This window comes from Ambystoma mexicanum, chromosome 6q (assembly GCF_040938575.1).
Source record: "Ambystoma mexicanum isolate Mex_15411 chromosome 6q, UKY_AmexF1_1, whole genome shotgun sequence".
NCBI lineage: Eukaryota > Metazoa > Chordata > Amphibia > Caudata > Ambystomatidae > Ambystoma > Ambystoma mexicanum.
The window spans coordinates 250,464,611-250,752,968 of record NC_090937.1 but is presented as its reverse complement, the minus strand read 5'-3'; the positions used below and the strand labels follow the sequence as shown (position 1 = coordinate 250,752,968).

General features: G+C 47.1%; 1 protein-coding gene and 1 long non-coding RNA gene across 2 annotated transcripts; one reads left to right on the top strand and one right to left on the bottom strand.

The window, feature by feature from the left end:
* Positions 1 to 108,003: 108,003 nt before the first annotated feature.
* C6QH4orf54 (chromosome 6q C4orf54 homolog) lies at positions 108,004 to 163,629 on the bottom strand. The gene is made up of 3 exons (XM_069630720.1): positions 159,172 to 163,629; positions 117,192 to 117,300; positions 108,004 to 115,352 (listed from the first exon to the last, which is right to left on the bottom strand). Exon 1 carries the CDS (start codon positions 163,496 to 163,498, stop codon positions 159,182 to 159,184), a length of 4,317 nt encoding a protein of 1,438 aa, XP_069486821.1. The 5' UTR covers positions 163,499 to 163,629; the 3' UTR covers positions 108,004 to 115,352; positions 117,192 to 117,300; positions 159,172 to 159,181.
* Positions 163,630 to 189,810: 26,181 nt separating this feature from the next.
* On the top strand, positions 189,811 to 225,549 carry LOC138515499 (uncharacterized). The gene is made up of 3 exons (XR_011282030.1): positions 189,811 to 189,888; positions 189,977 to 190,102; positions 225,445 to 225,549. It is a non-coding gene; the product is annotated as an uncharacterized lncRNA (long non-coding RNA).
* The last annotated feature ends 62,809 nt before the right edge of the window (positions 225,550 to 288,358 follow it).

The window sequence follows — 288,358 nt, the reverse complement described above, 5'->3', positions numbered from 1 at the left end:
ATTTCAGGGGTGCGCGGGGAGTTCCACACGCAAATAGCCTGGGTGCGTGTATTTCAGGGGTGCGCGGGAAGTTCCACACGCGAATACCCTGGGCGCGTGTATTTCAGGGGTGCGCGGGAAGTTCCACACGCGAATAGCCTGGGCGTGTGTATTTCAGGGGTGCGCGGGGAGTTCCACACGCGAATTGCCTGGGTGCGTGTATTTCAGGGGTGCGCGGGAAGTTCCACACGCGAATAGCCTGGGCGCGTGTATTTCAGGGGTGCGCGGGAAGTTCCACATGTGATTTGACAGTGTGGGTCCTCCCAGGTGTACCCTGCACACCCTCCACGGCCCCTGCACGCAGCCCACACCACAGGGGACTACCCTGCATCCCTGGTCATGTCCCGCAGGCAGCCCACCCAACATGGGCATGCCCCCCAGCAAAGGCACATGTCTCCTTGAACTAATGAACACCAACTCATGTCCCCTTGCACCCCCACCCCCCAGCACTGTGGGGCACCTGCCAGCAGGCCCCCACCCATGTCCAACTCATGTCTCCCACCACCCCCACACCCCAGCAGTGCAGGGGCAGCCTCCACCAGGCCCCCACACATGTCACCCAACACCCCCACCCCCCAGCACTGTGGGGCACCTGCCAGCAGGCCCCCACACATGTCCAACTCATGTCTCCCACCACCCCCACACCCCAGCAGTGCAGGGGCAGCCTCCACCAGGCCCCCACTCATGTCACCCACCACCCCCACCCCCCAGCCACCAGGGGCACCCTCCACCAGGCCCCCACTCATGTCTCCCACCACCCCCACACCCCAGCCACCAGGGGCAGCCTCCACCAGGCCCCCACGCATGTCTCCCACCACCCCCACACCCCAGCAGTGCAGGGGCAGCCTCCACCAGGCCCCCACTCATGTCACCCACCCCTCCCACCCCCCAGCACTGTGGGGCACCTGCCAGCAGGCCCCCACCCATGTCCAACTCATGTCTCCCACCACCCCCACACCCTAGCAGTGCAGGGGCAGCCTCCACCAGGCCCCCACTCATGTCACCCACCACCCCCACCCCGCAGCACTGTGGGGCACCTGCCAGCAGGCCCCCACACATGTCCAACTCATGTCTCCCACCACCCCCACACCCCAGCAGTGCAGGGGCAGCCTCCACCAGGCCCCCACACATGTCACCCAACACCCCCACCCCCCAGCACTGTGGGGCACCTGCCAGCAGGCCCCCACACATGTCCAACTCATGTCTCCCACCACCCCCACACCCCAGCAGTGCAGGGGCAGCCTCCACCAGGCCCCCACTCATGTCACCCACCACCCCCACCCCCCAGCCACCAGGGGCACCCTCCACCAGGCCCCCACTCATGTCTCCCACCACCCCCACACCCCAGCCACCAGGGGCAGCCTCCACCAGGCCCCCACGCATGTCTCCCACCACCCCCACACCCCAGCAGTGCAGGGGCAGCCTCCACCAGGCCCCCACTCATGTCACCCACCCCTCCCACCCCCCAGCACTGTGGGGCACCTGCCAGCAGGCCCCCACCCATGTCCAACTCATGTCTCCCACCACCCCCACACCCTAGCAGTGCAGGGGCAGCCTCCACCAGGCCCCCACTCATGTCACCCACCACCCCCACCCCGCAGCACTGTGGGGCACCTGCCAGCAGGCCCCCACACATGTCCAACTCATGTCTCCCACCACCCCCACACCCCAGCAGTGCAGGGGCAGCCTCCACCAGGCCCCCACTCATGTCACCCACCACCCCCACCCCCCAGCCACCAGGGGCACCGTCCACCAGGCCCCCACTCATGTCTCCCACCACCCCCACACCCCAGCCACCAGGGGCACCCTCCACCAGGCCCCCACTCATGTCTCCCACCACCCCCACACCCCAGCAGTGCAGGGGCACCCTCCACCAGGCCCCCACTCATGTCTCCCACCACCCCGAGCAGTGCAGGGTCACCCTCCACCAGGCCCCCACTCATGTCTCCCACCGCCCCCACCACCCAGCAGTGCAGGGGCACCCTCCACCAGGCCCCCACTCATGTCTCCCACCACCCCCACCCCCCTGCCACCATGGGCAGCCCCCACCAGGCCCCCACTCATGTCTCCCACCACCCCCACCCCCCAGCCACCAGGTGCACCCTCCACCAGGCCCCCACTCATGTCTCCCACCACCCCCACACCCCAGCCACCATGGGCACCCTCCACCAGGCCCCCACTCATGTCTCCCACCACCCCCACCCCCCAGCAGTGCAGGGTCACCCTCCACCAGGCCCCCACTCATGTCTCCCACCACCCCCACCCCCCAGCAGTGCAGGGGCACCCTCCACCAGGCCCCCACTCATGTCTCCCACCACCCCCACCCCCCAGCAGTGCAGGGTCACCCTCCACCAGGCCCCCACTCATGTCCCCCTGCACCCCCACCCCCCAGCAGTGCAGGGTCACCCTCCACCAGGCCCCCACTCATGTCTCCCACCACCCCCACCCCCCAGCCACCAGGGGCACCCTCCACCAGGCCCCCACTCATGTCTCCCACCACCCCCACACCCCAGCCACCAGGGGCACCCTCCACCAGGCCCCCACTCATGTCTCCCACCACCCCCACCCCCCAGCAGTGCAGGGTCACCCTCCACCAGGCCCCCACTCATGTCCCCCTGCACCCCCACCCCCCTGCCACCATGGGCAGCCCCCCACCAGGCCCCCACTCATGTCTCCCACCACCCCCACCCCCCAGCAGTGCAGGGTCACCCTCCACCAGGCCCCCACTCATGTCTCCCACCACCCCCACCCCCCAGCAGTGCAGGGTCACCCTCCACCAGGCCCCCACTCATGTCCCCCTGCACCCCCACCCCCCAGCAGTGCAGGGTCACCCTCCACCAGGCCCCCACTCATGTCTCCCACCACCCCCACCCCCCAGCCACCAGGGGCACCCTCCACCAGGCCCCCACTCATGTCTCCCACCACCCCCACACCCCAGCCACCAGGGGCACCCTCCACCAGGCCCCCACTCATGTCTCCCACCACCCCCACCCCCCAGCAGTGCAGGGTCACCCTCCATCAGGCCCCCACTCATGTCCCCCTGCACCCCCACCCCCCAGCAGTGCAGGGTCACCCTCCACCAGGCCCCCACTCATGTCTCCCACCACCCCCACCCCCCAGCCACCAGGGGCACCATCCACCAGGCCCCCACTCATGTCTCCCACCACCCCCACACCGCAGCCACCATGGGCACCCTCCACCAGGCCCCCACTCATGTCTCCCACCACCCCCACACCCCAGCAGTGCAGGGGCACCCTCCACCAGGCCCCCACTCATGTCTCCCACCACCCCCACCCCCCAGCAGTGCAGGGTCACCCTCCACCAGGCCCCCACTCATGTCTCCCACCACCCCCACCCCCCAGCAGTGCAGGGGCACCCTCCACCAGGCCCCCACTCATGTCTCCCACCACCCCCACCCCCCTGCCACCATGGGCAGCCCCCACCAGGCCCCCACTCATGTCTCCCACCACCCCCACCCCCCAGCCACCAGGGGCACCCTCCACCAGGCCCCCACTCATGTCTCCCACCACCCCCACACCCCAGCCACCATGGGCACCCTCCACCAGGCCCCCACTCATGTCTCCCACCACCTCCACACCCCAGCAGTGCAGGGGCACCCTCCACCAGGCCCCCACTCATGTCTCCCACCACCCCCACCCCCCAGCAGTGCAGGGGCACCCTCCACCAGGCCCCCACTCATGTCTCCCACCACCCCCACCCCCCAGCAGTGCAGGGTCACCCTCCACCAGGCCCCCACTCATGTCTCCCACCACCCCCACCCCCCAGCAGTGCAGGGGCACCCTCCACCAGGCCCCCACTCATGTCTCCCACCACCCCCACCCCCCAGCAGTGCAGGGTCACCCTCCACCAGGCCCCCACTCATGTCCCCCTGCACCCCCATCCCCCAGCAGTGCAGGGTCACCCTCCACCAGGCCCCCACTCATGTCTCCCACCACCCCCACCCCCCAGCCACCAGGGGCACCCTCCACCAGGCCCCCACTCATGTCTCCCACCACCCCCACACCCCAGCCACCAGGGGCACCCTCCACCAGGCCCCCACTCATGTCTCCCACCACCCCCACCCCCCAGCAGTGCAGGGTCACCCTCCACCAGGCCCCCACTCATGTCCCCCTGCACCCCCACCCCCCTGCCACCATGGGCAGCCCCCCACCAGGCCCCCACTCATGTCTCCCACCACCCCCACCCCCCAGCAGTGCAGGGTCACCCTCCACCAGGCCCCCACTCATGTCTCCCACCACCCCCACCCCCCAGCAGTGCAGGGTCACCCTCCACCAGGCCCCCACTCATGTCCCCCTGCACCCCCACCCCCCAGCAGTGCAGGGTCACCCTCCACCAGGCCCCCACTCATGTCTCCCACCACCCCCACCCCCCAGCCACCAGGGGCACCCTCCACCAGGCCCCCACTCATGTCTCCCACCACCCCCACACCCCAGCCACCAGGGGCACCCTCCACCAGGCCCCCACTCATGTCTCCCACCACCCCCACCCCCCAGCAGTGCAGGGTCACCCTCCATCAGGCCCCCACTCATGTCCCCCTGCACCCCCACCCCCCAGCAGTGCAGGGTCACCCTCCACCAGGCCCCCACTCATGTCTCCCACCACCCCCACGCCCCAGCCACCAGGGGCACCCTCCACCAGGCCCCCACTCATGTCTCCCACCACCCCCACACCCCAGCCACCATGGGCACCCTCCACCAGGCCCCCACTCATGTCTCCCACCACCCCCACACCCCAGCAGTGCAGGGGCACCCTCCACCAGGCCCCCACTCATGTCTCCCACCACCCCCACCCCCCAGCAGTGCAGGGTCACCCTCCACCAGGCCCCCACTCATGTCTCCCACCACCCCCACCCCCCAGCAGTGCAGGGGCACCCTCCACCAGGCCCCCACTCATGTCTCCCACCACCCCCACCCCCCTGCCACCATGGGCAGCCCCCACCAGGCCCCCACTCATGTCTCCCACCACCCCCACCCCCCAGCCACCAGGGGCACCCTCCACCAGGCCCCCACTCATGTCTCCCACCACCCCCACACCCCAGCCACCATGGGCACCCTCCACCAGGCCCCCACTCATGTCTCCCACCACCCCCACACCCCAGCAGTGCAGGGGCACCCTCCACCAGGCCCCCACTCATGTCTCCCACCACCCCCACCCCCCAGCAGTGCAGGGTCACCCTCCACCAGGCCCCCACTCATGTCTCCCACCACCCCCACCCCCCAGCCACCAGGGGCACCCTCGACAAGGCCCCCACTCATGTCTCCCACCACCCCCACACCCCAGCCACCAGGGGCACCCTCCACCAGGCCCCCACTCATGTCTCCCACCACCCCCACCCCCCAGCAGTGCAGGGTCACCCTCCACCAGGCCCCCACTCATGTCCCCCTGCATACCCACCCCCCAGCAGTGCAGGGTCACCCTCCACCAGGCCCCCACTCATGTCTCCCACCACCCCCACCCCCCAGCAGTGCAGGGTCACCCTCCACCAGGCCCCCACTCATGTCCCCCTGCACCCCCACCCCCCAGCAGTGAAGGGTCACCCTCCACCAGGCCCCCACTCATGTCTCCCACCACCCCCACCCCCCAGCCACCAGGGGCACCCTCCACCAGGCCCCCACTCATGTCTCCCACCACCCCCACACCCCAGCCACCATGGGCACCCTCCACCAGGCCCCCACTCATGTCTCCCACCACCCCCACACCCAAGCAGTGCAGGGGCACCCTCCACCAGGCCCCCACTCATGTCTCCCACCACCCCCACCCCCCAGCAGTGCAGGGTCACCCTCCACCAGGCCCCCACTCATGTCTCCCACCACCTCCACCCCCCAGCAGTGCAGGGTCACCCTCCACCAGGCCCCCACTCATGTCCCCCTGCACCCCCACCCCCCAGCAGTGCACGGTCACCCTCCACCAGGCCCCCACTCATGTCTCCCACCACCCCCACCCCCCAGCCACCAGGGGCACCCTCCACCAGGCCCCCACTCATGTCTCCCACCACCCCCACACCCCAGCAGTGCAGGGTCACCCTCCACCAGGCCCCCACCCATGTCCCCCTGCCCCCAGGTCCTGACGATACACAATCATGGCAGTAATGGGCAGCATACCCAGCACAAACACCCAGGCAAGGATTGCATCCACCCACATAGTGAATGCAATTACATGACACAACCCCAATGGCAAATATGTAAATGAACACATGTCCGTCACACACACATACACAATGGCTGCAAGTGAATGTCAAAACCCATATCATGACATGTATGAAACCAAAGACAAAATAAGACAAGTGGAAGTAAAAATAAAAAATGTATTAAAGATTAAAAATAAGTAAACAAATCAAACATACAACTATGTGGATAACAAAATAAATGGTCCATGTTGGAGAACAAAAGTAAAAATCAAAAAACGAAAAAGGAATAAAAAAACAAATGTTGACCAAAGCAATATCAAGTAGAAGCAAAAGAATGAAAAACCATTTCCACATGGTGAACACAATAATGAAAAAAAGAAAATTATCCTTCAAAAAACAAACTAAATACAGGAATGTACCAGGGTCCATGAGCCCAACACCATAAAGGAAACCTACTACTACCTAATGAAAAAAATATATACAAAAAAGTGGCCATTGTCCGAGCGGTCCAAAATAATAAAAACAAATAAAGGAAACCTAACACTAACTAACTATATAACTATATACAAAGGCAGCGGGCAAGTCCTGCGGCTCACTTGTTGATGTTGCTGGCCAGGGCATCATCGAACTCCATGTCGATGTCCTGGAGGCGGGACTCTGTCCTGGCCCCGAGGTCTCGCAGGGATAACCCCATGTTCAACTCAAACTCCCTGCGAGCTTCCTCGAGGCACTCAGCCCGCCTCAACTCCCGACGCATGGAGAACTCCGCCCTGACCATGGCGAGCCGCTCCTCTTCCGCCCGCTGCCGCTCCGCACCTATCCGATGGACCAACTGCTCCCACACGGAAGACACCACCATCCCAGGGTTGCCCTGCCCTCCGGCCGATGCCTGCCCCTCTGATCTTGATGGCCCCGAGCCATGATGCCTCCCACGTCGAGCCCGCTGCTGCCTCCGACGCCACTGCCTCTGCCAGCACGATGGCATCCAGGCTGATGGAAACCACTGACGCCGTCGTGCACGTGCCCTGCCTGATGATGCTGTCACATCTTCCATCTGCTGGGGTCCAGTTGCTGTGTTGTCCACCCCTGCTGGACCTCCGACTCCCAACTGTGGCAGGGATGGGATCCCCACCGAGCTGGCTGCATTGGTCGGGGCAGGTCCACAGGGGGCCCTGGTGGCATCTGGGCTGGAAGACGGCAAGGGGAATGACTGGTGGATAGCCTGCACAGAGGAGGAGAGGGCCGCCACATTGGCCAACACATGCAGGAAACCCCCGAACATGGCCGATCCCAATTGGGCCACGTCGGCACGGTGCACTTCGTGATGACGTGCGTGCTCCTCCCGGGAAGCACGCACGGCATCACGAATCACAGCCGTGCGCATCGCGACCCCAATCAGGACCTTCTCCGCACGGCCAGGGGTTCCCACGTCCGCAGGTGGAGGGGAGTCAGGTGACATGGACATCCCCTCTACCTGCGGACAGGCCTGGGACGGGGCATCCCTGCTGGTGCATGGTGGTGCACTCACAGGGTCAGGGACAGCGACATGCACAGGCCCCTCCACGGTGACCTGTGCTGCCTCCTGCCCCTGGCCCTGGACTGCACCACTTGCACCAGCAGGGATGCCCCCACCAGGCCCCATGTGTGCCCCAGTGGCGGCCTCCTCCTCCTCTGTGCAAACCACCAACCTGGATGGCTCCTTACCGTCTCCCACCGTAGCAGGCCCCTGTGGGGGCTCACCCACCCCTTCCGCTGCAGCCGTGGGGGCATCCCCGCCGCCTTGCTCCACAGCGCCGTCTCCGCCCTCTTCTTCACTAGCCGCTGCGTAGAGGGAGACAAAGAACACAAGCATCAGGGCACTGTACAATGGTCCCCTAGACAGGAAGCAATAGCAGATGAGCACCACTGTCAAAGTACACTTCCATCATGTCCCTCCACAACACATGGGTCAGTCCAGGCAAAACACACACAGTAACAGGCATGGTGCATGCCATGGACATTTCCATGCATGTCCAATGGACTCTTGAAACATTCAATGATATGTAACTCACATGCATCATGGCTCATGCCTATCACATGCACACACTTCACCTCAGTCACATCCATCTGGCCCCAAACACACCAAACACAGCGGATACAAGGGTAATTTGGCTGCTTCACTGAATCTGTGCATTGTCACACACATGTGTCATGCATCCATGGCATGCACAAGTCACAGACACGCAGCTCAGGCACACAGACATGGCTACCATATATGTACCTGGCATCAGCACCCATCCCTCACCCCCACCCATGTCCAGGTACAGAGACTGGCATGCTCTATTGTTCAAAATCAGCATTGGGCTCGCCATGCGGCATTTCAACACATGCAACAACCATGTGGATCACACATCACTGGTCGCACATGCATTACCATGATGTCCCTGCACACATACATGCATACATGGCCTATGGCACACATACAGGCAAGTATCATAGAACCAGCACACCGCAACATGCCCTGTCTCACACAGTAATGCTTGGACACTTACCGCTCAACTCCAGACGGGCCTCCCTCTCAAGGATCTGGGCGTGGAGCGCTGGGCGTACGCGTTCCAGGACCCTCATCTGGATGGAACTCATGCGGCCCCGGCCCCCCTCCACGAGGCGCCGGGCCTTCACAAGGGTCCTGGACCTCAAGTCCTCCCAGCGCTTCTTGATCTTCAGGACGTCGCGGGTTGCCACTCCCTCCGCGTTGATGGCAACCACACAGTCGGCCCAGATCCTCTGCCGTCCTTCCTTGCTGGCGCGGGACGATCCAAAGAGGGCATCATACTGCCCCAGGACATGCTCCACCAGGACACCAACTTCGGTGACAGTGAAGCTGGTGCCCCTCTGCCCCTCTGGCCTGGGGTTGCCACTGGTGCCAGATGTGGAAGTGCCCGACATGGCAACCCCAGAGGCAGGTGTGGGTGGGCAACTGGGTCCTGGGGCTGGGCTGTGGAGCGATGTAATCCCAGTCGGGAGTCCTCAGTTCCAGCAGGGGTGGACACAGCAACTGGACCCCTGCAGATGGCTGATGTGCAGGCACCAAATGGCAGGGCACGGTGGCAGCAGGCAGGCAGGCAGGCAGCAGCAGATGGCACGTGGGAGGCTGCTCGGGGCACTGGGGGGCAGTAACTCGGCCTTCTGGGCAGGAGCGTGGTCTTCCGTGTGTTTTCGCGTGGCCAGCTTGATACGGAGTGATTTGGCACGTGAAAATCCTGCACGTCAGCGTGAAATCCGAGGAAAGGCCCTTAGCGCGTAAGCGCGTCAGCACGCATACGCGATTCTATTGGACCAGAGTCCCTCAGCGCGTAAGCGCGTCTGTGACGTGACCCGCACGGGTGTTCCCCACTCAGCACGTGATGACGGGGCACACGTGGAAATACTGCACGTCAGAGTGTCATCGCGTGTAATTGGACAAAAGTGCGCGTACACGCGATTGGCCTATGTACGTGTATTTAATGGGTGCGCGGGCACTTACACACGCAAGTACGTCAGCGAACCTGTATCCCGTGGTGCGTGTGAATTTCCACACGCTATTGGACTGGGAACTGGATTCCAGGGGTGCGCGGGTCACACGCTGTATCCCGTGGTGCGTGTGAATTTCCACACGCTATTGGACTGGGAACTGGATTCCAGGGGTGCGCGGGTCACACGCTCGCCTAGAACACGCGCAAAGCATAAATTTGCGGACTTTAACAATAACAAGCTCAGACGCCAGGATGAACATACCGTTCCTAGCAGCAGTGGCAGTGGGCTACCAAAGGAGGAGGAGGAGGATAGTCAGGGCCAGAATATTCACACCCAGAACCAGCCTTTTCGGGATGCCTGATGACCAGGTGTATGGGAGGTACAGGTTTCCAGCACACATTATACTGGACCTGGTGAGTGAGTGGGAGGATGACCTCACATCACCCACCCTGTGCTCCCAAGCACTCAGCCCCCTGGAGAAGGTCCTCAATGTACTGCACTTCTTAGCCACTGGATCATTTCAGCGGACAAGTGCCATAGTGGGTGGGGTGTCACAGGCCACCCAGTCACGCTGCCTACACCAGGTCTTGAACATCATCACTGCACGCCCATCAGTCCGCAGGCACATATACCTGCCCAGAACACCTGCAGAAAGGCATGCTGCCGCCCTGGATTTTTACGCTCTGGCACGATTCCCCAAAGTGCTAGGTGCCATCGACTGCACCCATGTGGCTCTACGTCCCCCCAGGGCATCTGAGCACATCTATAGGAACCGCAAGCACTGGCATTCCATCAACGTGCAGGTAGCATGTAATGCCAAGGGAATCATCACCTCAGTATATGCCAACTATCCCGGCTCCACCCACGACAGCTTCATTTACCGAATGTCCACCCTAAGCCGGGACCTAGAAGCTGGGCGGCATGGCGATACATGGCTGCTTGGTGAGTATGTATGCCACTGCACATGCATGCATGTTGGATACTGAGCAAGGTCACAACCCCACCAATGATACCAATCACCACCTCCACAGGGGACAGTGCCTACCCTCTCAGCCCACACATGATGACGCCAATTCGGAACCCCACCACGCCACCCCAGGTAAGATATAACACAGCCCACATTACAACCAGGGGCATAGTGGAGCGCACATTCGGAGTGCTAAAGTCACGCTTTCGCTCCCTTGACCGTTCTGGCGGGCAGCTGTTATACGCTCCCCCAGTAGTGTGCAGGATCATAGTGGCAGCATGTGTCCTGCACAACGTTGCAACACGCCGGGGCCTGGCCGTGGACATGGTGGTGGCCCCACATCCCCAACCACATGCACAGCCGCTGCGCATGGGAGGGGAAAAGGCACGGGGGGAGGCAGCCCGTACACAGCTAGTGGCTAATTACTTCACATAGAAATCACACCCCTGTGGAGTGCACACTGCCCTGGCACATTCCATCTGACAATCAATGATGACTCAACCTGACACTGATCCTGAATGTCTGGAGAATGAACCGGGAATACCATGTCAGCCTGAGATTGTTCACCTGGAAGTGTCACAATGTGTGCATCCCTACCCACACAGACACCACCAATGCAGTTTTGTGAAGTTACACATTGAAGCAGCTAAAATGAATACCCACTTGCAAAATGCAACAAGAGGACAGTGCCATGTCAGCCAACCCAACCCCAGCACCGCCACACGACACACCGTGCCATGTCATGCTAATTGCAGGTAAACAAAGTAATCCCCACAACATGACATCAGTCTCACTATGTACAGTGTCCCTATTAGAAACCTGCAACACCTGAAATGCTCACATCAATGCCGGACCAACAACATACTTGAGCACGTACTACCATTAACATGACATCACAAATGTTACATATTAGTAGTCTCACCACCTGGAAATGCCTGCACTCCCACCACTACCAACTGTGCAGTGTTGTCGCCATGTAGAGTTGTAGGTGCACTGCTGCCAACATGGACCCCATCTCCAGACTAGAGGTCCTTGTGTGGACATGAGGAAGGGACCTGCAAATTGGGAGGTAGACACAGAAGAAGAGTTACACATCAATGCAACATGCAGTGTACAACACAACAGCAATATGCACTAGGAATGTATACACAGTATTGACTACAGACTGGCCACACAGCTCATGGGAGTCCAACGTCACTGTGTAATTCACTGTCACTTGGGCACACCCTTTGCAAGCCCATGGAAACGGGAAGCAGGAGGGGTGTGTGTGACTCAAACCCAAGCATCTGAACCAAATACATTACAAGCCTGCATGTGCCCAGCCACAATGCAGCGTATGCCCACAGGAACCACGGAAGCCAACAGATCGTCCCAAAAAAATAGGGAATAAAAGAAATCAAAATAAAAATAAAAATAAGAAACAATCAAAAATGGCCATTGATGGACCCGGGGGGGTTGGGGAGGCCACCCAGGAGGTCCGAGGACAGGATGCACACCAGAATCCACCTGCGTGGATCCTGGGAAGATAAAACACCTCCATGGGCTCATGGCCCACATGGCTACCCTATTGTGGGAGTATCACTGCTGTCGCTATTATCACCCTGTGCAGCTGCATCCGGAGGTGGTTGCACTATGGGAGGCAGCCCACGCAAGGCCCTAGTCTGCTCCTCCATGGCTGCAAGCATGCGGGTGTGGTAGGTCTGGTTCTGGAGGATGAGTGTGCGGAGGTCCCCATGCAACAACTCACGGGATGCCCGGACCTCCGCCCTCGTTGCCTGCATCTCAGCTGAGAGCGTACGGGTGAGACGCTCCAGCTGCTGTTCTGTCCTTTGGTGTGTTGAAGCCTCAAGCTCAACAAGAGTCGTCCTGAGGTGAAGGAGCTCCTGCCTCAGGGCTTCCCTGTGGCGCTGGGACTCAATGGAGATGGCCTCCTGCAGAGTCGCCAGTGCCGCCCGCCTGTCCCTGTTGGACCCCAACATGTCCTCCCTGTGTGACTGGCAGATGGAGTCGGTTGCCTGCTCTAGTCGCTCCATCAGCCTTTCTGGGGGGACAATGGAAGTGGCCACCCTATCCATGGCCTGAGCCATCATCTCGGATGATGCAGCCTGTTGGGTTGCCATACCGTAAATGGATTGCTCCCATGCGGTATTGCCGGGTGGCGTACGGCCACCACGTCGGCGGGCACCACACCTGTCTGGGGCAAGGCGAACTGCGCCTTGCTGTGCCGGCACTGCCTGAGGCTGCAGGACTGCATTCCCCCTCTGGTCTGCTGGCCCAGGAACAGGATCAGATGTCGCGGAGTGTGACCCTGCATCCGTAACCACCGAAGGCATAGCTGCCAACACTGACATCCCCATGGAGGGTTCTGACCCTGGTGCAGGTGGGTGAGACAGAACAGAATCCCTCCCTGGAACACTCACCTGCGACGGCACGTAGGTCTCATCCGAATCAACACCTGAGTACAGCTCGGGGGAGGTGCAGCCAGAGACACCCCTTAAGAGCACGACCTGCAGCACTTGTGGGTTCTCCCCCACCACCACACCACGTCCCTCACTGGTGGTTGGTCGGCCCTCGGACCCCTCCTGGGTCTGCACCATCTCCACAACCCCAGCAGTATCAGGTGCGTCTCCCCCTGCAAAGACATGAAAACAAAGAAATGGAAACAGGCATTAGCACCATGGCACACAATGAGGGCTGAGAAGCAAGAGAAACAGTACTTGATTGACACATGTCCCACATGACAAAAACCCCTCCCATGCATGCACCCTCACTGCGTATGAAGTGCAGGCAAATGGCACACACTGATGACACCAAGATGGAAGATGAACACATTTTCTGCATGCTGCCTGGCAGTGGCATCACACATTGGCCTGTGATTGCCAGGTGAAACACACATGCCATCACACAGATGACATGTACCATTGCTATTGAGTGAAGATGGAGAGGAGGGCAGCACCTATTCATTCAGTCCAGTTCCCGCATGTAATTGCTTTTCTAATTCTAACAGGTCAGATTTTTCACCTGGAGCTGCCAGTCTGAAATGGTCCAATTGCACAGGGACATGTGTGTACAAATGATATCCAGGTAACAAAGTCACTCCACTTTACCATACCCATGTCAGACATGTGACTAGTGGACAGCGACATGCCTAGTGAAAGTGGTGGAATGCAAACAAACTGACTGAATGAACAGTGAAAAATAAGCAAATATGTCGTGGCAAGGTGACACTTCAAGGGCAACTGGCGTGCAGTTGGGCTAGATGTCTACTGTTGGCAGAAGGGATACTGCTATGGCCAAATGCAGCTGCGCAGGAAGTATTGCATGAAGCACATGGCTGACCCATACGACTCAGGCGCACACACTCTCACCTGGCACACAAACAGAAGCCCTCACACACACACCATGCACATGGATGACACACACATGCATGTGCACTCACCGGACAATGCCTCGTAATCAGCCAGATCTCCCACGCCTTGGATCTGTTCCTCCGTGACGTAGGTCCCAGCGACTGACTCATGTGGAGTGAGTTCCATGTCTACTACTGGAGACCCACCTCCAGTCACTAGAGTTGCGGCATGACTTGAGGCCAGCTTACTCTTTGCCCTGCGCTTTAGGTCATTCCAGCGCTTATAGCAATCATTGGCTGTGCGCCTCACAATTCCAAGGGCACTTACGATGTCCGCAACGGTCTGCCAGTGTGCCTGGCGTTGTGCAGGTGTGGTCTTGGATCCTGCAACAATGACCATCTCGTTGTCATGTCCGGACACATACTCGACAAGTGCATTCAGTTCGTCATCCGTGAAGCTGGGCTTCCTGGACGGGCCGGACTGTGTAGCCGTGTCTGGGGCATCAGCCTGTGCCGGACGAGCACTCTTCCTCTTCCGCTTGGAAGGTGGTGGTGATCCTGAGTGTCCTGCGCCGCTCTGGACACTAGGGGCAGGAGCCCTGGTGGACTCTGTATCAGGAGTGTGGGATTGCACACTCAGCATGGGAGTTGGTGCAGGCATTGGCTCTAGTGTGATGGTGTCAGGGGGAATGTCAGCAGCATGGACTAGGACCGACACTGTCCTGGCTGGGTGTGTGAGGGCTGGGGTGGATGGAGCCGCAGCTGCCCCTGCAGCCTCTCCGCCCTGCCTCCTTGGTGCAGCAGATGACCTTGCTGCCCCAGATCCACGTGGCATGATGGCATCAACGTGCACCAGCGCACGTGTCGTAGCCCTGCTGACCTGGAAGTCAGCCATGGAGTCAGCCAGGTCTGGTGCCACAATGGGCTGGTCCAACAAGGGCTGAGCATTGATGGTGTCAGCCACATCAGCCTCAATGGGAGGGGGGGGGATTATGGGTGCCCGTGACTGGTCCTCCACACATGGGGGGACAGGCTCACCCTGCAAGTTACGACCACGTCCCCTACCGGATCCACCACGGCCACCACTTGTGGCTCTTCCACCTTTGCCACCCTTACGGAATCCTCGCCTCCCAGCCATGGCACTGATGTTAATGTGCGTATGGGAGTGGATGTAGACTATTGTCCTGGGCAATTGGGGGTCAAAGGGGTTGGGTACCAGATGGTAATTGTACCCTAGTGCTCTAGCAAGGCTGAATGTAACCCCTGGGGAAAGATGACGGGTCACGCAACGCACAGGAGGCCCAAAAAAGGGAGATGACGTGCACGCAACCCCTCCTAGACCACGTGTGCAGAAAGAAAAACCTGCACTACGCTGTGGCAACCAGAAACACAAGAATGAACGTATGCGTGTCACACGCAGCCTAGAATGACCTCTGAAGGGGTAGGCTACACACGGGGCAAGCACAGATGTTAGATACGTGCGTGACTCACCGTCTGCCTGGTAAACGAGCGTGTAAAAGGAGCACGTTTGGTTGCAACACCCCCGCCAAAAGAAGATTTGTACGCTGTCTGAGGAGACAGGACAACAGTAGAAGGGAACACTGTTTGAGGGAACAGGCCCAGGTAAACCAGTAAAAGCGAAAGAAGAGAAAAAGCTGTCAGAGGTAACAGGGAATACGAACTTGAAACGCCGTGAAGTAAATCGCGTGTGAAACGACAAGAAGTACAGAATTCACCCACTCGCTCTCCACGAAAAGCACGTACAAGGAAGTGGTGTTCTACGCGTACCTTTTATACAGGCCCACACGTCCAGCGTCACTTACGCGGCGTGCACGCGCTAGGGCCATTTCCACCAATTACACGCTTTGTCACTTCTGCGTGTAGGGACATTTCCTCCAATTACACGCTTTGTCACTTCTGCGTGTAGGGCCATTTCCACCAATTACACGCTTTGTCACTTCTGCGTGTAGCGCCATTTCCACCAATCACACGCGATGAGACTCTGACGTGCAGTCTTTCCACGTGTGCTCTGTCATCACGTGCTGTGTGGGAAACACCCGTGCGGGTCACGTCACAGACGCGCTTACGCGCTGAGGGCCTTTGGTCCAATAGAATCACGTATGCGTGCTGACGCGCTTACGCGCTAAGGGCCTTTCCTCGATTTTCACGCTGACGTGCAGGATTTTCACGTGCCAAATCACTCCGTACCAAGCTGGCCACGCGTAAGCACACGGAAGACCACGCTCCTGCCCAGAAGGCCGAACTACTTCCCCCCAGAGCCCCGAGCACGCTCCCACCTACCATCTGCTGCTGCCTGACTGCCTGCTGCCCACGTGCACTGCCATTTGCTGCCTGCACATCAGCCAGGGGTGCTGTTGCTGTGACCACCCCTGCTGGTACCGAAGACTCCCGACTGGAATTCCATCGCTCCACAGCCCAGCCCCAGGACCCAGTTGCCCACCCACTCCTGCCTCTGGGGTTGTCATGTCGGGGCAAACACCATCTGTGACCACTGACAACCCCCGGCCAGAGAGGCAGAGGGGCACCAGCTTCAGTGCCACCGAAGTTGGTGTCCTGGTGGAGCAAGTCCTGGGGCAGTATGATGCCCTCTTCGAAAGTTCCCGCTCCGACAAGGAAGGACGGACTCGGATCTGGACTGACATCGTGACTGCCATCAACGCGGAGGGGGTGGCAGTCCGGGACTTACAACATGTCAGGAAGCGCTGGGAGGACTTCAGGTCCAGGACCCTGAACAAGGCCCGGCGCCTCTTGAAGGCAGCGGATGCCAAGGGGCGCCGGGGCCACTTGTCGGAAGAACAGATGGGAGTCCTGGAACGCATATCCCCAGCGCTCCACGTCCAGGTCCTGGAGAAGCAGACCCGTCTGGAGTCGAGCGGTGAGTGTACATGCATCCTGATTGTGAGCAGTGCGTGTGGTGATTATTCGGTATTGTGCAGGTTGCACATCTGTTTGTATGGGGCCGAGTATGGGTGGGGGTGTACATGGCCGTGGGGCTGACACATGCGAGGGCTGTAATGTGTGAGACATGGATGGTGCTTGTGTGTGTAGGCTTGCATGGCAAATGCAGTTGTGCGTGCACACATGTTTGTATGTATGTGTATGTAAGTAGACATGTCCGTGATGTCACGCATGTATGTTGTATTGGGCTGCATGTATGAGCACTGTGTACATGTGCATGTGTGTGTATTTGACAAGGGTGCAACAGTGATGCAACATGGATGCATGTGACTGCGGTATGTGTAAGCCTGATTGGCAGATGTGACATGGATGCCCGTCTGAACAGTGCGACACTTGGCAGAGGTGTACACATGCATGCAAGTGTGGTGGTGTGTGTACATGTGTGGTGCACTTCCTGTGTTGCATGTGATGTCTGGGTCACCTTTGGCTGCTCATGCTGTTGTATGTGTATGGATGGTGGTGGCAGTTGCGATATGGCTGTGGTATGGCTCATGTGTGCGAGTTGCAATGACATGTGTGTTGGGGATTGTGATGACATGTCTGAGGTTTGCCAATGCCACTCATGTGCAACTGTCATGTGTGTATGTGTCCATTGTACAGTGCCCAGATGCCTGTGTTTTGTTTCTCCCTGTCTGCAGCGTCAACTGATGAAGAGGGCGGAGAAGGTGCTGTGGAGCACAGCGGCGGGGATCCGACCGCCAGCCGGAGACGCAAGGCCCGGCTCCCCTCCCGTGTTGTCATCTCGTCGGGGAGTGAGGAGTCCGGTGCCGCGTCCCAGGCCGCAGCTGCCGGGGGGAGGTCCAAGAGGCGGAGGTTGGAGTTGGACTCCTCGGCAGCAGAAGGGGCAGCTGGGACCCCACAGGGCCCAACAGGGGAAGATGGCATGGAGTCATCCAGGTTGGTGGGGGGTCTGGTGGAGGAGGAGGCCGTGCAAGCACCAGAGACGGGGTCTGGAGGTGGGGATCCCACTGGTGCTAGTGGTGCAGTCCAGGACCAGGGACAGGAGGCAGCAAAGGCCGCCGCGGAGGTGCCTGTGTGCAATCCTGTCCCCGATCCTGTCCCTGCATCATCTTGCACCAGCAGGGATGCCTACGTCCAGACCCGTTTCCAGGCAGGGGATGAGCTGACGTCAACTGGCCTTCCTCTGCCTGCGGACGTGGCTATCCAGGTCCGGGTTGAGCCTGTCCTGGCTGGTGTGGCGTTGCGTCAACGGGCCATGCGAGGTGACCTGCAGTCTTTTCATGGAGAGACTGCACGTCATCTCGAATGGCTCGTTGACCACGTCAGCCTGCTGGGACAGATCACCCAGACCGGATTCCTCCATCTGATGGGGCTTGTTCCGACCCCCTCCTCAACTGGACCCCCTACGCGCCAGTCGTCCTCTGTGCCATCTTCCCACCCATCAGTCACCTGGGTGCCCTGTGGAGCTGCCTCTGACAGTGCGGCCAGGCTGGTGGAGGAGGCATCCCTGCCACAGTCGGGAGTCGGACGTCCAGCAGGGGTGGCCACATCAACAACTGCACCCCAGCCGGCGGAGGATGTGCAGGCAGCAGGAGGCAGTGCACGGGCAGAGGAAGAGCAGCAGCAGCAACATGGTGGGAGCCATGAAGGCTCGGGGCCTTCGACATCGGAGGGGCAGGCATCGGCCGGAGGGCAGGAGGACCCAGGACAGAGAGTGTCTTCCGTGTGGCAGCGGTTGGGCCACGCCATAGGTGCGGAGCGGCGGCGGGCGGAAGAGGCGCGGCTCACAATGGTCAGGGCGAAGAACTCCATGCGGAGGGCCCTGAGGCGGGCCGAGTGCCTCGAGGCAATCCGCAGGGGGTTGGAGGAGGACACGGCGTCGTCCCTGCGGACCCTCGGGGCCATGGAACTGGACCGCCTCCGGGACATCGAACAGGAGTTTGATGATGCCCTGGCCCGGAACACCACAGAGTGAGCCGCTGGACTTGCCCGCCGCCTTTGTATCTAGTTCTTTAGTTTTAGGTTTCCTTTGTTTTTTCTTATGATTTGGAGTCGACGGACACTGCTCCACTTTTTGTATATAGTTGATATTTAGGTAGGTTTTTTAGGAGGTTTCCTTAGTTCAGTTGTGATGATGGACCCTTGTTATTTTTGTACATAGTTCTTTGTTGCATGGAGAGTTTTTACATTTCACTTTGGAAAAAATTTTATAGATTTGATTTTCTACTTTTGTGTTTTTATGCGAACATGCAGCTTATTTTTTCACATTTACATTGTAGTTATTTTTCTTTCTTTACCATTCGTATTTTTGTCCAATACATTTTTTTTTCCATTGTTCACTGTGTGGTTTCATCTCATTGGTTTCATGCATGTCATGTTGTGTGTTTTCCCATTCAATTTGAAAATCTGTGTGTGACGGACATGGGTTCATTTGCTTCATGAACATTGGGGGTGTAACATGTGTTTTCATTTCCATGTGGGTGAATGGGTTACTTGGTAGGGCTTTTTGGCTGTGGAGGCTGACCATTGCGCACATGATTGGGGATTGTGAGGACCTGGTGGGGGCTGCACATGGTGGCAGAGGGGTGGGGGTGGTGGGAGACATGAGTGGGGGCCTGGTGGAGGGTGACCCTGCACTGCTGGGGGGTGGGGGTGCAGGGGGGCATGAGTGGGGGCCTGGTGGAGGGTGACCCTGCACTGCTGGGGGGTGGGGGTGGTGGGAGACATGAGTGGGGGCCTGGTGGAGGGTGACCCTGCACTGCTGGGGGGTGGGGGTGGTGGGAGACATGAGTGGGGGCCTGGTGGAGGGTGACCCTGCACTGCTGGGGGGTGGAGGTGGTGGGAGACATGAGTGGGGGCCTGGTGGGGGCTGCCCATGGTGGCAGGGGGGTGGGGGTGCAGGGGGACATGAGTGGGGGCCTGGTGGAGGGTGACCCTGCACTGCTGGGGGGTGGGGGTGGTGGGAGACATGAGTGGGGGCCTGGTGGAGGGTGCCCCTGCACTGCTGGGGGGTGGGGGTGGTGGGAGACATGAGTGGGGGCCTGGTGGAGGGTGACCCTGCACTGCTGGGGGGTGGAGGTGCAGGGGGACATGAGTGGGGGCCTGGTGGAGGTTGACCCTGCACTGCTGGGGGGTGGGGGTGGTGGGAGACATGAGTGGGGGCCTGGTGGGGGCTGCCCATGGTGGCAGGGGGGTGGGGGTGGTGGGAGACATGAGTGGGGGCCTGGTGGAGGGTGCCCCTGCACTGCTGGGGGTGGGGGTGGTGGGAGACATGAGTGGGGGCCTGGTGGAGGGTGACCCTGCACTGCTGGGGGGTGGGGGGGGTGGGAGACATGAGTGGGGGCCTGGTGGGGGCTGCCCATGGTGGCAGGGGGGTGGGGGTGGTGGGAGACATGAGTGGGGGCCTGGTGGAGGGTGCCCCTGCACTGCTGGGGGGTGGGGGTGGTGGGAGACATGAGTGGGGGCCTGGTGGGGGCTGCCCATGGTGGCAGGGGGTGGGGGTGGTGGGAGACATGAGTGGGGGCCTGGTGGAGGGTGCCCCTGCACTGCTGGGGGGTGGGGGTGGTGGGAGACATGAGTGGGGGCCTGGTGGAGGGTGACCCTGCACTGCTGGGGGGTGGGGGTGGTGGGAGACATGAGTGGGGGCCTGGTGGGGGCTGCCCATGGTGACAGGGGGGTGGGGGTGCAGGGGGACATGAGTGGGGGCCTGGTGGAGGGTGACCCTGCACTGCTGGGGGGTGGGGGGGTGGGAGACATGAGTGGGGGCCTGGTGGAGGGTGACCCTGCACTGCTGGGGGGTGGGGGTGGTGGGAGACATGAGTGGGGGCCTGGTGGAGGGTGACCCTGCACTGCTGGGGGGTGGGGGTGGTGGGAGACATGAGTGGGGGCCTGGTGGAGGGTGACCCTGCACTGCTGGGGGTGGGGGTGCAGGGTGACATGAGTGGGGGCCTGGTGGAGGGTGACCCTGCACTGCTGGGGGGTGGGGGTGGTGGGAGACATGAGTGGGGGCCTGGTGGAGGGTGACCCTGCACTGCTGGGGGGTGGGTGTGGTGGGAGACAGGAGTGGGGCCTGGTGGAGGGTGCCCCTGCACTGCTGGGGGGTGGGGGTGGTGGGAGACATGAGTGGGGGCCTGGTGGGGGCTGCCCATGGTGGCAGGGGGGTGAGGGTGGTGGGAGACATGAGTGGGGGCCTGGTGGGGGCTGCCCATGGTGGCAGGGGGGTGGGGGTGGTGGGAGACATGAGTGGGGGCCTGGTGGAGGGTGCCCCTGCACTGCTGGGGGGTGGGGGTGGTGGGAGACATGAGTGGGGGCCTGGTGGAGGGTGACCCTGCACTGCTGGGGGGTGGGGGTGGTGGGAGACATGAGTGGGGGCCTGGTGGGGGCTGCCCATGGTGGCAGGGGGGTGGGAGTGCAGGGGGACATGAGTGGGGGCCTTGTGGAGGGTGACCCTGCACTGCTGGGGGGTGGGGGTGGTGGGAGACATGAGTGGGGGCCTGGTGGGTGCTGCCCATGGTGGCAGGGGGGTGGGGGTGCAGGGGGACATGAGTGGGGGCCTGGTGGATGGTGACCCTGCACTGCTGGGGGGTGGGGGTGGTGGGAGACATGAGTGGGGGCCTGGTGGAGGGTGACCCTGCACTGCTGGGGGGTGGGGGTGGTGGGAGACATGAGTGGGGGCCTGGTGGAGGGTGACCCTGCACTGCTGGGGGGTGGGGGTGCAGGGGGACATGAGTGGGGGCCTGGTGGAGGGTGACCCTGCACTGCTGGGGGGTGGGGGTGGTGGGAGACATGAGTGGGGGCCTGGTGGAGGGTGACCCTGCACTGCTGGGGGGTGGGGGTGCAGGGGGACATGAGTGGGGGCCTGGTGGAGGGTGACCCTGCACTGCTGGGGGGTGGGGGTGCAGGCGGACATGAGTGGGGGCCTGGTGGAGGGTGCCCCTGCACTGCTGGGGGGCGGGGGTGGTGGGAGACATGAGTGGGGGCCTGGTGGAGGGTGACCCTGCACTGCTGGGGGGTGGGGGTGCAGGGGGACATGAGTGGGGGCCTGGTGGAGGTTGACCCTGCACTGCTGGGGGGTGGGGGTGGTGGGAGACATGAGTGGGGGCCTGGTGGGGGCTGCCCATGGTGGCAGGGGGGTGGGGGTGGTGGGAGACATGAGTGGGGGCCTGGTGGGGGCTGCCCATGGTGGCAGGGGGGTGGGGGTGGTGGGAGACATGAGTGGGGGCCTGGTGGAGGGTGCCCCTGCACTGCTGGGGGGTGGGGGTGCAGGGGGACATGAGTGGGGGCCTGGTGGAGGGTGACCCTGCACTGCGGGGGGGTGGGGGTGGTGGGAGACATGAGTGGGGGCCTGGTGGAGGGTGCCCCTGCACTGCTGGGGGGTGGGGGTGGTGGGAGACATGAGTGGGGGCCTGGTGGGGGCTGCCCATGGTGGCAGGGGGGTGGGGGTGGTGGGAGACATGAGTGGGGGCCTGGTGGAGGGTGCCCCTGCACTACTGGGGGGTGGGGGTGCAGGGGGACATGAGTGGGGGCCTGGTGGAGGTTGACCCTGCACTGCTGGGGGGTGGGGGTGGTGGGAGACATGAGTGGGGGCCTGGTGGGGGCTGCCCATGGTGGCAGGGGGGTGGGGGTGGTGGGAGACATGAGTGGGGGCCTGGTGGGGGCTGCCCATGGTGGCAGGGGGGTGGGGGTGGTGGGAGACATGAGTGGGGGCCTGGTGGAGGGTGCCCCTGCACTGCTGGGGGCTGGGGGTGCAGGGGGACATGAGCAGGTGTGCAGGGTAGTCCCCTGTTTTGTGGGCTGCCTGCTGGGGCCGTGGAGGGTGTACAGGGAACACCTGTGAGGACCCACCCAGCCTAATTGCGTGTGATAATTCCCGCACACCCCTGTAATACACGTAATTGGCCAAATCGCATGTGAGAATTCCCGCGCACCCCTGTAATACACGTACCCAGCCGAATCGCGTGTAGAACTTCCCGTGTACCCCTGTAATACACGTACCCAGCCAAATCGCGTGTGATAATTCCCACGTACCCCTGTAATACACGTACCCTGGCCAATCGCGTGTAGAACTTCCCACGCACCTCTGTAATACACGTACCAAGCCAAATCGCGTCTGATCATTACCACGCACCCCTGTAATACACGTACCAAGCCAAATCGCGTGTGATCATTCCCACGCACCCCTGTAATACACGTACCCAGCCGATTCGCGTGTAGAACTTCCCGTGTACCTCTGTAATACACGTACCCAGCCAAATCGCGTGTGATAATTCCCACGTACCCCTGTATTACACGTGCCCTGGCTAATCGCATGTAAGACTTCCTGCGTACCCCTGTAATACACGTTCCCTGGACAATCGCGTGTTGAACTTCCCGCGTACCCCTGTAATACACGTTCCCTGGACAATCGCGTGTTGAACTTCCCGCGTACCCCTGTAATACACGTTCCCTGGACTATCGCGTGTTGAACTTCCCGCGCACCCCTGAAATACACGTACCCTGGCAGCCTGGCTAATCGCGTGTATAACTTCACGCGTACCCCTGATATGCACGTTACCCGCTTTGCGTTCCTTGTTTGGCAGCCCTGTAAACTGGTCCAGGGTTAGCGCAGCCCTTTGCAATGATTTAGCGATTTTGATGGCTTTTCCTTGCGCGAGGGCGTTCTTGGGGGCGTTACTGGCGCTGCTGCAGGGTCGCTGCGATACTCTGCGCCACGGCTGGTTTGGGAGCCTAAAATCCATGAATACGCTGTGCGCGGAAATCGGTTTTAGCGCACGTGCCTGGCACAGACAATCGCACGCGGACACTCTGCGCCAGCCGCTTGCGACACTTTTCTGCGAAATTCTATGAATTACCCTGTGAATGTTGCTTCTGCCGCAGTTGCTGGTAACACTATGTAACTGCCTGCCAGTTCAAGTGATATGGGACTGAGGGTGGCACAATGCAACAATAATGAAGTTCTAGCAGACAGACCTGGGGGCCGCTAACAGAGGAGTGCTAGGGTACACAATTTTGTCCTGAAACTCTTTGAATATGTCCCATTTTGAAGGTGTGCACTTAATCACTTGTAAGCATGCAAATGTTTGCAGTTAAGTCAGAGTGAGATTACGTTATTTGCCCAGGATCACACACCTCGACGGTGTCAGCCAGGGATTTTAACCTACTCTGCAATTTAGGCACTTGGCCACATAACTTCCAAGCACTACTTGGTGCACACATTTAGGTTTTGGATGTCAAAGTCTGCAATAATTATAGAGTTTGCTTACAAAATCCACAAATTGTATAGGAAAGCAACATGACAACATGTCAATGCCTATAGCAGCATGTTAAGCCAAAGTTATATCATTGTAGCTTAGTTTTCCAGCACCTGAGTAAAAGACTAAAAGTCCCACAATGCAAAATAAGGCAAACCTGAAAAATCTATTTAGCCACTGTACATTCAGTGCTTTATGACCTACACTAAAATAAGTTGTTTGATAAACTCTGTTAGGTATGGAGATTGTTAATCACATACTTCCATTTCGTTCTTACGCAAGATTATAAGAACATTCGACTAGCTACATAAAAGCACACTTTCTTTTGCATGTCAACCTACTAGATGTCATAAGTATAAACACATCTTTCGAAGGGTGATTTTATGTGTGGCTCACTTTAACTTTCACAGATTTGCAAGTTGTCAGGTACCATTCGGAAATCACTCTGAAGTTTGTCTTTTTCTATTGTATTGCACATTAGATACAATCAAACTTAGAAGTGACTTCTGAAAATAAAACGAGCTCTAATCCCACGTTTTAACTTCGTTTACGATTTATTTTCGTTTTCACTGACACTCATCAAGAGGCAGTGTCAGAGGTCGCAGGAATGTCACCAGTGGTTGGCAGCTGTGACCCCTGGGGACCCCCAAATGACGTCCATGTTAACAGGCCAAGCTGGTTTAAGTAAACACATATTTCACCAAGCTGTTTGTATTCACTAAAAAGGAGACATTATGCAAGTTCAAAGTAGGTTTATGATAGGTTTGCATTAAGGTAATAGATACCCTAAAAAAGTAACCTGTTCAACAAAAAGACCTTAGTAGTCTGAGATCCTCCCCCCACCCCCCACGCACACTTATCCCCCTCATCAAGTACCTTTAACGTGCAGCCCACATCGCTCGGAATGACATCTTGGCCACAGTTACACGTTGCAGCGCTAACATGGCAGTTCTGCAGCCTTCCTTAAAGTGCAGACAACCCAGAACAATGTTCCATCTAACCCGTGTTACCTCTACTCAATGTAATGGTCTTAATGGTAATGTGAGTGTATTGTCAAGTGTTCGTGTATTGGGCAACTCTGACAGTAGTGGAGGCTTGTAGCACATGGTTCTGAAAAAATAGGGGAGTGGTTATGAGCGAGAAGTGAGGTGTGGCCGAGTCCTGAGTGGCACGTTTGGCTCTACATGGTTTATTGCATTGGCACTTGGCATGTGTTGTATCCAGAGGGGAAACAGTGCAGAATCCTTTAGATGGCACTGCAAGGACCTCTGCAGGAGCCCCTTATTATGTGGAAAAATGCAAATAAAAAAATAAAAAAAATAGAGCCAAAGATGTAGCAGGCAGTGAGATGGGATCTGAGCTGCCTGCTACCCCCAGCATTCCTGTGGTCTGGGTGGGGTTAGCAGTCATAAGACAACACTAGGTGTTTTAGCCCGTGTGGGTGGTTTAAGGGTGCTCGTAGAGTGAAAGGTGAGCCAGTCAGTAGGGGATGGAGGGGGTGGTTTGGAGTGCCTTGGGAGTCCTATTATTTTAATATTAGCACTAGACTAAAGCGGTAGAGTTCAAGTCACAATGCCATCCATAGATATGTGGCATTGCTACTGTTCTGGCTTCCATTTTATGTTGATTGTGGGGTTTTGTCAGTGTCTTATATCTGATGGGGAATAAGGTTGTGCAGACTGGCCCGACTGGGCTCCGAACGCCAAGGTTTTCTTCATGTAAGTGTTGTGCACAGAGGTATTGCACATCAGTAAGGCTGACCCGAAGGAGTCAGTCTCTATTTCATGCCAGCTTTGGAGCTTAGTTCTGGTTTGTGACCAGATCTGTGATGGCTATTATATTAAAATCTGTGTTGTTTGTCCATTGGGTGTTGCTGGTTCATTCAATTTATTCTGGTGAGTTTTATACTCCAAGCTTGGGCTAGCTAGAGGTTGCAAGTTCTGACTGGCTCAGTCTTTGGAAGGTGGCATGCTAGTTTGTCTGTTGTGGTCTATCGAACATCTAGGTTTTGAGAGATTGTTCTAAAGACTAGGTGATCATCCTCTGCGCAGAGGTTCCTGGGCATTCAATTCTATAATGTGGTTGATAAGAAAGAGGAGAAGGATCTTCAAGGTACTCAATGTATCAACTTCTGAAGGTTAAAGGGCCACGTCCACTCTGCCAGAATTCAAATGTGTGACTGCAGGTTGCAAACAGGCCGGACCTTAGTCAGAAATCATGCAGCCTGGCATCCTTGGTTGGCAAATATCTGCTCGTATTACTCCTGCAGTTCCTATCCTGGCTCATGAAAGACAGTGGCGTGTCAGCTTTTAAACTCTGGCCTTGTCTCACTCACTAGGAATACTGGCCTCAAATTGCAACCTGCCCCAGAGCTCCACCTTGAACTCAAGCCTAAACGTTTAGGAGGTTCAGTCTTGGGTGTCGGTGGTTAGCGGCATGGAAATGAAAGGCTTTGCCAAACATTGACATTACAATGGAGGTGGGTGAGTGAGTGGGGCTAATGGGGAGAGAGAAGGTAAGATGTAGGGTTAACTATACTCTGCAATTTCTGTAGCTATTCTGTATGTGAGTTGCTTTCACTTCTGCTGCCTGTGCACTCATGCTGCCTGTGCTGAACAGAATCTAATTCTTCTTCTCTTGGGGTGAGGGGGGGGGTTTGCTTGCAATAACCATATCTATTCAGCAATGGAACTTGACTTTTGTCATTTGGCCCCTTCCATCCCCAGACTACCCTTTCAGTTTTTTGTCTGCTTTTTATGTGCACATAGATTGTGATAATATGTTTGTAGTTGTGTGCCAACCTGGAGGAGTGTGGAAATCAACGAAAGTGACCAGATATCTACATGCCAAAAAGACACATTTTTTCCAGTCCCTTTTAGTCACTGACATATAAAAACAGTCTGGAGGAATGGCTAGGTGAGCAAAGAACTAACCGACTGTTGCTTATTTGCACTGTGCTTTAATAATAAGCAGAAAGAAAGCCCTTGCATTGGGGCATAAGGGCTGAGGTGTTCAGGCTCTTGCTCTTAGCAAACTTCATTCGTGTTTTTTTACAGCAATTGGCACGTTAGTTTCTGACTATAAAGCCAGGTACCAGAATACAATGTGATAAAAGAGCTGGTTTAGCACTGCAATCTGAGATTGGCTAATCGGAGATGTTTTTTTATCTTCCCAGTGGGTTATAACTGTGTGATAGTTGCCTGCCCTTAGTCATTGCTTAATGTGGACATGCAGCTTGTTGTTATGGAAGTTCTACATACAAGCGAGAGGCAGCATATTTTTATTAAGAAGACAACACTCATAGTTCAACCACATAATAGTATGCACTCAGGAATGGGCCTCATTACGAGTCGGGCGGTCTGGTAAAAAAAGTGCCAGTATTCATGGATACCAGTACTGTACGAGACCACCCGACTACGAGTTTGACAGTGGGACACCTGGGTTACCTCCATCTAAAAGCTGGAGGTAAACCAGGTGCACTACCGCCAAAGAAAGCCCACATTATCGGCACCGGCATTGCCAGTGCCGGTAATGACGGCAAATCCCCTCATGGTGTTCTATGGGACTCCATGAATGGGAATTTATACCGTCATTCTGGCACTCGCAATCTGGCAGCAATGCTGCAGGACTGAGTGCTGGAAATGGTAATAGCCTTTGCCGGTATCCTGGCAGGTCTACCACCAGGATACCGGCAAGGTTATAATGAGAACCACTGTGCTTTACACTAAAACAGACATTGCTCCCAACTCAGCTTCAAATAATAACTAGTCAAAGACAGTCAGTCTAACAGGAGAGGTATCACCGACATGCACTGAGAGCACTGGAAGAAAACAGTCAACTTCACACTGAGTTCTTTTGCCATCATAGCAATGTTTACTGGTTTATTTTTTCGCTGAACATCGTAAATGAATCTGTGTGGCTGGAAATTAAACACTATTGCCTTTAAATTCCTGTAAATGAGCTGTGCTGTTGGGAACACAGTGATTTTGAGGACAGTCAGAATCCACATCTGAGGCTGAATTCTTTGAAAGTAGTTTGACACGTTCTAAAGTAGAAAGCACCCAAGGTAGCTCAACAGGTTGAGCAAATCTTGCTGGGATTACATATGATTGAAGCTGCCTGTAAAACATATGGCTTTTTGCTATTGCTTCTAAAGAATTTTGTGCTGTAAAATGTCCTGTTCAACCAGGAGAAGGATTGGCCTGATCACTTTCTGTTCAGTTGTAAAAGAGGGGTAGTGCATGATCAGTGTAGGTTCCTGCTTCAGTTTTTGCGGGGAAGTGGGACGAGATCTAGTGAGGATGGCTGGCTGGCTGATTGGTGCTTATTTTGGTGAACATCATCTAATTAGACAGAAATCGCCGGCTCTGGGTTTCTGGAGTCACCCTAACAAGAAGAAGAAGACTTTCTCATATTCAGGGAAAGGGTGAGGGAATTCCTACCGCTATGCTGAAAATCAAAGGTTGGCGCCCGCAAGCCCACCCCTCAGTTTCCCAATAACTGCTGTCAGCACAATAGAAGCATTTATTTTGGCTTAAGCAGTTTGACAAGCCAGTTGCATATTTAAAAGTATAGCCTGCAATGACGTACTGAGAAGAAGAGTAACAAGAATTATTTTTTGTGTGGGTATTCCCACAAAGAAATAACAGTTTAAAGAAATCAAGTGGTGGATTTAGGTTTAAGAAACATGTTTCACATTCAGAATGCCTTTTTTTGTTTTTATTTTTTTATTTAAAAGTGTATACTAGCTTAAATTAAACCTTGACACTATATACATTTCCTAAAAAGAAAAAGAAAAAACGAACTACATGTGAAATAGGACAATCCAATAGTAATGATATCATTATATAAGATTTCCTTTTTCACAAAACAAGTGCAGTACTCTTTAAAACTATTTCCTGTACAGAACTCCATTTAGGATTGGATGTAATCCATTCTTACCCCTAAATCAACGATACAGATTAATCAAGAGTTTCCCTTATCAGCCTGTCAGTGTCCAGGATAATTATAATTCCCAGATGATCGCTCTCCAGACCGATTCTCCCTGTCTCATTCACTCATTCACGCCCTCAAAGATCTCCACAAGTAATTTTGCCAAGGCTATTATCAGGCCGCAAAGTTTGTCATAAGCCTAGACCAAAGATGAAATGTCAGTACCAGGCAGGTCGAGTGAAGAAACCCGCCCAAAAGGCGGATTCTCTGTTTACTATAGGTGGGACATTCTAAAACAAGATGAAACAGAAATTCAGTTGAGGCCAAACCACATGCAAGACAGCCTTGCAATTCTTTTGCTAAAAGGAGTTTAGGTCCCAGAGCTTCCAAGGTGGTAAAAGCATTCAAGCGAAATTTGAGGTATAGATCTCTGTACCTTTTTGATGGTAATTTTTGTATGTAAGATCTCAATCTAACCGAGGGAATGCGTTGACTTTGGTTAATTCTATACAATTTTAGTCTATTCAGGTCTTCAAATTCCAGTCCCATTGTGTTATCTTCTTATCTACTACAAAGGCACTATCTGTCTTTTCCACTTGTATCGTACTCAAATAACTCTCACAATTGCGGTGCAACTTACACAAAAAGGATTTCTGGTCCGGTCCATGCAGTAAACGTTCCTGCAAGTAAGAGCTCAACGTAATATCCTCTCCCTGCCTGATAAGCACTGATAAGTATCTTTTTATGTATTGGGCCCACCATGAAGTGAGCCCCAGTTCCAGCCTAAGTGCACTGATATGAGTTGACCTAGAACCACTTCCAGATTTTTCCTTCCAATTTGTCAGGAAACCCTGTGTTATGGAAGATTATCAGCTCACAGCCATACAGTATCATCAACGTGATTTTTAGTTTACATAAGAGAAACAATGAATGATTTTCAATTCCCTTTCCTCCTTTTGTTTGCAGAGATGGTTTCGGGATGATATCGGAAAGCCACGATATGCTATAGCTGTTACTTGCTTGATCACTGTATGGTTTACTTTCCATGTATACAAGCACTCTTTCCGTTTTGGTGAGAAGGTCATAGAATAAGATTTGTGTGGATTAATCATTAGCTGATTCTGCTCCAAAAAGGCTTGCACACCGTCTAAGAGCCTTTGTAAACCAGCCGGCGTGTAGTAATTATTAGAAGGTCATCGGCGTAGGCAATAATACTCACCTTAAAATCATGCCATTTCGGGGCATAGCCTCCCCATTCTAGACTTTCTGTCCACATATCGGACAGGTACAGGTTGAATATATTGGGGGCCAGTACACACCCGAGCCTTACCCCTTTCGTGACTGTTATGGAGTGTGACAGATCCCCAAAAATGTTAAGTCTAATTTTTACAGAATTATTTTTGTAGAGGACCTGGCTCATTCTCAACAGCCCCTCACTTAATCCCCAACGACTTTGTTTCTCAATAGGGTTGGGTATCGATGTTATCAAATGCTGCACTCAGGTTCAGTACTTCCACATAAAGGGCCTCCTTACGACTTTGGAGGTAGCCATGGCGCTATCAGCGCCATGGCTGCCTCCAAAATCGTGTCCGGGTCCGGTCTGGTGGAGTGGGGACTTACCGGGACATTCTGCCATTCCCCATTCCCATTTGAGCCCCCATAGGGCTCATTGGGAAGGGAAAGTAGCAAATAACGGTACCGCAATTTGCAGTACCGTTATTAGCGCCCTGGTCCCTTAGTAGGACCCTTAAAGGACGTGTGGTCAGACCACACCATCTTTGAGGCTCCCGCTAAAGGACCTCGGAATTGGACGGTAAGAGATTAATGGCACCTGTCTCCTTAACGGTGCCCGGTATCCCTTACCGCCCAACTTGTAATGACCCCAAAGAGTTTTACCAAAGTTACCACCTATGTACAAAGTGCAGACAGATAGGGCCAGAGCATTCACAGAGTCCCAACTCACTTCCTAAAGCCAGTTTGGAGGGGGCTTAATATTCGTAATCCCTCAGCCCATTTAGTAAGGTCTTTTAAGTCTAGTTTGGCAAAACATTTTGCTGCCGAGTCTATCAGCGCAATAGGGCGATAGTTGGCCGGATTTGATCTGTCACTGCTTTTGAATATTGGGACAATGGTTGCTGATTGCCACAAAGAAGGGCAATCCACGCCGGAAGCAATGTGGGTGAATAGCCTGAATAGGATGGCGGACCATAAGACCAAGTCCTCTTTATAGATCTGGTTGGACAACCCTTTGGGTCTACTGGTTCTAGAGCTTTTCAGGGACTTAATTACTATTTCAATATCTGTCACATCAAAGTCAAATTTCCAGATCTCTTGCTCTGTCAGCTTGTTATACCCATAGGTGGGGTGTGCCTTACCAGAGTTGCATTTCTTAAAGTGGTGCTCACACCACGATCATCCATACCATTTAGGATCCACCAAAAGGGACCGGATGCCTTTGTCAACCAATTTCCTAGATCAGAATTGGTTCTTCGCTATATATGACTGGAGTTTGTGCAGTTGTATCCTTTTTTGTATTCTCTTTTAAGAGTTTTTTTCCCCTGCACAAAGTCCAATTTTTTTTTGAGAAGTCATCTTCCATGACGTAACTGCAAGCCTTAACTATTTTTTTTTTTTGTCGTTCATCAATTGATCAAAGTTATTCTTGTGTCTCGGTACAAAAGGAGCTAATTGGGCCAAGTGTGAGTGCGTAATTGCATCCTTAGAGTCCTCAGGGATTGACGCCCACCAGTGGTTCAGGTTGAGATTAGCTTGGGCAACCTTCCCACTATTCCATATTCTGTTGTTTTTCCTGGTAATAACTAGATTAACCGGTCTGCGCGTACCCAAGGACCTAGGGGCACCCATGTTTATAGTAAATGATAAACAGTGCAGTTAAGGTTTGCTAGGGAAAGGAAGTGCTTGAGCAGGTAATTCACGTGCACACTACTTAGTATTCTACCACAACTAGCTGCTGCACTATGGTGAAACAAGTAGGCACCTCAAAACCTACTACACACGAGAGAAAAACAGTAATTGTTTCACCAAATAAATGCGCTGCTAGCACCACAAAGTACAGAGCTTGCAATGATAAGATTAAAATTTGTCAATGAAGCAAGATCCTCAAAAAAGTCACTAATAGAATTCGCAACGTTATCTTTCTAAATTTAATAATGTCCATGTTCAAGAATCAGAGTTGTATGCCAACACGTGTTTCGACCTCCACAGGCCTTTTTCAAAGCAAAGCTCCAAATTGCAATTCTAGCCAAAAAATATTCGTTTCAAAATGGATTCGGGCCTGACCGCACTCGTGAGTCTGACGACCTCGAAAAGATAATTCACTACTAAGGAGATGAAAATTTGTCGTGAAGCCCCTTGTACATGGATACCATTAGTTCGGACACTTCCAGCCTCTAAATGGCATAGTTTGCCGTCTGTATCGGACAAATCTGTATCTCATAGTAGTCTGGCCGGCGAATTCTATTAGTGACTTTTTTGAGGATCTTGCTTCATTGACAAATTTTAATCTTATCATTGGAAGCTCTGTACTTTGTGGTGCTAGCAGCGCATGTTTATAGTAAAGCAAAGCATCAATTGGTCACTCAAGGACATCTTCAATACCTCGAAGGAACAGATGCTGCTCTGTTCAACATTGCCCAGGAACAGATAGTCAATTGTGGATTTCGCTCTCAAAATCTGCCAGGTGGGCGTAGTTGCCCATGTTTTTCCAAAAAGTAGATTTGATTGGGCAAATCCCCATCTAGAAAAAACTGCAACCACAGTCTTCTGTGTATCCTCCGCTTCCTTACACAGAATAATTGAACATTTGACATGCAGGCCTCATTGTCCTCAAGCCCACCATTCTCCTCCGAAACAGTGCATTCACAATTGAAATCCCCCTTATATTCTACACGTCTTCAATTGGCGAGAAAAGTGAATTGAAGTATACATTCACTATCAGCATGTGCAGGGTGGACGAACCAGATTTGTCACACAGAGCCGTTGCCATTAAGGTTCAGATTTGCAGTGCCAATTCTTTAGGGATCTGCCTTTATTGTTCTTTGCCGCTGATAACAAACCTCCCTGTGGGCGACCTTGTTCACCTCTAGGTTGGTTTGTGATTTATTATGCGACCATCAATCACGTTGCTCTCCAGTAACCATGTTTCTTGAAATAGAAGAATGTCATCGATAGGCAGTCGCTTGGCCGGGGGCTCGCACATGAAGGAATTAAACCCTTGGGTGTTCCAGTAAAAAAGTTCTACTTTAGAAACCTGGTTGTTTCTTTGGGATAGGCAGGAAGGTGCTAGGAAGACATTCCCACCCGCGTCACATCTGTGTCTGTGGGTGACACCGATAATCATGTTCAAAGTGGCAGATCACTGTCAGGTTCTTTTTATTGTTTTCTATTAAACTGTAAGCAGCTAACTTCCCAAAGAACGATGTGACCAGCATGTGGGATCCCCACTTCAAAGATAGATGGCGCCCATCCCATTGATACCCAGGCCCATCAATTCCCGTGGTGTCTGCTTCAGGCTTGAAGAAAGGAAAGCTAAGCAAAGAAGGCGACTGTTAAAAGGTTATCCCAGCTGGTTAAAGGAGCATCCTTAGCTAGACGTGGCAAACCATCTTCTGCCCGCTCCTCCTTTGGGACACAGTTTTTCTGATCCTCAGGTGTTTTTCACCTGTATTAAGTTGAGGGCGGTTATTCCTCTGCTCCGAACCAGCAACTGAAAGGCATGTGTTTCCTTTTTGTTTAAAGCTTGCTGGGGTGAGTCTGATGGCAATTCCTGATTGCAGAGGTCTCTGCAGGTGTCATTGTTGAAAAGCTCAGGCAGGCATTTTGGAGCGTTCCTGGGGATGCAGGTGGCTCATGATTCATGTTCCTTCTTCTGGTATTTTCTAAATAGTAGCTGGTGCTACTTTTTGTACGACTTCTTCTTCAGAAGAGCTGTTCTCTAAATGTCGCTTTCCAGCTCCTATCTGGAGAGTTCAGGCTCTTATGGGACACACACTCTGCCCAGTGGGTGAAATAAAGAAGTTCCATTGTATACATGGGCAAAAAGGGCAATCCCGGTTCGTATGCAACTGAAAATGCAACCAATAGAGGGACATACACTGTAACATGTTTTTGCCATTTTATTTGGCTATCCGGTGGTGCTGAAAAAAACTGCGCTTTGAATCCTACCACTGTTTTTAACCTAGCTAGGCTTTAAATATTGCCACTGATGTGAATCTAGCTGCCCCCTTAATATTGCCTCTGGCTTGAATCTAGCTGTGCTTTGAATATTGTCTCTGCTTTTAACCTGCTGCTGTGCTTTGAATATCACGACTGTTTTGAACCTAGATACCCCCTGAATTTTGCCTCTGCCTTGAATCTAGCAGTGCTTTGAATATTGACTCTCTTTTGAATGAGCTGCTCTTTGAATATTGACACTGTTTTGAACCTGCTCCGCTTTGAAAATCACTGCTGTTTAGAGCCTAGCTGGCCCTGACTTTTGCCTCTGACTTGAACCTAGCTGCGTTTTGAAATCTACCACTGTTTTGAACTTAGTTGGGCTTTTAACCCTGCCACTGTTTTGGACCTAGTTGAGCCTTGAATCCGGCTACTGTTATGAACCGAGCTGAGCTTTGAATATTGCCACAGTTTTGAATCCAGCTGTGCCCTGAATATTGCTCTGCCTTGAATCTAGCTGCCCCTGGAATATTGCCTTGGCCTTGAATCCAGCTGCGCTTTGAATACTAACAATGGGCCTCATTACGAGTTTGGAGGTAGCCATGCCATTCTTAGCGGCATGGCTATCTCCAAACCGAGTACCGGGTCCGGGTCCCGAAAATAGGTAATTACCGGGCCATCCCTACTTTGGCGGGCCCGGTAATTCCCATTCTCGGGACAGGGACCCGGTACATCCCCATTCCGATTGATCCCCTATAGGGCTCAATGGGAATGGGCAGGATGCTAACATAGCTGCGCTTTGAATATTGACACTGTTTTGAACCTGCTCCGCTTTGAAAATCACTGCTGTTTTGAACCTAGCTGGCCCTGACTTTTGCCTCTGCCTTGAACCTAGCTGCGTTTTGAAACCTACCACTGTTTTGAACTTAGTTGGGCATTTAACCCTGCCACTGTTTTGAACCTAGTTGAGCCTTGAATCCGGCTACTGTTATGAACCGAGCTGAGCTTTGAATATTGCCACAGTTTTGAATCCAGCTGTGCCCTGAATATTGCTCCTGCCTTGAATCTAGCTTCCCCTGGAATATTACCTCGACCTTGAATCCAGCTGCGCTTTGAATACTAACAATGGGCCTCATTACGAGTTTGGAGGTAGCCATGCCATTCTTAGCGGCATGGCTACCTCCAAACCGGGTACCGGGTCCCGAAAATAGCAAATTACCGGGCCATGCCGACTTTGGCGGGCCCGGTAATTCCCATTCTCGGTACCGGGACCCGGTACATCCCCATTCCCATTGAGCCCCTATAGGGCCCCTATAGGGCTCAATGGGAATGGGCAGGATGCTAACATAGCTGCGCTTTGAATATTGACACTGTTTTGAACATTGATGCGTTTTGAATATTGACACTGTTTTTAATCTAGCTACCCCCTGAATTTTGCCTCTGCCTTGAATCGAGCTGCGCTTTTTATATTGACACTGTTTTGATCCTAACACCTTCTTTAATCTAGCAGCATTCTGAGTGGCAGAGGCAGAGGCAGCAGATTATCTATCATGCCAAGTAGCTCTAAGGTTAGAGGGGCACTGTGGTGTACCAGAAACCTGCCCACCCCCTCAACTTGCACCATCCTCCTACCTCCTCTGCTCTCCCCACATGATCTCCCCTTGGGGGAAAATCTCCTCTCCCCACCCGCCCCTCCAGACATCACCCTCTGCACCTCCCTCATAGACCTCCTTTCAAACATCCCAGTCTGTCAACACCCACCCTAGCGCCCTCCCTGCCCTCCCCACCTCTCTAGCCCATCAAGCTCTTCAAATCCCTAAGTGCTGCTCGGGCAACCCTCACCATTACCCCACTCTCGGCTGCCCCATAGACCCTCACACACACACCACTGGCACTCAACAATCCTTTAAAACACAAACAGTGCACCACCCGGACCCTCTCATCTCTACACACTTCACCCTATCGCCCCCATATCCTTATCTGCACCTCTCACTTAGACCCTTACAACCTCCTCCAACTCATCAAACCCAGTGAAATCACTCTTCAACCCATCCTTCAAAACCCCTGGCAGTGACTCGATTCATCCCTCTCTACACTACTACAGAAATCAGAAACCTGACCCCACCTATGATGTTACACTCACTCTACATGTCTGCCTCCCTTCATCACTAAACCCTATCGATGACCTGAGTCGCCGCCCTGCCACCACTCCATCCCCCTTTCTCACGGCTGACTCTACACCTCAGACGAGGGACTCATTTTCACTCCCCTCCACCACACCTGACCACCCCCTAAGAGACTGTACCTCACAAGCACTCTTCTCACACACTCCAAGAATGTCCCTAGCATGCCCCCTCCCACCAACACAGACCCCTCACCTCCTCTGAACAACCCCTTCCCTCCTATCATCCTCCACACTCCTCCCCTCATCAAACAATAGCCTCCCTCTGACTCACACAGACCCCTCCTGCGCCCCCCCAGGGGAAATCCCTGTCTCTGCCCTCTCTTACCACCCCACCCCCCTAGCTCTGGCTCTCCACCGCTCTCCTCTCCAGGAGCAGACAACCTCCATCCAACTAATCAACTTTCATGCAACCTGAATAACGCCAGATCTGTTGCCAAAATGTGACACAACATATACGATTTAATTTCTTCTGAAGGCCTTGACATCCTTTCCATCACAGAAACCTGGCTCTCTGAAAACTTCAGACCCATCGCACATGAGGCATATCCCCCAGGCTACACACTTATCATGCACAACAGAACCAGCAAGGCAGGCAGGATAGCCATCCTCGACAACTCACACCTCACCGTCTCACACTCTGAGGAACAGGCCTGCAATGCAGACTGCAAATCTCTCCTTATGAAATTTCACATCAACCCCTCTCTTACCCACAGCTTCTTACTCATATACAGACCTCCCGGCTACAACATAATCTTCTCTGATGCCCTTTTCGACTCCCTTGCTGCCATCCTGGTGACCTATCCTGGACACTCCTGGACAGCCTGGACATCCTCAACATGACTCAACTGATATCAGGTGACACACACACTGCAGGACATACCTTAGATTTAATCTTCAGCTCCTCCAATCTGATCGCCACACCCTCATCACTAATCTGGACAGACCACGCAACCATCTTCTTCTCGCTATCAACAGCAATCCCTCCTTCCCGCTTGACGAATACTGGGCCATCCATCTGCCTCCCGCTGTGGAACAAGGTCATAGTAACTGCAGAATTGGCTGACTTCCTGCTTGCCTCCCTCCCAATCTCCCTCTACAGGGCGTCTGCCCTTCCCCCAGATGGTTCACTCCCTCTCTCAAATCCCTCAAAACACTTAACCACACCCTAGAACACAGACAGCGGGCTGAACCATCTCCCCATATTAGAGCTGCCTACGCCTGTCAGATCAAAGCCATCAAGGCAGAAATCAGGAATCTTTCTACTGGAACAGAATCTCTAATGCCCGTAACACTAGCAGGTAAATCTAGAAGATCATATCAGAAATCAAGGTCCACCTGTCACTTCCTCCACCCCGCCCCAATCCCAAACACTCTCTAACACCCTCTCAGACAACTTCCACAACATAGCAGTGGAAAGAAACTGCACCCTCAGCTCTAAACTAGCAGCGCTCCTGCCCTGATCGCATGTACCCTTTTCTGACCCCTCAAACCGTCCCACCGCCCACCCCAACTTCTGCTCCTTCTCTCCCATCACACAACCCGAATTCCTGAAGCTACTTGCTAGCAGCCGCCCATCCAGATTCTCGGGAGATTCATGCACTCCCACCCTCATAAAAGATATTCTCTCCTCAACTTGTGCAGGCCCCCTCACAAGATCTATCATTAATGCTTCCCTCACCTTAGACATATTCCCAGCAGCTTTCAAGACTTCGCATATCAAACCCCTGCTCAAAGGATACCCCTTGACCCTCTGCTACCGGCCAACTACAGACCCATCTCTAACAATTGCTTCATAGCCAAATTGATTGACCAAACGGCCTACTCCCAGCTTTGCCTCATCACCGAATCCAACTTCCTCCTTGGCCCTGCCCCGTCTGGCTTCAGACCACTACCAGGAACAGAATCATCCCTAGTCTCCATCTGGGATGACCTTAAAAGTACAACAGACTCACAAGGCTGTGCCACAAATATCCTCCTCAACCTCTCTGTGGTTTTGATATCATAGACCACTGCACCCTCATGGACAGACTCCACTCAGTCGGCATCAGGGACAAAGCATTAAAGTGGACTTCCTCCTTCCTCACTAGCCGATCACAAATGACCCATGTTCCTTCCTTCTCCTTGACCCACTGCCCTGCCACCAACGGAGTGCCACTGGGTGCCTCCCTATCCCTCCCTGCTCTTCAACCTCTGCCTTAACCCGCTCCCTGCCCTTATTCGCTCACATGACTTAACATGCTACAACTACGCAGATGACACCCAGATCATCTTCAAAATCCCTAAGACCTCTTCGAACCCCCATACAGACCTCGCCTCATGCCTCTCAGAAATCAACCACTGGATGATGGCTAACCACCTCCTCCTCAACCGCTGAAAAATTGAAATCATGATCTGCGGGAAGACTACCCTTTTCCCTCAACCCATCCTAGGGCCATCCTCCCTAGGCACCCCTCCTCACCCCCTCCCGCTACATCCTACTCAGTAAAGAACCTTGCATGTATCATGGATGCAGATTTGACACTTTCACACCACATCAATACTGTGTCTAAATTGTGCAATCGACACCTTTGCATTCTCTGACACATCTCCCCTTACCTCTCCTGCCCTCACAGAATCACTGCATTCATGACTATCATCTATCCCACCTAGACTACGCCAACTCCCTATACCTGGGCAAACCTACTTCCCAACTCAGAAAACTCCAAAGGGTCCAAAACACTGCAGTTAAGCTCCTCCTTGCTCCCCGCCCCAGAGAGCTCATCACACCCGCCCTCCATGTACTCCACTGGCTCCCTGTTGAGCGACGATCCACCTTCAAAGATATGTGCATCACCCAACGTGCTCTACACAATATAGATCCAGAATAGCTGCAACATAAGCTCACCCCTTACAAACCCAACAGAAACCTGAGATCAGGCACTGCATTCTTCTTTGTCATCCACTCCTTCGAATCGACCAGAATAGGTGGGTCCTCCTTTTCCATCCAGGCTCCCACCACATGGAACACGATTTCCCTCAGCATCTGCCACTTAGAGCGTCACCTTGCCTTCCGGAAGGCCCTCAAGACCTGGCTCTTCCCGCCAGCATTCTGATGAACTATTAAATAGGCTGGGGCGGCAATGAGACCCCCAAATAATGTACTGAGCAATTCAAAGAAAGGACAGGTATGCATGTAAAACCTCCCATTACACTTGGGTAGATATGACACTCCATGTCAATGGAAGATAGCCGAAGCCATGCCCACCCACCGCACTCATCTGTACTCACATGCTACTCTGCAGGCACATCGCACAACACCTCTGCCATTAGAATGCAACTAAGTCCCAGAAAAAGAATTCAGTATAGCTGAATACATAATCAGTCTCCTAGACTCACATACTCTCCCTATAACCTCACAGAGCCCATTCACAAGCCAGCTTTATATAGGTCGGTAGCAGGGACTTGGCCACCCCTACCTACCTTCGTATTGGCTAAAATGCACACACATATTCTAAACTTCTCGGACTAATCTCCCATTCCACGGACTTCTGTCCCCTGAGGGCATTCACTTACAGCGCTTTGAGGCCACACCAATGGGAAGAGGTGCTATACATATTCTATATTACCTTACATTACATCTATATGCCAAAACTAGTGCATTGAAATACAGATAGGAGGGAGATGGGATTTGTGGAGGGACACACAGCTTGTGGATGTTGTTTGGTTATTTACCCACCCCTTGAATGCTCATGACCATGTGAATCCATATGGCCATTCCCACCCACTACCTACCCCTCCCTGCCAAAAACACATCATCCTGGGATCTCTATGAGTTAGCTTTACAAGCGCTAACATCAAACTTTGTGCAGTGTTCGCAAGTGTTATTTCATAGGTTTTCTGAGATTTTAGGGTGTAATTGCATCTATAAATGCTGTAATGGTGCATTAAAAATGTATTAAGCAAGTGTGCCTTCAGCCACTTGATTTATTAGCAATATACCTGACTTTGCACTGAAGTCCTCTTAAAAACAAGCATTGCCAAAGCCATCAGTTTAGACTTGTGCTTGGTGTTAGATAGGCATTTGCCAGACACTGCTGTTTTATTCTCAGGTATTCACACCACTTTTCAGTTGCTATCATCATGTGACCAGCTAATACCATTATGGTGGGACTTGGCAAATGCAGTGCTTAATTTGTAAATAAATAAGTGCAAGGGCGCAATGTTTTCGAGCACCTGTGCAACGTTTGGGTAGCATCTCAACGCCAACTTCTGCTCCCCACAATGCCAACATATTTAGGGTTGCAATTGCAACTCAGGTGGTGATGTGTGCAAAACCCATGTGAGATGGGCAACTTAGAAATTCCAATTAAAATAACATATGTGCAAACCACAAAATGGACGGTCTTTGAGTTTCAGAAAGAAGGCCTTGTTCTCATTGCAGGAGATTTCAATGTTAGCTGATCTGCTTATGATGACCTGAACAATGTGTGGGAGAAGGGTTGTAAGGGTCCTGCCTATGCAGGCTAGCCACATTTGTGTCACTGCTATGAGTGATTACGGTTTTCATAAATTAAATGGCAATGTCCCAGGAGCCCTTGAAGGGGAGATACATGGCACAGGGGTCGCTCTGCGTCTTCTATTGATGATTTTTTTGTTAGTGAAATATTATTTCTCCTATGTACCCGATGGCACATTGCTAAGAATGAATTAAGCGATCACAGCCTCGTGATTGCGGAACCTAATATTACTCAATCGTTTGAGCAGACCAATGGGTTTAGAGATTTGTGCTGCTCCTACCAAGTTTAATGAGCAGATTCTAGGGGCTATACGGGCATCCCCTGCTAATTTGAGCAGACTTTCAGCTCCTTCTTTTTATACATTTTTACACTGTCATGAAGAGAGTCTATTTTGTTTAAAGGTGAAAAGGCTAAACGCAATCAACTAAACATGTTAGTAGTAAAGGATCCTACCTTCCATTACCATATAAACTTGACAGGTGGCCATGCCCCATGAACCCAGATGGCCCGCCCTAGCGGAAGTCCCGCTCTGGAAGTGACATCATTAAGGTGATCTGGAGCCCCAGCCCTACCGGAAGGCCTATCCAGGAAGTGATGTAGTGGTGTTTAACTGGAATTTAGGCCCTAGCGGGGCAGTTGTTACCCTGGATGTGACATCATAGGTGCTAGCTGGGAGCCCCCCAAACCCAGTCCCTAGGGCACTAGGGTACGCCGGAATGCCAAACTTGAGGGGTGACCTAACCCGGAAGTGTCCTAGTGGGATTCACCTGAAAGACTCACCTCTTCTAGGTTGTGGGAATGTGTGTTGACCATTATGACCCGGGTGTCCCCCACAAAGACCTGGAAGTGTGTCACAGTTTTTGCTGGGTGGGGCGCTCTGGAGATGATGTCAGGGAGGTGTCACCTTTAGGGATGTGTCGTGAAGGGTGTATATATACAGGGGGTGTTTGGGAGGGAGGTACATGCCGCTCCTGAAGCCCCAGGAAAATCAGCAACCGCGATAACAGGGATTATGAAGCGCTACAGCTACTACTCTAAGAATAATCCAGAGGCTGATGATTTGAACACCCTTCACAACTACTACAGCCCTGAAAGTCTGCCGGCAACAACTACAGTCATCGAAGGGGAACCTGATTACGCAGCAGCTATGGATTAGCTGTGTGAACGCCATGATGTGATGGCTTTTGATGACATGTCACAGGCAGTTTCTACAATCAAGGCCTCTAATGAGTGCGGGGATTGTGTAGATGCTGTTATAACAGATGCCGACTACACCAGTGCAGACTATGTAGATATGGATGAGTGTATTAAGTCTCATAAAGAGCCCCTGTATGAGGACCTCGGTGTTTTAGAGGAACTGTTTCCAGAGGCCGCCATGACACCGGAGTTAGAACCAGCTTCCGATGAAGACAAGTTGTTTATGGATGTCGCTAGCGTCTGTGAGATGGAAGATGCTGGTTCTGAAATGTGTACTATGGTATGTAATAAAGTATGTCTGGGTGTGTGGAGGTGGGTGTGTGTGTGAAAGAATAAACAGTAAAAACATATGTTCAAGATTTAAACTTCTTTCTTTTTTGAATTGCAGAAAATGCCAGATAAACTTGACGGAGCTGAGAGCCAGAGCTCCTCATTCAATACCGTCAATTATTTCTGTGTGTGCTGTTAAAAAATTATAGAAAGTACAGCAACCCAAGGCCGTAATACTTGTAAGAAATGTGATGTTTTAAAATGCTTTGAAAGTTCTGATGAAGAAGAAAATGAAACTATGACCCTTTTGGAGTCTTTAACGGTTCAAGATTTTGCAGCGTTTGTTGTGAAAATATGTTTGAAGCGTGCCTATTACCGGTGGTGCTACCGACATAAATGCAAAGACCCGCAGCAGGATGCTCATGATTGTTTACTCCCGCATTATCATGCTAGAGCAATACGGCAGATATATTTTATGTTGAATTCATATAAAGTTTTTCAGATGCTTAAAGGTATTTATAAAGCCATGGGTATGCGTGTACATGCTAGTGTGGAGGGTCTACTAGCAAAAACATTCCTAGAAATATACACACGTCGCAATCTGGAGAAAGAAATGAGATCTTTACAGCTGGCAGGGAACCTGGTTTTTCGTAATCATGTAGCCCGTTTAATGCACAAATACTTTTCTAACCTATACAGTTTTAGGAAGAGCCATAAGGAGTGTCCGGTACGCTTAAAGCTTTTTTAAAGATGAAGATATAACAAACCTACTCCTTATACTTATACCTTTGTTTATAGGGTAGCGTTTCTGGAGGACAAGCCGGGCATGTGGAGAGAGACCTGAAGCCTCGACGTATGTGTGTGGAAAAACTGTTATATGCTATGCTGAAAGAGAGAACAGCTGTAAACATCCCACACATGTTGAAATATCTTGTGACGACCGATACTCCGACATGAGACGATTTGTAAAAGTGCAATCTGTATAAGGGACATCTGTACTATCATCAAGATGCCGGCGGGGGATGAATACGGTTATGTATTCCGATACGATGTGGAGTCTTTATACCTGTGTCCTAGAACAGTGTTGCAGCAACACGTGGATGTATGGTATGTAGGATACTTCTGCATTAAAGGTCATGTTTTACAATCCTCTGAACTATCTGAACTGTTAAATACTACAAGTATCTGGTGTCGGCAGAGTTATAGACCTGGCGCCAGGGTGGACATGTATAGAGTGCTTTATAAGGCGCATGTGAAAATATCAGAGATGGTAACACTTTGTTACGCCCTACATGTATAATACCCATTATAAAAAATAAAATGTCTTACACCAGGCTTTGAGCGCTATTCAGATATACAGCTGTTTCTGAATAGCTCACGGCGGAAAGTATTTCTAAGATCGTCCGATCTTAGCACAGAGTTTATGTGTAGCGGGAAACTTTCTATGGTGCTGGGGAGCGTTCAACATGTAAAAAACAATTAAGCTCTAGGAAAAACCTGTGCTGATATTGATGATGGATTTTACAGCCTCATGATCTATAGCGATATAGTAGAATACTAAAGGGTTGGTGAGTCATATGCCCCCCTGATGAGAACCGCTCAAGTCAAGGGTGAAAATAACGGCATTGTTAATATACAATACATTAAACCTGTTTATATTCCTGTTTCTAAGTGTCATTTTGACACTATCAAGATAAGGGATGATTAGGGTGAACTGGTCTCATTTAATTACGGGAAGGCCCTAGTGAAACTACATGTGCGCCCTCGACGGGAGAAAGACAGAACATGGTAATCATGAAGAATTACGAGGAGCTGCACGCTTATAGGGATTATTATCACCGACAGGCCGGTTATGGGTATCAGCCCTACTTCCAAGGAGCACCGGTTATGTATGGTGAGAGTCTAGGAAGTATTTTCAGAAGTCTTTTTTGGAGAGACATGTCCTTCCTGCGCAAAGGGTTTGAATTAGCCAAGCCGCATATGAAAACAGCTGCTACAAACAGTGCTAAGGATGTGGTGTCTACTGCAATGGCGTCCATCGCAAATCGTTTCAACCAACCAACACAAGAGGGTTCTGGCTTGGTTTACGTGGGTAAAACCCCAGCAAAAAGAAAAAGGAGACCTTCAAACAGATAGGCACCTCTACAGCCACATAAAAAACAAAGATCAACAACTAGAGCCGCTCAGAAGAGAAAACGTACGACGTAGAACAGACGGGGCAAGTGAAATGAAAACAGACCCAACATCAATATTTTCTAAAAGATGGCCTTTATCCATTGTGCCTCGGGGGAATGGTGTGAAATCGGAACTAGACCTGTTTGTCGTACACCCCTGACACAGACGAGCATCGAAAACAGTTTTTTCGTGGAAGTTGCGCCCCTAGCGGCACTATCTCCTTAACGCCCATAGAGTTTTACATATCGGGCTCAATGGAAACGTACCTAGATCTGAATGACACTTTACTTTACCTATCCTGTAGAATAACAAAAGCAGATGGGACAGCTATCGCAGCAGCCGCGAAGGTCGCCACTATTGGATATCCCGTGGCCACCCTTTTCAACCAGGTGAACATTACTTTTGGTGATCTTTTGATTACACAGAGTGACAACATGTACGCCTAGAGAGCCTACATAGAAAGCATTCTGAACTACAGCAATGACGCTTTGGACACAAAGCTCACTGCAGGGCTTTTTTATAAGGACACTGCCGGACATATGGAGGATTATGCCCTAGATGGCGCAAACACAGGCTTTATAAAGAGAGCATCAAATGCGAGAGGTAGCAGACATTTTTATTTACTAGGACATCTACACACAGATCTGTTTTTCCAGGAGAAACATATGGTGAATGGTGTTGATCTGAAAATGAAACTCTCTCAAAATAAAGATGCCTTCTGCCTTAACAATGGATATAGATATATAATTGTAGTGGTATGTCCTTTTTGCCATGACAAATGTCAACAGCCATCTTTCCTTTGAAAAGAGTGTTATAGAAATTGTCCTCGAGCATCAGAAACAGGCTTGAAAGGAGAGACAAAGGAAGAGATTGTCTAGGAGTGATCCTACACAGATAGCACATGTAAAAACACCCAGCACACTGACAAATGTTTCTATGATTGGTCCAATTAGAAGATACTATGCTGACATATTGCATGAGATGATTATAGAAACCCATAAGAAAAGAACGAGACCTAAGAGAAGTGCTAGGGAGGATGATCATGAGTTAAATGATTACCTGAATAGTACAGCACACTGGATGGACAGATCCAGACAAAGACGACTATGTCCAAGATACAAAGACAAGGCTAAGAGCTCATACTAAGAATCACACCATCAGTACAAAAAGCTTGGAGTGAAAGGAACTGGAATCAGAAGGGAAGTAAACAAAAGACTGGAAAGTCAAGGGAAATCTGCAGAAGACATTCATAGATGGAAAAACTGAGGCCGGATGCAGATTTGGTAATCAGTGTTATCACCAGATGGTTGAGAAGAAGGTGTGGTGATCTGCAGAGACTGGGTTATAATGGGTCACTACCAGCCAACTATTGAGAATGCACAGATGCTGTGTAAACCTTTATGGTCGAAACTTGCTAGGCTACTAACCTGGGTCGAAGATAGAGGAGGACCCTTGCAGATAGTGCCTTTGGAGAATGCCAAGCTGTGCTTTGGAAAAAAATGGCACAAGAAAAGTTGGAGAGAACCAGAACTGTGGTTGAATGTTTGAGGCACAAGGAATGAACATGAATGATAATGGATCACTATTGTGCTTGTGGATCCAGAGTGTATATGAAGTTACCCAAGGATTGGGGAGGATGATGCTCACTAGCGAATGTCCATGTTCCAGCATTGGTGATTCCTAAAAGTGACTTAAGTCTTGACAGTTTCTCAAAAGCAGATGCTCACCTGAGGAAGAAGAGATCTGTGGAGCTGATTAATCGAATAAAGAGGGAGAACTATTTCTCAGCCAAGTCAATAGAAGCTTTTGACTCCATCCCACATGAACACAAATTGTTCAGCCAGACTTCGTCGGTATTCACGATGATCTTTATGCCGAGAATCCAGGTTGGGCAAATACCAAATGGTTTCAGATTACCAGATGGGAATTGCTGCAGAAAATCAACACTACCATAAAGGGATTCAATGCTATCAGAGAAGATCTGAGAGCCAAACGACTGATGACTCTTCAGAATAGATATGTCCTGGACATGATCACAGCTATGGATGGAGGTGTTTGTGCAGAAATCGGAGAATCATGTTGCACGTTCACACGTCTCATGATGACGAGAATGGCACCTTGACAGAGGCCATAGAGATGCTGACGAAACTACACGTCCAGATGACAGACAAAGTGGAAGACATTGCTGATGACAGTTGGTTTGGATCGCTCTTTTCTTGGGTTCCAAAATGGATGGCAGACATGTTCAAGTTCCTTGAAGCCCTGATTGTGTTGGTATTGCTTGGATTTTGTGTGATTAGAATAATACTCGCACAATGCAAGAAGATAGCAAACAAAGCCATAGGGATGAAAATCATGATCGATGTTGAATCAGGATGGAAGGCCAGAGACTTGACAGATGGAGAAATCAGAGACATTGTGAAGGCCAGTATCCATGCACCTGAGGGAACGAAGTTCCTGTATCCAAAGAATATTAAGATGTTTGTGGGAAAGTGGATCTATTGAAGCCCAAGTGGACAGTGCATGCCATGACTTGGAACAAGGATGAGCATGTAAAATCAGCTGGATGCCTGAAGGGAGTCATAAAGATAAAGGTTCATAAGAAGCATTTCTTCAGACAAGGTTGTCTAGATATGAAGGATGATGGGAGAGTTGTCGATGAATCACCCAAAGGGGGGAGTGTAGATAAGGAGGAAAGTACCCCCACCTTAACCATCTCGCCCATATTACCTAAATGTTGGGAACCAGAGTGTGAGACACAAGCAAAACCATTGAACATACAGATACCAAGGAGAATCCTGGAAGCAAGGTTCCCAGTGAGAAAACCATACCTGCATACGAGACAGTATGATGGCCATTTGAATGAAATCCCTGAAGAAACAGGACAACTGAATGGAAGAGAGTAATGGTGACATCACCGTCACACGAAGCAAGCTGACGTACATAGAAGAGATGCAGAGAAAGAGAATGAAGATATTCTGTAAGGCATCAAGAAAGTATCAAAGATAACTGACATCTTGGGATCAAGATGAAGAAACTTATGCTACAGAACTGATGAAGATATCAAGTCATTTTACACATGTACATATGTAAAGAAACGCAAGCAGACAAAGTATTCTTGAGGCCAGCTTTAAAGCGAATAGATTGCGGCTTGCGTCAATGTCTACTTATATAGGAGCAAGTAAAGAATGGATGTTTACACTACGTATTATAGCAGAGCTGGACTTAAAATGGAAGGCCTCTTTTCCAGTGTGTCGCAGTTAAAAACAATTGAATGAATTAACAGGAGTGAAACTCAGAACAGCAAGGCTAGATGAGCCCAAAGAAGCCAAGGTCTGGGGTGAGCAGACAATGGATACACATCGTGTGAAAGAACGAAACTCCCGTTCAGAAGACATGGACAAAAACAAGGAAGAAGTCAGAGGTCTATTACAAAATAGTATTTTAAATGCACTAGAGCTCGATTTTGTGGTCTTCAGTCATGTGGAAGGATGAAGTTGGATGAACATGACAACCACACCTACGCATGAGGGCAGAGCGTGCCTTCACCCCCTGAATTCTCCAGAGCAAAAGAACTCTCCCAAGGACAAGTTCAAAGCCTTAATTGACAGCAGACCAGTGAGGTGATGATAGATGATATGCTAATTGGTAGGACGCTATGGTTAAGACTAGCTCACCAGAACCTGGAAGCCCAGCCTGTGTGCTGCTAACATAGGTGGAAAAGTACTGACAGAGATTAGAGTGTCAACCAATTGTAGGGGGCCGCGTGATTAAGGGTCCTATAGTTTGTGTAACCAATGGGACGTCCTGTATTTAGTGACGTTCATAGTTACCCATTTGAGGGGAGGGCTTAATTGCCCCACCTGATGTTAAGAAGCCTATCACGTTCTTAGACTAGTATGGAAAGTATACTTAGATATTCCCGTAGAACCAATCACAATTGCCACTAGGTTTTTGTAGTTTGCCACGTAGGATGACGTTAGTAAATGCGTAGGTTAACGTCACCTATGACAGGTTTTTGTTATAAAACAACGCTTTTTTTCAAGTTGCATTGAGAAACTATGCGCTGAGATGTCTGTTGATGTCCGTTGTACTCTCTGTTTTAGATAATTGATATTAAAACAGTTACCTTTTTTCCAACTACCTGAGTCGTTTCGATTATTGATGTTTGAGTAACTTCTGCATCCCCATTCATCTCAAGGGTATTGCTACCTCATCTTAAAGGGCTGTAGTCTCCCAGTTCAACACTGGGAGACAGAGCCCCAGCCAACCTGCAACCAGTAGCACCTTCTAGCCTTGTAACATCAACCTCTTCCGCTTCCACCAGCTCTGCAGCCCGCCATCAGTGTGCCAGCGCCACCAAGGGACAGACACATGAACGTACTGGGAGGCTGGTGACTGACTACAGCAGTCACCCCATTGTAATATAGTGTTTTATGTGTGTTATATGTTGTATGCAAATTATATACGTATGAAATTGTTATATATACATTTAATTACTGTTATGTACAGTAATTGTTAAGTAAGGGTAAGTGTAGAGTTGGTATAAGTATTAGGGGGTATGTTATGTAGGTTTAAAAGTTAAGTAGGGTAAGATAATAAATATATATATATGGATGTTAAGTAGATGGGAAGGGGGAGAGAGTGCAGGTATCCTGGCGTGAGGTAGCAGGACAGTGTTGCGGCCTGCCTGAGGCCTCCTAGCAAGATAGGACCACGCACAGAGGACATCCTCTTGCCTCACACTCCATGTGGGTGGTACCTGAGTTTAGGTAATGGGTCGGTTGGGTCAGACATACCCTGAGGACCCCTGCGATCCTTCCAAGGAAGTGTGAGCTGACGTAACAGGTCCCCAGTCATATGGTGCTCATTCTAGGGGAATTTTAGGGAAAATAAAAGGTAAAAGGTTTAATAGATAAGTGTTAATAAATAAAGAAGGGTTGCTGGTGGGATCCCTATAAAATTCACTCTGGTGTCTGTGTCCAATAGTGGTCTAAGAACTCAGGGTGCAGCCCATTCCCTGTTATCAGCAATTTTATTTTGAGGCGCAGCGCCCCTCCCAACCAGGCGGGGCTGGGGTGGTGGTTCCTATGGGGACTGCCCCTGGTTCAGGGTGAGGGAAATGCACACCATTGCTTGGACCAGGGCTAGAAAACAGGGGCTACACAGCCCTTCGTTTGATTGATATATTTAAAATATTTAATTTAAACCAAAGTTCTTTATGAAAATATATGTAGAACCAATTACAAAATCATCTGTATACAAAGTTCTGCTTAGGGATATTGCTGCTTTCCAATTTTATGAAAATCTGGATGCGCGATTTAAACTGCTGCTGTCACACTCGCATTTCCATCCCCCTTTCAATCATTTCACAGAGACGTGCCCTTTAAAGGCATGTCCCTGCAAAATGCACTCCCAGCACCTACATGGTTGCTGGGAACCTGTCACAAATTAGTGTCCGGAGGGTGCTCCCAACACTAATCTAGTCAAGGGAGGGAGGTGGGGATAGACAGAATATGTTTGCAACACTCTCCTGCCACTCCAGAAATGCTAAGGTCACCTTTAAGAGTAAGGTGACCAGCACGTTTCAGCAATGACGCAATGACAAAAGCGCATGCTCTGCGCTTCTTCATTTGCGCTAATTTTTGAGAATTAGGCTTAGATTAAGTAAGCATCATCCCTGATTGTTTGGCAGTTGCCACTTTGCTGGCATCATTTTTTTCTTCATCACATTTATTATCAATCAATGGTTTTAAGGTATTTTATTAGGTTGCATTGTGTACCCTTGAACGGTGTACTTGATTTATTGCAATTATTGAATGTATTATATTACTTTAATATGTTGATTACAGGTGTTTGTATTGTACATTCAACATATCCTTGGACACCAATCAAATGATGGTTTTACTAATTCATATTATATTGTGTATTTTAATTGATTTGAGGTCATAATGCACAAATTAAAGAACATACTTTTTAATATTTCCTTTGCTTTCTCTTGATTAAATTAATTTCCGAGTAAAGCTGTTGATGATTTTTGGTATTATTATTTTAGTTTTTTGTGTATCACATTATTTGGTGTTTGGCTGTTTGTTCATCAAGGAGACAGATGTGTTGTAACTTGTCTAGCATGTTAAGAGTCATGCAAGTGGAATGTTGACTACAGGCTGGTCTGTATGTGTGCAATGTTGACTACAGGCTGGTCTGTACCTGAAGGTGATTGGGATGTTGAGATAATTATGTGAATGTGTGTTCTGAGTGTGTCATAAGGAATCTGCCTTTCTGTATGATGCCTGGTCTGATGCGTGTCTCCCAAGCGTGTCTTTGTAGCTACATGAACTTGAGTCTGACTTGTTTACTCGCCTGTCAACTGGATCCTGTATTGAAGGAATAAAGCAAGAAGAATCTTTTACAACCACTAGTTCAAGAGTAATTAATGTCTAGTGAGAACTTGCATTATTACACGTGTGATTTCTTAGTTGTTGACTTTTACTGTCTGTTTCCACACCACCAATTCTCTTGTTGCCAGCCATGTGCCCTGTTCTTCCCAAGAGCGCAGCTCCAGTGGTGCTGGAGAGAGCCACAGTCTGTGGCTAGGCAAGGCTTCCAGTGGTCAGCAACAAGACTGCTGATTTTGGTTCTGTATTATCCTATCGGGGACCTTGCCCTGCAGTTGTCAGTCTTTGGGCAGGTCTCAGCATGCGCTAAAGGTGTGTTACAGTGTGTTTCAGTGCGGTCGGTGCTCCACACGCAATATCTTCCTTCCTTGGTGACACAACAGAATCTACTGGAAAATGTGCACGCACCGGACCCAGAAACAAATTTGCTATGACAAACGGTAATTTTCATTCATCAGAATGAGGCTATAAAAGCATTGGTTCTATAACATGTAATATCCTTTATAATACGATTAACCCCATTCACCTTTTTCAGTACCAAGTCATTAAAACGATACACGTAAAAAAAAAATGTATTGTGATAAATGTTTTTCATGGAAACGTGAAGATTATTTGGATCGTTCTTCATGACCAAAAATACACAACAGAGTTAAAAACATGAACATTATTCATAACATTCAATCTATAAAACATGATCTTCTAAAAATCATCTTTACTACATTTAAAACCAAATTTGTGCCTGTATTACGTTTGGATAGTCATCCTTAAGATGGATTCACTGGGAGCATCACTTAGGTAATGAAAAACATTGTATACAAATTCTTCCTCATTGCATAACATAAGCATTGACAGAGCGTCTGCTCATGTCCTGATGTTGTACTTGATGAAATGTGGTCTGAGACACTTTCTCCTAAAATCCACATAAAATCTACAGGTCGTTAAAATGTGCATTATGTCTTTGTCCCTACCCAGACCGCACAGACTAACAGTCCCTAAGCCTGACCATGGCATCCTTGCTCTTAGAGGCAGTACATTTAATCTGGCCAATTTAAATAATCCAGCGACATTCATGAGATTTCATTGTAGTTTGGATGTTTGCAGGGGGAAGAATACCGTTTTAGGGATGGCATTATATCAATTCTATCCTGAAATGAATGAAGCTCTATGGCAGCTGCCTTTTGCTTAAGAATGGTCTTACGCTGTGCATTCGAGAGTGCACGGTGCCTGCTACATTCCCCAACCACCCGCTTTTCATCAAGGAGATCCCACTGTTGAACCAACATGTACGGTCAATGCTAGGGTGGTGCGTTATATCCACCCATTGCTATGGCCAGGTTTGGGTTTGCATAGGTACTGAGCTGAATATTCCAGAAACCTCTGCTGGGCCTGAAGGGTTATACTTAGGATACCTAATTCGTGCCACAATGCATCCCCCAGGGAGCCTGGAGGGTGTCCAGTAATCCTACATGTGGTGGCACCCCCATACCTCAGCACCATTTAGGAAGTCAGTATTGATTTTGGATTCATTGCTTGACTGTATTTATCGAGCCTTTTCCCCCCATAATGATAATAAAAATGGAGCCTCTTGCTTTGCCACCACCTTTATATGGCTCTGATAGCTAATGTTATTAGAGAAGGTCAGACCTAGTTATTTATATTTATTTGCCAACTCTATTTTTTCATTGTTGCGAGATGATTTTGCGTTCACTTTACCGTTGCCAAAAAACAAAATCTTTGTTTTGGAGAGGTGAAGTTTCAGCCCAGGGTCATTAAAATAGGTATGGGCTTACCTCAGGCACGGCTGTAACACTCCCGACGTGTGGTCCATTAGGGTGGCGTCATCAGCATACAGCAGAGTGCGAAATTTAGTTCCATTTAAAAGAGGGGGATCCATTTTTGTGCAGCGCTGTGAGGGTTGAAATCATATAAAACAATGAAAAAATGGTGGGGGTAGGGGACATCCTTTCTTCACGCCCCAATTTGTATTAAAATCCCTGGAATATTCGTGTCTCCTTGAGCACCTGACCACGTCTGAAGTGTCCTCATATACCAGCTTAATTAATCGGAGGAGCCCAACTGCGACCCTAATCCTGGCAAGTGTTGTGTATTGATTTTGTGGCCATGTGTTTTATATGTTCCTTGCAGATCACCTGCTGGATATCCCTCATTGTTGTTAGAATGCTGGTGAGTGGGAAGATTGACAGCTCAATGAATGCTAGATGAATCATAACATGTTAGTGTTCTGAGAAGTGTTAGTTGAGACCTGAGAAATACTAACATGCCCTACAGTACTACAACATGGGAGTTGAGGGTTGCCAGTGCTTAAAGGCATTTTCTGATTGCTGGTCATTGATTACTCCAAGGAGGGAGTACCGTAGGCCATGTCAGTATTTTAATGGCACAGACTATTCTGGTGGTTGATTACTCCAAGGGGTGAGTTGAGGATTAGCAGTGGATAAAGGTATTTTCTGCTTGATGGTCATTGATTACTCCAAGGATGGAGTGGAGGATTTCCAGTGGTTAAAGGTATGTTCTGCTTGTAGTCACTGATTACTCCTAAAATGGAGTGGAGGATTGCCAGTGGTTAAATGCATATTCTGCTTGCTGGTCATTGAGTACTCTTAAGGCGGGAGTACAGAAGTTTTTTTTATCTTGCCAAAGGAGTTGGGGGTGGATAGTTCTTCAAGGAAGAAGTTCAGGAGTGAAGGGAAGTTAATGTAGTTTATCCAGTGTTGCCTGGGTTTCAATGCATTTACAAGTAGAAGTATTTAAATGTGCAGTTGTTGGCTGTTCTAGTATTGATAGAATTCACTAGTGGGACATGATGGCTGAGTGATTGAAGGAATATTAAAGCATGTTCGCTCCGTTTTTGGGATTCCAAGGTGGGAGACCATGAGCAAAGGATTGCAAGCACTTCAATATGTTTGGGATTCACTAGCAAGGAGTGCTTTCTGCTAAGAGCGCCATTCTTCCAAGTTCGCTCTCAAGTTTTGGAATTTAAAGTAGTAGCAACATATGTGTTTCTACAGAATCTTTGAAGTGTCGGATGTGAAGTCTTCAGGAACCCCAATGACATTGATTTAAGGCAGAAGTTTGTAATGAAAGAACATCTCTAATGCAGGGGTTCCACAGAGTGTCTACTGTGGTGGATGTTAAGGTACCTCAAGAAGAAAGTCTGACGTTAGGATTGCCAGTAGTCAGACGTCATTTCCTTAAGTTGTCTGTGGAATCAAGGACGACTGTTCATCATGGTATCTCATGGTTTGACAGCTTAAAGACACATTATGGAGTTGTTTAGTAGTAGTTTACTCCAGGGAGGGAATTCTGTGAAGGATTGCCAGTGACACATGGCATTTGGAGTACAGTATTTGAGGGGTGTCATCCCCCAAGCCATTCCCTGTAGTTAAGTCATGGAGCACTGTGCTTAGGGAGCATGAGGTGGTCTATGAGTGAAGTGTCACAAATGGTCAAGTTCTGTGCGCATCGTGTGTGTTGTCTATTGCTTCCCTGAGATACAGTTTATATGGATCTGGGCATTATCTGTCCTGCTAGTACTGGGAATGAGGTGTGCAGTGTCTGCAATAATACTTGTAGCATGTGTGTTTGCCATTTTTGTTGTTGTTATTTGTATCATTGGTATGACTTGTTCCATACAATAAGAGAAGAAAGGTGTGTTGTGTTTCATATATATGTAGGGAAGGAGGTGTGTTGTGTCTTGTCTTTGTGGCAATGTATTATATGTTCCTTGCAGATCACCTGCTGGCCATCTCTCATTGTTGTTAGAATGCTATCTAGCGCCCTACAACAACAGTACGGTTCCTACTTAAAATACTGGACCGGGGAGCCTACCTGCAAATTCAAAAACACTTAGAATCCAAAAACCTCCTTGGCCTTCGCCAGTCAGGCTTCAGACCTAGACACAGCACTGAATCAGCCCTCGTAGACCTTAAAACACAAATGGACGAGATTAAAGACAATGGCCACCTTGCGCTCTTCCTTTTACCAGACCTCTCGATGGCCTTTAATTTAGTCAACCACAAAATACTCTGCACACACCTTGCCTCTGCCTCCCATTTCTCAACCAAAGCTATACTCTGGACACAATCCTTCCTGTCCAATAGAACCATGAGTGTATTCGCCCCAACAGCAGCAGCAGAACCTTCCCCAGTCACTTGCGGAGTTCCACAAGGATCATGCGTTTCGCACACACTCTACAAATTACAAAACCACTATTTGACCACTTGGACAACTTGGGTGTCAAATACACTAACTATGCTCACAACACCCAAATCAAATTTTCATAGCGTTCACAGGCACCTATGACACAGACTCAAAATTACTAAACGAAATGTATCAAACTATCCAGGCTTGGATGGCTATTCATGGTGTATGCCTAAATGATGCCAAAACCGAGTTATTTCGCATAGGCTCTGAAAACCGACTGAATAAATTAGATGACCATTTCAAATCTTTCCTCATTTACAGTAACATGATCAAAGTTTCTAAAGCAGTGAAAACTCTATGTGTCTACCTTGACTCTACCCTCATGCCAACCAGGCAAGTCAACACCACGGGCTCGGCGGCAGCTTACACCTGTAAGCTCATTAATGCCAGCAGACCATTCCTTTCCTCAGACAGCTGTATCACCTTGGCTAGAGCCATTATCCTATCCAGACTAGACTACTGTAACGTCCTGTACATGGGCACTAACAGCTGTAGTTAAAACAAAACTCCAAGTGATCCAAAATAATGCCCTAAGAGCGGCCCTCAACTGCCCAAGAAAAAACCACATTACCACGGTAAGATGGAACGTCCACTGGCTACCAGGTCCGATCGAATTGCATTCAAAATTCTCTCACTGATGAACAAGTGCCTATCTAACTCTGCTCTCAAATATCTGGCAGACAAATTTACTAAAAACCCAACTAACAGACCTACGTGTTCATCCCAGGATCACTTACTTACCATTCCAAGATACAAACATCAGAAAGCAGGGGGCTGCAGTTTCCCTGTGGTAGCTGCCAAAGATTGGAACACCCTCCCACCGCCATTAAGAGTGAACCCTCTTTCTGTACTTTTAGAAAAAGTCTGAAAACTTGGCTTTTCGCACATGAGAGGTAATTATTACCTTCATCAAAACAAAACGTTTGACCTGATGTCAATTCTCTACATACACACACTAGTCTGTACAACTATATCACAGCTACCATATCCACATTCGTACTCTGTATAATTATCTCACTGCTACCATATCTATACTCGTAATCTGTACATACAATGCAATTACACTGTTCCATCATGAAACTACTTGTGTACAATTTCTGCTGATGTAACCTCATTGTAACTGTCAAGAACTGCGTCCAGATGCCTCAGGGTTAGGTGCACTATACAAATGCACAAATAAATAAATAAGTAAATACAATGCTGGTGAGTGTGGAAGACAGCCATCCCATGGAATGTTAGATGAATCATAACATGTTAATTTTCTGATAAGTGTTAGTTGAGACCAAAGCTGAGATGCCTCTGGGTGGCCGGTGGGTGTGCCCCTGCTACCAATTAACAAGAATAACTGGAACCTGTAACTATGTAAATAGAGCTATTTACTTTTCTACCATGGAGTCTGGAACCACCTGTCCTGATGTTCCTCGCTGGAGAAGTTCACTTTATAACACCAAGTTTATTCCATAAAAGATTACCGTTTATCAAGTCAAAAGTTTTTGTCAAGTCCAAGAAAGCAGTGAAAAGACAATTTGTCCTCCTTGTGAACTTCTTCACTATCGTGTTCAAAAGGAAACATCTGTCCATGGTGGAGAAGCCTTTGCGGAAACCAGCCTGGATGTTCGGGAGCAGATGGTTTTCCTTAACTCATTCTTCCAACTGCGGCACCAGACACCCTGCAAAGATCTAATTAGAGGCGTCTATAAGTACGATCGGGCAATAACTTTGGGGGTCTTTTCCTGATCCTTTTTGAAATAAAGGATTGTTCAGGCTTCTTTTCCTTAGAGTACGAGCGCAGAAGGGTTTGCGTAATTGAGTTAAACACTCGGGTTAGGGCTGGTAGCCACCAGTCCTGTAGCCAGATAAAAACCTCAGGTCGGAGGCCATCGGGCACAACTGCTTAGCCCTTTTATACAATTCTCCGTTGGATAGCAATTTCCTCCCCCGTAAATGTCATATCTTTATGAGCCTTGCTTCCGATTGTAGAGATTACTGACCCGCGAGAACCTCCTTCAAGAAGCACCCCATGAAAATGGGATATCCATGCTCCCATGGGGGATTTGTCCCATGTCGCCCCCTTTGCCTTCATCAAAGCCTGTGGCCACGTGCTTCCCTAACTGCTCTCTCAAATGAGTCCCATTGTGCCTCCATATGCCGCCCCTTTTTATTTTTTAGGAGGTTTCAGTAAGATTCTTTCATCGTGTAGAGTTGATCTGCGGATGTTAGTCTCCCCTAGATAGCCATGACGTGCTCTTTTTGCGTGCCTACATGCAATGTCATACCAGGGGGCATTTTCTCTTGATATACTTTTCTTATTCCCTTTATCTCCCTTGGAGAGTGGTACCTTTCTAAATATTTGGGCCTGGAGGAGCTCGAAGACGGGCACCACATCATGTGGACTCTGAGATCCTAAAAGCGTTTAATGTATTCTCAAGATTTCCCCATCTTGGGACATACTTAGCATCTCAATCCTCTCGATCCTTCTCATTGGGCAGGCTATCGTCAGAGCCTCTTTGTTCCGGGCGGGGTATACCATACTTATACTCACCACTCTAACACCAGACGGTTGTGGTCGCTCTCCATTCGGTCCTGTATCTCAAAGCATTTTTTACTTTGTGAAAGAAGAAACAGTTTACTAAGCAATAAACCGTATTAGATTTTTTCAAACCAGCCTTAAAATTGGGATTTGGGGGAACATCCCCCGTGCTTCTTCTATTAAGCTCTATGAAGAAATGTTTGGTCATGAAAGAGTCCATTAGGTGGCTCATCGCATTTTTTCCCCCAGTAAGGCTCCCCTTCGGGATTCAACTGGCTTCTTCCATCTATATTTGATCTGCGCAATTACCCATGGTCTTTCCCAGTTCTACATCAAAGTCGCACAGCAATAAAGTGCTGTCTTCCCCAACACTTGGCACCCCCTTTGGTTGGAAAAATTCCTCATTGCATTTATTTACTTGCTTCATTTTGGGTGGGATATAAATGTTTACACCCACCAGTTTTTAAGCAGTCAAAAATTCCCTTCAGGGAATAACGCTGCCAATAGTACGGGGATTATTAGAGGACCTCCCAATGACATGGGCAGTATAGGACTACTTCACCAGTGTCACCTGAATCTTTCGTCAATGGCCCTTTTTTGATCATTCCGCCTTTACCAAGAAGATATTAAAATTGGAAAATCTGTCGCTCAGGAAAGTCTTCTCTACTAACCATGTTTCTTGTAGGCAGATTACATCAAACAAGTTAAGCCACTGCATCCAGTCAACATCAGTTTGTTGTGTACACCTGCGATGTTCCAGCTCACATTTCTCAGGAAAGTGCCTTCGGTGACTACCTGCGCAGTTGGTAACCTTCCGCCCCATAGCATAGAAGCTGTAGGAGCACAAGAGATGCACTGATAAACACTTTCAGGAGGCTGACTTTCCACTACTCTTGGAATACCAAGTAAGTCCTTAGTGTGCCAATCTTGAGTTGTTTGGCGATAGTGCAGGGGCAACGTGCTCGCCTTGGAAGCAAGACCACACGGAGCAACACAGGTTCTAAAGCGCGTTATAAATAATCAATCTTATCATAGCATGCTTTTCAGAAGAAAGTTGTATGCCGGCTTGCGATGGGAAGGAAAACCCAGGGATGTATTCTAGCCATGGGTCATGCTGAGGGCAGATATTAATATTTGAGTCCAAATACACTTCTAATCCCTTTGCAGCTAAAGCATCTTTGTAATTGAGAATACAACGCCTGAGGTAGGTGTTTGCTAGCCCAAGGGGTACGCTACACCCCCGGCAGAACATACAAGCAGAGAGGATTCGACAAGTCGTGACAATTCTAAATGCCCATTCATTCACCCCCCCAGGATTTCAGACATAGCTCTCAAGAACAAGTGTTCTTTTGTAGAAGTTCTTATTTCCATGGGTCCGTCCTTTGAACGTGCAATTCACGTTTGTTCAGTTTTGAGTGGTAACTCTCTGTCCGCCGACCCCTGTATCTGCCTTCCCTTTGCCAGAGTGTGGCAGCGGTTGACCCAAAGATTTCAGTGAAATAGTTTTTTTCAAAGTAGCTAAAACATAAAACACTGGTCAGTAATTAAATAGGGCAAGCAACGCACATGCAACAAAAATGAAAATCACACCTATATAGGTGTCTGGGTTCCTATGTTTTCTAGCATTTAAAGCCTTCTTCTGATTCTGGTTCAGCAATACGGCCCATATAGTGAGGGTGCTAACTGTCTGCATGAACTCTGCAAGGTACCATGACAGAGCATTTCTAGCTGAAGCTATCTGAGGATACCAACTGGACATAATGGGAATTCCCTAGGGTTTTTGGTCAACAGCTGGGCACTGCAGCATAATGGCCTAAAGCCACTGCCTCCATGGATACAGAAACAAACAAGTGGTCCCCTTCCAAAAATAATACTAAGGTAGCATGCTGTTCAAGGCAGTAAAATGAAATTGGAGATACCCTTTTAGAACAGACAAAAACATATTGCAGTGCTTGCCAGTTAAAACTAGCAAGGAGGGAATTATGTTATTAAACCCCGGATTAACACTTGGTTTGTTTAAAAAAATTCAAATGACTTAATTTGAAAGGAAATAGCCACAACAGGATTATATATCTCCCACAAGCATCCTAGAAAACATATGTATAGATTGTGTTTTCATTTTAAAATTCCCTTTTTAGGAACTAAATTTGAGTATTAGATAAATAATTTTGAGAAAGATTAGCATATTGCATACTGCAAAATATAGCTTTTCCCATGCATATTGGGGGGGAAGCCAACGGTTAATTAAAGATTGGTTGATACCGGATCCTGTGATGTGTCCTTGCCAGTTGGCATCCTGGCAGTCAGGCAACAGAGATCAGAGCCTTCCAGGCAGTACCTTCAACACAGAATTGAGAAACTCTTTCATGATCTTCCAAAGAACAGGCAAAGTAGGACGTTTCCTACAAAAATATACTCAACTCAATTCAAGTGTATTCGGATTGTAACAATCCATGAAAAGGCAAATATAAAAACTACAAAACATCATGAAGTATAAAAACATGCCCCTCAGCTCGAACAATTGAAACGCAATTCAAAAGTAACATAACATTTTAACAACATATTTGAGATTAAAAAAATCGTCGGACACCACCACTGGTCAGTAAAAGCATAACATCCATAAAAACAATCAGTACAAAACAGTGAATTAAAACTTTATTCAGCTCATGGAATATATTGATAAGATAAGTCATTTATAACGCGCCTGTGCACAAGTGTTTCTAGGCGCGATTAATACCATAAGGATATAGCAAGACACAAAAGAGGGTAAAAAAAAAACAAGCAGAGGACATACGTTAAAATAAATGGTACAACACCCCTGATCAGTAAAAAATCAGAGCATAACCAGCAGGATATAGCTCAGAGAGCTAAAAAAAAAAACAAGCTAACTGTAGAAAAAAGAAAGAAGAGAAGAGGGCTATAAGCTAAGGAGATTGACAAGACGAAACCAAGCAGATTTGAAGTAAAGGGCAAAAGCAATTCCAAACATCAGGAAGGGAGAGCCGTGTAAGAAATGCTGGTCTGCAGTGACGGAAAACAGATTTGTGGAGGAAATTTAAAAGGACGTGTTTGCGGATATCATTATAGAGTGGGCAGAAGAGAACAACATATTCAAGTGATTCCCATTCTCTGCAAAAACAAAACCCATCCCCATTTTGCTCCACGGACCACTTACAAGTAATTGACTTAAGGAGGAATCCATTTAACTGGGCCCTGGTAAGCAAGAACCGATGAAAAGTGTTAGGGACCTTAGCCAAAAAATCAGTTGGTCCCCCTGCTGGTGAGAGCGGGAGTCAATGCCTAACTAAGGCCTTACACATATTCAAATCCTCACTCCTAGAGGCCCGTAGTGTCACACATCTCTCCTTTATAAGCCTGATGGGAAATCTAGCAGTATTCTCTGGATTCCTTAAGCAATTGCCCAACCCCAGGAACCCCAGTGTGTTTCCCGATTGATACAACATTCCGTGGTACGAATCTTGTTAGTGATACCTCCGTGAAGCAAGTCCGTCAGGTGGTCCATACCCAGCTCTAAGGGTAGCATGAACGTAGCCCCTGGGGTATTACGCAACCGGTAATGCCCCCTACGAGGGTTCTATTGCTATTTATATCCCCGGGCATTTTCCCGTGATACTACATAGCATTAGTACCAAAAAGGAGTTTCTTAGCTTGTTTTCGGCTGCGGAGAACCGGCGCACTGAACGAAAATGGCCACCAGCTGTCTAGCATCGGAATAGAATGATGAGACTAGACTTATCATTTTGTTTGATGCTCAGGCGCTTGGCGGCCATGTTGGGTGCACATTTTATAACACAAACTACATCTACATGCATTTTATATAGCACGACATCTGCATACATTTGATATTACCCACTGATAGAGCAATCCGTGAGTAATATAAAAGGTATGCAGATGTAGCGTGAAATCTGATCTGTCACCCGCTTTTATTGTTGTGACGTCAGGGACACAAAATGCAAGCTGACAGCAGAACATTAGAAAAGTTCTTGCGGCTGGGACCACTGCAAAATTGGCTTTGTCGTGCTGGTAATGACCGGCAAGGGCCAATGACAGTGCTTGTTACATGCTCATTGAAAATCTGAAGAGCCCGCCAGTAACCTGGTTCATGCTATAACTCTGTGCTTCTACATTCGCCCTCCAAGTCAATCCATAATTGAACCGGATTACCAAATTAGGAAAATCTGTACAGTCCGGTAAGCAAAGACCATTCAGCAGTGTGGGAGGAATGCTGTGAAGATGGTTGGTAAAGCACACGATGTAGCACTTGCCAGCATTTGCTGTGAGGCCACGACTAGACATGTAATCGCCAGAGGTATTCACAAGTGTCGGTAAGGATCTAGGCATCTGCTCAAGCAACACTGCATCATCTGCATAGTTTAGGATTGGGAACTTTCTGTCCCGGCAATGAGGGATATCCGCAATTGACGCCACTGGGGTTGAGACAAGGGAGTTTGTATGAAGGTTAAATAGTAGGGGTGCAAGAACTCAACCCTGCCTCAACCCCCTCCCGACTCTAGTAGGGTAACTCAATTCACCACTCTGACCCAACTATTAGTGTGCAGTGCCTCTAACATTCGTATTAGGGGCCTCGAAATAACCATTCCATCTAAAGTCACACAAAGGAATCTCCAGTCCACGTGGTCGAAGACCCAACTGAGGTCCATGAAAGACATACAGGCAGGAGAGCCCAAAAGGATGGAGCTGCTAGCAAGAATCAGGTAGAGGTTTAGGCACTGATGGACCATACCCAGAGCTGCAACCAAAGAAGTCTTTCTTGAGGGATCCCAAGAATAGCATGCTGTGGGACGTTGAAGAGCATGGCAATTAGAAAACATGCTTTTACCTCGGACATCAAACATATGAGAGTGAGACATTTCCGCTGCACAGTAGATATAACTCACAATCTGCTGGCGTTCTTCCACCATGGAGCGATCCGGGCACATGACTGAGATGTCCTATGGAACTAAAGCCAAACTAAGGCTCAGAGCCCTGAGCAGTCTTGTTCAGTCTGTTCGGCCGGAGCATGTCCAGCCATCAGGAATGGGCTCAGGAGAGAGTGTCCACTATCATAGGCCACAGAATCTAAACACTCTGAAAGAAATAGGTTGTGTACAATTTGGGTTCATCTGTGTAGAGCACAGGAATTGGAGCAAGGCCTAAAGGATCTAACACGGACTAGCTTCAACATAAAAAGGATAGGTCTCAAGATAACAGTGCATAGGTTCAAGGAAAATCCAACCAAGTAGGCACAGCTATTACAACAAGGATGGAAACTGACCATGAGCCCTTACGTATAACCTAGGATTTGCAGGGTGAGGATCTAACACGCTGGACAGGCACAGAATGTGAAGGTCATCAATAACAGAAGACGCCTGTAAAGGCCGATGATAGTTAGGGAGGATGGTTTTCCAATCATACTCTTTAGAGGCCTAGCAGGAATAATGGTGATCCTTTCGAGATCAGCCTGCGCGGGGGTGATGTCCTCAGGGCCTATGCATCCTGTGAAGAGAAAATAAAACCTGAGATCTTTAGGATGATTAAGCACAAAACTATAGTAAACACTAGTACAGATAATTGATTTAAGTAGGGACAAGTGTCAGCTTGCTAAAAAGTGTAAGCGTTGTAGAGATGTAGCGATCATTCAATTGATACTATCAGCGATGCAAGGGTCGATTACAAATTCCTGATTAAAACAAAGAAGTAAGCGCATGGCACGAGCTCCAGATATTTCCAGAACTGAACTAACAGAAGGCTTTAATGAAATGTATTGCACAAGAACCAATAATTTAACACGGCAGTTCACTTAAATTGCATTTGTGGAGAAGCATGATTTAGCCACTTATCGAGCCTATAGTCAGATGAAAATGTGGATATGTGTTAGGCTGCTGCATGTTATTTTATGGCAGCGAAATTGTCCCCTCCTCCAAATCGCTTCAAATCTCAAATTATAATTGGTTGAAATAGAGAACACAGAGGCCACTGAAGTCACATGAGACTGACAGTAACCCAGTAGATTGGTATAAAGTGGAGATGGTAATCAGGCCATGGTTTGCTCAAAACATGATTTAAGTAATTCTATCCTAATACCAGGTCCCGTTAATTGACAAGATGTTCAACAGGAATAATCCAGCTAATTACCGTCCTATTTCTCTGTTGGATGCCTTGGGCACAATTTTTGGAAAACTGCTCTGCGCATTGATGAAGAAAATGAGGGAAACATCTTTCTCTAATGCTCAGGCTGTGCTGAGAAAGAATCAAGGTACAGAAGATCAGATTTTTTAGGTTGTTGCTATTCATATATCATTTTGCTGTTATAAGGCAAGGCACACATTACCTTATTTTTATGGATTCACAAGCAGCTTTAAATTAAATGAATAGATCCAAATGATGGAAGACTTTGATGGACACATGACCAAGCCAAGAGACCATCAGTGCACTTAAGTTGCTTATAAGCAGGAACTCCATGAGTAGGCACTCCATGGGAAGGCAACAGGGACCTTCTCTATTATGAGGAGAGCCTGCCAAGGTTGTGTGCAACCCTATTCATCTTTTTTTCTGTATGATGTGGCCTGTGCACTGGAGGACGAGGTAGCAGACGATCCAAATATGAACTGACGCCCCTGGCCAGCAGTGCCCTATGCCAAAATTGCCATTTTACGAGGACGCAGCAAATTGCTAGCAGTTGGACAGTAGGAACCTTTTGACAATTATCGTACAAATAGAGATTTAGCAATCAATACTTGTATGATAAAAATTGTGAAAACGGGACTAGCCGAACTCTGATGATCATGTTTTAATAGCAAACAGCCAGTTTGAAGGAGTCCCTAGTTATGCTTATCAAGAAGTGTAGATTGTGCCAAATGGCCACTGGATGCATTAAGTTGAGCATGCTAAGTTCTCAATGGACAGCAATACCAGGGCATTAACAAGAATACATTTTATAATTGGTAAATTTAAGATCGTTTTTTTCCTTGCAGGTCTATAAGCCCTATCCTGGGCTCCTTTATTGGCCCACCCTGGTTTGCTCCTCTCCCACCACATTTGTGACTTGAGATTGGTTCTTAGGTTTCAGATATACCAGGTCTGCAGGTCTTGCTTTCCAAAAGCATTGTCATTATTTTGAGGTCAGGTAGAGCTTTCATGGCATTTACCTGATCTTGCCAGTGCCACTCACAGGGTGAGTTTGCAGTCTTCTGGCTTAAACCACGCTTGCCATCCATGGCTCATGAGACAGTCGCCTCCTTTGGTATGCCACATTACCTCTAGTCTTGTGTGTGACAGAGTGGTCCCATTGGCCAATTTGTAGACTGCTGCCTCTGAAATGTCACATTTTCTACATTGTATCTTGTGGTCCTGGTTTGCATACCACCTTTTGTGTGCGGGGCTCTAAGACACCCCTACATGTCTTGGGATCTCCATGGGGGTATATGTCATCAAGTTCAGGAGGGAAGCGAAGCTGTGGCGGTTCTCCCATTTACTGCCTCTGGAGTTATGGAGAGATCAATTAGTAAGCAAAACAATAGAGGTGATGGATGGAAGGTTTAGAATGAATCTTAACCTCTGGCATTGCTCTGGACAACCCTCCGGACCATCGTTATTTGCATGGCAAGCCATTACAGAAAGAGGAAAGACCATATGCAAATCAGGGTTGGTCCCACCCCCAAAGGGGTAGTCCAACCTGTACTGCTAAGTCACATCCCTTCTGCACAAGACCACAAGCAGCTCAAAACATGTTTCGCCTTGTTCGGCCTCATGAGTGAGGGGTAGTTTGGGTCTCTAGGCCCAGCAGGCACGGAACCCACGTCTGGGCATACCCATCACACTCGGATGACAGCAGCAAAACAAAATAGGTGATGGTTGGAAGGTTTAGAATGAATCTTAACCTCTGCCATTGCTCTCGGCAACTCTCCAGACCATCGTTCTTCACCTGCCAAGCCATTACAGAAAGAGGAAAACCATATGCCAATCAGGCTTGTGCCCGCCCCCAAAGGGGCAGTCAAACCCAAACTTCTAAGTCACATCCCTTCTGTATGAGACCACAAGCATCCCCAAACATGTTTCGGCTTTGTTGGGCCTCATGAGTGAGGAGTAGTTTGGGTATCTAGGCCCAGCAGGCACAGGACCCACGCTTGGGCATACCCGTCCCACTCGGGGTGACTTCTGCAAAACAAAAGAGGTGATGGCTGGAAGGTTTAGAATGAATCTTAAACTCTGGCATTGCTCTGGGCAACCCTCCAGACCATCATTCTTCACCTGCCAAGCCATTACAGAAGGGGAAAGACCATATGCAAATCAGGTTTGGGCTCACCCCCAAAGGGGCAGTCCAACCCGAACTGCTAAATCACATGCCTTCTGCACGAGCCAACAAGCAGCCCAAAACATGTTTCAGCCTTGTTGGGCCTCATCAGTGAGCCACATCTGGGGATACCCATCCCACTCAGGGTGACTTCAGCAAAACAAAAGAGGTGATGGCTAGAAGATTTAGAATGAATCTTAACCTCTGGCATTGGTCTGGGCAACCTTCCAGAACATAGTTATCCACCTTCCAAGCCTTTACAGAACAATGAAAGACCATGTGCATATCAGACTTTGTCCTAGCCCCAAAGGGGGTAACGGTTTATTGAGAGGTCACCCTCAACATGAGGAGTTCCTTACCTCCCCACTCAAGGTGTCACGTAACAAACTGTTTAATGGATTCTTGCAAACTATCAATGACCAGACAACCGCAACGCAGGCACAATGCAAGAACCACAAGAGAGGAAAAAGAGGAGGCATTGCGGAATCAAAATGCAGGAACACTAGGAATGCAAACAAGATCCCAACAGAAGAGCAGGGGACGAAACAAATAGATTTGGTCATGAATCTATTGAAAATCTATTGAACTTAATCGTAAATGATGAATTCAGGTCAGTTTTAAATAAAGGACTTTCATTTAGAAACACAAATGAATATCGCTATTCTCAAACCATCACTGATATCTACACATTTTGTAGACAACTGAAATTAAAAAAATACTTCGAGTGATCACCCAAGAGATGCACACAGGAGAAGCAACCTCCAAACCCTTTGAAATTGATGGTCGACATCACGGAAAATGCAATTCTTTTACTTAACTTAGAAGGCTTTACTCTGAATAGAAGATCAATAAAGCAGTTTTTTTTTCTTTAAACGTGCTACTACCTGAAGCATAATTGTTCTAATTCACAAACCACACACCGATGTGGATAATTTTGTGAGCTGGTACACAAAGAAATTTGACTCTGTTTCTACCATAAACAGTTTTTGACCATTGGGCAGACACAATTTAAGGGGCCAACCAGCGACAGCTTTGCTACCCACAATGAAGACTATATGACCCAGGCGGAGAAATCTTTAAACAAATGTATCCAATGTTGATACAAATCAAAAGACCTCCAAGAAACAGTATACAAAGCCAATTTGATGGATAGGGACTACCTACTAACAGATAAACCTCGAGTTCTAAATTAAAGTCAAATTTAAAAGTTAAATGTATCACTACTTACATTTCGAATGCAAATATAACTCAGGGTATTTTCATAAGACATTAGACTACTCTACAACGGGATGAAGCCCTAAGTAAGCACTTAGACGATGTATCATCATTCATATACAGTCCAAGTTTCCTTAAACCAATATTGGGAGCAAACGGTGTACTAATGATGTGGAATCTGAGACCAACTAAGGGCAACCACAAGTGTGGCAATTGTAAAATATGCCCTCAAATGATGAATAGTAAGAGCAATATTGTGCTGCTGAATGGGAAAAAAAGAAATAATACACTTCATCAACTGTAATTCAAAGTGTTATATATGGCATACAATGTACCTGCAACAAGTTCTACATTGGAAGCACAAAAAGGAAGCACTATCTGTTTATTGAAACTAAGGATAATGGAACATTTCAGAGCTATAAAAAAACAGGATCTTAAATACCCAATGGCTATTGACTACTGTACTGACCATTCTGAAACATCACCAGAAGAAATCAGATCTTTAGGGTTGGAAAAAGTAGAGGTTCTGCCTAGAGGTGGAAATAGAGAACTTTTATTGAGACAAAAGGAGGCAAGATGGATTGCCATAATGGGCCACTGCGCTCAATCAGGACAATGAGATGTACGACTATCTATAATTCTATTTTTGTTGGTATCAAATATTGACCATACAGATGTAAAAGAATCTGTTGTAAAACCTAACAGAGCACTAAGTCTTATTTTGTAATTTGGTACATAGGAAAATGGTAACCACCAGATTTATATCCAAGGATGGATTTTGTAATTGACAACAAAATAACTTTAGAAATCTTAAGAATCCTTTAATATCTGAAGATTAATGTGCCAACATCTCATTCAAATAATATATAGGAGGATAAGGGAAAAGGAAACTACTTTCGGTGTTGTTACTTTATATAGAATCCATCTTTATACTGGGTTTCTAAGAACCAATACAAATTTGCGCAACATTTTTTTGTTAATCCAAAATGGGAGTGGTACCCAATTGCGTGGTGATGTCATCGTGTTAGCTGCATGATGACATCACCATGCACGTAACTAAATAGCGGCCATTTTTTTATGCTGATCCCTTGTACAGACCGTCATTTTCAGGAAGGACAATCGGGTCCTACTGAAGCTCTTTTCACAGAGTTCTTAAAGGTAGACTTGATTAGTATGCAATGTGTGCATCCCAAACTTAAATGCACATGCTTATTTGCTTTGTACTAGTCAACATTTATTATACATTTCTGAAAGGACTTAATTGAATCTTTCATATTGCACAACAAACATCTAAACATTTTAGAAGAAAGAAAAACTCCACAAGTTTGAATGCTTTATAAGGCTAAAAAGAGTGAGTGCTTGTTTACTGCCTTTTGTTTAATATTAGAAAATACATTTTGAATGCATTAAATTTCGCTTTCATAAAAAGCGGAAAGGCAAATAAGACAATTTTTTCTATTTTGTTTTAGGATAACAAGGAATTGCTTACTCCTTCATTTAATAAGTATGAGGAAAAATACTTGAACCTATTCTCTCCTGATGATCCACTGTAAACACAGTGGTGAAACACATGTAGAGAGATTTTGTTACTCTATAAAATTGGAAACATAGCTATTCCCAATTGAAAGGTTATGAAACTGAGAGACTATTTCATTAAAAGATTGTTATCCACCACCCTTCTGTCTTGAGACTGAGTGATTTATATCGAAGGAGCTGGTGCAACATGAATGTGAGGGAAGATAGCACTGTGGCAACGTGTGTGTCGTGGAAGCAGGACCACGCTCAGTAAATGCAGGTTCGAAACCCAGACCCGTGATTGAAAAAAAAAGAGCGTGTTAGAAATTACCTGCAATTAAACTAGCGCCTAGATACCTATGGGTTATGTGCGCTGTAATAAATGCTAAAATAAATAAATTCAACAAATAAAAATAAATGTCCCTGAGGTAACTTTACTACCTATAATATTCTGTTGGTTTTTTGCCACAGGTTTGCATTATGTCTGCAATGTACTGGTAACTTTTAATCTTTCACCTGTATACCTCCCTGGAACTCAGGGGTCAAATCCTCGCAGGACTTTAACAAGGCAAAGATGACTTTCCCTCCACCTTAATGCAAATACGTCAAAATGAATAATGAACTTTTCATGAGTCAAAAATAGCTAGCCAAATCCCAGCCACGAGCCCCCAATGTATAACAGTTTATTGAGAGGCCACCCTCAACACAGAGAGTTCCTTCCCTCTCCACTCAAGGTGTCATGCAACAATCTGTTTAATGGATTCTTTTATTCAGCCCAATCTCCAATTCATCGAATACCCCTTGGATCCCTCCCCCTGATCTACGAATGAGCCAAGAACCAGGCTGGTGTACAGGAAATATATTTATGTTTATTTGAATTAGATGTTAAGAAATATCACTCAAACTACACCTGCCAACTTCTTTGTGGCTCACAATCAACTTCTTGCTCCAAAAATAAATCACACAAATTAATTGGGGAAACACACAAATCACAGTACTTTATCTCAATTATAATTCAAGAAATAATTAGTGCTGGTCAGTAAACACAAACAATTACAAATGTAGTGCTGTCCAATTTTGATTTTCCTGCGCGCTTAAAAGGCTAGCAGTTTAGTTTTATAAATTTGGGCAAATGCATATATATTTAATATTTCACCCCCACTTTTCCTTTAAAATAAACACAAGGTAATTTAGCGGCTTGTTTTTCAGACCCTCCCCCTCTACTTTGGTCTGTGTTGGGGAAGTCTGACAGAATAATTAGGATGATTGAAGAATTTGGGATTTCAGACCCCACTCCACTGAAAGGCCTGTGTTGAGGAAAGTTGGACAAAAGGATTGGACTGATTTAAAAACAAAGACACCCCTCTTCCTTAAAGACATTGGGGTCAACAGGACAAAAAGGATTACCCAATACAATTATAGGTTATAGTTTTCCAGCGCACACTGGCGAAGTGAGATTTGTTCATTTTGAATTTTAACAAAATTCACCCTGTAGTGTTCTGCTAAAAGGAATTAATTACATTAATAGTTTTACTTAAATAGGCTAAGATCTACACAGTTTTGACCCCCCTTACTCACCTGTATAAAGGGAAAGGATTTAAGGCAATCGGATTTCCCCACCTTTTGGTTGCAAAGGCTTCACTTCTACTTACACAGAAAACCTCTGTTTAAAATTCAGGAAAGCCAACTGCATTTCATGACCCTCTGGAAAGATAGGGCAGGAGTCTGGTCACTCCACTACCAAGGATGTCCCCCAGCACTCCACCATAAGACCCAGTCAGCTTTTAGGCCACTCCGAAATAGACAGCTTCACCCAGATACCCTTGCAGCAATCTCCTCTGCTGTTTCCTTGCAGCTGTCAGGTGATAAGATTCAGCAGCTCTATTGATGGTTATTTTAGCAGCTCTCCTCAATAGTAATTTTTCAGCAGCTCTGTCCCTTCCTCATAGTGCATTCCACCTTATACAGCACCAATGACACCATCAAGTTTACAATCTTGGGGGAGTACCCTGCAAGAGTTCTTGCAAATAGGATTGGACAGTTACCCTTCTCTCTCCTCCCAACTCCAGTCCATCTATACGGATTGGTTTAAGATTTTGCAGGAGATATATGGCAGCTTCAGATGCAATCCACATTGGTACTCCTGTCAAATTTTTGTCAAAAACTAGTTATGTGGCAAAACCTCATACTTTTACTAGCAACTGCCATAATATATATATTTTCTTTTTCAGCTAATCATGGGGAATTAAATAAAATGACAGCCAGATCCGCACCATTTTGAGCAACCATTTGGCATTTTTCTGACATTTACACAGAAAGCATAACAGTTATGAACATGTAATTTACTCTACACAATCATAATTTCACCCTTCACCAGTTCGCCAACTCTTAAATTTGGGACATTTCCAGATAAGCCAGGAACCTAGTTTAACTGGCCATTACAGTACCCTAAGTCGCAGGTGGATGACTTTTATATCACAGAAATCACCTGAAAATTATCAAAAAATGACACATCAACAAATATAATCCACCTGATGGTGGCTGAGACAAGCGCCTTAATGATAATAGTCTTTTTAAATGAATTGCAAATCTTTGGGATATGCAAATTGGAGCCTCCTGTCTTCAGTGCCATTTGTATCTCCGGGACAGTGCTTTTACTAGTCTCTTTGAAGTTGGTTGTTTGAAGTTGGTTAGAGCTTGTAAACAAGGGATGCATTTGTGACACAGATATCCCCCACTGAAGATAATGAGCTGGGCCGCCCCTGTGATGTCACAAAGCATGCCCTTTTGTCTGGAGGGAACCACTATTTCGATCTGAAAGGCATACATTTCTTGGATTTCTTTCAAATGTGTGCTCCTCTTAATTGTAGCCCTTGTCTTCACACCTCCTCTCTACATTCTGGGGATGAACTAGCCAGGACCATTTGACTCTGCACAGGGCCCTTTCAAAGACACCAGGTCTAGAGAAAGTCTGTTTTCAACACCTCTTAGAAGCCACACTTCATTGCAGTTGTAAAATAGCTGGGGAGATGTAAACCTGGCTTTCCGTGGGGGTGTCCTTTGTGACATTTGTCCCACAACATACAAAACATAATATACCTTACTTTTTGTCAACACACATCATGTCTTTTCCCTGACATTGTTATGTTAGCAGGGTTACATTTTTCACATTTAAACCGCAAACGCAAATGCAAAGCCATTTTGGTGTCAGTGTTTAAAAATCCTGTTTTTCATGTGAAAGCGACCATTGAATTTCTTCTTCATTTGTGAATTAAAACATGCTAAATGCTTATTTTCCTTTGGTAATGACAGGTAGGCCTTTTCAACATGGCCCTTCAGTTCTGTTAGTTTGAGAACTTTGATTACACCCCACAACCTATAGTAAGGACAAGTGATGGGGAGTCATGCAGGGATGTAAAACAGGTCAACTATTGCAATGTTGGGTTCCATTGGTTCACACAGATCATCCTAGGAACAATGGTTTCATGCTAGAATTGAGAATCTGCTGTCTGGGGAAAGAATGAGTCTGGGCATTCTCTCCAGAGACTGAGAACTTTTGCATTTAGGAAAAGTGGGTGACTGAGTGTTCACTCACAGAAGACAGAACTGTTCCACTACAGAAATGATTGTTTCTGTTTATTTAGCCCATAAGGTAACTCTGTGCGTTAATCACTTGCCTCAGATATTTGCATTTTGCCTACAGGGCACAGGTTCAAATCCAGGCAGGTCCAACTCAGATGTTCACCAGTGGTATTTGAGGTCTATGAATTGACTGCCATTACAATGGGCACTAACAACACCTGCTGTGACCTGAATTAGAGACAGCAGGAAACTGGCAGGAGTGCCAAAGAACTTGTCAAAACAGTATAGGCTCTAGAATTAGCACATAAGTACAGAGCCACATCTTTTTCAGGTTGACTGATCCAGCGGACTGTCACATAGATACTAAGGCTCCCCTTGAAGACAAGATGGGTGAAATAGTTAACCAGGTATTCAGAGCCTTTCACCTGCAGGGCCGGATGGCTCAGAGGATCAAAGCAGGTATACAACATCATTCAACTCTAATGACAGCTGGATCCCGATATGACTTGAAAGGGACAAAGGATTTAACAAAGAAACAGAACTTCCTCTCTGGGAGATGTGATGGATTCAGAGCTGTACCCAGGAACATGGTGTCTGCCAGATACCATTCAGAAACATCTCCAGGTCTGAATGTGTTTAGGAAATTGGCAGAAGGATAAAGAGCCATATCAATAGCATCCTTAATTAAGACTGGATGTATTTATGGGAATTGCACAGGGATGGCTAACTCAAAACCCCACCTTTTGTAGGATTTAAGACAAATATTGGCCAGTCATGCCTTTCATGTCTCTTTTTGGGTGCCTCCCATTGAAGTTTACCCAAACATTCATTATCTGGCTTCTCTCCAGAGAAATGAACTCTCTGAGCGATTTTGGATGCTAAGCTAGTTCAGTGCATGGCCTATTACTTCAAGCGCTCCTCTAGTGAGGAGGTTTTCTGTATCCATGTGCCTTCAGTCCTTGTCCTCTCTCTTTAAAGATCTCATCCAAAGGTAAGGTGCACACTCTATTTGCAGATATATCCCCTTTATCAATACATGCGCGGATACTTGGGCACCTCCTTCCACATCCTTCGCCCTCCACTGACATTTGCCCTGCTCTACTCTCTACCCATCTCATCTCATGACCCGCTTTCCAAGATCCATCAGCATCAATCTTCATGCAATCTGAGAAATCATCGAATCAACCTCACACAGCATTAGCACCCGCTGTATGCAAAAACACTGCCCCTCTGGATTGAATTCTCTCTTCTCCCTCCCCACGATTGCCTCCCTCAAACCTGCTTTCTACTCTGACAATATCATCCCATCCTCCATCATTAAACAATTCAATCCTCAGCATCATTAATGCTTTCCTCACAGAATAATTATTCCCGGACACCCTCGAGACGGGTCTCATACAACCTCTTTTAAAAGAAAACAACCCAGATGACCCCCTCGTCCTCCTTGATTACTCGGCTGCATTCAACACCAACGACCACTGCATCATCCTCTCCCTCCTCGCCGACAGGATGGGATTCTCTGGCACTGTCCTGAAATGGTCTTCCTCCTGCCTCTCAGACATACTCCAGGCTGTTCATATGGACTTGCATTGTAATTGACTGTCTCTTGCAGAGTCCACAAAGGATCCATCCTCTCAACAATCCTTTTTAATATGTACATGGAGCCTCTGGGCACTCTCCTCAAAGATCACAATATAGTCATCCACCAATACGCTGATGATACTTGGTTGTACATAAGAGTAAAAAGCCCATAGGACATCAATCATCTTCGCTATTACCTAGCCATCATCCAGTCCTAGATGTCGACTGCCACCCTCCAAGCTAACACATCCAAGAATTAATTTGCCCTCATCGCCCTCCACCCGTTAAACAACAACTTGTCCAACAATGGTTCAATGATCTGCGCCTAGAAGGATTTGATCCACAGCTCTTGGATTCATCAAAATCCTTAGGCTTCACCATTGACAGCAGCCTGTCCTTCCAGAAACACGTAGCTGAAAGGCCCAAATGGCCTGGCTCTAAATATTCACCCTTTGCAAATTCAAACCCTTCATCCTGCTGCAGGACTTCTGGACCGCAGTGATGGCCCTAGTAAGCTTGCACATCAATGGGGAAAATGGCCTCCTGACAGGGCTCCCAGCTGCTCACTTGGCTCCCCTAAAAGCAGTCCAGCATTTTGCGGCACATCTTATTGTGGGTTCATCGATATTTGACCGAATCACCATGTCCTACGAGAACTACATTGGCTTACTCTCCAAGCCAGGATACTGTTCAAGACTGAATGTATCATCTGCAAAGCTGTCATGAGCAGCACACCAGAATACCTGGTGGCTAAGCTCCATATATCTGGTGGCACATGCTCCTCATGCAACAAATTAACCAACCAGCTTCAATCACAACTCGTCCACAAAGAGAGTGCCCACAAAATATACCTGTCACGGCGATACCCCCTGGATACTGGTATCGGCTTGTAATGCCCCCACATTCTCAAATTTTGAAAATGTCTCAAAACATGGCTTTTTCAACAACACCTGACCAAGGACTATTCCCAATAAATGCACATACTATTTGTTGAAGTTGAGTTCTTGAGTGCACCAGGGTGTGGACGGTTTAGGTTTAAGGGTGTGTTGTTACACTGGGGCATGAGAATTGATGTTGTTGAGCCTGGTGTTGAGCTCTTGAAGAAGCGAGATGCAGTCCTGGTTCATCAGAGGTAGATCAGCCAATGTGTGGTGGAGTTTGGTGAGGTCTTCCGAGAGTCTCCACTGGAAAGAACTCAAATGATCTGAAGGCTTGTTTGCTGAGTTTTCAAGGAGTTTGTTTGACTGGTGTGGTGTGACTAATGCCAAATGGGATTGATGGATGGTCTGATCAGTTCAGCAGGTTTGGTGAGTTGTGATGGAGGGTGTGCAGGGTGGTGATGATGAGGTTGAGCATATTACCTTTCCTGTGAGCTGGGTCTTTTGTGTGCTGTGTGAGGTTCGGAGTGTCGAGTAGGCAGTGGAGACCTTCCTTCATTGACTTGGTTGCTGGGTTAACAGGGATGTTCAAGTCACCAAAGAAGATACTGTAGGCATGCGTGAGAGACATGGTGGAGGCAATCTTTAAGAAGAACATTAAAAGGACTACCTCTAAAATTGGTCCAAGTGAACATTAGAGAATGGGCGCCCGCACATGTTTATTAAAGATAAATAATCTGCCTAGTGCATGGCTGTGAAAGTGTGTGGGATTGTTTACTATAGATGATATTTGTGCTTTCAATAATTGTTTAATTTTAAGAAGATCAGTTCCCTACACATAATAGTTACAATCAATAGTACAATCAATAGTCATGCTGAGATTGGCACAACAAGGAATTAGAATAACAATGTGGTCTGACAGAAAGTGAGAAAAAAGGGCATCATGGTATGAGCTTTGTAGACTAATATCATATCCAAAGAGCATTTGGAAGAATGTGAAATTTGTTTCTACTTCTTTTCATGCTGGTGTAGGAATTTGTGAAATCATTAGATTTTCTTTAACCCTTGATTAATTGTTGCATGTGAACATTTTGTATTTGGAGCAAAGCACATTGAGCCTCAATCCAAGTTGGCCGATGCAGTATTAACGTGCCAGTAATACCACTTACTGGCATGTTACCATGTCGGCCAACTACGAGTTTGCCAGTCACAGCCCTGATTTACCTCCAGCTAACAGCAGGAGGTAAGCCACACCCCTTACCAGCAGAAACTGCTGGTATTACCGGCACCAGTATTACCGGTGCCGGTAATAACAGAAAATCCCTCCATGAAGTCCTATCGGACTCATGGAATGGGGATTAACTGCCCTTACTGGCACTTGTAATCTGGCAGAATTTCCGCAAGACCAAGTGCCTGTAATGGTAATACCATTTGGTGGATAACACCAAACATGTAATGAAGCTCATTGTCCAAATCATAGTCCCACATTGTAGTTGTAGTCCCTCATCCTAGTTCTAGTGCCTCATTACAAGTCTGGCGGATTGCTACCGAACTCGTAACACTTTTCCGGCTCCTGACTTCTTGGTGCCAATGGGACATTTCAAGTCTCGGAAAGTCAGGCACCGGAAAATGTTAGTCCCCATTCCCATGGAGCCCCATTGAACTCCATGGGGATGGGACACGGAAGCACTGGCACTGTTGCTAATGGTGCCGGTGCTTCTGTGAGAACTGTGCGGGCGGGGATCTTTACACGCGGCAGGTCAGACCTGCCAGGTGCATCGGCCCCCACCCGCAGAGTTGTAGTGTGGCTGTCCGGAAATTGATGCTGGTATGTTGCGACCGGCACCCATAATTCAGACCGCCACACTTCACAAAGTCCTTGTTTCATGTCCTAGTTGCTGATCCTAATCCTAATGTCTGGTTCTAGTCTCTTGTCCAGGTCCTATTCTCTCATTCTAGTCTCTGGTCACAGTCCCTCATTCTAACCTTTTTGCTCTTCACTTATCCTAGTCCTTGCGCCTTTTCCTAGTACTTGTCCCTAAACCTAATCCTTCATCTTTGTTATAATCTGTCATAAACGTTCATTGTCCTAGACTCTCATCCTAGTCCTAGTGTCTCATCCATGTTTCATATCCAAGTACTTTGCCCTATGCCATTGGGCCTCATTACGACCCTGGCGGTACGGAGTGAACGGCGTTGTAAAAGGTGACGGCGCCGTTCACTCCGTACCGCCGCATTACGAGTTCCCCTCGCGGGACACGGTAAGCATGCCTGGGAAAACCAGGCGTGCTTACCGGGTCCCGCGAGGGCAAGAGGGAGCAAACAACGGGCCATCTCGTAATGGCCCGTTGTTTGCTCCCTCTCCCATTCCCATTCAGCCCTATGGGGGCTGAAGTGGGAATGGGGAAGGGCCGTGTCCGGGTCCTTGGAGGGAGGAATTACCGGGCCTTCCGAACTCGGAATGGCCCGGTAAGTCCTCATTCCGAGGACCCGGACCCCGACGCGATTTCGGCGGCAGCCATGTCACCAATAGTGGCATGGTTACTGCCGAACTCGTAATGAGGGCCATTGTCCTAGTTCTATTCCTTCATCCTTGTCCCTGGCCATAGTTACTTGTGCTAGCCCCATGAACTAGTCCCTTATCCTAGCCCCTTGTTCTAGTTGCAGTAACTCATTCTAGTCCTAGACCCACATACCTGTCCTACCCTATTGCGCTTTTAACTTGTCCTAATCGCTTATCATAATCCTAGTTCTATGTCATCTCAGTCTCTCATCCTGCACCTAATCCCTCATCCTTGTCACTCACGCTATTATCTTGTGATAAACCCTCGTCCTGACACTCAATTTCTGTCCCAGTTTCTTGTCATACCTCTCCATCCTTGTCTCTCATCCTCCTCCTAGCCCATCATCCCATTTCCCCATCCAAATTATAGTCCCTCAAACTCTTTCTAGTACATTGTCCTAGTCCCTCATTATCACCATTGTCCTCTTAGTAGTCCTAGTCTCACATCCTCTTCCCAGTTTCTAATCCTAGTTCACCACCCAAATCCCTCCTCCTTACCCTAGTCCCATGTCCCTGTCTTTTGTCTTTGTCTTTCATCCTAGTATATCATGCTAGTTGTTCAGATGTATTTCTGAACTCGGACCTGGAGGGGCAGAGGTTCAGAAGGCCAGCCTAGTTTCTTGGAACAGGGTAACCTCTGGACAAGCCAGACCAATCAGGGTAGCGATGGCGGCGGTCAAGACTAAGTCTCAAGAGGGATGAGGGTGACTGAAAGACCTCAATGAGCACACAAAGCAAGGACACTTACAAATTACTCCAGACAGGTGTTATATTAAAAATATAGACACATTTATTACACGGCCTTTGTAACATCGACCATAGCAAAGAATCACAATAATACGAAAGTAAACCAACACATCACAATCAATACAATATATATACAAGACTGAGGCGTCTAAGGAGTTATGAGCACGTAATATGTAGACCAAATAGATGGGGAGGAAAACAGGCAGTGCAAGTAATCATTAGACCCAGTTCGACATCAGAAATACACCTAACTAGGAGGAAGTCCGAGCCCTATGAAGAGAGGAGCCTTATGCACAAAAGTACCTGCACGCGCTGGTGCCAATGTATAAAGTAGGGTCTCTTCAAGGGTCTCAGGCAGTTCAGGAAGGTGAATGAAGCGATGCAGAACAAGTCCCCACTACTCAAGCTAAGCCTTTACTTGTGGATAGAGGCAGGGTGAGAGTGTGGGATAGAATCGCTATTTCACAACAGCGGTAGAAAAGAAACAGGATCCTGCGCGATGGGCCACCGGTTGGGGTATGGACAACTCACCGGTCCCCGACGCAGGCAGACCCAGACTTCTCCAGTTCAGTTCACGTTGCTGGCAGGTTCAGCTGCGATGATCAGGACATCTCGGCACCGTGTAGATTCTGTGTAGCAGGATGCAGGGTCGAGGGTGTCCCAAATGCAGCGGACGTGCACAGGTTGTTGCCGCAGCAGGGCAACACGGCAACCATGTTTACTCTGGTCTGGGCGCACTCGTCTCACTTCAGACCTGGGAATGCCAAGTGTACGAAATTCGGTGTGAGGGTGTCGTGGACGCAGCGCAAGCAGTAGACCAAGTTTCGAGGGCTTCCCCGAAACGGCGGCGGTGACAGAGCAAAGCGTCCTGTGTAAGCTGGTCAGCCCATGGTTGGCCCAGGGACACTTCCGAAGATGCTTACTTGCAGGGTTTGATGAAGGTGCCAGGAATAGTTGATCCCACTATTCGAATGGGTCGAAGTGCCTTCGCAGACCTTCTAGGATGATCAGATGCAGAGGGGTCTCGCAGGACCACAGCGGCTCAGGGTGCCAAACCTTCAGCGGGTCACCAGTGGTTCCTTGACTCAGCTTCTTGTTGCAGGATACTTGACTCCTTATCCCTTATTCGGTGTGAACTCAGGAGATCGACCTGGTAGTGGTGTTTTCAGCCTCCTCTTATCCAAAGATCCCTTCGCGCCAAAACGAGAGGACCCAATGGGAGATCTGCTCACAAACACTCACACCATATGTGGACCTATCACAGACCACGGTGGTCCCAGGCATTCAGGACACTCCAGACTCTCTTGCACCCAGGATGTGTATTGGGAACAGACATCCCAGCCCACATCCTGGAGGCACACACAAGGCATGCAGAAGCCCGAGAAAGCATTGGGGTTCGCGGGAAAGTGCTTGACCAAATAAGGACGGAACCGGGTCGGCTCGACCTGGGGAAGGTGAAGGGGCAAGACAAAAACCTTGTGGCATGGCCATTTTGGAGCCAGGCCCCTCATTTGTGCCAAACGCGGTAAGCGCGGATAACATGGCGAAAAAAGGGTTCAAAACACAAGAGAAACGATAGCTGCCACCTGTCCTGTCCGTGACACACTTGCACAGTTCATAATAAGTCCAGCGAGAGGTTCTAGGGCCTTTGGAATGACTAGAGACCCAAGAGCGCGGTAAAGTAAGTTACAGTGCACTCTTGTTTCATGTTGCACAAATGCTGCAACAAGAGGAAAGGACTAAGGGAAACGAAGTCTCCCAGTACTTACTGTCTTAAGGGCATGTCAGTTTCCCCATAAGAATTGAGCGAAAGCCCAGAGGAGTGCAGCGGAAGGCTGCGCTTCTCTGGCAAAGTCTAGATCAGGGTGTAAAACAGCAGCAAAAAGTTTGGGGGTTGCCACATGGAGGGAGAATTACATATAATATGAAATCTTTCCTAACACTAGTCCACCTCCCACATCCCAGACTAAGGGGGTTATTACGAGTTTGGAGTGCCATGGCTGCCTCCAAACTCGTGTCCGGGTTCTCTGAATAGGGACTTCCCAGGTCATTCCAACCTTGGAGGACCCGGTAAGTCGCCATTCAGAAAACCATTCCCCATTCCCATTTGAGCCCCTTTGGGGCTCAATGGGAATGGGGAGGGAGCTAATAACGGGCCCCTAAATTAAGGGCTCGTTATTAGCTCCCTGGTTCCTTAGTGGGACCCGCTAAGGGACCTCAGAATGCGGCGGTAAGGGGTTAGTGGCACCGGCATCCTTACCGGTGCAGTTAACCCCTTACCGCCGCAGTCGGAATGACCTCCTAAGTCTCTTGCCTTATCCCCTCATCATAGTCCCTTGACCTAGTCCTTCACTTGTCCTAGTCATTCATCCAAGTCTTACTCTCTTTTCCTGTGTCTACTTCCTTGTCCTTATCCTAGTCTCTCATCCTAGTTAGTTGTCCTAATCCTTTGTCCCAGTCCTTCATCCCTCATTCTAGTCCTGGTCTCTTATCGTAGTCCCTTGCCCTAGTCTCTTGTTCTAGGTCTTGTTCTCCTCATAGTCTCTACTCCCTGCCCTCCAACTGTATCCTAGTCCTTGTTCCTAAACTCTCATCCGAGTCCCTAGTCCTCATCCTAGTCCATCATCCCTAACCACCCCTAGTCCATCACCCCTAAGGACAGCTGGTTTTACCAGCCGGCCTTAGTGGGACACGCTAAGGGACCTCGGAATGCGGTGGTAAGGGGTTAATGGCACCGGCATCCTTACCGGTGCCGTTAACCCCTTACCGCCGCAGTCGTAAAGACCTCCTAAATCTCTTGCCTTAGCCCCTCATCATAGTCCCTTGACCTAGTCCTTCACTTGTCCTAGTCATTCATCCAAGTCTTACTCCCTTTTCCTGTGTCTACTTCCTTGTCCTTATCCTAGTCTCTCATCCTAGTTAGTTGTCCTAATCCTTTTTCCCAGTCCTTCATTCCTCATTCTAGTCCTGGTCTCTTATCGTAGTCCCTTGCCCTAGTCTCTTGTTCTAGGTCTTGTTCTCCTCATAGTCTCTACTCCTTGCCCTCCAACTGTATCCTAGTTCTTGTTCCTAAACTCTCACCTGAGTCCCTAGTCCTCATCCTAGTCCATCACCCCTAACCTCTAACCCCTTATCTCGATTATCCACTCCGTTATAGTCTCTCATCCCTAGTTTCTCACCCTTGTCCATTATCCTAGTCTCTTGTCCTTTGTCCTGGGCCCTGTCCTCATTCTAGTTCTTTCTGTGTAGCCTCATGTACCTTATACCTCATCCATAGACCTAATCCTTTACCCTAGTCTATTGTCCAAGTCTCTTATCCTCAGCTCATGAATTGTTCCTATCCGGGACCGCTTACTAGACAGTTTCCCAGTCACAGCCAGCCAGTAAGTCACAGGCTCTATCTCTCTCCCTCTCTCGCCTCCCTCCATATTGTCTCATCAACATTTTATTTTCCCTACTTTATATGCCCCTCTATCCCTCTCCCTCTAAGTCTCTCTTGCTCTCTTGCTTGCTCTCTTTTCTTCTCTCTTTCACTTCCCCTTACTGGGGAGTGTGGCACAGGTCAGCTGGAAATTGCACAAGAGAAGGTGAAGAAAGAATTAAGGGCTGCCTGGGGAGTTTGTAAGGAGGCTGGCTGCTGAAGGCATACATTAAAATGTGATGTCATCCATGCAAAGTGTTCTCTGTTATGCTGAAACAGCCACCATATCACCTGCATATGGATCTGTGTGTGATATTTCTACATTTCTCAACTGGACAACCTCTGTTGGTAGGAGGGTTTGAGTTATGCATAGAACCGAAACTCTGTTATTAAGCATAGGACAAGCAGGCAAGGGCTGAGTAGAGGAGCTGTGTCAGTTGTCCCAGATGGAAATGGTAAGGTATGATATGATTGGTTATTTATAACGCGGGTAATGCCCAGAGGTTTCTAAGCGCAGACCCTGGGATCGAACCTGTGTTGCTCCGTGTCGTCTTGCTTCCAAGGCAAGCACGTTGCCCCTGAGCTATCCTCCTGATAGCTGCTCAAATATTTTTCAGCTAGACATTGGTATGTTGCCTTCAAGCTATCAGATTTACTATACATCAACAATAACTGCCATATTTACATGAAAAGTTATGCCCTATTTGCAGAGGCAAAGCTGGTAAAGTGGTGTTGAGTCTAGATACATTACAATAGTCCCATATTGCTGCAAACTATCGTTAGCAATCAGTAAATTACCTCCTACACATAGTCTCACGTATCATCTATGTCAGTACTCTACATGTGCTGCACTCCACCTGTTTTTGCCCTGTAGTTAATGATGTGCTAGGTGTTCCACCATTCTGTCAATTCTGCTGAACATAATTTATGGCCCTTGCTAATCGGGGCTTGAATAACATTGTGTGTTAGAGTAGCTAATTAATTGCTAGGTCAGCTCACAGCAGATGACAAGCCCAACAGCACCCACGTGAACAGAGAGGAACAGATGAAGATGGACCAATGGCCTGGCATCCCATATGGAGCAGGCCCTACATCTATAGGCGTCGCCAATCCGTATTGTAGAATTGTACTGTATACTATGACATCATTTGTGACGCTTTTTGTGCTTCAAATGTACTGCACATGCCTTTGGACCTCAGAACATTCCGTGGTAGCTGAGTTTTTTTTTCTATATTTTTATTTGCATTTTCCAAACAAAACAAATAACAACTTAAACAAAAACACAAATCTCATCTCTACTGGCACATTCGCTTGGAGTCTTCGATTCTCTGATTTGCCGAGTCACAACGAGGTCCCTTCATTTCCAGTCCTTAATGCTCGTCTACTATTGTGCTCCTCTCTGGTGCGGGTGGGCCGAGCCATCTACCCATTGGCTCCATTCATCTCCTATTTGACGCGCTTCCTCTCTCGGTTGGTTAATCCACGTCCGCGCCTCTAAGCTCACCTGTGCTATCTCTTCCTTAACCTCCGAACAGGTCCTGAAAAAGGGTGTTCCATGCCAACAGCTTAGCCCCACTGTCACCTTCCCCCCCCCCTTTGCGTTGCTCTTGTCCACACTGTAGTTTCGGCGATCGCCCATTTTTGCAGGTCTGCCCACCACCTTCCTGCTGAAGGCCCCGTGCTTGTATTCCACGCCATTGCTATGCAGCGTTTTGCCAATATTGTCATCAGGTCTTTCATTTTCACCAGGTGTGTTCTCTGCTTGCCCCCTCTCGGGAACAGGCCGAGCAGGTAAGACTCAGGTGTCCATGCCTGCATTTGGTTTCCTCCCTTCAATGCCTTTTCCTTGATAGTGTCCCATAAGTATCTTATCTTCGTGCATGACCAAAACATGTGCAGTATGTCCGCCAGCTCTGTTGCACAGCGCGGGCAGCTGCGGGTCTGTCCAGCCCCCATTCTCGACATCCTGTGAGGTGTCAGATATGCTCTGTGTATATGGTAGAGCTGCATCTGCCTGAACCTGGCATTCCTGGAGACTTTCTTTGCATACCGGAAGACTCAGGTTCATTCCTCAACCAAGAAGGGTTTCTGGAGCTTCCTCCCACTTAACTTGTATTAGCAAGTCTCTCGCGTTGTTGGCACCTACTAGTTGTTCACACAGTATGGAAACTGTGTGCCCCCGGTCCGAAACATAGTACCATGCATCTAGTGCCCCTCCTGCATCTTCCGCCTCCGGTATTGTCTCCCATCTCTTCCTTATTGTTCGAACCATGTTGTTGTACGTTATGAATTGGCCATTGTATATGCCCTGCTCTGTGACCAGGGTCTGAAATTCCACCCAGCGTCCGGCTTGCCACATATCCCCTATCTGGGCCACCCCCTTGTCTTCCTACTGCGTTTTATATATTGCCAGATTCGTGTTGCAGGCATCAACTACACTAAAGGGATTTGTCTGGAGCAGGGGTCCTTTATGCCTTGGATTTTCCATGCCCTTTTCCACAGGCCCATGCCCAGCTTGACCATGTTTGGGAGTGTTTTTTCCGAGGCTTTGTCAATCCATAGGACCTCCCTCAGGTAGTACTGCTTCACCGCCGGTTGAAAAAGTATTAAGTCTATTGCCCAGTCACTGTACCACAAAATGAAGTTGGCCTGCCAAATAATACCATTCAAAGTCTGGGAGCCGAATGCCCCCCCATTCATAGTCTCTCTGCAGTGTGTTCAGTGCCACCCTGTTTCTCTCTCCTCCCCACAGGAACTCCCGTGCCCTGGGATGTAGTTGTTTGCCAGGGATGTTGTAAGGAATGTTGGTGAAATAATATAGGAGACGGGATAGCACCGTCATCTTCAACAAGGCCGCCCTCCCTATCATTCCCAGCGGTAGCATCTTCCAGAACCGCATGGCCCTTTCTATATTGTCTAGGGCTGCCTGTGTATTAGCCTCATGCGTTTCTTTGGTGTCATGGTAAATGTTTACTCCTAAGTCTCTGAAAGTGAGTGGGGTCCATGTGATGCCTAGGTCCGGTAGTTGGGTTGGGGTCGCTCCTCTCAGGTCCCCCAGGGGGAACAGCAAGGATTTTCCCTTATTGATAGTGATTCCTGAAAGCCTGCTGAATTCTCCCAGGGCTTCAAGCAGGTCTGGCAAATGTGTCCGTGGGTTCTGAACATAGAGCAACATGTCATCTGCATAAATTGATATTTGGTGTACTTCTCCATTTATCCCTATTCCCGTGTCCCTGTACTCGGCTCTTACAAAAGGCAGCAAATGGTTCTAGGGCTAAGATATACAACATCGGGGACAGTGGGCATCCCTGCTTCGTGCCCCGTGCAATACTCCATTCCTCCGAGACGGGCCTTCCCGTCTTCACCCATGCCTTTGGATCTTTGTATAGGAGCCTAATCCAACGTAGTAACCCTTCACCTATCCCGAAGTGCGCGAGCACTCCTAGGAGTCAGTCCCAGTTCACCGAATCAAACGCCTTAATGGCATCCAGTGATACCACTACGCTTCCCCCCCTCTCTGATTCGTACTGTCTATGACGTGATGGAGTCTGTAGAGATTCCCCGTCTTTTTCCTTCCTGGTACACACCCCGTCTGGTCTGGATGTAACAGCATGGGTATAACCCTTTTTAGCCGGTTGGCATGACCACTGTCATGATTTTGGAATCGTGATTTATGAAGGAAATAGGTCTGTAAGAGCCACACATTAGAGGCAGCTTCCCCGGTTTTAGTAATGGTATGATTATTGATTCCGACATACTACTAGGGAGCTGTCCCTTCTCGTACGCCTCCTCAAGCATCTCCAACAGTCTCAGGGCTGGGCTGTTCTTGTATTTCTTGTAGAATTCCCCAGGTAGCCCATCAGGCCCCAGAGACTTTCCCGTCAGGAGCCCAGTTATGACCGCCGCCAATTCTTCCACAGTGAGGGGTGCATCTAACATTTGGCTTTGCTCATGTCAATTGGGGAAGGGTGATTTCCGCCAGGGCCTCCGCTATGTCTCCCTCTTCTGCCTCCTGGACCTGGGAGTACAGTTTCTCATAAAATCTCGAGAAAACTGTGTTGATGCCTTCCTGGGTCCTGATCTCCTCTCCCCGCTTGTCTTGGATTACACTTATCGTTTCCCGCTTACCCTCTTGTTTAGTCAGCCAGGCTAGAAGCCTGCTGGGCTTGTCTCCCTCTGCGTGTAGCCACTGTATATACTTCCCATAATCCAGTTTTCCCAGTCCCTCCCAAATCGCCATGCACTTCTGCCTCAAGGTAGTGAGATCCACAGGTTCTGCTCCCATCTCGCTCGCCCGTGCTTCTGCCCGTGCTACCTCCCTTTCCACTCCATCCAGTTCGGCCAAAATGTTGCCCCTAAGGCTTCCGGTTTTCCTTATTGCCGCCTCTCTGACTACCACCTTAAGGGCTTCTCAAACCGTTTCAGTGCTCTCCACACTCCCCACATTATGCTCAAAGTAATTGTCTATCGTGCTTTTAATGTACTCGTTGAATTCCCCATATATCAATGCCTCTGCTCTCAATCATCATGTGCTTATGGGAGCTTTTCTGTATGTGTGTGTCCAGGCCCCAATTAGTGGGGCGTGGTCGGATTACGTTCGTGCATGAATGTGTGCACCGGTGAATTCCCCCAGTGTTTCCTTGCCCGTAAACAGGTAGTCAATTCGAGTGTTTGTCCCGTGCGGGGCTCTAAAATGTGTGTATCCCCTAGTACCCATGTGTACCTTCCTCCAGACGTCCTCCAGCTAAAGATGATCCATTATCTTTCAACGGTCTGGCTGGCGGCGCTGGTTTCTTGTGTTTGGTGTCCGATCTGTCCAGCTGAGGCTCTAATGTACAGTTGAAATCCCCGGCCCAGATGACCGATGCTGCCCTGTATGGGGCCAGCCCAGGCGTGAGTGTCCTGAAGTACTCTGTGGCTTTGTGGTTAGGGGCATACGTATTCCCCAGAAACACCTCCCGGTTCTCCAGCATTCCCTGAATGATCAGCACCCTGCCTTCCGCATCCCTCTCTTGTTTTATAAGTTGGAATGGGATCCCTGGAGCAATCCACGTGAACACTCCCCTTGCGTAGTTAGAGTACGTTGAGCTATACATTTGGCCACCCCATTTCTTAGCTATTTTGGCCTGCTTCTCGGCCGTCAGGTGTGTCTCGTGCAGCAATGCGATGTGGACCTTCGCCCTATTGAGCCAGGCATAAACCCATAACCTCTGAACGTAGGTATTTAGTCCTCTGACGTTATATGTGGCTACATTTACCTCTTCCAGGCCCATTTGCTTGCTATGTCCGGTAGCCCGCTCTTTCCCATGGTGTGATAGATCATCCTCCTTCTGGTACTTCGTGCAACCGGGCCTGTCCTCTCTTTTCTCCGCCCGTTGGGGTGGTTTGTATCCCTCCTCATCTTGTCAATCTCCTCTGCAGTGCCTTGAAACTGGCATCATAAATTCTGTCTTCCTTTGGGGTCCCGTATGTGGGTCTTGGTGGCCTGCTCCAGGGATTATGAGCTCACGCTTCCCACTACTGGTTCTGGTCTCTATGCAGTTACTTGCTGTTTATTCTGCTTTTTCATATCACATCGGAGTGCTTCCCCGGTTCCGTTCCCCTGCTAAGTTTTGTGGTATCTGGCGGTCTGCTCCCATATCATGGAAGCTCCCGGCAGCCGGGTTATTGGTTCGTGTCTCTGTAAAGTATGCTGTTCATGATATCCCACTCCGTGCTTCATTGGGGTGTATTCCTGCTTCTCCCGCTTCCCTCTCTTGGTTGTGGGATCCCTTGCTGGTCCATCCACTCTTGGACGTCAGCTGTAGTCTCAAAGATGTGTGACCTCATTTTCTGCAGCACTTTTAGTTGGCCGGGTACAGCAGCATAAATCTCACACCCGCTGCCCGAAGGTGCTCCTTGGATGGCCAAAACTGCACCCGTTGTCTTTGCACTAGCGCTGTGTAGTCTGGGTAGATGGTTACTCTGGCTCCATTCCTTGTTATCACCCCACCTTCCCTCGAAAATGTCAAGATCTTCTCCCTGTCTTTGAGGTTCATGAGCTTCGCGATCATAGGTCTTGGGGGGTGCCCCCGGATGGGCTATCCTGGTTAGAGCTCTATGCGCCCTCTTCACAACAAAGCCTTGGGATAGATTCTCTGCTCCCACTTCCTGAAGCAGGAGGGTCTCTATATAGTTTGTGGGGTCTCTGCCTTCCTCACATTCCAGCAGTCCCACTATGCGCATATTGTAGCGTCAGGCTCTCCAGTCCGCGTCCTCTGCTCTGCGTTCCAGCATGAAAATCCTCTCCAGCGCAACTGACATTAGGGTTTGGGAGGTTGTCAATTCCGCTGTATTGCTCTGCACCTGTTGCTCCACAGTTGTCACTCTCTGTGCTAGATTCCTTGTATCTTGTCTGATGAGCCCCACGTCTACGATCACTGAGTCTGACTTGCCCTCTATCGATGCTTTGAGTGCTTCTATGCCTTCAGGATGCTGCCTTTCACTTGCCTGATCTCCCTTTGCATGGGTTTCGGCAGGGCAGTGCGCGTCTCTGTTGTGACGGGCTGCATGTCCTCATTTTTGCGGGTGAATTATTCCATACTGGTTTGCCTCCCTTTACCTCTTTTCTGTTTGTCTTGCATATTTTCGACCTTGGCCTATGTCTTGTTGCCAGAGCCCCTGGTTCTCCCGTATCCGCTGCAGGTGCTATGCCTCTGAACTGTCTCACTTATGGGCGGCGTGCTCAGTCTCTCTCTCACTGACCTTTTCTGTCCCAAAGCTGTCCACCTTGAGGACCTGTGGGCCCTGCTGTGTACAGGTGTCTCCTTGGGTCCTACATTCGTGGGTCTCCCCAGCAGTGTTTACTCTGTGGTCTGTCAATGGGTTGTGGCCTCCCACGTATATTGATATTCATTCAGATTGCTCTTCCTCCTTTGCCCTCTTCAGGTCCTGTTTTTATGGGGTCCGTGTCCCCCCCAGTGGCATTCAGTCTATGGTTGATCGGTGGGTCATGAGTTGTGGTCTCCTACGCATATTATTGGTCAGTCTATGTATCCTCTTTCATTGTGTTCCTGCTCTCGACCCAGGTGGCGGCCCCAACGCTGTTCCTCTCCGGTTACTGTCAATATGGTACTGGGGCGGGCCATCTCTCACGGCTCTCCCTGTGCTTGATTGCACTCTTTGCTTGCTCTATGACCAGAGTCGCTGGTTCCCCCTCTGATGTTACGAGGCTTCTTGGCCTCTCCCCACGTGTCCTGGGGCCGTGCAGTGCGCTTCTATTGGTTCTTTTAGTGGTCCCCCCTAGGGGGTGTTCTTACTTCACAGCGGGGGGCAGGTTTGCTCCTCTGCTTCTACGCTCCCTCTCTCCCGAGGGCCTTTTCGGTCTACCTTGGGACCTCGCAGTCTCTCGTGTCTATGGGTGTCCACTTTGGGTCCTGCGTACATGGGGCCATTGCTCCCCCCAGTGGTGCTTACTTGTGGCCAGGTGATGGGACATGGATTGTGGCCTCTCACTTATGATGTTCTTTCAATGTAGCCCTCTTGGCTATATTCCAGCCGTGAATCCAGTCGGCACCTCTACGCTTCACCATTGTAAATGTCTTTCCAGGGGCCCCAGTAAGGTGCTTGTAATTCTCTGAGCTGGTGTTATCAGCCGTTGAATTGTGCTCTCTTTGTGCATGCCCCCTACTTACCTCGGTGTGACTGCGGCAGTGCGGCCCCTGAGGTTCCAACCTTTTGGTTCCCCTCTTTAGCTGTGCTGAACCGGACCTCCTCACGGACTATGGCTCAGTCGCTTGTGGCACGTGTTGTGGTCTCCCACGTTAGTCCGGCCGAGTAAAGGTGCTGGCCAGGTGATGTGTCTGAGCCCGTGCATGTGATCCTCCCGCTGGCTGTCTGTTTATCACGCTTTGTTGGTCGTTTGCCTGTACCAGTTCATCAGCCTGTACCCACTGTCCTGTAGGGCTGCTATTTCCAGGTCGCAGGGGGCTGGACCATCCGTCCCCCTCATTGTGCGTTGCGGTCTGTGTCGTGTCCCGCGTTGCGATCCATGCTCTGACTGAAACATGTAGGTTCCTAAGGTCTTCCTGGGTGTTGTGGCTGCTCGCCACTCTCTCCGGGGTGCCTGTTAGGTGGTGCGGGCTCCACACCTCTGCCTGTGTCCGTGTTCTGGGGCATCCCTCCATGCCGATTGCGCACCAGCTCCAAGGCCTATATCTGCCCATCTTGGGTTACGTGATGCCGTAATCTCTGCAAGGGGCGAGGGGTTAGGATCACGGGTATTCTGCTCGGCCATCCTGTGTCCCAACTCGTCCTTCAAATTCTTCTGCGTGCTCCATTGTTGAGTCTCCCGCACCTCCGGCATCACGTCCCAGCTGCCCTCTCATCCTCTTGCCGCCCTCCGGTGCACCTTGTCCCCAGCCTTCTTCCACGTAGATCGGTTGGGCTGGCACCACTGGCGGTGTTGCTGCAGGGTTCTGCCACGGCACTCTCCTCTCCCCCGGTCTGCACCGCTTGCTGGTCTCCTTACTTCCTCCGGCGCTTCTCTTGGGCCGTTCATGTCCTCACTCTGCACCTTCTTCTTGTCAGGATTCGCTACATGTGTGCTCCAGACTCTCCAACACCGTTTTCTGCGTTTTGCTGTGATTTGCGTTAGGATTTCGTGCCAGCTTGCCGTACCTTCACAAGGATCACTCGGGAGCCCTGAGTTGCTGCAGGCTACTCCATGGCCGCCAAGCCACGCCCATCAGAAATAAATACTTGTTATCTTTTCCAGAGTCTATTGGGCCTTTTTCCCTAGTGGGCTGTATTTTTTCTGGTGTGAGCGTGCAGGGGCGTGCCTTCACTTAGTGACCCCGACGTGATCCCAGCAACCACCGCACTGATGGAGGTTTCCAGGCCGCTTCTCCCAATGGGCCGCGCCCCCCATGCAGAGACCTCCTCCCATGCATAGACCAGTCCCAAATGCGTAAAATCCCAGAGGTTTGCAGGAGCCGTCTTAGCAGAATTCTCTCTGCTCTTTGAAGTGGGTGCAGCTCTGGAGAGTGTGCAGGCCAGTGTTGAAACCGTGTGATGGAGGAGTTCAGGTGAACGTGCTTATGTGAGTAAACCCTTGCAAGGGATAGCAAGTAGGGGAAGGGTTTTTGGAAAAGAGTGCGGGTTGTGAGCACACAGAGAATGAGGTTGCTTGTATACTGTGGGTGTGTTTGTGTGTTTTTTATCATTATTGTTTATTTATTTAATTATTTTTGCATTTGTAAGGCGCCTAAGCCCGGAGGCATCAAAGCGCTGTTTCAAGACCAGTTACTCAATAAGAAAGCTCCATAAGATGAGGGTGGAGGGAAACGCATTACAGATATATGAGAGGTTTCACAATGTCACTTGCTGAAGCATGCAAGGGGCCTACTTTATCAAGTCCACATGTTAGGAGAATAGCAATGTTTTGAGGCCTTTTTCGAAAGGCCCAGTATGATCCCTCCTCTCATTGTGCATATGGGAGGGCCTTCCAATGCTTGGCTGCCAGCCCAGTGAAGCTAGAGCCTCCTCCTTTGACTCGATTGCATTTGGGAATTGTGAGGCAGTGTTTGTGCATTGACCTGGCTGGTCTAATTGAATTGGCTCTTACAATTTTTGTGCCAGGTACACTAGTGCAGTATCCAATAGGCATGTGTGTGTGATACAGAGCGTTTTGAATATCATCCTTTCACGAATGGGAAGCCAGTGGGCTGCCCTTCTGGCTGCCAAAATGTGTTCTCTTTTGGAGATGTTGAGTGCAGAGCGCAGGGCTTTGTTTTGCATTATCTGCCTTTTGTTGATGTTTTGTTGAGAGATACCTGCAAAGAGGACATTGCAATAGTCTAGTCTGGTTCCAATTACAGCTCAAGAAATGGTAAAGCAGCTGTAAGGTATCAGGAATTGTCTGGCAGCATTGATCATCTTGGTTGTGTAGGTAGATGATGACGCGATCACTTGTCGCGTGAGGGAGAGAGTGGCGTCGAGATGGAATCCAAGTGTTTTCAATGAGGTAGAAACCAGGATCAGGTTTCTGTCGATAGTGAAGGAAGTGAATTGAAAGTTGAGTTTCTTGCTACTTCATTCACTTTAACACACACCTGTCGCTCAGGTCACTTTCCGACTAACGGACGGTGTGCGCTTCTTTCTTGTTTTGCGGTTTCCAATTTTCGAGTCAAGGTTAGTAACACAGGCTTGGCCTTGCCTCCCCAACTCTGCCGTTCACCCGGGATGGTCGCTGGTGTCCTTGAAACACAATGCAATCTTAACTTGTGGGATTTGATCTTCTCCACGTGCCTTTTGCGGTCTGTCGGAGCGAACGACCTCCAGCAGGGAAGCTCTGGGGTTTCCAGCCCGCTGCTCTCATCCCTTGGTCCGTTGCTCTGCTCCAATAGGTGTGTCTTCGTCCCAGAAGTTCTGCTTGTTCTCGTATTCCGGCTTGCTCAGAGAGTGTCTTTAGGTATTGCCTTTTATTCGTGTTACGAGAGCTAACTGGTATCAGGTGTATGCACTTAGGGTAAAGTGCTTGACTTTGCATGACCCGATTAACGGGACATGTCCAGTACCATTTCACACCTTGAAACACTTGTGTATAGGCGCGTTATAAATGCCATATAATATCATATCATACCATATGAGAGAGTTAGTCTGGTTACTCTTAGTCATCCTCTTCCTCGGCCCAGTGTTTGTGTAAAAAGGGGGGAGGTGGGACTTCAGTAAATCCTAAAAAAATAGGAAGGGGTAGATGAACAAAATAGGGGGGGGAATACCTCATCGCACCATTGGCTATCTCACCCCCACTCCCGGAAGACCCCTCACCCATGTGATCCTCCTGCAATGGTCTATCCCCAGGGTCTGGATCCAAAGGCGATGGACGTGCCCTTGTCACCTGAGAGTGATCCCCGGGGGCTAGCGGTGAGACATCCTCTGGTTTCTCACAGCAAGAATAGTTGCTAGAGAAGGACACATTTACATAGGGGAAGGGGGCTCTCTCTCTCTATCTCTCCCCTCTCTCCGTCTCTCTCTCTCTCTCTCCCCCCTTTCTCTCTTTCTCTCTCTCTTTGTGCGCATAAACTTTACCTTTCACGTTGATCAAGAAAATGGAACCAGCGCTCTCAAATCGCTCATTATATAATAGTCAAAATTGTAGTTATAGATTTATGCATAGGTTTTCGTACTCATATATGTGTGCAATGCATTTTATAGCAGGTATATTTGATATGTCAATCTTTGGTCTAATGATTTATTTAGGGACGTCTTTTATTTTAAGGCAGTTGTCTTCAAACCTTTTGGCCTGGGCCCCTCCCTGAACAAAATGTGGGCAGGCCTGGCCCTCCCAAAAATGCCAAATGGACAGTAAGTCCAAATGGCTATGTGCTATCGTGCGCCGTTTCCGCACTCTGCTCCCAGTATAGTCCCTGGGTCCCCCCACCTGCTCCCATCATAGTCTCTGGACTCCCTCATCCCACTCCTAGCCCAGTCCCTGGGCTCACCCACCCCACCCCACCACTGACCCTAGGCTCTCCCCACCCTGCTCCCACCACTATCCCATGGCTACCCCATCCTGTTCCCACCACAGTCCCTGGATCTCACCCCCCTCCGCCAGCTCCCAGCACAGTCCCAGGGCCAGTGGCGGCTGTTGAATTTCTTAAGTGGAGGTGCAGAACTAGATATGCCAAAGTGACCTGGCATAATGCGGGTGCCCGAACCAGTCAAGGTGGGTTTGGAGGGGTTCTCCCCAGGGGAAATGTTTTAAAATAATGTGTTAAAATGCTGCATTTTAGAGCACACTTCTTTAACAGTTCCCAAGATTAATAGAACCTAAAGAGGCTGAATGATTAAAAACTATGCTGAGGGTGTGTCAAAAAGAGGTGTAAACACGCATATCTTATCATGCCACATCATATCCTTTTTAATGGGAAGGAGATGGGAGCTGCTGTACATTGCTGCAAGGCTGGGGTGCTGTAGGAAGACCTGATGGCAGCGCATAGCAGAAGGCCGCTGGACACTTTAATGGTACACTTCTCCCCTGCATCTCCTTCTGTAATACTATGGTCTGTAGCCTATGTTAAAGTGGCACTATTTGGGCATTTGTACAATCCTCTCAACTTTGTCATATGGCCCTTAATGGCTACATCCAGGCAACCTGCAAACTGAATTAAGACAGAAGTCGTAAAAGGAATGAGGCTTGTGACAGGGCCATCTTAAGCACTTTTGGGGCCCTGGGCATGGACATCTTTGGGGCCCCCTCCACCAAACAAAGGAATTTTACGGGATAAAGAATACTGGTCACACCCCCCACCCCACCCGTCGCGTTTACAACCTATAGGTTGATATGCTGTCTTGCAGCATAATAAGCAGGTTTACTCCCTTTAAGTCCCCTTAACCTCTTTATTCAGAATGATAAACAAGTAGCATTTGAACACCAACATTAGCAGTCTACGAATAGGTTACTGTTCTAGTACATAGAGGATACTTTTTTATCAATAACATCCAGGAAGGTATGCAGCCTGTAGCATTAATGCAGGACTGTATATCAAAGGTACATGTCACCCATAATAGACAGAGAACTCACATTAGCTGCCTCATAGAATGCAAATGTGCTCATGCATGGATAGAGACCACCAATTAGAAGGAAGGAGAACACTACACATACCGTAGCATGGATAGTGGAGGCAGATTAGAAGCTACCAGGAAGGTGTCTTTGTCAGAAAGACTGAGATTAGAAGTGGAATATGGTTTTCAAATAGTGTTGCCATTAGATATCAAAGGAACAAATGCATGTGGTGTGCGATATAAATATGCTCACTATTAACATAGTGAAACCATGAATAAGGCTTTTATGAAGATCATACCATGAGAAGGATATCACTCTGAACGGCTGACCATTTTGAAAGGTTTACGGACTGACAATATTGAGAGGTTAGGCAATACAAGATTAAATGAGATGCCCAGGATCACATATTGGTTAAGGGGTGAAACTGGGATTTGTGCCGCCAACTCTGCAATTGCTGCATTTGAACACTTTCTTTTCCAGTTCTTACCTTGAAATAAAACAATTTCATTTTGTAAAGAAAGGACTTGGAAAGTACACAAATCACATTATCAAACATGACAATTTTTAAACAAAGTATTATAGAAGGGTGTTATGAAAAATGGGAATGATTCTAGCTTCATTATCTCCATCATCGAGGGAAGTGTATAAGAACCAGCATACCAATCTTTGGGCCTCATTACACGGTAGGCGGTGGACCAAGGTGCTGTTAGCACCTTGGTCCATGCCGGTAAAATACCGGCACCGCCTTGGAGGAGAGGGGAATTACCGCCCTATTCTAAGGTTGGCGGGGCGGTAATTCCTCCTTCCCCCATTGCCCTTCTCCATTCCCATTTTTGCCCCATAGAGCTCTATGGGAATGGGGAAGGCACTAATTACGGTGCCACAAATTGTGGTACCGTAATTAGCACCCTGGTCCCTTTGCGGGTTGGTTTTTAACGCCTGCTAAACAGCAGGCGTTAAAGTACCAACCCGCAAAGGGACCTCGTAGTAAGGCGGTAAGGGTTTACCGGTACCGGTGCCCTTACCGGTACCGGTAAACCCTTACCGCACTATGTGTAATGAGGCCCTATGTCATTTAACACATTTTTTAAATACTTCCAAAACAATGGCTTGTGGCATTTTAATTTATAAATGTGCATAAAAACCTTTGTCTTTTACAAAAAAGCAAACCGTTTTTGTGTCAAACAAGCAGACCTTAAAATATGCTTGCCTGAGAGCTGCAACATATGGTCTGCTCTCTTCTGTCTACCACCCCTTACACTCAAATGGCCTTCATGAGAAGAAAGATCAAATAATGGGCTAAACTATAAGAGCAGCATGCACGAAGGCAAATCTCTCAGAAGACAGCACAGTGATGTAACATATATTAGATTATTTGACCAGGGTCGCTATATCATCTGCTGGCAAATCCAGGATACAAGGATGACGGCTTTCGTTCTATAGTATTGAATTTGGAAACTTATTGACCTCTTGGACTGCCATCGTTGGAGGTGATTGCCTAGGTTTTACAACACCCCATCTGAACAAACCAATTTCTAGACCTTCACCATACAGATGATATGTTTGTTTTTATAGTAACCCCTAGCTGGTGCAGGTACATTGCTGATAATAGCAGATGTTGTTCTGCAAAACCAAGTATGTATGCAGGCAGCTTTATAAACCTCAGAAAGGAAATTGCTCAACAAGCCTTGCTAGAATGTGATATTCTAATTATGCATACGAGGACATATCACTACAATGGGTGCTTCACACGCTGAGCTAACTTCTGAACCACTGTGGCACTCAATTTATCAATATGCATTTAACCATGGCCTATTGCACATGATCAACATAATTCCCACAGGAAATAAAGAATGCTACAGAGTTGTGCTGTAAGGAACACACAAACTATGTATAACACAGTGAACACAGAGAGCAATACATGATGAATTGATCAAGGCAGAATACACTTGTCAGAACAGAAAGGCAATGAGTTTAGAGTCTCAGCAGCACCCCATAAAATATCCTGACGTGTGCTATTTAAGACTGGTGAACAATGGAATCGTACTTCTTCAGATCAGCTAGACTTGTGGGGCCCCCTCCAAGGTGGGGATCCTGGGCAAGTGGCCCTTTTGCCCTCCCATACAAACGTCTCTGGCTATTGAAACAAGCTTCAAGAACGTTATACATTTTCAGTGCTATGTTTTCAAGGCAGAAAAAAAGAACGAGGTTTCAGAAACGAGGGACCACTCACTTGTGAAGCTCGGCCGCTATATCTCAAAATCTTATTTAGTAGTGAGGATGAAACAGCCAATCTCCATTGATCATCAGCTAAGCATTGTTGACAAATTAGTATTTTGGAGAATTTGCACTATTAAAGTTTTGAGAAGGTAAGTCTCCACATTTCTTAATTACATAATTGCTTTCACTTGATCTTTGAAGAGATCCAGGTTCAATCTCTAGTTTTCATCTGCCACCAGACTTTGAATGGAGTATATGGCTTTTTTGGAAAGGCCTGTGTGGATTTCATTGCACAAATGTAGCAGTAACATATCATCTATCAGTTGCAGGTTGCGCGAGGGTTTTGCCACCAGTGTTTAACAGAGGATCAAAGGAGACAGCAGAATTGAAAGTAACCTCTATGACCCCCACCACTTCCCCTGATCCTGGGGAGAGCCCAGGATTCAGTAACATAATTCAGTTAAGCATAAACTGATTAGGAATAAAGCATGCCCTCATCTCTTGAAGGCCATGTTTTAAGGATGTCGAACATGAAATATGAAATGTTTTGTTTTTTTCTTTCCCGATTCCATCATTTCTCACCAGAAAATGCCATTTTCTTTTCTTTCCTTTTTTTCCGACTGTGTGTCTGCGACCCCCTGGACATAAGGCTGCAGCCCCTGATAGGGTCGCGCCCCACCGTTTGAATACCGATGTATTAAAGGGACATATAAAAGAGGGGGTAGAGGAGGACATTTCAATTTCATTTTAAATAAGAGATCAAATGTCAGTTTAAACAAAACTGAACACCACTCAAATGGAACTGAATATCTATTGTCCACAAGGTCAAACATTATGCATCAACAGGTCAACAATTCTGAACAGAAAAAGAACTCACTCCCTAGCACTGGATTGTTAGAATATATTGCTAGGTCCCTATTGTTTCCCAAACTTAACACTGCCTTTTACAACACATCTCCTATTGATGTAAATAATAATACCAATGTTATTAATGGATATGTAGGTGCACCTAAACGCTCAAAGAGACAAGCACGAAGGGCAAAGTATGATGCTTATCATGGGCTTGGTCTCGATGCCATGGAAGATGTGCGGCACCCAGAAAAGTCTAACAGTTGGTATACGGACATGAGCTTGGTGGGGAGAAATAAAGTGAATGGAAGTTGTTATGTGTGTTGGTTGATACCGCATGCACCATCTTGCGCTGTATAGGCTCTGGGGCACATTTCAGGCACATAATGTAAGACTTGAACTTGTTGATCCAGACCGCCTGCAATGTGAGAAAACCCCAAAGGGAAGCACATGCCTGAGGAGACCATACCTGGTGATACAAGGACTGAAATACAGACATAACTAATGGCAAGACACAACAGTGAGCTGCATGGCAGAGGGTCTGGTGGGATACGAAGAAGGGGATTTGGCCCGGGTGGAAGCAGCGTGCTACCGTTCTGGACTGAACATATCACAAAGCAAACATGGATTGAAGCAATGGAGAACCAGTGAAAGTACACAGAAAAGAATCATACAAACTTTGCTTTTACAGTGCCAAAACAGTATTTATAGGGGCCAATGAGCATTGCAATAAAACCTTGCTCAGTCCTGACCTCAAGAAAGGCACGGCGGCAGTGATTGATTACTACTGGGTGTGTGAACAACAAGCGTACTTGCCATCATCATGGAGGGGCTACTGTTCGCTGGCCATACTACACTCAGCTCTATTAGTAATCCCAAAAGTACATCTGCAAGGGGGGTCAACAGACTCTTTTGCCCCTATCTCCTTTTCAAGCCCTGAAAAAAAAATCAGAAACCAATTGCCAGCACCAGAGTTCCACACCCTCCCTGGTAAAGGAAAAGCTATAACTCTGCCATGAAGAAAAAGATCGAACTATCTGTCCAAGGACTCATCAAGCTTGCACGAGGAAATCCCAGACGAAAACCAACACTTCACCAAAGCAGAAACTTTCTTTGCCTCATTGCTACTACCTGGTGTTCAAGCTGCGGCCAACGCTAAATGGCTGCAGATTGTCCGCTGAGAATGGATCCAGCTGGCTAACGACACTGAGCAAGCGTTCAATGTCATAGATATGGAACTCTGTGTCTTGAGACTGAGGACAATGCAGAACCGCTATGTCCTTGATATGCTAACTGCCATGGAGGGAGGCATGTGCAAATACAAATTGGAGATTATGTTGCTCATTCGTGCCTCCCAAAGATGCAAAGAATGGTTCCCTGTCACATACAATTAAAGCTGTGCACAACTTGGGAGCGTGCATGAAGAAAGAAGACTGGTTCGATCATACTTTATCTTGGGCTCCATCATGGCTGGGGTCGATCGTGAAGATGCTGGTACCCATCATCGTCTTTATTTTGGTAATTTTTTGCACATGCCAAATGGGACTCTAATGTTGTGCCAAATCAGTGCCCAGTAGCGCAATGATGATGGCTTCAATTGGGTGGGGGCACCCAAAGCACTGTGAGGTTCCAGATAGAACGGTACCCAAACAGACGACCCAAACAAGCCCTGCATGGTAGAGATCCACCACCCCTTACACGCCCGTGGCACAGTTACCACACCCCCACCCGACCACGAAAACTACACAGAGCACTGGTTAGAATTAGAAAGTGGTGGGGATTGTATTTACATGACAAGTACCCTAGAGGAATATGCCCAATCTGGAGCAAGTTTACAAGGTGTTTGTAGAGCATGGGTTCCAAAGGACAGGTCGCCACCATACATGGAAGCTGAAAGGCTGGATAGGGTGTAGAGGGGAGAGGAAAACATATACCCCCCTAGGCGGTACCAAACAAGATCTAGACGCTAATAGCGCTCATCCAGGGAGCAGTGGGGATGGAATACACTTAAAGGGAGGTGTGTGATCACCTTAGTGCATGCAGTATAAGTAATATGGCAGATGCGGGTATTCACCATCTTGGCAAGCGGCATCCATCTTAGAAGTTAGGCCCAAGCGCAGCTAACAGTATTCTGTGTATTAGTATTAGGCCACTTGCATGAGCGTGAACACCACCCCTACCCTGGCCAGGTCTGCGAGATCCACAACCTCCTCCATTGTTCAGAAAGTTACAGGCCCTCGCGCCTGGCAAGAATACACCCTGTAATGTCATGAGAAGGGAGCGGAATGCCTCTTGGCAGTACCATCCACAGGACAGATAGACTAGCCTGTTGATGTCCACTGACATCACATTTATTTTCATTCTTTGCCACATGGTGCAACTTCCGGGTGTAACCATGAAGTGGGTCATCATACATATTCCTGTGGCATTGCTGACAGTGAGCCAAAAAGGGACTCAACATTTCCACCTGTGCGTTAGCCTAATGCTGGCTGGGACACATGCACTGCCTTCACGTTTCTGTGCCCCCATGGTGTGCGGTTGTACTCACCTGGTTCGGGTTGGCTTCCTGCCTCTGCTCCTCCGATTCCCTCTATCCCTTCCATGTGATGGATGCTTGCCACTCTCTCCTCCAGTGGCAGTCATCTCACAGTGATGTTTGGCGAGGAGACTATGGACAAGTGGGTTGAGATCATTCCACATCTTACTACAGTCTTCCAAGTCTCCCTGCTATTGGCAAGGAAAGAGGGTCTTCCCACCCCCTAGCGATACAGAACAAGAAGTAGGCGCTAATAGAGCACATCCAGGGAGCAGGGGAGAGAGGGGTATACATAGGGGGGGGTGCGATCACCTTAGTATATGCATCATAGGTAATATGGCAGATGCGGGTATACGCCATCTTGGCAAGTGGCAGTCATCTTAGAAGTTCGGCCCAAGCGCAGTGAACAGTATTCTGTATATTAGTATTAGGCATCTTGCATGAGCACGAACACCACCCCCACCCTGGCCAGGTTTGCGAGATCCACAACCTCCTCCATTGTTCAGAAAGTTATAGGCCCTCGCGCCTGCGAAGAATGCGCCCTGCACGGTCATGAGAAGCGAGTGAAGCGCCTCTTGGCAGTACCATCCCATAGAACAGATAGCAGGGCCCTCCTGCCCCCAATGATCCCCACATGAGAAATACGACTTTGCCATGCTTTCATCCCATGACCCCCACATGCCACAGTACCATCCAAGCCCAGACCACCGAGCATAAAACCTTTACACCCCTCGATCGATCACTAAGATCAGAAGGCAAGGCTATCGCGCCTTCAGAAATGGGTCACACGATTTGTGCAGCAAGGTGCAGAGTGGCAGCAGAGAGTTTAGGGTTGTGCCTTCACTGCACAGTGGCAACTGCCATTACATTGTCCCTTATGTTGGCCCATGTTGTGATCTTGCAACAGACAGATGTTTTTCTCTGATTTGCCCCAAAATAGCTCTTCAGCATTGGCCACCACCTCATCTGCTAATAACTGCATCTTTGCGTCACCGAATTTGGGTTTGTGGACCCCCAATTCTGGCACCCTCAACTTGCCCTGGCCTGCTGGCATGATTCCACAAAGTTTGGTAGCTGGATGGAAAAGGAAAATGGCGGATTGAAGATGGATTCTGCTTTTAAAGATGGCTGCCACAGAGATTCCCGTTTGTGAAATGACGCTATTTACACCCAGTGGTAATTCTGCTGGTGGAATTACTGTTCATTAATTCCCCAATTTTTCCAGCAATAAAGGTAAATTCGCCCTAAATTGGGCTGATTTACTGTTTGAAGCTGATTTTTTTAGGTAATTTCGCCAGATTGAATTACTGTAACTGTGGATGGTTTGTGTTCACTCCTGTCAACCTGTAATATGGTGGTCATTCTGCCGGACCCCGGGCAGTAATGGTAATTCTGTCTGGAGGTATTACCGACCAACTCACCGCTCTACTTGTAATGAAGCCCAATATGTTTTCATAAATGCAGCTGCTTGAATCTGAACACAGATGCCTACATCAGCATTGATATTCATCACAGGTTGGTTCACCACGAACCACCAGGAGAGACAGGATCAGCTCAATTGGCTCTGGAAGGTAGCCTGGAATAAGGGCCTCCTACCATTGGGCACAGACACTCACTCGTACCAATATGCTCATTCGCTCCTTTACAACAACAAACAATAGAACGCAGCTATACCCCTCGATCAATTTGGCCTACCTGCACACATACCTACACTACTTCATGAACACCTCAACAGTCTCTTATAACGCAGTTATACCCCACGAACAAAATCGGCCTAGCTGCCCACATAATGTCATACACAGGCCCCACGGCCGCCAGAAGGCAGACTCAGAGGCCATCTACCCTGCTGCACACATTCCACTGACCTATCACAACCTCTGCACTGCACCTAGCATTAGAATACAGCCCCTCCATGCGCAAACCGCAGTGGCTGCACACATACTGAGTGCACCTAAGCACTATATACCAGGCTACTCTCTCCACTAACTTGGATTGCGGTCGCCAAGGGTGTTCAACCCACAGCACTTTGAGATCATACCAATGGTATATAAGGCGCTATACAAATGCACAATAACATAACATAACACAACAGTGTTTTCCCAGTAGTGTCGACAAATTCATTCTTCTTAGTGGTAATTGTCAATTTTTTAATTTGCTTCACCCACTGCACTTATTCAAGACCCTGAGTTTGTACTTGCAGAAAAAGCAACAATTTACAGAGCTTTCTTGTACAAGGTCAGCCAAAATCAAAGATGCTTTTGAAACCTCTGTTTGGCTTATGCTTGTTTGATTTTCCAGAATTGTAACTATTATTAAAAGTGACTTTGTGCACCAAGATCACACTGGGAAAGCAATTAAGTTAAAATCCTATGCCACCTGTGATTCAACGAATGTGCTTCATGCAATCTACTCTCTGTATTATATTGGAACAACATCTTGTGAAGCAAAAACTAGATTGAATGTGCTTCATGCAATCTACTCTGTATTATATTGGAACAACATCTTGTGAAGCAAAAACTAGATTGAATGGACATTTTTGGAGGAAAATTCACGAAGTCTCTCAGGTGGAGTTTAAAATTTTTAAAACTGCATCGCTGCATCCCAAAAGCGAGAACATTGACTATATACTCGAGCAGAGGATGCATTTTGGATTGATCACCCACAGACCTTTTGGCCCCATTGACTCAATGATGAATTAAATCTTATATGGTTGTTTTCATTTGGTGTAATTTTGCTCTTATATCATCATTTGAACATTATTTTCTTTCCATGTTGTGCAGCGCATTCTCTTTCCCGTCCTTTTCCCGTCCTACCCCTGCCATTTTTCTCTGGTGTGTTTGCAGTGGTGGTCTGTATTTATAAATTATGTTTATATTATTTCGTACATATTTCAGGGTAGTTGTGGTTCATTGTCTTTTCTGCATCCTTTATCACCTTTTTGATTATATTTCTTCTCCAAAAATCTTGTGTTGGTTAGCCTTACTTTATATTCATTTATGAAATTGTGTTTGTGATTTAATGTTGTAGTAGTCTGTATTTTTACTGCATAGTCTGTTTATTATTTTTACTTTCCGCCAATTCCTTGCTATTAATTAGACCTTTTTCTTTTTTTATGGTTTTATCTCGTGGGTTACAGCATTCATCTTTGATGACACATTTTCTGCCGATCATTATGAGTCAACATGCTGATGGCGGTAGTTTCATATCGACTTTTTGATTTGTTCAGCTTCTATCAGTAAACATGTGACTTTAGCACTAGGGGACACTCTAACGTACAATATGTGCCTTGAGTAGAATATGTTTCTACATAAGTATTATTTGTATTATTTATGATATAACATGTAGTCGTACTGATGACAGTCTGTGACCAAAACGTATTGATTCCGACTCACCAGTGGTTGGTGCTCACCCTTCGGGCTACAATACAACATTATGTAGATTTTCACATTGAATCTGGATGTACTCAAATTCTTTGGATATTAAGACTCAAAATGCCTATATACTTTTTGTGCCTTTGTTCTAAAGAAAATTGTTTCTTTTCAAATGTTTTCCATTTTATTAATCTATAAAAGTATAATTTACAAGTCGGACAGACTATTGTGAAACGTATTGTGAAATATATTCCTGTTGGACTCATAATTCCAGTGTCATCAAGTCTTTTGTGAAAACCATTGAAGCTTTTTTTAAGTCAACACCATATTGGTGTTAATTCACACTACTTTTCCCAGAGGTTTTTAATAAGCCAGCAGAGGGTGGCAGCTCATGTGATGACCAGATGTTATATGGATGGAATGGATGAATGCATGTGGAATGAATGGATGGAATGGGGGGCATGGATGCATGTGGAATGAATGGAATGTATGTATATGAAATTGATGGATAGAATGGGTGGAATGGATGGAATGTATGTATACCGAATTGATGGATGGAATAGATGGAATGTATGTATATGGAATTGATAGATGGAGTGGACGGAATGGATGGAGTGGACAGAATGGATGGATGGAATAGATGGATGGAATGGATGGATGGATGGAATAGATAGATGGATTGGATGGAATAGATGAAATGGGTGGAATGGATAGAATGGATGAAATGGGTAGAATGAATGAAATGAAAGAAATGGATGACATGGAACGGATGGAATGGATAGATGGATGGATGGATGGATGGAATGGATCGATGGAACGGATGGATGGAATGGATGAATCAATGGAATGGATGAATGGAATGGATGGATGGAATGGATTGATGGATGGATGGAAAGGATGGAACGAATGGATGGATGCTCTTTAATGATGAATCATCATATCATATCACATCACTACGGCTACTCTCTACTATACACCATCACACAACTAGAACACAGTTATACCCCTGATAAATTCGGCCTAGCTGTTCACATACGAACACTACCCCATGAACATCTCATCACCCTAATAAAACACAGCTATTCCATGACATTTCGGACTAGTTGCTCACATAAGCGTACTTTCGGGCCTAACGCAGCCAAACCCAGTCTGGATGTCCACCTACCAGACTGCACACATCCAACTGATATCTTCAACACCAGACCTAACGCTAGGATGCAGCTACCATCCGTCAATTACATCAGCTGCACACATAATCGGTGCACCCATGCACCCTATGACACTAACTCTCTCTACTGACCAGAACTGCAGTTCCCGGGGGCGTTCAACCTACCAGCACTTTGAGATCATACCAATGCTATATAGAGCGATATATAAATGCCAAGTAACATAACATAACATTATATTGTACAGTTCATGTAAATCGACTTGTTTCAACTTAGTGTGGGTTCTAGCTTTCATGAGTTGAACGCCTGAGAGGAAGGTTTCAGGAAGGTTAGGGGATTCTAAGGAAGACATTTGGTGAGAGGCTGGGATGAAGGATTTAGAAGACTGTGCAGACAGGAGCAAGGAGATTCACCAGCTCTGCAAAAAAGGTGTGGAGTTTCAGTGGTCAGTTACACGTGAAAAGGAATTTAGGGAAATAAAACAGGTGATATCTAGTGCCCCAGCATTAGCTCATTTTGACACAGGGTCTGAAATGTAGATCATGACTGATGCCATAGAATCTGGTTTGTGGGCTGTACTCTTGCAAAACCAAAGAGAATTGCAAAGAGTGGTGGTGTTGCATCACGGACCCTGATGGTTGTGGAGTTTTAATATTCTGTAAGTGAAAAAGAGGCAGCGAGTGTGATCTGGGTGAAGGTTTGTAGTTCGAGCTAATCACAAGCCCTTGGTGGGGGTGTTCAAGACCAGGGGGTTTGAAGAACATTCTTGCAGGATAATAAGATGGGTGACATTGTTGGAAGGGCATGGTTTCTCTTTGGAGAATAGAGTGGCTTATTTATTCTGCCCGAGTGGGTTCTTATGTATAAGCAGTAATGTCCACACACCCTTCACACACCCTCCTATCTGAGACTGGGTGATCTGATTCCCACTGTTTCCTCGGCTAGTTGTAGTGGTAGTAGTAGATCAATTTCTGACAGTTGCTCTCTTTCCTCTGTTGTTAGATTCCCCACTCCCTTGTTTCTCTTTTCCCTAACCCTGTACTTCCCCCTATGATTGTAAAGCACTCCATTGCTTCTCAAAGCTAGGTATGTGCTCAATAAATAGCCTCATAATAATAATAACTGGTGGGGATATACAAAAGCTGATTTTAGAGCCGAGCCATGAGGGACGTCTAGGAATGACAAAATCCAAGGGATGGATCAGAGAAGATTACTGGTGGCCACGGATAGACATCAATGTTGAAGGCTTGGTTAAGGAATGTAGCCTGTGCAGCGAGAGTGGTAAATTCCTGAAGAACCAGAATCAGCCATTGAGACCTATTGAATTATCTAGCATGCTTTGGGAGTGGGTTGCTCTCGATATACTGGGACAGCTAGATGGAGTAAATGGGAGGAAACATATTTGTTGGTGGTTTTGGACCTGTGCTCGAAGTGGGTAGTGGTCAAATTGGTGGATGAAGCAGATTCTAAGGCTGTGGTACATTTTCTGGATGGAGTTTTTCAAAGGGAGGAGTTTATATGAAATATACTCACGAGCAATGGTGCTCAATTGTCGTCACGTAGTGTGGAGTCCTTCCTGCGAGGTGTGGGCGTGATGCATCATAAGACATCTCTGTATCATCCAGAAACCAATGTAGTGGTGGAGAGGTTTAACCGTACACTGATGCAGGCAGTTAGAATGGCAATTAGTGGTGGGGAGAGTTGGGAGGAGGTGGTTGAAAAGAGAGTGTGTGTGTACATGTTCGCCCCACATGCCACAATGGGTTTAATACTGTTTGAGGTACTTAGGAGGAGAAAGCCTCACAAGGCGGTATGTCCACCATGGTTGGGGAATGCACTTTTCATAGAGTGGGATGAACAGCTTCTTAAGGAAGTAGTGCAGAACAAAGAAGAAGGAATGAAGGAGAGATGTGATCAACTGAAGTGTGCATGGAAGATGCGAGTTATGTGTGGGGGAGAATGTGTGTGTAAGAAAAACTGAGTTTGCATTTGAGGGAAGAAGCACCTTTCGGGGTCTTCAAAAAGAGCAAATTGGAGGATGCCATAGTCACAGAGGATGCCAAGGTATGTAATAAAGGAAAGCTGGCTGCCAAGAACTGTGTTTGAAGAGATGATTAAATGTCCAGTGGGAATGAGTGATAAGGGGAGGTGTGTTATATTACAATGTTCAAGTACATCGTCTTGTTTCCAGATAGTTTGGGTTCTAGCTTTCACAAGTTGAAAGCCTGAGAGGAAGGCTTCTGGAAGTTTAGGGGATTCTAGGAAAGGCAGTTGGAGAGAAGCTGGGGTGAAGGGGTGGCTTCTCTAAGGGGCCTTTATCCATGCTGTCTGATATGCGCCTAATAATCCATCTCATGAAACTTCAGCGTTCGCTCCAGGAGCGCTTCATTTTAATAGCAGCCTTTCATCTTTCATGTTCTTTGAGGTGGCCTGGTTCCTTATGGTGCCAACCCGAATCCATAGCTGTAAATGTAGCATGGAATGAACATCTGCAAAAGTCTAAACTGTTGGCTTTACCAGTGCTTGTTTTCTCTGCATTTTGTGACTTCTCATCCTAAATGTATAATGGGATAAGCAGACCGACAAGTCCCTGAATGCACAGGAAAAACTGGATATTAGCACACATTGGGTGACACAAAGGGGGAAGGTGCAGGAGGAAGACTAAGGAGATTTCTTTTAAAACATTTTGTTTATAGGGGAATAAGGATACGAAATGAAAACTACAAAAGGGGGCTAAAAGATCCAACAAAAAATACAAAACAGGATAAAATGGATCAATAAACATAAAATCCCCTAACTTGACAGCCAAACAAAATCCACAAAGGGGACCACACACAAACGTTTATTTAGAATGGCCAAATACCTCTGATTAGATAGTTGATCTCATTGCTTGAGTCTCTGGCCTCCTTACTGGATGTTAGGACTCCAACCCCAACTTAGGAAAACCTATAGAATTCTCTCAGGGCAGGTTGAACCAGCCCAGAAAGTCGTGTGCTTCCTGTGGTGCACATTTTGGGATGTTCAAGTAAAGTCAGATTATCAGAACACCTTACCCAAAATATGAGAAGCAGGCTAGTGTGTGATTAGAATGAGGCCTTTTCTCGTAATCTTTCACAGAGAGGTTTCTGTGTTGAGCTTACAGGACTGATCCACCTTTCGTTATCTGGGGAGGGGAGTGAATGAGGTTAGGGATAACGGGGGAAGTTAAATTGGTTCTGACTTAGCATAACATCAACAACCCCACAGACTCCTTGAAAGCCATTATCCCAGTTATCATATTAAGAGAGCCAATACAGGATTCTGTGGTCACACCAAAATAGGGTGAGAAGATACGTTTAGCAAAGCAGCTTTGTGGGTTTGGTGCACGCACAAATGCATGCGCAACCTATGGGGCAGAAGTCTCGATCCCTGCAGGGACAACTCCTACCATCCTTTAGAGGTTCATGAAATGAGTACCATTTGGTTCTGCAGGCCACAGTCAGCCTTCTCTTCCTCCTGCACACTTTCCCACATTATCACTGTAATGTTGGTTTGTGCTGCTCTCATTCTGGCAATGTGTTGTTGCACGGGCACCTTAGTAGCAGCAGCGATCGCTCTAAACTGTACCCCCTAAGGAAGTGCTTAGCTGTCTTAGTGTTACCTCAGGCCCTGTACATGTGTATGCAAATATTGAAGCTCCTGTGGAAAAACACAGCCGTTATCACCCTATTCCCATCAAATGACGAGCAGAGTTGTGTTTGCAAGATATCTTTTACTGAAAAATACATGGAAATTCTGTAACAATCAAAAGAAACAAAATATAAAAGCTTATACAACCATTTTTGAAAAATATTGGTATCCAAGTTTTTCTAAGAGTCCTTCCTCGAAATATAACTTGCCACATATTTTTTTCCTAAAGTGCAACACATGTAGAGTGCAATTCCGTGTTCTCCGATTTCCTTTGTGTTGCATTCAACGATGCGATCACTTCACACTTCATCCATAGGCCTTTGTCGGGCCACAATCTTCAGAGAAGTCAGAAAACGTGTTGAAATATCCTTTTTGTCTTTAGTCACTTTCCTTACAAGGCACAATCCATTGTCCACGTACTGTAAACGTTCATCAGAATCCCAACAATCTGGTGTGTTACACATCCGACCAGTCAGACACCACTAAAACAAACACTTACATTTTTCAACCTACTGTACTTCAGCCTTCAACTTCATTCTACAGCAGCACTTTACACAACATTGATAGTGTTACATTCAGGCTTCATAACTGTAAGCGTGAATTTAATTGAACATCACACGCAATGATCAGCATTTTCACTGAGCTATAAGTACAATTTTTAAAAATGAGTATAAAAGATTGGCCATTCACACAAACATTCTAAGGATTAATGAATACTGGTACAAAAATACACTCTTGAGCAATTGGGATAAATTAGCTACCACGTATGAGTTAATAAGAGGTTGTTCAACAGTGTTATCATTTCTGCAAGAGTACAAAGGCTACTCTTTCTTTGTTTTCATTTCACTTCCTCAGTGGGTGGGCCTGTTTGGGTGTGAGACCTCATAATCCGTTATTTGTGTCAGTGTGCAAAGGTCTTAGTGGGTGCTCATGTGCAGCCAATGAGAACTTCATTTTTAGAGTTTCTTTAAATATGGTAAATTACAAAGAGAAACAAACCCGGGATTAAGTCCTTTATAGGATAACATCTTCAGAATTCCAATATCCAGTAAGGAAAACATTTCGCCTAAAAGAAAGAAACTTGACTTCCAAAGTGGAGGGTGACTGGTACAGTCTTAAATATGCTAAATGTACCAACAGGGCAGAGAGGGACCCAGGTTTCTTTTTTTTTAATCCACTAAAAACCCTGAATTTTGTTTTATTATACAGAACTACAAATGATATATGTATGCCAATTTAAAAAAACTTTCATTGAGGGGTGGTAAGGAAAGGGAATTATTTACAAAATATCTCCTCCTACCGAATAGTTGGGTCCTGCATACACGACAGACTGCTGTGATGGCTGAGTGTGGTGGTCTATTATCAGGAGAATTTGATGAGCTTTTGAGGTTTAGTGACCTTAAGGTCCTCCAGTGTATGGTTGCAACAGAAAACCTCAAATGTCTTGAAATTATCAATCCTAGGGAGCTGTGAAACCTTAACCCGCAAAATACTGCAAATAATCCATGGTTCCACTAAATGGGTGAATTCATTTGTATGCATGTCCGCCAAACACGGATCTCTGAAAATCTAGACATTTTTCGTTTTGTCCCTGTCAAGCTTAGAAAATAGGCAGTGCCTTTGGGGTGGTGTTAAACAATTTAAGCCACGTAAACAGGGTTGTTCGGTAGCAATATATATATTGGTATACACATGTAGTTTCTATGAAAGTTAAAATGGGACCATACATTAAGTGTTGGGAGTTAATCACTTCCAGAGCAACAAAAAAAAGAGAAGTCCGTTGTTAGGTGAAGAAAGGTCGAATTCTCCTATCTTTGATTTTCTAAATTTGAGAACAAACCATTAGACAAAGTAACAACTGGATTTGTAAAAACCCCATGCTGGCGACAGGTGGTCGAGGTAGGGACTTTGGGGAACAATCAAGGAAAATAAAAGTAGTGCCAGCACAAATCCTTCTTGTGGCTCCAAGACTTGAAGTCATTATAGCCAGGTGATAAGATCTCCAGCACTGGCCTTTTTGGTGGGGAATTAAGGGGTGTGTGCAAGCTGTCAAGGTTGGGGCACTAGACCCTACGCCTATATAAAAGAAAGGAATCTTGAGGTATGTGAGGCTGCGCCAACCTCCAAGATCATTATCAAGTTAATTAATCGACTCACACCAAGAACTCACATCTAATGTCCCACAACATTTACAACTAGTCGGGCAACTTCCTTCACTGATGCCGATACAACCGTTGTTAAAACCTCTGGTACCGTTTGGCAGCACATTAGGGCCTGATAGGAAAAGGTCCTAGCAAAGTTGCACAGCCTACAGGCCTCCCGCAAAGCCTCCAGTACAGAGGACATTACAAAACAAAGTAAAAGGCTAACCTGATGAAAACAAGAGAAATAGCCGACAATGGCGCCCAAAATTACACCAACTTCAACTGCAAAGTAGAGATTTTCATTTGATGCTCCGCAAAAAGAAATAAATGACAGACCATCATTTTTGCAAATAACTTACCAACTCTACCAAAAGTTGTAACTCAAGCCTATTTTTGCTTTTACTCACAAATGTTCACAAATATACATACGTTATTAAATTTAACGCGACTCTTTAGCAGCAAATGTATAAAACGCACAAGTGCCTCGCATCACAAAACTGGACACATTGCGGTAATTTCAGATAAAAATGGGAATATACACTAACAAGAAATCAGACTTTGTCCGTCACATTCAACCGATTGTCCATCACTTCGATGAGGTCCTGGGACTCTAAATCACTTCAAAACATACAACACACATGGGTGATCTCTGACAAGAAAGAAATCATTTTACAGTCAGAAATGAATCACTCCTTTCAAAGTTGCCTCTTGGCTGCATTAATATGCAATGGACCTGATTTACAAATCGTTTTTCAATGGGACTTTCCCATTCAAAAACGCGATTGTAAATCAGGCCCATTGTCTTTCTGTTTCCTTGCACTTGTCCCTAATGTCAATTGTCTAATGCAATAAATGGAACAAAAACAACTCTGGAGAGAAAAATCACAATAATAAACACATTGTTTGTCATATTTCTGTTTTTCATATTTGTTAGATGAACTCAATGGAAAAAGGATTTTTCATACAAAATGGAGAAATAGAGAAAGACATAGGAAATGTTTGGAGGAACGTAATGATTGTGAATGTCTTGAAATGTTTTGTAGAATTGTTACTTCTAGTAAATATTTTAAAAGTTTGTAATGAACTATATTAAAAAAAAAAGAAATAGAGAAATGCAATTTTGTTACAAATTATTCCCACTGCTTTTTGGATGGGCTTTTGGAAAACCACCACCAATGTATTGGGAAAACTCACTTTTGGCATAACTGTGTGAAAATAGTTACGTTTCCTTTCTTTGAAACGGAGTAAATTGTGGATGTTTTATCTGGACAAGTTATGGCCTGTGGCTTTTTCAACCATTGAGCGGTTTGAGGTAACAAGCCAATGATCTAGAGAGGTTGGATGCGATATGAGGCCCCTCTTGGTTGACTTTGTGCACATCTACATCAACAAGTTAATTCAGAGCAAGAATTAAAGAGACTTAACACTGATGCAGCAAGGCAGGAACCAATGCCAAGTCCATTTGCTACCAACAGTAAGACAACATTGTAATTGTAATTGGTTATTTATAACGCGCTTAATACCCAGAGATTTTTAAGCACAAACCCGGGGATCGGACCTGTTTTGCTCAGTGGTGGTGAGCTTATAATATTGAGTCCTTAGCACTTCAGGGAGTGAGTGTCATTGTGCAGCTGATTAGAAGGAAAAGATGTAATAAACCCTGCAGTGCCATGAGATGGGGTATCTGAATTACATTCTGGGGGCTCGGGTGGCAACGGGATGTGGGAAACGTGGACCCTACTAATAAAATGCTTCATGTGCAATGCATTGAGTGGGAACCTGTGTCACAAGCTGTACAATTAGCAACGTACTGCGTTAAAAAAAATGGGACTGTTAAATAAGTTAACTTCAGTGATAGGGTGAATTACATAATATGTCAAACCATAGTAGATGATGGTACATCACATGGTCTGTAGTACGTTGTCATATGTATCACATATGTATAAATAAAAGAGTGTCTCCATAGTGACACTATCCTCACGGTTACATGGCACTAAACATCTATTTCTTTTGTAGCTTTTTTACCTTAACCAAGGAACTTGGATTTGACTGATCCTAGGTTATTGCTCGTTAGAGTTCACCTGCTGAAGTTGGGGATGTTAGACAAATTTCACTTTTTGTAGGGTGGAATTTCTCATAGACAAAAACATTCCCACTCTTTCGAGATGAATTACATAATAAAAGTGTCCCCTTTTTTGGCTCGCACCTCCATATCAAGGTGCATGCCAAAGTTCCTGCTGCAAGTATTACAAAAAGGAGAATTTCAGGACAGCAAATTCTGAGGTAATCATTTTGGAAAACCTCAGAAAGTATGAGTTTTTCGTGCATGCATATATGGGCCTTTCATTTCGACATGGTGGAAATGTCATTTATTTTTTCATCTAACAATTACATTTTTCAGTGAACAATTTTTATTTTTTTTCCATGAAGAATTAAAAAGTATTTAAGGAAAAATTAATCTTTTTCGATAAAAAATGAATGTTCCTTTATCGTAGACATTTCACACTTACTTAAAGGGAAAGAAGGGAGTTAAGATTATTATCTACAAAAAGCAAATTTTTCAAATATTGAGGTTAATAGGAACAGTCACTCAAATTAAACTATTTTCAGAATGCAGTTTAAACAAACACTCAATTTAACTATTAGGCAGCTTACCTACTAGTATAGTTAAATTAGTGTTGTGAAGTAATGTTTGGTGTGAGTAATCGTTTGAATTGTAGTCGGATGAACTCTTTTTATGTTTGGGAAATAGTTAATTTGGGGTGACTATTGACATTTCCAATGTTTTTAGGCTTCCTTTTTTCGGTTTATATGTTTATTTAAGTCTTTTGAATATGTGTTTTAATAGTACTAGTTTCATTCACCAATCAGTTGAAATTGCAGAAGTGCAAAAATAAAAATGAGTTGTGCTGGGGCACATACACACAGTCACACAAGGTAAATTTACAATAAACTGTATGAATGCGCAGAAAACAGTAAAAAGACAGAGAGCATGGAGATCGCTATTGTCCTTAATCTCCATATCGGATAAAACAGGCTACATAGTTAGTAAAACTTGGTTAGTATTTTGTAAACATGCTCCAACCAGAAGGCTGCCAAGACTATACTGCACCAATGACCCTAATAATGGTGAATCCAGGTATGCAGTTGTCTTGCAGCCTTCATAAATGTCTGTCTTGGGTTGATAAAGCTACGCATAAAGTAGCACTGCCCTGTACCACAATGAATTTCCTGGAGCAAAGGCTTTGCATTTGGGGTAATACCCACAATGCCTTGCTGATGTGTCTCTGAAATATAGGTGAACTTCCAGTGATGGCATGTGTGACTCGGCTCAAATGGATTGTGTGTGTGTATATATATGTATGTATACTTATATATATATGAATCCAAAAGGAAATGGGTCAGCGCGCTCCCCGCTGAGCATGGCTGCTATTTGACCTATGGTGTTCACCAACAACTTTATCCAGTATTCCAATGAAATGGAACTCAGGGATGCCTTGTGGTCACACTCCAAGGATCCATCAACCTCAAGCGGTAAATACAACAACGTGTATCGCTCTCAGTCAGGGAACAAGTTACCTGGTTGGGAGCAAAATGTGTCGTCGTTATGGGCGCGTCTTTGTTGTGCCTGAATCAATGAATATTATGTCGCGAGAGAGCACGCGAGTGAAAAGAGAGAGAGGAAATGTGTTGCGGTGTATTTTGGTGCTGTAATGAAGCACCATTGAGGAGATCTCACAGGGAAGGCTAAGTGGCTTATATAAGAACTCCGAGATGTCTTTGTTTGGCCATATTACACATGCCAGGCAGTCTGTATTTTTCATTGTATTACAGACAGAAAAATGCGGACCTATTAAAAATAATTCAAGTGTTTAAATTCACTACTGCGGATTATGAAATTCAGGTTTTGAATTCACTTCTACAAATAAGAAATCCAAACATTAAATATATATCACTAAAAGTGCACTGCATTTCTAACCTCAAGAATGTATGCGGAAGTAGACAGCAGCAGCATTCTACACATTGTGCCTGAATTGTCGACAGTAATTAGGGAACAGCATCCAGCATTAGAAACAATTGCTAATGTTTCAATTAGACCGTCAACAATGCATAAATCATTAGTACAAGCTGTACATAAATCAGTTTGCAGACTGTGAAACTCAGTGGCACAGTAGTATTTTAAGTGTAGCACCACATCTGCAATGTAGGATTACAGACTTAAACATGTGTTTTGAGAATTAACATGAAAACAACGGGAAAATGCATTGTTAGTGGCGATTAAAAGTTTATTTTAATAATAAAAAAGAAGGTTCTTTTGTAAAATGTTCTTTTGACTTTTTATGCACTCCCTGTTTTTTTTATAACACGCATTGTACTTTTGAATGAGGTTATTATTTTAAAAACAAACGGTGCACCAAAGACTAACATAAAAGGCATTTTGCTAGCAGCACATGAACCCTGTCAAGGGGCACCAGTTCTAGATACACATGAAAGAAAATTGATCTTCTGCAAACATGAGGCTAATCCAGCTTCAATACAAAAAGTGAAGTAGACATTTTCTCTTAGTATTTGAATACAAAATATCCTCCTTAAGATGTCTCCCCTGAGAAACTGTGATATCAATGTGCACCAAAGGTTATGTCTTTATTACATGAATGTGCAAGTTGAAGAAACTGAATTTATCAGAAGGTTTGTTTTGGGCATATTGCAACACCTGAAAACCCTGAGAGAGTTATTTGTGCAAACTAATGAAGTGTAAACTTTAACATGAACCTCCTCTCTGAGAAGGACAATGATCAAACATGTACAGTTTATCACTGATACTTTATACGCAGATCCTAGCAGTCAAATATGCACCATGCACTTGTAGTAATAAAGTGATGATAGCAAATTTCCTCTGGTGCCCTTTTTGACCTACATTTTAATTGCTCTTACCATAAAAGCGCGAACAAATAATTGCATCACACACAATATATGATCATGATCAAATATATAAAAAGAGGCAATTGATATTCAATGGTAAATTCAACAGGAAAAGGCATTAGTAAGAGTATGATTAAAAAGTTCTGAAGTATTACATAAAACAAGCTGACACCAACACTACCCCATCAGCTCTTGGAATTCCTGTACATAGGCATGTGATGACATGTCTTCCGTTGATGTGTGGAGTAGGGGGCCTTTCATTGAAAATTAAAAACACGCATTGAACACACATTTAGCTGTATACTTCCAGGGCACTTCATGCGATGGATACATTGAAGCTGTGCCTGCAAAGAAACAAACTGTGATCAGAGAATATTTCAAATGTAAATGCACCACCACATGCACCAAATCAGAGTGCCTATTGCATATGTTTAAACTACTTATAACACTAAATAAGATGATTGCAACTATTTTAATGTAGGAAACAGAGAGCAGATTACATATGAGTGTTCCCTGTACTGGCTAATGTTGCAGGTCGTTCTTCATGTTCTGGTGACAAGTGAGGACACAATAAGATTCCAGTCCTCGAGCAACTGTTGGTAATATGTGAGAACTGATGAACAAGACCCTGAACCTTTTTTCTTTCCATGCAAAGCAAGATAAAAAGGAAAACACTCCAGACCCTAGCAATGATACAGCTATTCAGTTGCTAGGTCTGGAAAAGACCCGGGGCTAAGCTGATGTTGGAACTGTTGGGTCTGGGGGCTAGCGGCTGTAGCTCCTGAGATTCTATCCGGGGCTACAACCAAAAGATCAGGGGCTATAGCCCCCTTAGCCCCCCCCCTAGCAACGCCCCTGCAGCTATTTCATATGGGTCAGCATTGCCTGACTTTTAAGAGGCAGCTGTAATGTTTATGATCTGCACTGCCAGATTTTCTGTCAAGTACTTTTCTGTCTCCTTCGTTTTGTGCTGTTTTAACTAATGCCGTGATGATGATGGCAATAGCGGCGCAGGAGCCTTACCAACCTTTAGAAAACGTATGTTCAGTGGAATGATTTTAAGAGTTCCTTGTTATTTATTATAAATGTGTGTGAATGGATGGTTTGTAAACCACAATGGGTGAATGTCAGTGTTTTTTGGGCTTTGGGTAACATTGTTTCAGTGGCATGCTTAAACCCTGCAGGCAGCCTTCCTGCAGTGCCTGTAGCTTGTGCACTGCATGGCATAAGATCATGGACTGGGACACTGTCATCAGGTTATGGCCTTTGGCCATGCTCTAGACTCAGTGTCCCTACGTGCCGTGCCTGTTGGACATAGTGTACCGCCATCGGCTAGCAAAGTAACCTTACTAGCAGGGCCATGCCCAGCCGCCACTGTTGCTGTACCGGTGATCCTATTTGCGGTGCCCAACAGTTGCACTTAATGGCCTCAGTGCCCCTACAAGCATTTCCCATTGAGTAAGGCCTGTGGTCATGAGCAAGTCAAATTGACCCTCTCTAGCAGGCCTGCTTGTCATGCCCAGGAACATACGCTGGCACAGTGACCCTACTGATGGTGCTCTCTGGACATGACATGGGTCATGGCCACTAAGTACTATGCCACAATCATGGCCTGCACAATGCCCTGTTTTTCTTTTGTTTTTTTCTTATTTATTGTGCAGCAGCCAAAAAAGAAAAACATGACTTTGTGCACTTTTTGCTGCACGTTAGTGAAACACTTCTTAATGATCCGGAAGTGGCAGTCTTCTCTGAAAAGTTAAGGGAACTCAAGGGTGAAACTGATGTGGGGTGACCTTTGGTGTGTATTTATTTTTTGGTGCACATTTATATTAATGCATGTAAAAGGGGACACCTCCCAATAACCTAAGAGCACATGCAGAAACACTGGGAGAGGAGAGAGAGGAAGTAGAATTCGGAGAAGAAAAGGAGGGCTATAAAGCAAACAGAAGAACTAAAAGAGAAAAGTGAACTGTGCATTGACGAAATCTTCTACTTCTGTGCATTTTTCTATTGTTTTATATTTCTTAGGTTTTTGAGGAGTGGTATCCACCTCGAGCTTAATGGGTATATTTGTTACTCGTGTGACCCTATAGTGAACTGCTCGGAAATCCTCTATTCTCTGTGTCAGTTCATTCATAGATACCATACAGGAAGAGACTCCGGTAAGAAAAGCACATACTTACACCCACTGTATGCAGAAAACGAACTGAAATAAGTAGAAAATGTTGCAGCTGATGTTGAAGAGATTTTGAATTGCAAAGAAATTTCTGAGGCAAGACTTATTACTTGCACCTGCAAAATAAAAGGGAGTAGATTAAACCCTCCCACTTCTTCGGGATATACACCTCTTAAAATGTTGCATTTAAATATATTTGTGTTATTATTTATTTATTTATTGGTTATTTGTAATGCACACTTTACAGCAAAATTGTGCTTTTAAGGCTCATGAAGACATGGGGGGAATAAGGATGAGGAAGAAGGTATAAAACAAAAACAAAAATGTTCTTAAAAGGTCTTGAAGCATTAGGAACATGCATGTGCTAAGGCATGGGACCAGGGAAGAGGCAGAGATGGAGAAATGCAGGAAAGGGGTAGAGCAGCGGTATTCAAACTGTGGGGCGCACCCCTCTGATGGGCCGCAGCCTCAAGCCCAGGGAGGTGGGCATCCACAGCCTGAAAAGCTGCTGGACAACAGAATAAGCAGCCTGCTGTGCCGATGAGAGCTGCTCTGCAATGTGCGGCTGGCCGCGAAGCGTCCGGAATATGCAAACAAAGGCATGCATATTCCAAATGCAGCGTGTGAGATACTCTGGAGTCACACAACCTGCGCCCCTCATTCTTTGTGTTAACAGCCTTTCAAGTGGGGCAATTTATAAGTGATGGCTCATTTAACAAGCCATTGTTTTTATACAGTATATCCTTAAAATTTCAGTGTTAAGAACTAAACATGGGTCATTTTTATTCACCAGGCCAGCACAAGTATCAGTTAGCTGACCAAACCTATGCAAAAGAGAATTAACGGGCCACACAGAAAAAGTCTAAACTATTTTGTGTATCTTCGTGTCTCTTTGTTTGACACACCAACACTTTTTAATATAACTTTTTAGTAACATATGGCACATCCCTGTAAAGTTTAACTGTAATTGTTTTGCTTAAGTATTCTAGTGACTGCTTTGGGACATGAACTAAATACATCCTCTCAGCATCAGAGGTCTTTTAATTGTCTAAACAAGCCAGCCACTGCCTAGCGAGCACACCGGATGGCAACTCAATGTCACTTGGCACCTTGCTTAGGAAAGTGGAGTTCATTGTGTGTCACCATGCAGACAGTAGTTCATGGCAAATCAATGCAGTGATGTGTGCATCAATGATTTGTGCGCTGCACAAGTCGCCACCCTGTTGGTTAATGGTGTCTATGTGGTGCTCCCTAACAGCACATATACCTGTTTTTCTCTGATGTGTCCAATATCCATACAAGAGCACATTGGACTGTTTTGTGTATGTGACTCTGACGAGCATGCCATACTTTGCCCACACTTAAACACATAAAGCAATCAAAGACGTTGCCTCAAATTGTAAATCCATGAGGCCAAACACCCTTTCTACACTGCCACACCATGATTTTCACTAGCTGCAGGCCAGCACTAATAAGAGATGCTAATGCCCGCTCGGTTAGATAATTCATGGGCCTGCTCTTTTTCACCGAAATAACTCCTAAGGCCAGCACAATGGTGAGGAGGTAGTGGCTGAGGAACTGTGGGCCCTTTACCACGCATCAGAAGCTGGTTCTGTTAGAAATGCTTCATCAGCTTATTACTGGTCAGGCTAAAGTTTGAAAGAGGTCCAATCCTTTCTGTGTAGCCTTTCTGTGCATTGTTTATTGGGTCTCTCTTGTGCGGTATCCTGCCCTGGCTGTAGATATAATTCCCTAAAGATGTTTCTGTATTGGAGTTGGCATGCCCACACTGAGACACAGCCCTTCCTCCCCTAAAATTCTTCAGAAACAAGAAGCAAACAAGCCCTTGTACCCCATTTGAGTGGCTGATATTGCAGCCATTTTATACTCACATCCAAAAACGTGTGGAAATGAGCATGTATGGTTACAAACATTTTAATGCTAGGGTGAGTATTGTGAACTGTGATGCATGCATCAGTTATGCATTTAGAGATTCACACATACAATCCTTTTATTTCAAAGTTGCTTATCAAATGTAAATGCTCTGTGATTTAATGCATAGTATACAGGAATCCTCATTGGTGCTATTTGTCCTCGTTCCCACTCTCAGAGAGATATTTTGAAAGAGTACAATAAGAGTGTACTAGACTGTCTATCTTGGAATGATAACCCTTCTATCAGAAAATAATTCATATGGTTAGTCTAGTATTGCCCCTTGAAAAATACAAGTGAAGTAGTACGGACAGAACATCTGCAACACAGGGCCAGGTCAGTTGGCCCTCAGACCCTGGCAGGCTGTTCAGACTGCAGTGTGCCAGGACGGACAGTATGAAACTGCATTCAGGCAAGGCCTTCACTAAGAGCAGGTGAAAGAAAAACCATTTACTTGGGCAGCAACAGCTGTGTTTTCACCTTACAATTCTTCTGTACAGTACTTGAATTACAATGTAATGAAACCAACTTCATTTATATAGCAATTATTTATTCATATTGAGGAGGGGTTCTGTCGGACGACAGAGGTGTAGTTTGGGAGTGACGTGTGCCAGTCAGTGGGGGTGGGAGGAGCATTCTGATGTTTCTGATCTTTCGCCCTGGGCACCAAGTTGGCTAGAAACTGGCCTGATTACAGCACGCGCCTTCTTTTGCGAGGATGACCAGCCCCTCCCACCTGAATGCAGAGCAGCAAAATCACTAATGATGGCTCATTAGTGACATACTGCCCTACTTTCAGATAGGAATAGGGGCTAGGGATGGGAGCAACTGCCACCATGTTGCCAGTCAGAATTCATTTAGCTCAGCAATGTATTCAGTTCTCTGTTTTTTGTCCTGGTGCTTAAAATGTGCACTTTGCATTACAAGCTGTGTGCCGCAGACTGGTTCCACTCTAAGCGGGGGAGACATGAGGACTGTGGGGACTCTCTACAAGTGAATAGAACAAAGACCCCACAGTCCTCATTTCTCCTGCAGCAGTGGCCAGGGAAGGTGCCAGGGCATTTCATTCTTCTCAAGCTAGAGGCACCAGGGCATTTCAACTTTTTCATATGAGGGGCCTTCACTGTGCCTGATAATCCTAAAATTCTCTTTAATTTTATGCAAAGCTTCATTTTATTTTTAGAAGGTTATTTTACTCACTGAATGCTGATTAAGTCACTGAACAACATTAAGGTCCAACTTTGATTAATACCTCCCTGAAGAAAATGCTGGCATGAATGACTCGGTGATGCAGCCTTTTCTGGCAGACGAGGTGGTGCATCTTCCATTTGATGTCCAGGAGGATCTGATTGAGGTTCAGTCGGACACTACTCTGCAATCTGAATTTAGGAACATTGCAGTGGGTGACATTTGGCTGAAGGTAGTAATCCTGGAGTATCCTACATTAGCAAGGTCTGCTATATAGTCTCTCTTACCCTTTGGGTCTTCCTACTTGTGCAAAATAGGCTTTTCAGTATTGGCTGTACTGAAAAAGAAATACTGCACAAGGCTGAAGTGGAGGACAACCTCAGAGTGGCGGTCTCAAAAATAAAGCCACATATTGACTCACTTTTTGCAGAGAGACAGGTCCACCCTTTCCATTAGTACTTGCTATGTAAAATCAAATTGCCTTCTGCTGAATATACTACTAGGATTGTATTTTGAGAAAATAAAAGCCCTACTGGAGAATTTTGTCTTTACTTGCATGGTTTCTATGTTTGGATTGGAAGCAATTGTCCTACTGTCTTGGAATGTCTCCCCAAAAACATATCCCTTCTAAATTATGGCACCATGCATTCTGCAGCCATCTCTATAAAAAAAAAAAATAACACAACAACGAGGGTGCGGGGCAGGTGGGGGCCCGAACAATTTATTTTTTGCTCAGGGTGCCTTGGCATAAAAAGTTTGAAAACCACTGGGGTAGAGTGAGTTAACAAACAAAAGGCTCTGACTAGATCGTGCAACGATTTAGAATGTGCAAGTGCTGAACGTGAAAAAGGAAAGAGAGGGAGGAAGGGCAGTGCGGGGGGAGAAGGTGAGAGGTACAAAAATGACAAGTAATAAATGCAGGAACAAGTAGGTAAACGTCATTAAGGCAAAAACAGGCATGTAATTGAGACAATCAGGTGAGAGTGACTGCAGCCTGGAAAAGCCAGGCCTCGTGAACTGAAAGGCGACATTAGGCATGCAGACAAGCAATAAGCCAATCACTTAAGCGGAACTGCAGACTGGAAACAACCAAACCTCATGGACTGAGGGGTGACATCAGGCAAGCAGACAAGCAAAAGGGCAATCAGGTAAGAGTGACTGCAGACTGAAAAAGCCAGGCCTCGTGAACTGAGGGGCGACATCAGGCATGCAGACAAGCAATAAGACAATCACTTAAGAGGAACTGCAGACTGGAAACAACCAAACCTCATGGACTGAGGGGTGACATCAGGCAAGCAGACAAGCAAAAGGGCAATCAGGTAAAAGTGACTGCAGACTGGAAAAGTCAGGCCTCGTGAACTGAGGGGCGACATCAGGCATGCAGACAAGCAATAAGCCAATCACTTAAGCGGAACTGCAGACTGGAACAGCCACGCCTCGTGAACTGAGGGGCGACATCAGGCATGCAGACAAGCAATAATACAATCAGTTAAGAGTGACTGCAGACTGGAACAGCCACGCCTCATGGACTGAGGGGCGACATCAGGCATGCAGACAAGCAATAAGACAATCAGTTAAGAGTGACTGCAGACTGGAACAGCCTCGCCTCATGGACTGAAGGGCGACATCAGGCATGCAGACAAGCAATAGGGCAATCAGTTAAGAGTGACTGCAGACTGGAACAGCCTCGCCTCATGGACTGAAGGGCGACATCAGGCATGCAGACAAGCAATAGGGCAATCAGTTAAGAGTGACTGCAGACTGGAACAGCCTCGCCTCATGGACTGAAGGGCGACATCAGGCATGCAGACAAGCAATAGGGCAATCAGTTAAGAGTGACTGCAGACTGGAACAGCCTCGCCTCATGGACTGAAGGGCGACATCAGGCATGCAGACAAGCAATAGGGCAATCAGTTAAGAGTGACTGCAGACTGGAACAGCCTCGCCTCATGGACTGAAGGGCGACATCAGGCATGCAGACAAGCAATAGGGCAATCAGTTAAGAGTGACTGCAGACTGGAACAGCCTCGCCTCATGGACTGAAGGGCGACATCAGGCATGCAGACAAGCAATAGGGCAATCAGGTAAGAGTGACTGCAGACTGGAAAAGCCACACCTCATGGACTGAGGGGTGACATCAGGTATGCAGACAAGCAATAGTTCAATGAGGTAAGAGTGACTGCAGACTGGAAGGGCCATGCCTCGTGCACTCAGTGGCTACATCAGGTATGCAGACAAGCAATAAGACAATCAAGGTGCACAATTGGACTTCCAACCGAAAGGTGAGGGGGCTACATCAACTATGTAGAACAAAAAGGGTACAAAGCAGCCGTGGGTGCCTCGCTAGAGTGAGGGACTATAACAAGTGTGCAGGTGCAAGTAGGTAGTACAGTTCAGGGGTGAGAGTGTCTAGAGGATGCAGGCAGTTCAATAGAGAAAAGCGCAGGGCAGAGAGTGACAAACCAGTGATAGAGGAGGGATTGAGGAGAGGTAAGGAGGGCAGGAAGTGGGAAGCCAAACAGGTTGTAGGTGGGCAACAGCAGGTAGAGCAGACAGTGTATGCATGGAGGCGAAAAACAAGGGAGCACAAATAGGAAACCAGCAACAACGGTCAGGGGGGCAACAATTCCCCATGCCATGTTGCCATCTAAACCTTGCCATATTTTCTGGGGATGACAATTTATATGGGATTAAGTAAGATGCAGAACGCATGGTAGAGTCTGATGAGACTAGAACGGGAGATACTTGGAGACATTTCAGGGGGATTTCACCATGTCATGTTTTTAGTATTTTAAATACACCTGCAAATTACCCCCTCTTTTCAGATCCATTGCAGGTAAAAGTATCTCATGGTTATTGCCTTAAGAGAGGAAACTATGCATATTCCTGCAGAGTAGAGATCAGCCGTTGGATAGACTGGTCTAGACAACACCATATGCGCCACATTACTTTTGCCAGCCCCATTCACGTGCACAGCGATAATCTCCTTTTCAGATCTGCTGTTCCAAAAAAAGACATCCAAATGCCAGCCCTCTGGTTTCATTCATATAAATCAGAACGCCCAAAATACACAATGATGAGAACGGACACCAGGCGGGATCAACTGGGATTACTTTGAAACATTTCACGCTCTCTATGAAAGGTCAACAGCAAAACACACACTGTAGCCCATCACTACAAGCACCAAAAGCTAACATTTGTCCATGGCAATGCCTGCAGAGTAGTTCACGCAGCGATGAGGTACCCAAAGGGGCCAATTACTAAACTGCTCTTTTCGGGTGCTCTGATGAAATCGTGGGGGTTCAATGGCATAGGGAGGAGTGAACACTAGTTCAGCAGCTTTTGACTAGGAGACCATTTTCATGGTTTTACTATAGCCGTCTGTTAGTTATTCTGATGCTACTGTTTCCTCCCTTTCTTCCGCTTGCTTCTGATAGTCCCATTTTAGCAAGGTTAGGTGAGGTGTTTCCCATGATTGCACAGGTATATAATGGGCCTCATTACGACCCGGGCGGTAACCATGGCGCTATTTGCACCATGGTTGCCACCGGAAAACTACATTACCGCCCCATTCCAAGGTTGGCGGGGGCGGTAATTCCCCATTCACCATGGCCCTTCCCCATTCCCATTTGAGCCCCCATAGGGCTCACTGGGAATGGGGAAGGTGGTAATTACGGTACCGCAAATTGCGGTACCTTAATTACCTCCAAAGTCCCTTTGCGGGTCCCGTCCTTAACAGCTGGTAAAACCAGCAGTTAAGGGAGGACCCGCAAAGGGACCTCGGACTAGGGCGGTAAGGGATTACCGGTACCGGTGCCCTGACCGGTACCGGTAATCCCTTACCGCCAGGGTCGTAATGAGGCCCAATGTCTCAGAAAGTAAGGGAACACGTTCATCAACGGCTCCGAGACTCTCTAGGAACTATGTTTCACACTGCTTCCATCCTAGCAAGGGTACTATTTACGAGGTTACCCTCTAAAAAGAAGCAGGCTCGCCTGGGAGATTTAACAGGTGCCCCCCAATTGCATGTGGGGTGCATGGAGGTATGGATAGCGGAGAATGAGGAAGTGGGACTTGCACAATCCTTTATTGGAGGGCTGTACCTGGAGAGATGCAGGGAAACACTACTCTTCTCTGACCAAAGGAGGCTATGCAAGATGGCTGAGAAGTTGTTGACTAATCCATAGTTGCGAGAAGATAACGGTCCATCAGGGGCATGCTCTGTCTTACAGTTGGTAACATGCAGTTTGGAAGCTGAACAAACAGAACTGAAAATAAAATAAACGTGATCGTTTGAGAACTATATGTTCCCCTTTGTTACTGCTTTGCTCAATTGCATTTAGATCTGGTAGCCATTTCAATCAACTCTAATTCAGATGTCAGCAACTCAGTATTTGATGTGGCTTGTCTGAGCTTAGCTACATCGCTAACTTAATGCAAAAACATCAGTCGGGAGTGCCCTCGGTAGGCCTCTCGGCTTCTTTTGTGTGGTGACCTATTTTATTTCCAAATGTTCCCATATGAAAAGGTTTGGGCTTGCTGAAAATGTGTAATATGGGACGACTTTGTACATTATTTCCAGAGCCTTTTTTGATTCCCAGTCCACACCTGAGTCAGTGGCTTTGCAGTCAATCAATAGACTTCCAGGGCATAACCTGATTTGTATATATCCAGTGACTCTCAGGTTTGTGGCCTGTCTAAAACCCATATATCCCCTAGTGTGTGATCCTCAAGAAAAAGAGTGCACTGCTGCACAAGGTGTCGTTGCCATCTAAAATGTTAAACAAATCAGAGAGGTTCTTTTGCATGCAGACCGGCAATCATAGAGATTGGGGCCGCAGGAAAATTGAAGTCAGTCTCAAATACCTGCTCTGCCTCTAACACCATTACTGAGGGCTCTGTCCAGGGTGGATATTGTCGACTTTCAATCTATGGCTTTTGGAAGAGGTAGCCAGCAATACCCTGAGGGATTGAGTAACACAAAGCGGGACAAGATTACATGCAGGGATGTCATTTGGGCGTCGCTCGGAGTCGCAACTGAAATGGGACCCACACGCACCGCCCCAAGACATGGAGGTATCTGACTCGTCTGCTCTGCACATGTGTGGGTAGTCACATGGGAGTCAGAGGCCTGACTGATGCAGAGTTCCTCTGAGGAAACGGTAAGGACAGGTATTTTCCTGTAAGTGTTGGTGTGGTTGTGGGTGCGTGTGCGTTGGGCAGCAGGGTTGCACCACTGGTTTTGGTGCCAGCGAGATTGACACTGCTGTGGACCAGTGTAGGATTGGGGAGGTGCTCTTGAGGGTCTGAGCAGACCGACAGACCTTGGGGTGTGTGGTCTGCAAGCGCCGAGCACATTTACCTGGGGGAAGGTAGTCCGTTGGAGCGGTTGGCTAATGGGAGCTCTGTTGTGCTCCATGTCCTGTGGAGTATGGTGACATCATTGTCACTGCAGAGGGGCCGGATGAACGCTCTGCAACGTCTGGAACTGGAACTCCTCCAGTCGTTCGGCTCTGATGCCGATGAGGAACATCTAGAAGGGTGAAATCATTAAAGGAAGGGACCTGCCCACCTCTCCACTGCATGATGCATTGTGTTGTTAACCTTTAAGTTCCTCTTCAGGCCAGACAGTACTGCTATTAGAGTTCCCTTCCGTGGCACTACTCTGGTGTTACGACTAATCTGATTATATTATCCGTGGGGCGGTGTGGGTGTGGGCACGGGACTATTATTGCATATGTGCGCGTGGTGAGGGTACATGGGCATATGATGGGAGTCATTTGGCATTTGGTGCCAATACCTGAGCATACGAATGCAGAGCATGTGCAGTTGCACAATGGTGTTGCCCTTGTCTCTATTTGCATCACGTTAACAATGATAGTGATGTATTTATCATGTTGCAGATGACAAAATAATGTATATTATGATTTGTACTAAGGAGAAACAACGGATTGACTCAAATGCCCCTAAATTATTTTCTTCATAAGCAAAATGAAGTTGCAGACGAACGGCTCATGTCCCCTCTCAACCTTCTCTCCGTTTCTGTCTTAGTTGCCATCGGTATTTTCAAGTCCTCTTAAACGTATCATTTTCACATGCATTAAATCACATCATGAACAACAAGCCATTCGTAGACACCAATCTTCAATAAAGGCAACCCATCCTGGTGTATTACTTTTATACTGTTTCCAAATCTGTGCATCTTATCAAAGGAGGAATGGGCCCTTCCATTTTAAGTAGTGCAACACATTATTTATTGTAAATGGTCTTTCACATATGTGTATCGCTTCTATTAAATATGATATGATATTATAACGCGCCTATACACAAGTGTTTCGAGGCGCGACGAGGCAAGGGAGGGGGAATCAGTGGGAAGACAGACAACGATCTTACTAGGCCAGGTGTCATTCGGATCGCGCAAGTGCATGGGCAGGGGGAAAGGGAAAAGTGCAAGGGGGAAGGGAGGTGGGAAAGTGCAGTACATGGGATAGTAGAATAATAAGATAAATAAACAACCAGATGGTGGCAAGTGCAGGTAAGAGCAAGCATAAGTGCTGGTAAGGGGACTGTAGGAATACAGAACAACAGTCCCCAGGTGCAGGGGTTGCCAGGTAGGCAGTGCAGGTGTGCAATTGGTGGGGCCTGGGCCCGAGATCAGTAAGGGTGGCCAGGTCAGTAAGGGTGGCTAGGTAGCAAGTGCAGTTTCAGCCAGGAAGTCAACAGGGGAGAGGGGGAGAGAAGGCAGAAGTAAAGAGGAGGGTTTTGAGGTGCTTCCGGAACCGGAGATGGTTCTCCTCAAGTTTCAGGGAGGCGGGAAGGCTGTTCAAGAGGGAGACCCCAGCTGAAGAAAGAGATCTCCCACCAACTCGTTGCTTGGAGAAGCGACTGACCCTGAGGGAGTTGGAGGAGGATGAGCGAAGAGCTTGAGAAGGAAGATATTTGGCAAGAGAGAGTTGAAGGTATTGCAGCCCCAAGCCCCAGAAGGCCTTGTGGACAATGCAGAGGGTTTTTAACTTAATCCTCGCAGCCACTGGAAGCCAGTGCAGAGATTTCAGTCCTGGAGAGATACGATCTCTGGGCTTGAGGCCAAGGACAAGTCTCGCAGTCCTGTTCTGGATAAGTTGAAGAGGGCGGAGAGTAGAGGCAGGCAGATTTAGATAGAGGGTGTTACAATAATCCAGCTTAGAGAGAACCAGGGCTCTGGAGACAGTGAGCTTCTGGGGGAAGGAGAGGAAAGGAAGAATACCTCTGAGGAGGTGTAGCTGGTAGTGTGACTTCTTAGAGACGTCAGAGATGTGAGGAGAGAAGGAGAGTGTGGAGTCGAAGATGACCCCGGGGTTTTTGGCCTTGCAGGTGGGAGCAGGAAGAGGGCCAATAGAGGCCAGCCAGAGAGCTGCAGGGAAGGAGGGAATGGGTGTGCCAATAAGTGAAATCTCGGTTTTACTGGCATTAAGGCAGAGGTCATTGGCGGCACACCACTCCTGGATAGCAGACAGACAGTCGGAGATGAGGGAAGGTGAGGAGGAGGCCGAGGGTAGCCTGAAAATTAGCTGGGTATCATCCGCATATCAATGACAATTGGCGCAGAGAGCGGCGATGCAGTGGGCAAGGAGTGCCAGGTATTGGTTGAACAGCCAGGAAGAGAGGTTAGATCCCTGGGGGACACCACAGGTAGAGAGAAAGATATCAGAGAGGAAGGACCCAAGTTGGACCTGGGAGGGTTGGTCGGAGAGGAAAGAGGTCAGCCACGCCAGAGCCTAACCAGTGATACCCAGATTGTCACGGAGACGGTTGAGCAGGATGGCATGGTTGACAGTATCAAAGGCAGAAGAGAGATCAAGCAAGATGAGGACACAAAGATTGAGTTGGGAGTGTCAGGTTGCTCCCCTGCCATATTGCCCAACCACATCGTTATGTGGGTGGACCGCCATTGCGGTCCTTTTCTTCCCAGGGTTAAGGGAAGTGACGTTGGGGTGGGGAGGGGTTGCTGTGGGGTTCGGCAGTTCCCGCCGTATGTTTAATAAAGTAGGTGACTGTTTATCCTGGCTCCCGCGTGATCTGTTATCACGTCGGTTGGAGGTCCCGAGCAAAACCTCACAGGGAGATGGCCAGTTTCTCCAGGAGCTTGCCGAGGAAGGGAGTGATGGAGATTGGGCGATAGTTAGCCGGGCAGGAGGGGTCGGCAGAGGGTTTCTTAAGAAGAGGGTGCACAAGGGAGGCTTCAGGGGGGATGGGAAGACTCCAGTGTCGAAGGAGTGATTTCAGAAATCAGCCAGGGCAGGAGCCAGGGAGTCGATGTGGTCCTTGATAGTTTTGGAGGAACAGGGGTGAACCTGTTTCGACAAGACTTTCATGGATCGGACTTGTCTAGAAACCTCGTCAGCAGAGAAAAGGGGAAAGGCAGAGAAGGAGAGAGTTGGGGAGGCTGCAGAAGGGCCAGAGTAAGAGCAGGCAATGGAGGGAGGGAGGCGATAGGAGGAGCGTGAGGACAGGATGTTCTGGGTTTTTGAGATGAAGTGAGAGGCCAGTGCCCTGCAGAGGGCCTGGAAATGTACAGCAGAGGTAGAGACTGCGGTAGGATTAGCTAGTTCCTTGCAGATTTTAAAGAGTTCCGCCGAGTTGTTAGATGCCGCAGAGATGCGGGCTTGGATATGGGCTCTCTTCTTGGTGAGGACAGAGAGTCGGTATTGCCTTTGAAGCAGGCGACAGGCCAGTTTGTCAGAGGATGAACATGAAGCACGCCATAACCTCTCGCCCACCCTGCACTTGCGTTTAAGGGTGACGAGGTCAGAGTCATACCAGGAGTTACACTTGGCTTTGGGCTTCAGGCGGATTCTCATGACAGGGGCAAGGAGCATGGAGAGGGCTATGTCAGGGTGAGAGCCAGCCAAGGGGGTGTTATGATTCCTGCCCCTCATGTCCCCAGCCCTCCAAGATGTCAGGCTGGAGCCAGGACATGATCACCTACATGGCCCTCAAGGGCCTCTCCATCCCTCCAAAGACCCACTTGGAGTCAGACTTGGCGCTTGTGGCACCAGACTCACTCACTCCCATAGGATAACATTGGGGATTGGACTTGTAGTGCATTGATGGGGACAAGATGGATGCCCCCACATATTTCAGTTACCAGAACTGCATGTGCGGTCTAGCCTTTTGGGTGTGGTTCAGCCCAGAGACACCTGGGATACCCAGAGACTATTTAAGCCACACCCAGGCTGAGAAACATGCTTTGCGTTTTCTGCACCTGCAGCGTGACACTCACCGTGTTCGGATCGGTCTCCAGTAGGCCTGCATCTTTCTTCTGCGCTCAGCTACTGCAAGAACAAGAACACTGTTAGGAACAGCCTTACCTTGCGGTGCTTCTGCCCATCATTCATCGCTCCTTCTGTTCTGCAGGCATCTTCGGGGGTGTCATTCCCATCCTGGCACGCCGCTTCCTAAGGAAAAGGGAAAAGAACAGAAAAAAGGCATTAGTAAGCATTCTGCAAATCTTTGCTTATTTTTAAATACTGTACAAGCTTCAAACGCTTACCTGAATCCAAGCTGCTCTGGGGGAACTCTGTCTCCGGAACTTCTCATCCATCTGCAAGAGGAAAGGACACTCCAGGTTAGCGTGGAAACCTCTAGAGGCGCCGCATACCGCGCTTACCCACCGCATTTGTTCTTCTTAACCGGCATCCACGCTGAAAACGTTACTGCACCTAAAAGACACAGAAAAAGAACTCAGTTCAATACAAATACGAAAGGTGTGCATCGCGCATCGCACATCGCGCTCTCACTCACCTTCAGTGCTACTCATCTTAGCAGCACGCCGCCATCCCCGGACGCCGGCCATTATCTAAGGAAGGAAAGGAACAAAGTTAGAGAACTGTTTGAAAGACTCATTATACTTACCTGTCGGACTCTTTCCAGTGAAGTATCTAGGCAGCAACGAGCCTGCATCAATCAACGCGCCTCTTCGCTGAAAGCAGGACAGAGAACACACTATCCAGGAAAACAAGGTGAGCTGTGGATCAAAGGGAAGGGTTGGACTCCGGGGAAGAAGGGGTACAAGCACACAGAGACAATAGGGAGTTAAACTCTACCAATCCTGTGTTTCAGGCCCAGTCTCCAGTCGAATAGCCTCCAGGGAAGGGTTCGAGGTCGTAAGAGGTAAGAACAGGCTGAGTGACATCCCCGTGGATACCAGGTGAGCGTTACAGGGGGAGGAGAGTGAGAAGGTGGTGGCAAAAGCCTCAACTGACACGCGCTTCATGGGTCGGATGACCGAGAAGGTGGGTGGCAGTGATGGAGGTGGCTTGGTATGAGGGGTAGGGAGGGAGAGGTGGGAGGATAGGAGAAAGTGATCACTCCAGGAGAGAGGAGTGGAGAGAGGGGCGGAAAGGGGAAGGTCAGAGGAGATCAGAACATCGAGAGTGTGCCCTGCAGAATGAGTCGGGCCAGAGGGGAGAATGGTGAGAGAGAGAGAGTCGCAGAGGTCGCGAAAGAGTCCAGAGGGGGGACAGGAGGCATCCAGGTGGATGTATATAAATATAATATAAAATATAAATACAATAATACAATGTTAGTTTTTCTAACATAGATACCAAAAGGGCATTTGATATCATTGATTGGGAGGGGGTAAAGGGAGTTTCTAAAGAAAATATTATTGCCCATACATGTATTAACTATTAAGGCAAAGTTGAAACTTTTAGCAATACATGTTCTCTATGCTAATCACCAGGTCAATTGGAAATCAAGACGTATATACTGACACTCCCTACGAGCGGTGGCATTACCGCCGTATTACCACACCGCCGAACTATAGGTTTGGAAGTAAGATGGAGGAAAAAGTGACAGCAAAATGCCTGAGGCATTTCTGCCAATTTACTGCCGAAAAACTGTAATTTCAGGGGAATCACCATGGAGTCCTATGAACTCCATGAATGGGGGCGAACACTGCCATAGTGCCACTTGTAATTCAATGGTTATTCCACTGGACCAAGTGGCAGTAACAGTAAATCTTTTTGGTGGTATCTTTGTGGATTTACCGCTGAGATACCACCAAACTCATAATGAGGCCCACAAAGTCACTAGCTAGTCACATTTGAACCTTTCCATGAATTAACAGTATCACTGCAAAAGACAATGGGCGTCATTACAAGTTTGGCAGTAGCCTTGCCGGTATAACCGACAGGCTGCCGCCAAACTTGCAATTTTTTCCGGTGCCCGCAAAAGGGCAATTACCGGGTCATTACGGCCCGGTAATTGCCCATTTGCGGACGCCGGAAAAAAAAATGCTCCCAATGCCCATTCAGCCCGTCGTATGCACAATTATAATGAGACCCAACATGGCATGCACATATATCATGGTTATAGTCTTCAGCACAATAAAACTCTATTCCATAGTTGCTGGGACGAAGAGAATTAACTCGTATTTTTGAAGATGACATTACAATTTTCTTTTTCTTTTTTTGGGCTTTTTTATTCCAAGTTCAAGAAAATCTTTATTTAAAAAAAAAATAGTGAGCCAAGATAGCCAGTGATTTCATTGGACAAATGAGCAATTAGGAATCAGAGTGAAACTAAAGTACCATGCTTAGAAAGATGACAACTTGCAACGCATTTATAGTCAGAGCACAGAACAGATGCGTTCAGATATATTTACAGAATGTGTTAATTTCAGAGACTGAGAAGATATTGGTAAAGCAGATCATGTCACAGATAATTCAATATGAGCCGCGAGGATTTTTGTATAAGTTCAATCATCCATAGACTGTAAAGGTCATTTGATGAAAGATGCTAAAGTCACACAAAAGGAGAGTTGTTTACATTCTAGCACAGCCAGCCATTGTCACATATCTACATGGGAGCCCTGGCCCCTTCTGTTAATTTACCATGATCCATGTAATGGGGGACATGTAAGGACAGCATAAGGAAGAGTTTATGTGATTTTCACAGCCACAAGCACAATTTCAAAACATATTATCCTTAAAAAGTTACAGTGTCCTTGTTTGATAAAACAAACATGATCCCAGGACTTTCTAGAGATCCGGTAAAATCAAAAGCCAGAGGTATGAGTGTAATTACAGAATCTGTTTTTAATATCATGTGTCTTTGCAACTGCCTAAAAATAATTACAACTTACAAAACTTTAAATGGGGAACAATGCAAAATAATATATTACCCGAAAGAACTGGGCACATTGCCTTATGGTATTGTAGTTGTCATTTAAATAGCGCTTTTTACCATTATTATAGTCTTAATGTGCTAGTGGTAGGAACGCCCTCGTGGCAATGTTCCTGATGGTCCTCTATTAAGCATTATACAACATATGGCTATGCTATGGTAGAAGTCTTGTGTATATATCTAGTCAATTACATTGCAACATATTCACAAAACATTAGTTCTGCCATCTGAAGAAATGGGCTTTCAGGAATGAATATCAACGACAAGGCAGTGTTCCGATGGGCGTGTTTATGTGCATGGCCTTCACATGATTTGCCCTGTCTTTTGGGCTGAGGGCACAAAATACCCAGACTCGTCGTTAGTGGAAAAGGTTGCTTTAATGTGACAGGCCATGGCTTACAAAAAACATGCTAACCTGGCTCCCTGGCCTTACAGACTAACAGATCAATTAACAATTGCCAAAAACACCTAAATAAATAAACAATTCAAATTCATCACTTCCTGTCCCTTGCTCCCTCCCCTCAATTCCTCTCAACCTTCATTCCCATGTTCTCCCATCTTCTCCCCGAGGCCACGCCCCTCCTTCCTCAGTACCCCTTCCCCCTCTTTGTACCCCCAGGGTAGCCTGTTCGTCCAAACAGCACTACCCACCCTCCTTACTGCGATAATAATCCTTCGGCTTCAACCAACCATCATTTTCCCAACGTGTCCCAGGCTACTGCTCCCCTATTCCCAATCTCCCCAATGTCTGCAGATCCTATCACCAATCTCTTCTTCAATGAAAGCCAGACTGACCTGCCACATCAGCAACAAGAAACACCACTGTTTAAATATTCCTTTCTTTCTACTGACCTGACCTATCACCAAAAAGAAACCAACTACTCTCCTTATTACTCCCCTCACTTTAAACTGCACACCCCTAGAAGGAAGACCCTACCTTCAAACCAAAGTTATCAGTGTGGGTGGGTGGGCAACAAAGAATGTTAATGTTAATATTAATGTTAAAGGATATTTGTATCGGGCACTATCACCACCAGAATGGTCCCCTGGTGCTCTGGCTGCTCTGAAAAGGGGAGGGGGGGTGAGTTAGTGGGAATAAGCTGGAAAAGTGCCAGAGAGCAGTGATGTGCTGTTGGCAGCCTCAGCCCAGTGGGTGCGTTTGCTGGGCTTTGGCTGTTTTACGTTCGGTAGGCGCAGTGTGCTGTTGTGCAAGTCTATGTGTGGTTTGTTTTGTTGTTGCAGTGTAGTGAAGTTTGTGCGGATTGCTGTGTGTGTTAACCGCCAAAAGTTCCCGGACCCTCATCGGCACCCGTATATATCGCCTAAGGGGAACAATCCATCCCCGCCTAACTCGCTGGTTGGGTGCAGCACCGAAAACCTCCCTGGGGAGCAATGCTTACCGCCTGCTCCTCGGGGCCCCCCTTTAAGCTCACTGCACATTATATCCAGACTCGTTGTTATTGGAAAAGCTCGCTTTAATGTGACAGGCCGTGGCTCACAAAAAACATGCTAACCTGGCTCCCTGGCCTTACAGATTAACAGTTCAATTAACAATCACCAAAAACAACTAAATAAACAATTCAAATCCATCACTTGCTGTCCCTTGCTCCCTCCCCTCAATTCCTCTCACCCTTCATTCCCGCTTTCTCCCATCTCAACCCTGAGGCCACACCCCTCCTTCCTCAATACCTCTTCCCCCTCCTTGTACCCCCTGGGGTAGCATGTTAGTGCAAACAGCAACACCCACCCTCCTTTCTGCGATAATAATCCTTCGGCTTCAACCAACCATCATTTAACCAAACGTGTCCCTGGCACCAGTAAAAACCCTCCCCAGAACTGTTCTTTCTGCCCCACCCCCTTAATCTTCCTATTTAGTTATTGTTTAATTGTTCCTTCTCCTTTCTTCCCTTTCTCCTTTTTATTTATTTTTTGTAAAACATTCCCTGAAAACTTTGTTCCTACACATAAAATCTGAAACTGAGAGAAAACGTTCTCTAGTTCCCCTTCTTTTATAATTCACCCTACTTCCTTTCCTCCAACACTACCCCTTCACGTTGCTCGCCATGCCCACATCGCTTTTCTATGCTCTTACTTCTAACAACAGTAACTCTTTAGAAAATGTCAAAGCCAGCTAATCCTTTCCATATATTATACTAGTAGTCCCTCCAACTGCCATGGCCAACTTACTTCTCTACATAAACCTAATAGCGCTCATGTCCTAATCCCCACCATCAAAAACATTTTCTTGGGAGAAAACACTGTACCCAACTACCCTAAGACCTCTATACTCCTACATTAAAAGACCCCCGCATACATTGACCGGTCCCTTATATTCGTCTTCCAAACACCACTTCCTGCCACATCTGGGAAAGAAAAGACAAATTAAGCACCACACATAATTGAAATCAATCCACCTTACTGCACTCTGCTCCTCCTCCTCTATCATACCTAGTCCTGCCACTGTAAATCTCATATTAACTTTCGCCCCCAATAATTTCATACCTACAGAACCTTTCTCCTCCTCCTTGCTCGCTGTATCCCCTTTCTGGCAAATCCCTCACCCACGTACCTTTTCCCATGCCGCTCATACTCTAACAACCCGAACCCTTACCACTTTCCCTGGTGTCTAAATCTCCCACCTGACCAGATACCAAAGCTGTTCTCATTTCTTATGTGTCTGCCCCCTGTTCTGTTCCTAAACAGGGCAGCACTTTACCTCCCTTTCCCCAGCTGCCAAATACCTTCCATTCCCTCCTTGTTTATTGAGTATATTCATTAATTATTTATTATAATGATAACCACTTCATTGCCTTAAGACATCCTGCAATTAAACCATTGTAAATCTGCACCAGCACCCTTATTATGCACCCCCCTTCCAGACCCTAAACCCCCAAAGTTTTGTTCATCCCACTTCATCCAACCTCTACCCTCTAGCCTGCTACCCCCGACCCCCTTTTTTACCCAAAGACTTTCCTCTGCTATCGAACCCTCTAACACATTATCGTCCCTGCCAACACCTCCTCAGAGCCTTAACAGGTCCATGTCAACACCTGGCCCCTTTGCCCATCTTTCTTATTTCCCCCATTTCTTCTTTTTTAAATGTTTTATCATTATTATTTGTTTACTTATTTCTTTATTTATTCAATTTCTTTGGAAACGCACCCTCTTCTTGCCCTCATACTCCCTGCCATCTATTCACTGCACTCTGCCACCACCTGCCCACCAGCCCACTGCTGCCACCCACAATTTTGTTCTGAAAACCAGAAACTCCTCTGATGCTCCTCTTGCTATTCTCTCTCTCTCTCTCTATCTCTCTCTCTCTCTCTCTCTCTCTCTCTCTCTCTCTCTCTCCCTCTCTCTCTTTATTTATTTATTTATTTACTTTTCATACCCCCAAAGCCCTAACCTGTGTGGTATAAATGCATTTCAGTATTCTTGTGGACATCGCCCCGGTCTCCTCTCCATCATATGCTCTCCAATCAAGTACGTCCAACTAATCCCGCAACTAACCCTTTCCTTTGCCATATCCCTCACTTCCAATGCAAACTTTCTCCTCTCCTCTGCCAAATCATGTGATCTCTTGTAAGCGTAAACCAAACCCAACCGCCTATTGTATGGGGCCAGCATATTGAACAGCCTCATGGCTATCCACCCACCAATGTACCCTTGTATCGGTACTCCCCTGTGCCCACCCCGACCATATCAAATTGCTCCCTGCTCCTTACCCTGCACCCTTCCTTCTCGCTCCCCCACTACACTGTGGGCCGTACCTGCTCCCTCTGTCCATGCAGTTTAATCCCCCCATGCAGTAAGTCCTCCCACTCATCATTTGGTCAATGTAACCCTGTGATCACCCTTATCAATAATTGCTCCCTTGCTCTCTGCTACGCCCCTCACATGCTGTCCCCCCTTTCCCAGTTGCCCTGCACGCATCTTCTGTCCATACCATCTTAATTCCCACTGCGCATTGCCCTTTGTGACCCACATCCCTTCTTTTAGTGACTGAGCCCCCATGTTCCCCTTTGCCCATCTTCCATATCATCAATGTTTCCACTATGCACCGGAGGCCGCCCGTGTACCCCCGTCCATGCAGTTCCTTCTGAAGGGGCCGTCCGCGCCGCCCCACCCATGCAGTTCCATCTCAACTCTGTTCTCCTCACTGCACCAGGGGCCAACCATGCACCCACATCCATGCCGTTCAAACCACGTCCGCTGCTACTTCACGTAACTTCACTGCCCACTTTATCCCCTTAACCTTGTGTGCGCTCTTCCTCCGCTCCTTCACCCAAGCACAAATCCTCGGCTATAGCCCTTTGCAACCCACCATTTGCTCCTTTATTTTGTAAATCCTCAATTTCTTTTCCTTCTTTTCTTTTAGCGTTTCCCCTTTTATTATTCATTTATTTTTCCCAAACCATCCTCTCCGTCCCTGTGTTGAACAAGAATACCTCCACCTGCACAATGTTCATCTCCTCCCATTCCTCTCTCCTTCACCTACTCCAAACGTTCCCCTTTAAAAATTGAATTCCCTCCAAACTTTGGTTGTCCCAGTTCCCCCATTAGTCTAAAACCTTTTTTTTGTTGACCTGTATTCACCCCCATTAACTGTCTCTAAACTGAACTGACACCCCCCATCCGCTTTCCTTTAAGCCCACAAACTAAATGAGGGCGATAAATTATTACTGTGTTGCCGTTCACGCAAAAACACCAACTCCTTGACCCGATAATGTTCCCCTCTGCCCCTATTCCTTCATATAGAAAAACTTTCCACCCTGTCACCTCTATCCCTCCTGTGGCAACCCTTCCCCCATTTCCCTTTAAGCAATACACTCTTCTCTCACCTAACCAATCACCCTTTAACCTCCCCTCAAAAACCCTGCCTTCACTTTAAAATAAACCAAGATTATCTTCCCATTCCCTGCAACCGAGCTCTCTGCTCTGTCACCGCCAAATTCTGATGGTCAGACCCTTTGCCAGGCCGATAGTGGGGGGTAGAGCTCTCTCCTCAGCCGTTGCCTCCCTCTGGGATGACCTCCCTGCCCCTCTCAGACTTGCTATGCCACCTGAAGTTCGGAAATGGCCTGAAATCTACCTTTTCACTTCCACTTCCTCTCCCGCTCCCCCCTGCTAACCAACCTCTATACAGTGCTGACTGAGTACCCTCACAGTCTCACAGGAAACCCGCCCCCACTCTTTTACCTGTATCCCTGCCCGGTCCCCCTTTCTACCGCACACTACGGTGTGTATCTGGAAACCTAACAGTCCCCTTCCTCCTTGCACATTACACTGGGCCACTTACTCCCTGCCTTGCTTCCCTGCTTGTACTCGCCCTCTTGTTCCCTCTTTCCCTTTATCTCTTGCACTATCCTACTGACACCGGGTTTAGACAGACCGTTGTTTTGTCCTCCCCTTGTGTTTCTTCTCTCATCTTGTCCTTCATATAACACTTGTGTACGGGTGCACTATAAATGACTTTTCATATCCTATTCTCCTCCCCCATCCCCCCCCGCCTCATACCAACTGTTACTCTTCCATCCTCATCATCCCTTTCAAAACACCCTTCTTGGCTCTCCAGTCCTCCAATGCCATTTCTTTTACTATTAGTGTCCACCCAATCCTCTTCCAACCTAAGATACCCCTTCTTCCTTCCTTCCTAATTATTCTTTATTTCCATTCCTTCATGTAATGTGTATTATATTTCTTTACTGTATCCTTTAACCACAAATATACCTCCCACATCACCTTCACAACAGCAACCTATCCTTCCCTACAGTTGGGGGGGGGGCGTCCAGCTCTCTCCCCACTCACTGCAAACTCCATTACTGCTTCACAGCCGCTGGGGCTGAGCCGTCCAAAAACTCTCCCCACTCTCAGTGCAGGTGACGGCGTTCCGGCCATTTCCCAACACCAAGGCATCCAGCCCAGGGACCTACTATTCCCTTCCGCTCATGTTGTAGGGGGCCGCCCTAACCCCTCCCCTGCTGCTGCACCCAGGGAGAATGGCATTTGCCACCTACCTTCACACTCGTGGAGAAACCAGGGCCCTACTGCCCCCTCCTAAAACCCCCTCCTGAGGTGACCCTATGGTCCTCCTTGGTTGGCGCCCCCACCCTGACATATCCCCACCCATGGCTCCTTTACACCCCTTCCCGCTCCTGACTAGCCCACCTGCCCTTATAACTTTGTTATCCGCCCTGCCCTCTGGCCACACTGCCTGGAGTACTGCCCTTTGCCACTAAGACTCTTCTCGGGTGGCCCCTTAGCCATGCTCCCAGAAGCTCCAAACCCACTGTGGATCCCCCACACCCCCTGCTAACTCAAAAATGGCACTTGGTGGGGGGGCAATGCAACACCCCCACCCTCTGGATGACCCCCACCAACTGCCCCTGGGGGGAACCCGCCCCAATACACCCCCCAACGAGCACCCCTTCACCCAGCTACCCCCAGAAAAACGTGGGTGGGAAAGGTGCCCCTGGCAAGGGCAAGGTCTACCCCTGTGATGCAGAGACCCCTAATATTAACACAAACCGACACTATATTATTATATTCTCCGTAACATTTTCATTTTTTTAACCCCCCCCCCGTCCCCCCAACCAACCAAGCAGACATAGCCAAATGGCTTCTGCCCCCTGCCTGATGGAGAACCATGAGGGCCGCGCACCGCACTGCCACCTGATGGTGAGCGATGGGAGCGCAGTATGCCTTCCCACAGAACCAATGGCAGGCTCACCTCCAGTCCCCTTTCACCCGCACACTAAGAAACGGCTCGGACCCAGCCCCAAATCGCCCCCAACCCCGATCCAGGCCCGAACCGTGACCCAGACATCAGAGGAAGAGGGGAGGGCTTCCTGCCCGCTCTCTGCCCCGCCAGCGCTGCGAAGTCATAAGGCCCGACCGGACAGAAGGTGAGCAGTTATACCCACAAAACTTTGTGCACCTTATAACATATATATATAAACTACCGTAATAGAACGTATCTCATTTTAAATATATATAATTTTTTATATTACTGCTGGGATACCCCCTCCCTATACTTCCCCCACCCCCCTCCTACCTCCGAGTGCCCCCTAAGCCGCCCCCACAGCTGCGGGTGACGACGAAGGTCCAGGCAACACGGAATGGGGTTAACCGCCAAAAGTTCCCGGACCTTCGCCGGTACCCGTATACCCCTAGGGGAACAATCCATCCCCTCCCGACTCGCTGGTCGGGTGCAGCGCCCAAAACCTCCCCGGGGGCAACGCGTACCGTGTCCTCCCCCAGGGGCCTAGCTCCCTTTAAGAAGTATTTGTGGTGTCCAGGATGGCATCTATAGGCCTGCATTCTGACTACACTGACATTTTTACAACTGCGGACAGGAATTACACTTGGCATATCCTGATTGCATCCAACGGATAAAGAGACCCCAACTCAGTTATGAAACCCACTTACCCCAGGCACTGCAATCCTCGACAATGGCTTTATACCAAGATGTGTAAAGAAACGTGGGCTCTTCAATACTTATTTTATGGCAATACTGGTGACTATTACAGGTGGATGACACTGCACTGGGTCATCAATGGTAAGATATTAGACGTCCACATAAGCGTTCCATAACTAACTGCCTTGCCTTTCATATCATTAAACATAAACCTATGATTTGTTAAATACAGAGTCATCTGAAAATGGTACCTCAAGTTAGAACAAATGCAGGCGGCTGAAGAATGTAACTGTTTGTGCATTTGCTGTGAACCTTCTTACAGGTAACCCAAGCCAGGACATACCTGCAACAGGGAGGATTGCCGGTATGGGGAAGACATATGGGGATTCAATAGACTGGCTGACCTTAAAGGACTTGACTGATGACCACTGTTTGGACTGTTCACAGTGCAACTATTGAGCTCATGCAAGTAGAAGTATTGAAGTAGTACCAAGAGGACAACAACAGCACTTGATTTTATCAGGCCTGCTTTTCTTACGACAGCTTCTCCTGTTTATAGAGGATACACTACCTTTGCGGACCTTAGGTGATTATTGCTTATTTATGAAAATCTGCTGCGTGTAGTGACATTCGTCCGAAATCACATCTAAGGTGTCAAGATCAAGTACGTTTGTTTCTTAATATCAGCCTAGGTGAGGAAATAAAATGGGAAGGAGTGACGTGCAGAGTGTGGTCTCACCTGGGATAGGGTACTTGAGAGTCTCTCATTTGACCTATGCGGATGACGTGGTCCTGTTGGAAAGTACACAGCTTCCACTACAGCTTGGACTACAGCTTGGATTACAGAGGATGGCTAGTGCTTTGGAAAAGTATGCAGAGGAAACCGGACTTTCGATTAACTGTAGCAAAACAAATGTGTTAAGATTCTGTAAAAACACTAAAAAGCCACTGGGCTTCTCATGGTCACTGTGCAATTGATTTGTGGTCCCAAAATGGAGTCTTACCTATTTGGGCCTTGCTATCGATTCAGGCCCAAACACAGGCACAGTAATCACTAGACTGAAGTTGAAAGCTGTACAATTGGCAACCCAGATGAAAAAGATACGTATGCAGTAACGGAGATTTTCACTAGTGTCGGTTTGGGATTTTTATAGACTGAAAGTGGTGCCGGCGCTTAAGTACGGAGTAGATATTGCTGCTGTTTTTCAGGGGCTTCACTGGGTTAAGATATAAGCAATAATAATGAGGAAGGTCCTAACCCTACGTGACTGTTTGCCAATTGCTGATCTGCGCTTGGAGTTGGGTCTTTCTTCACTGTCCTATACCTTTAGATGGAAAATACTGTCACGGTACAGATTATTATTAAGCCCTCTTACTGATCCCCTTTACAGTGACCTGGGAAGCACAATGCTTATTGGGAATTACCCTCTTTTGGCTGCCTTTAGAAAAGTAGCAGACCTTGTTTTGGAAGAGTGTGGGGTTCAATCTGACGCGTTGATAGTAAATCCAGGGCTGGTCAAGAAACAATTAAGGGAGTCTGATTGGTCTCAGACGATAGAGAAAGTTAACACATACAAATTGAATAGTAGCCTCTCGCCCTGCGCTAAACCACTGGGACGGTAATCATTGTAGCTGACGAAGTTTCCCAGTCCACTTTGGCGGGGTGAATCCCTCAGGTTTAGACTAAATTTACTGTTAACTGGTGAGATCCGAGGGATAAAGGAAGGCGGAGGGAAAATGTTTTGGCAGGGGGTGGAAATTGCCAGTTATACAACACCCCAAACACAATACAAAGTCGAGAAAATATCTTGATAGAATGGAAGGTGTTTGACTTTTCTTGATAGATTGGTATTGAACTCAGACTATACTAAGATCAAAGAAATCTTTAATAGTATGGCCAAATAAATCTTTTATAGAATGGCCAGCGGTGAGGAAACGCTGCTTATGATAGCTACACTAAGACGGCTGGGATCAGCTGGGATAATTAATATCTCGTAGAGGTCAGGTGTTTATCCCACTTTTCCAAGTAAAAACTGTCAAAACCAAATTTTTCCAAAAAGGATCCTGGTAAAATATAAACGGTTCCATCAAATTGACGCAGAAATGACAGGAAATGGTGATACCCAGCCCATGTGAATCAATACTGTAATAGAAGGAGGCTTGGTACATTGCTCCCGCATATTCGTTCATTAGCTCACTTTCTTACTGCGGATCTGTGCAGAAGGAGTTTAAGACATCTTACTATGAAATGATATGTAACCCGTGATTTGTTCAGGCCATTGTATTGTAGTCGTTTTCTGCCTTTTTGCACCAACTTGTATTTTGTATTTGCACATAAGGGAGTCACGCATAATCATATTGAAATTAAATCATTGAATTTGTATTTGCACACTTGCTCATTTGCACAATTGCACATGGTGCACTTTATGGAGGGGAGTTAAGACGAGCTGCTAACATTCAAAAACGTGGGCAGGCCTAGGCCGCTGCGTTTTCCCTTTCCTATTGTATTTATGATCATTTGCACAATTGTCCATTCTATATTTGCACAGAGATGAGCTTTGATTATTTATACTGAAATTAAATAGGTGATTGCAATATGCTGTACATTGTGATATGATATATTTGCGGGGCAAGGTTCCTGTGTATCTTATACTAACTACTCTTTTTCTTTTTGCTTTTGTAGAGATGGTTTTTAGACTGATTTTAAGTGTGATATATATGTACTGAGCTGTCTGTTCTGATTGTTTTACTGTTCTTTTAAAGGTTTGTGTAAGATTGACTAGTTTCAACCAGATTCACAATAAAGAAATAAAATAAAATGGGAATTATTTCAGGAAAATAACAGGACAGTTGGCCAGACGTCTTTCTCTGGGTTGATAAAGACATATCAGAGCAGGGAACTCAGTATTAAAAACAATTTCTAAAAACATGAATGGTCAGAAGCTAATATACAATATGTTAATTGCTTGCTAGTCTACTGTAGATGTAAAAATAATAAATTCTATACTAATCTTCCTATCCTTTCCTTAAAACATTTTATAACTTCTTTTTTCAATTCCCACCTTTTCAAACTTTGAATGAACCGCTTAAGGTGCTCCGAGTCCAGATGGGTAGGGCCAGTTCTAAACACAAATTCAAATAAAACAATATAAAATACAGATTCCAAACAATTTGTTTCAATAAATAATGAAAATCGTGTTCGCCATGCCCATGTATTTGACAAAGAGAGACCCTAGGAGGTCGGTGACACATGAAGGTAACAGAAACTACTGCTTACCCGCATACATTTTAATTTGGAAAGTCATGAAGAGAATTATTTTTATTTTAGAATTTGAATGTGTTGGGAGAATGATGGTTTTGTATCAAAATTGAAATTGTCTACGTGAATTAAGAATTGCTGGTAGGAATGTTCTGGTAGCTTTTAAAATTATGGGCGGGTGAACGACAGAAAAGAAATTGAAGCACAATAAGGGAAACACTGAAGTAGTCAGATTGTTTCCTCGGTTTTCTCGGCCTGTCCTTCCTGCAATGCATACTCACACGTAATATGGAGCACACGTGTTCTCTTGGTGCTAGTTGGGCAGAGGGGGCATCACGGATGGAGGGACTTACAGAGGGCAAGGTGATAGCTAACGTCTCGGAAAGTCACAGGGTAGACATGGGAGGAATACCTCTCAATACCCTTTTAACATGAGCTGCGTTAAAGGATGTTCTCCTTCATTGAATATTTCAAGGCAAATCTCTTCAGACTGTGACATTTTTCTATGTTTAACATTTGTGTTTTGCAAATGCATCTGGTCCGTGCACTATACAACATTGTGAAGTGATTCTCAATCTTTGGAAGTATGTAATGGATGGATTAGGCAGCAGGTGAAATGCAGAACGTTTATGCCGAGAGGTAGGCCCTGTGTCCAGAATCAGGCTCAGTTATATTCTTTAGTCAGTGAAATCCCCAAGTAATGATATCCTTCAACTTCAAATCAAAAGTCAAACAAACTGGAACAAGACAAATACTTCCTTCAAAGCAAGGCCTACATTAGTTTTCAAATATTGATTAGCAGAGTTTGCTCAATAAAATGTTCTTGATTAACAATCAGACGTATTTGATTAGCAGCCTTGTACTAATATGTTTAATGCCACTAGACTTTATTTGTACCCAAGAAATAAAATGAATAACAATAAAGAATGTTGGTGGCCGGCTGAAGTAAGACATTAGAGAGATGAGTGGCTGTGAAATTTAAAGGTTAGCTGCATGAATGGACACAAATAAATAAATAGTTATCATAAAAAGACTCTGAAAAAGGTTTTCGGTGCAAGGCTCTGTGCAATCGGTGTCACACAGGGCAATGTCGCGTATACTGTATGCCTGCCCATCATTTGCTGTGTGCAAGGAGAAGTTCCGATGTTTCATGAATGAAAAGGTTCACAATGTTAAAGGAAAGTCATAACCTAAGACTAAGGTATGCAGCATGATGTTGCTGTAGGCATGGTCATTGTCCATTTGAGGTGGACAAGGTGGCACTTGCCTGTCATTGATATTAACTGTTTTCAATATGGCACTAATTCCACTTTCGGGGGAGGGCATGGGGGCTGACATTTCTCAAACCCGTGCCAGATAGGCCCAACCACAGCATTCCAGTCCTGCGCACACAAGAAAGTGGTATTAATCACTATTAACACTCAGAGCCGCCACCTGGGATGCTCATACTTTTTGTTAATTTGTTTTCAAGGGAATCAGGCTTTGCCCAATTCATATCCTTCCCGTAATAAGAAATTATACATGTGTCTGTGATAGGAAATACCTATTTCTCGGACCTGGAGGTCAGTGGGTGGGGGAGGCGGGTCAAGGTGTGGCACTCCAGTGGAGCCTTGGCCTGAGTCACCGCCTCCAAGGACATGGTGAAGGCTGGGCAGAGGCGCAGCGGGCCGGCATAAAATGTGGGCACCTACTTGCAGATTCCACTTGTGCTCCCAGCCTCTAGATTGGCCAGCTCTCGCCTGCAGGTGCAAATATATAATGCAATCATAATCGTAGAGCAAAGCGAGCTCTGGAAGCTAACTACAGTGTATGGTATTGCAGTAGATATGTAGATGTACAGCAAGGCAAAATTGATTAGTCAAGGTTACTGAATAAAACTATTTTGATTAGCAATCCAACCGATATGATTAGCAAATTTGGGCATCCTCAATGTCAATCAGGGCTGGTGAAAGGCATATGCCTCTATGCAGTAGCAGAGGGTCTAAGGGCCTTGCAGCATTGCTTTACCACCACAGCTGGGGATGCCTTTGTTAGATATATTTTTGGACAACGCTACCATGGCAAATTCAACAGGGCTTCCCACTAGGGCCTAGCCAATGATAATTAACACACTCTATGCTATCGACAGATAAATGGGAAGCTCCTTATTACTAGGTGATGGTTCATTTAGTTACCATTATTTCTGATAAGTGTTTACTTCACTTTTCCTTCACATAATATGTAAGAGCAAGCAGCATGGCTGTCAAACAACGACTATAAGAAGTTGACCGTATCATACTTAAGTTGTGTGCCTAAGTCTTGAAAGTACAGGAAAAGAATAGGAAAAAGAAAGCTACCCCACGCTCTGTGCTTAACATATTTAGGATTTAGACATTTTTCAGGTTGGCCTATTAGGATTTTTTATACATTTCAAGTTATCTCTACTAAACACAGTATTCTATTCTTGAAAACTAAACATCTATTTCTACCAATAAGAGCTGCGAAGATATGTGGTTAAACGCCTATGGTGCGAATTGGTCTCAAATCCTGGCTTCACAAATTAACTGGTGTGTGATCTTGGACCTACCATTTCATTTCAAACTTGTGTTGTTTACCAAAATTAAAAGTCACCATAAGCCATTCAGTGGGCATGTGTAAACTGTACAAAAAATACTCTCACTCATGGTACTGTTTTATATATATGTTAATAACAATACAACTTGGCATGCTACACATCACAAAGTTATTTTTGTCACTTGGTAAGTTCTTGTGAAGTAACGCTCCATTGAGTATCAAAGACTAGTATGTCATTATCTGTGATATCACTTCCAGTGTTGGCAAATACACATGCAAGTTAGGTGAGCCTTTTTGTCTTTTGTTGCACAGAGCCACACACACCATACACCTGTCCCCTGCTTTCAATGGCAAAGTTCACGTTTGGAGGGCAGGGCAGACGACAGGTTGCAAATGCTCTAAATAGTTCCTACCACATGGCATGTACATAAATTCAAGATGACTGCCATGCTCTCTGCACATTTGGTCTGGGTGCTCTGATAAACTTAAGAAGGTGTAGACATGGTAACATGCGCTATCACTGCAGCCTGACATACCCGCGCACTGCAGTCTTTCATATGCACAATCCATGCAGTCTTTCGGGTGCACCCCTCAGACTGAGGTCCATGTGCACACCCAGCCTTTCACATGCACACAAACTATGGCTTCCCACATACACATCCTCTGCCTTCCACATGCATGCACTCTGCATCCTTCTAAATGCCCACCCAACAGATATCACATCCAAGAACACTGCAGTCTCGGGGGAAAGTAGGGCTCAGAAAAGTTGGACAGAGTAGAGAGATGAATTAAAGAAAATTAATTTAGGAGTGGGAGAAGAGGTGTCATGGGAATAAATGACCGAAGAGATATGGGGAAATGGGCAAGAGGGGAGAAAGGAAGTTATAAGGGTAGGTGGGATAAAGGAGAGAGGGAAAGAAGAGCGAAAACAGAAAAGCAAGGAAGGGTGAAAAATGTGATTATAAAATGTAATGAAAGAGAAAAATGCAGGGGAAAAGAGGAAGGAGGAAAGACGGGTATGCGAAGGGTCAACTCATTTATCAGCATCTTGACACCAGCGCCCTCCCAATATTTACAGCCAAGGACACAGGCAGGCTCCCACACAGCACTCGCTCTTATCTCCAGTTTGCATCTGCCAGTGTGAGCATTAAAAGTATGCATTTTGGAGTTGACCTGCAGCCCAAATCTATGCTTTCCTCTTTGTGTAGGTCCCTCGTGCTGTTCACGAGCATGGTGCACAGAAATACAAATGCGGTTTTCTCTGAAATCACTTCGCATTTAGTGTGACATGATTTATAAAATGAAATGTAATTAATAATTATTACATTGTGAATGGCGATGCAATACCACTTATTTTACACCTTGTAAAGACTGGAGGAAACTATTGCTCACTCATTTGCATAAACATCTAGTTAGCTTTGTGTATTGATTATGTAAGAGGAAAGAAAGCAATACAAATAAGCAAAGTGGGTGGTGAAGCAGGCAGAGTACTGGCAAACGTGGTGGAATATCGAAGCTTGGGGCCACCTCACTTTGAGGATAGCTGGTATAAAGCAACAGGATGATAAGAGAGAATGTCAAGGAGTTTGGGATCAGCTCATGGCTTGAGCCCCAGTTGCACAGACAAATGCAACCAGCATGTCACAGAACTACCTCAAAAACCAGGGGGGGGGGCTCGAGACTTGTAGCAACTTTGCGATCGTACGCGTTTATTCTGAACAGCAGGGATTTACCCTTTTGATATATGGAACCTCATCTTTCACATTATGTGACAGGGGCATCTTACATGACTATAAGACTAATCAATAGCCCTGATTTGAAAAAGGTCCTTGGAGGACCGAAACACGTGTCATCAACTATAAGGGCGATTTTCTGAGAAATAAAACTAATTTGCAAAAATTAGGCGCAGTCTCTTTCCAGGTTACTTATACCTTACACTATATCACAGAACTAGGTTTGCCATTAAAAGCATTTGGCTGTGTGATATGTACATTTTCAAAAGTGTTCACTCATCAACCTTTCCCAACAAAATAAAACATTGTTGACACTACGAGATTTAGATACACTGAACTAAACCTTACTGAAACACATGGAGACAATGGGCCTAATTCATGGAACATTTAGCAAAATACACGTTGAACCAGGCCTGATTCACAGAGCGGTGGAAAGTGTATTTTGGCAGAGCAAAGTCACTTTGCACTGCAAAAGTACTCTTTGCATCACGCAAAATGGGCCAGAGTCATAAATAAAGCACTAAGTTCAATGTGCATTTTGGCAGTGCAAAGTCACTTTGCAGCACATTCAACGTTCCATGATGTGTTTAGCGGTATCAATACTGTAATTATGCATGATGTAACAATTTACAAAAAAAAAAAAAAGTTACACATACTGGTCTATGCCAAACTGTTAGTTAGCTTAATAAAAGTATCATCCCAATTACTTCTGGCTTGCAGTTGGTTGGCATCGAAAGACAATTCTTCGCTATCTCTCACACGTAGTCCTTTGTCTCTTTTAAGAGTGGAGGAGGTGATTACTGCCACATTCTCTCTCTTGATTAACCCCTTTAAACTTGCAGTGAACAGAGGAAATAGGCTGGCCCATTGGCTAAGACAGGAATACAGGGTCAGCTGTGTTTTTATAAAACATGGTCATTTAAATAGCTGGCTGTGCTTAACAAGTGTCATTTTAATTAGCAAACCTACAGAATTGCATAGCAAATTGCTATGTGACACTGCTTATTTTATGCCTTGCAAACCAATGTATGGTATCTACTTCAACAGGGTCATTCATATGCACGTTTTTTACTCACATGTTGTTTGCTTGAAGGAAGCATTTTTATAAATAGTGCTCCAAAGAAAGTCAATAGGTTCAACGGAGATCAGATATCCATGCTTTCAAAACACTGGTCCCTCGGAGAGGAAAACGAGTCAGCATTTTACAAAATGGCAACCCTGAAAAGACCAGCTGCCCCCTGCCTCACTGTGTGCAGCGTGGGGCCGCCAGTGCACTTGGTTACTTGCAAAAGGTGTACAGCAACATAATTGCAATGCACCAAAATCCACAAGATACAAAACTCCTTAAATAGTATTTTACTGTAGTCCACCGGAAACTTCAAAATTCTAATCCAAGATATCCTCATTACGAGTAACCCGGTCTGCAAAAAATGCTGGTAAAATGGCCAGTACTACTGGCTACAGCATTTTACCTTGAGCCTGCGGGTTGGGGCATTAAACTACCGGCAGACCTGACCTGCCGGTAGTTTAGGGCCCTACCGGCAGAAAAATCAATGAAGCACTGGCTCCATTAACAATGATGCCAGTGAATCAGTGGTTGCCATTCCATGGAGTCCTGTGGCACTCCATGGAAAGGGAACTTACTGCCGTTGCCGTCACCCATAATATCCCAGTAACACCAGGATATAGGGCGCCGGTAACTAAGGCGAGACTGCCAGTAACCCACGGGTAGCACTGGCGAGTTACTGGCAGACGCGTAATGAGGGCCAACGTCTTCTGGCCTAATCTCTTCATGCATTATTTTCCGCGGGACTTCACTTGTGTGCTCCTTTAGTTTAGGGCTCGTGCCATGTCCCTACAAGGACAATTTTCTTTGTCATTATTTGATATGTCCCAAGTGCAAATGGAAAGCTAGGACTCTCTGTTCCTGTGTTAAACTGTAACACAACTAAGTAATACATTTATCAGAGTTGGTACATTGTCAACAAAAACAAACGCAGGGCATTCACTTAAGAATCATGTCAGTAGGTGCACTCTGCCAAACACCCACTTCCTGATTGGCAACGTCGAAAAGAATGGCCTCCATTGAGAATGGCAGGACGTGCCATCCTGACGCTGGCCGGCCCTTGCATTAATTAATTGCTTTCATACATGTGTTGCTTTTCTCTTTCAACCATATTAAACTATCCCAACAACGCACCAACTTTTGCACTGGAATTAGTTTGCCTATTTCAATTACTTGTGTTTTTGTAAATAAGTTCCCGATGAGCAATGCCAATTTAAAAAGCTATAGAATTGCATTAAGGGCTCCAAACGCTTGACCGTCTCTTAAGTGATAATGTCAATGGATGTGCCTACCATTTCCTGATGGAGTGCCAACCCCAAGTCATGGCCAAAGCTCAGCCAGGTGATTACGGAAGTTGGAAGGCCATTACCGGGCATTACGGCCCACGCCCATGCCCAGTATCGTGATTAGCACCCGTCTCATCCCAAAATCATTAGTGATGCTAATATGGGTCACATGTGATTTGAACGAATGAAAAAATAAATTAACTTCTAATGGTTTTTGGAAGTGTGGGGAAACTCCCTGTTTCCCCACGCTTCCAACCCCACCCACCCCGAATCCCCTACACACCTTTTAACACTTTACCATATTCCCCATATATATATATATATATATATATATATATATATATATATATATATTTTTCTATATTTTTTCGCTATCCCTTCTATTTTATTTTTTCGTGAAAATCTCTGCTTACCACTAATATGTACTGAAAGTTAACCGCAGTTGGGTAAAAAGCAAAGGTGGCATGATGTGCACCGCACCTGTGCGGAAACAAGGGGCGTGGCGGGTTGCCGAGGAAAAGGAACGTCAAAGTGGGGCTCCCCTCTGCCAGGGTGGGGGCTCAGAAAAGGAATGGTGGCAGGGAGAAAGGGAAAAATGCCAGCCACCTTGGGCAAGGGCCTAGCAGAGTAATGGGCATGAGAAGATGAGGTATGGGAAAGGGCAAGATGGCAGCTAGAGGGAAAGCAGCCAATCACAGCGCTGGGGACACGGGCATGTCCCATAAGATAATGCCCATGTCCCCAGCATTGTGACTGATAGCGCCGCCATTGCGAGATGCTAATTAAAAGTTATCACCTAAGATTCAAGATCACTTTCCTCTTAATAAAACCACTTCCTCTACCTCTCTGCCCCCCGCCGGATCCAGGCCCAGTTTAACATACCGGAAATGGATACTCCTCTCGCTATTCAACTGCTTTGAACGTGCCTAGGTATCTCACCCTTCATTCATTGCTCTGCTGCTAGATTCATGCATTATAAGAATACCCCACACGATATTAATATAAAGCCAGCCACACTAATGTCACACATGGGACTAGACACCCAAAACTGGCGAGCCATGAGTTTCACTGAGTTCAAGGGCAAGTTTCTTAAACAATACCAGAAGAAAGGGCCCAGGGCGTAGGTAAAGCACCCCTAACATGTATGTATATGGTGAAACTGAAAAAAGAGGCATGTGATCCAGTTTTGAAAGGGCCAAGGAAAGTACAGTTGGAGAAGTTATTTCAAGGCTGTAAAAGAACATGGCATGTTCGCATATAGAGAAATTTGTTTCAATTGGACACCTAATGTTAAACAAGCATTGGCAAAGGCACTAGTTTGGGCTTTTGTGTAGGCATGGGATAGGCATCCTTCAGGCACTGCCATAATGATACTAGTTGGTCAAAAGATGTCAACAGCTGGAAAATAGTTTGAGTATTTGGGCATTTGTCATCAGTTCCTGGCAAATGACTACACAATAGATATACAGAAGCCAAAAGTGTTGCTGTTGCCAATGCTTGTTTTTAACATGACTTCAGTGCAAGGAAGAGATGCAGGGACACACATTTTGCTTATAAATCAAGTGGCCGAAGGCAGACTTAGTTGAGACATTTTTATTACACCAGGTGCACATTTAAAGTGGCAAGCCATGAACTCATAGAGGTCTGCTCAGAAATAATACTTGTGGGTCTCACAAGGTTTGATGTTACTGCATCATAGGGCTTGCTCAAAGAGATCTCATGTTGGTGTGTTTTAGGGTGTGGAGGGGCAGGAAGTGGGTGGGAATGGTGATAGGGATTAGCATGGCATGGCCAGCCCACAGGCTGTGTTTCCATCCTCTCATCCCATCTCCCTCCTATCTTTATTCCAACGTAATACTAATAACCAAAATTAAGAACTAGATTATTGTACTGAGAAAGTTTCAAGGACGAGATGGTTAATTACTTATAAGGAAGGGTTGAAGACTTACGAAATGATGACAGACTTGGCCAGTTGGGGATTCCCCCTACAGCGACTGGCTGCACCAATGACTGTTGTCACGCTGCAGTCCCTAAAGCCGCCCAAGACGCTTCGACCAGAGTTCCAGATCCACTGACCAGCACAGAGACAACGATTCTTGACCCTGAGCTGCTGTGTAGGCCAGCCTGCAGCCGTTCACCCAGCCTTGCTTGCCCAACTGCCTGCCGCCTGATACCCGCAGTTGTCTCCCATCTTGAACTCTGTCTGTTGTCTCGGTAGGATAGCTCAGGGGCAACATGATCGCCTTGGAAGCAAGACAACACGGTGCAACACAGGTTCGAGCCCCGGGTCCCCGCTTAGAAACCTCTGGGTATTAAGTGCGTTATAAATAACCTAGCATATTATCTGTAAAGCAAAACATCTGGGAACTGACTTGACGCTGTTGAGCATCAAGATCATCTCAAGCACCAGGTACATTGTGGTTCTGTCCTCCTGGTCCTTCTCCGAAGGGCCCTAGTGACATTTACGACCCCTTGCTCCGTTGGTCCTAAAACCAAATAACCTTGAATCATGAAGACTGATTGCTTTACTGACTACCCTCCTGTCAGTATCCACAGTGCATCCCTTTCCTTTGTGAAACTGTCTGTCCTCTGTGTTCCTTTACAGGGTGGCCTGTATTTTGTAATGTGCTAGAACTGTCTGTTGCAATAATAATAAAGCAGACATTTTTGTACAACCTTGACTGGACAGTCCCTTTTATCATTGGGTAATAATAGCATTTTCGCTGTATTGCAACTAACCAACGATCCGCGATCTTGCGGAGATAAGCCTGCCATTCCGTCTACGTTACCAAAATTGGACAAGGAGTTTTATAATTTCCTTGTGTTTCCAATCTGTTCGGATGCCTTCTGGTGTACTAGAGGTGTGGGTCCAATTGATGGTTTAGAAACGGATATTCATCTGTGGCACGCAAGTTGTTTCGTCACAGGTGTATTCAGGGATTCCTTGGGGTCTGTGTAGAACAGCGGCCCCCAGTGTCGCCAAACAGCAAGCCCTGCAGAATGACCAGCAATATAGAATGCAAATATATCTGCACAAAAATGCTCAGAATGCAAACAACTACTCAACATTACTGAAGACCACGAGGCAGGCTTCCCTGGCACCCACTGCAGACTTTCCACTCTGTTGCCAACTCTGCCCATGTTCACCTCTGCGGTGTGGGGATACTCCCTAAGGACTGTGCATGCAGCATGGACTAGCAACACGATATACCTAGCAGACTCTTTCTGGCGCTGGGGCTTTTTGTCTCCGCTCCAAATTCTGTGAAACATCCCTACATGGGTTGTGACTTGCCAGAAATACAGAAATTGCATCCCTGGTGCAAAATCACAATCTCCTGTTCTAATGTGCCATTTTCAGTGTGCAATAAAAGCTTTGCTCTCTGGCATCAATGCATACGCAAATATACCGTATCCAAATGTCGGTAAGCACAGTAAAAAAGGCTGGATAACACAGAATCCAGCATTTTGCTATGTTTGCCATTTCCAACATTGGTTATCTGGCATACACACTATGGTATCTGGCATTTTCTAAGCGGAACGGTTCACTTACTGGCAGTGTGAGAAAACTGATAAAAGAATGTGGCAGATAATTAGGGTCCGGATAACAAATCTTTTACTGTAGTCGGCATGATTCTACATGTTATTTTTCATTCGGAACATTTCTGCCAGATTTAGAGTATGTTCAGGCAGGACTCCCCTCTGCCGCTTCGCCCCCATCGGTTCCATTTATCGAGTTCTCTTCGTTTCTCTACTCTGCAATTCCTGCCCTGCTTCCTCTTTCCTATCTGCCCCTCTGTCGAGAGCACCTGCTCTCCTACTGCATGCACCCCTTCCTGTGGCAATCCTCAGCAGGTCCTCCTTCCCCTCCACTCTGCCACCTCTCTCCCTTCATCGGACGCTTCTAGCCCTGGGTCTCCATTTCTAGATCTCTGCCTTGAGCAGTCTTGATTCAGGGGTTCCCCACTCTCCCATTACTTATCCCACAGCTACCAGCCACATGTACAGACTACTCTTCTTGTGACGTGCTTTGTTTTCACTTTATTCCCCCTTCGCAGTGCAGAAACCGGGCCGCATTTCCACAAATTTAGAATCCTTCAACAAAAAGTGTCTCGCTGGGTCAGAGTAAATCAAAAGCCTAGGCCTGAGCTGCAATGCAACAAACACTAGCATGCAGCGATCCGCTGTTAAGAGCATTTCGAGACTATCTCTCGAGCTAAGGCGAGCACTGCTCCGGTCTTTTTTGTTCTTGTTCCTTTTACATGTAAGCACATTTAAGGGTAAAACACGGTAAATGGCTATAGACACAACAGTGATTGGGTAACGGGAGTGGCTATGGTATGTGACATGTGTCTTATGCGGTGCAAATGCTGGCTGATTAGAGATGGGGGTGTAACATAAATCTGCACGCTGTGGGAAACACGGACTATAAGCAGGCGATTGTATCCTGCATTTTCATGCACTGTGTTTCTTTCATTCTTGATAGTACAGTTGTAAAACCAGGAGGAGTTTTTTTAGGCTCACATAACTCTGAAAACTCATAATTGTAGCCTTTCCTTCCGAATCTTTGTTCAAAGCGTAACTACAAAGGTTTATATATTGTCAGGTTGGTTTATAATGTAATTTGTGCACATTTAAAATCATCTTTATAAAAATGAGTGTTCTTTTAACCCTGTATTTTTCTACACTTTTTAAAAGTGTGTCATGCACCTGCCATGACGACAACTCGACCTCGACCTCTGGCCAATTGCTTTGGGAATCAGATAAAGGTGGGTTGAGAGCTTGGAGGAATGGCAGACTCCTGCGCTATTGTTTATTCTGGTCGAGTGATTAGTTGAATCCTGCAGCATGGTACATGGTTTGCTTGGGAAAAAGCTCAGACATTCCCAAAGGTAGAGTATGCACGAGTGGGTAGGGAAACCTTGTTGGTAATGGCGCTGGATTACGTTTACATCCTGGATATGGCTTCTTAGATAAGAAGGTCAGTACACCTTGTCTTGGTTCACAATTTGTTTTTAATTATTTGTAACTTTATATTGTGTGACCGTTATCCTAGCACGTACAGTGCTAGTTGCATGTCAGAAGAGCCAATACGTGTTTTGGCCGAAGGCTTTGTCAAGGCAGAATAGGCAATTGGTGGAGGTCCTTGTGCAAGGAGGTGGAAGGCCACGGGATGGTTAGGAATTCTGGTCCTGCATAGGAGAGGGTGGATAGCCACTGGGGATCCGAGCCTGAGTTAGTAGTCTGCACAGTGGCGGCCTTCAGGCCTGATTGCCGCCACTGTGCTTTGGGAATCAGTCTTTTGTATCTGCTGTCTGAGTCCCAGAACATTACTGCTGACCTACTGGAACAGCTTCTCAAACAAAGCCGCCCGCTCCAAAATGAGAACTCTAACATTAAGCTATATGATCCCCTCTCACAAACAAGCAGTGGCCAAAGCAAGAGCTTTACTCCTGAACAAAAGAAGCATTCCCACTAACTAACCACCATGTTTCACCAAATAACTTTACCACGGAAGCAAGCAAGCAATTATCTGCCACCCTTGGCCTTCTAAACACGATCGCTGTTGCTAGGATACAGGAGCAGGTGTGTTACCGCTATTCTCCAAGAGTAACTCCTCTCCACTTCCCCAGAGGCCAAACCAATATCCAGGGGTGGACTGGCCCATAGGGAACTCTGGAGATTTCCCGACGGGCCTCTGCACCCTGGGCCTCTTTTGTGTGGTATTTCCACATTGTCTCATAGGAAAAGCATTGGATTGCTGAAAATGTGTCATATGGGGCCACTTTGAAAATTATTTCCAGGGCCTCTTTTGGTCCCCAGTAATTATTTCCTGGGCCTCTTTTAGTTCCCAGTCCAGCCCTGCCAATATGCCTTCTACACGTTATGGAGGCAGCCTCCACTCCCGCACAGTTCCTGCTCTGGCACAGTCTCTGCCCTGGGAACATTTGTGCCACAGAATCAACACAGAGGTTGGTGGGGTGGCAGGGATGTAGTGTGATCGGGTACCTGACAGGACTTCAGTCAAACAGGGTCACTACAGGTTTTGCGGTGTGGGAAAAGTGCCAGTAAAAGTGGCAGAAATTCCGTTAGGGACACTTTTCCAGCACCGCAAAACTAGAGGTTTGCCGGTGAGGGTCAGTGATTGACCTCCAGCCAAGAGCCGTAGGTAAATCAGGACCCCACCAGCAAAATAACTGCCAAGCATCTGTGATATCCTGGACATTCTGGAATATCACGCGCCGGTAACGGTAGGTCCGTTTGCCTGCATCCCACCTGATGACCCCCAAACTCTTTTTAAGAGGGAAGAAATATAATGGTGGGCTACATGTGGCATCTTTAGTCGTGCGTCTACAATACATTATTGTATGTGCAAGAAGGAAATTGAACCTATGAGCGCTGTGTCAGGCGCTCCCTGGTGGGGGGAGGCGTGTGTGTGTGTGTACATCCCAGCCCCTCCCCCGGCTGAATAGTAGACAAGAAGGTTAGAAAACCAACCTGTGCCATTTTTTTGCAACTGTGGTGCCTGCCTTCTGGGATTGTTTATCTGTACAGTGAGGTTTGATGGACCTGTTATTTCGGCCCCAAATGCCTCCTTCCTGGACCTCTATGGTTTTTCTGTCCCAGCAGCACTATGGCATCGCAAAACCTGCGCCTTGACACAAATTCAAAACTAAAATGTTATCCTGCCAAGAGCAAATAGTCTAAAATCTACAGGATACCAATCCTGTGGCGCAGTGTGTGCTCCAACTGCATCCCGCCTCAACCTCGAGGCTGCAGCCAATGTCCCCACTGAGAGCGGAAATGCTGGTCCTTAATGCTGAAGCGAGTTTGCCATATTACAAGACCAACAGGGAGGATGTGCAGTGTCCAAAACTGCACAATAAACTGCTAAACCTGTTCGACAGGTTTAGCCCAGAGCTTCCGGTGTGGAGTGGATTCACGCAGCAGCGCAACAGAGATGGCTCGTGGGAGGTGATGTCGCCGAACCTCATGAGATGAAGTTTGGACAATAGTGGTATTGCAGAAGCTTTGCACTGGTACAAGTGCCATTAGCAGCCAAGCAAATACAGCCATGTTGCAAAACACATACCATGCCACTAGGTATTTGTTTCCTTCTTCGAGTGGCAATGTGGCACCTAAGCGTCACTCGCCCGGAGCTCTATAAAGCAACCATTGCAGGGTGGGCACAGTGCAGGTGAAATGGGTGCTGTATAATCTGCCAAACATAGGTGGGGGCGGTCCTATGGGTTCAATAAGGAGATGGGTTCAGTACCGCCTCGCACAAGAGGCCTTCAGGAGGTTGTGAGTGGCCTTGGGGTTGTTTTCTTTCGCTGTGCTCTGCCAGAGAACACATTAATGCTAGTAACTAATTGTAAAGTGATAAACAGTCCGACATACAGCTGCAATGCGCTTGCTTGCATTCGTTCTCTAAGCTGAGGGCCAGAGCAATAGCCTTCTTTTCTGAACATCTATGTATGCTTCAGGGTAGATAACTGTGTCCCAACTCACTTTACTCATTCCACCTTTTAGTGCAGCACCCCAATAATAGCCAAGAGAGTTCCACAGCTTTATTGGGGGTCTCATGGCGGCTATCCCTTATTTTCTGTCATAGTCAAACACACGTACTCCCCACCTAAGGTATAAAGACCATTGAAGGTGACCTTGCAGCACTGGTCATCTCTACTCAAGCATAATGTTATTTTCGTGCAATGCAATGTGCATTCATGTTATCTGCCTATAATGTAGAGTTTATCAGTTCAGAATATGGCCATCAAATTTCCAGACATTTGGCCTGATTATGAGGTTGGCGGTAGCACCAACGTCGGCTGGCCGCCAACCCTGTAACACTGTTACCGGCGCTTGACATCCCGGTGCTACTGGGATATCAGAAGGGGTGGCGGTACGGTTATTTTCCATTCCCATGAAGTCCCGTGCGGCTCTATGGGAATTGGGAAACCTGGAGCACTGTTAGTAACGGTGCTGGTGCTTCAGGGAAAAGCATGCCGGTAGGAGCCTGAACTCCCGGCAGGTGATGCCTGCCTGGAGTCCAATGCTCAGACTGCAAAACTTACCGGTTGGCAGTCCGGAAAGGGTGCAGGTACCTTGCTACCGGCACCTTTATTTCCATACCACCAACCTTATAACGAGGCCCATTCTATCATCTGGAGGCCATGAAAATGGTTCTTATACGCTATACAAATATCACATAAAATTAACTACTACATCGATGCAATTCCATCCAGAGATGGAATTAATTCTAAAATTGACATTTCTAACTCTATTTCAAGTTGTTTTCATTGGACTCACTGGAGCATCATCACTTTATGTGTTCAATAAACACCTGGCCAATGTTATGCCATGCATAGCCGAAACATAGAGACCAGTCTACCCCAATGCCTTTACATTGCATGCTATGGCTTGGCCTGCATTCCTGTGTTCTTGCAGTGGCACGGCCCTTCCAGACTGGGAGCTGCATTCCAAAGCATGTCAACCTATGCCAGGGGTCTGCAGCCTTTGGCTCTCCTGATGTTTTCCTCCCTAGCCAGCAGAATAAATGAGATGGGGTCATGGGAGTTGTATTCCAAAACATCTGGAGAGCTGCAGGTTGTAGACGCCTAATGTATGGGCAGTTTCGATCCTGGATAAGCATTGGGGGCCAGCACCTGAAAGACTTATGGGCTGACTTTACTAATAGTCCTCCATTCTGAAGATGAATGCCGATTTTGAAGACCACCAATGAAGCAGGAGCTTAATATGGGCACCATGTGAATAATTGGGTGCAGCAGTATTGGGTATGTTATGCTGGGGTTCTAGGCTAGTGTTCAGATTTGCATGTGTTTGTTACATTGCTTTTTGGGACATTAACTATGTGACTTTGAAAAAGAACCTATCGTAAAACCGGTATACAATTTCAGGTGGATGTGATCTAAATTCTTCCAAGCTCTTTATGATACTACTAGGTTTAGGGTGATTTGGTCGAAAATATTTGGTCAAATGAGAATTCATTGAATTTTCTTTTTTTTGACAGGTTGATTTTTCCACATATAAATGCAGGGGGAGACCCCCACAGCCCCATCCCTTAAACTCTCTACATTAATTATTTCCTGACCCCCCCACAACCGCAACACATATGTGGCAAAATTCACCCAAAATACTTCGACAAACTCTGCTTCGACCAAATATACTGCGGCAAAACCTCCCATTCCCATGCTACTAAGCTCCAAAGAGAGGTGGTTGGAAGTTAAGCACCTGTTACTTTTGACTTCTCTGCATGGCTCTGGTCGGAGGAGCGGGGCGGCGGTTATACCGCACATAGCATAGTCGGTGATGTTCTCATGTGGATGGCCTAGGTGGAGGATGGCTCATGGCATGCAAGAAGACTCACCATTGCTTTCTCATCTGTGCTCCACCACAAACCTCATGGTTGTGCCATCAAAGGATGGTGGGGCAATGATTCGAGGCCCGGGCTGCTGCTGAGACGTGATGCTGATCACAGGCTTCAATTCTGGGTACCCAGTGGCACCCCTGTCCTGCTGATGGTTAGTCTGAGCCTGGGGTTTCCCCGTCGGCATATAGTAAGGGCTATCAGCAAAGCCCCTTGACTCCCCCTGCTGCCCACCTTGGTCTCGGAAGTTCCCCATGTCATAGCTCTGGTCGCTTCCTGGGTGTGAGATCTGGCTCTGCAGGGTGGGCAGCACAGCCGCGGCAGTGGTAGGTAGAAAACTTGGGCAGATCATATAGGTGGCACCATAGGCACCGGGGCTGAGTGCCATGGGTGACATGGGGAGGTGCATGGGTGTCACAGGCTGTTGGGGTACAGGTACATCTACATACTGTCCAGTCTCTGGGTCAAACAGCCTGCGGCGGGCGGGGGGCGTTGGGGTGTCCAGCATGAAGTACTGTCCGGTGGCCAGGTCCAGAAGCAGCCTACGTTGCGCACCTTGAGGCTGCAGCAACTCTGGGGGCACTGCCGTCAGTGGTGGGGAGAAGATGAGTTGAGTAGCAGGCCCTCCTGGCAGCAGCGGCGTCAGACAGGGCTGCTGTTGTTGGTAGATGGTAGCTACAGGAGGAGGAGCGGGCTCGACAGTAGGGGCCCTCGAGGGCGCATTGCTCTCGTTTCTGCCACGCATGTCCAGGTTCCGTCGTGGGGGACTCCCACTCTGGGTCTTAGCAACAAAGTGTGCCGGTTTGCAGACAGTTGTTGCAGTGGTTGGGGCAGGTTCTACCTTGTTCTTGGCCGGCATGCTCAAGTAATTCTCGCAGTCAGCACTCAACTGGCGGGTGGGAGGAGGCCCCCTGCTGGCTTGGGGCTTCTGCCCCTCGTCTAGAGACAGAGACTGGGCAAGTCTGAGTGGTCGAGGACCTGGGGACCTGTTGCTTCTCTGGTTGCTGAGAGGCTCTTGTTGCTGTTGGTTCTTGGCGGTGGAAGTGGGGGCCGTCCGGTGTGATGTGCTGAAATTGCTCATGTTCTTGCCGACTCCACTGCTGGGAAGCTGTTGTGGCTGGGCTTTCACGGGCTCCCTCTCTGCCTTGCAGGGAGGTATAAGGCGGCCGGGACTCTGTATCTGGGACTTGCTGGTGGTGGCGGCTTTGCAGTTGCTACTCTCCGCTCCGGGATGGGAGTTCCTGCGAGGCAGTGGCATAAGGTCGGGCGTGCGAATTGTCTCTTGACTTTTGCCTCCATGGGGCCACTGTGCACCACCCTGTACCTCGCCCTTACCCTCCTCACTGGCAATGAGGGACAGCACATGGCTTCCAGACAGTGCTGTGCCTCCTGCCTGGGCAGCCTCTAATGGGTCACCCTCGCTGCGACGCCGCCACTCTCGCTTATCGAAGACATAGAGCTGCTCCATGGTCTTCACTGCGGCTGTCAACTTGTCCAGAGCCTGGTGACCAGGACCTGTAGGGATTGGTGGGGATGAGTCCTTTGGCTCTCCGACAGCAGGCTTCGCTGTCTCAGACTTCTCTTCCTGTTGCTGCTGCCGCCATTTGCAGGCCTTAGAGACGATCTTGACTACAGGCATCCTTGGGCCACTCTTGTTAGGTGCGATGGTGGCCACGGGCAGCCTACCGGAGGCACGGTGCACCAGTATAGTGTCTGGGGAGGAGGGACGCACAAGGGCTGGAGTCGCGTCCTCCTTGTTCTTGACTGCTTGGCAGGTTATGACTATAGGTGAGGGGGTAGTGCCGGCTCCCTTGACGCCAGTCTCCTCCGAGTTGTATGAGCTCTTCATAAGCTTCCTGACATCACGCACCTGGTGCAGCGGTCCTGGGGTCTTGTTGGGCTTACTTTCTCGGACATCCCGCACCAAAAATTGAGGCATCTTCTCCAGCAGCTCGCTCTTTGATGGGGAGACAGGTGTCTGGCTTTTCATTTCCTCTGCGGCCCTGACCAGGCTTGGGGTCAGCAGTTTGGCGATGCTGAAAGGATTGCTTCCGGCGGCGGCTCCCACCTTGACTTTGGCTGTAGTCTGACTCACTTTGACCTCAGGTGCTGCCTTGGGAGTGGTGCGAGCAGCTGCCATGGGGACCGCGAAGATGTCGCCGTTGAATTCTTCCCTGCGTTTGAAGCAAGTTTGGTGTGCGTAAGTTGAGGCAGAGTACTTTGTGGCCTGCTTCTCCGGTTGACTTTCTCTGGGAGTTGACTGGATCCCTGGCACGTAGAGGCTGGACAGCTTGGTGGCCCGGCTAGACGAGGTCTGACCCAGGTTGGCCTTCACATCGTTCCCGAGGGGGATCTTAATTCTGCTTTGCACTGCCACTTTTTCCTCCATGATCTTCTGCTCTAACTTCTGTATCTCCTTCTCCTTCCAAGATCGGAAGGCGCTGTGCTGACTGCGCAGCAAGGTCGCCTTGGCCGCCTCGGCTGCACTCCTCCGTGCTGCACCTGCTGCTTCAGCATGGGAACACTCCGCCGTAGGCGACTTCAGGGCTGCGTTGCCCCGTGGCTGAGGTGCCGACTCCTTCCTGGAAGTGGCTGGCTTCTCTTCTGCAAAGTCCTCCAGGGTGGCCACGCTGTACTCGGAATCCACTTCTGAGTGGCGCGAGATCTGCCTCTGTAAGCCTCCCACTGAACACCTCTCACTCAACTCCTCAAAGTCCTTGGAGGTCAGGGAGCTGGAGAGGGCCACCTTGGAGGTGTCGGTGAGCTCCCCTCGCTCCATCTTGAACTCCTGCTCCAGCTGCATCTTCTTGGAGATGACATTCTGCAGCAGGTTTGAGGCGAACACGGACTTTTTGTGCTCCATGCTGTCTGCAGAGTCCCCGGCTGGGCAGCTTGGCTTGCAACTGGTCTGGGCCTCCTTCCCTGGCTCGCTCGGCCGCTGCTCCGCTTCTGTCACGTCCCCCTGCTTGGGCACTGACCCCACTTCCTTCCAGGGCAGCACGGGTCCACTGGCTGCGATGTGGCTCAGGCTAACGGTCTCGCTCAGGGTCACCAGCCGGGCCCCCGCGCCTGCCGTGTGCTTCTCCGCCTGCAGCCCACTCAGCACCAGCTCCAGGGACTGACTGGTCTTCACGGCGTCGATGTGAATGTTGCTTTTGGTGGTGGCGCCGCACTTCTGCTGCTGGGCGTCTTTCGGAGCCGCCCCGCCTCCAGCCCAGTCCAGGTAGCCCGACCACGGCCCGAGTCCGGTGCTTTGCTCCGAGGCCGACGAGGCGCTAGAGCTGAAGCTGAGCGCCTCGAAATAGGGATAGGCCAGGCTGCGAAAGGCGCGGGAGGTCAGGTTGCGCACCTCCTTGTCGGCGTCGTCTAGTTCACTGACGGCGCTGGAGGCGCCACTGGAGCAGCCGGCCCCCCGCACGGCCACCACCTGCCGCCGGCCTTGGTCATGCGCCAGGCGGCCGCCCTCGGGGGCTCTGAAGGCGCACAGGCTCATGTCTGGCGCTCTCTGGGCAGCGGGGGCGCTGTGCGGCTCCCTGAACACAGTCTCATTTATAGCCCAGGGGGCGGCGGTGATTGATAGGCGGACCTGAGCCGGCGGGCTGCTGCTCTCCCAGCTCTTGGGCCGCCCTTCCCCGGGGGTGTCGCTCTCAGAGTGGGTGCCGCTGTGCGGTTCGACACTGCTGCTGGGCATGTCGGTGCTGCTCTCCCGCCAGCGGCAGGGCTCGCTGGCGGTGGTGCTGACATAGCTGTCGCCCCCCTCGGTCTGGGTATCCTCCAGGGTGCAGTCGCTGTCAAAGGAGGCGTATTCCAGCAGCGAGCGGCAGGGGGAGCCCTGGGGCAGCCCCCAGCTGTCCGGCTCCGGGCCAGAGTCGGCGTCGTGGTCCAGCTCGCACAGCTGGATCTGGTGGGTGGTGATGAAGTGCGCCTCCTCTTGGTCGGGGCTGAACCCGGCAGCCCTCTCCGCCTTCTCGCCCCTCTCCTCTGCTGGGCTCATGTCGATGCACTCGGTGTCCTCGTCGCTGGAGCCGCTGTAGGGGGAATAACAGGTCCAGGCACCGGGGCCACCGTTGCTGGTGCAGCCTGGGGTGTTTGAGGCGCCGGAGAGCGGGGCTGGGGCGGTGGCCTGCCCGCCCTGCTCAGCCGGACATCCCGGCGCCCCATGTGGAAGGGCCAGCCGCTCTCCACTCCCGCGGCCGCCCAGACTGGGCATGTCCATGGCCGACTCAGTGCCCTCTGCGGGCACTTGTCCCTTGCCTTGCCCAGCTCTCTCCTGGCTGCGGGCACCCGTTGGTGCCGGCGGGGGCTCTGCCGGTGCCTGCTCCTTCATCTCTGCGGCCTCGCCAGCCTCCGGCACCGGTGTGAAGGGGACTCCTCGCAGCCGCGTGTCCGGCCCTCTGCCCTGCCACCGCCGCACTGGCACCGGGCGCTGTCAGTCTGCGTGCCAGCAGTAATAGAAGGAGCCGCCGCGGCGGGGCCGACCCCCAGACAGCCGCAAATATAGGGAAAGCATATGGAATCCCGTCCCGAAGGGGCAGTGCACGTCACCTCGCGGGCATCCTCAGGGGAAACCCCGGCCCGCACATAGCGTGAGGGCAGCACATGGCCGCTGCCACGGGCTCGCCTGCCAGTCTGCCCACGTGCACTAGGTTTACACTTTTTGCCTTAACTAACCTCATTTCATTTCTACATTCCAAACAAATGTATCTTGTGCATTACAAAATGGAGATACTTCGGCATTGGAGATTATTTTTACAGCCCCGAATCCGATCTGCTGCCCCGAATAACTCGGGGGAGGATTGTGTTTGCCCTGTGATGTTGACAACGATCAGCTATAAATCCCTCGCACAGAGGCGTTGCCGGGGGATGGGGAGTGGCAAGGGGGGGCTAAGGGGGCTATAGCCCCCTGGTCTTTTGGTTGTAGCCCCGGATAAAATCTCAGGGGCTACAACCAAAGGCTAGCTAGCCCCGAGTCCCGACAGTTCCAACATTAGTGTAGCCCGGCTCTTTTCCCGACCTAGCAACACCCAGTAGTCAGAGCCAAGGGAGACCCGACAGCATGGACGCCGCGTCCGTACCCTGGCCCATAGGCCGCCCATAGGCCGCGCAGAGCAGGGGCCCTGCGTCCGATTTAAGGGACCAGGAGCTTCCCTTTTCTTCTAATGGCCGCTGCTTCCATTGCCTCGTCGAAAGTCCGGATTTGGGCACAGCATTCATTTTTAGACTAGTTAACCAGTCTCCTCGTTCGCGGACGCTTCCGTGCAATAGTGAGGACATTCGTGTAATTCTTCCATCGTTTAAAATCCTAATTTCTGCACACGGAGTCACAAGATTTAAAAACATACATTTTAGCAAAAAGTCCCGATGAGGCGTTTAATGCACTTTTGCTGGTGTACTTGAGGCAGCAGCTTTTTCACCCAGATGCTATATTTTGTCACCAGTGGTTGCTGTGCAATATTCAAACACCTCAGACCCACTTCTCACCCATCAGGCTTTCCGTTTTACCTGCACATTATTGTTCCTTTTCTCTCAATAACGGGGCTTCTTTACTTGGAATCTACCGAAACATCCAAGGGCGCATTTTAAAATATGTTTTTGGCCCAAGTGACAAGGTGCCCCTTTACTCTAGTCAGATAGAACATTGAGCTAAGCGCTCGCGTCTGATATCTGTGCGCCTGTGGCAGGTTCGAATCCCGGCAGCCTTTCACCCTTCCAGGAGGGGTACATTGAGTACCACTCTGGGATAATAATGTCTTCTGTTATTTCAGCGCCCTGAGGCCTAAAGTGGAGAGAAGTGCCACCATATGTGGTTAAACCTTTGCTACACAGGAGAGAGAGAAAGGGTGGTAGAAACCAGAATAGCTACTTGGCATAGCAAATGGCAAGAAATGGAAAAACAAGTTTAAAAATAAGTGATTGCCACCATTTAAACCAATATGTAAGCATGTTACATTCATTGGACCAATCCAGAGTTGTCCTTGAAATCGAACGCTATGCTTTGGTGGACAGTGAGCATTCCTTCGTCCCTGCTCAGCCACATGTGTGCCTCCAGCTGTGGCTCCTACCCGTGCTCAGCCACATGTGTGCCTCCAGCTGTGGCTCCTACCCGTGTGCTCTGCTTCGCTCCCTGAGACTTGTCTCCTCCAAATATTTCCTCCATGCTCTGGCACTAATCCCCCCACCACCTGCCAGTAGTAATCTTGCCAAAACCGCTTGATTCTCCCCACTCTTCTGGTGTAGGCAAAATGCATTTCCCCATGTCTGCCCCAAGTCAAGCCCCGCGCCCTTGCTCTAGGCATGCTACAGAGTGGCATGGCACTGGCAGAGGTATATGGCCTGCCCTGGTCTATCTTTTTTGGTTTTCTCCTGTCAGCTATCTCACCCCATTCCACCGCAATCCACCACGCCACACCACCAACTCCACACCACTCTACACCACCATGCCACACCATCACACAGTCCTACACTTCCACACACCTACACTTGTACACCCACAAACACCACCCCACGACTCCACATAACACACCACTTTACACCACTACTCTACAACTCCCAGCAGTCCAAACCACCACTCCACACGACCACTGTACGCCACAACTCTACACCACCACCGCAGCTCTACACATCTAGAGCTCTACACTTGTACACCACCAACCACCACACCCTACTCCACACCATGACTGCACAACACTTTAACATCTCACAAACTCCCACCCTACACTTCTACACCTGCAATGACCACACTCCGAACACACACTACCACTCCACACCACCACCCTACACCACTCCACAATGCTACTCCGTGACTCAATCTACCACTCTACACCACCACGTTACCCCACAATTTTTCATTTCAGCATTCCACTTCACCCAACCCCACCACTGTACACCACCATAGGACCACTCCACACCCGCACTCCACACCATACTATCATTCCACAATACCACTGTACACCACAACACTCTCCACACCACTCTACACCACCAATCCACACCAATACTCCACCATACCATTCCACCACCTCCACACTGGCACACCACCACTACATCCGAATCCCCAACATCCCCACAGCCCTACACTCCCAATTCCAACGCCCCCACAGCCCTAGACTCCACCCTAAATCTCCATGCCCATATGCCCACACCATCACTCCCACACATCACTCCAAATTGCCACCCTATTACTCCACATCACCACTCTGCATCAGCATCACTCTATAGCCCCACCAGTCAACATAATCACCCAATGCCACCACACCACTGCTGTAGACCCCCACTCTTTAAAACCACTCCACACCACAACCTGACAGCTCCAAGACACAGGACCACACCCCACATACACCATCACACGACTACACATCCCCACTCCACACTACCAACACACCATTCAATTCCACTACACCTCTACACTTACACCACCATTCCACAATACCACTCCAAACCGTCACCACTCCAGCACTCCCCATCACCACTCAATATCACGCCATACCACTGAACCACAATTTTACACCACTACACCACATACCCATTCCACACAACCACCACACCACAGCACCAATCCTTACTACCACCTCACACCCCCACTTACACCATCAATGCACCACACCACTGCAACACAACACTCTACAACTCTACACCATCACTCCACCCCATTCCACACTACCCCATCTCTACATCACTTCATGCCACCATTCCTCAACAACCATACCTCCACCACACTCAACCACTCCACAACACACCTCCACTCCTCATCACCACCCCACGCCACTGCACCACCACGCTTCACCCAAACTCTACTCCACTACTCTACACAACCACTCTACACCACCACTCTACACAAGCACCCCACACCATCGCAACTCCATGTCACCACTCCACACCATACCACAACACCACTGTATACCACAACTCAACTCCATGTTAAGACTCCACATCGCCACCATACCTCTATACCACCACACACCCAACCAATACATCACCACTCCACACCACCACACCTCTCTACACCACCCTCACTCCGCACAACCACTGAACACTACCACGCCACAACACCACTCCATGCCATTACCACTCCACACCACACAACCACTCCCTGCTGCCACTCCATGCCACCCCTCCCACCACCCCACCTCACCACATGACGTGGCCCAACTTTCATACTACACCACACTACGTCATACACAACACGGCCACAACACACGACTGTACTCCCACCCCACTCTAATCCTCATACTAACCACCTCCAACACTCAACTCCACCTCCTCCATTCTACCCCCGCCCACGCTCTACACCCATCTTCACTCTTCCCCCTGCCCATCCACCTCAAATCATGTCCACTGCTGCCCCACCCCACTCTACACCATCCACCCTACCTCACCCCTCTCTACCCAACCCAACCTTTCTCACCGCTGTCTACCACCATCCATCCTTCTTCACCCCTCCCTACACTCACCCATGCGTCCTCCCTTCTCTCTACCATACCTACCCTTCCTCACACCAAACAACCCCACCCACCCTTCCTTCTTTGCCCCTTTCTGCCCACACCCACCCTTCCTCACCACTCTCTATATCCCATCTACCCTTCCTCACCCATACTTACCCCACCCACTCTTCCTCACCCCCTTTCTAAACTCACCAACTCTTCCTCAACCCTCGCTGCCCCCCCACCCTTCCCCATCCTCTCTACAACACACCCATTCTTCTTCACCCCTCCATATTCTTGCCACACTCTACACCCACCTCTCCAAACCTTTCACAATACCTTACTCCCCTGTAAGCTTCCACCCTTCCTCACTCCTCCTTACCACAATGTGATGGAATGAGCACTGCTCTTCAGGAGTACAGGGGTGATTAGTGGCTAAACCACATACCCAGCCCCACACTACAACTAGACCAGTAGTGATCCCAGACATAAAGGTGAAACAGGCACAGCTCAAACCCTTCACCCTATATGGTAGCACAGGCTAAGGCCTGGGCACATCTTTAGCAGAGGTGTGAGCTGATATCAGCATGAGCCCAAACAAATTAAATGAAATACTCAAAAATAAAAGAATGTATTATGAAGTTTCTACAAAGCAGATTTTTAATTAAATAAGAAGAATGCAATCAACTAACTAAAAACACTTGAAAAACCCAACCCCTGTAAAAACACACAGAAAATGCTCACTGTTGCAGAATGGCACTCTGGGTAGAAGAGCAAAGCTGTTCAGGCACTTCACTGACACAATGTCAATGTTCAAGAATGTCTTAACAGAAATAGGCAGAGAAAGGGGACTTCTCAAATGTGGACTAGGAGGAGAGGGCCACTTCACAGTATGTTATTTCTTGACTTGGGCGTTTGACAGCATTGAGCCAGGCTTCTATGCATTTTCCTGTAGTGGAGTCGGTGTCAAGACAGGGTCAGACACATTGGTCCAGTGGTGAGATGGCTTCGAAATGGGACTCTTTGTGGATCTCGTCAGTTCTCGAGATGATGCAGGTTGATGGGTCCCAAAAAGTTTGAATTTGCTGTTGAGTCAGGTCAAAACAATGCTGGGTTGTCAGTGTGTGACACAATGGGCCTCATTACGACCCAGGCGGTAAGGGGTTTACGGCAGCGTAAACAGCACCGACCCTTACCGCCTGATTCCGAGGTCCCTTAGCGCCATGGAGGATTTAACACCTGCTTTTAGCAGGTGTTAAAATCCATGGCGCTAAGGGACCTTGTTGTTAATTACGCCACCGTAATTTACGGTGGCGTAATTAACGCCTTCCCCACTCCCATTATGCCCTATGGAGCAAAAATGGGAATGGGGAAGGGTAAATGGGGATTGGGGACTTACCGCCCCGCCAACCTCGGAATGGGCGGTAAGTCCGCCAACCACCATGGCGTAAACGTAGTTTACGCCATGGTGGTAAAGGTACGACCCAGGCGGTAACTTACCGCCTGGGTCGTAATGAGGCCAAATGGCTTCAAGTTGGTCAAGTCAGTCATCAAGTTGGGTCGAGATGAGGTTCTGTTGGGTCAACGCACTGCCTTATATGCGTGAGTGATTTTTCCATTGCGATGAGTCAGAGGGATGGTTTTCTTCACTGGTGCAAGATGGTGTTGAGATGGCTTGAGTAGGCCGGTATGCAAATTATTCATTTCACTGTCGGACCTTTTTTTATAGTAGCTTATTTATGAAAAAATTCATGGGTAGGGGTATTCCTGCCAGATATCCAATGAAATACTCCTGGTATGGTGATCTAACAAACATATACTGTTAAGAAATTGATTAGTTCAGAGAGGTAAGAGAAAAGACCATTATTTATTTAGGCCAAAACGAGAAAATACAGGAAAAAACGAACAAGTGGGGTATGCGAATTTTACAACGTATTGGTAGCATCAAGAAAAAGTTCTTATGCAGGAATGTTTTGATAGATTCTGAGAGATACATGATTTGGCACGTTTCGGCAAGAACATTTTATTCCAGCTCGCCTTCGTCAGGGCGTCTTCGTAGACCCTGTGGGGTTCACAGTATAGGTTTTTAGTCATCTGCCTGGAGAATAATATTCTTTAAATAAGGTCCCACGGTGGAACAAATATTTGTGCGTACTAGTATTTAATCCCAGCCACCGGTGGAAGTAGGGGTTTCCCCTCCTATGTAGATTGAGTAGGCCGGTAAGCAGGTCGAAGTTCACATAGTGCCAAAAGCAGCCCCACAGCTTGATGGGTGTCCAGAGTGGTCGAAGCTGCTCAAAGATGTCTCAAGGTGGTGAAACAGGATTCCAGCTGCTCTTGGACTTCTAGCTTGTTGGAAGTCCCAATCCAGGGGCTCCAGGGAAAGGTAAGTCCTTCTATTGCACTCCCTCAACAGGCAGCTTGACTGGCACCTATAGGGGTCCTTTCACCTCCAGTGACAGGAGCATGGTTCCAGTGCAGCCAGCAGAGAGAGGCCATGGTTCAACAACAGAAAAACAAAGAGGTGACGGCTGGAAGGTTCAGAATTAATATTTAAAATCTGGCTATTGTTCTCGTAAAACCCCCCAGAGCATCGTTTTTCACCTGCCAAGCCATTACAAAAAGACAAAAGACCATATGCACATCAGAATTGGTCCCACCCCCAAAGAAGCAGTCCCCGCTGAAATTCTAGGTTCCATCCCTTCTGTACAAGACCACACGCAACCCCAGGCATGTTTCGGCCTTATTGGGCATCATCATTGAGGTGTAGCTTGGGTCTCTAAGCTCAGCAGCCACTGGACCCAGGTCTGGGCATACCCGTCCCACTCAGGGTGACAAAGCAAAACAAAGAGGTGGCGGCTCACAGGTTTATGATTAATCTTGACCCTCTAGCAATTGCTCTGGGCAACCCTTCAGACCATCGTTCCTGGTCCCACAACAGTCATCACCACTGTTCCATAGGCAGTGTTAGGGGACAGAGCTCTTCTCTGCCTTGGATCACTCTGTCTTCACCTCTAGGACAGAGTACTTTTCAAAGGACTGCACCCCAACAGAGGCCCAAAGGTGCGCCCTTCTTCTGTTGATGGTCTGAAGGTTATTCAAAGAATGAGCCTGTGTCCCCCTCTCCTTTTAAAGGCAACATGGCACAGAGGGTTGTTCCAAAGCACACCTACTGTTAGTTGTCCAATTCCTGTTATGGTAACAAGTACCCATCGCCTTATGACATCACAACCAGAGTATCTTTCCCACAGGAAATGAAGAGGGCAGGAAAAGCAAGAGAACCATAACAGAAAGTAAGACGGTGGGACCCTTCTCTAGGGCCACCTTCCCTATATAACTCTAACTCTGCATCCTTTCCCAGCTGCTCGATTCAAAGGGACTCTGGTGATCAGAACCTTGGAATTAGTATGACGTATATGAGTGCAATCTCTGATTCATTCACCATTCCCTGGAGGTTTCTTAGCCCTGGTGCAAGGTGTTACACTTCCTGCAGGTGAAACAAGTGAGCAGCATCCTGGCAGTTGCTGCATATATCAGGTGGGGAGACAGTCAGCCTAGACATGAATAGACATCACTCCTGTCATAGTTGACAGTGCTGATAGAGCTGACATCAAACTGCTATGGCTATTTAATTGTGTGTCCTTAGCAGTTATGCCATAACTAGGCGTGGTTTAGGTATAAAGAGGTACACACCACCAGACTGATTAAGGCACAACATTATTATAATTGAGATTAGAGGTGCAGAAGATGAAAATGTCACCTCTCTCTGCAGATAGTTTGTGTTCCAGGGCTGGAATTAACATGTGACGTCTGAACCCACCCTGTGCTTTTACAGGATGAGTATTAGGGGATTCTGCACCCTTTCACATCCAAATGAACATGTTTGATGTATAATTTTGGGCTGCACATGGGACTCTGATGAGCAGGTTTCCTATGAGAAACAGAATTACCTGCATCATTTTTTGACAATACAAATGTGACAAAACAGGGCTTTCATATCCTTGAACATGACAATCTGTCACACACCCCTAGCCAGAAAGTGTGAGTACCACCCTACTAAGGATTAGGCTCAACCTGAAGGCAAGAAAATATACTGAGGCCACCTGGCTTGAAATGATGAGATTCATGCTTTGGCAGTAGGCCCATGTGAGATCAGGCCTTTGGACTCCTTTCAACTATAGCCCAATGTTTCCCTTTTCCAATCAGCCACCCATGAAGCTAGGCATTGGGCTGATCAATCACCTCTGAGTCTAGCTGCACTGCTTCTGATCAGAATCCAAGTTTACAGGTGCCTGCCTGTATATTAATCCCCCCACACACCCATAGCTTGGGAGTTCTAGAACGGGGGCCCTGCACAAACCACCTTTCCAACATTGATAATCTGTTTGGCAGGCAGAGGTCTGCTGGCCTTTTATGTGGTATCTGCACAGCCAAAGGCATGAACTTAGGTCTCCAGTCAGCTATGCCTTCCTGGGGGGAAACCCAACGCAGATCATTTTTCTTTCCTCTCACAAGACTATCTAACCTCAGGTAGTGGATTTAACAGGGTGTGCGTTGCCTCTCCAGTCTTTACAATACCTTAGAGAGACAGGAAGGAGATCACAGATTCGTTCATTTTTACATCCACCCGTGGACTTTAAAAATGATCTAACACAGTCAGATGTCCCAGTCCTCTGTAAGTGTCCAGGCAGAATTTCAGGAGCCTGATCTGGTAGGAATATCCTGGAGCCTAGGAAAACAAACATCCCATGGCTGCACACTGCTTCAGAATTGTTGGACTTCCTGTTTTTGAAGAGGTCAAGGCTTTTGCTTTGCACATGCGCCATGTTTTGGGATAGACCAGAGCATTCTCTCTACACATGTTCCCCTTGTTATAATAGACTGGGCCTTCTGTCCTGTGGATGCTCCTTTGTCTACTCAGCAGACCCGCCAGAGTAGGACAGTCTCTCTGTTCCTGTCAAAAGTCAACCTGACATGAGAATCCACTCAGGACCCTCACTCAGTTCTGGGAGGGCTTTCAGGTTATAAACTGCCCTTTGCACAATCTTAGGTTCCTTTTATACGTCAGTAGGCAACCCTGTATTATTGAATTCCATGCTACATCCATAGACACCCCAGGGGCCACTGAACCTTCCCCGCTGAGGTAGACACCTCTTCAGATCTGGACTGGTAGTTTTTCAGTGAGACAGATCTCTCACACTCTCCAACAGAAGAAGCCTTCATTCTTCCTTTCTTGCTGCTCTAGGTGTTCTAACTCTAGAGACTACTGTGACTTTATCTGGACCTGGAAAGTCATTACCTAACAGACACCGTGCTGGAAGGGAGTTTTTGACTGCAACACAGTGCATGGAGCTTTTCACCCTCAAACTAAGTTCTTTCCATTGCCAAGTGACAGTAGCTAAGACCATCAAACTGTACTGGTGGCAAGGGAACTTTTATCAGTGTCCTGTTTACATGCAAGAGGAACTGGGCCCTGGAAATCCCCTGCACCAAGAACGAAAGACCCAGCCATAGGATAAAGTTCACTGTCTTTATTAACAACTCACAGACAGGGATTGCAGCATGAAAAATGCAACATTCTCCAAGCACTCTCGCTCTCCAGGCACCTGTCGTCCAGTTTTGTTAACCTGTGATGTCACAAAAATGAGATAACCTCCAAAAGCCTAACCAGGGATGGGATTGCTTAGCAAGGTGAACTACATATGCATATAAGGGGTTAGTACGGTTACTGGATAAGCCACATCTGGTGGCTCCTCCTGATACCACCTCTATGTGTTCTGCGAATAAAAAGTTACAGGTTAGCGCAAGGTGATTTGCCCGTGCAACAGAGTGTAAGCTTAGCTTCGAAGGCTCTTCTCAGCCTTGGAGTTTTGGACAGTTACCAAGCCAAGTGCAACTATTCAAGGTCATGGGGAATGACCCAGAAGGTGCTGCATTTTCCCAATAAGTTACCCTCTCCGATCTCCTAGGCCTTGAGACAGAACGCTCAGCTTTGAACCTTGTATTATTTTTGTACCCTCCTGCCTTTGGTTCGATGGGAACAGCCTTCTCAGTCTGGCTCGAATAAATAGGCTGTGTCTTGTAGATTCAGATCACGTGTGTAAGGACCACGAAATGGAGTTCTCTTGCTTGCAATCATGAGGATTTTCGGCTTTTGTTCCCTAAGGTGCCCTATCTCTTCTGTTAACTTGAAACCTTCCTTCTCCCTGTGTCCTTGGCGAGGCTGTGCACTCCGCAAAAGTTTGATTCCCTCTTTTTGAGGGCTCTTTTAAAGCTCAGAAGAAATTGGTCAGGGGATTTGCAGAACTTCCTGAGGATGGCAGACTACATTTTGACAACAGTTTTGAATCGGAGGTCAACAATACTTCTGCTAGCTTGAGTCAGTTTATGACATATGGCTTCCAGTGGGTTGAGTCAGTGGTAAAGCCAGGTCGAGACGAGGTCCTGTTGGTTCTGTGCACTGTTCCAGGTGTGGAAATGTGGATGCTTTCACAACGGTGACCTGGCATTCGAGTCTGAGCTTTTGACAGGTGGGAGACAGTGTGGAAATGTATCAAGTATGCAGGTAAGCAGCTTGATGTTTGGAGAGTGCCAAAACCAGCACTGTGGGTCCTGTTTCGGATTGCAAGGTATCGAGAACTGTTGAAGTGTCCTGAAGATGCCTTGACATGAAAAACAGGATTCCAGCTGCTCTTGGTATTCTAGGTCGTTGGGACTTCCACTCCAAGGGCTCTAGGACAAGTTGAATCTGTCTGTTGCCCTCCCACTTTGGGGAGCTTGGCTGCCACCTTCCAGTGACAGGAGCCTTGTTCTAGTGCAGCCAGCAGAGAGGGGCCTTTGTCCAGTAGCAGTGCCCCCCTGCCACTGTTTCCTGGGAATGGTTAGTGTGTACAGAGCTTTCCTCTGCCTTGGATGCCTTCTGTCTTCACCCCCATGTCAGTAGACGTTGGAATGGACTGCATTCCCAGCAGAGGTTCAAAAGTGTATTCTATCTCGAGATGGCTCAATGATGAGTGTGCTCCTCTCCTTTTAAATGCAAAATGCAACAGGGGATTAGTCCAAACCAAGCCTGCTGTACAAGTTGCAATCACTGTTGTTGTAACAAGTGCCCTTTGCCTTATTACATCACACCCAGATTACTGTACCAGCAGAAACATTTAGGGGACAGGAAAAAGAAAGGGCACAATAACAAAAAGCAAGATTGTCGTATCCTTCTCCAGGCCTGCCTTCCCTCTTCTACTTCTCTAACTCAGCTTGCTTCTCCTGCCTGCTAACGTTAAAAGGACCTCAGTGATCAGCATCGTAGTGTGAGGCTGGCTTTGTTACATCAGTGCTGCCCCTGAAGCACAGTGCCTAGAAGACCTCCTGGGGAAGTGTCTATGCCATGGGGGAAGAGGTTACACATCCTGCAGGTCAATGAACGGAGCAGCACCATGTCTATTTTTCCACATAGCAGCTGCAGAGACAGTCAGCCTAGACACAATTATACATCATACATACATATATACTAAGACTCGATCGTACCGCCTTTCGAGGCGGAGGTCTTGCCATTATTGCTAAAACTAAATTCCCTCTGACCATTGAGTCACCAGCCAACATAGGATCTTGTGAATCCTTAACTGCAAAGTTAACCTTATCTAATACACAATCCATCTCCGTTCACCTTATTTACCGACCACCTGGTACCTTAGGGTCATTTGAAGAAGACCTCATAAATATCCTATCAAATAAACTCAAGAACTCCTCACAAAGTATCGTATTAGGAGATTTTAACCTTGGTTTTAGCAACCCCGCAGATGCTAATGCCACAATAATTAATAATACCTTAGAGGAACTGGGCTTTACCCAGAAGATCACAGAGCCCACTCATACCAAAGGTAGAACTCTGGACTGGCTAGCTGTGCACAATTGCCCAGTCCTGATCTCTTCTATACTTCCACAACCCTGGACAGACTACTGCTTGACCTCGTTCACCCTTGAGGCGACTCCAGCGCAAATTGACAGTATAGCTCCAGCTGTTCAGACCAGAAATAAAAAGAACATCACCCCTGAAAATGTGATCCCATTAATCGCACCGACCTTGAATGCCATTCCGGACCACACAGATCTCTTAATGATGGTAGACATATATAATAGAGTCATGCTCTCATCTCTTGATGCCATAGCCCCACTGAAGTTAAAAAATAGCAAACCAAGAAAACACATCAACGCCTGGTTTTCTCCTCATCTTAAAGCCCTCATACAGGAAAAGCGACGCTGTGAAAAAAATTGGCGATCACTTCCCTAAAAAAAAACAAGAAAAACTTGAGTAGACTAGCCTCTCATTATAAAAAAGAAATCATCCTGGCCAAACAAATGTCCTACAGCACTCGAATCGCACAAGCCAAATCCAACAGCAGAGAGCTCTTTACAATACTAAAAGAGGTTGAATCCCCCATCCAAGCTCCTGACTCATGCCTCAAGGATAAAAACTGGTGCACGGGTATACAAAATGCCCTAGCTAACAAAATCTCCTCTCTCAAGACAAAGATAAACATTAAAAAGGATTCCCATCTCCCTTCCACTAAACCCAGCATCCCCACCCCTAAAAAGATACACCCAACTCAGACACTCCCCCCTGTGCACATTCCCCATTTTAACAGAGTATCCACCAAAGAGGTAGAAAAGGTCATCCTCACCCTCAAACCTTCGAACTGCCATGGGGACCTATGCCCCGCACAATTGATAAAGGATGAGGCTCGTGATCTCGCACCATTTATTACCAAACGAATAAATGTGCCATTCACATCAGGCAGCGTACCTAACAATCTGAAACAATCATGGGCCCTCCCCCTGCTCAAAAAAACGAATCTAGACCCATCTACTCTCACTAATTACCGCCCCATCACTACAGTACCATTCCTTCTTAAAATCCTCGACAAAATAGCATACCAACAAATCCAACATTACCTTGAGCACTTCCATCTCTTAGGAGTCAGACAATCGGGCTTCAGGCCTCAACACGGCACCGAAACCGCACTCATAGATCTTAAGGCACAGATAGATGAGCTGAGAGATCAGGGTAAGGTGGCACTACTGCTACTTCTCTATCTCTTGGCTGCCTTTGACCTGGACGACCATGAGATCCTATGCGACCACCTTCAAAAAGCTGCACACTTCTCTCAAGAGCAACTGACTGGATCCAATCCTTTATAAATAACCGCACGATGAGAGTCTTTTCCCTTCTAGCAGCAGCCGACCCAACACCCATCGCCTGTGGCGTGCCTCAGGGATCTTGCGTCTCCCCGACCCTGTATAACATCTTCACGAAGCCCCTTTTTGATGATCTAGATAGTCTGGGTATCACCTACACTAACTATGCCGATGATACCCAGATCCTCATCCCGTTGACGGGGGATTATGACAAGGATTTGGCCTTTGTCAACAAAGTGTACCTCATCATCCAGGCATGGATGGCCTCACACGGTCTATGCCTGAATGACGACAAAACAGAACTCCTCATTCTAGGGTACTCACAAAACCTTAACAAACTAGACCAAAAATACTCCTCCTTTGTAATTGACAACAATAAGATCACGGTAGCCAAGGAGGTCAAAACCCTTGGCTTCTACTTAGACTCCACTCTTACCTTCAAAAAACAAGTTAATGCTATAGCATCCGCCACATCTTATACATGCAAACTTATCAGAGCAGCCAAACCTTTTCTCTCCCCGTCTAACTGTCTCACCCTAGCCAGGGCTCTGATCCTGTCCAAGTTGGACTATTGCAATGCACTTTATGTAGGATGCAACAAATATATTATGAACAAAATTCAGATCCTTCAAAATAACGCCTTAAGAGCGGCCCTCAGTATCCCAAAGAAAGCCCACATCTCTGATTCTAGAAGGTCTGTCAACTGGCTTTCTACCAAAGACAAAATATTCCTCAAATCGGTTTCCCTGACCCACAAATGCCTCCACCAAGCAGCCCCTCAATACCTCATCACTAGATTCACCAAACCTACTTTCTCTCGCCCCTCTAGAATGGCCAATTCCAATATCCTCCTGGTGCCCAGGTTTAAACGATCTATGTCGGGTAGAAACAGCTTTCCTGTTAAAGCAGCACAATACTGGAACTCCCTTCCACCTCCTTGCAGGGAGGACCTCCCCTACCACCTATTCAGAATTAAGACTATCCACTGGCTCAAGATTCACGACACATAACGACCTCTTGCTCTCCTGCTGCCCTGATGCTCCACCAGTATGATTGTATATGTGTACATTTAGGCTGTCAATTGCTCAGTGTAGATACCTTTTCATGAGACAACCGATTTATTGTATATAGTATTGCTTATATTGTATATTTCTGTAACCCATGCCTCATCGGCGTGCATTGTTTCTTTTTGACGCGTCCAGCACTGTAACCACGGCTGGACTTCATTCTTTGCATGTAACCAAGCTTTACAATCCTCTTGTTGCCTCTGCGCCTTGCTACCCCTCTAGGGGTTAGGTGCGCAATATAAATAAATAAAATACTAAATCAGTTCTATCATACTTAACCCTGTTCACTGACCTGACACAGGTGCAATATGAAATTGGTGTGGCTGTATAACTGTGCATCCTTAGCAGTCAGCATTTAAAGATTACACTCCACCAGAGTACTAAGGCATACAATTATTACAATTTGTATAAGAGGTGCAAAAGGTTAAAAAGTCACCTGTTCCTGCAGTAACTTTGTTTTCCTAAAGCAGCCAGGGATGCACATGGGCCCTTTGAATCTGCTCTCTGCCACTAGATGACTGGGGGTTAAGGCATCTTAGAACATCTCAGCAAAGGAACATGATTTCACTATAATTTCCACATGGAGCATGGAGCAATTATGAAAAGGAGTGTGTAACAAGCAGGTTTCGCTTTGAAGCAGAATCACCTGCATCATTTTATGACAAGAGAAATAATTAAAAAAAAGAGAAATAATAAAAATTCAACCCTCGCAGATGGTAATCCATCAAATACACCGATCTCGACCCTGATCCCTACCTCACCCGATATTTCACCCAAACACCCCCTCCTGACCCCTCTCTACCATACCCCCACCCCACTCTACCCACACCATCCCTACTTCGCCTATGCCCATCCACCCTACAGAACCCACTCTACACCCGCCGGCCGCTCCCCATCAACCCATCTAGTCTAGATCATTTCTGCCTATCCCCACTCATCCTAGCTCATCCGCCATGGTCACTCCTATTAACGGCCTCCCACCTTAGCTCACCTTTTCTCTCTACTCCTTTAGCTCACCCGTAATGCTGCCACCCTAACGCACCCTTAAAGTCACCATGCTTGCCTTGCAACTTCTAGTGTGTTACATTAGTAATAAACATGGTAAAAAGACTTGTGTACACTGCAGTGACGATTTGCTGTTCTACTTTGCCTACTACTGATGTTTTTTTGTCTGAAAATACTAACTTGCAGACATGTTTGAAAAGACTGGCTAAGTAAAGTCCAAGTATTTACTGCAATCTTACTTATAAAAATGCAAAATACAGTAAACAACTGCAATACCTAAAACTAATGGCTCTGCCAATGCTTTTTAAAAATGTGTTTCCCAATGCAAGCCAACATGAACCTGATGTGTTGCAAATTGTCACCTTTAGAATGACAGAATTTTGTTTTATTGTCTTGTAGATGTCCCAAGGACGAATGTAGAAAAATGGGAATGAAACAAGAAAAGTGTCATTCAGGTAGTTTTCCAAACGGTCGCTTAACTCTGGGACCGGTCTGGCTGAGTTCTGGCTGAGGACGGGTGATCTGTGCACTCCTGTGCTACTCGGTTTCATGATTATGTTTTGGTTTACAAATAAACCTTTCACATACATAGACACATAAAACAGCAAAAGAAAGCATCAAAACAGAAGAACGAAAAAGAGAAAACGAAAAAAGACCACGTCGTATTCTGAAATGCCAGTGACAATGAAAAGTGTGCCTACTATGAACATCTGCGATATATATACGATATATAGTCTCTCCACTGTTGACCTTCTGCAGTGATGGTGTTTGAGCTAGGATGACCCGAGTGGGAAGCTCGCACAACCATCAAACATCCTGTGCCAAAAGTAGTCAGGAGATGAACAGGCAATGCTGTGAACACATTGATCTTGCTGAGATGTTGCTAACTGGAGAGCATCATCACAATCTCTAAACCCACGCTGCCAGATTCTCTTGTGAAATCTGCCTGACTTAGGTTCGGGTGTTGCCACAGAACGGATGTCACGAATGTCCCCCTCCGGTGTATTCAAGCAGAATCTTAAATAAGCATCACCCAAGACAGGACAGGGCAATAGCTCCAGATGAACCGGAAAAGTTCCCACTTTCCTGGGACTCCTGGACGTTTGTCTGTAAAGCCTGTAGTTTGAAATAGAATCAATCGTGATAATCCAGTCAGTAGCCCACAATGTGTCTTTTGCAACATAGCAGTTGTCCCTAAACACAGAGAGATGGCAACACGGATTCTTCAGTACAGCATTGCACGTGCTTGCTAATTCATTCAAATGAACACACGAGTTAAAGGGCAAACATGCGTTGTGGGCTTCAAACACAGAGTTGTCTGGGCAAGATGGAATGTTGTGGCATAGAATGAACATGTTCCATTTTACCCCAGCTCCCAAAAAGAGCCCCAGCTCAAGTCTAATCAGGGATGCTCGAATGCACCTGGGCAAGGACACAACGCTCTTCCACAAGATTCCTTCCAACCCAATGAGAAAAGTCCAATCGCCCAAGTGCCCGCATTTAAGGCCATATGGGATAGCAGGAATAACTCTGGCCTTATAATAATGGGCAACTGGTATCAATGCACAGCGGCAGTACTAGGCCTTTATCTGCTTCATGTGGGCGGCAAACAACAGAATCCCCTTGTTTCGGTGCAATGACGCTTAGATTTGTTGAAGATCTGGAACCCTAGATAACGCAAGTGAGAGGTTCCAGGATCCAGTCGAATCTGTGAATCTTTTTAACAGCCCCAGAAAAGCAAAGGATCTTGGTTCTTGTTACATTAAGTTCCGATCCATTCAAGGATAGATATGCTGGGATTTAAGGCCTCAGTGTGGACCTACAGATGTGCAGCCAAATGGAAGAATGTCGTCTGCATGGGCCAGAAATTGAATGTGTCATTGACCTAGAAACTTTTTAAGGGAACAACGCAATCATGGCTTTAAGTGGGCCAGAGCTAGTTAGACAGTGCCTCGGGAGTCTTTAAAAAGTGCATTTGAGTTGGGTCTCTGCCAGGGTCATCCCAATGCCTCCCTCTTACCACTAATATGCCACATTTTGATTGTTCCACAGCACACAATTGCCTGGTCACTGCAAGAGACTCACATGCTCATAAGGCTGGCACCCCTGACCTTCCAGCAGCCCTGGCATTCCAGCATCCCTGGAATTCCGGCAGCCCTGGCATTCCGGCAGCCCGCATAACCAGGCTGGCGATCCATGACATCCAACTCTGTCCCTCTACTGCAGTGGGGGGAGGGGGGGTACTTTCAGAGTGTTTTGCCCCAGCAGATGCCTAGAGAACTATGGGAGTGCCAGGGTGCCACTACCCACTGTCACCCAGGCTCCAGGGGAGTTCAGTTCTAGTTCATTTAAGGGCAAGCAGGGGGTTCTTTATGTCCGGCAGCTAGGTGCCGCGGGGGTAAGATTCCGTCATGCTGCACTTCGGGCGGTGTTCTCCCTCCCTTCTGAAGCATGATTGGAGCTTGACGTCGGACGCCTTGGGGCAATATAAGTTATTCCACCTACTAGGCTTTAGCCACTTTACTTAATCACAATCCCCTTCTAATTTGCTACGAAACTCTTTTGTGGGGATTAGATTTAATGCATGTCTAACCAATAAATTATTGGGGACTAGACTTCTGTAACCATCCCATGTAACCACCACTTAAGCATCCACTGTAACCAACCATCTTAAGATAAGCGGCGAGATGCCTCCGGGTTCAGTGTGCGGTGTGCTATATAAGTGTTAAAATAAATAAATAAATAGAGTCAAGGAGGCCCAGGGAAATAGGTACTGTAGATTGTGTTTGAACAAAAGCATGGTGGACACCTTGGAGCATTTATTTATTTATTTATTTAGGTTAGGCATTGAGTATGCTTAGAAGCCAATATTCTATGGGCCTCATTACGAGAATGGAGGTAGCCAGGGAGCTACCCGATGGGGCTCAATGGGAATGGGGAGGGAGGTAATAACGGGCAGATTACATCTGGCCCGTTATTGCCTCCCTCTTCCCCTCGCGGGACCCGGAAAGCACGCCTGGTTTTACCAGGCATGCGATCCGGGTACCGCGATGGGAAGCTTGTAATCGGCGCTCCCGGAATGAAGGGGGTCGGTGCTGTACCGGCCCCCTTCATTCCGGGAGCGCCAGGGTTATAATGAGACCCTAAATGTGTTTTATATGATGACATTCTTATATATTCAAAGAACTTCCGGTTGCAGGTTTTAGGAGGTAATCAAGTTGCGCTCCTAATTGCTGCTATAAGATATATTAATTGTATTATGTCCCATTTTAAGAATTTGGCAAGATGACAATCTATTTTTACGACATGTAGTTGTTTTCTGTCTGGAAATATATATTTTGTTATCTTCTGTTTTTCTCTGTTTGATTTCCATGTTTTGTTTTTTGTATGTGTGAGAAGTTAGCATTTCAAACTGTAACGCACGATAATTTAAAAAATAATAACATTCCTTGACACAGCCAACGCCTGGCAGTAGCCTTGGCAGCTGCCTTGACCACCAAATAGTCTGCTTCTCAACACACTTTCATGACCTTCTTAAAAACCCCGAAAAACCTGGCTATTCGACTGACACCAGCACGATAATAGCGCAAAAACATCAACCAATGAATGCTGTCTCTGGGTACCTTCGACCAAACGGACTCCTCCTCATCCAATTACAAGAACGTAACATGAGTATACGTACAACCTGTCAGTCGAGGGCAATGGGAGATTGGACCCCAGTGACCTTTAAATGGAATTGCACAAATATTCCTGTGAACATGTATAAGCGCCAAGATTCCTCTGGGTTATGTGCGCTATATACATGAAAACATAAATAAATAAATAAACGTGTAAGGGGCAGTAAACAATGCCAAAACGTACAGGAAATCGGACTCATTCGGTTAAGTCTCCCCTCTACCTTTAACCTAACCTGGCACATCTAGAACCCTTTAAAAAGAGAAGTCTGTTAAATACCCAACAATACCGAACAAACCATCTTGAATCACAAATGTTCCTTTTTCACTTAACCATTCCTCCTTCTCATTTAACCAACTCACATATTCATCTCTCTACACCGTGCACTTCTCGCACAATCACCCCTCACACATTACAGCAAGCTACCCACAAACACACGGCATGAACCGAGTAACCCCACCGCTCAATTCTGTCACACAATCGCACAGCTCCACACCAGCAGCCAACCAGGACCTCCCAGCGCTGATTTCATCGGATCGCCCTTGGGCTCTCCCTTCTGCAAGAAACACACACCCAAAGTGTCTTGGCCACAACCCATGCAGAATCACACCACACCCAGGACTTGGGTGCTTCTGGACTGTAAAACCACAGCAGTGCATCTGCCTGGCCATCTGTTCCTCTAATCCCCCCCCCCCCTCACCTCCTCCCACCCCATTTCTGTACAGTCACAGTCACAGAACCGCATGACATTAAATAATGTTGCTCTCCCTTCTCGCTGTATACGTAGCATTATTTTGGCCACAAGGTGGTGCTAAAGCACCAATATAAATGATTGGCCCAATAAAATCCGTTGGACTGAAACATCTTCTCTCACCCTTCAATGGCACCTTGCAGTATGTTCATTTTTAGCTATTTGCAGGGTCGGACTGGGGCATAAAATTGTCTCGGGCACCAACGAAAAAGTGGCACACAGTTGCAAATGGGAATTTATTCCTTTTGTGACACTGTTTGAATAGAACCCAAGCGGGGGGGGGGGGGGGGGTTCCATACAATGTGATGCAAATTGTACATTTTAAATAATATTTATTCAGCAACACTGGTCAAAACTATTAGCCGCATAGCGGCTCATCAAACTGGCACAAATTGGCCAAAAAAGGGGCCCACGTTTACCCAAAAAAACTGGCACACACAAGCATTTCGCGTTTTTGATTCGGCCATGAGCCTATTGCCCTATAGGACAGTCCAAGCCTGGCTGTTTGCCATACAGTATGCAGAAAAGGGTGACATGAGTTATGAAGAAACCAGACCAAACCAGGTAGCAAGCAGCTTCCACATAACATCACCTTTACACCAGGGGAACTTCCATGGAAAACATGGCAGCTGGAGAAGGATCCGAGTTTCTAAGGTCAGGAAGGGGCCGCATCTGTCTGGTGAGCGCTAGATGTCAGCCGGCCGGTCCAGGAGGCCTTCGACTAGGCATGCCAATACATCGTAACTGGAAGGTCTGGCGTCAACACTTGTGCCCCTTTCCTCTGACAACCCAATTTCCCCTGTGCTGCCCAGGTCAAAATGGCAAGCGCCGGCTGCTTTCGCATCGTCTTCTTGTGCAGTTTTTGAGAACATATACACATTTGGGCAGCGCTATAAGTGGCGCAGGAAATGAAGGGGGGAATCTCATTTTTGGGGGCGTGGCTTAAGTGATTACCATGGCCTAAGAATTGATTGGCTTGGGGCAAAAAGTATAAGTAAGAACTGAATGGTCATGAGTGGCGTGGCCTACATAACTCCCAGCATAGCCCAGCACTGCCTGTTTGGTAAGTTCCTGCTTGGATGGAATCTCACTATGAACTATTACAAATAGAAACACCAATTTACTATTTATTGGACTCTGAAATAGTGCCTTTAGCAGAAGGTTTGGTGGCGAGGTACACACATGGGTCCGATGATAACATATCTCAGCGCATGCAGAAGGAAAGGTAATTACAGAACTTATCAGCAAGCACTCCACATGTTCCCATACTTTTCCAGCTCAGTGTCTCACAACACATTAGAAACAGGCCTGCCCTAACACATGCCAGCAACACAGCACAATCGCCGTATCCCTACCAAGTCAGCGTGTCCAGTTTATTGCTCAACACCCTTATACAGCAGGTGCAACTCTGCAAGTCCATGGTCCCCCATCCAACTTTTGTTCTCCCAGAAGCGAAACCTCAGGTAGATGAACTCCTCCACAATCTCTAGACTGGAGGCATCCAACTTCCAACAGAACCAGTCTCATCGCTCACCATGCTGTTTACTATTGCGTTCTTCTTCTCCTTTAGCCTAGTTCTCCCATTTCACCCCAGTACTTATCCTTCATCCCAGTGTTTCATGCAAACCCTTTATCCTGGTCTTTCACCTACGTCCTTCTCGTTTGTTCTAGTCCTCCTCCATCTTGGTATTTCACAATAGTACATCTCCTTCATGCTAGTACTTTTGCTTTATTCTAGTCCATCTCTTTCACCCTAGTTCTTCTCTGCAATCCTAGTCCTTCTTCATAACCCTTTGACCTAGTCCATCATACTGGTCCTTCTTCTTCATCGTAACCCTAATCATTTATCCTACACCTTGATCCAAGTACTTTGTCCAATTCCTTCTTCCTTTGGTTAAGTGTTTCGTTATATTCCTTCATTCTTTTCTTAGTCCTTTACCCATGTCACTCTCATTTGTCCTTTATCCTAATCCTTCATCCTGGTCCTTCGTGTTGGTCCTTAGTCCTATGTCCAATTCATTCATCCTAGTCCTTTGTCCTAGCATTTTCCTTTGGCTCAGTCATTCAGTCCAATCCTTCTCCTTCATCATAGTGCTTCTTCTTTGTCTAAGTCGTCCCCCTTCATTCTTCTCCTACTACTGTTCCTTGGTCCTAGTGCTTCTCCTTAGTCCCAGTCTTCCATCCACCTCCTCCTCCTTCATCCTAGTCCTTGGTCCCAGTCCTTAGTGCAAGTCTTTTTCTGACATCCTTCATCCAAGTCCTGCTGCTTTGTTCTAATCTCTCATACTAATCGTTCCCCTTCATCCTAATCTTCATACTAATCTGCATTTGTCATAGTCCTCCTTCTTTATCCTAGTCTTTCTCCTTCTTCCAAACATGCCATCCTAATCCTACAAACCTATCCTTCTCTTTCAGCCTAGACATTACATATAACCCTGCTTCATCACCCAAGAACATTTCATGTGTCCTATTACTTCCTCTTCATGCTTCTCCTTTATCCTTCTTTTTGCTGCCCTTCATGCTAGTCTCCCCTTTGTCAGAGTCCTCCTCATTCATCCTCATCACAATGTTGCTTTTTCTTCTTTATCCTAGACATTTTTCTTAGTCCTTGGTCCAAATCCTTCCTTTTCGTCCTTAATCATAGACCTTCTCCTTGGTCCTTCATTCTAGTCTGTTTCCTTTATCCTGGTCCTAGTTTGCTTTTGTCATAGTCCTTTGTCACTACTTATTGTTTTCACACAAATCAACTGCTCTACACGTAATTTGTATTTCAGAATCTGTAGTTTATAGTTAAAAAAATTGTATTCAAACTCTCATAAAAGTGCCCTTTTACATGACAGGTGTTTTGGCTTCATAAGAGCCTTTTTCAAAACAGGGCATAATTTCAATTCCCATTCATCCAATTAGTGGTCATTCGTTGTTAGGTTATGTCTCGATTCTCAGTAGTTCCCGGGTTAGAATCCCACCTCAAAATTATGTGTTCCTGTCTCCGCGCATCGGCTTTACTATTACCATTACCAGGGACAAGATCTTAGCAATTATAAGGAAGAGCGCAGTTACCCATATTTGAAGGAGGGTTTCTATACAGAGACCACGAGCGGTCCCCAAAATTGCAGACCGAATAGGTTTGTGGCTTTTTCGAACTCCTCGGGCTCATCGAATGACTCAGATCAATCTGTCGCACAACAGGGCAATAGGAGAGGGCTAGTGTCAACAACAGACACAGTTTTTTCCCAGAGGGGGACAGCAGGGCCGTCTGAGAAATCAACGGCAACAGTTCGCGCCTGGAATGCGAACGCGCCAATAGTATTCGAACCAATGAAGGTTGGGAATATTCCAATTTATTATCTGTCTGAATACTCACAAACAGATATGGAACGTAAAGTTCTATCACGTGGCTTGTCATTTGCACCAGTCACGAAAGCTAACCCTTTCCAATGTGAAATGGAGCTGCAACGTTTCTTTAGAAACATTAGACTCAAACATTTCTTTGAGATATATCTACCAATGCAAAAATCAGGTTCTGAGTCCAATAAAGATCAGGAAGAGATGCCCAATGTGCGGGTATGAAGAACAAATCCCAGTTCTATCCTCCACCACATACATGTCATCCGGAAATTCTAGTATTTGAGAAGACAGTGATTACGCAGATGCAATAAGCTCTAAAAAATAAGAACTTTCACAAGGACAATTTAAACAAAATAAAATGGGAACGTTTAAAAAACGTATGTGACAACACAGATATCACAATAAATGTTGAAGATCTCTACATCTCAGGCTCAAATAGCTTACTTAAACAGCAAGAGTTTTCAGCCAGTTTTATATTGTGGAAACGATATGTAGACGATGTGTTTTTAATTTGATGGGGAACCATCAGCTCACTAGCATGTTTTCTAGGATGGGTTAACAGTTGTGACTCCAATATCAAGTTCACAATGGAGTCAAGTGAGGAAAAAATCAGTTTCCTAGATTTGCTCATTCTGAAGTCAGGCGACACAGTAGAAACAACTCTGTTTAGAAAATCTACAGACAAGAACTCTTTGTTGCATTATCAGAGATCCCATCCAGAGAGCCTCAAACAAAACCTGCCCTATGGGCAATTCCTTCGGATTCGAAGGAATTGTACCAATAAAGAAGACTACATACAACATGCCACTGTTCTAAAGGAAAGACTCACAGAACGGGGATATCCAAAGCGGCTGGTTAAACAAAATATGAAACGGGCAAGGCCTTTTTTGGTGATTTTGGTATTTCACCATTCAATGCCTTCTAACGTTTTCTGTTTCATTAACCCCTTAAGTGCCAAGGGCGTGGTAACTTGTCCTTGGGATTACCTCCTTGTTGCCAAGGACGAGATTCCTCATCCTTGGCACTTAAGGGGTTAATGAAACAGAAAACGTTAGAAGGCATTGAATGGTGAAATACCAAAATCACCAAAAAAGGTCTTGGCACTGGGGGGGAAACCCATGGCAGTTAAAAGGTGTCTGTCTCTCGAAAAAAGAGAGAGGACAAAGAAGAATCAGCTTTTATGCGTTTTGACATTTTCACCAGTCAGCAATGCCATTAAGAAGAGCATCACGTGGAATTGGCACCTAGTGAAACATCCAGGTAGCCTTGAAAAAAAGCCATTGTTTTCCTTCAAAAGGAACTGCAATCTTAGGTAAAAATTGGCACATACATAGTTGGAGAGAAAAAGTGAGCAGTTACAAACCAGTGGGGTCTCCCACCCATGACAGGCCATTATAAATGTGGGCACTGTGCAGCGTGCCCGTACACCGAGACACGACATACATTTGAACACAGGAATATCAAGTGGACCCTAAGGGGCCATGCGAATTGTCTCACTAAAAATGTGGTATATAGTATCTTATGTCCATGTGAACAAATTTATGTAGGTAAGACCATGAGACAAATACGCATGACGATCTCAGAACATAGGTCCTGTGTAACAAATAAGGTGAAGGACAAGCCACTAGTAGATCATTTTGTGAGTGCAAAACACACAGAAAATGACATCAGATGGTTTGTACTACAAACAATAAAGGTTCCAGCACGTGGAGGAGATGTGAGTAGTCTACTCCACAAACTGGAGCAAAGATGGATCCTTTCCCTTGACTCAGTGAAGACTGGCATGAATATTGCCGTAGAATGGAATAGATTATTCTGAGATGAGTTAGAATCTATAGTGGAATCTCTGAAGAATAGGACAGAGGTCCGCTCACATATGTGAAAGGAATAACTACACCGGGTTCGTACTTTGGTGTATTGTGATGACCAATGTTCATCATCTATCGTTGTTAATGTAATGAGACAGGAATTCAACAAGACATCATGCCTCCGCAGATATTAAGTAGTCAGGGTTTGTGTGTTAAATAATAATAAAAATAGGAATATACAGGTTTTTTCCCCCCAGGACCTTTAGTACATTCCAACAACTACATAAGCCTCAATACCGATTATTTTACACTATTACATTATTACACGGAACTGAATATATGCATAGCTCTCAACTCACACGCTTTTGGCGGGTGTCACCCGCCTTCTAAACAGCTGACTCACCCGCCAAGCCTCCTACACACCCATTCATTTCTATGGGCCTCTCACCCGCCAAAAATAAAATCGGGTGTTTTCACCCGCCTTTTGTGACATAAATGGTTGAGAGCTATGTATATGTTGGTCATCCTGTGGAGTTTTCTGCATATGCGGGAACTGCAGAAGTATTCCCTTTTTTTCTGCAGTCCTCTTTCTATGACTTTGATAGTCAATACGGGATAGAGTCCGTCTTCTATTTCCGAGTCTCGCAATATTTACGAGATCAAGAAATGCTGCAGCTTCTTGAACTTGGGGGACTGGTCTCGGCCGCTAATAAGCGCGAGCTGTAGTGAGAGAAAACACATGAGCGGCGTTCTGTAGGTAAGGGAACTTGCGGCGTGAAAACTAAAACGTTAAAACTGTATAACGTGGAAAATGGTGTTGTGTGTTGTTCACATTGTGTGACTTCAGAAGTGTCAAGGAATAGCGAGATAGTACACGCTATGTTGCCAATGAAACATGGTAGCAAGAAATGACCAGCTATCAATGGCTGTTATTACGATGCCCCCAAGGGGACTGGATGTGGGGTATCATGAATGGCCCTCAGGTACTTTAGGAAGCACGTACTTCATATGGCCACACTAATGTGGTTATCTTGAGATGTACACATGTAATGGAGATTGAAAAGCATATACTGAGTGCAGCCATGTAAACGTGCTTACGTGATTATATGGAAATGTACATATGCAATTAAGATTAGATCATGCAGTCAAATTGTAAGGTGCCGTTTGTCATGATACAGATGCAGGGGTGAGCCCGAACTATATGAAGTTGGTGCAATCACAACATTGTGCCCGATGCGAGATTCAACTGTCCAATATGGGTTAGTGCGCGTTACTTTATTGCTATATGTGCATATAAACTGCAAACATTTTAATTTTGAAATCAAACTAGACATCATGGATCTGATAAGAGATATTTATTTTTAGATGGACATGTTGCGGTATAGAATTGTGTTCATATACTGAATGGTTGCCACTGCAAAGAACTGAGCCATTCAGCCACTTGAGTTGAAGTAAGTGACCTGGTGTTTTCCTGGGCAGTCTGGCTGTTATAGTTTGGATTAATGGACAGATTGTTAACTCTGGACCTATGGTTTACAGGTTGCTATCTAACTGATCCTAATTGGAAGGAAACAGAGTGTTCGAGGATTGCGATTGGGTCTGCTCGAGCAAGAGGGATTGGTTTTTCCCAACACTTACAATACCCCCTTTACAAAAGAACTGGAGGTTAGTGTGAGTTGGCACTAATAATATTGGGGTGTGTAGTATAATTGAAATATGCCTTGATAAAGAAATGAGGTTGGATCATAATATGTATGTTTGTTGTTTTTAGGTGACCGGGAACTGTAGAACAATTGAAAGCATCTATCACCTATATATTTTGGCAGGAGCAGATATTGAACTGCTCAATTCTTGTATATATTGTCCTGAAGAAGGTCCTAATAGTTGTGGTCAGGAGTGGGTGCCCTTTATTGGACTGAAACATATGTAGACAAAGTCCACAAAGAAATTGGAGTGGTCTTAACAAAAGGCATACTGTGAAATCGAAAATGGTGCCAAACACATAACTAATGAATAGGTGAAAAGGAAACAAACTGTAGTGTATATTATTTGTATAGCTAGAATATGTGGCAAAAAAGGTGTAGCGTGTGTAGATATGAGTGTGTATGAAAGGTGGTAGAGAGAGATGTTGTCATTATACATTGCATTGTTTATACAGTATCTATGTTGTTTTAATGAAATTTGAATACACTATGTGGAAATACATTTTGTTTAAATCAAATGGTATGAAGAATTGATATTAGAGTATGCAATCCAACCTCACTGCCTCAGATCCACTTTTTGAATAGAAAGACATGTTTGAGGGGACATTATCACATGGAACCCCTTTGTCCTAGTCCTTCTCCTTTATCCTAGCCTTTGATTCTAGTCCATTTTCCTAGTCGTTTGGCATCATCCTAGTCCTTTATCTTGCTCCTCCTATACATTTATCCTTTGTCCTTCTCCTTTGTACGAGTCATTCATCCAAGTCCTTCTGATTTCTCCTAGTACTTTGTCATAGTCCTTTATATTTGCCTGTCTCCTTCATTCTAGTTCTTCATCATAGTCCTTCATCCTAGTCTTTCTATTTTGTCCCACTCCTTTATCCCAGGCTTAGTCCTTCAAGCTAGTCCCGGTGCTCAGTCCTAGTCATTTTCTTAGTCCTTTCTCCCAGTCCCCCATCCTTGTCCTTCATTGTAGTCCTCTTTGTCCTTTTTCCTAGTCCTTCCTCTTTGCCCTAGTCCATTGACCTAGCCCCTCTTCCTCCCAGTCCCTCATTGCAGTCCTTCATCCTAGTTGTTTACTTTCATCCTATTCCTTCTCCTTTTTCTAGTTCTTGTCCATCATCCCAGATCTTCGTTCTAGTCCTTCATTCTAATACAAGACCTTTAAAGTGTCGTAGCCGTTCATACTTGTTTTAGTCTGTCATCCTTTGTCCTAGCCCTCTGTCCTAGTCTTTCATCCTAGTCCTTCACCTTCATACTAGTCCTTCTCCTCAGTCCTAGTCGTTCATCCTAGACTTGCTTTTTCATCATGGTCCTTCATCCTAATCCTTCTCCTTCGTCCTACTCCTTTGCCCTAGTCCTTTATCTTACTCCTTGCCCTTCACCCTAGTCCTGTCCCTCTCCTTGTTCCTAGTTTTGCTTCTTCATCCTGGTCATTCAAACCAGCTCATCTCCTAGTCCTGATCTTACTCCTCCATCCAAGCACCTCAACCTCATCCTTCTCTCTTGTCCTTCACCCTAATCCTTTGTTCTAGTCATTCATCCTAGACCTTCATTGTAGTCCTCCTTACTAGTCTTTATCCATCATCCCAGTTGTTGTTTTTCATCCTAGACCTGGTGCTTCTCCTTCGACCTAGTCTTTCTCCTTTGTCCCAGTCCTTTATCCTAGTTCTTCTCTTTCAATAGAGTACTTCAGCCTATTTTCAATCAGTCTCCAATGCACAGTCCCCCAGTGCATCACAGTATCATTAATGCTTTCTTTCCCCCAGATCGCTCCATCCTTTCACCTCCATATGTCCCTCTTTAACTCTCTCTCTCTCTCTGACTGTCCCTCGGGTGTCTTTGTCTCTCAATATCCCTTGATATTTCTTTCTTTTTCTCTCCATTTCCCTTTCTCTCTCTGGGGGGGTATGGTGCAGATCAGGGTGTGGTGCAAGAGAAGACAAAGGAAGAAACGAATGCTGCCTGGGGAGGTCATATGGGAGATGGGTGTTGGAAGCATAACATGTTTGTATAGGGATCTGCAGGTGGTATTTCTGAAATTCTGAACTGGGGGCCTTGATGTCTTGGAGGGTTCAAGGTATGCATGGAACGTACGCTTGGTTATTTAGCGTGAAGTGTTCAGGTAAGGCCTGAGTAGAGCAGATGCTTCAGTTGTCCCGGAGATAAATACATGTTTCTGGTACTGACAATTCACGCCTATAATGTACAATTCGATGATCAACTGCAAAAGAGAAGAGTGTTGGCTTTGCCAATGCTTGTTCTCCTATGCTGTGTGCATCCTTTCCCCACCCGCACATGCACACTGCAGACTGCTGCTGCTGGAAAGGACCTTTAGTTTTCTTAACAACTGCCTCCCAGCTCTCTGAGAGAAGGCATGTATTTTGATATTTGGTTATGAGCAACACATTAGAGCACTTATTTTACAGTGTTTGGGGTGTTTTACAATTGTTCTGATGGTACGAGCTTTGCTCGGCTCGTTACTGGTAGATTTCTGCAGCAGGCGCATTAACCCATTGAGCTATCGACTGGAATGGAAATCCTAAAGGCAGGCTAAGGGCATAATTCTGCAACAGACAGGTTAACACAATTGGAAACATTACTATTCGTGTGTGGCTTATCATTCCTTCCCTCCCACCGGGTAATCAGACATCTCAGGAATGTGGGGTCTTCTGCAAAAGTACCAGATGGCTATGTTTTCAGAAAAGATTTTGAAGCAAGACCTTTTTCGGAGCATTACTCTGATAAAGAGTGAGTTTAGGTAAGGCTATATCTACAGGGAAAGCATGTTGTGAGGCTAAGGCAGTGTAAAAATGAGCATTTCAGGGCTACTAAATGGTCAGATTGCTTTAAAAAACCTAAAAGGTAGATGAACACAGAGAAATGACGGGAAGGAAGAGAATAGAGGAAAGAGTATGATAGCAAATTGAAGTGATGGGGTGTGGGCCAGTCTTTTTTTAAGAGCACTGTAAACAGCAGGCTTCATGGCGCTGTCTGGGAAGCAAGAGGAAAGGAGTTATAGAGGGAAGACGTGGGCCTTCCAAGGTAAACATTCTGGGCTATGATGGAGGACCGATGGAATGGAATATAGCAGAGGACTCTAAGAAAAGAGAGACCCACTCCACTAAGAGCCCTTTGGACAAAACACAAGGTTTTGCATTCTATTCTTTCACGGACCGCCAATGAAATGTGGCTAAGAAAGGCCTGGAAGCTGTAGACCAGGGATAGTCATTGGCTAGACGGGACTCTAATAGCCCAAGACCTTCCTCTTCAAGGAATGGCTCCTCCTTAACACTTAGGTCCACACACCCTGCACTACGCACCCTACCCGAGACTCTGCGATCTGCTCCCCACCGTCTTGCCCCCAGGCTGCCAAGTGCCCACCCTTCCTGGTTAGCTCCCGGCTCCTTTTTACTCTGCTTCTCTCACTGTGTTCTTCCCCCCTATGATTGTAGAGTGCTATGTTGCTTCACAAAGCTATGTCCACGCTCAGTAAATACCCTAATAATAATAATAATAGTAATACTAATAATAATAGACGATCGTGAAGGTTGGGTTCAGGGTGAGGAGGGCAGAGGACTGCATGCAGTGCCTCCCTGAGATTCTCACCAGAATGAAACATCATTAGCAGCCCAGTACTCGGCCGGAACATAATGCAGATCTCCCTGAAAAGGCTCAGACTGTTCAAGATGCACTTGATTTTGGTGTGTAGCCTGAGACTGGCCAATATAAATCTAGTTGGGTTTTGGACAATGGCACTGATGTGCACGTGTCCAGGAGAAAGGCTACAAACGGGATCTTGGGTGCTTCCTTGGGATTGGGTGTATCCCCCACACCGAGTGTGTACGGAAAAGCACTGATAAATCATTCACTTAATATTTATTTACATTTAGGTTCACATGAGGTGGTGGATACTTCAGCAACCCTCTAACTCCTCACTTTGCAGGTATTGGCAGCAAGCAGCTGGCCGGCTGACTATCTTACGTATGGTCTTGTAGCGTATTAGTTTCTTCAGGGAGATACTCATGGGGCAGGAGAAGATGGGGCACTATTCGGTGTGTATCAAAATGCAGCATCGAGTACGTTTTTGGCCGAACTCCGGCTGAAAATGAGGTATTCGGCTGAATACTTAATTAATTATCACTTGAAGCTGAATTTTCCCCAACCAAATACAGTATGTGCTGCTTTGACTGCATGCCTAGAATCATGCAGGCATGTCATGTTTATCCTTTAAAAGGATCATTAAACATATGCTGCTGTCACTTTTTAGAATGAGTGCATGCAGAGCAGCTGTCTGAAAGTGCATAGTCCCTGCCATTCATGCGTTGGACAGACTTTCATCTGGTGGTTTGCTGGGGAGGGGTGAGCTGAAGAAAAGCTCCCACTATTTTGAATGTATCTCTGGTCTCCCCTGTATTTTGCGGTTTAAAGCCTTTGAGCTGGAGCAATGGCTTATGAAGTTGCTACTGGAAAATGGTATTTTCTTCGGGCACTTATTGGTTTGCTGATGATCTGTGTGAGAAATCCAAAAGTTACAGGTTCTGTTCATGTCTTTACCAGGCTCTTGAAAGCTTTCATGCAGGTTGGAGTTCACCTTTCTCCAAACAGTTCACTCGGTTGGTAGAGGGCCGAGGGTGGCCCGTGGGATGGTTTCTCTTCTTTTGACAGCCTGGGTCCCCCTGGGTTAAGTGGGCAAGTGTTTTTGCAATTCTGGAGGAATTAGGCTCAGTGTGTCAGTAGTAGTCACCGAAGGCTAGGGCATCTCTAATTTCCATCAGATTTGTAGGATTTGGCCAAGTTTTCAAAGCTTCCACTTAGGTGGGATATACTGTTTTTCCTTCCACTGAGAGAATGTGCATGATATTTTTCACACTGCATCAACAACATTGACAATTCTACAAAGGCACCCTAAAACCTTGACTTAGCAATATATGAAGAGTCTTCAGTAGTCTCCGATTGCGTTCTTCCAATCACATTGACGTCACCTAAGGAGGCAAGAACCGCAAGAACGTTCATGATTCTAACTGTGCGAAATTAGTCTCTGGAAAGTGGCTGCGACCCCAGAGATGGCTCTAGGCATCCTTAATTCATAGAACCACAAAGAATAAACAAACCCTGTCTTTTATCTGTCTTCAGGACACATGGTAATCAGATTGTATCCACTCCAGAGGTGAAACCCTGAAAAACTGCTCCTTGTCAGGCAGTAAAAGGCTTTGTCCCCTCTGAGGCGAGGGGGTGGAGGGTGTACTGATCTGCCACAGGACAGTTGCTAAATCAAGGGCAATCTAGGTAAACTCATGTGCAGGTCATTGTTTTTCTTGTGTGCTGTCACAGTAATAGAGGCCTACAGGCTTTTGGCTCCTGAGTGATACGGACTTGCCGGAGTTCTTCAAGATAATGCTGACATAATTGCATTAGCTACCGTTATCTACATGGATCATGTTTTGAACAGAGAGTTGCCACTCTGATTTGGTGTTCCATGTCATAAGCACCGCCCATATCCCAATCATGGACAGAAAATACGCAAGCACGCTCAACTAACAGTATACATAGATACACCTTTTCCTGAATAGGCAAGGGTACGTCTCATTTCAATCCTCGCGTATAGAAGTTGACACTGAAACATTTTGATTCCTTGGATGATCAGGGACCCTAATGACCGGAACTTGCTTCATCAGTTTCCTCGGAATTATAGTTCTTTGAATCAGAACTGTCATGGCAGAGTAACTTCCCGGGTGTCTTCCTTGATCAGGAATCTCTACTCCTGCAAAGAGATGCCCTTGTCTCAGGAGGATAGCTCAAGGGCAACATGCTCGCCTTGGAAGCAAGACGACACAGTGCACCACAGGTTCGATCCTCGGGTCCGCGCTTAGAAACCCCTGGGTATTAAGCATGTTATAAATAACCAATCATATCATATCATGCTGATCTGTCCTGATTGCATCAGAGTGGAATAGGATGGAATCTGGTTCTGATTACCTCTAGTCGTGGTAGCATCTGCTACTGGTCCGTCAGGGGCACTGAGGGAAATTATCATGGATCCTCCAGCAGGCAGCAAGTCGCCATTGGCCTAAATCGACCCATTTTCCCTTGAATCTAGTCGCAGGGGCGTTCCCTTAGATCCAGCTGTCTCTCTGGGGTCACTGGAAAGGGCTTCATTAGATATCACGTGTCCCTTGAATATCTGAACTCTTGGCCTATTGTGTCACTGAAGGGTGGTTAGCAAGGCCTCGGGTTAGTGGGGGTCATTGTCAAATATATGGAGGTGGAAAGCAGGCACAGGACTACATTTCCCAGGGTTGGCATTTTATTTCCAGTCAAACACTTTCCTCATCAGCAGCTCTCCGTACCTGATCTACCACACCGAGCACTTGAGGGAATAGTATGTGTCGTCCTTGCCATCTGTAGGCATAAAACAGTAAGCCTTCATGACATGTGCCTGCTTCTTAACAGTCCTAATTGTAGCAGCCCACTGGCATCTTTAAAACACTGGCCGCAGCTGTTTTTCCGTTGGCCTGATTTCTGGAGCTTGCCAATAAGGGACAAACTATTGTTCGTAACAGTGCAGCCCTGGGAGGGCATAGTAGGCTTGTCCTTTAAGGAATATTGTTAGTTTGAGTTTAAGGAGTAATTACTTTAAGGTTGCACAAGTACATTGCCAGCAGTGATTGGAATCCTTGTTTGTAGAGAGGAAATTGATACATTGAATTTTGGACTCTTGACCCAAGAAAGCCATGTCCTCACCGGATGCCTGGGCAGCAAAACTACATTGCTCAGCTGTGCCAATAATATCGAGTAACCTGCTTCTACCAAAAACGTGGTGCTTGCTTACCTCACGCAGTGATGCAGCTAACTTCTGGGACTCCATTATGTACCAAAAACATCACTACTGCTCAGCCTAAAAGCTAAATTCAGGACCAATAGAAAATGTAGGGGAACCCACCCTAAGTCACAGGGCTAAAGTGTTCCATTATCGTTTCAAGTCCAACAATGACACACATCATCAAAACCAGACCACCCAATTCTCCTGATATTTAGTCTGATTCCAAACAAGCTGTCCTATTGTCTCTCCCAAACAATATCCCTCTCCTCAAGCTACCAGATGTTATCTCATTCTTTCCTATCCCTATCCATATCACACTCCATCCTCTCCAGTTAGATATCTCCCTACTCCTTCAAATCCACAATATCCTAGCCTGACTCTTTCCCTGTAATGTCCCTTTCCTGCATCAAAGTGTCCTCACTGTTCCAGATGTAATCCCCTCCTCTTCTAATGGTCCACAACAATGTGCTTCTCTGTCTACAACAAACTAGGGCCTCCTTCCTGTTTCTTCTTCTGAAATGGTGGATACTATGCCTTTTAGATAATCGCCCGCTCCTCTCTGTACCATACTTCACCCTTCTTACCACACACCAGACTTTTCTCACCAACAGTCTTTGCCCACACGCTCTGCCCAATCAGCCTTCAGAGCAGGCGTGTTCCAGTTCCTGCTGTTCTTCTCATGCCAGTCCTTCCAATGGTCCTGCTTGGCCTCCAAGAGATCCTTGCTCTCCTGCTGTAGCCTCACCCCCGGCGTTACCTGCACCTGTGTGATATGGGATGGGTAATCTCCTGATTGAGCCATGTGCTCAGGGTCATGTGGTATGCAGGGGGCAGGGCTGAGGTTCTAATGAGGGCTGCCACTATTTTGACTTCCTTCCTAGTACCGGACACACAGGTGTTCCCCCATCCACCTGCAAGCTCTGCTGAAGCTGCCCATTCCAAACAGAATCCCTTTGTACTCCTAACATGTGCAATTGTATTTAGAAAATGCTCTGGAGTTTAAGGGGTTCCTTTAAATGTGGAGTCCACGTTGAGGGTGACTGGTGTGGATGTACACGCCACGTGGAAGGCCAGAGTAAGGGCCCACTCAAACCTTTTCAAAATCCATGAGAGGAGGGAGGAGCCGTACCCCATTCCCTCTCTGGCCTCTCTTATGCTCTGGGTCTCGAGTGTCATAATGGCTCTCACTGCATCCTGCATCTGGTGCTGCCTGGCACTTTGAAATCCCCACTCTTTCATCATCTGAGCCAGGCCTGGTTGATAACATCAAGCACTTCCTGTTCCTGGGTATCCTTGTGCTGCTCTATGGCACATAGTTTAGCCATCACTGCCTGAAAACCTACCTGAAGAGAAAGGCCACCATCTGTCCACTGGCCCTTCCGCTTGCTTGTGCTGAAGAGTTTCTATGAGGGGGTAACAACTTCCCGCAACACCTACAAGATCATAATTTCTAGTGGTGCAACAGTCATCTGAATGTTGGAAATGGTGATGATTTTATGATTCGTGAGCCCCCAAATAAACCTGTCCCCCTGTTCTCCAGATGCCTCCTCCACCAACCTTCCTCTATGGTTCATACACTCCAGGCAACAAGAGGTTGAGGCTCTCATCATCCATGGCCATTTGGCATCAGCAGGCATCGTTTGCATCCAAGGGGTTGGATGTGGGTGGTATCCCTTTGGCAGGTAGCATCCTGATGTGCCAGACTCTCCGGCCACCCACAGTGGCTGGTGCATCAGGGTTTGGCATAGAAGACGAGGATGAGGCTCTTCGGGTGGTGGTTCTGCTGTCAGTGGTGACAGCTATCATGGGATGCTGATAAAAGTGGTGGCAGTGCTTGTAGTGACAGTGCTGCTGGTGGCGGCAAAGCAGATGGTGTCAGTACAGTTCGAGGCTGGTATGGCAGTGCTGGTGCTGGAAGCAAACCCGGTAGTGTCACGCTTGATGATTGGACTCCTGTTGGCAATGCAGATGGCACAATGATGCTGCATTGTATCCAATCCAACAAAGTATGGCACTTGAGGAGAGAGTCAAGGACTTAGCCCCTACCCCATCTGACTTACACCCAGGTAACACCTCTGTCCCAAGTCAGGAGGGATCCTGAGTGCCCCGTGACAGGGCCAGGCCCTCGACCCTATCACATAATCATGACATTGTCATAACTTTCCCAATTTTGTAAAGGTTTTAAATGTTTTTATTTTGACTTTTAAAAACATATGGTTTCTGAAATGTATACTGTGCTCCTCTTGAGTCATAAGCCAAACAAGTTTTTGAATAAATCCCAAATTCCTGTCCCTATTAACCTAGTTTGTATTGGCTTCATTTTGCCCACATTCAGGTAAGTCTCACACTCCTTATTTATTTTGACACCAGTGTATGAACCTAGAAGCTCTCTTAAATTTTCATAGGAACCGGCCAATTTAAAAAACTGTTTTGGTGTGTTTAAATTGAGACTGAAAACGATATTTAGGGAGACTAGACATTGTTCGTTTCCTTTCTAGGGGAGTCTAGATTTCCACACTCTTTTCTTTAGTAATAGCACTCCCAAAGTACATTTTATAAATTCCCTCATGAGTAGCAGAAACACACACTCCAGGATTCTTAAATGTATTCTTGATTATTTCCTTTTGGTATTGAGTATTCACAAGAATAGTTTAATTGACTAGATTTCCAGCATAACTATCACATTCCTGAGTTCATTTTCTTCTAATGTTTTAAAAGTATTTTCGGGGTCATTTTTGGATGGAAAGAATACATCTCCATGTAAGGCAACTTCCGGGTTAAAGAAGTATAGTATCAGTATTTTCTTGTTCTGGTCTCAGTCATCGTCCACATGGATAACCGATCTAGCAGTAGAGGAAATAAACACTGTCTAAAGGGGCATCGCCGGCGCATTCCTCATCAGATGGTAGCATTTCCCATGATCTTTATCCCTGCAGGTTCTAGCTTAATAACTTAATGGGCCTCATTCCGAGTACGGCGCTAACCAATGGCGCTATTAACGCCTTGGTTGACGCCGTACCCGGACCGGCAGCGCCTTGGTGGATGGCGGATCACCGCCCCATTCCAAGGTTGGCGGGGCGGTAATTCCCCATTCACCAAGGCTCTTCCCCATTCCCGAATGAGCCCTCATAGGGCTCAATGGGAATGGGGAAGATGCAAATAACGGTGACCGTTCATTACGGTCACCGTTATTGGCTTGGAGGCCCCATTGCGCCCTCGACTTTAACACCTGCTCAAAGCAGGCGTTAAGGGCGAGGGCGCAGAGGGAACTCGGAGTATGGCAGTAAGGGATTACCGCCACCGGTCTCGTTACCGGTGGCCGCTATCCCTTACCGCCATACTCGGAATGAGGCCCAATGACTTGAATACGTTCCATAATACTCTTCAGAAAATCTATGAAAACTACTGTCCAGTGCTTGACCGGTAACTGGAATTGCCAGTTACCCTGGTAATTCCTGTACATTTAATTTCACAAAATATTTGTATTCGTTTTTGGGTGGTGAACTAAAGCTAGATTTCTTTGTATTCCTCATAATTAACAATATATATATATATATATATTATGTATAATATAGCTCTGGCTAAGGGAATTAGTGGGAGAGGAGATTGAAAGTTGTCTCCCTGAGCACAAAGGACTCCGGTTATGGGAGCATAAGGTTCAAGGAACCAAATATAGGTAGTGACTCTCCAGTACGAAAACATAAAGGAAATCACATCATTAAAAGACTGTCAGGGTAATTCATAGAATTTCGCAGAAAAGTGTCGCAAGCGGCTGGCGCAGAGTGTCCGCGTGCGATTGTCTGCGCCAGGCACGTGCGCTAAAACCGATTTCCGCGCACAGCGTATTCATGGATTTTAGGCTCCCAAACCAGCCGTGGCGCAGAGTATCGCAGCGACCCTGCAGCAGCGCCAGTAACGCCCCCAAGAACGCCCTCGCGCAAGGAAAAGCCATCAAAATCGCTAAATCATCGCAAAGGGCTGCGCTAACCCTGGACCAGTTTACAGGGCTGCCAAACAAGGAACGCAAAGCGGGTAACGTGCATATCAGGGGTAAGCGTGAAGTTATACACGCGATTAGCCAGGCTGCCAGGGTACGTGTATTTCAGGGGTGCGTGGGAAGTTCAACACGCGATAGTCCAGGGAACGTGTATTACAGGGGTACGCGGGAAGTTCAACACGCGATTGTCCAGGGAACGTGTATTACAGGGGTACGCGGGAAGTTCAACACGCGATTGTCCAGGGAACGTGTATTACAGGGGTACGCGGGAAGTCTTACATGCGATTAGCCAGGGCACGTGTAATACAGGGGTACGCGTGAAGTTATACACGCGATTAGCCAGGGTACAAGTATTACAGGGGTACGTGGGAATTATCACACGCGATTTGGCTGGGTACGTGTATTACAGGGGTACACGGGAAGTTCTACAGGCAAATCGGCTGGGTACGTGTATTACAGGGGTGCGCGGGAATGATCACACGCGATTTGGCTTGGTACGTGTATTACAGGGGTGCGTGGTAATGATCAGACGCGATTTGGCTTGGTACGTGTATTACAGGGGTGCGTGGGAAGTACTACACGCGATTGGCCAGGGTACGTGTATTACAGGGGTACGTGGGAATTATCACACGCGATTTGGCTGGGTACGTGTATTACAGGGGTACACGGGAAGTTCTACACGCGATTCGGCTGGGTACGTGTATTACAGGGGTGCGCGGGAATTCTCACATGCGATTTGGCCAGGTACGTGTATTACAGGGGTGTGCGGGAATTATCACACGCAATTAGGCTGGGTGGGTCCTCACAGGTGTTCCCTGTACACCCTCCACGGCCCCAGCAGGCAGCCCACAAAACAGGGGACTACCCTGCACACCTGCTCATGTCCCCCTGCACCCCCAGCCCCCAGCAGTGCAGGGTCACCCTCCACCAGGCCCCCACTCATGTCTCCCACCACCCCCACCCCCCAGCAGTGCAGGGTCACCCTCCACCAGGCCCCCACTCATGTCTCCCACCACCCCCACCCCCCTGCCACCATGGGCAGCCCCCACCAGGCCCCCACTCATGTCTCCCACCACCCCCACCCCCCAGCAGTGCAGGGTCACCCTCCACCAGGCCCCCACTCATGTCTCCCACCACCCCCACCCCCCTGCCACCATGGGCAGCCCCCACCAGGCCCCCACTCATGTCTCCCACCACCCCCACCCCCCAGCAGTGCAGGGTCACCCTCCACCAGGCCCCCACTCATGTCCCCCTGCACCCCCACCCCCCAGCAGTGCAGGGTAACCCTCCACCAGGCCCCCACTCATGTCTCCCACCACCCCCACCCCCCTGCCACCATGGGCAGCCCCCACCAGGCCCCCACTCATGTCTCCCACCACCCCCACCCCCCAGCAGTGCAGGGTCACCCTCCACCAGGCCCCCACTCATGTCTCCCACCACCCCCACCCCCCAGCAGTGCAGGGTCACCCTCCACCAGGCCCCCACTCATGTCCCCCTGCACCCCCACCCCCCAGCAGTGCAGGGTCACCCTCCACCAGGCCCCCACTCATGTCTCCCACCACCCCCACCCCCCTGCCACCATGGGCAGCCCCCACCAGGCCCCCACTCATGTCTCCCACCACCCCCACCCCCCAGCAGTGCAGGGTCACCCTCCACCAGGCCCCCACTCATGTCTCCCACCACCCCCCCCCCCCCAGCAGTGCAGGGTCACCCTCCACCAGGCCCCCACTCGTCTCCCACCACCCCCACCCCCCAGCAGTGCAGGGTCACCCTCCACCAGGCCCCCACTCATGTCCCCCTGCATCCCCACCCCCCAGCAGTGCAGGGTCACCCTCCACCAGGCCCCCACTCATGTCCCCCTGCACCCCCACCCCCCAGCAGTGCAGGGTCACCCTCCACCAGGCCCCCACTCATGTCTCCCACCACCCCCACCCCCCAGCAGTGCAGGGTCACCCTCCACCAGGCCCCCACTCATGTCTCCCACCACCCCCACCCCCCAGCAGTGCAGGGTCACCCTCCACCAGGCCCCCACTCATGTCCCCCACCACCCCCACCCCCCAGCAGTGCAGGGTCACCCTCCACCAGGCCCCCACTCATGTCTCCCACCACCCCCACCCCCCTGCCACCATGGGCAGCCCCCACCAGGCCCCCACTCATGTCTCCCACCACCCCCACCCCCCAGCAGTGCAGGGTCACCCTCCACCAGGCCCCCACTCATGTCCCCCTGCACCCCCACCCCCCAGCAGTGCAGGGTCACCCTCCACCAGGCCCCCACTCATGTCTCCCACCACCCCCACCCCCCAGCAGTGCAGGGGCACCCTCCACCAGGCCCCCACTCATGTCTCCCACCACCCCCACCCCCCAGCAGTGCAGGGTCACCCTCCACCAGGCCCCCACTCATGTCTTCCCACCACCCCCACCCCCCTGCCACCATGGGCAGCCCCCACCAGGCCCCCACTCATGTCTCCCACCACCCCCACCCCCCAGCAGTGCAGGGTCACCCTCCACCAGGCCCCCACTCATGTCTCCCACCACCCCCACCCCCAGCAGTGCAGGGTCACCCTCCACCAGGCCCCCACTCATGTCTCCCACCACCCCCACCCCCCTGCCACCATGGGCAGCCCCCACCAGGCCCCCACTCATGTCTCCCACCACCCCCACCCCCCAGCAGTGCAGGGTCACCCTCCACCAGGCCCCCACTCATGTCTCCCACCACCCCCACCCCCCAGCAGTGCAGGGTCACCCTCCACCAGGCCCCCACTCATGTCTCCCACCACCCCCACCCCCCTGCCACCATGGGCAGCCCCCACCAGGCCCCCACTCATGTCTCCCACCACCCCCACCCCCCAGCAGTGCAGGGTCACCCTCCACCAGGCCCCCACTCATGTCTCCCACCACCCCCACCCCCCTGCCACCATGGGCAGCCCCCATCAGGCCCCCACTCATGTCTCCCACCACCCCCACCCCCCAGCAGTGCAGGGTCACCCTCCACCAGGCCCCCACTCATGTCTCCCACCACCCCCGCCCCCCTGCCACCATGGGCAGCCCCCACCAGGCCCCCACTCATGTCTCCCACCACCCCCACCCCCCAGCAGTGCAGGGTCACCCTCCACCAGGCCCCCACTCATGTCCCCCTGCACCCCCACCCCCCAGCAGTGCAGGGTCACCCTCCACCAGGCCCCCACTCATGTCTCCCACCACCCCCACCCCCCAGCAGTGCAGGGGCACCCTCCACCAGGCCCCCACTCATGTCTCCCACCACCCCCACCCCCCAGCAGTGCTGGGTCACCCTCCACCAGGCCCCCACTCATGTCTCCCACCACCCCCACCCCCCAGCAGTGCAGGGTCACCCTCCACCAGGCCCCCACTCGTCTCCCACCACCCCCACCCCCCAGCAGTGCAGGGTCACCCTCCACCAGGCCCCCACTCGTCTCCCACCACCCCCACCCCCCAGCAGTGCAGGGTCACCCTCCACCAGGCCCCCACTCATGTCCCCCTGCACCCCCACCCCCCAGCAGTGCAGGGTCACCCTCCACCAGGCCCCCACTCATGTCTCCCACCACCCCCACCCCCCTGCCACCATGTGCAGCCCCCACCAGGTCCTCACAATCCCCAATCATGTGCGTAATGGTCAGCCTCCACAGCCAAAAAGCCCTACCAAGTAACCCATTCACCCACATGGAAATGAAAACACATGTTACACCCCCAATGTTCATGAAGCAAATGAACCCATGTCCGTCACACACAGATTTTCAAATTGAATGGGAAAACACACAACATGACATGCATGAAACCAATGAGATGAAACCACACAGTGAACAATGGAAAATAAAATGTATTGGACAAAAATACGAATGGTAAAGAAAGAAAAATAACTACAATGTAAATGTGAAAAAATAAGCTGCATGTCCGCATAAAAACACAAAAGTAGAAAATCAAATCCATAAAATTTTGTCCAAAGTGAAATGTAAAAACTCTCCATGCAACAAAGAACTATGTACAAAAATAACAAGGGTCCATCATCACAACTGAACTAAGGAAACCTCCTAAAAAACCTACCTAAATATCAACTATATACAAAAAGTGGAGCAGTGTCCGTCGACTCCAAATCATAAGAAAAAACAAAGGAAACCTAAAACCAAAGAACTATATACAAAGGCGGCGGGCAAGTCCAGCGGCTCACTCCGTGGTGTTCCGGGCCAGGGCATCATCGAACTCCTGTTCGATGTCCCGGAGGCGGTCCAGTTCCATGGCCCGAGGGTCCGCAGGGACGACGCCGTGTCCTCCTCCAACCCCCTGCGGATTGCCTCGAGGCACTCGGCCCGCCTCAGGGCCCTCCGCATGGAGTTCTCCGCCCTGACCATTGTGAGCCGCGCCTCTTCCGCCCGCCGCCGCTCCGCACCTATGGCGTGGCCCAACCGCTGCCACACGGAAGACACTCTCTGTCCTGGGTCCTCCTGCCCTCCGGCCGATGCCTGCCCCTCCGATGTCGAAGGCCCCGAGCCTTCATGGCTCCCACCATGTTGCTGCTGCTGCTCTGCCTCTGCCCGTGCACTGCCTCCTGCTGCCTGCACATCCTCCGCCGGCTGGGGTGCAGTTGTTGATGTGGCCACCCCTGCTGGACGTCCGACTCCCGACTGTGGCAGGGATACCTCCTCCACCAGCCTGACCGCACTGTCAGAGGCAGCTCCACAGGGCACCCAGGTGACTGATGGGTGGGAAGATGGCACAGAGGACGACTGGCGCGTAGGGGGTCCAGTTGAGGAGGGGGTCGGAACAAGCCCCATCAGACGGAGGAATCCGGTCTGGGTGACCTGTCCCAGCAGGCTGACGTGGTCAACGAGCCATTCGAGATGACGTGCAGTCTCTCCATGAAAAGACTGCAGGTCACCTCGCATGGCCCGTTGACGCAACGCCACACCAGCCAGGACAGGCTCAACCCGGACCTGGATAGCCACGTCCGCAGGCAGAGGAAGGCCAGTTGACGTCAGCTCATCCCCTGCCTGGAAACGGGTCTGGACGTAGGCATCCCTGCTGGTGCAAGATGATGCAGGGACAGGATCGGGGACAGGATTGCACACAGGCACATCCGCGGCGGCCTGTGCTGCCTCCTGTCCCTGGTCCTGGACTGCACCACTAGCACCAGTGGGATCCCCACCTCCAGACCCCGTCTCTGGTGCTTGCACGGCCTCCTCCTCCACCAGACCCCCCACCAACCTGGATGACTCCGTGCCATCTTCCCCTGTTGGGCCCTGTGGGGTCCCAGCTGCCCCTTCTGCTGCCGAGGAGTCCAACTCCAACCTCCGCCTCTTGGACCTCCCCCCGGCAGCTGCGGCCTGGGACGCGGCACCGGACTCCCCACTCCCCGACGAGATGACAACACGGGAGGGGAGCCGGGCCTTGCGTCTCCGGCTGGCGGTCGGATCCCCGCCGCTGTGCTCCACAGCACCTTCTCCGCCCTCTTCATCAGTTGACGCTGCAGACAGGGAGAAACAAAACACAGGCATCAGGGCACTGTACAATGGACACATACACACATGACAGTTGCACATGAGTGGCATTGGCAAACCTCAGACATGTCATCACAATCCCCAACACACATGTCATTGCAACTCGCACACATGAGCCATACCACAGCCATATCGCAACTGCCACCACCATCCATACACATACAACAGCATGAGCAGCCAAAGGTGACCCAGACATCACATGCAACACAGGAAGTGCACCACACATGTACACACACCACCACACTTGCATGCATGTGTACACCTCTGCCAAGTGTCGCACTGTTCAGACGGGCATCCATGTCACATCTGCCAATCAGGCTTACACATACCGCAGTCACATGCATCCATGTTGCATCACTGTTGCACCCTTGTCAAATACACACACATGCACATGTACACAGTGCTCATACATGCAGCCCAATACAACATACATGCGTGACATCACGGACATGTCTACTTACATACACATACATACAAACATGTGTGCACGCACAACTGCATTTGCCATGCAAGCCTACACACACAAGCACCATCCATGTCTCACACATTACAGCCCTCGCATGTGTCAGCCCCACGGCCATGTACACCCCCACCCATACTCGACCCCATACAAACAGATGTGCAACCTGCACAATACCGAATAATCACCACACGCACTGCTCACAATCAGGATGCATGTACACTCACCGCTCGACTCCAGACGGGTCTGCTTCTCCAGGACCTGGACGTGGAGCGCTGGGGATATGCGTTCCAGGACCCCCATCTGTTCTTCCGACAAGTGGCCCCGGCGCCCCTTGGCATCCGCTGCCTTCAAGAGGCGCCGGGACTTGTTCAGGGTCCTGGACCTGAAGTCCTCCCAGCGCTTCCTGACATGTTGTAAGTCCCGGACTGCCACCCCCTCCGCGTTGATGGCAGTCACGATGTCAGTCCAGATCCGAGTCCGTCCTTCCTTGTCGGCGCGGGAACTTCCGAAGAGGGCATCATACTGCCCCAGGACTTGCTCCACCAGGACACCAACTTCGGTGGCACTGAAGCTGGTGCCCCTCTGCCTCTCTGGCCGGGGGTTGTCAGTGGTCACAGATGGTGTTTGCCCCGACATGACAACCCCAGAGGCAAGAGTGGGTGGGCAACTGGGTCCTGGGGCTGGGCTGTGGAGCGATGGAATTCCAGTCGGGAGTCTTCGGTACCAGCAGGGGTGGTCACAGCAACAGCACCCCTGGCTGATGTGCAGGCAGCAAATGGCAGTGCACGTGGGCAGCAGGCAGTCAGGCAGCAGCAGATGGCAGGTGGGAGCGTGCTCGGGGCTCTGGGGGGCAGTAGTTCGGCCTTCTGGGCAGGAGCGTGGTCTTCCGTGTGCTTACGCGTGGCCAGCTTGGTACGGAGTGATTTGGCACGTGAAAATCCTGCACGTCAGCGTGAAAATCGAGGAAAGGCCCTTAGCGCGTAAGCGCGTCAGCACGCATACGCGATTCTATTGGACCAAAGGCCCTCAGCGCGTAAGCGCGTCTGTGACGTGACCCGCACGGGTGTTTCCCACACAGCACGTGATGACAGAGCACACGTGGAAAGACTGCAAGTCAGAGTCTCATCGCGTGTGATTGGTGGAAATGGCCCTACACGCAGAAGTGACAAAGCGTGTAATTGGTGGAAATGGCCCCACACGCAGAAGTGACAAAGCGTGTAATTGGAGGAAATGTCCCTACACGCAGAAGTGACAAAGCGTGTAATTGGTGGAAATGGCCCTAGCGCGTACACGCCGCGTAAGTGACGCTGGATGTGTGGGCCTGTATAAAAGGTACGCGTAGAACACCACTTCCTTGTACGTGCTTTTCGTGGAGAGCGAGTGGGTGAATTCTGTACTTCTTGTCGTTTCACACGCGATTTACTTCACGGCGTTTCAAGTTCGTATTCCCTGTTACCTCTGACAGCTTTTTCTCTTCTTTCGCTTTTACTGGTTTACCTGGGCCTGTTCCCTCAAACAGTGTTCCCTTCTACTGTTGTCCTGTCTCCTCAGACAGCGTACAAATCTTCTTTTGGCGGGGGTGTTGCCAACCAAACGTGCTCCTTTTACACGCTCGTTTACCAGGCAGAGGGTGAGTCACGCACGTATCTAACATCTGTGCTTGCCCCGTGTGTAGCCTACCCCTTCAGAGGTCATTCTAGGCTGCGTGTGACACGCATACGTTCATTCTTGTGTTTCTGGGTGCCACAGCGTAGTGCAGGTTTTTCTTTCTGCACACGTGGCCTAGGAGGGGTTGCGTGCACGTCATCTCCCTTTTTTGGGCCTCCTGTGCGTTGCGTGACCCGTCATCTTTCCCCAGGGGTTACATTCAGCCTTGCTAGAGCACTAGGGTACAATTACCATCTGGTACCCAACCCCTTTGACCCCCAATTGCCCAGGACAATAGTCTACATCCACTCCCCTACGCACATTAACATCAGTGCCATGGCTGGGAGGCGAGGATTCCGTAAGGGTGGCAAAGGTGGAAGAGCCACAAGTGGTGGCCGTGGTGGATCCGGTAGGGGACGTGGTCGTAACTTGCAGGGTGAGCCTGTCCCCCCATGTGTGGAGGACCAGTCACGGGCACCCATAATCACCCCCCCTCCCCCCCTCCCATTGAGGCTGATGTGGCTGACACCATCCATGCTCAGCCCTTGTTGGACCAGCCCATTGTGGCACCAGACCTGGCTGACTCCATGGCTGACTTCCAGGTCAGCAGGGCTACGACACGTGCGCTGGTGCACGTTGATGCCATCATGCCACGTGGATCTGGGGCAGCAAGGTCATCTGCTGCACCAAGGAGGCAGGGCGGAGAGGCTGCAGGGGCAGCTGCGGCTCCATCCACCCCAGCCCTCACACACCCAGCCAGGACAGTGTCGGTCCTAGTCCATGCTGCTGACATTCCCCCTGACACCATCACACTAGAGCCAATGCCTGCACCAACTCCCATGCTGAGTGTGCAATCCCACACTCCTGATACAGAGTCCACCAGGGCTCCTGCCCCTAGTGTCCAGAGCGGCGCAGGACACTCAGGATCACCACCACCTTCCAAGCGGAAGAGGAAGAGTGCTCGTCCGGCACAGGCTGATGCCCCAGACACGGCTACACAGTCCGGCCCGTCCAGGAAGCCCAGCTTCACGGATGACGAACTGAATGCACTTGTCGAGTATGTGTCCGGACATGACAACGAGATGGTCATTGTTGCAGGATCCAAGACCACACCTGCACAACGCCAGGCACACTGGCAGACCGTTGCGGACATCGTAAGTGCCCTTGGAATCGTGAGGCGCACAGCCAATGATTGCTATAAGCGCTGGAATGACCTAAAGCGCAGGGCAAAGAGTAAGCTGGCCTCAAGTCATGCCGCAACTCTAGTGACTGGAGGTGGGTCTCCAGTAGTAGACATGGAACTCACTCCACATGAGTCAGTTGCTGGGACCTACGTCACGGAGGAACAGATCCAAGGCGTGGGAGATCTGGCTGATTACGAGGCATTGTCCGGTGAGTGCACATGCATGTGTGTGTCATCCATGTGCATGGTGTGTGTGTGAGGGCTTCTGTTTGTGTGCCAGGTGAGAGTGTGTGCGCCTGAGTCGTATGGGTCAGCCATGTGCTTCATGCAATACTTCCTGCGCAGCTGCATTTGGCCATAGCAGTATCCCTTCTGCCAACAGTAGACATCTAGCCCAACTGCACGCCAGTTGCCCTTGAAGTGTCACCTTGCCACAACATATTTGCTTATTTTTCACTGTTCATTCAGTCAGTTTGTTTGCATTCCACCACTTTCACTAGGCATGTCGCTGTCCACTAGTCACATGTCTGACATGGGTATGGTAAAGTGGAGTGACTTTGTTACCTGGATATCATTTGTACACACATGTCCCTGTACAATTGGACCATTTCAGACTGGCAGCTCCAGGTGAAAAATCTGACCTGTTAGAATTAGAAAAGCAATTACATGCGGGAACTGGACTGAATGAATAGGTGCTGCCCTCCTCTCCATCTTCACTCAATAGCAATGGTACATGCCATCTGTGTGATGGCATGTGTGTTTCACCTGGCAATCACAGGCCAATGTGTGATGCCACTGCCAGGCAGCATGCAGAAAATGTGTTCATCTTCCATCTTGGTGTCATCAGTGTGTGCCATTTGCCTGCACTTCATACGCAGTGAGGGTGCATGCATGGGAGGGTTTCAGTCATGTGGGACATGTGTCAATCAAGTACTGGTTCTCTTGCTTCTCAGCCCTCATTGTGTGCCATGGTGCTGATGCCTGTTTCCATTTCTTTGTTTTCATGTCTTTGCAGGGGAAGACGCACCTGATACTGCTGGGGTTGTGGAGATGGTGCAGACCCAGGAGGGGTCCGAGGGCCGACCAACCACCAGTGAGGGACGTGGTGTGGTGGTGGGGGAGAACCCACAAGTGCTGCAGGTCGTGCTCTCGAGGGGTGTCTCTGGTTGCACCTCCCCCGAGCTGTACTCAGGTGTTGATTCGGATGAGACCTACGTGCCGTCGCAGGTGAGTGTTCCAGGGAGGGATTCTGTTCTGTCTCACCCACCTGCACCAGGGTCAGAACCCTCCATGGGGATGTCAGTGTTGGCAGCTACGCCTTCGGTGGTTACGGATGCAGGGTCACACTCCGCGACATCTGATCCTGTTCCTGGGCCAGCAGATCAGAGGGGGAATGCAGTCCTGCAGCCTCAGGCAGTGCCGGCACAGCAAGGCGCAGTTCGCCTTGCCCCAGACAGGTGTGGTGCCCGCCGACGTGGTGGCCGTACGCCACCCGGCAATACCGCATGGGAGCAATCCATTTACGGTATGGCAACCCAACAGGCTGCATCATCCGAGATGATGGCTCAGGCCATGGATAGGGTGGCCACTTCCATTGTCCCCCCAGAAAGGCTGATGGAGCGACTAGAGCAGGCAACCGACTCCATCTGCCAGTCACACAGGGAGGACATGTTGGGGTCCAACAGGGACAGGCGGGCGGCACTGGCGACTCTGCAGGAGGCCATCTCCATTGAGTCCCAGGGCCACAGGGAAGCCCTGAGGCAGGAGCTCCTTCACCTCAGGACGACTCTTGTTGAGCTTGAGGCTTCAACACACCAAAGGACAGAACAGCAGCTGGAGCGTCTCACCCGTACGCTCTCAGCTGAGATGCAGGCAACGAGGGCAGAGGTCCGGGCATCCCGTGAGTTGTTGCATGGGGACCTCCGCACACTCATCCTCCAGAACCAGACCTACCACACCCGCATGCTTGCAGCCATGGAGGAGCAGACTAGGGCCTTGCGTGGGCTGCCTCCCATAGTGCAACCACCTCCGGATGCAGCTGCACAGGGTGATAATAGCGACAGCAGTGATACTCCCACAATAGGGTAGCCGTGTGGGCCATGAGCCCATGGAGGTGTTTTATCTTCCCAGGATCCACGCAGGTGGGTTCTGGTGTGCATCCTGTCCTCGGACCTCCTGGGTGGCCTCCCCAACCCCCCCGGGCCCATCAATGGCCATTTTTGATTGTTTCTTATTTTTATTTTTATTTTGATTTCTTTTATTCCCAATTTTTTTGGGACGATCTGTTGGCTTCCGTGGTTCCTGTGGGCATACGCTGCATTGTGGCTGGGCACATGCAGGCTTGTAATGTATTTGGTTCAGATGCTTGGGTTTGAGTCACACACACCCCTCCTGCTTCCCGTTTCCATGGGCTTGCAAAGGGTGTGCCCAAGTGACAGTGAATTACACAGTGACGTTGGACTCCCATGAGCTGTGTGGGCAGTCTGTAGTCAATACTGTGTATACATTCCTAGTGCATATTGCTATTGTGTTGTACACTGCATGTTGCATTGATGTGTAACTCTTCTTCTGTGTCTACCTCCCAATTTGCAGGTCCCTTCCTCATGTCCACACAAGGACCTCTAGTCTGGAGATGGGGTCCATGTTGGCAGCAGTGCACCTACAACTCTACATGGCGCCAACACTGCACAGTTGGTAGTGGTGGGAGACATGAGTGGGGGCCTGGTCGAGGCTGCCCCTGCACTGCTGGGGTGTGGTGGGAGACATGAGTTGGACATGGGTGGGGGCCTGCTGGCAGGTGCCCCACAGTGCTGGGGGGTGGGGGTGGTGGGTGACATGAGTGGGGGCCTGGTGGAGGCTGCCCCTGCACTGCTGGGGTGTGGGGGTGGTGGGAGACATGAGTGGGGGCCGGGTGGAGGGTGCCCCTGGTGGCTGGGGTGTGGGGGTGGTGGGAGACATGAGTTGGACATGGCTGGGGGCCTGCTGGCAGGTGCCCCACAGTGCTGGGGGGTGGGGGTGGTGGGTGACATGAGTGGGGGCCTGGTGGAGGCTGCCCCTGCACTGCTGGGGTGTGGGGGTGGTGGGAGACATGAGTGGGGGCCTGGTGGAGGGTGCCCCTGGTGGCTGGGGGGTGGGGGTGGTGGGAGACATGAGTGGGGGCCTGGTGGAGGGTGCCCCTGCACTGCTGGGGTGTGGGGGTGGTGGGAGACATGAGTGGGGGCCTGGTGGAGGGTGCCCCTGGTGGCTGGGGGGTGGGGGTGGTGGGAGGCATGAGTGGGGGCCTGGTGGAGGCTGCCCCTGTACTGCTGGGGTGTGGGGGTGGTGGGAGACATGAGTGGGGGCCTGGTGGAGGGTGCCCCTGGTGGCTGGGGTGTGGGGGTGGTGGGAGACATGAGTTGGACATGGCTGGGGGCCTGCTGGCAGGTGCCCCACAGGGGTGGGGGTGGTGGGTGACATGAGTGGGGGCCTGGTGGAGGCTCCCCCTGCACTGCTGGGGTGTGGGGGTGGTGGGAGACATGAGTGGGGGCCTGGTGGACGGTGCCCCTGGTGGCTGGGGTGTGGGGGTGGTGGGAGACATGAGTGGGGGCCTGGTGGAGGGTGCCCCTGGTGGCTGGGGGGTGGGGGTGGTGGGAGACATGAGTGGGGGCCTGGTTGACGGTGCCCCTGCACTGCTGGGGTGTGGGGGTGGTGGGAGACATGAGTGGGGGCCTGGTGGAGGGTGCCCCTGGTGGCTGGGGGGTGGGGGTGGTGGGAGACATGAGTGGGGGCCTGGTGGAGGGTGCCCCTGGTGGCTGGGGTGTGGGGGTGGTGGGAGACATGAGTGGGGGCCTGGTGGAGGGTGCCCCTGCACTGCTGGGGTGTGGGGGTGGTGGGAGACATGAGTGGGGGCCTGGTGGAGGGTGCCCCTGGTGGCTGGGGGGTGGGGGTGGTGGGAGACATGAGTGGGGGCCTGGTTGACGGTGCCCCTGCACTGCTGGGGTGTGGGGGTGGTGGGAGACATGAGCGGCGGCCCGGTGGCGGGTGCCCCTGGTGGCTGGGGGGTGGGGGTAGTGGGAGACATGAGTGGGGGCCTGGTGGAGGGTGCCCCTGGTGGCTGGGGTGTGGGGGTGGTGGGAGACATGAGTGGGGGCCTGGTGGAGGGTGCCCCTGGTGGCTGGGGGGTGGGGGTGGTGGGAGACATGAGTGGGGGGCTGGTGGAGGGTGCCCCTGGTGGCTGGGGTGTGGGGGTGGTGGGAGACATGAGTGGGGGCCTGGTTGACGGTGCCCCTGCACTGCTGGGGTGTGGGGGTGGTGGGAGACATGAGTGGGGGCCTGGTGGAGGGTGCCCCTGGTGGCTGGGGGGTGGGGGTGGTGGGAGACATGAGTGGGGGCCTGGTGGAGGGTGCCCCTGGTGGCTGGGGTGTGGGGGTGGTGGGAGACATGAGTGGGGGCCTGGTGGAGGGTGCCCCTGGTGGCTGGGGGGTGGGGGTGGTGGGAGACATGAGTGGGGGGCTGGTGGAGGGTGCCCCTGGTGGCTGGGGGGTGGGGGTGGTGGGAGACATGAGTGGGGGCCTGGTGGAGGGTGCCCCTGCACTGCTGGGGTGTGGGGGTGGTGGGAGACATGAGTGGGGGCCTGGTGGAGGGTGCCCCTGCACTGCTGGGGTGTGGGGGTGGTGAGAGACATGAGTGGGGGCCTGGTGGAGGGTGCCCCTGGTGGCTGGGGGGTGGGGGTGGTGGGAGACATGAGTGGGGGCCTGGTTGACGGTGCCCCTGCACTGCTGGGGTGTGGGGGTGGTGGGAGACATGAGTGGGGGCCTGGTGGAGGGTGCCCCTGGTGGCTGGGGGGTGGGGGTGGTGGGAGACATGAGTGGGGGCCTGGTGGAGGGTGCCCCTGGTGGCTGGGGTGTGGGGGTGGTGGGAGACATGAGTGGGGGCCTGGTGGAGGGTGCCCCTGGTGGCTGGGGGGTGGGGGTGGTGGGAGACATGAGTGGGGGGCTGGTGGAGGGTGCCCCTGGTGGCTGGGGTGTGGGGGTGGTGGGAGACATGAGTGGGGGCCTGGTTGACGGTGCCCCTGCACTGCTGGGGTGTGGGGGTGGTGGGAGACATGAGTGGGGGCCTGGTGGAGGGTGCCCCTGGTGGCTGGGGGGTGGGGGTGGTGGGAGACATGAGTGGGGGCCTGGTGGAGGGTGCCCCTGGTGGCTGGGGTTTGGGGGTGGTGGGAGACATGAGTGGGGGCCTGGTTGACGGTGCCCCTGCACTGCTGGGGTGTGGGGGTGGTGGGAGACATGAGTGGGGGCCTGGTGGAGGGTGCCCCTGGTGGCTGGGGTGTGGGGGTGGTGGGAGACATGAGTGGGGGCCTGGTGGAGGGTGCCCCTGGTGGCTGGGGGGTGGGGGTGGTGGGAGACATGAGTTGGACATGGGTGGGGGCCTGCTGGCAGGTGCCCCACAGTGCTGGGGGGTGGGGGTGCAAGGGGACATGAGTTGGTGTTCATTAGTTCAAGGAGACATGTGCCTTTGCTGGGGGGCATGCCCATGTTGGGTGGGCTGCCTGCGGGACATGACCAGGGATGCAGGGTAGTCCCCTGTGGTGTGGGCTGCCTGCAGGGGCCGTGGAGGGTGTACAGGGTACACCTGGGAGGACCCACACTGTCAAATCACATGTGGAACTTCCCGCGCACCCCTGAAATACACGCGCCCAGGCTATTCGCGTGTGGAACTTCCCGCGCACCCCTGAAATACACGCACCCAGGCTATTCGCGTGTGGAACTCCCCGCGCACCCCTGAAATACACGCGCACCCAGGCTATTCGCGTGTGGAACTTCCCGCGCACCCCTGAAATACACACGCCCAGGCTATTCGCGTGTGGAACTTCCCGCGCACCCCTGTAATACACGCGCCCAGGCTATTCGCGTGTGGAACTTCCCGCGCACCCCTGAAATACACACGCCCAGGCTATTCGCGTGTGGAACTTCCTGCGCACCCCTGAAATACACGCACCCAGGCTATTCGCGTGTGGAACTCCACGCGCACCCCTGAAATACATGCGCACCCAGGCTATTCGCGTGTGGAACTTCCCGCGCACCCCTGAAATACACGCGCCCAGGCTATTCGCGTGTGGAACTTCCCGCGCACCCCTGAAATACATGCACCCAGGCTATTCGCGTGTGGAACTTCCCGCGCACCCCTCAAATACACGCGCCCAGGCTATTCGCGTGTGGAACTTCCCGCGCACCCCTGAAATACACGCGCCCAGGCTATTCGCTTGTGGAACTTCCCGCGCACCCCTGAAATACACGCGCCCAGGCTATTCGCGTGTGGAACTTCCCGCGCACCCCTGAAATACACGCGCCCAGGCTATTCGCGTGTGGAACTTCCCGCGCACCCCTCAAATACACGCGCCCAGGCTATTCGCGTGTGGAACTTCCCGCGCACCCCTGAAATACACGCGCCCAGGCTATTCGCGTGTGGAACTTCCCGCGCACCCCTGAAATACACGCGCCCAGGCTATTCGCGTGTGGAACTTCCCGCGCACCCCTCAAATACACGCGCCCAGGCTATTCGCGTGTGGAACTTCCCGCGCACCCCTGGAATACACGTAGCCCGCTCCCCCAGGCCCGATCGCGTGAGGAACTTCACGCGAACCCCTGTAATACACGTAGCCCGCTACCCCAGGCCCGATCACGTGAGGAACTTCACGCGAACCCCTGTAATACACGTAGCCCGCTCCCCCAGGCCCGATCGCGTGTGAAACTTCACGCGAACCCCTGAAATACACGTAGCACGCTCCCCCAGGCCCGATCGCGTGAGGGACTTCACGCGAACCCCTGTAATACACGTAGCCTGCTCCCCCAGACCCGATCGCGTGTGAAACTTCACGCGAACCCCTGAAATACACGTAGCACGCTCCCCCAGGCCCGATCGCGTGAGATACTTCACGCGAACCCCTGAAATACACGTAGCCCGCTCCCCCAGGCCCGATCGCGTGAATAACTTCACGCGAACCCCTGTGATGCACGTACCCTGCTGAAATCGCGTGTTAGACTTCCCGCGCACCCCGGTATACACGCACACGTATTTTTTGTCAGCGGGTGTCCGTGTTTGTGGGTACCCCTTTGCACGTCATTTTTCCTGGAGGGCCACAGTATGGGACATTCATCATGGCAGTATATAGGTGCTATTTGTTGGCGCACCTTTTGGCGCACATTTCTTACAGCCGCAGAGACGCTACCGCCTGCTTTCTTGTGGCGGTCGTGTTTGTGCCTGTGCGCTGGTTTGAGCGTGCGCTTTTTTCCCCTATTCTATTCCATGAATACGTGTTGTAGGCGAGCGTGTGGGCGTTCCGCGCACTTGTGCCCTGTACTTCCCCCGTGACGCCCACGTTTTGGCAAGTTGTTCCCCATTCCGAGTGTTACGCCCGTGTTCCGCCTACTTTTGTTGCGTGCGCCGCGCTATGTGCGAATTTCGCTGTGGCCTGTGCGATTTTCGCTGTGACCTGGCGCACGCTGTTAGATGGCCTGTGCGCCAACGTGCGCCGCGCACTTTTTTATCGCACATACGCTGGTTTTCTCGCGCACGGCCTTCCATGAATCGACGTGCGCTGCTTTTCGTGCGATTTTCGCAATTGCACTGCGATTTTCGCTATTCCACTGCGATTCGCACGTTTTTGCCCACACGCGCCGCGCTAATTATTCCATGAATCGGCCTGTGTGTTTGCTCGACCTCCACATTCAGGGGGCCACAGAACGATTGCCCTTCGACCACCTATGGGTCCTAGTAATCAGGATAGGCCATTCTAGAGAGAAACTTTCCCACATTGCCAGGCTCTAATTTAACCGAGTGGGAAGAAAGGAATCACTCAAAATGAATGCCAATGGTCCAAAGAATGTGGTGCACAATGACTGCCCCTCGGTAATAATGACCAATGGCCCCCGCATATTGCCCAATACAAATGAAGATCAGGAGACTCTCACCAATAAATGCATATGTTGGGGTTGACCTCTGAGTTTTTCCCCAGGGAATGTTAAGATAGTCCTCAGAATCCTTCAAAGTAAATCAAGAGAGGTTCGAACAGCCACGTCAGGAGCGAAGGGGACTGGAGGAGGAAGGAGGTGGGCCACACTGTGGGGAGCAACAGACACGAGGGCGCCATGCAATCCAGTGACCTGGAAGGTGTACACTGACTCCGCCAGGGGAGGTGTAACAAAGGTAAAAGCTAGGGCTATAAGCTTTTATGATGGAATGTGGCCTGATTGGCTGGACTAACAGATGAGCCAGAATGGTGCTCATATATTCGAGGGGCTCAAGTAATCGTACTGCAGGAGACATGGGTGTCAGAACCCACCCCACTCCAAGGGTATAAAAACTATTATATCCCAGCTGTAAAAGGGTCAAAAGGTAGGCCAAGAGGGAGCCTTCTTATGTGGATAGATGTCATTCTGGATTGGAAGGTGGTTGAATGACATACAAATTCTTTGTATCTTCAACTATTGCATGTGACAACTGGCGAGGGAGAAACCTTTTGGCTGTCGAACATCTATAAGAGGCGCTCAGGGCCCCAGGGAATGGCGACACTAAGCAGATTTCAAGAACTAAAAAACTCAAAGGCCCTCTAGATCACCCCAAAGAAATGACACCCTTGTGGTAGGGGATGTAAATTTACAGATAGAACCATTAAGAGAAACTGATATCTTCTCTGAAGCTTTGTCCGGAAAGGCACACTTGGTCAAACAATCAATAAAAATGAATCAGCAAATCGGGGGCATCTCACGCTTTTTGTCACGTTGTGAAGGTGAACCTTTAGAAGTGATAACTAAAATCCTCAATACCCAAGTAATGGCAGTCACTATGTATGGGGCCCCAATTTGAGGCTTCCAGAGGGCTACCGAAGTGCAAATTAAAGAAAACCAATTTATCAGAAGACTGCCAGGTCTTCCAAACTCGGCTGCAAGTATTGCGATCCATCATGAATTGGGACTAGAGTTCTGGGAAGACCTGTGGGCATTGGCCCCAATTTTGGTTTGGATTCGGCTGTGGGCAAATGAATTTGCTTCCCTCTGCCATTTTATTATTCGCTCTGTATTGGAAAGGGGGAATGGCGCAAAATTCCTTGGTTGCACTACATCTCTAAAGCCCTTGAGGAGGTTAATTTAGGAATTCTATTCCCACCTGATATGTTAATAACAGAGGCGGAAGGGAAAAGTTATAAAATGGTGGTGAGGGAGGCTGTCACAAGGAAAAGAATGCTATTAAAATATGGCACTAATTCAGGCCAAATACATTCTATGATTATAGGCCACGGTGATTCAGCCGTATTTAGTTTGGGGGTCTAGGAAAAAAGACAGGTGGCTAATTACTAGGGCTAGATTTGATTGTCTTTGTCTGCGTTGTAATACAGTTGAATGGAAAGCATTCCCCGAGTCCACTTGTTGTCCGGTGTGTGGTTACTGGCGTGAAGATCTTTCCCACATACTATTATTTTGTTCTGGTTATGTTGGAATACGCAGAGTAACTTTGCTTCCTGTTTTAAAGAAAACAGAGATCCGTAGCTACAAGGCAGCTATCATTTATCTCTTGCGTGCAGACACCATTTTTACCGCCTGGGCACTGCTCTCTTTTCTCAAAAGAGCGATGTATTTTTAGAAAGGGGATGATTAGATTACAGGGAGGTGGAATGTCTTAATAGTTTTAAAACTTGGTCAGTGGTTTTTAAGGTTTTAATATTGGAAGTTACACTACTATATTTTTATGGATTTCTGAAATTGTATAATGTGGAAATGTGTTGTGCTTTGTATATGCATTTGTATGTTTAATGGATATTTTCATCCGAATAAACTTTTTTGACTGACTGACTGATATCTTATGGGTGGACCAAGATATGGACTGGGGCAAACCCACCCTTATGGCCGCCCCCCAAAAAGAGTAGATCATCTAGCAGTAGAGTCAGCCTGTCTAGTAGTATATAGCTTAAACTTAAGGGCATACAATGGACGGTCACTTGAAAACCAGCCGGCAAATTTAATGTTTAATGGATGCAAAGGGACCTCCCACATAGATTACATATTGATTTCTGGTAACGAGTGGGCAAGGGTGTGTGATTTTGAGGTGTGTGAGAGACCAGAAAGGGACCACTAGCCCCTAACAATTGGTGTTTTAGGAAAGAGGCTGGTCATAGATAAAGTATGTGGCCCAAAAAGCAACCAGACGATTCTCACAGTGGGCCATGCCCGTAAATTGGTCTAATGGGCCAACAATATCAAGCAAGAAGGCAGGCCAGCCAAATACAACTCAATTCTTGACAACTTGGATGTTATATGTGGAGATGAGTGCCCAGAGAGTGAAATAATGAGTGAGTTTTGGGAAACGCAATGGAAACCTGATCCCCCACATTTCATTGCCCGCTGCTAAATAAAAGAGGAACTCACTGACCAGAATTAGTTGGTATGATGATGCTTGTGCCAAGGCCAACAAGAAAATTGTGATCTGTGCCAGATCTGACTTAGGGGAAGACAAAGTTAGGCAGCTCCAGTTAAGATCCAACTACAAGAATCTTACTACATCCCAAAAAAGGGAGTTTGTCAAGTACCAGTGGAGTGCCATCCAAAAAGCACTAGAGGTTGGGGATAACATTCTATTCTGGAAGCTGGTCACTGATAAAGAATGGAGAGGGGACCAGACCTTGCAATGTTGTATCACTGCTGATGCTTGGTGGTCCCATTTCTCCAGTTTGTATAAGTGCTCTAAACAGGAAGGGCCTCTGGTCCAAAATAGAAATGTGCTTATAACCACAGCACCCAATAACCTCCTTCTAACGGTCCAAGAAGTAGAGAGGGCACTGAGGTCGCAAAAAAACAGAAAAGCCACGGGCCCAGACTTAATATCCATAGATCTGTATGAAAACGAAGCAGGGATATGGGCCCGACCCTATGTACATTTTGCAATGCTATAATTAGACTGGGCATGGTTAGAAGCACTGCTGAGGGAGTGCCAGGATTGCCCAGGAATGGCCGCAGAGAAATACCCTTCATTATTTTATGCAGATTTTATGACCAAATGCAGAGATTTACAACTTGCCCTGAATACAGACACAACTAAGTTCATGCTCTTTAAGCCACCATTTGCAAAACATAGCCCTTTGTCACTAGAAGCGAATGATATAATATTGGAGCAGGTCAAACATTTTGATTACTTGGATGTCAGGTTTCAAGAGTCGGGTGGATGGACAGCGCAGATAGAAAAGTCAGGAACCATCCAGGGGAAGTACAGTGGGGCCATTAAGTCATGTTTTAATAGGCATGGCAGTGGTGCAATGTTGCACGCACTTGATTTGTATAAGAAACAGGCATTACCCGCATCTACCTATGGTGCCGAGTTATGGGGTTGTGTTCATACAAGGAAGCTGGAAATATATGAGAATGTGTTTTTGAAAAAAATGCTTCTACTCCCAAACAGTGCCTCATCAGTCTTGGCCAACCTGGAGCTTGATGCCACCTCAGTGGGAGATCTGGTTGCCCTCAAACCTGCCCTGTATTGGTTAAGACTCTGGCAAACAGAGGGTTTAGAGAAACATCGGGACACCTTAACCCATTGTATGTCATTGTAGGGGGGTAAAAGCTCTAAATGGGCTGCACATGTAAGGAAAGTCCTCTTTGCGCTAGGAGGGAAAGGCCTGTGGGAAAGCCCCCAGGGATGGATAGAACTCGCTGCCAAGAGTCTGAAAAAAGAGGCAAAAATGAGAGCAAGGGAGCCGCTTTCGTATGTACCAGCATACGAAAGATCATTATATGTCCACCAAAGGTTGGAGATACTGCCAACAATATCTTTCACAAAATGATGAAATGATATGGAGATGGGCGTGTGCCCCATGTGTGGGGCAGTAAGTGAAACTATGACCCACTATTTGTTGATCTGCCCCATGACTTTAAATCTGAGATGTACTTTCAGGAGCGCAGCCTTAAGGGAAGCTGGGATCGGCTCCTTAGGCGAGGCTTTGCGGTTTCTCAGACAGTCTATGCTGCCCGCGTTGTCTTTGCAACTGCACGATATGTGCATAGGGCATGGTTGCGAAGGACGCGGGCTATGAGACAGACCATAATAATTGTACATGCCCCCATCCAGGCAATCTATTCCTACTCTTGCATTTGTGTAGTGTCGAAGAATTTTGGATATTTGTGTGAGGCTACGAGCAATGCTCTCCTCAAAAGAAAGATTTGTTTTACCCTACATTCACATGAAGATAGATTGGGAGTTGGATAATGTGGCTGCTATAGTAAGAATTATCCTTTTTACTGACCTATTGATTAACCAACCTTTTAACTTGTGTTTTATTAAAAATGACAATATTTTTTTAATAACAACATTGTCGAATAATCAGCAATATAACTTTTTATATACATAAAATGTGTTATGAACGTGTGTATTTGTATTTGAAGGTTTCGGTTGAGCGATTGAAGTCAAATGTTCCTTTGTCCTCGGCCTCTCATTCCCTAAAATATCTGGGTGTCCATTTAACAGCAAAGTATTCTGACTTATGCACTGCAAATATATTACCACTCTTCACTGGGGCCAAGCAATATCTGATGACCCTATTGCCTTGATCATTGTATACCTTCCAAGCCCTGCCAATTTGGATCCTGATGATGGCGTTAAAAGACTTGCAGTCACATGTTTTTATGTTCATCTGTATGAGGAGGTGTCAGAGAGTGGCTAGACACACGCTCATGGCAGCGAAGGGCGTGAGGGGATTAGCGATGCCTGACATTGAGAGCTATCTTTGTGCTGCCCAAATTGCACCCATTCTGGAAAGCCAGATGGTCATGCACCGCCCAAACCACAGGGTAGATGTAGTGTTGGCTCTTTCCGAGGGCTCTTTCTGAGGGTGCGAAGACAAGGAGAGCGGGGACTTACAACATCTAGAGGCACATTGGAATACTGGGATGAAGCTGTGCGGCGATATGCCACAACTACCTTTCTTTCTCCTATGTCAGGGGTTTGGGGAAATAGTGAATTCCCCCCAGGGATGGGTATAGGCCGGTTCCTTAGGTGGTCTGAGGGCGGCTTACACCGGCTGGGGCAACTGTTTGGAGATGATCAGCCTCTCACATTTGACCAATGTAAGCAAGCCTTTATGGTTACCGACTCAGACAAATACAGATATATACAGTTACGTCACTGGATGACTCGGGCTAATGTAACTGCTCAGGAGAAACGAGATACGACCCGCTTTGAGGATCTATTCATAGGCCATCCTCCAGTAGCTATACTTTCATCCTTGCATAAGGATTTGAACCCCAGCAGGTTCAAGGTCCCCCATGGATATATGTCCAAGTGGGAGGAGGACCTGGGGCATCCAATTGATGACTTGACCTGGTACAACATCTGGATAAGAGCAGGCAAATCATACCAGGCAGTGCAGCTAAAAAAGAATTGCTATAAGTAGTTCTCTCCCCGGTGCTGGAGGTGCTGGACATCCCTGGGCTCCTTTTTCCATATGTGGTGGGTTTTTCCTCAGATTTGGGGGTTCTGGAAGGAAGTGGTGGCTCAGATTAAGGAAATCTGTGGGACGGAATTGGAAATGGATCCCTTGATGTTGCTTTTGGGGAACGAGGATTCACAGGGTCATTACAAAATGGCAGCCAAGAGCTCTAGTCTGGTCACCCAATTTGTAGTAGCGGCACGACTGGTGAAATCAAGGCACTGGACGTCCAAAGAAGCACCAGATATGAAGGAGTGGTGGCACGGGTGTGGCATGCGATCGCCATGAGTAAAATAGATGGGGCAATGCAGGAGCTAATGGTGCAATACTTAACGGACTTGAACCTGCTAATCAGGTTTATACGTAGTCATGATAACCCCAATATCCATCATAAACCGCATTAGATGACATCCTTTACGTTGATATAAATTACCTGTCGAGACTTGTGTCGTAAACCAGCATCAAAATATTACACTGCGCTATTCAACTGAAATTGTACTAGAATTGTTTGATATCTGTGAGTATCTGTTTTTCTTTTTGAACTTTATTTTGGTAAAATGGTTCAATGTTCATTATCTACAGAACTGTACTGAATGTGTCGGCAAGGCCTTTAACAGTGCCATCTCGGAAACGAGAATACATTCTTTTCTTTTCCCTTTGTAGGGAAAATACATTGTTACAGTTTTTGGTACAAGGAAATTTGTACTTTAAAAAAGTTTAAATGACAATGAAAAAGAAAAGTTTGTTTGATGATGATGATGAGGGTATTTCTCATTAGTACAGCCATCTGTGCCTGGTGCCTTTCGGAATTTTGATTGTTGCGTTGTCTCATCTAGTTCTTCGTATTCCATTTCATTTTCCAGCATCTTTCTATCTTCAGCTTTAAAGGTCTAGCTGGATATTGTTCGGAATTTTATTAATTTCTCCTTCTTCTTTTTCCACCAGTTTTTTGAGGCATAAATTGTTTTCATATCTCAATAAAATCCCTTAGCTTTTTCTTTATTTTTAAGTTTTTATGAGTTTATCATTACGTTGATTATATTTTTCGATTATTTCTACCCTAATTGAGTTTCCATGAATTTCCTGAATATATTTCTAAATTCACAAGATTCTCACATGTTTTCCTTTGTACATTTGTAGCATTCATATGAATCTGTGTTAGTTGTTCCTGCTTCCTTTCTAGTCAGGTAAACATAATCTGTACTAACTAAGTACTTAAACATCAGTTGTTTAAAGCACTTACATTTTGCTTTCAAAATTGCTTTGCAAGCATCACTTTTTATTCATGGCCCACATGAAACTGCTTGCTCACCCCCCTTTGAATGTATTCAATTTATTTCGACTATCTTTACATCATTCTTTCATTAAAAAAAACTGTCTTCTGCCTTGATCTACACCTGGCCTACTTCTTCCTCATTGCTTTGTAGGGTTTTATCCATTAGTTCATCATTGTTTGCTTCAATTTTAGACTTCATTCTATATTTGCTTGATCAGAGAAATGTATTCAGTTGATTTAATTACCTGTAGTATTGGCGAGTTCTTTGCTAATTAGAAATAATGAATGCAGACATAATGTGTATGCCAAGGACAAAACAATGGTTATTCCTGCTTCCTAGATTTTTAAGATCAACCTAAACTTATAAGGCTCACATCTTTCAAACACTCTTACGAAGATGTTTGTACCTGTGGCAGCTAATTCCTGTGTAATCTCCCTGAGGATTTGTTATGAAGCATATTCAAAGAAATAGTGAAATGTCCCCCAAATGGGTACAATTTAGGACATACTGCCATTTCCTGTGTTATCACTATAAACAATTTGATATTATTTCACCAAAGGAAGACAGCAACAGTTATGTATTAGTTTCTAACAGCAATATTGTAAATTTCATATGTTCCCTCTGCAGCAGCACTAGTCACTAAGAAGTAACTTTGAAAACAAGCCTCCACGCTCCAAGGATATTCCTTAGCACAACTCAAACCCTTCACACAAACAATTACTACCTTCGCTGCTTCCTGTATGCACTAGAACATTCCCACACAGAAATAGACTTGTACACAAGAGCATTATGAATTTGCCATTTTCTGATCAGCAGTGTAATTTGATTGATCAATGCTGACTCTACAGACATACAAAATATCAGAAATGCAATTCCTATCCCTCAATCCCTTTCTGACCTGTACAGATATTTCTTGTTCATTTAAACGTTCTGCCCTTTTCTATTCTCTTGCAGATCAAGGCCTGGATACCTGTGGTGAGAGCACAAAACACCACTCTCTGGACACTGTTAGAGCACTATGGTGGTAACCAGCACAGTATAACAATACTCTTAACATAGCATAATATGTGCACTGAGCCCTTGAAAATGTGATAAAAACAGTTTTATAAACATAAACATTGCCTGTGCTTTTCTTCCGGATTGCTGTTGAGTTGTGACAATTCGTCCATATTGTCCAATCTGCAGATCTTTCTGCTCCATTAGAGGACTGGGCATCTCTTGGAGAAAAGCTGCATATGGTTCTGAGTCAAGAAGTTCATGAGGTACGCTTTGAGCTTTTTATTCTAGAATTCATACCATTAATATTTCCTGAAATGATCTTAATCCTATTGTGATGAATGTTAAGCAGTTTTAAAGTTTTCCTTGTCCTTACTGTATTGTTTATTATGAGGATGTGTGTCAAGCTTTCTTGGTTTTGAGTATCTTCTTCAGTTTTGATAACATGTAAGTAGGTAATCTTTCCCCAATGGAGTGCATGTGAGCCCTACTTGCCCCAGATGTGCCACCTACATGTCTTTTGGGGCATGGACAGACTGTTGTGGTAAAGAGCTTTCCCTTTCCCCCCTCCTCCTCTAAGTTTCCAGCTCTCCTTTCTTGTTAAAAAAAAACAGCTAGTAGCTTTAGTTTCTTACATGGTGTGATAACTCTTATATATTCATCTTCAAGGATTATTTTGAGCTTGGTTGTTTATTGTAAGTAGACTTGCTCACTTGCTCTTTAGAATGCATCAAGGGTAGGTCTCAGTACCCACACACTCTGATAATTTTCTAGGCTAATATCAGCACACTAAATCCACTGTGTTGTAGCCATAATTGTCTTGTGCCATTATTCAGAATTGAGTGGTGAATTGGCAGATGTTCACTGCAATTTTTCATAGGTCTGTTTTTATCTGTTTTTTCTATGCTGGATCTCTGTGTGCTCACTTAAAAAAGGAGAGGGATTCCTCGCCTTGGAAAATAACATAATGTATTTGAGCAATATACATGCAAAGAATGCAATATCCTTTCGTGAGCATTTCTCGTTGGTATTCAATCTGCATTCCTAGCTTCCAGATGTTTGCATTATGCCAGGAGGGCATCAGTCTGCTCAGTGTGTTCAAACAGTATGTCATCCTGTGCTGCTGTCTTAATTTCATCTGACACTACTCCTTTTTTTATTTCCTCTCGTTGTCATGCTTAGATTGTCCATCTTTCCCTAGCTATTGGTGACTATCAAAGCATTGATTCCTGCAGATTTCCCATTGACTCTCATGTTTATCCCTTTTCCCAAAGCCTCCAGGGCCCCCTTTCTATCTGTTCCTTCTTTCTCCCTTTCTTTACATTTTAGGGTTATCAAAATGTGCCTTCGGAATTGCTCTCACTCTCTTAGTTCCTGATTTTTCAAGTTATCTAGCTCTTGCCTTGTCCCCTTTCTGCCCTTTACACTTGGCCATCTGTATTCTCTTGCTTCCGCCTGTGGCACCTTCCCGTTTAATGCCCTTTGCTGCCCTGGTACTAGAAATGAGAAGGACTTAAAGAACTGTTCTCTGTGGAAAAAACAATTTGAGGTTCTCCCTCAGATTTCCACAGGGAAAATGCAACCGATGAACAGCATAACCAGGAGGACTGTGAGGGTCAGAGACTGCAAGCACAGCAAGGACTGCAAGCTAAACCCTGGGGGTAATAGACATCTGATGGTTCTCTACTAATCTAGGTACTTCCTGTGGGGAGGAAAGCAGCTATTCCCCGTTCTGGGAAACCTGACAATAAAAGGATCATCTCAACTAGAGGAGATGTAAGTGAGATTGGCACGAGCAAACGGACCCCAGACACTATCCGAAAATCCAGCAGGAGATATTTGAACTATTGTAAGCAGGTACTTCACCCAATGAACGAGCTCAGGAAACTTAGGGATGCCAGGGCTAGTGAAGAGCAGGGGAAAAATACAATTTCCAATGGAACTTTCTGAAAATGGGCATTAAGCAAGAGGATGGTACATGGAAACAACATTCAGATCCTAGACTATGTTGATGCGAGGACATTCAGAATAAGGAAAAGTATTCAAAGAGAGATACAGGCATTGATGTAAGCTGTGAACAATCTGCTAGACACAGAGGAAGCTTTCAGGTCCAGTATTTAGGGTGTTAACTTAGGCTTAAACGAAAAACAAGAGATACCTGACCAGGGAACTAACGAAGGGGCAGGATCATTTAAGAAGCTGAGAGGAATTCCAGCAGCTGTTTACAAAAGAGACATGGGAACAGTATCCATAGAGGAAGCAAAGATAAATAGTGAAATGGACAGTAAAAATACCAGCCAGAATACTGATCATAAAGGTGTTCAAAAGTCTATAAAAAAAAATCCAAACACTTGTGTATAGGCACGTTACAAATGCCATATCATATCATATCACCTCCCCACCCTTTTTAACCTCTTACCCCCATTTACTCGTAGAAATTACTTTGAAAAAATGTGTGTCGTAAAACAATGCGATACCAGCAAACCCAGCCATGTTACAGATACGCCCTGAACAGAGCACAGATTGGGCACACGTCCATGTCTCTGCGTTGGGCCATGGCCGAACTGGCTGAATCCCAAGGACCTTGTAGGTTCCGAAGCGTCAGATGCCACACTGTTGGTGGGATCATTCACCCGTTCCGCTGAAGTCACCCAGCACACACAAGCACAGTGACTTCACCAGCCTGGGGCTGATCCCTCTGACAAGTGTGGACCACAATCACTGCCCTGTCTTGGTGGCCCACGCTCCACAGTGCAGTAGAGAGCTTGATTTCTTCTTCATTCTGCAACATACTGCAGTATGCAGAAGACCTCGTGGCACGTGGCCTGGATAGGCAGAACAGGTGATATCGGATTGGAATTCCATGGCAACCCCGCCACTCCTGTCACCAGCCCTCGGAGCGGGTTATCACTGACAAGTTAGCCAGGTTTCATTGGCGAAGACCTGTGGGCCTTTCCCTTAACACTTGATAGGCACGTTGAAGGGGGTGATTGCATCACTGACCTTGCACTCATCAGCATGACATGAAGGGCGGGGTCACTATTATGGGGACCAGGGTCTGATCCGCCGGGGGCGACATATGAATAGTCACAGCTTGTCATTGACAAAGGGAAACTGCTGAACGTGTTGTTACTGCTTATCAGGTCGCAACCTATGCTTTCATTCTGTAAGGTGCGTCATTCCTGATGGTACTAAAGTGGTGACCAACAAATAAAAGTTTGCCAAGCATTTATTTGGATAGGTCTTGCTCATGGTGGTCAGGTTTGGCCCTTGTTGGGTCGAGGTCACCAGGGTTCACCTCTCCAGTATGGTTCTATGAGCATCCAACTAATTGCACGCACGCTGTTCTTGTGCTGCCTCTTTCTGGCGTGTTTTAGGGGGTTGGGCTCCCAATCCCAGCATGCACTGCATTTGCTTAGTGTCTCTTTCACAATGTGTTTATCAATGTGGACTCCCAGTGCCAGCATTCACTGCAACTCAGTATGTAGAGGTTCTGACTTCCAACTCAAGAATGCACATTTTCTTAAGTGTTTCTTTTTCAAGGCCTTTAAGAGTTCCAACTCCCGGCTCCATCATTCACTCTTTCGATAATATTGCTTTTTCAAATTCTTTTGGAGGGCTGACTTTCTTCTCTGTAATAGACTATTCTTTTCTGCAGTTGCTGCTTAGCTCTCTGCAGCAGCGTGTCTTTCCAAATGCGCCTTAGGAACTTGCAGTCCATGCTACAACACAGAGCATAAGCTTTTATCTCCCTCTTTCTCAGTATGGTCTAAGAACTGGCACTTTCAGTTTCATCATGTAGTTGTGTCTTTTCAATGTGGCTTTCTCGGTGTGCTCTAGGAATTCACCCTATAAGATCCAGTAATCAGTGTGTCCTTCCAATGTGTCTTGCTCATTGCGCTTTAGGAACTCACGCAGGAAATTCCTGAATGCAGCCGGCCCTTTCAAAGTGTCTTTCAGAGATGTCATTTCACCAAAATGCCCGAGGTAGCGGATGTGACATCACACAACCCTTCACCTCTGATGACATCACAGGAAGTGATGTCATTTGACCCCACCCCGAGTAACATCACAGAGAGTGATGCACACAGCCTTTCACCCCTTGACAAAATAGGAAGTGGCATCACATAGCATTGTTCCTCAGTACACTAAGAAAAGTATGGTAACAAAATCACTGTAATGTGATAAACATTTCATACAAGAGTGGATCATCATTTGTAGTGTTAATATCAGTGTGTTCAGGCCCATTTTACCAAATTACTGTGAATGTCATAAGACGTCCAAGGCCAAATGATGCCATACAATGGAAAGAAAATACATGTGGCTGTTGCATGAAATGAAAGAATGCGTGTCAACAAATTCAACCCTTAGACACTGAGTCGGAACCAAGCAAACCTACAGTCATCCCCTGTCGGGATATGCACAGATTGTAGCAGGTTCTTTATATTTACAGGTGTTGGAAGTTTTCTGAGGCATTCTCATTTGTTAGACAGTTCTCACATATTGGGTGTGTTAACTAGGAACGTAGAGAGAGTGAGAGAGACCCTCATTCATTTCCCCCCAAGGTCTCGAACATGCCCACATTCCTCACTAGCAGTTGTGTGTGGTCCATGGTAGCTGCACGAGTTGTGTGTTTCGCTCGTCCTTTATGCATATACTTGCATAATAGCCTGGCACTTAAGGGGTTAATACCAGTAATGGTATCATAAGAAAACACGTCCAAGCTGGCTCTGCGAGTATGCCAGCTGCCCCGCAGCCCCACATAACATACTCCTGTTGGCTGTGCCATTATGAATGCAATGCCATAAGGAAGAAGGCACTTCAAGCACAGAGGAGAACGGGAACCTGAGCCTGTAGACAAGCACTTCAAGCTCAGGGGGGACCACAGGCATCAACACACACAAGGAACACAGCCTGAAGAGTGCTGATTCAAAACACTGTAAAACCACAGCCCGTAGGAGAACACTTCCAGAATAGGGGCCACCCACAGCCTCACACAAGCACTTTAGGTTGCACGAGAAGCGCATCCGTTAGGATGACACTTTGAAAACACAAGACAGCCACATTTCTTGTTAAGACTACTGGTAGGATCTGACTGGGTACGAGCTGTCAACACAGGCCGCCGTCCCTCTAGCAACAGGCCAGGCTGCACCTTCACCAGTTAATCAGCCATTACAGCTTTGCAGCCATAACCGCAGTTGAGCAAACCAGGCACAACGCGATATGGCGCTTTGCACAAGATCAAACTGTCTGTCAGCCTAAATACAAAAATACTCTAATCTTAATATCTTAATCACAACTTCAACTCCCACATGCTAGTGAGCGTCTGGCAATCTCACCGTGGAATTTCCCATTCCCCACCCTCTCTCGTGCAGCTGGTACATGCCATATACGGCCACTCATTTGCTGATATCACCCTGGGCTGATAGGCAGAGGACAGCCCATCCCAGCACAGCGCCGCCATCAATGGACCTGGAGGCAGCCAGACATTCATCACAACGAGTTCTATCAGTATTTAAAGCCCTCAATCCAGACTCCTGCCTTGATGGTCTACGTGCACATCTATTTCTAAAAGAAAAAGGTGTAATTACGATTTAACAGGTACTGCTTGTGCAACATTCCACAAAATGATCTCCTGTCTCAAGAGTAGCCGTGGATACTGAATTTCAACAAAAGAACACATCTTAGGTGTTGCGTTTTTAAAGCAATAGGAACATGCCCTATTCTGAAAACAATATATATTGAACCTTGAAAGCATGCCCGGAAGTAACGCGTTTAAAGAATTCGCCACGTGGTGTGGTCACCAGCATAGTCAAAGTGTAGAGGCACCTAGACAGCCCTGTCCTGCTTCAATATAGGCATCTCCTAAGAGTATAACATAGTTGACACACATTAGACAACCGACAACATGTGTCAACCTCTCCCAAATATACAGCACAAACGGGCCCAAAATAGCCACAGGAATAAAAGAAGGTTTTCACGCCCCATGCCACTAATTGGCAATGCTGATATAAGAGTTCCATCTGAAAAGTGTTCGAATAGGTTTCATTCAATGAACTCCCAGGGCAGACTCCGAAAACCCTGTACAATTCCATACCAGTCTATGTCACTCAGTGATGGCAAACAGACTGAGAAACCAAAGCATGCAAGCTCACAGCGCTTCCTTAGACAACGCATCTCAACAAATCGTGTTGTGAACATATTCAGCGGCGAGGCCCTCGAGGGCATCATTGACTGGAAAGTACAGTGCCGGGCATAGGCGGCACTTGCTTTGTGTGAGGCAAGAGTTGGGTGACCAGACGTCCTGGTTTTGCCGGGACTGTACTGGAGTTTGGGGCTCTGTCCCCCTTCGTCAAGATTATGTTTGCATTTGGGAACTGCAGTGGTCCTGTTTTTTGGTAGTAGGTCTTCATAGCTTGCTGGCACAGCTCGCACATAAGAAATTCTGCATTTTACAACTTAAGATAGTGTTCGTTTGTGATAAATTAGTGATACATTAATTATAATATGTGTTATTTGAACAGTAACACATAAACCCCCTTCTCCTTCAACCGCTACTGAAGTGTAGTGCCTCGACAGACACTTTCAAGAGTTAGTCCTACATTTATGTTAGTTGCCCTGTCCCGGTATTTTACATTTTTAATCTGGTCACTCTAGGCGAGAGAGATAACCAAAATTAATATGTAATGTGACACTGCAGTGACGTCACCACAGGAAAGCTCCTGCCGCAAAATGTGGTTCGCTGATTCATTGCCTATCCATATTGTAGAGGAGCAGCTGTATACCTCTGCAGGAGACCCCGCCCCCCTTCCACCCATATGTTGGAGACATGAGACCGTGCCGTGTTTGACACCTGCCATTGTGCCAATACCGCAGCGTGTGTTCGAAAGAAGATAGCCGCTGAGACAACCCTACCGAAAGTGCCCCGAAGCGATGACAATTTAAGGGAGGACCTCCCTGAAGGAATATGAGAAAGAGCAAAGAAAACAAGTTAAGTGACGTCATCAAAAGCATGTACGACGTCCTGAGATACTGACTGAAGAAAATGTATAGAGCCTAAGGAAACTAATGACGAAGTAAAGAATCAAGTGAGCTTTTAAATACAATGCAGACGATTACTCGTGCACAAAGTGCTGCAGGGAATCAACCGTTCAATAAATGTACAGATGCTGAAGCGCAAAATAGACTAAGTCATCATAGAAGATGTCTATACGTAGTGAATAGAATGCAGGCGAAACCGCCATTGTATAGATGCTCGACATCAGTATTATGAATTTAGTAAGTCAGGACCCATGAAGCGGGAAGGGAAAACTGTGTCGCAGCAAGAATACGCAGAGTCGTGGCGCTGCATGGCGAGGTTGTCTGGCCTGGAGTCAAGATTGAAGCAGCCAAGTTCAGCTATCTATTCTGAAAGGAGCGAACGTGCGGAGGATAAATCATCCCTTGTTAAGGTGCAAAGAAAGAACACCAAGAGTGCCAAGCCTAATTCATTTAGAGCATTTAAAACCTGCAAAATGGACCAAATCATGGTCTCCTGACACGTGAGCCAAGGATGAAAATAAAGCTTGAACTTGGAGCCTAGACACGATAGTGAGTGCCCTCACTCCTGTGCAATCTCAAAGACAAGGATACTTTTGCACAGCCAAGTAAAAAGACAATCTCCATGACAGAAGGCATGGGCAATGAGAGATGCTGGGATAATTGGGTGGGGAGGTAGTGTCATGCCCCATCTCCTTGCACCTGGGCCTGGGTTTACGTGCTGCTAAGTGACCCGAATGTTCCAGACATGTTACAAGTGTGCCAATCAATTGTAGTAGTCCATATAACAAAGGACCTTATAGTTTGAAAACCAATAAGAAACTATGGGCCTCATTACGAGGCCGGCAGTAACCGTGCCGGAAATTCCGGCAGGTTACCGCCAGACTCGTATTACCATTCCGCCTCCGTGATTGCCGGAATCACTGGGGCATTACAACCCCGGTGACCCGGTAATTCCGGAGGCGGAATTCTGTTAATCCCCATTCCCATGCGACTCCATGGGAATGGGAAAGTGGAAACACCGGCACCATGCTGTAATGGTGCTGGTGTTTCCATGTCCGCCTGCAGGCGGGTGGTGTTAAACCCGCCAGGTCAGACCTGGTGGGAATGACACCTCCCGCCTGCAGGACTCTTAATCAGCCGATCTGGAAAGAACGGTGGTGGCGGATTTACCACCACCGTTCTTGCCGGACCGGCTGACTCGTAATGAGGCCCTGTGTATCTTATGTTTCTGAAGATGACATGTTTTAGAGGTAGGCATATGTTGTCCACTTGATAGTGGACATCCAATCACAATCCTAGCTCCTATAGAAAAACATACTTAGATGTTCCCCTTAGCCAATCCCGACCCTTGATAGGTTTTTTATTATTGCCACGTAGTATGATATCACCTCTGACATATTTTTTATATAAATATCATGCTTTGTGTAAAGATCGAGAGAGATTTAGCATATGTCCGTTGATGTTCGTTGCAAACTCCCTTTTTTAGATAATTGTTAATAAAACAGTACTTTGCCATCTTCGTGAGTTGGTTCGGTTATTTGGACTTGGAGTTATTCTGTATGAGCAAATTCATTACAAATGCACGTTCCTAAAGGGCCCTAAACTCACGTGGTAGCGGTGCAGAGGGTTTAAAGTTCCAAACTAGTTCAGCTCCAGAGTATCGGACAATCGGGCATCCTCTGCCGTTAGCTGGAAGATTGCAGAGTTTCCTGTGGAGAGCGGCTGAATAGAAATAAACCTGCCAGAAGAACCGAGACGGTGGGCAGGTCCCCCTTTAAAGAAATCTCTGCTCGGATTCCACGGGCACTCTGCGGACAGAAGGCCAAGTGGTCGGATTGAAGGAGGAGTCGATACCGAAGGCCTAAAGTCGATTAACGAATGGTAAGTAGACTAAGGGGAATGGCAAAAAAAAGGGATGGGATTGTGATAATTTTGAGTAACTGGAAATATTGTTTAGATAAGACAGACCTCCTTGGACTCCTAATTCAAGGGACTTAGAAGGAGACATTTCAAACTCCAACGGGAGTAGAAATGGAGAAAAACGCACAGGTCAGGACCATGTTAGGTGATGTCTCAAACCCTGTGCAGGGTAAAAAGTAAAGGCGAGAGAAGAGGTGATCACAGTGTTTTATAAAGTGTAATGTGTGACTAGTCTAAATGTTACTTGTCGCGCAAAATATCAAGAAGTGATAGAATTGTGGAGAGTTAAAAAGCAAAAGTGATTAAAGTGTAGCAAAACGATTGGCACCCATGAAAAGAGTAGATATGTTATTGAAATAAGAGGAATGAGCAGTGATTGATGGTGCTTGCTCATATTTGTTGTATTTAACCATTAAAAGTGGTGATTTAAGTTAAAGCAAGGTTTAGTTAACAATCTGGTAAGTATTTACAGTCAATTGACAGTTGTCATTATGGGGGAAACTGTCATGGCCACTTGCCCAGGATCACAGGAGCTGCATCATCAGGTGGAGGGAGCAAGGGCACCATGGTTCACGCACGTCCCTTTGGGACGTTTATACACTGGGGGCCCGGTTGGACTCAGTCCTGGCACCTTTGGCGCCAGGCTCATCGAGAAACATAAGCAAGACTCTTTTATTATGGGCAGGAGTGCTTTCAAGAACTTTCCACTTGGGTGAAATCAGTCCGGGTGTGGCTTTCTATCTTCAGCTGCACGTGCAACTTCAAGGAGTGGCAAGGTGTGGCAAGCAGAACTGAGCTAGTGGACGTGGCCTTAAGAGTGCAGACATAAAAATCAGCCCAACCCAAGGCGCACGCTTCGCGTTAATCTGCATTTGCATGCAGCGTAACGCTCACCGCCGCCTAGGTTAAGTAGCACTTACATTTGGAATCCAGTCTCCTGTTCATACGCTTACCTCCTGGAGTCAGTTTGCAACTGCATTCCTCACCGCTGAGCCTGGCCTCCATTCTTCATCTTTCGGATCGCAGGACTTGAGCTCTGGACAGGACATCTTCTTAATCTCTGGCATGCAGAACTTCTTCTTCATCATCCGACACGTGGGACTTCGGCTTTGGGCTCCACAGCACAACATCTTCTTCTTCCACGAAGGCGGACCCTGTAAAAGGACAAAAGGCAAGGTTAAACATACCAACCTGCAATTTAAGGTCACGCTTGCAAAATTCTTCGCGCTTGTCCTTAAAAGCTCACTTACCTACTGCCGGACCACAGCAGGATCCTCCGCTCTTTATCTGGAGCCACCTCGGGCTATGTTGCTCTGCTGGACCAGATCACACCTATTTGGGGAGAAAGATAGACATTGTTACAGAGCTGACAACAGGCTGTGAACAAGACAATACCAATACTTCAAGACAGACAGAAAACAGAAAGACACTTACCAGAAAGGCGAGGAATCATCGCAGCTGGACTGGACACCACGTATAAAAGACCAGTGAAGGAACTCGGTCCTCATTCTACATGCGCCCCTGCCAGAAGTAGCAGGACGGAGAGTTCACCATTAATAATCTACAGGTGAGCCTTAATGGGACGATGCATGCTCACCATGCTATGGGAGGAAGGGTTTGAGAGGGAATTCACTCGCAGGCCAGTAACCTTACGTCCTCTCATATCTACGCAGGAGCAGGGTTCCAATTCATCGCAGCAGCCCACAGCCTATTTGCAGCGGGAGGAAGCAGATCGGGGGGTCCTACTTCGTGGGAGGGCTGCAACCATTCCCCAATGTCCCTGCAAAGACCAGGTGAGCGTAACAGAACGCAAAGCCTCCACGAATCTCTGCCTTATGGATACCTCTGAGACTGACCTAGTGGGCCAACCTTTGGGTGAATTACAGGCTGAAGTTCATGCTTCTAGGCAGAAAATCAATGCCTTAAGAAGGGACCTTATTGTGAACCAAGAGTGTACTGATGGTTTGGAAAGACATTTACTCAAGGCACAAGCTGACTAGGTTCCATTGCCAGGGCCTACTCCCACACCATAACAGTCACCACCAGTCCAGGTGGTTCATTCAGGAGCAGTTCCTCTGGCACCACCCGAACGTTTCACAGGCGACCCCAACAAGTACGCCAGAATCAATGCTGCTTACATTTTTTTTATGAAGACCTGGGGCTTTTCTCAACGACCAAGCCAGAGTGGCGTTCACACTCTCATATTTGGGAGGCAGTGCAGCAGACTGGTCTATACCTTTGGTAAATCAAGATGATCCTTTGCTTCGAGACCTAGGGGGTTTTCAGCATGAAATGGAGAAATTGTTAGCACAACACACTCAAGGACAGGCCTTGGACAATTAATTACTGTCACTCAGACAGGGAAATCAGGATTTGTTAACCTACATTGCATCCTTCAATCGCCTTATAGCTCAAACAAATTGGCCAGAAAGGAAGAGGACTACACTCTTTTACCGTGGATTGCATGGAGAACTCAAGGACGTTTTAGCTCAAGTGGTGAATTCCCCAGAGGGCTGTGCTGAATACATCAACCTAACTGTACAACTCGATCACAGGCTGCAGGATCGAAAAATGGATCGAACTAGGGCGGAAGGGCGATCAGTCTATGTGCGGCCTTGTGATAATCCACCAAGTCATATGAACAGGCCAAACCCATGCAACTTGGGGGACTACGGAATCCTCTCACCAAGGCAGAATGAGACAAAAGGAGACAACAACAACTCAGCTTGTATTGTGGAAAAGCAGGCCATTTCTTTGAGAATGCCTGGTGAAACCACCCAGGAAAATAGTCGGAGCAACCGACAAAGATGAAGAAGGAGAACAAGACTCGGAAAACTCCAACGCCCAGCACGCGTAGGGGTCCACTTGTCGAGCGGTAAAAAGGAACCTATACAGACCTCACATCTAGTCATTCTGGTGCTCTTAGTAGACCACAAACAACCGTCAAAAATACATGCTTTGGAAGCATACATTGACAGCGGTGCTGTGGGAAACTACAATGACCAAGATCTGGCTATCCGAATAGGCCTTCCTCTCCGGCAAAAGCTGAAATCAGAAAATGTCCCCGTGGTAGATGGATCTCAACTTTCATCTGGCCCAGTAACACATCATACCGAAAAAGTCAAGCTCTTGTGTCAGGACAGACACCAAGAGGACATTACCTTCGATCTCATTGGTGCTGCTCAGTTCCAGATGATATTAGGAATCGGAGACGTATCGGTAGCAGCTGCGTGTCTCTGTGTCTCTGACACACTCTGCAGTGCGGCTTGATACTCGATTCCGTTTTTTTTCATAGGTCCTTTCCTTTAGTGAATCTGGTGAGTCGGCGGCCCTCGGAGGTGTGGTAGAGTAGAGTAGAGGAGCATTTGGAGCTCCTGGCCTCTCCCGTGATGGCGTTCGGCCCTGGGAGACGGGGGATAGTCCACTCTGTGCTCTCCTGCCTGCTTTGGTGCTGCTCTGTGCCTGCTCTGGGGCTGAGTGGCACAATACGGATTGTGTCCTGGGGAACGCCCTGACATAGGTGACTTCTGTGGTGAGTTGATTGCTCGGGGCTCGCCCAGTGCTGCTAGTGCCGCTAGTGCAGAGGGACCTGTTGTGGTGCTGTGGGGCCGGGGTGCGCGTATGCATAGGTGATTTACGCCCTGAGGGGGGCCAGAAGTGACACTGCTCTTGTGGAGCGGACTCTGGCACAGTTTTGTCGGGCACCTTGGACACCGGTTATTGACCCCTCCATCCCCCGACCAGTTTTCTCTCTGTTGTTGGATCGGGTGTGCCCACAGAGAGTTCTGCGCCTGTTAGTGTGAGAGGGGTGTGAGAGGGGCCAGTCTGTATGAGTAAGGCCGGTCCTCGCCGACTAATAGTTTCTATATACAGGTCCCTGGGCATACACTGACCTCTGACAGAGAAAGTATCTGTCTATTAAACACGTGAATTTTGAAAAACTGGCCTACGGGTGACACGGGAAAGGAAAGGAAGGAAGGAGGAGAAAAAAAATATATAAATAATAAACTGTTCTGTGAAAAATGAAAGCCGTCAGAGTTTGCGCTTCTGGGTCATTTTGATCTAACACAGTAGTGAACGTGATTGAAGATAGAAGATTGGACACTGTGGCAGAGCAAGCCAGGTTCATATGTCAGCAGGAGACTGCAGAGTAGTGTCTCTTTGATTCTGTTGACCAAGCCTTGCTTTTTTTGTATGGCGGCATGCTGAGTGTTTAAACATAGCAGGAGACTGTGGAGCGGAGACTCTTTGATCCTGCTGACGCGATTTCGTCCTCTCGTAGGGCGGTGTACTGAATGCTTAATCACAGTGGGAGACTGTGGAGATTTCGCTCTTTGATCCCTCTGTGAATTCCTGCCTTTTCAAACTTACGAGCAGTTGTGTGCCGTGTAATTCATATAGTGGGAGACTGCGGAGCCTTGACTCTTTGATCCCGCTGCTTAAGCTCTCCTTGCTCGAATTTTCAATGATCTAACTGTGAACGTCAGTACTCCGTGCCGTTGAATTCAGCGGTATCAAACAGAACTGCTTTACAAGTAGCTGGGGAACGTACTCATTTTTGCTTTTGTTATTCTCACTTTGCTTTCTGAGATTTATTGTGCTGATTTGTCTGATTCTGTGCTGTAAGTATATAAAAAAAAAAGTTTTTTAAAAAAGAGGAAATATATCCTTGCCCAGCTGTCAGCTATAAGGCAGCAGCCAAAACTCGGAGTTGTGATCGTAGACCAGGGGCTGTCAATTGTGTGAGGAGCAGCTTGGGGCCATTCCTCTTAAGTGCTTTTTCTTCCTTCTTTTAAGGTAACTCTGCCCCTTTTCCCACAATCTTTCAGGTACACGCTCTAAATAGCGCTGTTTGCTGTTAGTTGTTAGCTGGCAGCTGGTGGCCCCCTCGTTCTACATTAATAACATCAGGTAAAAGGGAGCAAACAACCAACGCCTTTTTGACTACACTTAGTCATTTCTTCGCCTTATTTTGTCACTTAGCTACTAGCTTTCAACGCTCCTAGCACATACATGGATGTAAATGTTACTAATACTTACAACCTGCTAAAGTGAACCGCATTAAGCTTTTTGTGACATAGCATTTACCCGGCTTCCCTAACCAACGTTATCATGGCGAATGGCTTAAGAAGTCTTAAGGGCAACTTGATTACCCCTTTCCTGATGTCTGCTAGCAAAATTGACTCCCTTGTCTGTCCCGGAAAATCTGCATATATTGAACCAGCCGCTTCTGAAGACCATGCAATGAGTGTTATCAATCAAGAGCCTTTTATATCCTCTCAGGCTCCACATATCGCCCAAGTACATGCACAGGGAATTTCCATTTCCCCCAACCATGATCCTTTTATGGAACTCTCTGCGCCTTCTGCCCCTGTTCCCTCTATTAGTCCTGAGTTGCGTCAAGCCATTGACGATTTCAGAAGTTGTTCAGAATCACCACTGGCCTACGAAACCGGCAAAAGGCAACATGAGGTAACAATGGAGAAAATGGAGGCAGTAGATCAGGCGATTTGCCGCTCCATCGGCACTTTGACTCCAATAGTCTTTAACGCAGTAAAAAGGCGCATGTCCTTTCATTCAAATCTACCAAACTACACTAAAAATCTATTGGACATGAGGACTGAAATTGTGGATGATATAAATAAAGAACCATTGCCATCCCAACCAATTTTATCTCCTGAACCAGGAGTAAACCTAAATAAATCCGCCCACCTCCCTCCATCCCCAGGTGAGAGCTCAATCCATCACTCCCCAGGTTCATTTCCGGTTATCATACGGATCCTTGACCTCCTTGACAAGGGCCACAACTTGACTCATCTTGAATTAAAGGAGATCAAATCAATGCTTCTACTCATGTCCTCTAAGATGGATCGCATTGAAGGATTTATCACGGCCGCTGAAACGATTAAAAATCTCAAATCAGACCCAATTCTCAATCATGTTAGCGTGTCCAATCCAGTAATGAAAAATAAACATACTCAATGCTGTTCCATCCAAACACCTATACCCTCTCCACCTCTTCCTGAAGCATTATCAATTCATTCCACATGTCATGATCTCTGCTTCCAAAAGATCAGGACTTGCCCGACTCCCTTGGAAGCAGACCCATAACCCAGGTTCCGAGTGCCAGCCAGTCCCAATTGGGACCTTTTGGACCCTGTCCTGGCGCCAGTGGCACCAGGCTCATAAAGATGCCCAGTCCCAGCGCTGGAAGCGCCGGGCTCATAATGCTTGGGTGGACTTACCTGCAGCAGACCATGCTGCTTACTTACCTGCCAGTTGAGCCCCTGATCCTCTTCTGTTTGGGACTACTTTTCCTGTTGGGTGGGGCAGGAGCCACTCCCTAGGTTCAGAACACTGGAACTCTTCTGGAAAGCAGGAACTCTTTTCTCACCTAGGCGAGGCTGTGGAAGGAGACACCTAAGCACTACAGGAGGCTATTTAAACCACACCCGATGGATGAATCTTGCTTTGCGTTATTCTGCATTCTCTGCAGCAGAACGCTCATCGTGTCTTCTGCTTCTGATCCTGGGCCTAAGGGAACAAAGGCTTACCATCCTGGAATCCAGTCTTCAGCAGCACCTGTAAAGACAAAGAAAGAACAGGTTAGCACTACAGTCTTCAGTAGCAGCGCATCTCTTACCTGGTCCATCGGCTGTCACCAACGCCTTGCGCTGCATTCCGGCATCTGAAAGACAAAGGCTTACCTACTCTTCGCATGCTCCGGAGGTCTTCGCACTGCATTCCGGCATCTGAAAGACAAAAGCTTACCAGCTCTTCGCACGCTCCGGAGGCCTTCGGCGCTGCATCCCGCATCTGAAAGACAAAAGAAGGTGCGTTTAAAGACATTGGGCAACTTTATTACTCACTTGCAATTACTCCTTCCCACGCCGAATCCAGTGGGTATTCCAGCACCCTTCAGCTTCTCTAAAGCTCCGAACTTGTACCTGCAAGATAAAAGGGACAGTTAGTGCGCATCGTGAAGCAGGCTACAAGCGCTTACTTACGTGCTTCCAGGCGCTTCTATTCCTCACGCGGGTTCGATCCTCAACTCTCATCAGCCCGCCATCTGCCATCGCCGGAACCCTGCAAAACAAGAGATATCATTACCAAAGACTTTTAAGACATTTGAAGTGCCCAGAACTTACCGTTCGTGCAGTTAACGACGGACAGCAGTCCTCTGAGGTCAAGAGGCCTGCACCCTTATCCAGTGAAGAAACTGGTTACGGCACCCTGCCCAGAGGCAGATGGAGAGCTCGGCGTTCACTTACCTAAGGTGAGGGCGTTAACCTTTAGGGTTCTACAGGAGAAGAGAAAGGGAGGAGGAGAGAGGCACCCAATAACCCCAGTTCATTAATCCCATATTTTCTATCTGCAGACATCTTACTCTTCGAGTCAGACATACAGTGCACAGAGGTCCAGCCCAAAGAGCCAACCGTGTGTTACACATCACCTTTGAAGATACGGCATTCACCCAGTCAAGACCGGCGCCTCTGCGGGAATCAGGTTAGCGTTACACCACATGTACCTGTCAAAATGCTCCTTCTGAGCTAAAATCAGCAATAGAAAAAATGAATACTATCATAGCGCTATATACTTCAAATCCTACGCCACATCAAACGGTCCAGGTAGCCCAACAGAATTGGTTGATGCACTTGAACAAATGCATCCAGACCCCCTGGAACAGCCATTAACCAAAGCACCTATCGGTTTTATGTCACAAAGAGCTAAAAAACTTCACCAAAGGGCTGTTAAAAGGTATGCCAAAAGAAGAAAGGAGGCACTGTTCAAAGGCTCTGCACTTCAAACTGATCCACTTGAACAAGCATCCTGCATTGCAACTGATATAATCACAGATGATGACCATATTGACCTCCACCAACTTTCCAAAGAAAGCCAAGACGCCCTGATACCACCCATAAAAGCTCATCTGAAAGTATGTAATAATGTAACTAATACCTCAAAAACTCTGTCCTTATTGGTAAACCCAAACTCTTTGAATGAAACTAATCTTATGAACTCTGTTAACAATGAAACATCAACACTTTCTAGTGATAGTATTGAAGTACCAACAACATCCAAACGAAACAATAAAAAAGTCAAGATGACACCTAATCACCCACCAGCAGTTGTGGCACTATTAAATGAGCAAGTAACGGCACAATTGTCCGGTTCCAAATCGAACCTAGCCAACTATTTCCCAATATCTGGCAGAATTTACACTATTCGCCATGATGATACTGGGCCATTAGGACTTTCTGCTACTACAGTAACTAACACTTACAGCGAAGCCTGCGCACATGTTCCCAATTCAATTTCAACCTTGTCGGGTATCACTGATCCCCCAAATACGACCCGCCCAATACCTCCAATAAATGGATGTGCAAATCTCGGCTCAATACCTGTATTATCAGTAGTACAGCAGCCATCTATACAGCCGAATAATGATAATTCGACTACTTCTAATGTTTTACCACCTATTGTTCCTGACGGTCTAAATGCACCTGCTACTAACACTTCTAAAACAGACCAGCCCCTGCCAGCTCGACCAGAAATAATTGTCAATGGGCAAGGCAAAGTTACATCTCTCACAATTTTATCCTCTACTAAATCACTGTCCTCGTCAACAATAAATCAGGACCACCAAAATATACCATGCTCCATTGAGCGCAACTGCACAAAGATGCATGGTCCTTCTCAATATAGATCTGCCTTCGAAGTATCACCCTCCACTACTTTGTCACAATATGACATTTTAAATATTCTCAGGAAAGAACTTTATGATCGTTCTATGGGATCTTTCTTGGATAATGAATCAACAAACCCAAATACGACCAGTCAGCATAAACTCCCCCCCCCTTTCTAACAGCTCCCCGGACCATCCTGTTAAAACGTTAGAACTACCCACTGATAAGATCCAACAGACTATTGCGGAAAAGCACCATCTTGTGGGTTTTGAAGGAAAATGCGATCTACGTAGAACAAATCGCATCAATAGACCGTTTCTTCTAACTTTATTTAGCCGAATCCCTCAACTACGGATGTTTAACTCTGAAGACATTTTTATAGTATCACTTTCTACTGAAAACAATTATCGGTCAGTGTGTTACTTGTCCTCTGAAGCAGTTCTAAAATATCTATGGTTTAATCGGGAAGGTATAAAAGAGGAAGGTCTTGCTTTAAGTTCAATGGAAAACGAACAAGAAGCAATGAAATTCATTCAGTACAATTGCCCTCAGGCTTCTACCTCTGATCTCCATGCTACTTCACTTAACACCAAAGAAGAAGGAAATGGAGCCATTAATGAATTGCTAAACAAAGTGGCCATTTCTCACGACTTGTCGTGGTTAGCCCCAATACTTAACTCTATTCTTAAATCTAAAGAATCCTCTGCTCAATCGTAGCTTCTCTCTAAAACTTGTTTAACCGTTCAATCGTGGAACTCTTGTGGCTATCATAATCTTATGCAATTGCACGCAACGATCGATGGCCACAATAGGCCTTCAATCATTATGATCCAAGAAACCATGAAAACTGCTATCTTCTCGCTGCCCGACTATACAACTCATTGCATTCCAGCGATACAAGCTTCAGCTGGTCGTCCCTCTGGAGGCATACTTATAGCAGTTGATAATGCGCTGGGGTTCGGTTCCAATATTGTGTGGAAGGTTGCAAACTTATTAGCAGTACTGTAAAGACAGATCTCCTCCAGTCCCAGCATTTAATTGTCATTACAATATACTGGAACCCACACACACTCCAATTGATGAGATGTTTGATCTGGTGGAGTCTTGCCTTGAATTTATTATTCACGAATACAAGAACGTTGAAATCATACTAGGTGGCGATTTCAACTGCGATTGCAGCACCACCACTGAGCTTAGAGGCTAAAACAAAAATATCCTTTCTAAGCAGGGAGGTACTAAATGGCGCAACTTCTTAAAAGATTGGGATTTAGACATCATTATTCCTGATTCACAAACGATATGGACCACATGGTCTAGGGAAGCAAAATCCTCAACTATTGATTTTATTTTCATTACTTACAATTTACTTACAATATCTACACCATTAAAAATCATCTCAACCTCTTATGGTGACCACGCTCAAATCTTTGGCACTTTAAAGATTAATTTCTCCATTCTTGCAGTTGATTCTTCTACAACGCTATGTGAAATTGATCGTCCCCACCTCTCTCTTAGATGGAGCCAAGCTCTATGTAAACAATTTATTCAATACGTAACGTTGGCTATTTCCAATCGTCATATCTCTGGCAATTTCTCTATTAATACCACAGAGATAAATTATCCAGAAATCATTCAGGCTGCCATATCTCATTTCAGCAAATATAGAAAAACTGTTACTACTCATCGCCATTCATTTGATCCCCTCTGTAAAATGCAGAAGCGTGAAAAAAACAAAGTTCTCCGAGCTCTGGAAAAAAATAAGACTATTTCTTATTATACATATCAAATACAGCACAACCGTATCATAGCATCTTACAAACAAAAACTCAAACATTTAAGAATTCTAAGACACAATGAAATCAATTGCAATCTTATTAGAGCAATTATAGCTCATGATACACCCACCATCTGGCGCACCATCAAAAATAATCAGACTCAAGTTCCGTTATTATCATTACACGCCATTTCTGAAGCAACTTGGCGCACCTATATCACGCACAAATTTCAGATGCCCGATCAATTCCAGAACACCATCATCAGTAAGTTAAGATACCAAGACCTTCCGCGCTTAAGTTGGTCTACTGCTGATATTACATGGGCTATTTCTAAATTGAACCACTCCAAATCTGCTGGTCCTGATGGTTTTCCCCCCTGCCTATATAAAGCAGATCCAGATTTATGGGCCCAAATTTTAAAATGTAAATTTGAGACCATTCACAAATCAGGAATTGTACCTATCTCCTGGCTATCGGCTAATATCATACCGATATTTAAAAAAGGAGATCCCTCTTTACCTCAAAATTATCGGCCCATTGCTTTAATAGATACAGAGGCTAAAATGGTTGCAATCTTACTTCTTTACGATCTAGAAAAATACATCGAAACTCATCAGTCATATTCCAAATATCAAACTGGATTCAGGAAGGGGATGAGCACCTCGCTCAACGCCTTGATAACGGCATTTACCATCGCCGGAGCGAAGCCAAAATCTGCTACCCCTGTTTATATTGCACTGATTGATATGACTTCAGCCTTTGACACGGTCATTCGGAACGTACTATGGTCCAAACTAATAAAAATGAGAGTACCCCTAGTGCTAATATACTAATTCATTGCTCTTCAAACTACCACTTCTTATAGAATCAAACTTACCACAGAGGGCCGCATAACCAATAATCAATACTGAAATAGGCCTAACACAGGGCTGCAACTTAGCCGCAACCTTTTTCAATTTATACTTAGCAGACCTTGACAAAGGCTGGGATGAGCAAAATCTATTCTCTGTGAAAATTGGGCTCATTCACCTGAAATGGCTCGCTTTCGCAGATGACATCATCCTTTTTGATCCAACTCCTGGTGGCCTTCTAACCAAAATACGATTATTTGAACAATATGCCATAACTCATAACTTAGCTCCTAACCCAGCAAAAACAGCAGTGATGAAATTCGGTGTCCAGAAGAGAACTGGAAAAACTCAATGGCATATTATGCATACTATCATCCCTTTAAATATTGATACCATCTACCTAGGTTACTATTTAGCTGAGAAAAACTCCATCAAAATATGGACCGATCTATTGAACACCAAGATCTGACCACTGACATCACAGCTAAAATGAATATATGCAAAGTATTGCAAGTTCTCATTAATACCTCTCATCGAATTTTTCACACTGAAAATTGAAAGTGTCATTCTCTACTCATTAGATATCTGTCTGAGTGAAAATGGGCGTGATTTTAGATCAATTGCAAGGGTCATCTTTGAAGCGAGCGATGTCTCTTCCAATGTCACTGCCCAATGCAGTCCTAAGACACGAACTAGGCCTGATAGCGCTATCAACATGCTGGAAATGGCGACTTCTCACCAATTTCGCAAAAATAGCATATCCTAAACCAAACTCCCTATACATAGACTTGAAGGAATCAATTAACTCAAGACCAACGATTTCCATGGTCCAATATTTGACAAGAATTAATGCCATTATGAAGGAAGTTAATGTCACAGTGGAGGATGTTTACTACAGACCTGCTTATGCCAAAAAAAGCTATTTGAGTTCGATTGGTGCAAAACTATTGACCAGATAGGTTCATACAAACTTTATAATGAATACTATCTTTTTACCAAAAAGCGGACACTAAGATACCATCATATTACTCTATTTCCCTGCAATCATGCCCGCAATACTTTCTTACGATTTAAATTTAATCTGTTGTATACCAAAGAAAGAACTGCAAACTGGATTGGTAGTAGGACGAATAGCGAAAATAAGCAGTGTAGATTTCCGATGTGCACTGAAACCATAGAATCATTAAAACATCTGATTTTATATTGTCCTCATTTTAAATATGCAAGAACTGTCTTATTTATGGATTTCGTAAACATTAATTATATTGATTGTTTACCATTTTTAAGGGCCCGTATGATGCAAGGCAATCACAAACCTCTTATTTTTGCCCTTACGAGATTTTGTAAAGTGATAGAGAGAGAGCTAGATAAACATGCGGACATGTATGCTTGAAAACCATATATGTAAATCTTGGTATTCTAAAGATAGACCTATACGAATGATGCCGAATTTTCTTCATCTTCGTTATATCTAAGAATGTCTGTATTTGCACTCTTTCAAATTCAATAACTGCCTTGCTCTTTGCACATGTGCTATGTCCTTTTATGAATTTATATGGAATGATGTTTTTACATGTTTTATGAATTATACTGTAACAATTATTGTGTTTTAAATTTTGTAAAGGTTCTGTCATTTTTTGATAGAACCACATGCAAATAAAAAAAAAATTTAAAAAAAATTAGGAATGCCTTGGTTGGAGACCCATAACCCTAAGATTGACTGGCAGAAAAGAGTTCTGACCTTTCCCCAAGACTGTTCTGACACCTGTTATGCTCAAAGGCCCAACAGCTAGAAGACTAAGAAAGGAACCGTACTGGGTCTCACTGGCTCCTTGCCACTTGAATACCTAGAATCCCACGATGTCTTTCAAAAGGAACAAGCAAATGTCCTTCCCCCGCACAGGTCCTACGACTGCCAAATTGATCTCGTACCCAGAGCCCAGATACCCTGCAGCCCGATTTATGCTCTAACTGAGCAGGAAAACCAACACCTAAAATCTTACCTAGACCAGTACCTAGCCAATGGCTTCATCCGTCCATCTAAATCCACTGCCTCCTAAGCGCTCTTTTTCGTGCCTAAAAAGGAGGGCGATTTAAGAACATGCATTGATTATCGAGAACTAAACCAGATCACGGTGAAGAATAGATACCCGTTACCACTCATCCCAGAACTCTTGATTCAGGTAAAAAACACTCAGATCTACACCAAACTTGACTTACAAGGGGCCTACCACCTTGTAAGGGAAAAAGAAGGAGACGAGTGGAAGACGGTGTTCTGTACTAAATATGGTCTCTACAAACACCAGGTGATGCCCTTTGGGTTAAGTATTGCACCACTGCATTCCAGTTCTTTATGAACGACGTGCTCCGTGAATTACTGGACGTTTGTCTATATTGATGACATTCTCATTTATTCAACTTCCAAAGAAGAGCATATTGGTCATGTTTGGGCAGTGCTAGAAAAGCTTCGGCAACATCGACTATTTGCCAAGTTGGAGAAGTGTTTCTTTACTTGTAACAGAGGTCGAATTTCTTGGCTTTATTCTCTCACCACAAGGCGTTCGCATGGATACAGGCAAAGTGGACGCTATCCTTCAATGGCCCTCACCGACGTCTACAAAAGGAGTACAAAGTGTGCTCGGATTCACCAACTTCTATCGTCGGTTCCTACCCGATTTCTCTCAGATCGTCCATCCTATTACCTCTCTGCTGCGAAAAAACAAAAATTCTGCTGGACCCCAGAGGCTGAGGAAGCCTTTCAGAAACTAAAATGAGCATTTACAACAGCACCCGTTCTACGACACCCGCAACTAGATTTGCTGTATGTGGTTGAAACGGATGCAAGCACATACCAATGGGGGCTGTATTGTTACAACGGAACCCGGAAACCGGACAATTAGACCCCGTGGCATTCTGGTCCCGTAAGTTTTCTCCTCCCAAATTGAACTATGCAATCACTGACAAAGAATTGCTAGCAATCAAGGCAGCGTTTAATGCATGGAGACATTATCTTCTCAGAGCCAGACATACAGTCACCGTCCTCACGGATCACGGCAACCTACAATACTTAAAGTCCCCTAAAGCGCAATCTTCGCGCCAACTTCGTTGGGCCCTCTTCTTTGCAGAACACAACTTTGTCATTACCTATAGACCAGGAGTTCGTAATGGGAAAGCGAATGCCCTCTCCCGCATGAGCGAGGAAAAGGAAGCTTTCACTAACCGGACCATGTAGCTATCATTCCTGAAGAGCGGATCCACAATATGATTGTCACGGCAACCTGTCTGGACGATCTACATTCCAACTTGTGATGCCAGATGAATCAGTCTGCCCAACAGGAATGGCTTGCAAAAGGAGACTGATACACCATTAAAGACGATTTACCCTACTTCCGGGGGCGACTGTACATTCCGGATAAGAAACTACAAAACGAGATCATCACCAACTATCATGATTCCTTGGTGGTAGGACATCCAGGAATAACAAAAACTCAGGCTAAAGTAAAGAAACACTATTGGTGGCCCACTTGGAGGAAGGAGATCATCCACTTCATAGCGACCTGTGGTGTCTGACCTCAACACAACTCTCAAAAGAAAAACCCTGCCAGTTTACTATGTCCATTGATGGTACCACCAGCACCTTGGCACACTCTGTCCAAGGATTTTATTACAGATCTTCCTTCCTGCAAGGGTTACAACACCATCTTGGTTATTGTGGATTTGTTCTCCAAAATGGCCCACTTCATTCCTCTGAAAGGGCTCCCCACCGCTTCTACTCTCGCGACAGTGTTTCTAGAACAGATTGTGCGACTGTATGGGTTCCCATTGGTATTGATATTGGATCGTGGAACCCAATTTGTTTCAGCATTCTGGAGAAGGTGTTGTAAAATTGCCATAATCGACCTTCGGCTATCTACAAGTCACCACCCCCAAACCGATGGTCAGATTGAACAAACCCACCAGACCCTAGAGCAGCATTTAAGATGCATGTTACAACAATCTGAAGACTCCTGGAAAGACATTCTCTGGTTGGCGGAGTACGCATACAACAATTCCATTCACACCAGTATAGGGCAAAGTCCGTTTTATACTGTGTACGGAAGGCATCCACAGACATTTGGTTTTGATCCACTCAACACATTAGAAATGCCAGCAATAGCAAACCTGCACAAAACCATCACCCAGGTTTTTAAAGAAGCAACCGAGCATCTGACCAGAGCCAAGGAGAGACAGAAAAGGTGTACAGATCAACATCGAAGAGAAGCTCCCAGTTACCAAATCAAGTCTGGTTGGCATCAAAGAACATTCCTCTGAAAGGACCAAGAGCTTTCCGCCCCAGATACTTGGGGCCCTACACAATCAAGGCCATAATCAATCCTGCCGCCATGAAATTGGAGTTGCCATCCAACATGCGGATTCATCCGGTGTTTCACGTTTCACTTCTAAAACCAATGGAACCAGGTACACGTATCGGCATTCCACCAGATCCTGAGATAAATTAGGGGGAGCCGGAGTACGAAGTCAAAACTATCCTAGACTCTAAAGTAGTCCGATCCAAATTATGCTACCTCATAGACTGGAAAGGATATGGGCCTCAAGACCGAACCTGGGAACCCAGCTAACATGTCCATGCTCCCCGATTGATTAGGCAGTTCCATTGCAACAACCCCACCAAACCAAGAGCAGAAGGAGGATCACCCTTGAGAGGGGCCTTGAGGGGGAGTGCTCTCATGGCCACTTGCCCAGGATCACAGGAGCTGCACCATCAGGTGGAGGGAGCAAGGGGCACCATGATTCACGCACGTCCCTTTGGGACGTTTATACACTGGGGGCCGGGTTGGACTCAGTCCTGGCGCCTTTGGTGCCAGGCTCATGGAGAAACATAAGCAAGACTCTTTTATTATGGGCAGCAGTGCTTTCAAGAACTTTCCACTTGGGTGCAATCAGTCCGGGTGTAGCTTTCTACCTTCAGCTGCACATGCAACTTCAAGGAGTGGCAGGGTGTGGCAAGCAGAACTGAGCTAGTGGGCGTGGCTTTAAGCGCTCAGCTATAAAAGCCAGCCTAACCCCAAGATCTACATTTGCATGCAGTGTAACGCTCACCGCCACCTGGGTTAAGTAGCACTTACCTTGGGAATCCAGTCTCCTGTCCATATGCTTACCTCCTGGAGTCAGCTCACACCTGCATTCTTCACCGCTGAGCCTGGCGTCCATTCTTCATCTTCCGGATTGCAGGACTTCAGCTCTGGGCACGACATCTTCTTCATCTCCGGCACGCAGTACTTCAGCTCTCGGCACTGCAGCACGACATCTTCTTCATCTTCCGACACGCAGGACTTCGGCTCTGGGCTCTGCAGCACATCTTCTTCTTCCACGAGGCAGACCCTGTAAAAGGACAAAAGGCAAGGTTAAACATACGAACCTGCATTTTAAGGTCGCGCTTGCAAAATTCTTCACGCTTGTCCTTAAAAGCTCACTTACCTGCTGCTGGACCACCGCGGGATCCTCCGCTCCTCATCTGGAGCCACCTCGGCTCTTTTCCTCTGCTGGACCGCAATCACACCTATTTGGGGAGAAAGATAGATATTGTTACAGAGCTGACAACAGGCTGTGAACAAGACAATACCAATACTTCAAGACAAACAGAAAACAGAAAACTTACCAGAAAGGCGTGGAATCGTCACAGCTGGACTGGACACCACGTATAAAGGACCAGTGAAGGAACTCAGTCCTCATTCTACATGCGCCCCTGCCAGAAGTAGCAGGATGGAGAGTTCACCATTAATAATCTACAGGTGATCCTTAAAGGGGCGATGCCTGCTCACCACGCAGGAGGGTTTGAGAGGGAATTCACTCGCAGGCCAGTAAACTTACATCCTCTCATATCTACGCAGGAGCAGGGTTCCAATTCATCACAGCAGCCCACAGCCTATTTGCAGAGCGAGGAAGCAGATTGGGTGGTCTACTTCCAGGGAGGGATGCAACCGTGCCCCAATGTCCCCACAGAGACCAGGTGAGCGTAGCAGATACTCCTCTCGTGCACCTATGCAAAACACTGCCAAAACATATCACCAAACTCAAACAGTACAGTGCAGAATGGGTAAAGGGCACACCCGAAAATATTTTCATTCTATGGCCACAAGGGGGATCATTGTCAAAAGCGGTATTGCAACACATGACCACAAGCTTGCACGCAGCATACACGGGGAAGAAATTAGAGAAAAGGTTAGCCATTTTAGAACTTTGGAAGATGTACCAAGAGGAAAAGGAAGATCTGCCACCTGAGGAGTGGATTCTTAATCAGCATAAGGGGGAAGGCGTTTAGCCCTGAGCTCCCCTTACCTTGTCTGAAGGATAGAGTGTTGCTATGGAAGAGATAGGATTGTATCCTTTAAAGGATATGAAAGCAGCGATAGGGTATAGTAATCTGATATGTGAACCCCCGCTTATAGAAGTGACGAAAGTCCGGAAGAGAATAAAAGTAAGGAAGATATTTATAAGTTCATACAAGACAAGGAAGAAAAAAGCGAACGGTCGAATTTGTCAACAGATATAGACAAAGAAATCTAGAGATGGAAAGGAGAAAAATATAAGGCTGATGAGGTAGCACTCATACAAAACGAATGGATGGAAAAACAGATATTACTCAAGCTAGATGGGAAAAGTGTCGAGGAAATTATGCAAAGAGAAGAGATTAAAGCAGGATGAGCAGAGAAGGAAACAATATATTTTGTGAATATATCTATTACTTTGTGGTATTTTATTGTGGTATATTTGCTATGTTGGTATTTGGTAGTATTTGTGAGCAACTTGTTGGGGTATTTTTTATAGTGGTGAGTCTGATATCAGAAAACTGCCTAATAATTATCTTTACCAGGGTCACTAACAACAAGTACTGGACATAACACACGCTAGACCTTATGTACAATACCTCACTACACCCTTTTGGCTGAGTTTCAACAAACATAGAGCATGCAATTGAAATACTGCACATTAATTCAATCTCTCCAGATAAACACCTCATTGTGGCTACTTTGCTTTGAGATATTTCTTACCAGACTTCTGCATCTACCGAAGCATGTCAAATGAAAGGGACTGAATGTGTAATAAATATAATGAGACTAAATTACTTTGTGAATCTGTTTTTTATCGTAAAATAGAATCATGCAAATTACACAGAGTGACACATATGCCCACACTGTACTTCACAGTGCAAGTAGATTTCTTCTTGCAATAACTATCATTGCTTTATCTGTGTAAAGCTCTACCAATTGACCTTGGCCTCATAAAACCTGGCAAGAAAATACCCTTTAAAAAAAACAGCAATACTTTGAGAAATATGAACACACTAGTAAATGCACTTTGAAATTAGAATCTCTAATACAACACTTAAAATGAATTGAACTACTTAATCTGGACTAGCTAGAATCTTTCACATCACCATCACCTCACTTAACCTCATATTTACCTAGATCTGTTGGCAGTATTCCCGACTCAGCTTGGCAGTGAAATCTCCCTCAGCCTTTCTGCCTGCCTTGCACATGGACACTCAGATAAGGATACCCGAGACTGCAGTTTTTGAAAAGATTGTCAACCCAGGAGAGACAGCTTTAGTCAGCCTTAGCCCAGCAGGCAGTCAGCTTGCGGGCACTGGACTCAGTCTGCTCAGCAACCCTCTGCTTCTTCGTCAGTCAGTGCGAGAAGAACAATGCCTGCCTACTCTGTCCCAAAACCCTTTTTATCAAACCCCTTTGTCAATCTAGAAAGACAACTCCCCTTGACCAGATCATCCCACTAAGAATCAAGCAATCTGCCTCTGTGTGTTTTCCTTATTGTACTAACTGCATGCTGTAGAGAAAAATGTTTTATTTTGCTCTTGTGCTTCCTGCTTCAAAACAAAGCTATGTTTTAGCAGAATAGACTTCACATTTTTCAACCACCACACAGCACAAATCCAGCCTCCATGTCGAAAATAAATTTTTCTTCACATTTTCAGAGCATCATGCATTTTCATCAGTCTGCATGCAGCTTATTTCATCATGGACTAATTCGCACTAACTGTTATTATGGGATTCAGTTACATATTAACTGGGGTTGGGTTAATTTGTATGTTTGATTATGTTAGTATTATATTTAGTGCAGCTCAGTTCATCGAAATAGCTATATGGATCAAGAAGGTGCTCTGCGCATTGACATCTATTTAATTCTGCCTGAGACTCACGCTCTTGAGTCCAGTAATGAGTTTCACACCCTCGGCCCCAGTTGAAGTTCAAAACCTCGCTAAAATGTGAATGCTAAAATGCTGAGACTAAGTGTTGAAATTCGGAGCCCATACTTCTACAGGAGCGATGAGAACAGATATATCAGGAGGAGCAAGAGAAAGACAAAAAACGTGCTGAAAAACAAAGGATGTACGACAATAGACAAAGAGCGATGGAAAAAAGGTACAGAAAGGAAAGAAAGCGAGAGGAGGAAGAATCACAAAGATTCAGGAACAAAATATTACAGAGATAAAGGGAAGACGAGGAGAGAAGGAAAGTAGTAAGGAGACACGAACGAAGACAAGAGGAAGAAAGAGTTAGAAGAGATGCGAGAAAGCAAAAGGAAGTAGATGAAGAAATAGAACAAAATAGAAGGCAGCAAGGCTCAAATATCATTCTTCTTCATAAGGAACAAATGAGACTGAGTCTAGAAATATGATGGGAGAGACAGAGCGCTATTCTCCCAAACAAGGAGAAGACGCTGGAAGCACCTAAAGCAACGCTAGATGAGGAAAGGTATGATATGGAAAGCACTGGAGAAAGGATCGATAAGGCCTATCAGCAATTAAGACGAGATAGCGAGCATGGAACTTGAGGGAACCATGATTGATCCCTGGTACCTCAATCACAAAGTGAGTAAGAAAACCTGTTTAGTGATAAACGCAGAGCATTGTCCTTAAGTAGATTAGGTTTAGACAGAGAAGGGAAAGATAGTCACACCAGCTGGGGTTTAGCAATATCAGATGAGGAAAGAGAGTTTGATCTTTGGGCAGAGGAGGGAGTGCGTGCGCCCCTGTAGGAAACCCGCAATTGGATAAGGAGGTGAGATGGTCAGATCTGGAACAGCCTAAAGAAAGAACACCAGATCCCATAGCATATCCTGAGCGTGCCCGAGGACGATCACATAGTGGGAAGGGAGAGTCTCCACCATATATAAGCAAGTTAAGGTCATTGCCAGCAAGTAGACAGACAGGGATGATTATCCCTGACATGGATAGAATAATAGAGGGATCCGAATATGGAATGAGGTTCACACAGTTCCCCTTGTTAGAGAAGGGGGAGCAAGACTGCAATAAACTTCATGGCCACAGATGGACAAGGATAATTTAAAATGCAAGCTCCCTAATTTGACTTCAGGGGCTTGGAAATGGATATACGAATTAGAGAAAATGACAGGAGGATATACGCTGGCCATAGGGAACATAAAAGGTCTCCTGGCCGCCATTCTTGGAGTGAGGGCTGATGACATATGGGGGAGAGCAGGATATTCAATTGTGACTGTACAAAACACAGCGCATGATGAAGCACCATTAAATGATTGTAGGGCACATATTTGGAGGGCTCTCAGGGTACAATATCCTGACACATCAGCTATGGGTGCATTTATGACACGTAAAATTAAAGAAGATGAAGACTCTATTGCTTACATTCAGGAAACCTGCGAGCCATGGGAAAATGCAGTGACATTATTTTACCATATTTTATGTCATGGGTTGACTGAGCCAGTTCAGAGGCAGATGGCAAAACAAGTGGGGATGGAAGTGAAGCCATGGACTGAGATACAGTTGACAATAGTACACCATTGTCAGTTATTACAAGAGAAAAATAGAAGAAAGATGAAAATAGAGATGTTAAGGAAGCTAAGGTAGTTCAGAAGAAATTGTCAAAATCGCAATGGAAGGGGGGTATTGACAAGCCGAGAAAGATTGGGAATGCAGGAAGCAATAGGTACATCGCAGGCAAATAATTTGCGCCTGATGTACGAAGGTGGGTATGGGTTTACGCCACGAGGAAGAGGTATGGGTTTATAGGGGAAGAGGAGGCGGATTTCAGAATAACCAAGGTGGGTTTCAAAACACACAGAAAGAGAACCATAGTGCTCAGAGAGGATATAAACAATGAGGGTTTAGTAGAAGGGCTTCCCCAGTATGTTGTAATGACTGGACATATTGCGTGCATATGCGAGAGCCGAGGGAGTGTACAAAATAGCCCGTTCTCCAGAGGAGGGGCAACTTATCCACCACCATACAGTACACAGGTCCGAGAGGGCTTTGCCCAGGATCACACATTTTATCAGGCACAAGTGCAAATGAATCCACCCCAGGGGCAGTCGCAACAGGACCCTACGCAGACACAGCAGTATGCGAATACAGGACAAGTACTAACACCTAGAATAGGAGGTCTCACTGTGGTAGGAGGAAACCCTTCACAGGGACAGGGAGGAGCTTGTACCCGCAATAGGACAGCTCACAGGGTGACTTTTTTGTGTTCAGTACTATCTGTGACACCACACCCCGTAGAGGAACCAAGGGTCGTTGTGGCGATAGGAGGCAAATCTTTTTCTTTTCTTGTAGACACTGGGGCAACTCGTTCGTGTATACGGGAGGGAAAGTATCCAATGTCAGGCATTACCATGAATGCTCAACGGTTCTCTGGAGCTATGGGTCTAGTTCTGTTCACTGATAAATTACCGATCTCCATAGGAGAATATGACATGTCTGTCCCTTTGCTATATTCACGACAAACACCAGTTAACATTTTAGGAAGAGATTTAAAGACGAACCTTAACATGACAATTTCATTTACTGATCAAGGAATAGTGTGCTCCACTCCAGGAATACAGTATTTTAACATGGGAGAGTTCATACCGGCGTTCACAGGGCAAGTGGCTCTGAGGAGCGTTCCAGTAGATCCAGAGATTTATCTATATGGAGTAAGCATTTTGCTGACATGGTTACCTGGTCTGGTAGGAAAGGTTGTGAGGATACCTGATGAGTTTAGACCACACACAAATACCTATGGATGAGGAAGGTGGACAGACAATTCCTATAGAGTTGGAAGCAGCTATAGTATGAAAAGAGATGGCAATGCTCGAAGGAACAGACAATGAGGGTAGACCATGGAGAACAGTGATAGCTCATGAGGAGGGGTGCAGAACGACTAACATAACCAATGATGATATGTTCAGGGAAGACCGAAGCGATGACAAAGTGCTGTTCTTCATGAGCATTACATATTGGATAAGGATAGAAAAAAGGGAAGCGCCACAGAGAATGGCGATAATGCAGCAACAACCAGCAGTTTTTCAGGAGGATCTTGAAAAGATGCTGAGTGCCCTATGGACCACAAGGCCCCTATGATGTAGGATTGTTGAAAGGGATAGGGGAGGTTAAAATAAAGCTTAAGCTAGGAGAAATTTTACCCCAAGCAAAACAGTACCCCATGTCTCGAGAAGCTGATGAAGGTATATTTCAGACTATTTGAGCTCTGATGAATCAGGGGATTCTGGTGCCATCACAGAATCATCGTGCAATACTGCGGTGTATTCGATAAAAAAATCTAAAGGAGGGTTGTGGAGATTTATCCAGGATTTGATACCTCTTAACCAGATTGTAAATACAGAGTTTCCTTTCATTTCCAATCCAGCAACAATATTGTGCAGTATCCCAGTAGAAGCTCGGTACTTCATGGTAATCAATTTGAAAAATGTGTTTTTCTTGGTCCTGTTGCGCAAGGACTCGCAATACTTGACTTCCTTTACGTTTTGCAAAAAAGACTGACACGCACTTGTTTGCCTCAAGGGTATTGTGAGTCCCCATCAATCTTTAATGGAGTCCTACAGATGGACCTAGGCAATGTCGATCTTTAAAGTACGGTGATACAGTACGTAGATGACCTATTGATATGCAGTAAAACAGAGGATGAGTGTAGGCAGGAGTCTGTCCAACTGATGACTATTTTAGCAGACAAAGGATATAAGGCGGACAAGGAGAAATTACAGTATTGTCAGGAGGAAGTGTTGTACAAAGGTCAGTTAATTTCACATGAAGGAAGTAAAGTGACACCTGAAAGGGCTGAGGCAATTATGAAAACACCAAAACCGAACCCAGTGAGACAAATGCAGCAGTTTCCTGGTTTGTGCAATTATATTAGAGCCTGGGTGTTTGATTACAGCCCGTACACAAATAAATATCACAAAAATCAGGATGAGAGATCCTACAAACTCAAAATGTGGTTCTGGTTGGTGCCCGAGAGCATAATCGTCATGGAAAATTGACCCCTTGCCCATTTTTCAAGTGTGGATATGGACCGGTGGTTCGTCTGCGTTCATTGTTCATCTAGATGGACTAAGCGGTGCACAAGCCATACATGGTGTGAGAGTCACATAAGATAAAATAAAAAATATGATAAGATAAAAAATGCTTGTGCGTGTGTCTACATAGTGACCCTTTTATAGTGCAGGCGGAGGCTACTCCTATTGACAGAAGCGCAGTGTGCCAAATAGATCAAGGGTGCTCCTGCTTCTTAACATGATGAAGTGCGTCTAGACACACATCTGCTGGGTTTAGAACTTACCGCAAGCTGAGAAAAGCGTGCGTCGTCGGGGGATCCACAGACTCGAATGGTTGCTGTGACGTGGGTTAGACAAGCCTGCTAATCCCGTACACAAAGCCACTTCTGCAAGCATTAAAGAAAGCACAAGTTGGTAAAAGAAAAATTGAATGGACCGAAGAAATGAAGGAAGGATTTGAGGAGTTGAAAAAAGCAATTTGTACAGCCGCTGTTTTAGTGATTCCCAATTATGGCGAGGAATTTTATTTGTTTTCACACACAAATGGGACAGTCATGACAGCATTACTTAGGGTATAAACATTTGGCATATTACAGTGGGATTTTAGACCCAGTTATGAGAGGACACTTCCCTTGTGAACAATCTTTGGCAGCTACCACATTTGCAATTGAAAATTCCACAAGTATTTTAATGGGCTGTTCCATGACCCTTTACGTGGAGCATGCCTTGTTTGCCATTTTAGAGAAACCCAAGGGCACATTGACATCCCAAAGAGCTTCAGTTTATGAGGTAATAACTTCTAATCAAACAATTACAATTGTAAAATGTAAAATAGTGAACAGTGCCACGTTCACAGCTGAACCCGTAGAAGAAGGTGATCATGTGCATGACTGTGCCATTTATATTGAATTCTATGATGATATAACCCGCGTGAAAGAGAATGCTCCAGCAGGAGGGGAGATTCTTTTTATTGATGGTTCTTCAAAAATGTACCAAACTAGCAGGGAAAGTCATTTAGGCGCTGCAGTAGTAAGACACAGATTAAATGGAGAATTTGAGGTGGTGGCGAGTGCAAGGCTACCGTCTTATTTTTAAGCACAAGCAGCAGAATTAGTAGCGCTCATTGTCGCACTTGAGAAACATGAAGGGCATGAAGTGATGGTGTACAGTGAATCCGCCTATGTGACGTCAACCGTACACGCAGGATTGTCACATTGGAAAAGGAGGGGCTATCTTTGCGCAGATGGCTCTCCAGTGAAGAATGCGTCCTTATTGGATAGGCTTATTAATTCACTACAACTCCTAGTGGCCATAGCAGTCGTAAAATGCGCAGCGCATACTAAACATATAGACTTTGGGCCTCATTACACGGTAGGTGGAAGACCAAGGTGCTATTAGCACCTTGGTCCATGCCGGTAAAATACCGGCACCGCCTTGGAGGAAAGGGGAATTACCGCCCTATTCCAAGGTTGGCGGGGCTGTAATTCCCCCTTCCCCCATTGCCCTTCCCCATTCCCATTTTTGCCCAAAGGGCTCTATGGGAATGGGGAAGGCACCAATTACGGTGCCGCAAATTGAGGTACCGTAATTAGCACCCTGGTCCCTTTACGGGTTGGTTTTTAATGCCTGCTAAACAGCAGGCGTTAAAGTACCAACCCACAAAGGGACCTCGTAGTAAGGCGGTAAGGGTTTACCGGTACCAGTGCCCTTACCGGTACCGGTAAACCCTTACCGCCATCCGTGTAATGAGGCCCTTTATCTCTTGCGGGAACGAAGCCGCAGATGTAGAAGCCAAAAGGGTTGCATATTCTCCAGAAATTTTGAGTTTTGATACTCATGATATTAAAGAAAGTTTGATTACCACCATGTTAGTACAGGAGGGGTTTGATATGCTGTCAATATCCCAATTGATAGAGATTCAGGGAAGTGCACCACAGGAAGAGCAAGAACTGTGGAACGAATGGGGTTTTCTTTATCCCCCACAGAAGCTTTATGGGAGAGGAAAGCACTGTAAAGCCAGTGATGCCAGTAACTTTATTAAAAGTCGCTCTTGAACAGCTTCATTACCCCACGCATGCAACTAGAAAGCCTTGCTGCCAATATTGCAGAAGACGGGTTAATTCCTAATTTGATGTAACACGTTGCACTGTTTATGGTGAATTGCATTGTGTGTCAAAAGATTACTGCTGGGCATACACTAAGAATGATTAGAGGGGTAATACCTCAACCGAATGGTCCATTTCAGCATTTACATATCGACTATGTCGATATGCTGCAGACATCTAATAGATATAGGTATCTATTAGTAGTGATGTGCCCCTTCTCTAGGTGGATCGAAGTGGGTTCATGTGCACACCCTGATGCCACTTGTGCTGCAAAGTTTTTAGTGTGTGAAGTATTCCCGAGAAAGGGTGTGTGCGAAGACCCGATAATGGGCCACATTTTGTCAATGAGCTATTCGAACAAATAGGGTGTTTATTAAGTATAAAGCACATGTTCTCTGCTACGTATCACTCACAAGCAAACTGGAGATGTGAGAGACTCGAGGAATGCCAAAACTAAATTGACTTTGAAAAAGTGATGGCTGTACTGCCTACCCCTGGCCTTATATACACTTCTGAATCAGCAAGGTTCAGACCAACACCTCGCCCCGTATGAACTAGTAACAGGGCGTTCAATGAGAACACCCCTTACATCTCTGTCTAGAATCAGGAGTTATGCCCAGAGTGTAGCCAAAACTCTAGGTGATGAGATGCATGATTATTTGACATGTATGACTACCAATATTTCTTTCATTTCAGATTAAATTAAGCATGGGGTTGGGGGGGAAGTCTAGGAACACAGAAGAAGATAATTCAGTTACCAAGCCGAGTGAACTATTGCCTCCACCTACGTTATATGTTGGGGACCTGAGCCTGATCAAAAACCTCACCCGGAAGTGGCATGAGCCTCATTTTACTGGCCCAATCCTTGTTGAAGTGTCCCTTTCAGCTGTTAAGGTATTGGGAAGACGAGCTTGGTTGCATCTGAATGAGGTAAAGATTTATAAAGGTGAGGCACTCCTTCACACTATTGCTGATCCAGAAGCAAGACAAGAAGAGGAATTTCTGCGTGTGCAGACTCGATCGATGACCAAGAAGAAAGATGAAAAAACAATGAGTGACTAACACGTACTTTATTTGGACTGGAATTCAATAGACACTCTGTATTTATTTTAGCTGGGAGTGCAAGGACTTACAGAGAAATTCTAGCGTTTGAATTGAACTTTTAGAAATATATCGAAGCAGTGAATAATGCATCGGAATTATTCCTAAACATGAGTTCTTGATCAGAAATTGGAAAAGAGATCAACATCCAGATTCATTTCATGGGGAATATCTGTTTTAAGTCATAAAAATACATGATACCTGCCAATAGTGATGTTTATTGGCTTGTGGTTGCTGTCTTTGTGTTCATACTTCAATCTTACCCTGCTCTTCTTCGAAGAGACGTTAATAATCACACTTTTTTACAGGATCCTAAAAATGGTCCAGTAATAAGAAGACTCATCATTGCTATAATTGAACAAATTGTACAGTTACAAATGTAAAAGGAATTCAATGATTGTATTAAAAATTATTAATGACGAAGACAGCATGATTATAGACAGAGAAAGACTTCAGCAAGCAGTAGGATGGCACTAGAAATGGTTGTTCAGATTGCTATGCATAATATATATTTGCATGAATCTTCTTGTTGGCTTTTTGTTCCTTCTGTTTCACAGTCTCTATCATCTTAATGGTTCTATCGAAGAAAATGTTCCTATGATTCTCCCCACTATGAGTATGAATGATGACAATTTTCATGATCTCTATGGGTATGTTAGGAGACATAAAAGAGATGAAGAGGAAGATAATGAAGGGATAACGACCTATCAAGATAATTCAGCTCACCTGGGGAATAACATGTGGTATCAAAACATGAAAAAGGTGTGGGAAGGAGCATCTTTTCAGAGTTGCTATGTCTGCTCTCTCATCCCCTGTGCCATGATTACAGTAAGGACTTCCATTTCGAAGGAGGTTTCAGCACATGATGCGAAATGCCTCAGCCATCTGATGACAACTTAAGGGAGGAACTCCCTGAAGGAATATGAGAAAGAGCAAAGAAAAGAAGTTAACCGATGTCATCAAAAGTATGTAGGATGTCCTGACATACTGACTGAAGAGAATGTATAGACCCTAAGGAAACTGATGACGAAGTAAAGAATCAAGTGAGCTTTTAAATACAATGAACGTGATTCCTCATGCACAAAGTGCTGCAGAGAATCAACCGTTTAATAAATGTACAGATGCTGAAACGCAAGGTAGAATAAGTCATCATAGAAGCTGGCTATACATAGTTAATAAAATGCAGGCAAAGCTGCCATTGTATAGAAAGTGGACATCAGTATCAGGACCCATGAAGCGGGAAGGGAAAACTGTGTTGCAGCAAGAATAAGCAGAATCGTGGAGCTGCATGGCGAGGTTGTCTGGCCCAGAGTCAAGACTGAAGTAGCCAAGGTTAGCTATCTATTCTGGAAAGGAGCGATCGTGCCAAGGTTGAATCATCCCTTGTTAAGGTGTAAAGAAAGAACACATAGTGCCAAGTTTAATTCATTTAGAGCATTTAAAACCTGCAAAATGGACCGAATCTAGGTCTCCTGTCACGTGAGCCAAGGATGAAAATAGAGTTCGAACTTGGAGTCCTAGACACGATAGTCAGTGCCCTCACTCCCATGCATTCTCAAAGACCAGGATACTTTTGCAATGGCAAGTACAAAGACAACCTTCAAGGCAGAAGGCATGGGCGATGAGAGATGCTAGAATAATTGGGTGGTGGGTTAGTGTCATGCCCCATCTCCTTCCACTTGGGTCTGGTTTTACGTGCTGCTAAGTGAACCAAATGTTCCAGACATGGTACAAGCATGGCAACCAATTGTAGTAGTCCGTAGTAGTCCGTATAATGAAGGATCTTATAGTTTGAAGACCAATAAGAAACTGTGTATCTGAAGATGACATGTGTTGTCCACCTGATAGTGGACAGCCAATCACAATCCTTGCTCCTATAGAAAAGAATACTTAGATGTTCCCCTTACCCAATCCCGACCCTTGATAGGTTTTCATTATTGGCATGTAGTATGACATGTTTTTGATATAAATACCATGTTTTGTGTAAAGATCGAGAGAGATTGAGCATACGTCCGTTGATGTTCGTTTTAAACTCCCTGTTTTAAATAATTGTTAATAAAACAATACTTTGCCATCTTCCTGAGTTGGTTCGGTTATTTGGACTTAGTTATTCTGGATGATCCCATCCATTACATAGGCACATTCCTAAAGGGCCCTAAGCTCAATATATATATATATATATTTCGCCGCAGATAAATGTTAAGAATATGTAACGTGTGTTAAGATGGATTTCTGAACTCTGACCTGGTGGGCAGAGGTTCAGAAGGTCAGCCTAGTTTCTTGGCACAGAGTAACCTTCTGGACAAGCCAGACCAATCAAGGTAGCATTGGTGGCGAACAAGAGTAGGTCTCAGGATGGTTGATCGAAAGTCCCCAATCTGTGTGCGTGGGGTTCTGCATGACCAAATAAGAAATTGCCCAGGTCTGGGGAAGGCAAAGGGACAACATGGACAAAGGACCTCGTGGCATGGCCATTTTAGGCACTGGCCACTGTCCTGGGCCAAACACGATAAACGCGGTTTGGACCAGAGAAAAGAGTCAAAAATGTAATAAAAATGTCTGCCACCAGCTCTGTCCTAAATACACTTGTACATTCACCAAAAATCCTTTGAGGGTGTCTAGGGCATTAAAAATTAAAAAGAGACCCCAGCGCACTGTACTGTAAGGTACATTGTGCACTGATAAAATGTTACCAACAAACAGCAACAAAGTGAAAAACGAAGGGAATCAAAGTCTCCCAATAATGACAGTCTGAAGAGCATGTCAGTTCCCCATAACAAAAAGCGGAGTACAGCAGAAGGCTGGGCTCCACTGGAAAATGTCAGGCAAGGATGGTCAGACAAAAGCAAAAAGTTGGGGGGTTCACAACTGGAGGGAAAATTACCCATAAATGGAAATCTTTCCTAACAACGTGACTCAGTACTACAGGGATTATGTACCTGAGTCTGCAATGTGTAAAAATAAAAAGGGGTAACCAGAGTAACTTTTTCCCCAAAATAATCAACCCGTTTACTGTGTACCTAGTGACAGGCTGATGCATGTTGCATCCAGTGGAGAGCAGTGGGACACCGGAGGGTGCTTGCAGTAACTTATCTAGTTTTTTAGGGGGACCGAGGGGTTGCATGTTCAGAGCTTGAAGTCACTTTCTGGGTAGTGAAATGGAATGTCCTGGGAAGCCTGCGGCAGTGTCTGTCACAAATTCTGCCCAAAAGAGCTGTTTATCTTGAAACCATAAAGTATTTATTTATTTATTATACTCACAGCCCAACTGGTTTTGTATATACATTAATATCACATAAAATACATATAAATACATTAAAAAGACATATTATCCATATAAAACAACAATTTCATCTCCTATGTCATATCATATACAATTCGTATTTATAAAAATGTCACCTAAACACATCAAATCAATTAAAAACTGTTCAAATGTAATTAAAACCACAATAAATTCATTGCCTTAAAATATCCCTTGCGATAACTCATTTAAAATGTCATTGTATTTCCAATACAGTTTTACCATATGATGTATAAAATGTATGTCATTACCTTCCATGAACATTCGTAAGATTTAACGTGGTTATTCCTAATCTTGTCCACACTTACACAATGGACCATAATATGTTCTAGTGATTCAATAAAATTATTTCCACAGTCGACACAATCGATCAGATCTTGCAATTCCGATTTTCACCCCCTTGATTTCTAAGACTTGGCTAATATTGAATTTTAGCAGTGTAAACTGTCTTAGAATACCACTATTGGGATAGGCTAACTCGTATTTAGGCATCAATTCGCACATCATTCTATATTGAGTTGTACTAGAACATTCTCTAGGCTATACACAATTAGTTTACGTTTTTAGCCAACATTTACAAGCCCACAGGTATATGCCATTTTTCCTTCTCTCAACCCCTTGAAGCAATATTTGATGTAACCTCAAAATCTTGCCCAATGTTCCCATACAGTCCGATCTGTCCAGACTAACAAAAGCCTGGACATAGCTAACCATGATGGTTCCATTGTCAAGGTGCAACAGTCTTTCATAGCACATAACCACCTTTGCAATGAACTCACTCAGAATTCCTTTAAGATCAGTCTCTAATGAATTCGACAGATAGGGGCTGATTCATGGAATTGTTGCGCTGAAAAACGGGGATGTGTGCACCATTCTTCCCGCAAATCCCTGTTTAACAAATGGGGATTTGCGGGCAGAATGGTGCACAAATCCCTGTTTTTCGTGCGCACAAATTCCGTGAATCAGCCCCAAAGTTTCTTCGGCATTCTAAAGAAAATGAACAGTATTTTTGCTTCAAATTTGCTCAGTTCCATTTGAAAAGTATGACCCCATACTTCAACACCAAACATCAGCACTACCACTATTTTTGATGCATGTAGAAGCATTATTCTCTGTACCGAACAAATGCTGTTTCGCCCAATAAAGGAACTAATTGTATAGACAATCTTCATACACTTTCTTTTGGTTTCATCCCAATGTAGATTCCATTTTAGATTATCATCGATGATGACGCCCAGATATTTATAGCCCCTAACACGTTCAATCGGTGCATAGCCAAACTGCCATACATATTTTGTCCAAAATATCTTCGTTTTACCTGTAAAAGTCATTATCATAGTTTTATTAATGTTGACATGAAGTCCATTCAATTTCATATATACACCAAGGGCATCAAGACTGCTTTGTAAACCCTTTGGTGAATGATCCAGCAAAAGTAGGTCATCAGCATAACCTAACCAACACATTATTTGCAGGCCTACTCTGACTGGATAGTAATTCAAGCTATCAAATACAACTGCCAGGTCAGCGAGGTATAAATTAAACAATGTCGAGGCCACCATAAAACCCTGCTTAACACCCCTACACATAGGGATTGATTCAGACAACCTTCCTCGACCATCTTAACATACTCTGAAGCTTGTACATTTGTGTAACAGCATGATCATGTTAAGCAAACCACAGGGGATGTTTCATGCCACTAGTTTACTTCACAGCCTATTTCTCGTTACCGTATCAAATGCCACGCTGAAATCTATGCATGCACCATGTAGACTAGTTCGTGCATATTCTACAGTTGATACCAATGGTAAATTTCCATTATCTCGAATCCACTCCTTCAACTCACACAGCAGTATTTTTGCAAATATTTTACCTGGGATATCTAGCATAGCTAACATCCTATAGTTGAATGGATTAGTCCAACAGCCCTTCTTATGAATGGGGAGAATGTGGCTCTCACTCCAAGTTGTAGGAAGTATTCACATTCCCTGATATGGCTAAAGATGATGTACAGCGCGTGTGCACATATCCCAAGGGAAAGCTTGATCAAACTATTACAGGTTCCATCTGAGCCAGCTGCACAAGAATTATGTAGCTTCTCTATTACCTTGGTAATGTCAACTATCAACGATTTACATACCCATTTTAGAAATGGTATCGTCTGTGTCTACTGGTGTCTTGGAACCGAAGGTTGACTCAATGTGTTTGTGCCATAATTATTAATCGGCAGATCTCTTTTGTTCATCCCTCTTATCAAAGTCCATATACCTGTTGAGTTACCAGTTTAAGCATAGTTAGCAATTTGGAGCACACATCCATCTCACATGTATGTCAATGTGTTCTAAGCCACCTACCATATTCAGTTTTAACTTTTTTAACATGCTCAGTGATATCTGTCTCTGTGTACACACCCAACACTGGGTATAGCACTGCAACAATATTTATCCTCAATTGCTTTTTAGCAATTGTAATCATATTATCATGGCTCTGCCCTTTTTTGTACACCCCATTCCAGCACTCTTGAGGACTTTTTAGCCCTTCTAATGACTTTAGTAATTTTCATGAAATCCTTAATTATATCAGATCCATGGCTACCACATCTATCAATGTATTGCTGGATATATGTTGGAAGTATTCTTTCAGTAACCTGCATGGCTTTGTCCAAATTGATCGCATTCCATTGAATGTGAGTTTATCTGTTATTCGTCTCAGAAATTCAAGGACTCGGAGCGACTGTTGTTTTTCCCCCTTGTTCCCACACTCCTTGAGTGCTTTGAAACACTGTCTTGTGTGTAGGCGCTATATAAATAAACAATACAATACAATTCACAAAAATGTCTCCATTTCGATCATATGTGTCTATCACATAACCATTTGGTTCTGATTTAAATAGGACACACAACGGCATATGGTCAATCTCCTCACGTGTTAGAATGCCCATGTCCTCCACCATGGCCAGTGCCCCCTTATTAAAGAACACATAGCCAATAGTGAAGGCACTGTATCCGCTCGCATGCATGAAGGCTTTTTGTGCATCTTCAGGGCAATATCCATTTAGCCTAGTAAGTTGGTTGGAGTGTAGCAGGATTGTCCGTGCCTTTCCCTGCTTGTTCAGAACAACTGACTAAACAGGAGCGGACTCACCTATGTTCATCAGATGTGTATTGTCCAGCCCTATCTTTGCATTAAAGTCACCCATAATCCACAACGGGACATTAAAATCAATGTCATCTAAAATCTTTTTCACTGTTCAAATATTTTGTTTAGTTGGCACAGTGTTAGGCGGTCATTGATTTTAATTAGAAGCATCTCAGTCTGCATATACCCAATTTTCACCACTTGTACCATTGTAGTTGAAACAGTCATGGAACTCAAGACCCAATGATGTCGAGTGGAGAGCAAAAGGCCTCCCTTCGGCAGGGCTACTGGACCCTTGGTAGTCAATATCTGCATGGTACTCCTACCATCAAATTCATATGATTCAGTAATCCATGTTTCTTTCACAACAATTATACTGAATAATTCAGAGTATGTTAGTAGACCAGCCTCATCGGAAAGATGAGCGAATCCTCTGGTATTCTATGAGCACATTATACTTTGGTCATCGAGATAGAGATTTAAAATGGGCCTTAAAGACTGTAGGTAACCATTGCCAATAGCCACCCCCAGTATTGACTTCCTCTCTGTTGATGACCTTTATCCTCGTTTGGCAAAATGTTCCTGTTCATTTGCTGTTTTTCTCAGATCAACCTCCTCTCTGTTGTTATTCCTCACAACTAATTTGCCGCTTCTTCTCTGATTGTTAACTCTGTCCTCTACTCTATTTTGTTGGATTTTTGAAAGAAATTGTTTGTCGATTATTTGATTGATAATACTAACCAATTTTTTTACTACAGTCTCATTACATTTTTTCTGTGATGTCATTTTTACTACCCTACAACTATGAGTCTATACAGTTCATTTTCGTATAGCATAATGCAAACCAATGTGGATTCTGTTGAAAACCAAATGTTAGATACTGACGTGGTTGTGTCTTCCGCTTGGTCTGCAATCTTAATATTATTAGAACTGATTGTCCTCAGGGCTACTATTGAGTTTAAAATTAACAAAATGGCCGACCTATTTAGGGTGGTAGATATTCAGAAAGCTAAAACTGATTGTAATTGTAGAGCATTGAATTAATCTCTAGCATCAGCTTCTACATTATCCACCTCAATCCTTTCTTGAATCTTTACCAGACCGCTACAACTATCATGTGTCTGGAATTGTTGGTCAATACTTATTTTAGAAGCCATGCTCTTGGTTCCAGTTCACCCCTCCCCCCTGATGTATTCTGTCCTGTTCTTATTAGCATTAATTGCTGTGGGCTGGTCATCTTCACCATTGGATAAACACTGTGCATCTCCCAAAACACAATCCACAGTGTCCACTCCCACTTTTTCGTGATTATTGTGTTTTGTTGTCTTGTGTGCTACCTACCCCTTGCATCACTTCCCTATCGGTGTAGCATTCATCAACATTTTCATGCTCGGATTCAACCACATAACTTCACATATCACACCCCTTTGTATGGTTTCTCACAGGGAGCACAAAGGGTCGGTGATTTACTGCTGAGTACCTGTACCTCCTCACAGCCATTATCATTATTTTCTGGCGTAGCCAACTGTAGTATTACTTCTGCATTTCGATTATCAGAGGTCACAGTATTAAGATTCACATTATCTTTCACTAACAATGGATTTATTCTTGCATACTCTAGATTTTCTAGTGTACATAACTGCTTGTGTTGTAACCTTCTTTTTTTTCGTTTACTTGGTTCTTTTAGTTCCATTCCAGGTGCAACTGCACTTACAGAACAAACATTGGTTGTATTAGTTATTTCTTCCGCTACCATATTGTCCTCTACGAGTTCTTGTCTAATTGTGTTCACAGTGTTAATGCCTTGTTCCCTTACAATTTTTCTACCACGATTTATACTTATGTGTAAAGAAGGGATTGTACATCTAATTTATTTTCTAGCCTTTCAAACTTCTCTACTAATGTGTAAGATATGTATTATTTGCCACCGGATGCAGCCAGTGAACTCCCACATGCGTTATATCACCTTTGCACATTATTATCCAGTCAGGGTCAACAGGACCTGGAGTCATTTCTCAGTAGCCGCCATGTAGTTGCAAATGTGGTCGCTCTAAGCAGCAGAAGGAGTGCTCTCAATGATGCAGGCTCACTTTACCAAGAGATAGACGGCAATACATGAAACACAATTACATCTCGAAATCACACAAACTCCAACACGGGACACATGGGCAGAGCATTACACATCCAGGTGGAACAGACAAGTAATACGTCACACCACCAATATATAAAAAGAAGGGAAATTACCTCAGCTTTTTCGGTACCGAGTAGTCGACTTCCACCACCTCTCCATGCAGTTCAACTTTACCTTTATAAAATTCCACAATAAAGATGGCATAAGGATGGATAGGGTTTCCTTTTTTGCAGAATTATAGACTATAAATAGTGCCGTTGGAATACGCGTGACCGATGTTTTTGACTGACTTTCCATAAAAAACGTGTTGCAGGGGTGAGAAGCATGGGGCCCGTCAGCCACACTATAAAGGCAGTGCAGGCAAATAAGCTGAATGTTTGAGAGGTCATGGTTCTCACACTTTTCAGTGTGACAAGCTCGGGGAAGTCACTTTGAGAAGGACCACCATAGCTGTTTCAAGGGAAGTTCCAAGCAACTATGAGGGGAAACGACTATGGCTGTTATGCTAGTGTGAGGCCGAGGTTGTGGCTGTCACACCCCAGAGCAGGTCTTTGGGGAGGATAACCTGATGCCAGGCAACACTGTGGGAAGGGGACTATTGGTAGATGCCACTAAAATCAGAGAGGGTCCGTCTGAGGGAGCCCTTGTCTAATGAGTTTCTAGTGGCCCTTACGAGTCAGGCAGCAGGCTGGGTGAAAGCACGGACTAGTGCTTTAAGAGTTCTGTAACTTTTCCTGGGTGCTAAGCAACTACTGAAGTTACAGAACTCTTGAAAGCATGAGTCGAGACACAGTGCCGCCTGCAGCCACTGAGCTTCCATTTTGCTTCCGTTTATTTTTACTTCAGTGGTTTTCAATAGGGGTAGCAAAGGGCATGCCAGAGGTAGCAAGTGAGACAGCAGGGGTCGCAGCTGCGACCCCTAGCGACCCTCATAAGATGTGCCTGATGTCTTCTCACTGCGCTTTAGGAGCTTATACAGGAAGTTCCAGCATGCAGCACATCATTTCAACCTACCTTTTGCACTGCCCTTTAGGAATTCACAAAGGAAGTTCCATCCAACAGCAGGTCCTTTCAATGTGTCAATCTCATTGCGCTTTAGGAACTCACACAGGAAGTTCCAGCAGGCAGTGTGGCTTTGCAATGTGTGTTTCTCATTGCACTGTAGGAGCTCACACAGGAAGTTGCAGAAGGCAGCGTGTGCTTTCAATGTGTCTTCCTCATTGCCCTTCAGGAGCTCACACAGGAAGTTGCAGCAGGCAGTGTGTGCTTTCAATGTGTTTTTTCATTGCCCTTCAGGAGCTCACACAGGAAGTTGCAGCAGGCAGTGTGTGCTTTCAATGTGTCTTTTTCATTGCACTTCAGGAGCTCACACAGGAAGTTGCAGCAGGCAGTGTGTGCTTTCAATGTGTCTTTTTCATTGCACTTCAGGAGCTGACACAGGAAGTTCCAGCTTGCACCATGTTCTTTTAATGGGTCTTTCTCATTGTGCTTAGTAAATCACACACTATGTCTTTCTCATTTCATTTTAGGAGCTTACAAAGGAGGTTCCAGCATGAGACATGTCCTTTCAAAGAGTAGCCCTCATTTTGCTTTAGGAACTCATATGCAAAGCTTGCAGAGTGTATTTTCAGTGTGTCTTCTGCATTGCACTTAGAAACTCACACAGGTAGTTCCAGCATGTAGCATGATCTTTCAAGGTGTCTTTTTCGTTGTGCGTTAGGAGCTCATATGGGAAGTGTCTCTAACTGTTCCTCTAACTGTATTTCTCGTCATGTTCTTTCAATGTGTCTTTATCGCTGCGCTTCAGGAAATCACGCAGCAAGTTCCAACATGCATTATGTCATTTTATTATGTCTTTCACATTGCGCTTTGTAGGAGCTCATACAGAAGTTCCAGCTTGCAGCATTTCCTTTCAATGTGACTTTTTCTTTGCACTTTAGGAACTCAGGAAGGAAGTTTCAACTTGCAGCATGTCCTTTAAATGTGCAATGTGTCCTTGCACCGTAGTAACTCACAGAGGAAGTTCCTGCTTCAGCAGGTCATTTCAATATGTCTATCTCATCGTGCTTCAAGAGCTCACACAGGAAGTTACTGCTTGCAGCAAGTCCTTTTAATGACCATTGCACCGTAGTAACTCACAGTTCCTGCTTGCAGCAGGTCCTTTCAATGTGTTTTTATCATCACACGTTAGGAGCTCACACAGGAAGTTCCAGCAGGCAGCATGTCTTTTCAATGTAGCTTTCTCATGGCACTCTACTGTGGGGTGCATTTAAGGCCCTAAGCAGAAATCCCCTTCACCTAAAACCGCAATTAAGCAGTACAACAAAAACAGCTGTGCTTTTGTCTTCCTGACACATTTGTGGCGAGCATTAAACACTGCATCCCAAAGAATGGGTCTGCATTTGCTTTCCTTTCATTTGAATCATAAGAAAATGACCTACATTCAGAACGGCTCCACATTTGCTGTTCTGTCATCTGAAACACCACAAAGTTGTGCGCTCCATTGAAACACAGCCCTGCGTGCTTTATTCCATCTGAATGCCAAAAAGCTATGCAATACATCCCCAGAACGTCATTGTCTTACTGATAAATCACCTAAGGGGCAAAGAATTCTGCATTTATCTCGACACATCTTTTGTTTCCCTTTGATGTGAACCATTGCACTCAAATTAATGCAAATGAAAAGAAAAAGTTTTTTTTTTTTCTCCTTTCTGTGTCAAAATTAAAGTAATTATGTGCAGTATCCCTCTGTGTCCATGAACCAACAGTTCATGCAAACCCCTCTGCCCCCAAAAGACTGATTGAAAAACTATTCCATGGTCTGCCGAACCGCATTTGCAACTTGAAATGAAAGACCTGCACACGTGTGAATCTGGTCTTTGGAAAATAAGGAAAATGTTGTTTAAAAGTAAATGTCAAATGACAGATTTTTGCTTGCACAGATATATCATTGAATATTTGGGTGAGGGTGTGTCTACATAATGTACATTCTATTTGTCCCCACAAGATTTGGTTACCTTGGAAAAGACTCATAAACCAGTAAAACTGGGTTTTTGGCTCAGGCACAGAATTCAATGGAAGACCTTGTATCCCACGGAAAAGTTGCATCCATAAGTGAACCAGCCCACAAAGGCAGGTGAGGTGGCCGAAGAGTGTGAGGATTCATTGCCCTGCTAGACTAGCAGGCAGTCCTGAAAGAAGGAACAAAGGAAGCAGTATGGCCTGTGCGTGACCGATATGTGCGATTTCCTCGAGCACCCACTCTGAAGGGCATCCTAAAAGTCCTTTGTCGTAAGCCATGCCAGGCGGAGACAGTTGCTTTGGGTGTCTGCAGCACCGCCCACACATGTGACAAATCCTCCCCATTGACATTAAAGGACTTCTGTATTTCAAGACATTTTTCCCAGCACCCTGAATAAGTAGTAATTTTGTATTATGCTAGTTGTCCATGTGATTTTTAGATGAATGTAAAGAGCCCAAACACATATTTCTAGCACCTGGTGAGCTGAAATGGCCATGAAAGACGCATTTCGGGTTGAATTATAAAAGGGACAGATATGTAACTAGGTGGAAATATGCAAAATGTACTTAGGAATATATGTAGTCATTGGTAGAATTTTAAATATTATGCATTTCATAAAAAGGGCAAAAATGTGTCAAAGTCCGATGCGACCTCGCATAGAGCTAGCGATCAGATTGTCCAATTCGCTGTGACCTATTGAATCCGTATATCTGTTTCTTATTGTGGTGGCTAGTATAAATTTGAAGTTTTCATTTATAACTCATTCTTGATAAAAAGTAGACTTAAGAGACAAAGAAAGGTCATAAATGCAATCACATAAATGATGTAATTTCCCCTGAACCAATTGCCTCAGGGGGAGGAGAGAGGACTGGTAGGCTGTCCTTTCCCAGCATAGGAGTAATTCCAGAGTACTTCCCCCCAGATTGTAAATGAGATGATGTAATTTTGGCTATATAAGAGGGAGACAGAGAAACACAAGGGATTTGGATTCAGATTAAGATTCAGATGGAGATTCAAAAACGAGATCCAGACATCCATCCAGGCAGATCTATCCATCCAGATCCAGGCACACCCAAGAATCCAGGGAGAAAGAAGAGGAGGCGGCGACCCCATCCAAGAGAGTGCAGTGACCCAACCTTGCCTAGCTGACCCCATCTAGGAGAGTGCAGTGGCCAGACATTGTCTAGCTGTGCAGAATCCCATCCAGGAGAGCCCAGTGACGAGATCCCTTGGCCTTGATGTCCAGAGTGACCAGATCCCTTGGCCTAGCTGCCCAGAGTGACCAGAGACATTGCTGGCTTTCTAGAATCCCAAACTCAAGTTTACATTGTAAATAGCAAATAACCCCAGTCCCAAACTGCATATCCCGCTCTTTTGACTCTTGCATGCCATTGGAAAAATCCCATTCAAAGTCCCGAATTGCCAGTATAATCAGTTCCCCTTTCCATAGAAGAATATGTATCAGCCTGTGTAAGTAGTGCCTCACCTTTATAAGTCCTTCAATAGTCTGTATAAATCCTACCATTTTTTTCAAGTAAATCAATTAATTCCACTACAAAGAGATTCACTGTGAGTTGGTTGACATCCGAAATGAACCACCTCATGTCAAGTGCCTTTCTTTAATAACCATAGTCATTAAAATATAGCCTCAACAGAATTTATCTTTGTGTAACAAAAAACAAATTTGCCTCTGTATTGTGCATTCCTACTAATTCCAATCTGCATCTGTCCTATAGAAAACCCCCAAACAGTAGCCCCATTGAGAACCATCTCTTTCTGTCAGAATCTTATCTGTTATGTGCCTCTGTTCCTTGTCCTGAAAACCGATTTCCGATTTTGACAGCTAAGCCCTTACCGTGGCTGTCTGACATCACAAGTCCCGTGTAGAAACAAATTTCCATTCTGCCATGTCTGTTTTCGTTTGCATTTGTCTTCTGTCCCAAAAATTGATTTTCCTACCTTGTGTTCATGTTGCCTTGGTATCCTGCTTAGTAGTCTGTAAGCTTCATTACCTCTCGAGTATAGTAACACAAATTTCTGTCCTAGCTTTCCCACCATGGTTGTAAGCTGCTGTGCGAGTAGCAGGTGAAATCCGATTATGCCGTTTTGCTGATAAATCAGGTTTTCATTTTCTTTTCTGGTCTCCCATCTTGGGGTGGTGGGCTGAATTCAAAACCTGATTTTTCCCTCTTCATCCTGATTCCTTGCCACTGCCTTCCATCCAAAAACAATTTAGTTAGCAGATGTTTGGGGGTGAGTGTTGCAGCAGGAGTGTTTAACTTGAATGCTATCTGTTGTAACAAAACGATCTTTCTTATGTTTGCTTTTAAAGGTTTCTGTAAATTGTGTTAGGAGTTTGGAGTAACTGTGTTGTGGGAAGCTTTGCATTTGGATTGCCACAGCATTGGTGGCTGCTGCCCAATTGTTTGAGTTTGCTTTTATTTTTCATTGAACCATAAAATAAATATCATATTGTTACACACCGCCTGGTTCATAGTCCATTGTGACAGAGGGTGTTCATGAAGGTGGGTGCGAGAGACGGGTTGGGGGCCTACTCAAATAAAAGAACCTGTGGTTTATTAAAGATAAAAAGAATTTTTACTGTGCGCCATGCTCATTGTCAGGTGAAGGAGTCCCTGGCTGGAGTGTGCCGTGTTATAAAACCGTTACACTACCAACTTGCACTATAGGTTACATCATGCAGCACTTTGTCATGTTTTTTCAGTATGACTTTCTATGTGCCCTTTGGGAATACTCAGCCTAAGTACCATCAGGCAGGGTTTGACTCTTGTAGCTTGTGGCGTCAAGGTTTTGGTCTTGGCTGTACCTCCTCAGCGCCTGGGCCTTTCCTCCGTCTCTGCACTCGAACCTCCAGTGTGTGGCCATGGATCTCGATCTCTGGTCCCGCTTTCAGCGTCAGTTTCTCATCATCTCTCTCCTCATCTCCCGGTTCTTGGTCTCCCAAATTAGAGCTCACTCCAGAGAATTTTCAAGGCCCCTGGGCTTAAGTCTTTCTTGTCTTTCAAGGGACGTATGTCTTCCATGTGCCTGCTACTTCTGCCTTCTCTTTACATTGCCCCAGTCTTCTGCTGCAGACCAACTTGCAGTCAGGCCTTTGCCAATCCCGCAGAGCATGCCCTTGTCGCCCCTTCTTCACACGCTATAGGTAGATTCCATTGTAGGACGATATTTCATCAAATTTGATTCCATCACATTTTTTCCATTAAACTTTGCCGCAAATGTATGTGGGGGCGTGGGTTAGGGTAATAATGAGTGTGGAAGAAATGAGGGGGCTGAGAGGAGGTGTCTTCCTCATACGCTTGCGATGCAATGTCTTAAAAAAATAAATTGATACAAACGAATTCGATTAAATGGATTCAATGGAATCACCTAGATCCCTCCACACAGCGTCTTCTTCCTCTTGTAGGTCGAAAATGTTCATACTCCATGTCAGACACAAAATTGGTGCAGAGTACTGCTATGGAATACAACGTTCTCTCTTGTTAGGGTGACCAGATGTCCCGGTTGTGCCGGGACTGTCTGCGTATTTGCACCTCCGTTCCGGGGTCCCGAGACTTTTTTAAGTTTAAAAACCCTGTCCCAGGATTTGGGGATCAGGTGGATACCATCCCGGTTTTTGGCAGGATATCATGGTTTTTTCCCAAAAACAGGAATGATATCCACCTGATCCCTGAATCCCGGACAGGTTTTTTAAACTTAAAATAGCCTCGGGAACCCAGGCACTGCAAAATGACACGGGACAGGCCACCCACATAGAAGTAGGACTACAGTTTCACTGCTGAAGCTGTAGTCCTACTTCTATGTCAGTGGCCTGTCTTGTTTTTTTTCTCGAAATCTGATCACCCTATCTCTTGTTCCATTTACAGCGAGGAGCACTGGGTTAGTAATGACTTGCACTCTATTGAAAAGCTGCAACGAAACAAGAATTTGATCAATTTCGAATTCACTTAAACTAAAGGCGATCTGTGTGCAATGACATGTTTCAGATCATAATAAAAGATGACTGTTTCAATGACCTTCTTCAGCACATTTTGTGTTAGTCCTATTTTGGGGGCCCAGTGCAGCACCTGTTATATGAGACTTAACATGTCTTTGTTAAAACAGATGTGCCCATTATCTGAGCAGAGCACCTGATGAAAGGGTCGATTGTAGAGGGTGGCACATTGCTGAATGAAACCCTGAGCCCTTGATACCCTGCCCTACACACACCCCCCACCAGCAGGGCTTACTCCAGATGCCGTTGATAATCCCTTCCCGGCAATATTGTTCCGGGGGCGGCTCTAAAAACATCCTAAAAAAATCAAGGGTCGTCTGGATAATCTACACATTTTGTGATATCATGTTAACACAAAAAAAAACACTTGCTTTACGCTTGACACCAATTATGCAATGTTAGAAAATAATATGACACAAGGGCAGAGCCTAGCACTGCTTTAAGGCCACATTCAAAGGATAATAACAAAATGAGGGGTCGCCAGTAGTGTTGGGGTGTCAAAGTCGCACATGTTCCCAGCCTTAGGTGGAAAATGCGTGGACATCTTTCCACAGCTCTGGGGGGACATTGCAATACCCCGCATTAACTGCAGAGGGTGCTGCATGCTACTAGGGCATTTTTACTGAGTTTGGCAGGAGATTTTTCGTTAGCCATGGGGATTTTTTTATCCAAGGGGATTTTTTATTCTGCACAATGGTAAAGGTAGCTACTCTGGGGAGTCTCTAAATAGTCCCTGGGTCTGAAAGCTAGCCCAGAGTTTTTCCCTTTGACCTGCGCTGAAGGGCGGCCAAGGGACTTCCAGCAGATGCCGGTGAAAGGCCGGATCAAGCAGCTCTCAGAGCAAAGCTTCCCCCGGCTGGCCCGCCTATTTATAGCGCTGCGCAATAAACACCATTGTGAACTGTTTGCAATATGCCCGGAGCGATAACCTTCTCTAAGCTCCTTCAAGCTGGTTCCCCATTTCATCTCTGAACCCAAAGTCTCAAGGAGTGGGGCAGTTTGCCATTTACATTTCTAGAAAGCCCTGTTGAATGGTTCAGTGGTCTGTTAACCAGAGAGCACGCACTGGGGTAACTCTAAGCGCATCGCAAATGTAGCCTAGCTGAGCAAAACCCCAGAGCTAAATTCCCACAGTTGGCTGTAAAACCAGCTGGACGCGCCATGTTCCTCATCACCCAATGGAGCCAGTTCCCTTCACTGCCTGGCATCGGCTGTGGTGAAAAATAGCACACAGGTGTGAAAGATACCCTGTTAATCTTGGAAGCAAGGAGACAACATTTAGGCTCGACACCCTTCATCCGGTGTGCCATTTACCTTATAGTTCTAATGGGAGCAACCCAGTAATTCTATTTTATTTCAATTGAATTTTCAAGTGTAATTTGCAGCTTTGATAGTTTCTCCACTGTTGCCAAATATGTGTTTTAATTTTTAGTAAACCATAGGGTATGAGCAACCATGAACTATCAAACACATCTGATTTCGTGGAAGGAGGTACAACAATGATTAAAAAGTGTTGAGAAAATCAAAATGGACCCTTGCTTATAAAATCATACGTGTAAAACCTTCAGTAAAGCAACAGAGGAATAAAACAGGTCAAACCACAGAGATGAAAAGCTGGATGGGAAAGCAGTAAATGTTCTCCCGAGGCACATGTCCCTGTGTCCGGATAGCAACTGGAGGAAATATTTCCTACGAATAAGGCTGAATTTGTCCAACACTATGGAAGTCTTGAGAGCTAGGCTGAATACCTTCAGGGGGAATCGAACCTGTAGACTGCGCAAGGGCTCACACATTCAATCCTTCCAGCACTGGTCTATGTATGTGAGAATGTGGTGGATTTGAGGCAATTTTAATTGGGTCAATTCCTGTCAGGGTTTTGTATTATGAACGGGCAGTCTGTTTGTAGAGGGGTCAAATGTGAGTATTACATTAAACTTTAATAAGATTTTTTAAAGCAGTTTAAAAAAATGTAGAATATTACATTCTTAGCTTCTTACTATTGCTGCTCGGGTTACGAGTCTCTGCTCTTTTAGTACTATGTTTTAATATTGTGAATTTAAGGCTGTATTTTGTCGGATGTTTACATCTTATTGTAAGGTTATTGTATGGCAGCACTGTGTTTTTTCTTTTCTGTTTCTTTTTGTGTGTGAAAGGCTCGTTGGTGCCAAGCATGATAAATACAAATATATAAAAAAAAGGAAAGCTGTAATTAAGGGAAACGAATTAGGGATCTGCAACCCGCACCGCTCCAGATGTTTTGGACTATGACTCCAATGATCGCCCACAATTGACTAGGATCGATGGGAGCTATAGTTCAAAACATCTAGGGAGCCAAACGTTGCAGACCACTTAAAGGGGTAGTTCGGTCAGAAATGTTATTGACCCAATCAATCGGGCATGTATTTGAGAGCATACATCGATTGTTCTTAAAAAAATGTCTATTGCAACTTACCTGTTTTTTTCTTCTCACTTAAGAACATGCGAAAACAACAGGTAGGGTACTGCCATCTTGTGTTAATCTTATCGGTTGAACCATCACCATAAGCTCAAGTGCCCTTGCGGCATTAATTCAGATCAACCGCCACTCAAAATGGGATCACAAGACACTCACCATGAGCTCCACCTATTATTTTAATGATGTTAGTGGGCAGCGTAGCCAAACACACCCTGTCATCACCATCGTCATAACGTTATCTAACGCAGAACCAGTAACAAAAACACGCATATCCACAAACAGAAGCAAAATCTTTCTTTCCTTTCACGAAAATGACAAAAACAGTTTATTATGACGAAAACAGCAATAGTCTAGAGCGTAACAAGTACTTTTAATTTTGACGTAACACTGAACAGAGGTAATTAAGTCCACGAAAACATGGCTAACTTTTCCCAATACATGTTATAGCTAGCGAACATTGCATGGTTCTACAGTGATCTTGGAATGCTGATTCCGTTCAGCGATCCATTATTCCCAGTCTTTGCATTCTTCACAGAAAGTTATTATCTTCCATCGCCGATTTGTTATCGACGTACATAGCATTCCATAACAGAGAAAAAATTTGTGGTTTCAATCAACACTTTCACACCTGCACGTTTTCAGAACCTGTAGGCTACCATGTTGCTCCTTATCACTGCAACTGCAAAAGGACAGATTGGTGTCTGGCGATCATCCCAGATAATGGTTATCACAAATGTGTTGTTGATGATTATTGTCCAATTGCGGTTGAAGAAGCGTCAACTGGTGAACTGTACCCATGACAGGCGTACATCTGTATAATTTAACTATGAAAAATCAAGAATGCAAACATATATTTATGTACTCAATATATAATTGTAACTACACAGTACATATTTAGGTTAACGATCAATTTAAGTTACAATTAACAGGCAACATGTCTATTATTTGTATCAAATTGAACATTCATCCATCACAACGTAAATCACATTTCATAATGCACACTTGCCATCCTCACTTGCATAAATATTATTTAAAACTTTGTGTAAATTGTGTCTTGTGTTTCTATTCTCCCTTTCTATACTCCCTATACGGATGACCAACCGCTTCGAAAGACAGATCTCAGTAATATAAAGTTAACATTCCTACGTAAGCTTTCAATATAGTGAATCTTATCACTTCTTTGTGGCTATTCGACAAATTTTGGCCTTCAAATTGTTAGTGCCGTGGAGTCAAGGACGCATAACAATGTGACCCTTCATCCAGCGTTCACAGTGTGTTGGAGGGAGTTTCGTTTTGGGAACACATGCCACAAAATGTAACAATATTAATAGTAAGCTGTGCAGTGAAAAACATGAAATATTTCCAGTATCCCACATATGTAATTATTTACTTCCATTGGAACGGTAATAATGCGCCTGGTCCCACAACATTTACGTATTCTTTCAAAGATGACACTAGGCGCGGTATAGACAGACTCAGATTTCCCTATGCCTCAATGGGGCAATGCCTGAAAGAAAAAGCTACATTAATAGTGTGGGGCAGTTTTTTGGGCCAAAGTGAGCCAGTTCTTTTCTGAAATAAACATCATTCAAATACAAAAGCGGTGGACTAATATATAGAGACGTCATGGACGGACCGGGAAGGGAGGGCAAAGGGGCGATTTCGCACCAGGCAGGGTGGACTATTGAAGCCAGGGCAACACGTGCAGAGAGCAAAAATAAATCCTTTTATACAAACACTAAAATTACATCATACCTCGAATTAATGCAGTTTTGAAAGGCTTACTTTCTTCTGTTTATATCTATTCCAGCAATCATATTGATTTGTGCATTGATTCATGTGTGCCTGGTTGTCCTCCACATGTGGGCCTCCACAGTAAGATGTAAATGTGCAAAGGCCTATTGCTGTTACGCTTACCTGGCTCCCACAGGGGCGTCGATCAGAACTGGACAACTGCGGTTTCCACCCACATGACGCGTAGTGCAGAGATGACAGACTGGACTGGCCCACCTAATCCCGTCTGCTTGACCCGAAGAAGTATTAACCTGAAAGTGGAGAAAGGGAATTAGCCACCCGTGGATTTGAGTGATAACTCCCCCCCACCCACTGTTCTCCCCTCTAATCACCTCCGATGTCTCTTTTTATATTCTCACCTTAGGTTTTTAAAGGATGAGCTCTCCATCCTGCGTAGAATGCAGGGGCGCGTAGATAACCAGTTACTTCACTGGTTCGAAGGAATTTGAGAGTTCCAGAACAATATTGACTCTGAGGTTCCTGGCGAGGAGCCGTAAGTATATAGTTCGTAAGAGTTCAAAATGTCTGACTTTCACTCTTGTCCGATTCCTTGCAGCGTGACCCTGGAGAAGATTGCCTCGTGCGGCTGGTAAAGTTCAGGTAAGAGTCTGTATTATCCAACACTGTCCGGTAAATGACACCTGTATGTAATCTGTTGCTTTCTCTCTTATTACAGGTGCAGAGTGAGAAATTATGGCGTTTGAGGAATAATACCTCCGGCGGTAAAATCAGTTAAGTCTTTTATGATGACAGAGATTCCCTTGGTTTGTTCTTTCGGCTCAGCTGGCTGTCCTGTTGTTCCCCTTAGGTGCCGGAGATCGGCGAACATGAATGGAGGCTGCGCCAGCCCGTGGAGATGAAGAATGCCTCCGGCGGTAAAATCAGGTAAGTCTATTTTGGTGACTAATATTGCCTTATTATTCTCTCAGCTCACCTTGCTGTTCTTTATTCCCCTTAGGTGCCGGAGTTTGGCGAAGAATGGATGAAGACAGAGGTGGATCGTGGAGGTGCTGCGAAGACTGGTGAGTATAGCGCGGCGCTGCAGCAGGCGATGCGATGCGCATCAAATAACGTCTTTCTTCCTATTCGAAGGTGCGATGGATCCAGAATCAGGTGAGGAAATAAGTATTGTTCTCGTTCTAACCTTTTTCCTTTTTTCTCCCTTTTTTCTAGGAGCTCCAGACTCGAGGCGGGCGTGGCAGAAGACTGGATGCTGGCTTGCAGGTATGGTGAGCGTTACGCTGCAGGATGCAGAATAACGTGAAGCGTGAGCTGCTCTTCGGGCGTGGTTTAAATAGCCTTCAAAGTAGTCCCAGGTAAGAAGTTCCCAAGACCACACCCGAGTAAGAAAATAGTTCCTGAAATAAAGTAGTCCCCCTTCAGACTTCACATTGGCTTGAATGCTGAGCAGCATGGTCTGCATGAGGTAAGTAAAAGCAAATGAGCCTGGCGCCTATGGCATCAGGACTGACCCCTTGTATGAGCCTGGCGCCTACGGTGCCAGGACTGTACCCGGATAGCCCCTAGCCGGGGCTGCTGGGTTTTTTCCAAGTATCTGGATGCCTGCTCCCGGGACAGATATCCCTGGTCCGGATGCCCGCGGGTAGGAATCATGACAATTGCTACCTGCAGCCACTTATCATGATTCCTATTTTCCAGTGAGGTTAGACTTCATTTATGTTATTTAATTATTGGTTAATTGTAAAGCACCTATACAAAAAATGGTGTTTCAAGGCGCCACATGACAAAAAAGGGAGGGGCAGAAAAAAATGAACGGTCCTACTAGGCCATATGTCATTTAGATTGTGCAGGAGCGAGGGATTGGGAAGGGGGGTGTAGTTGGGACAGATTTGAAAATGCTAGGGTGGGAGGGAGGTGAAGGCAAGAGGAGGTATACAAGTGCAGGGGAGGAGGAGGAGGGGAAGAAGAGGGCCAATGGGGCTAGACAAGTGCTAAGGAGAGGCCAGGTGGGCAAGTGCCAGGGGAAGCAGGGAGTGAGGACCACATGCGAAATGCGAGGATGGGGTGGACCATGCTTGGTAGGGATGCACACCCCACCAGGCTTGTCAGTGGAAAGGGGCCCAGAAAGGCAAGTGCAGGTTATGCGGATGTGGGGGCTGGAAGGAAGGGTGCTCAGGTATACTGGGCGAGGAGGGGTTGGTGCTCTGTGGAGCTCAAAGGGACCAGGCAGCCAGTCCATGCAACAGAGGTGGGCATTAGCAGGAGGGTGAAGAAGAGAAAAGGTGAGTCTTCAGAACATTCCGGAACTTAACAAAATCAGGCCGAAGGCAGAGAGGGGCAGGGAGGCCATTACAGAGGGATGCTCCTACCGAGGAAAGAGATCTACCATACACTCTCTGCTTGGAATACAGATCTACAGAGAATTGCTGCTAGATGTCTGAAGGTCTCTAAGAGGGAGGTATTTACAGAAAGAGTCAGTAGTGGCGTCCCTGGCTGCAGAATGCCTTGTGGATGATGCAAAGGGTCTTCAACTCAATCTTCACAGCCACCGGGAGCCAGTGGAGATATTTTTGGGCTTGAGAGATGTGTTCCCTGGGCTTGAGGCCAAGGATAAATCTCGCATCCTATTCTGGATTAGTTGAAGGGTGCGAAGGGAGGATTTAGGCAGATTGGCTGTTGCAGTAGCCCTGCCTGGAAAGGACCAGAGCTCTGGAGACAATCGGTTTCTATTAGGGGTGTACCAAACTTCAGCTTCGAGTAAGTATTCGGCCGAATTCCAGCTGAAAAAAAGCTATTCAGCTCCGGCCGAATAGCTTCTTGCTATTCGGCTCTTGCCGAATACTTTGACATTCTCATTTGAATAGAATGCAACGTGAACTCAAAGGAAAATATAGACTTTTTATGCTTGATTTATGCTTGATCCAAAATGGCACAGGTGTGCAATGCATTCTGGGAGCGCTCTGAGCCATGTTGGATATTTACTTCATACCGCAGTGAAACGCTGCACACATTTTGCTGAGTGTTAGATTCACAGTGCTGAGACAAACATGCTTTTCCAAACCTGGTATGCGGTCAAGGCCATTTCTGCTGGGAAAGCTAACATTGTTATGGCTTGCTACTGTTCTCTGTGGAGCATGTTTTTAGAGAAGGAAGGCACTGCGCTTCTTGGGGGGGAGCTCTCGATTGACCCAGCTGGCAACCGACGGCTGTTCCTCAACTGCGCAAGTGCAATTTCCAGAATGTTCGAGAATTAACTTCCCTTTGTGGAGTGTGTATATATGCGGAAACCCGGAGGTGGTCAGGTGAGACTTCAGCCAGAGAAGGACGCTTACGTCCGGCCTTCCTGTGAGCTGTGGTGCTCTCGGCCTGGCTGTTCCCGGGGTCTTCCAGCCACTTCTGGACGAGATGAGGAATTCTGTTACGCTCACGGTGATGTATTTCTTTTTGACTTCTTTGCTTCTTCTGTGACCTATGTCCTTATTATTTTCATGAGTTATTTCTATGTACTTGTAATGTTTGAATAAATAGCTGTAAAGAGCTGATTATCGTCTAAAGAGTGCGTGGCTGTGAGTTATTGTGTCCGTCTGTTTATGGTTCAAAGTATTTACTCTATAATTGCATTGGTGATTTATGGTTGTTCCGTGCACTTTTTGGGGAAGAGCAATACATTTTTTGGCGTCACGAACAGGATGTACATGGTGAGTTGTTCCGTGCATCTAAGAATCTGTTGAACCCTAGATCGGATTTGGTTGTCGTGTAAGTGAAGTTTTTTTTCTCTTCGGTAACTGTTCGAGTGCCTGTGTGAGTGATTGCAGTGTGGAGAAGAAACTATATCGGTTCAACGAGGTTTTGCTTTGTTTGCGATAATGAGTAGTTTGTTCAAGAAGAAGAACGTTACCGCTGGCGGTGACTGTTCTGATGTTGTTATCCCAGTTTGGACTAAGAGTCCATATGATAAGTTGGCTCAAGCATGGGCATGTGGTGCCGGTTTAAGTGAAACTTGGGATCAAGGATTGGGAGATGCCGATCCGACTGATGTAATTGCATGCTTGCAACAAGTTCCAGTAGAACGTGGTAAAGAATGTGCGGCATTAGGTAGGCGAGGTTGGGTTCTTTTGCATGCTTATAGGAAAATACATCAAATGAAGGTGAAAATGAAAAATGCGGTTTTGCGATTAGAGAGAGAGCTAGCTGCAGAACGGCAGACTGCGTTAATGCAGCAGATTCAAATGAAACTGTTTAAAGATAAGGCCGACACATATCAGGCGGTGGCCGAGAGGGCAGCAGTCCTAGTAGCCCGGTATAAGTATAGGAAAAGACGGCGAGGGGTCAATAAAAGAAAGGTGGCAACTGTAATTGCTACCGCTGGTGTGGACTGGGATCCGGATAAGTGGGATGGTGATATTTTTGATTCAACCAGTCTAGAAAGTAGTTCCGCAAATGAGTCTGACACCAAAATGGAAGTGAAACATAAAACAGTGGGGGCTAAGCCAGTTAGAAGACGGCGAGCCGGACCCCACCCGCAGAATCCTGCCGGCGGAATGGTGGATTTAACCACGCTGGAGGATTACACACAACAGGAGGTTGGGGAAATGATTACCCGTTTGAGGCAAAAATCAGGGGAAGCTTTATTGACATGGATGGTGAGATTACTCGATGGGGGTGCTGCAGGGTTGCTGGTAGATTCTACGGATTCACAGCGTTTTTTACCCCTCTCAATTGACACCAATGTACAGGAGGTCTTAAGGGCAGGACTGCCCCCTGATGCAAATGGTCAAGATACTCAGGTGTCTTTGTTGCACCTGGTAGCCCAAGCATGTAACCGTAAATACCCCATTACCAGAGATTGGCCCAGTGAAGAAACAAAGTGGTGTACGTCGAGAGAAGCAATTCAAAAAGTCAGAGAGCATGCTATGAAAGAGGCTATTCACATAGATGATCCTGATCACATGGAAGCTGTGCCGCTCTCAGTTTCAACTCGAAACATGGTGATTAGAAATGCGCCACCCGCATACAAAAGTGTCATTATGACTTTGCTCGTAGGTATGACGGGCAAGGCTACTGATGATGTAGCAAATGCCATTCAGCAACTTGCAGATTTGGGGGAGTGGGATAAAAGCGATAACAAGCCACGGGAGAGAGAGGGGCGTAGTAAGAGAAGAACCGAAGGCAGGCGGCAAGATAGTAGAGACTCCCGAGTGTCCCGAAAAGACATGTTTTTGGCTTTGTTAAAAGATGGTGTGCCACACGAAGAAATGGATGGCATTGAAACCAGAGTAATGTATGAATTATACAAAAAATGAGGACTTGCAGCCAAAGAGTGCTATAAACAGGTTAAGAAACAAGTAGTCACCACACCACAGGGGGACACCTCACCTTCTGCTCCCCCTGCGGAAGAACAAGACGAAGGGTCTATGGGGACACCTTCCCCATAGCAGCCGACATACGCTGATTTGAGAAAGGTGGTGAGTGCGATGCTAGAGGCGGAGTCGAGTCACACTCATTCGAAGTTTGACTAGGGCTTCGGCCAAGCTCCGGCAGCGTCTGCCCGCATAAAAGTGGATAGGCGGCCTCATGTTGATGTTAAGATTTTTTGGGGGCCAGGAAATACACAAGGGGTGCGAGCATTGATAGACACCGGGGCGGAGGCCTCTTTGACTCATGGTAATCTGACACGATTTAAAGGCAAACGATTACAGGTTTAGGGGGAAGGAGACCCCCGAAGTGCAAACACAAGTGGAAATGAAAATAGGCAATTTAAAGAGGCAGAAATACCAAGTGTTGATTGTCCCGATACCAGAATATATAATTGGCTTTGACATTTTGGAAGGGCTAACCTTGGGAGTTGGCGGTAAAACGTATCAGTTTGGGGTGAATGCATTAATTTGTACACCCATTACCGTAGGCAAATTGAAGATGCCCCCAGTGCAAGTGCCAGTGGCAACCAAGCGGGTAGCCATGAAACAATACCACATTCATGGGGGGCACAAGGAAATCTCACACACCATTAAAGAGTACGTGGAGGCGGGTGTATTATGCCCTATTACCACCTCATGGAACAATCCGCTCTGGCCTATTAAAAAGGGAGATGGGTCGTGGAGGATGACGGTGGATTACAGGGAGTTGAATAAACATACTCCTCCCTTAGTGCCCACAGTCCCAGATGCTATTACCTTGATTGAAAATGTCCAAAAGCTTGAGGGGACTTGGTATGCAGTGATCGATTTAGCTAATGCATTTTTCTCCGTGCCAATTGCTGATGAGTGTCAAGAACAGTTTGCATTTACGTGGGGTGGATGTCAGTACACTTTCACGAGATTACCCATGGGGTACATGCACAGCCCGACTATCTGTCACCGCCTGGTGGCAGAGCACTTAGACAAGATAGTGTGTAAACCCAACATACAAATCTCTCATTACATTGATGATATTTTGATCCAGGGCAAGCATGAACACAGTGTGCAAAGTCAGCTAGATGTCCTTATGGAAGGATTAAAAAAAAACGGTGAGAGATTAATCCGAGTAAAATTCAAGGTCCAGCTGAAACAGTGATATTTCTAGGGATTCAGTGGCATCATGGGCATCGAGAAATGGTGCCAAAAGCTCGACAGAAAATACTTGAATTCACCACTCCAACGAACAAAAAGCAAGCTCAGCAGTTTATAGGACTGTTTGGTTTTTGGAGACAGCACATTCCGCATTTAGGGCAGATATTGGCCCCCCTCTACAAGGTGACACGAAAGAAATATGAGTTTCAGTGGGGGGAAGAGCAGCAGAAAGCCTTTGAGATGGCGAAAGATACCATGCAGCAGGTGCTTGATTTATGGCCCTTAAAGGAAAGCGAAGTGGAATTAAATGTGTCTGTGCAAGACAATTATGCTAACTGGAGTGTGTGGCAGAAACAAGACAGGAAACGTGTGCCATTAGGGTTTTGGAGTCGTAAGTTGCCTGATGCTGGTAACTCATATACTCCATTTGAGAAGCAATTGCTGGCATGTTATTGGGCTCTTGTTGATACCGAGCAGATGACGGTGGGTTATGATGTATTTATGAGACCTGAAATACCAATCATGCAGTGGGTACTGAGCTCTCCTAAAACGCATCGTATAGGACATGCTCAAGAAGCCAGCATAATTAAGTGGAAATGGTATATTCAAGACAGAGCCAAATCGGGAAAGGGTGGAGTAGCAAAACTACATGAGCAAGTAGCCAACATACCGCGTCTCCTGTGAAATGGGGAGTCCC

Coding starts and splice junctions, on each gene's coding strand:
- C6QH4orf54 (XM_069630720.1), bottom strand. CDS start 163,498: ATGAAGGAGCAGGCACCGGCAGAGCCCCCGCCGGCACCAACGGGTGCC.